We start from the raw sequence: 288,358 nt of genomic DNA, 5'->3' as shown, positions 1-288,358 counted from the left end.
GTAATAGTTGCAGGATCTTCTCGGGTCTGAGTGTAACTATTATAGACTGTAGAATGAACTTTGAACTGGTTTAAATGAGGGCATGATTACAGCAAAATATATATTTGTAATTAGCCCAACCATACACAAACATAAAAATATGTTTGCTGTTGTTTCAGAAAGGGTTGGAGGCATCTGAGAAAACAACATAAAATAAAAGTAACACCACCACGACATCTTTTTGAGCACAGAGATTGCCAACAGGCAAATCTTATTTTAATTCAGCTTAAACTTTGCAAAGCAATCGAACGCTGAGAAATCTACAGAACTTACTGTACGAAATCCTATTCCTTCTATCCATTGAAGTGGGTATAATATAATGTAAAAATTGTTAACCTAAAAATAAAGAGCCAAAATGAGAGACAGAGAGGTGTTTATTTTGGGATCAAAGAATTGCAATCCGAGGAGCACAGACTCAGGTAGAAACCCAAATAGTGTCCTGATTACAGGACAGGGGTTCAGGGTTTTTATTGGAAAAAGGGAGGACGAGGTAAGTTGTATTAAAGACGAGTTCATCATCCGTGCTAGATAAGGTAAAGCTAGGTTTATACTTCACAGATTGGCTTGAGATTCAGTCATCAGGCAAAAGGCTAGACTTGTGGCTCATTGATTGGTTAGCGATTCGTGATTCCGTCATCAGCAAAATCAAATTTCATCAGTTCTTACAAACAGGGTATTCTTGCCTTTACTGACTTCTTGAAATGTTAGTGGTTTGGTCCAGTTTGGAAGATAAAGAAAACAAGACATGCAAAGCAATTCCTCCGAAATGGCTGCTCTGGCTCTATTGTAATATAGCTCCACCCATGTCATCTTTCACAAAACAAATTCACGTGAATGTGTGTGATTTTAATAGCTTTCTTTTTATTCTCAGCTATACTGAGATATAACTAAGGAGTTCCTTTTGGATTTACTTCCAGAGTTCTTCCAGGTAACTCCAAAAGGAACTCCTTAGTCTGATTGGCTTAGATTTATGCAAAACTGGTTTTTGTTAGAGGTTACTTTTTGAATTGCTTATTTTCCTTAACGGGAAATTATCATTTTCAAGGACCCTTGACTCTAGTCTTTCCTCCTCTCTTAGAATTTCTCAGCGACTACATCCTTATCCATCATTCATAATATGCACAAGTATTTCTGTTGCACAAGAGCAAATAAGTAAGATTTTTTAGCAAAAGAAATAAATTCTATTAGCTTACTCAACTTTTCTAATAACATGCTATTCAGAAGTATAAATAATTTTATATCCTTTAGAGCTGGAAATTCCAAATAAGGTGAATTACCCTGAAATATGCCCAATATCAAAATATACTCTCAACAACCTCAGAGAGTAACTGAATATCCATCTATTATCAAGAGGTAGACTTTGCTGAATTCTTTTTTACTTTTTTCTTCAAATCAGCTTTATGGAGGTATAATTATATACAATAAAACTCACTCATTCAATGTAGTTTGATGAGTTTTAACAAATGTATACAGTCATGTAAACATCACCACAGTCAAGAATCAGAACATTTCCATTATCTAGAAAAGTTCCTCTATTCCCCTTCGGGATCAATCAGCCTCCTAACACTTAGCTGCACGCAACCACTGATTTGTTTTCTGTCCCTATAGATTTGCCTCTTCTAGAATGTAATATAAATGGAATCCTACAGGACGCAGTCTTTTGTCTCTGTCTTCATTCACTTAGCATCATGCTTTCAAGATACATCCATGTTGTCTCAGGTCTTTGTAGTTCATTCCTTTTTATTGTTAAATAGCATTCCATTGCATGAATATAACACAATTTATTTATCTATTCATCATCTGATGGACATTAGGCTTGTTTTCAGTTTTTGGTTATTATGAATAAAGCTTCTGTGAACATTTGAGTACAGACAGGCCTTTACGTGGACCTGTTTGTATTTCTTTTGGTTAAATACCAAAAGTGGGATTGCTAAATCATATGACGCATGTTTCTCTTTTTAAAAAACACTGCCAAAGCTGTTTTCCAAAGTGTCTATATCATTTTGTATTCCCGTCAGCAACATATGAAATTTCCAATTATACTGCAACCCCATCATCACTCGTTATTTTCAACCTTTTTAAATTTTAGCCACTATGGTAGGTCTATAGTGGTATCTCAATATGATTTTAACTTGCATTTTCCTACTAACTAATGACGTTAAGCATCTTTTCATGTGCCTGTTTGGTGAAATGTCTGTTTAAAATTTTGGTTATTTTTTAAATTGGAGTGTTTGTGTTTTTATTACTCTAACAGCTCTTTATAAACTCTGGGTTCAAGTCCTTTATCAGATATGGGTTGCGACTTTGCTGAGTATCATAGTATATATCCCAGTGAACACTCATCCAATGACTTTATAGGTCAAATTAGATATGGACTGTACCACTTGAGATCAAATTCCCTAACAATTGTACCACCCAAAGGTCAATTTCCATGAAGACTGTATTACCCAGTCATCAACTTCCAAAGGACTGTACCACACAAAAGTAAATTCCATAAAGACACCCAAATGGCAAATTCCATGAGTACTCTACCATTCAATGTCTTAGAAAGAGAATAGCTCTCATTTATCATATTCTGAAATCAATTATTGTGTGTTTATATAAAAGATGATCCAATTAGGTCACTCTCATCAGGTCATGTCTTATACCTTGAAAACAAAAATGCTTAGAATTTATACTGAGGGCAATTTCTAAAAACATTTAGCTTTGCGCTACCAAACTTATACTTTTGAAGATTCAATAACCTCACTAACTCTAGTTTCTCTTTTCCATGTCCAGACTCATTATTGGGCCACTTGGCTAAATTAATTTGCATTTGTATGTTTCATTGCAGATGTTCTGGTGCCTGTTTTTTGCTTGTTAGCAGCGTTTCTCCTAAGTTAAGAAACACCCTCTGTTCTATCTAGAGTACAGAGGCTAGTACATTGCTCAGTGTTTAGCTATGTGTCAGTCAGGATCCCAGGAGGAAACAGATTTCGCACTCAAAAGGGATAATAAAGGGACTATTTACAAAACTGTAGGCAGGCATAAGGGAAACCAAGCCATAGTTGCTATTACTTCTAGGTCTGAAGAAAAATGGAGAGGGAGAAGTTGCTCAAACCTGAATAGAGTAACTATAGCTAAAGAAGCAGTGGTCTCTTGTAAACAGATTCAAGAAACCGTATGGAGATATGGCAGGAAACAAAGCAGGAAGAAAAAAATACCCCAACCTTATTCTCCTTCAGCCCTCCAATCTCCTGACAGTGACTGCCATTGGGAAACCCCAACAGGAAGCCAGAGAGCAGGAGATCACGTTGAGGCACTTCATAAAGGTCAGCCTCACAGGACACAGAACAACAGAGAGAAGAGTGGAGAGTGGATCTGGATGGGCCACAGAAATTATTAAACATAAGAAGATAAAAAGTGTGCTCTAATGGCTGAATAGCTACTCCAAGTAGAACTCTGGATCCAGAGAGGAAATAACACATAAAATAATGAGATTAGTGTCCCCAAGAAGAAATAAATGACTCTTATTAAGTCAGATGTTCCACAGACTCTTTATGTTTGGACACAAAGCCATTCTATATGGCAGAAATAAGGCATATATTTAGGTGGTTTTTTTGTTTTGTTTTATAACCAACTAAAATATTAAATTCCTAAAACGAGAGGGCTTGGGGGAAGAAGGATGAGGGAAAGTAACATTGCCTGATTTTTACTTCCTCACCTATCAATATCTGGTAACAGTATTGCTGCTGCCGTTCTTGAACACCTCTACTATCCTAAAAGTTACATAAATTTCACAAAAATGTTAATTTATCTTCTTAATCTGAGCATTTACGCTACTCTTAGGAAAGTATATGGAAGATGGCATGGAATTAGGTATTTGGTAGACCTAGGCTGGTATCGCAGCTCAATCTTTACTAGTGGTATGACCTATGGCAAAATAGTTAACCTCTCTAAGCAAAAATTTCCTCTTCTGGGAAAAAAAAAGGAAAAATAGTAATGACTATTCCTCAGGACTAGGGTAAAGTATAAGTAATGTGTGAAGAACTTCTCATCACTACCTCTGGATAGAGATACCCCTCTATAAATATTAGCCTCCTCCCATTTTTACTTGGAGGCAAAATCTCTTTGGATTCTAAAGAAAGCTCTATATCTTTCTTTGAAAAGCCACTTTTCAAATAATTCTAGAGCCATTTTACCTGTAAAGAAAAGGACTGCCAAATGATGTAGATGCCAGTGGGAACACTATGGCCTACACGTTGGAGTTTTGTACTCTATTCCAATTACCTTTTTTTTCTATGCACACTCTGGGCTCACACTCTAATATCTTTGAGCCTTGAAAAAAAAAATAACATTTTGGATTTCACAAAACTCTTCAAATCACCTATAAAAATATGCTAGACAATAATTATTTCCTTAAATCTCTAACTGAATGGAGGTGGGAAACAAAGGAAGAACACAGAGAAATTGATAATCTCTGACAACAGTCACTGGACTGAGTGAGCAAATCTCACATCTGGATAGCTTAGATGATCAAAACCCAACGAGAAACACAGGACTAGACTAAGGAGGTACCCTCATCCTCGGGAAGAACAATCACATTTGAACTGACAAAATTCACACACTTTCTAAAGCAATCGATATTCTCTATGTATCCTACTTCCAATAAACTTTGCACATGGCAACTCAAAGTTAAGGATTAGTAACAAAAATTATAATATCCCAAATATGAGCTCATCAAGTACTCAAGATCTCAAATATAGCTTAACAAAATATTGGACAATTATCTACTCTGAGTCCCAAAAGCAAGATGGTGTGGAATGTTTTTGATTCTATTCAATTGAGAAAACTATTTAAATAAACGTTTGCATATACATTTACTTAATTTAAATATTTGTTATTAGCTATTTGTGTGAGTACTACTGAATTTAATTTTTTGTTATTCATTATTTGTATAATTACTACTGAAAATTATAAAAATGCTATCCTTTTCATTTTATCTATTAGATAAATTTAGTACCTGCTAATGGGTAACGACATAATCTGATATTGGAAAATACAAAAGAAAGTAACATTTTGACATTTGGATGCTATTGCTATCTAGGACTGGTTATATACACCTAACTAGAAAAGATAGTTAACATTACATGAAACGTGTGTTTATCATTGGCATACCAGTTATATACTTAAAATTAGTATGTTACATGAAGTGTTAAGCCTACTACTGCTCAACTTCCTGCTCAGTCTGGATAAAAAGGAACCTCTACTAGGTTTCCTGGCCCTAGGGAGGAAGCAGATCAGTGCAACTGATGGAAACACTATCAGAGGAAGGACTCTCTACTGTGCTTTGGAACTGAAATATATGTTAAAAAACGATACCAAAAAAATCACAGCAGAAAAATTAGTATGGAAATTTCAAAGTAACCAAATGAAAGAGGTGGAAGGATGTTAAATTTCTGACAATGAATAAACCATCCCACCTGCTAATTTCCCCAACTGAAATTATATCTAAACCACCAGCTTCAATTTTAAATAATAATAGGTACCGTGTATTGAAGAAAGAGCTTTACAAACATTGTGTCATTCAATCTTCAACATAACCCTATGAGGTATATATTATGGTTTCTATTTTATAAATGAGAAGATTGAAAGTCAGAGACATTAACAATATATCTAAAGTCATATGCTTATAGCAAAGATTAAACCTATGTTTTCCAGAAAACAAAGTTTGCACTCCTAGCCATGAACCGAGGTTGTCAATTACTCCAAGTGCTTCTTAAGGTAGAAAATTCCTTAGGACAGAAACAACCAAATAATCAAACCACGATGTTTTTGTTTTATTGATAGATCCCAAAAGAGAATGACAATGATAAAAAGGTTATAAGAGGTAGGTATATGTTGTCTCTCATGCTTATTTATGGCAATCTCTGTATTACTCAGTATTTTAAGTTGTTTTCAAAACTAAGAGTGTAACAAAAACATCAAATTAGAAAAAAGATCAACATTCAGTACATCAGAGCACTTCCAGAACGGCAGAGTTAGGACCTCTGAAAATCTGCCTTTCTATAAAAGCAATGAGAAAGAACACTGGCAAAAATCATCAAATTCACCTTTTTCAGAACTCTGAAATTAACTAAAAACTTGAAACAATCCAATGAGTGTTTATGCAAGAGAAACAGCTAAAACTTGATAAGAACAGCAAATTTTGTGGCATTTTAACTTGCCCTAATTCCATCTCCTCTTCCTCACCTTGAGGTAGCCTGGAAAACCAACAGCTTCACAATGATGGTAGCTATGAAACTCTTGAGCCTAGGAACCACTGGGGAGGGCAGAATGGGTTTGGAACTCCCCCCAAAAGCCCTATCCCCAGAGAATATCACTATTTGACCTAAAACCTCCCTGAAAAGCACCATTCTCAAGGTTTGTCTTTATTTGACCTGATGCAGAGGGTACTCTGTGCAAATTGACCTATCCCCAGCGCATTTATCAAAAACAATCAGCAATGTTTAGTGTCGATGAACGTGGTAAATATTTAATGTAGCAGCTGCCTGAGGGAGTATTATCAGTTAGGGCTAATAAGAGGACGACCAAAAAAGCTTGAAAGGAAAAACTGGGGAATGATGTGTTCACAGGGGGTTTGCAAAGCTCTGACATTTACTAGAATCTAGAAGGCCACATGCATGAGTAGGTTTGTGGGCATGCCCAGGAAGACCTAAGAACATACTAATGTCTCACCTCTGGCTGACCTTGAGGCTCTGCACAAGCAGAAAGCTAAAGCTAAGGCAGAGTTATAAACCACCCATTGGAGCACTCAAGACATGCCCCAATACACACACAGAGCCTCTCAGCAAAGGCTGGGAGACTTACCCATATAAGGCATTTAACCATCCAACCATGAGCTGACCGTTAGGCTACCCAAGTAGAGACATCAGTGGTAAGACACAACAAAGAACACAAACTTTACATAATTATTCCAAGAAAATCACAAACAAACAAATGGCAAGAAATTGCAACAACAACAAACCCTGGAGGTGAGGGGAATCTAATATCCAAAATTACCATACTATATTATTTTAAATGTCCACTTTTCAACAAAAAAGTGTAAGACACTCAAAGAAACAGGAAAGTATGACCAATATACGGAGGGAGGGAAGCAATCAATAGAAACTGTCCTTGGGAAGTCCAGATTATGGACTTACTAGACACAGACTTTAAATCAGCTATTATAATTACGTTAAAAGAATTTTTAAAAACTGTATCCAAAGAATTAAAGAAAATTATTAGAAAAACATCCCTACATCATGCCACATATAAAAATTAACTCATTATAGATCATAGATCTAAATTTAAGAACTAAAACTGTAAAACACTTAGAAGAAAACATAGGAGTAAATCTTTGTGACCTTGGATCAGGCAATGGTTTCTTAGATATGATACCAAAAGCACAAGCAACCAAAGAAAAACAGATAAGTGGACTTCATGAATATAAAAATGTTTATGCTCAAAAGAACACCTCAAGAAACTAAAAAGACACCCCACAGAATGGAAGACAATCATATATATATAACAACAGATTTGTATCTAGAATATATAAACACTTACAACTCAATAATAAAAAGATACCCAATTTAAAAATGGGCAAGAATCTAAATAGACATTTCTTCAAAGAAAATATATAAATGCCCAACAGGCACAAGAAAAGATACTCAATAAAATTAGTTATCAGATATACAAATTAAAACCATAAAGAAGTACCACTTCACACCCACTAGAATGACTGTAATCAAAAAGATGCTTAACACCAAGTGTTGGCAAGCATGTGGAGAAATTGGAAGCCTCATACATACCTGATAGGAATGCAAAATGCTGTAGCTACTTTGTAAAACAGCCTGGCAGTTCCTCAAAAGTTAAACATAGAGTTACCATACGAACCAACAATTCCTCTCCCAGGTATATACCCAAGAAAATTGAAAATATGTCCACACAAAAATTTGCATATGAATATTTACAGCAGCATTATTCATAATAGTCAAAAGGTTGAAACAACCCAAATGTCCATCAACTGATGAATGGATAAACAAATGTGGTATATCCATGTAACGGAATGATCTTCAACCATAAAAAGGAATGAAGTACTGATACATGGTACGACAGGGATGAACCTTGAACACATTATGCTAAGCACAATAAGCCAGATATACAAGACTACATATTGTATGACTGCTTTTATATGAATTTTCCAAAATAGACAAATCCATGAAGACAAAGTAAACTAGTGGGTGCCGGAGGCTGGGTAGAGGGAGGAACAGCAGGTGACTACCAATATATGGGGTTTCTTTTTGAGGTGATAAAATGTGAAAACCCTTCTCGAATTAGATAGTAATAATGGTTGCATAACTTTTTGAGTATACTAAAAACCATTGAATTGTATAGTTTAAATGGGTGAATTGTATGCTATGTGAATTATAGCATAATGCACTGGGGTGTGATGCCACTGCGCTGTTACTCTGATTGGAGGGGGGTCAAGGAGCTCACGAGCATTGGGAATTGCATGACAGCTGGTGTAAGCCAAACTCCTTAAGTACCAGTTAGCGCTGGGGCACCCACGTATTTCTCTTCCCAGGACTCCCGGCGGGCCTCCTGAGATCCCGCGAGACTGGGCTTCCTCTGGGATGCCTGGATGCTGCTGCAGCTGCTCAGGCCTGATTGTGCCATTCTCTGAGCCACCACTGACGCCCAGCACATCCCAGCCCATCCTCTCCTTGCCACTCACCAGCACCTGCACTTACTTCCCCCACATATTTGAAGTCAGATATCGCACCCCCTGAGCTCCAACTGCGCCCTGTTTGCCTTCCTGGAAAACTCCACACTCCACCTACCCAGACTTGGCCCCGGTCCCTTGGTCTCGAGCATCCTACATGGTATTCGAAAGAGAAACTATTTCCTGATGGAGGGGTTTGGGTGAAGGAGCCAGCTCCCCCAGCATGCAGTGCCAATAGAAGTCAGAAACAGAGAGCAATGCCCGGAGGCTGCTCTTCAAGGCAAATGCTCCAGGACAGAGAAGGTCTCCTGGGAGGAGTTTTAGACAGTGGCAGCTGCCAGGAGAAACAACTAGCCCTGGGGATATGTGTGAGTGCCTGGGATTCTTTGTATTCTTGTATGAGAGAATGAGTGAGTGGGTGTGTGTTTTAATTTCCCCTACTGTGTGAAGTACAGTAATTTCACTGAGCGTCTTGCACTTTCTCCAGAGCAATGTCCAGATGAGGAGCCCAAGGTGCTTTCGGACCAGGTGTAGATTGTGTACTCGTTAGTGTACCTTGGGTTCAGGGAGTAAGGGCCGTTTTTAACCTTGGGCTCAACTTGTGCTGAGAAGGCCATTTCATCCAATGGGACAGCCACCAGGTCTAGTAGTGAGAATGTCTAGTCTGCCATAGTCGGGGCACAAGCTGTTGTTTGGGAGGGTTGGTGTGTGTCAGTGAAATGCAGGCGCCCTGTGGACCGCAGAGACATAGTGGGCCTTTCTCTAGGGCGTCAGGGGTGGAGTGCTGCCAGTCCCTTATGAGCCCTGGATCTGCAGGCCCAAGTGATCACACAGCTGCATGCCCTGCTCTTTTAGCTATCAGAGGCCTGGGCAGGTGAGGGTGACACAATCTGTGGGTTGTGTGGACGCAGAGGCAAGTGGTCTTTGGAGGGCACTGTACTCACATCTGCGGAAGAGGAGAAAGAGGCAGCCAGAGCTGGCAGCACCGGGTATTATCAGGCGGGCTTCCATTCAGGTGCTCTTCCAACCTGACACACCTTATTTTCTGATTTCAGAATGAACTGTCGCGTTCAGGTTGCTTCGGCCTTGGACCTTGGCAGACGTCGGATTTGTGCCCCGAGTTCCACGCCAGAAGCCGGCGTGGCTGCCCAGCACCCTTCAGGCTCTTGGAAGGCTATAGATTTGTGGCCCGCGCTTGTGCAGTTCACTCCCCCGTCCTGCTTAGGGTGGTCCCTGCCATGCACAGCTTTTGGGGAAGAGCTAGTGAGAGAGAGAGAGAGAGAGAGAGTGTGTGTGTGTGTGTGTGTGTGTGAATGTTGGACAAAATCCAACAGAGCTAAGGAACCCAAAACCTCAAATGGAACCAAAAATCACAAAAGAGAGTACCCTCCCCCAAAATCAGTTTTTCCTTACAAACCCAAAACAATTTCATGATCATAAACATTGAGAGCAGGGAGAAAAAGTAGGCCTTGGAAAGGAGGCTGATTCATTCATTACTATTTAGCTCTACTCCAGGGAGAAAACAGAAAGAGTCCTAAGACAAGTGAAATAAAACATTGGCCTTGGTAACTTACAGCCATCATAAGGGACAGAGAGCCTCCTCATAAACAAGAAAAATCTATCCAACAAAAATGTCACCCAGTAATAAGACTCAATCCCTTACTTCCACAAAACTATGAAAGTTCTAATACCTGTAATAGAAATCTACAGTCACTTATCCTAAGAACAGAGATCCTCAGAGACTATAAGGATAGTGGCTAATAAAGTTATTGTAGACCCTAATCTATAAATACAAATGGGTAATCAAAAATCACCAACAATTGAGATGGACAAACAAAAAGTAAAAGAAAAATAAACAAGAGAGAAATAGAACTCAGATATAGAACTAATTGCCAGGGATCAGGATTAACACAGGAAAAAGTGGAAATTTTAAAATTACATTTAAGAATTATTCGTAGAAAGTTTTAAGAATATTGCTTCTGTATTTAAAAAGTAAAATAAATAACAAGCTACAATAAAAGAGAACAATTGAAACTTTCAAAACATTTGCTAAAATGAAAATTTAATAAAATGGCTGAATAACAGACTAGATATAGGTGAAAATTAATTATTAAACTGAGAGATTAAAATATGGGATTATGTCATAATGCAAGGTAAATGGGAAAAAAATCATAGGAAATAATGATGTAAAAAATGTAAGATAGATCCAGAAATCCCAGAATCTATTAGAACTTTGAAATGAATAGGTAAAAGAGAATAGAAGGAGAAAATAATGGTTACTTATTTTCCTTAACTGAAAATTCAAATCTTTAGATTGATAGTTCCCCAAAGAGCTGAAAATGAGAAATGAAACCATATGTAATGAAACTGTACAGATATATTACACAGTCTGTCTAGTATGTATATTTCTCAATAAATGTTTAAAAACTTTGAAAAAGGCAAAAAAAAATTTAATAAGTGAGAAAAAAACCAATGATAAGGAAATGCTAACAAAAAGAAAGCAAAAGTGATAACATAAATATTGAAAAAATATCCACGGGGAAAAAAAGCGTTAAATGTGACATGACAAAAAGTGGTATTTTATACTAATAAAAGATACATTAAGAAGTTACAACAGTAATAAATATTAATGTACTTAATTGCACAGACTTAAAGTATAAAAAGCAAAATTTTTTATTAGAAATAGGAAAAAGTAGTTTCTGTTTCAGGGAATGTGGGGCAACAGATATCTTGAATGACTTCCCACTACAAAACATTTAGATCCAGGGTAAAACTTTTTACTGTATTATTGATCTTTCAGGAAATTAAGGAAAACTCCCAAGAGAAAAAGAAAAATAAAGTTATAAATGAAAGAGAAGCAGTAAGTTCTAGGAAGATGTAAAAGGTAGGAGTACCTGAAGGATAAATGATATGCCAGCGCTGTACCAGGCCTTGGTTCCCAAGTGAACCAAGTTGACCACATTATTGGTTTAAAGTCACTAGTATCCTCTAGTCTCCAAAAAAAGCAACGGTAAATATACTCTAGGGGGAAAACATCATCAGTTTAAGCCCTTAAGATTTCTACAAACTCAGATCAAACATTGATGAGCCTACAGTCAAGAGAATATAAATACTGAACTGTTTCTATGAATGAAACTCAGCATCAATATTAACGACAAACTTGAATACTCAAGAACTTCAGGTATTAAAATTATCAGATATACAATATAACAGAACTTGTACAAGATGGTTAAAGAAATTTTTAAAAAATGGAAATACCAAAATGAGCAAGCAACAGGAGACTATCCAGAGTGACCAGGCAGATCTTTCAAAATAAGTAAATAGAATTTTGGAAATGTAAAATGAAATTGTTGAAATCAATATATCAATGGAGAAAGCATATTAGACACTGATAAACAATTAATGACAACACAGGAAAATAGAGAATAGAAAAGATGAAAGAGAAATCAAGAGACCCAGAGGATAAAATGAGAAAGTCTACCATGCATCAAGTCAAGTTCCCAGGAAAGAATGAAGAAAATAGAGGACAGGAACCATTTGAAGAAACAATGACAGAATTTTCTAGAACTGGCTAAAGATATGAATCCACAAATACAAGAAACACAATGTATTCCAAACAGGCTAAGAAGAAATCCACACCTTGAAAGTTGTAATGCATCTGCAGTACACCAAAGACAAAGAAAAAAGAAACTGATTAATATGCAGATAAATCTAACTAAAATAGTCTGTATTAACTAGTAATAATAACAATAATGATGATGATGATGCCTAATTTTGAGGGTTAAACAAAGGCACAGTACTGAAATGTTCTAGCATGTTATTCAGGAGGTCAAGTGTACTTTAATTGTACTGGAAGGGTGTTAAAACATGAACATTAGATTTTTGCATAAATATACATCGTAACAATATCATGGATAAATATTAAAAGAATAGAAATAGAGAATGTTACTTCAAGCCACTAGAGGAACAAATGAAATAAGAAAAGAGAACTATAGCAAACTCTGTAATCAGATCAAAAGATCAATAATACAGAAAAAAGTAATGAAATGCAAAAGACAATAAGCATATGTAAAGCTGAATGAATGGAAAGCAAATAGTAAAACAAAATTAAGTAAAGATATAAAGGATTTGAATAACTGTTTAAGTTTGAGTTAGTAGATCTGCATAGCAATATACAATTTTGTACCCAGCAGTGAATATGCATTATTTTCAAATAAAAACACAGTATTTACATTTACTAGGGTATCAGTCAGGGTCCATCAGGAGACAGAAGCCACACTGGCATACTAGGCCTCAAATGAAATATCAACAAAATTTAAAAATAAGAACATAGACCACATTTCCTAATCACAATTCAGCAACACTAAAATTAAAAACAAATGGCTCCACCTTGAGCACTTAATCAGGGAAGGAAAATTCAAGCATGGGTGTATCAGTTTTCTATTTCTGTTATAAAAAATTATTGTAACTTAGTAGTTTAAAACAACTCAAATGTATTATCTTACAGTTCTATAGGTTAGAAGTCGAACATAGATCTCAACAGCTAAAATTAAGGTGATGGCAGGCTGCCTTCCCTTCTGGAGGTTTTGGGAAGAATGTTTCCTGTTTATTCAGGTTGTTTGCAGAATCCAGTTCCTTGCGGTTATAGGACTAAGGTCCTGGTTTTCTTTCTGGCTGTAAACTGAGGGCCATTCCCAGCTTCTAGAAGCTACCATATTCGCTGGCTCATGGTTTCCTACTTCCATCTTTAAAGCCAGAAACAGTGGGTCAAGTCCTCATTCTGCGTTTCTCTCACCCCCTCCTCTGCCTCCCTCTTTCACTTTTAAAAGCTAGTGTGATTATTTTGGGGCCCCCTGGATAGGATAATGAGAATAATCTCCCATCTTAAGGTCCTAAGAATGGAGATCCTCAGTCGGAGACTATAATGATAGCTATTAATAAGGTTTGATTAATAATCTTAATAAGCTTAATCATATCTGCAAAATACAGTTTGCCAGGTTCTCAGAACTAGGACGTGGGCATCTTTGGGGGCCATTAGTCTGGCTACCACAATCAGCTTGGCACATGCACACAAAAAAAGATTGACATTTCCTGATGGTTAGGATGAAGGAAAACAGTATTGTTGTATATGTATATTGATGAAGCCTTTTAGAGCCCAATGATTTCTATCTAATCTAAAATATAAGTTTCAGCCCTATGATTCCAATTCTAGGATGTTCCCCTGAAGAAATACTTGCACATATGCACTGAGATACAGGATATTTTTGTAGCACTCTTTGCAAGAGCGAAAATTCTAAAGAATCTAAATTTCCACCTATATGGTAATGATTAAATAAATTACAATGCATCCATAAAACTTAATGTAATGCAACTTTTAGGAGAATGAGGCAGAACTTACTGAATGTGCTGACTTAGGAGAAAAGTAGAACTATATTATGAATCAAAAAACAACTTGCTTAATATATGTGATGAGAAACAGCTAAAATAAAATCTATCTCTTTGAAATTTAAAAATACCCTCCTAAATTACTTACATTAAAGAGGAAATCAAAAATGAAATTAATGAGTATTAAGAAATTACTCACAAAATCTATGTGATGAGCAAAGAAGCACTTAGCAAAGAAATCATAGACTTAAATGCATGTATTAGCTGCCAAGAAAGAACTGAAAATAAATGAGCTAAGCATTTAATACAAGAAGCCAAATTATAATAAAAAATCAACTTATAAGTAGTTGATATTTATAAAATAATAGAAAAAATAATGAGTTAAAAATAGAAAAAAGGAGAAACAATTTTAAAACTAGTTCTTTAGAAACAAAAACTTTAGAAAATCTTTTTTTTATAAAAAAGATATCAGTAAATAAAATTAGGAGCAAGAAAAGGAACATTGGGAAGTATTTTTTAAGGTAAAGATAATAACATAGAGATTGATTACCATAGGTTGTGGAGAATTAGATGAAATGGACAATTACAGAAAATTTCCCAAAAAGGCTTAAGCTACAAAAATTGAGTTTAAAAACAGATAGAAAACCTAAATCAAACAATAATGAAAAATGTATTGAAAGGATAGTCAATATCTATCCTTCTTCCAGAATGCACAAGTCCCAGTTTTACTGGTCAGTTCCACCAGATTTAGAAAGAACAGATAAATCCTATGTTATTTAAATTTATTCAGAGCATAGGAATAAAGATGAAAAGCTTACCAAAATCATTATTGTTTACAAAGAAACTATAGATTCCTCTTACTCGTGAATAGAGATTTTTATAATGATAAATAAATATTGGCAAATCAGGACTAGAGTTGTATCATGTTAGGGTTTATCACAAGAAAAAAAGTTCTACATTAAAAGAGCTATTAATATAATGCAAATCATTAACAGATTGGCTTAAAAAATATGACAATCCTAATAAATGCTAAAACATTTTATATAATTTCCCCTCTTCGTGGATCCAATCTGAGGCAGCATCTATACCCACAAAGTCCAGGATGAATTCCACAATGTCACACAGTATAGGTTAAGGAATACACTTTTGGAGGGAAAGGGGAAACAGGCATGCCGGTAGTTAGCAAGGGAAGAGATGGCATAGATGGACACCCTAATCCTCGCAACATGCCACAGGGAGGCCAGCCAAGCCAGGGCACTGCTGGCCCAGAGTCTATGTAGGCTGTTCTAGTAGAGGCACCTTAACACCCACCCCTACTACCGCATCCACATCCTCGTCATTTCCTTATAATTCTAGCATGAGTCAAACTTGTGGGTGGGGAGAACACTCAGGCTGCTTAGTATCAGGCTCTGTGGATTTGAAGTGAAAGCAGTTTAGAGGAATTTCCTGGGAAGGTCAGCCATCTGTCTTACTGAAGACTTTGGGGCAATAGGATGCTGCAGTCTCTCTTGTGAAGGTGGGGCAGGGAGCGGGTAGAAGCCGGGTTCAGTAAGTTCTTTCCTTACTAAAGTAGGGGAGGCATCCTTGTCTCAGCTAGCCTGATGTCCAAGCAAGCCAGTCTGAACCACAAGGTCACCTTTGGATAATTCTGCTTCTTGCCTCACAAAATTCAATTCCTATGCATGTCTTTTCAAATCTTCATAAACTTGGAATAGAAAAATAATTATTTTGCTTTATTGAGGAAAATCTACCAAGAACGTGAAGCAAGCTTCATATTTGATAATAGCAGATCAAAGGCATTCCCTATTTAAAGCAGGAATAAGATAAGGAGGACCTTGCTTTTATCATTTCTGGAGACCTTCCCAATACAGTAGGAGCAAAAGAAAGATATATTTTTAAAAGGCAGGGTTGTCAGTATTTGAAGATACGATTGACTAACCAGAAAACAGAGGTTTCTGAAAGAGTGTTGATTTTATTTCTTGACCTAGCTGATGCTTATATGGTGTGTTCACTTTGTAAAAATCATCAAGATTTTTACTTACAATTTGTGCATTTTTTGTATATATCCTGTTCTTCAATTTTGCTTCAAAGAGAAAGAATTAAAATCAAGAAATAACTATGCATATATGGATATTTAGTATAAGATAAAATTAACATCTCAAATCAGTGGTAGAAAATTGACAACTCAATAAACAAGGTTGAGACAGTTATCTAGTAAGGGAAAATTTAATTTAGATCACTTATAGTTAGAGAAAACTATAGATGGATGAATGATCTAAACATTAAAATCTATAAACCTACTAGAAGAAACTATAGGGAAATATTTTTATAATTTTTGATTGAAGACACAAAGAAAAAATTGATAGATCTGCCTACAAGATACCAGAATCAAAGTTAAAAGATAAGTGACAGACAAATGGGAAATATTAACAACATATATAGGAGAAAAAGGAATAACGTCAGAATTTATTAAAGAGCTCGTAAAAATCAATAAGAAAAAGACAATTCAATATTTTTTTAAAGAGCAATGGTATGAACTGGCAATTTACAGAAAAAGCAATACAAGCGACCGACACATTTAAGTAAACATGTTTAGTCTCATATACTGAATGAAAAAATTAAAAATAGTAATGTAATACTATGAATCACACAACAGATTGACCTAAATGAAAAATTTGACCATATCCAGTGTTGGTTAAGATATGGGGAAACAGGTGCTGTTAAGAAGCATAGAAATTTGTGCAGCTCTTTAGAAAGCAATTTGGAAATATCTATCAAATTTAAAATAAGCATACTCTTTGAGACAACATTAACATTTAATACTATTCTACAGAAACACTTGTACAAATGAACAAAAGAATGAAATATTTATTGTATCTTAGTATGTAATAATTAATAAAATATTAGAAATAGCCATCCAATGGTAATGTTAAACAAATAATATATATTTGAGTTGTTAAAAGAATGAGATAGCCAATATGTACAAACAAGGTAAGATGAAGAGAAAAAGAAGGTCATAAAAGATTATAGTATAGTCCCATCTTCAATGAAAAAAAAAGTCTATACATATTGCTGGAGATTTTGAGCAGAGCCTATCAACACCACCTCTTCCTCATTTAGAGTACATAAGAAATTGAGAGAATCTAAGCCCAAATAGATGCAGTTAGAGAAAAAATATCATCTTTATGTGACAACTATAACTGACAAGGTATCAGATAGACTTTCTCTTCTAACAGAGTATTTAGTCAAGTGGGAAAGAAACTGATAATAAACAGATGAAAAATAAACCAAGAAGATACTTTCAGATGCTGATGAGTGCTGTGAGAAGAATAAAACATAGCAATGGAGAAGTTAAGGGGTGGGGTGGGGATGGAAGGAGCTACTTTAGATTGGGTAGTACGAGATCTCTTTGCAGAGTTGAAAATGCCAGGGCTTAGCCTCTTGAGATCTGGGCGATAAATGCAAAGGCCTTAAGGCGCTACAGAGCTTGATAGGTTGAAGGAACAAAAACTATGACAGTGTAACTAAAGCACAGTGAATAAAGGGGAGACAGTCGAGAGAAGAAATTTTTTAAAGTAGGCTGGAAACACACCTTGTGGTGCATTTGGACTTAGGCAGTTGTTTGGATTTTATTCTGAGTATGACGGCAGGGTTTTAAACTCAGGCTGGACATGATCAGATTTAACATTTCAAAAGGACCACTTGGCTGCTGGGCACAAAGTGTAAGGAGACAAGAATGAAAGCTGAGGGGGGCTTTCTCTGGTTAGTCCTAAATTGAAAGCAGGAACGAAAATTAGGGAAGCTCTCAGTTGTTAATGAAGTCCTGGCCATTTGGGGCTAATTGTTACAGAAGTTATTGTTTTTCTTCTTGGATTGTTTCTAGAGATAGCAATCAGGCTTCCTGCAAGTCTGATCTGTAGCAGGCTGGCTTCCTGGGCTGTTTATTGTAGATTAGGGGTTAGTTTCCTGGGAAGATTGTGGGTTGGAGTTCTACTTTTATATATGGTCTGGCTGTTGTCCATTTGTATATTCAGTCTCTCAAGTGGTAGTGGTTTGAATGGGAAATGACCAGACTCACGGCATTATCTGGCCATGGACCTCACAGGACTTGTTAATAGATTGGACACAGGGAGATCAGGGAAAAAGAAGAATCTGGCATGACTCCTAGTCTGAGCCCTAACAATTAGGTATGTTAGACAACTTACTCTTAGAATCGAAGAAGCAAAGTGTAGCTTGGGCCACAAAGCTGAGCCCTTGTATTCAGAGCAGTGGTCAGCAAAATTTTTCTGTAAAAGACCAGATAGTGAATTTTCAGCTTTGCAAACTATGTGGTCTGTGTTATAACTCCTCAACTCTGCTGTTGCAGCATGAAACAGCCACAGACAAAATATAAATGAATGAGAGTGCTGTGTTCCAATAAAACTTTATATATGAGCAAGGAAATTTGAATTTCATATAATGTTCTTTTCATTTTTTTCAATCGTTTAAAATGTGAAACCCATTCTTAGCTCACATGCCTTACACAAATAGACAGCCGACAGGATTTGGCCTGAGGGCCATAGTTTGCTGACCCTGATCTAGAGTCAAGGATTGTTAGGTGTATGTGCCAAACATCACGCTATGACTTAATACAGATTATTTTATAATTCTTACAACTCTATGAGGTCGCAGTTATTATTACAGTGTACCCATTTTAATAATTAGGTAACTGAGTCTTAGCGAAAGTAAGGAGCTTTTGCAAGGTCACTTGCCTAATGAGTGACAATACCATTTGTTACTGAACTAACAACATTTGACTTGGATTCAGTGCAACACCTCTCTTCACTAGGCAGGTAACCTCAACTCACTTGGCCTCTCTCACCTTTAGTTTCCACAAGATTAAGAATGATAATAATATATATCTATCTTCCCATGGTTGTTGTGGAACTCAAACAAAATAATACACTTTGTAATGCATTTTATGAACTGTAATGTTTTATCTCTACTCTTACCCCAACGTAGCCACATGGTTTGCTCCCTCATTTCATTCAGGTCTTTGCTTAAATTTCACCACATCAAAGAGGTTTTTCCTGGCCATCCTATTTAAGATAGCACCCCCTGTACTATGATGCTTTTTCTTCATAACACTTTTCACACTCTGATACATTATAGATTTCTTTATTTGATTATTATCTGTCTTGCCACACAAGAACACCATGAGAAGCACCAGGAGAAAAGAGACTATCTGTTTAGGATGGATTTTACTGTTCCTGGCCACTAAGAATTGTACAGTGAGCATTACAAATGTGTGTGTGTGTGTGTGTGTATGTGTATGTGTGTGTTGTAATAGCAATACAGTCTGGTAAATGCTGTAGTAGCAGTAGGGAACAAAAGATGTTTTTAGCTGCCTTGGCAGAATTGGAGAAGGTCCTTCACAGAGAAGATAACATTTCATATCGCCAGGAAAATAATATTTTGGAAGTTGCAGGGGAGGAAAGATGTCCAGACAGGAGAAACAGCATGATCAGAGGCACAGAAATCTGTAGGCCACAAAGAGAAGTCCAGTGGGTTTCATGGTTGGGGATGGCAGAAAATGTGACTCGTAGCAAAGAGGCTAAATGACCATTCATCAAGGATGTTTGATAAAGGACTCAAAATTTGGGAGGAAGTTTGAATTCTAAGGTCCCTTTCCACTCTATAATACAAGTCTATGTTTATTTACTATCAATAACTTATGGCATCATATACTGTTCTTGCCTCAGTGAGCTATTTGTAAAGTGAATAATCAGCTTCTAATTTACTTGTTAGCAATTCACATGTTCACATAAAGAGTTTGCTAACACTTGAAGAGTCCCTATTCTGACAATAATAACTGAAAACCTGATACTGTCTATTGATGAATCATTCTTGTAAACTGTTGAAAGCTGTTTCGTTTTAAAATGTTCTTGGAAGGACCAGTACAGAGCTTGGTTATCATTTGCCTTAACAAAGTGTCTCATGGGTAAAAGTTCTCATGGGTTGAAAATTTCTATAATGGCTATACTAAATAAAGAGATAAAAACTATTGCTTTTGTTGTTATAGTCAAATAAATGACTCAATATAATATTAACAGCAGATTCTTCCACAGGAAAAAAAGTGTAATCGTGATTACAAGAAGCCCAAATATTTTATTTGGACACTTTCGATTTTGAATTATTTTATACACAAAATTGTGTCCATGCAAAACCCAAATATTCATAAACATGTTGCTTAACAATATCACAGAACATCTCTAATTTTAACAATTAGTGTTTTCAATATTCCCTAGCCATTTGTGAAAATAATTTCAGTGTATTCAGCTCAGTTCATGCAAAAATTAAATGTATGACATTTTATATTTTGTTGGCAAATTGAATAACCTAGCATTTGATCCCAATATCTTGGAAAAGAAACTCTTTATAGGTAACAGTGGTCCTACCAGAGTTTTCTCAATCTAGCCATATCTCCAAGACCTGCCAAATTCTATGTGTAGTAGAATAAACACAGATACACTTTCATGGAGACAGTGTGCCAGTTTTTAATCATCCCTTTAATCACCTCCAACATCTGCCAGCTTTTGTCTTTCTGAAAGTGCAGCCACTTTTAGCGTGACCCCCAAGAGGCAAGTGCAATATACAAAAAGCGTGGTGTGGTGCTTTCCAATTGAGTCCCTCTTGGCTTTCAGTTGAATGATGCCCCAGCCTGGTTTGGCTGAGATCAGATGGATAACTCCCCTCCCCCACCTTTCAATATGGCAACGCCACAGGAGTCCTGGATCCTGAAGGGTTTTCCAGCGGTTCCTGATATAAAATAACATAAAGGAGAAACCTCTGAAGAGGAGGTTCACAAGTCAAAAGGACAAAAATAGTGTGAGGTGGGTGGACACTAATATATATGTGAGCAAAAGCAAATCACAGGAACTATGTAGGATTTATCAACAAATCAGATGCCTTCCTTTAGAGTAGCAATTCTGATTGCAAATTAGCTGGGTAGGATAAAGTATTGGAGACAGTTTACAAATCAGATAGGTTCAAAGAGTGCTCCTACTGGGGCTTGGCTTAGAATAAATCCTGCCTGAGTACCCTGAAATTCTGAGTTTAAATAATCAATTGCTATTGATTTTTCACTTTTGTTCTGCCAACATTTGGTTATTCCCTGGGTCATGTAGCTCTGCCATTTGAGCCAAAGTCAATAAGGAATTTATTCATTCATCAGAATCTGCAGAGGTAGAATGTAATGCTGAAAAATTACATTTAAGATTTTCTACAGTAAATATCAAACATTTTGTGTGGAATTTTAATGTCCATGACCAATCTGTATTAAGGACACCAGCAAAATAAACTAATGACTGATTTTGATGACTTGAATTGTATTACTGCAGGAGAAAAGTAACTTAAAAAGAATCAATTTATAATTGTTTTGGACCTTGTAGAAGGATTGTGAATATTAATTTCTCATACATAACGATCATGAAGTTGTATTATTATTTTCTTTATAATTCTTGGAAGCACCAGATACAAATAGAGTGTTATGGTCTGACCTCTATTGGCCAAGTTCGTTTCAATGATAAGCTGTTGATAAGCACATAGAAGTAAAGATTTCTGTAGCAATATTGAAGTATAAGAGCTCCCAGTTTGTCTAATCTTTACAACTAGTGCTCGTGAAAACATCTCGATTAACTAGAAAAAGTTTATTCATTTCTCACTTATTACATTTACTCTAAGTATTCTCTTTAATTTTTATAAAAAAACAAAATGTCTTGTAGTGCCTTTCAAGAAGGAGAAAGCTCTAGCTCTATCAATTACTTCCAATAGTAATATCAAACTGGTTTTTTTTTTTATGTATATAAAGATGGTAAATGTTGCTCAGAATATTTTAGTAAATTAATAAGGTTCTATTTCATCATATTATTTAGCAATTATTTTCTAGGACGTTATTTCTTTTTAGAGTCATCTGTTGATTTCTACCTGGGAACCTCTTTGAGGGTAACCATTGGTGTACAGTCTTAACCACTTTCTTACTTCCTTCTGTGATTCAGTATATGAAGTTCTCAAATTTATGACTGTGGAAACTTCTTGGATCTTCTATGTCTTTCCTAATATTATATAGCCTTTGTGTAGTGCTTTATATTTACAGAAATTTTCTCATCAGTTTTCCATCCTATCCTCACATCAGGCATTTCCTCTGTTTTACGCATGAGGAAATAGATACGAAAAGATTAAGTGAAACCAAAGTGTAAAAATGTCACTTATAGAATCCAGATTAGAACCCATCACTTTCTCCACTAGATCAGTTTCCATTCGTCCTGCTTGAGTTAAACTTTAAGGATAATAGCTCCTATAAACTCATTAGTTTCAGACAATGTTCCATAAATTCAATAATTTTTTAGCTATACAAAACTCAACCTGGGACAATGAAGATAAGTGCCATTATACTCAAATTTTAAAAATTAATTTATGAATGTTAATTTATAAAATTTACAAAATAGTAAATCATATGAACAAGATTTTCTTCTCCCAAATAAATGAATATATTAATGTAAAATTGGATTTTCCAAAAATGACCTTATATTTTTTATTTCCATTGTAATTTTTTTAAAGAATTTTAAGTTGTTGGGGGAAGGTTAAACCTTTAAGAAAGTGCATAAAACAAATGTTTGCCTTAAGTTTCTTTTCATTAACAACCATTAGAAACCCACATGCGGATTTTCCAAATTCATATCCCATCATCCAAAGTACATATTTTAAATAACTCTTCGGATTTGTATGGAGTTTTGTTCTTTTTCATACCAAGTCATTCATTCCTATATTAAGAATGACATTTTGAATCATAAGATATTTTTACCAAATAAAAAATTAAATGATTGACTATCTCAACATTTTCATTTTACAAATACAAAATGTAGATTTCAAAGATAGATTCAGCAGTGTTTTTTGTGACTCTAAATGGTATTTTCTTTCTGCTTTTTCAAAACAGGAAAAAAAAATTAAGTGAGGGTTTGTGTGGCACACAAGTGAACACAATTAAGGAAACCCTCATTGTTGTCTTCTGAATAGACTTGTCACATTACTATTCACAGCTTTGTCTAGTGACAGTGGAATATCAAAAAGATACTGAATAATATAGCAAAAATCTATTGTGCCACTGAGATCTAATCTTTGTCTGAATGTAATTGCCTTATTAAAAGATTTGCAAGCTTACTCTTTCTGTGATTCTAAAATAAGCCAAGAAAAACCATGCTGTAAAACTATAACTGTAGTCTCTATGATATGACAACAGCTTGTAAGTCAAACTGAAAATTAAAGCCCCATTCCATGGCTCCCCAGCAATGGCATGGATGCTTCTAGTCCTGCAATTATCCCTGGTGGTATGAATGGCATTTGGAAGACTTTCTTCCCATGAACTTAGCTCAGAGTGCCTGAGGAACTGCTTATGTAAATATGAATATCTCATTTAGATTGTAATTTATGTTATGTGGCAGTGTCTGCTTCTTAGTACCTGTTCATTATAGGTAATAGATTCAGGATAAGCTCCTTTGTCTTTTTTCCCCACCCCCACTCCTCAGAAACACCTTGCTCTAAGCCTTCCTAGGGGGAGAACAGTTTCACCCTTCAGTGGAAGTAAAGAAGTCATTGCACATACTGATGCCAATACCCATTACAAATTGTCAGCGTTAGTAAACAGCGTAAGTGGATGAACCTTCTCTCTTTTTTTTTGCCCTTAAGCCTATTCCTTTTTTATATATTGTAACGTTCTACTTTTATAATTTCATAAAAAGCATTGGTTCCCACTCCCTTCACTCGAATATAATAAGACATAATACAAGCTCCACAGTAATAACAGCGTTAATTCACTTTGGTTGTGGCCTCATGTCCTAATTCTTAATAGAGAATGAATAACAACCAATTTCATTTTTCTGTAATATAACTCTCTCATTTAGGAAACAGTAGTCGGTTTAACACAACCCCTTCAGTAAGAGTGGATTGGAGTAGGGCAAGGGGCGAGGGCTGTTGATAGATTCATGTATATTTTAGCAATGTGGAAGTCAGAAGAATTTTTTGTTATTCATCCAGCCTTGATGGGTTTTTGGTATATATTAGATATGTATAAGATATGACTTACGTAAATTATACAAAGTTTTTCTTCAATATTCTCTGCACTTCAATAGCATAGGAGCAATCTATTGACATAATCGTGAATTCATAACCACTTGTTTGCCAAAATGAAAGTATAAAGTTAAGTCTACTCAGAAACTATGACTCATCACTGTCATCACCATGAAACATCAATTTAGCACTCAAAATTACATTTGAGCTCATCTTCAAAACACAAAAATTTGACATATCAACTACACAAAAGGGGATTTCTTCAGTGAGAGTATAGCAAAATTCCCAGAATGTAAGCTTGTTTATAATAGTAAGCTTTCCCTTACAAAATCCAGATTTTGGTTAGCTGTTATGGAAATTAGGACTACATAACTGTCCTTAAAAGAAGATTTTTATTCAGACTATAGGTATACGAATTAAGAAGACCAAATATATTTGCACATAATTTGCATGTGCAAATTTATCTGTACCTTCACATCTAAATAGTCACAATTTAAACTCAATTATTACTTCCCAATAGTCCATTTCTTGATTTTTTGTCCTTCCTTTTTCTTAAAATCCTCACCAGATCTTCTAAGTTTATATCTTGTATGGGAAATTGGAAGATAGAAACAGAAGACTAAAATATATTGTCTCAAATAAGTCCAACTCTTAGTGTCCTTGAGCAAGAATGAAGTAAGTGCTGCTGTACAGTGAGACTAACCCAAGTTTGTCAGGTAGATAATACACAATTGTCCAATTAAAGCAAAATTAATGTGATACAACATTGGGCTTCTAACTTTATGCAATTCTGGCAAAGCCGTTCATTCATTCTCTTTCCAAAATCTCTTGGATTAGCTGTAAGAATGTAAGCAAAAAGGAATATCCACTCCACCTTACCCCATCCGCATGGCTTAACCAAATTAAACACTCAATATCCTAGGGTTTCCAAACTTGGATGGACAATTCTGAGTGTAAAAGAGGGAGCTGTTAATAATTATACCAAGAAAAGAGTAACCAGAAGTGTTTCATGAAAACTAGGATGAGTGAATACTACATCCTTCCTCCCTAATCTCCCCATTTCCAGGGCAGGATACCTCACACTTTTCTCTCTTAGGATGGAGATAGTGAGTAATAGATGTGATGTTGATGACGTATCTTAGACAAAGTCTTGCCTGTTCCTGGAGACATCCTTTTGTAATCAAAGGGCTAAACTGTAAAGTTTAGTCTTTGGGGGTCTCAATTTTTCATCTGTAGAATGAAGATGTTGGAATGGATAATTTCTAAGACATCTTTCCTATTGTAATATTCTAGGATTTCCCACATGAACTTGAAGTTCTGAGTTGTTAGGAAGAGGAAAACACAGAAAATATTTTGCTCCTTGTTTTAAAAATGTTAGTCATATGTTAAACATAAGAAAATATCACATTTTTTTCTCTTAAACATGAAATCTTTGAGGGCCTGTTTTTAGAGATGGTACATAAGCTTGGGTTCTAACATCTTCAAGGAAAAAAATATTTCTTTTACTAAAATCTAAGTATAAAGCAAAATTGAAAAAATAGGTTGTAAGTGATACAAATATTGTCATAAACCAATAACATTTTTAATATTTTATAAGACCAATACTGATCAAATAAACATTACATGTAATGATTTTTATTTCAAACTCTTCAAATTATGCCAACATCCCTCTTCTTCTGAGTTTATCTCCTTGTAGCCTCCTACACCTTCAGTGAAGATTATTTTCTCTCTCCAATTTCTGAAACAAATTACTTTATCTCTGAGAGGTTGAATACTCATTTGTTTCTCACCAGACAGAAACGTTTCTTAAGTTTCTTAGGTTCCTTACATGCAAGATCAGTTATTGTTTGAAGACAATTACTTGAAACAGATATGGATGTTTTTTCAATTAAATCATAAAAGCATATCCAGTACAATCTCATGAACATCCGTTGTAAATTTTCCATTTATTGACTTCAGTTGGTTGTATGTTTTCTCCCTCTTTTGTTTCTAATTTTACCTTACATAATAAAGGTTAGCCTAAAAGTTCATAGAATTTGTGCAGAAGATATAAAGTGCCTAATATCTCTATACAATATTTAGGTTATTTTAGAAGCCATTTTCTGAATCTAGCCATGATTCTTGGCTACAAAGAATTGGAAAATATATTGTACTTGTGGGTATAATTTTAATGTAAATATTTTTAGAAAATGATATTTTCATCCCTGTGATATATTATGATGCTATAAGTCTTGATTTCAAATTGGAAGATATTCCAATGAACATTTTCCTTATTGTCACAGTCAATATGACAATAGGTATCCCATCTCTTCTCTAATATATTGACTGTATTCATACCGAATGTAGATTTTTTATTAGTATCTTTTTAAAACGTAAATTACTGGGGCCCACCCAGTGGTGTAGTAGTTAAGTTCACACCCTCCACTTCAGTGGCCCATTGTTCACGGGTTCAGGTCCTGGGTGTGGACCTACACACTGCTTATCAAGCCATGCTGTGGCAGGCATCCCACACATAAAGTAGAGGAAGATGGGCATGGATGTTAGCCCAGGGCCAATCTTCCTCAGCAGAAAGAGGAGGAATGGCAACAGATGTTAGCTCAGGTTAATCTTCACCAAAAAAAATATGTATATAAATTACTAACTTGTAAGTCCAAAAAATAGTGTATTCTTCTTTGAAATTCCTAGAATATGATTTTTTGTACTACATTTATACTATCCCATAATTCACATTTATTTTGCTTTTGTTTTATCAGAAGCAAGTCTTTTGGATTATTTGCTTATATTGACTACAATACAGTGTAGATATAATCAGAGAAAATCTACTATTTAACTTTAAGGTTACCATAGGCATTAAATATTCTCTGACAGATCTTATATGGTATTGTCATAAAAAAAGTAATAATTGTTACCTTGAGAAATCAACTTGGATTAAATATGAACATCATGTATACATTTCTTAATTAATCTACTGGTACTTTCAACAATATTTTCAACTTTATGGTATTTTAAATGAAAGTTATGTATGGACTTCTACTAAAATCATTTTTACTATAACTTTCTGTTTTAAATTTTTTATTTTATCATATTTTATTATAAAATTAACACATAAATATTACCTAAAATTTGTAAAATAGAGAAAAGTAAAAGGAACAAAATACATTCACTATCTCAACATCTAAAGACAGTTTTTATTACAGTTTTGGTAATTTTCCTTCCAGTCTTTATTCCATAGACTGTTTTAAAGTTGATTTTAATTACACTGTGTAAAATTGTGTATACTGATTTTTACATTTAACATCATATAATGTTTCTTATAGTGACATAAACTATTCAGGAATGTCAATTTGAAGGATATTGTGAGAATCACATGAGATAAGGCATAGAAAGGACTTAGTATAGCTCATGATACACAGTAACTATATGTCAGCATATGTCAGCTACTATCTTCATCATTATGTTATTATATACTACTGAACCATAAGGCTCTACCATAATGTTCATAACCATGGAGTTATTAAAAGATTTTTAGTTTCCTTACCTTTTTAGCTTTATAAATAATGCTGGATTTGACATATTTTGTACATAAAGCTATTTCCACATTTTATATTGTTTCCTTAGGAGAGATTTCCAGAATGGAATTACTGAATAAAGTGGGATGCACATGTCAAAGGCTTTTAAAATACATCACCAAATTTTTGGCAGAAGGTTGTCTTGACTTCTACTCCCACTATCGGTTTACAAGATTGGACCCTTTGTGGTGCTTGCTCTGACATTCAATACTGTCTCTTCATTTTTTTCCTTGGTACACATTCACCTACTACTTTAATCATATTCTTAGCTATATCTGTACCTAATACCATATTCCCTTTTCTATTTTTGAAGAATAACCTTATTGACATAATTTAAGAACAACGGAAAAGACAGAAGAATAATGCAAAGAATTCTCTAATGCCCTTTATCAGATTTCCAAGGTTTTGGCATTTTATTACATTTGCTTTACCCTTTTCTCTTTCTCTCTCTCTCTCTCTCTCTGTTGATATAGATACAAGTTTTTTTCTGGAATGTATAAGAGTAAGTTGCATAAATGACACATCTACCTGTAACTACTTATTTTACATGAACACAATACAATTATCAGTAAATTAACATTGACATGATAATATTGTCTAATCAATAGATTAGACTTTTCATTAAAGCATTTGTGCTATCTCAGGATTGGTTTCTATTTTCTGCTTTTTTTCTGGACTATAGGTCACATTTTCCTTTTTTTTTTGCACGGCTAGAAAAAATTGTGTTGTGTACTGGACATTGTGGATGACACATTGTAGAGACTGAATTTTGCTTTCTTCCTTTGAAGAGTTTTGAGATTTCATTCTAGCAGAAAAGTGAACTTGGGATGACTCACCCTCCAAACTATCTCCCCTGTGGTGAGCAGCAGCTGAAATCTGCTCATCTTTTCTAGCTTTCTGACTTAACATCACCAGACTGCTTAGAGTCTTCCTCATGCATGCCCAGTTTGGAGGTTAACCACGGATTTGAGGAAAGATTATATATAGATTCAGGCGCTCCCCACTCTGTGGAGCCCTCTTTTGTGAGATTTACCCCCTTTCGATTTTAAACTATTCAGAGGGCCCCAAAATCCATACTTTGACACCACAAGCCAATAATTCTGTCTCTTCACTCTAGCTGCCCTGCACTGCACAGACTAGGGAGAGTCCTCAGGGAAAAGTCTATACAAATGTGGATCTCCATTCAGTGCAGTTTTCTTCTTTCAAGGATCAATTTTCTTTCAGTACTTTTTCCTGCTTTTGGTTAAACTCCGTGCCTTCTATTTTTTTTTAAACTTAATCCACAGATTACAATTGTTATATTCAGGATGATTATTCCAATACAAGATCTTTGGCTATGACTGGAACCAGAATTTAATGATTTTGTAATCTACATCAGACTCTAACAGATTTAAAGCAGCATTTCCCAAAGTCTGTTGTATAGAACACAAGTAGTTCCTTAAAATGAACAATCAAGGGAACGTTGTTCTGGGGTCAAATATTTAGGAACACTGCCTAGTCTTTCATCCACTCTGCCTCTCAGACATTTACAGTTGTATAAGCATATTGAAGGATAGTCCAAGTCCTTAAGTAAATAAAACCGTTAAACTTTAACACACTGTTTCACTGATTTAATAAATATTTATTAAGTGACATTTTAGTGTTTTTCCCAGACATATTTCATTATGGAACTCTCTTTTATTTTCTTTTAACATTTTTTATATTCTGTAACCTAGTGTTCTATGTAACACACTTTAAAATACTGCATTAAAAGTATGGCCTTCAAAATGCAAATCAAACCTACAATGAGATATCACCTTCTACCTGTCAGAATGCCTATAATTACCAAGACAAAAAAATAACAAATGTTGGAGGGGATGTGGAGAAAAGGGAACCCTCATACACTGCTGGTGGGAATGCAAACTAGTGCAGCCACTATGGAAAACAGTACGGAGATTTCTCAAAAAATTAAAAATAGAAATACCATATGATCCAGCTGTTCCACTACTGGATATTTATCCAAAGAACTTGAAATCAACAATATAAAGAGATTTATGCATCCTTATGCTCCTTGCAGCATTATTAACAATAGCCAAGATATGGAAACAACCCAAGTGCCCTTCTACAGATGAATGGATCAAGAAGATGTGGTATATATGTACAATGGAATACTACTCAGCTGTAAAAAAGACAAAATCATCCTATTTGCAACAGCATGGATGGACCTTGAGGGTATTATGTTAAGTGAAATAAGCTAGACAGAGAAAGACTAATTCTGCATGATTTCACTCATATGTGGAAGATAAACAAACAGATGGATAGAGAGAACAGATTAGTGGTTACCAGAGGGGAAGGGGACTGGGGGTTGGGCAAAAGGGGTAAAGGTTCAACTATGTATAGTGATGGATAAAAATTAGACTACTGGTGGTGAGCATGATGCAGTCTATACAGAATTTATAAATAATAATGTACACCTGAAATTCCACAATGTTATAAACCATTATGACCTCAATCAAATAATTGAAAAAAAAGTATGGCCCTTACCTAGAATTTTAATTTTTTCTCCTAGAACTACATTTCAAAAATTTTCTGTTCCAGAAAACTGGTCTATTATCCCTTAAACACATCTGATTTGTTTTTAACCTCCATAATTTTATTTAGGGCAATTATATTTATCAATATATTTCATCCCTAACTAGTAAATTTATATTTCCCAATTATTTTACCATGAAGGTCAATACATTTTTTACTGTTTTTATTCAAACTGGAATCCCACTAAAAATCTAAGATAGTCCATAAAATTTCTCCCACAGGTGTAGCACATATTAGAGAGCAAGCAGAATAAAAATGAAAGCAGAATTACAATATATAAAGCAAATGTCTGTTGTTGTTTGGTTATCTATTACTGTGAAACAAACTACCCCAAAACTTAGTGCCTAAAACAGTAACTGTTTTATTATATCTCATAATTTTGTGGGTCAGATATTCAGGGAGGATTTCGTTGGCAACCTCTTCCTCCCCACGTGGCATCAACAAGAGTTACTCAGGGATCTTCAGCGAGCTTCTGGGCTGGTCAATCAGGTTTAGATAGCTTCACTCACTTCCTTAGCACCTTGATTGGGATGCAAGGAACCATCTGCATTTCCTGTGGCCTCACAGCCTCTCCATGTGATGTCTCCTGCTGAGGAGTCAGATTTTTCCTATGGTGGCTCTGGATTCCAAGTGAGGAAGGTGGAAGCTGTCATTCCTCTTAAAAGTAAGGTCCAGAATTGACTGGAGGGCCCCTTCTCTCATAACATTTTGTCAATGTAGTCATTGCCCATCCAAGATTCAAAGCACATGGGAGGAATTTCAAAGAATTTGTGTCCATCTTTAATCCACCATGCCATTCTCAGGGTAAAAGGCAGTAGACATTCTGCAGAAACTAGTATGAAAGATAAGGAATTCTGTTCTATTCAAAAATTACATAGATAAGGACAATAAGTTAGTAGAAATTGCTAGTGTTAAGACATATTATTGAGGAAATTATTAGAGATACTGCAGACATCAAAAATATATGAGTATATGATGAACTACTTCATGCCAAAACATTTGAAAATTTAGATGAAAAAAATTTCTAGAAGGTATAGTTTATAAAACTGGTTTAGGCAGAAATAGAATTATCTAGGTAGTCCTACACTATTGAAGAAAGTGAATCCAATCAAAAATCTTGCCACCTGGAAAACTTCAAGCCCAAACGACATCACTAATGAAGACTTCCAAACATTCAAGGCAAAAGCTATTCCAGTCATAGGTCTTCCAAAGAATAGGAATAGAGGTTATATTCCTATATCATTATATAAGGCTAGCATAGTCTCATGTATGCTATGTTTATTGGAGAGATCAGTTCATAATTGCCTTTTCTTGTGCTGTCCTCAGCATGTCAATAACTCTAGTTTGTCATTATGTAAATACATAAAAAATACAAAATATAACTTACATTATACATTCAATATTACCTCACATTATCAAAAACTAATTAAACACTAACACGTGTTAATGTGTGATGATCAATCCCTCTCAAGAACTTAAGGGACATACATGATTGGATTCTACACAGTCTTTTTTTCCTTTAGATTTTCTGGATATAACAAGGAAAAAAGGTTTTTAGTGTTAGTGTTCTCTGTTTTCCTCTCTTTCTCCCCATCACTACTAGAGCTAATTTTATCATTGTCCATTTAGATTCTCTCTCTCCCTACCTCCTGATGAGAACTCCTTTTTTGCTGGACCTGTTCTTTTGTGATGCAAAAGTATAAGGATGAGAGTGAGAGAGGGAAGAAGGAGAGAGTCCTTAGCCACAAAGGCTACATTTATTTATATAACAGAACTGGGAGAGAGGGGACAAAGAGATTGAAAGACCTGGGTATCTGGGAGAGTTTTGGGAGGTTCCTAAGTAAGATTCTTGAGAGAAATTACAAGATGAGTAAGGTGTATTTTAGAAAGTATAGTTTGGGACTATAAATTTGATCCCCTTCTTTGTTCTATAGACATAAGTAAAGATTGAAATTACGTTTTAGTGACCAATGTAGTAGTAACTAACACTACAGTGATAGTCTTTGCTTATTTATGACACCCTTCAAAGAATGAGCAATGTGGAGCACTACAATGAACATGTTCCATTTTTACAATAAATATTAAAAGAAAAAATTACTCATTTATCCCAGGTATCAGCTGGGGTGCCCTGTGACCTGAGCAAACTTGGCTTGATCTGATTTACAAAATACAAAACTCTTCCAAAAATTGCAACAAATTACTGAGAGGTTTGTGTTCTTAGAACCTCTTTTGCCACCATGGCTTGCTAACTATTACTATAATGCACAGCTTGAACCTGGACATGGAACTCAATACTCTCTCCAATGTACACACACACAAATGGCATGAAGTATTCATGATTTTAGTAGACTTTACTGACTTTCCAGGGTAGGAAGGGAAATAGGCTTATATCTCATCAATTAAAACAATTTCCCTTAGAATATTGTCTGAACTATTTTTAAATGCCCTTCCGCCATTCCACTATTTTTTTCCAACTTTATGAAACCCCTCACCTCTTCTCCCTTTGTCTTTCTCCATGTCTCATGCAGAGCAACTTTCCCTCTTCTGATGGTGAAAATAATAATAACTAACATTTATTGCTTCATACATTTCAGATACCAGGCTAAGTGTTTTACATGTATTGTCACATTTATTCCTCACAAGAATCCTAGAAGCAACTAATAATATTATCATCCTTTTTACAGATGAGGAAACCAAAAGATCTAGTAATTTTTCCAAGTTCACACTTGGAAGTTTTCCAAACTAATTAATAGCAGAGCTGGGATTTGCACCAATACAGTCTGATTCTAGAGCCTGTCCTTTGAGTCACCCTACCTACTGCCTCAAACTATAATATATGACTCTCGCAACTGCCACACCATTGCAAAAAAATACAATTTATCCCATGTGAGCTTTTTACCCAAAATCCCTTCTCACCATGAGAGGAATTCTGAGGCCAATTGCTAGGGTGATAAAATATTTTCTCATCTCATTACACTTATATTTTTAAATCTTGAGACAAAAATTTGGCACAAAACAAGGTGAAAAAAGTATTATTGTTTGATCACACTAGAGATATTTATAGACAAATCAATACTTAGACTCAAGGCATGGTGATCTGCTTGGGAAAATAGGAAAAGACAAGAGGAAAAGCGGGAGGGGGCGGTGCAGGCAGAGAGGATCTGAAAGGATACCTGTATCCTAAAACAAGTTAGGCCCTAGGGAAAGTGCCCTGGTTGCAAAGGTAGAGCCGTGTAAATAATGTTGTATCCTACATGTATAGCTTTGGTATTCTCAGTCCATTAAATGGAGATCAGAATCAGGAAATACAGGAAGCAAACAATAACTAATGAATTAGATGAGCTGGATGGTAGAAAGCTAGTAATTCATTATTCAGTATAAGGCTTTATCCTATAGGCCAGCTTAGGGGAGGCAACCAGTAATATAAGATCCAGGCAAGAAGTTAGCTCTATTGCCTATACAAACACGCAGTGGAGGAGCTACAACGGAGGTCCTGAGAACATTAGAACATGAGAGTCACATGGGCATCTAGAGGTGTTTGTACCTGTCATGGTTCTCCAAAGAAACAGAACCAATAGGAGATTAGATAGGTAGATTGATTAATCAATCAATAGATGTAGATAGATATTTATAGATAGAGATGTTATGTATCGATTTTATATTACACACACACACAGATTTTTAAGAAATTGCCTTATGCAGTTGTAGGGGCTAGCAAGTCTTAAATTTGAAATCTGTAGGGCAGACTAGCAGGCTGGAAATTCATGCAGGAATTCTATATCACAGTCTTGAGACGAAATTCCTTCTTTCTTGGCAAACCTCAGTCTTGGGTCTTAAGGCAGCTGATTGGATGAAGTCCACTCATATCAGCTACGGCAATCTCCTTTGCTTAAAGTCAACTGAATGTAGATGTTGATTAGATCTACAAAATACCTTCACATCTAGACTAACATTTAACCAAACAACTGGGCACCATAGCCTAGCCAAGTTGACACATAAAATTCAGCTATCACAATATTCTTTAGAGACATTCAATTCTACATCTGGTTACTAGCGAAAAAAATCATGGATCAACAAAGGGATTTCCCTCAGTTAACACAGACTCAGGACTGAGAGGAGAGAGACAGACTGGTGTAAGAATAGCAGACCTTTTCGAGAAGCTAGTGAAATGGGAGGCAATACAGAATGACTTAGAGGATCATGATTTTTAAATGTTAGGTTAAACAAGAATCACCTGGGAAATTTGTTAAAAATGCATATCCCTGCATTTTTGATTCTGTAAATTTGTGCTGGAATCTAACAGTCATCCCAGGGGATGCTGATGCAGGTCACACAAAGATGACACAAGGAAAAATTGAAGTTAGTAACGTCATTCATCCCATGACCAAACAGAAAGTGAATTCCTAAATATAATACAATCTCAGTGAGGACAGGCTTCACCCACTGAAATAAAGGAATGACCAGCTAGATCTAAATCCTATGATCCCACAGAATGAAGATAAGCTCCATAAAACAAAAGGAAATGATAGCCTAGATATGCCAAGCAAATTTAATTTCAGAATAGCCATTTTTGAATGTACAAATGGAATTATAACAAGTCACAATTGACAGCCAATTCAGGGTATGGCCTGTACCCTACTTCCCATCCCTACGCCTTTCATTTGTTTGTGGTAATAAAATTAGAGCATATCACAGAGAAACAGAACAAAGTAACTGTGATGCTAAGTGAACAGTTTGTTCTCTGTACTCAGTTTTCCAAACTGCTGTTTATGAAAAACAACTGCATTCTTTTTGCCAAATGAGATGCTCACCAGTTTGAATGACTTACACAGGGGATTAGGATGCAAGCATACCAAAGACAAAGGTTCTGACAGAAGATGAGCTCAAAATTAAGTTTTAATGGAATTACTGTTGGTAATAGAGAACAGAAAGTAGAATCAAACTTTCATCTTATAAGACAAACCATTATCATTATCATGTGTTTGAAATCATTCTTGTAGCCACATAAGTAGAAAATAAAAATTTCTCCTCCTCTGAACTGATCTAATTCATTATTGCCATCCAAGGACCTCTAAGCAGTATCCTGTCATTTAGAATCATGGATTTCTAGAATCTTCCATTTAAAAGTGGGCTTGATATTAGATCCAAATAACCAAATCCCCTACACAATGTATAGGCCAAAGGGAGGCAGTGGAAGGAGTGGTAGCAAGTGGAATCTGTGACTAATACTACCACTATGCAATGGAACAAATCCACCCCATCAAACAGTATTAAAAGGTATATTAATACTCCAGACCAGAAGGAAAATCGCAAGCACCCAGAAATTAATCCTGAAGGCACAGAAATTTACAATCTAAATGACAAAGAATTCAAAATAGCTATCATAAAAAAAACTCAACAAGTTACAAGAAAACTCAGAAAGATAGTTGACAGAAATCAGGAATAAAATTAATGAACAGAGGGAATTCTTCACAAAAGAGATTGAAAGTATAAAGAAAAATCAATCAGAAGTGTTGGAAATGAAAAACACAATGATTGAGATAAAGAAAAATCTGGAGTCCTTAAATGACAGAGCTGATAATATGGAGGACAGAATTAGCAATTTAGAGGACAGAAATATAGAAATGCTTCAGATGGAGGAGGAGAGAAAACTAAGACTAAAAAGAAATGAAGAAATTCTCCAAGAAATATCCAACTCAGGAAATGCAACATAAAGATTATAGCTATTCCAGAGGGAGAAGTGAGGGAGAAAGGAGCAGAGAGCTTGTTCAAAGAAATAATGGCTGAGAACTTTCTAAACCTGGGGAAGGAGCTGGAATTAAAAGTAAAAGAAACTAATAGAAATCCTTATTACATCAATTTAAAAGACCTTCTCCAAGGCATATATAAGTAAAATTGGTAAAATTCAATGAAAGAGAAAAAATATTAAGGGCAGCAAGGCAGAAGAAAATAATCCACAAAGGAACCCCTTTCAGGCTTTCAGCGGGTTTCTCAGCAGAAACTTTACAGGCTAGGAAAGAGTGGAATGATATATTCAAAATTCTGAAAGAGAAAAACTTTCAGCCAAAAATACTCTTTCCAGTGAAAATATTCTTCAGATATGATGGAGCAATGAAAACGTTCCCAAATAAACAAAAGCTGAAGGAGTTCATTGCCACAAGACCCCTCTGACAGGAAATGATCAAGAAGGCCCTCATACCTGAAAAAAAAGAAGAAAGTGTTTACAAAGCCTTGAGCAGGGAGATAAATAGGCAGACAAAATCAGAAAATTGCAGCTCTCTATCAGAACAGGTTAGCAAACACTTAATTACGACATTAAAGATAAAGGGAAGGAAAACATCAAAAATAACTATCATCACTTCATTTTAACCACAAACTCACAACACAAAATGGAATAATTTGTGACAACAATAACTTAGGCAGAGAAGAGGAAAAGGGTGGAATATGCTTAGACTAAGGAAATAAGAGGCTATCAGAAAATGGACTATCTCATCTACGTGATCTTTTATACAAACCTCACAGGAACCACTATAACGAAAAACCAGAAGAGAGATGCAAATGATCAACAATGAGAAAACCATCATAGAAAACCACTGAACTGAATTGGCACTCCAAAATACATGGGACAAGAAACAAGGAAAATACAGACCAACTGGAAAACAAGTGATAAAATGGCAGCATTAAGACCTCATATATCAATAATCACTCTAAAAGTAAATGGATTGAATTCTCCAATCAAAAGACACAGAGTGGCTGGATGGATTAAAAAACCAGACCCAACAATATGCTGCCTCCAGGAAACACATCTCAGCTCCAAAGACAAACACAGGCTCAGAGTGTAGGGATGGAAGGTGATACTCCAAGCTAATGGCAAACAAAAGAAAGCAGGTGTTGCCATACTTATATCAGACAAAGAAGAGTTCAAGATAAAAAAGGCAATGAGAGACAAAGAGAGGCAGTATATAATGACAAAAGGGACAGGCCACCAAGAGGACGTAACACTTATAAATATATATGCACCTAATACAGGAACACCAAAGTACATAAAGCAACTATTAACAGACCTAAAAAGAGATATTAACAGCAACACAATAATAGTAGGGGCCCTTAACACCCCACTTACATCAATGGATAGAAGATCCAGACAGAAAATCAACAAGGAAATAGTGAAATTAAATAAAAAACTAGACCAGATGGACTTAATAGATACATATAGAACACTCCATCCAAAAACAGCAGAATATGCATTCTTCTCAAGTGAACATGGAACATTCTCAAAGATAGACCATACATTGGGAAACAAGTCAAGCCTCGACAAATTTAAGGAGATTGAAATCATATCAAGCTTCTTTTCCAACCATAATACTGTGAAACTATAAATCAACTACAAGAAAACAGCTGGGGAAGTGACAAATATGTGGAAACTAAACAACACGCTACTGAACAACTAATGGATCCTTGAAGAAATTAAAGGATAAATCAAAAAATACCTAAAGACAAATGAAAATGAAAATACTCAATACCAACTCACATGGAATGCAGCAAAAGTGGTCCTAAGAGGGAAATTCATAGCAATACAGGCCCACCTTAACAAACATGAAAAATCTCAAATAAGCAATCTCAAACTACACTTTAAAAAACTAGAAGAAGAAGAACAAACAAGGCCCAAAGTCAGCAGAAGGAGGGAAACAATAAAAATTAGAGTAGAAATAAATTAATTTGAAATAAAAAAGAACAGTAGAAACAATCAATGAAACTAAGAGATGGTTCTTTCAGAAGTTAAACAAAATTGACAAACCCTTAGCCAGACTAAGGAAAAAAGAGAGAATGCTCAAATAAATAAAATTAGAAATTAAAGAGGAGAAATTAGAATGGATATCACAGAAATACAAAGGATTATAAGAGAATACTATTAAAAACTATATGGCAACATATTGGACACTCTAGAAGAAATGGATAAATTCTTAGACTCATACACCCTCCCAAAACTGAATCAAGAAGAAATAGAGAATATGAATAGACCAATCACAAGGAAAGAGATTGAAACAGTGATCAAAAACCTCCCAAAAAATAAAAGTCCAGGACCAGATGGCTTCTCTGGAGAATTCTACCAAACATTCAAAGAAGATTTAATACTTATCCTTCTCAAACTATTCCAAAAAATTGAAGAAGGTGGAACACTTCCTAACACATTCTATGAGGCCAACATCACCCTGATCCCAAAGCCAGAAAAAGACAACAGAAAAAAAAGAAAATTACAGGCCAATATCACTGATGAACATAGATACAAAAATCCTCAACAAAATACTGGCAAACCAAATACAGCAATACCTTAAAAGAATCACACACCATGATTAAGTGAGATTTATACTAGGGATGCAGGGATGGCTCAACATCCACAAATCAGTCAATATGATAAAACATGTTAACAAAATGAAGAATAAAAATCATGTGATCATCTCAATAGATGCAGAGAAAGCATGTGACAAGATCCAACATCCATTTATGATAACAACTCTCAATAGAATAGGTATAGAAGGAAAGCACCTCAGCATAATAAAGGCCCTATATGACAAACCCACAGCCAACATAATACTCAATGGGGAAAACCTAAAAGCCATCCCTCTGAGAACAGGAACAAGACAAGGGTGCCCATTCTCACCACTCTTATTCAACATAGTACTGGAGGTTTTGGCCAGAGCAATAAGGCAAGAAAAAGGAATAAAAGGAGTCCAAATAGGCAATAAAGAAGTGAAACTCTCGCTATTTGCAGATGACGTGATTTTATATATAGAAAACCCTAAAGAATTCATGGGAAAACTATTAGAAATTATCAACAACTACAGCAAAGTTGCAGGGTATAAAATCAACTTACAAAAATCCATTGCATTTCTATACTCTAATAATAAACTAACAGAAAGAGAACTCAAGAATAGAATTCCACTTACAATCACAACAAGAAGAATAAAATATCTAGGAATAAATTTAACCAAGGAGGTGAAAGACCTATACAATGAAAACTATAAGACTTTATTGAAATAAATTGATGATGATATAAAGAAATGGAAAGATATTTCATACACATAGATTGGAAGAATAAACATAGTTAAAATGTCCATACTACTTAAAGCACTGTACAGATTCAGTGCAATCCCAATCAGAATCCCAATGACGTTCTTCATGGAAATAGAACAAAGAAACCTAAAATTTATACAACAAAAGAACAATAAAAGACCCCGAATAGCAAAGGCAATCCTGAGAAAAAAGAACAAAGCTGGAGGCATCACAATCCCTGACTTCAAAGTATACTACAAAGCTATAGCAATCAAAACAGCATGCTACTGATACAAAAACAGACACCCAGATCAATGGAACAGGATTGAAATCCCAGAAATAAAACCACACATCTACGGACAGCTAATCTTCAACAAAGGAGCTAAGAACATACAATAGAGAAAGGAAAGTCTCTTCAATAAATCGTATTGGGAAAACTGGACAGCCATATGCAAAAGAATGAACAGAGACTATTATCTTTCACCATACACAAAAATTAACTCTAAATGGATTAAAGACTGGAAGGTAAGACATGAAACCATAAAACTCCTAGAAGAAAATATAGGCAGTATACTCTTTGACATCAATCTTAAAAGGATCTTTTCCAATACCATGTCTACTCGGGCAATGGAAACAAAAGAAAAAAATAAACAAATGAGACTTCATCAGACTAAAGAGCTTCTGCAAAGCAAAGGAAACCATGAACAAAATGAAAACACAACCGGGCCGGCCCCGTGGCTTAGTGGTTAAGTGCGCACGCTCTGCTGCTGGCAGCCCGGGTTCGGATCCTGGGCACGCACTGACGCACCACTTCTCCGGCCATGCTGAGGCCACGTCCCACATACAGCAACTAGAAGGATGTGCAGCTATAACATACAACTATCTACTGGGGCTTTGGGGGGAAAAAAATAAATAAATAAAATCTTTAAAAAAAAAAAAAATGAAAACACAACCCACTAACTGGGAGAAAATATTTGCAAATCATATATCTGACAAGGGGTTAATCTCAAAACTATATAAAGAACTCACAAAACTCAACAACAAAAAAACAAGCCACCCCATCAAAAAATGAGCAGAGGATATGAACAGACGTTTTTCCAAAGAAGATATACAGATGGCCAATAGGCATATGAAAAGATGTTCAACATCACTAATCATCAGGGAAATGCAAATCAAAACTACATTGAGATATCTATCACCTTATACCCATTAGAATGGCTATAATCACGAAGACAAAAAGTAACAAATGTTGGAAGAAGATGTGGAGAAAAGGGAACCCTCATACACTGCTAGTGGGAATGCAAACTGGTGCAGCCACTATGGAAAACAGTATGGAGATTTCTCAAAAAATTAAAAATAGAAATACCATATGACCCAGCTATCCTACTACTGAATATTTATCCAAAGAACTTGAAATCAACAAGTCAAAGAGATTTATGCACCCTTACGTTCACTGCAGCATTATTCACAATAACCAAGACGTAGAAGCAACTCAAGTGCCCATCAACGGATGAATGGATAAAGATGTGGTATATATATATATATATATACAATGGAATACTACTCGGCCATAAAAAAAAGACAAAATCATCCCATTCGCAACAACATGGATGGACTTGAGGGTATTATGTTAAGGGAAATAAGCCAGACAGAGACAAACACCATATGATTTCACTCATATGTGGAAGATAAACACACGAACAAAGAGAACAGATTAGTGGTTACCAGAAGGGAAGGGGGTTGGGGGTTGGCATAAGGGGTAAAGGGGCACATATATACGGTGACTGACAAATAATAATGTACAATTGAAATTTCACAATGTTATAAACTATTATGACCTAATAAAATAAAATTTAAAAATAAAAATAAAAAATTTACTGAAAATCAACATAACTACATCATAGAGCTCACAAGCCTATTTACTCAGATGCCATACCAGTAAAGAGTGAGTTTACATTGTATAAAGGAAATCTTGACCCAGCTGAAGAAAAGAAAAATGAATAGGAATCCTGCCTCTATTACTTACCACTATGTGACAACGAAAAATTATTTAATTTCTCTGAGCCTCAGTTTCTTCATTTGTAACATAGGCATAAATTATTATTATTGTTATTAAACTATCTTACAGCATTGTTGCAAAGATTACAAACATTTCTTGTGAACTAATAAACACAATACTTGGTACATAGTGAGACTCAGTAAACCATAGTTGTTGTCGTTGTTGTTGCTTTTGTTGTTTTGAATGACCAAAAGTCAAAGCAAAAAAGACTCAAAGCAAAAGCAGGAAATTTAAACAGTTTCTATAGTGTTTATGACGATCTTTTGATCTTAGAATTTATAACTATTGAAATATCATATTGATATAAGAATTCTTATATTTAGTGAGTTTCTAGAAAAACCTTTCATGATAAACATTACAATTTTTTTCCCCCTAAGGAAGATTCACCCTGAGCTAACACCTGTGGCCAATCTTCCTCTATTTTGTATGTGAGCCCCCGCAACAGCACGACCGTCGACAAGTGGTGTAGGTCCACACCTGGGAACTGAACCTAGGCCGCTGAAGCAGAGCATGCCAAACTTAACCACTAGGCCACCAGGGCTGGCCCATAATTATTTTTAAATGAATATGAAAAAAAAGAGGTACAAATTATCACCGTACGATTTAGACAAGAAAATCGAGCCTCAGAGAAGTCACTGCTTGATCATGATCACACAGGTAGTGCACTGGAAAATCAGAACTTTAGGCAAAGTCTTCTGAAACAAGGTTCAATGTTTAGACTAATAAAATAATAAGGAGAATCAGAGCCAAAAAAATCAATTTTCCATAAAATAGGAGTGGTCCAATATGAGAACATGAACTAAGCGTATACAAGCCAAGGTATTCAAAGTATTTGATCCTCCTCATATATCCCAAGCAGAAAAGACCACCTCTTTCAATTGTTATTTGTTCATAAAATAATGAAATCAAATGTAGGATCTGTTTGTTAAAACATCCCCTTGAATGTTTTCATCATTAAGTACAGTCATCGCCTGGTATCCATGGGAAAATAGTTCCAGGACCCACACAGATAACGAAATCTGAGGATGCTCAAGTCCCTTATACAAAATGGCATAGTATTTGCATATAACCTGTGCAAATTTTCCTGTATACTTTAAATCATTTCTAGATTACTTATAACACCTAATACAATGTAAACGCTATGTAAATAGTTGTTATGCTGTATTGTTTGGGGAATGATGACACGAAAAAAAAGTCTGTACATGTTCGGTACAGATGCACCCATCGTAGGCCTTTTTATCTGCAGTTGGTTGAATACAACCAATGTGGAACCAGCAGATAAGGAGGGCTGACTGTATTAACTTAACTATAATAATTATATATTAATTTTTATTAAAATATATTAATATATCAATATAACTAATTTGGCATGTGTGTGGTGATGGGTTATAATTAGTATTTGGGTGGTGAACATGATGTAATCTATGCAGAAATAGAAGTATAATGATGTACACCTGAAATTTATACAATGTCATAAACCAATGTTACTGCAATAAACAAAAAATTTTTTAAAAAATAATTACTATATAATTAATATATTATTATATAATAATGTATTTATAATATAAAATATATTTATATAATATATACAATATATATTTTATATAGTACAATACATTATATATTATTATTATATATAATTATATTGATTACTATTATTAGTTATTCTAAGTATTTATCAGGGATCATATAGAAGTAACATTCACTAAGAAAAAGTCACTTAAGTCAGTATTCATTAAAGTATGCTCGATAGTCCGTTTTATTTAGAGTTGTATTATTACTTTATGATACTTAACATGAACAATTCCATCACTAGTGATTTATCAAAAGGAATTACTTTCTCCCCCTAAATTCTAGTCAGTCAGTGAGTGTGTGAGTGAGAATATTGTCAAACAGATCAGTTAGGTGATCCAGCAAAAAGGAGCTTAATAAACACTTGTTGATTATTTCATTGATCGGTGCATCAAATCTAAAGAAAACTGCTATCGACTACTTTCAACTTCAATATTTTCAGCTCCTTATCTTCAAAGCTATCCTGAAGAAAAGAGGATTTTCCCACTTAAGAATGTACTGAAAATGCATTTTAATTAATAAAGGACAAGGCATCAGATGATAACAAGCAATCGTGATTATGTGAGAAGATGTCCATATGTTTTAGAGATGCATACTAAAGTAGGCTTCAGTATGTAAAGTTGAAATGACAATGTCTGGAATTCACTTTAAAATACTTCAGCTGGGGCCGGCCCAGTGGCTTAGTGGTTAAGTGCACGCGCTCCGCTACTGGCAGCCCGGGTTCGGATCCCGGGCGCGCACAGACGCACTGCTTCTCTGGCCATGCCGAGGCCGTATCCCACATACAGCAACTAGAAGGTTGTGCAACTATGACGTACAACTATCTACTGGGGGGCTTTGGGGAAAAAAAGGAGGAGGATTGGCAATAGATGTTAGCTCAGAGCTGGTCTTCCTCAGCAAAAAAAGAGGAGGATTAGCACAGATGTTAGCTCAGGGCTGATCTCTCTCACAAAAAACAAAAAAAAAAAATTTCAGCTAATGTAACACACCAGAAATGCACACATATGTTCACCAAAAGACGTGTGCAAGAATGTTAACAGTAGCACTATTTCTAATACCAAGGACTGGAAACAACCCAAGTGTTCAACAGTAAAATGGGCAAGTAATGGCCTATTCATACAACTGAACACCACAACGACAAACATGAACAAACTCCAGCAAAGTGCTATATCGTGGATGAATCTCACAAACATAGTGTTGAGCAGAGCCACACACAGAAGAGTTTACACTATATGATTTCATTTATATAAAATTCCAGGAACAGGCAAAACTAATCTATGGTGATAGAGGTCATAATACTTGAAGTTGGGAGTGGAGGCTGGAAGGGGCATGAGGAGACTTTAGGATTCTGCTTCTTGATGTGATGTTTATAGGGTTATGTTCTTATGGTCTATGCACTTTTCTGTAGTTTGTTATTCTTTTTTTAAAAAGTGCATATAAAATACTCCTGCAAAATTATAATTATGAAGCAATCATGATAAAGTCTTGATAACTGTTGAATTTGGATGATGGGTATACAGGGATTCATTTTACTTTTCTTTCTACTTTTGTGTCTCTTTGAAAATTTTCATATTAGAAAAATCTAAATGTAATCTAAAACAATACTACCTCATTAGGTGGGGACCTGAGAATTTGAAATTTATGAACCCTTCAGAGATACAGATTCAAGAAGAATTTAAGTGTAGTACATTGAATCTTGCGAAAAATAATCAAGATTCTGCCCAAAATGCCCTTTCCCTATAGACCTAACAGCTTATTGTTAAATCAAATTGAGTTGCCCGCCCTAGACAAATTACCTGGCTAATGCAAGAATAATCACATTAGACTCCAACATTTCCTTATAAAAGAGCCTGAAGAAATTAAACCAATTGCCAACAGGACGTCTTCCCTGACAACTGAAGAAAATAGCTATGCCTAAGTGATTCTTATTAATGTTTATTATGTGTATCCTAAAGACTAGTTCTAAAAAATTTGGATGGGGTGGGAAAGGAAGTAAAAGGAGAAAGTGAGTATTTTGAGAGCAGGCTGGCTATAATTTTCAGCAAAGCAACTTCAAATTTAGATGCAGTTAGAGCTGGACAAAATATCATTAGGCTATTGATTTAAGGAGGTAAAGAAAATTTAGCCTACAAGGAATAGTGTAATATTTCATTATGTTAACATGAAACCTCAAGAGTTTGCTAAATAGAACCTACTGGGTATGCATGGCCAACACTTTGTCTTTCAAATTAGGCCATTTTTATACCCACTATCAAGAGCGCTCTTTCTGAGAGTGTTATTAGTTAAGCTTTGCAAGCCTAAAAAGGTATTCTCTTGGTATATGTAGAAATAATTGATTTCTCCCTCTTCTTTGTTTTGCTTCTATGAATATGCTTTTTACATTACATACAATCAGAAAACTTGATGTCTGAGGTGAGGCTGGAAATTACCAACTCTAAATATTGATTGATTTGTTTTTTCATTTTGTAACTATTTGCTTGATTATTCCCACTTTTTTCCTTTTAAAAAAATGTTTTACAGCAGCCAGTTACAACAAAAGTCAGTTTCTTTTTAAGCAAGCGAGCACTGCTTTTTGCTTTTTTATGTTAAAACTCAAAAGGAATTCACACCTAGTCACAGGGTATATGAATTGCAGTTAATAAACCATTACTCTCTGTGAACATTATGATTCTAGGTTCTTACTATTATATATTCTTAAATTAAAAGGTAAAAAAATCTCTTTTCATTCAGTACAAGTAAAATAGGCTTAACAGTAAGTAATTGCTGATCATTTTTGCCAGATATTTTTATTAGAATTGCATGGTAACCATTAAAATGGGTTTGCATTTTCTTCAGGAACATTAATTTTCGGATTAAATAAAATACATGGTCTTATTTTAAAGCAGGCTCATTTTATACAATAGACCAATTTTTTAAATGAGCTACCCTACACTTAATGTCATTAGTAAACAATGCATGTAGTCACACAGGAATACCAAGCTCATACATTTAAAACACTTCAGCATCTTGTTATGCCAGCTGAACCCCTACACACTGATGTAACCTAACAATAGCTACTTACATAACCAAATGAATATAGGGGACCAGATTTTCCAGCCCAGATGCTGCCTCTTATGTAGCTTCTCTAGGACAATGCCAAAACAGTGATCATTATCTGTATATGTTGAATCTCTATTTGGTATTTTTCCAGGAAGAATGAGAAAATCGGAAAATTGATTGTTATCCACATCCTTTCACAGAATTCCATGGAAATCTACCAAGTAAGATTTTCCAGGAGATTGTTCTTAGCTCTAGAGCCTATTATGGTATATCACAGGAGGTATCATAGGTTACATCTGTTATACATGATGGTAGAAGTCAACAATGGTAACATCATTCTATCATTAATAGTCAACAATTATTAAGCATTTACAAGGCAATGTGCTAAATCCTTCACATGCTTAATCTCATTAAATACTCACAAGAGCCCCATGGTAGATTCTATTTCCCCATTTTACAGATAGAGAAACTGAGACTCCAAAGGGATAAACAATGTGCTAACGATTATACAGCTAGAAAATGGCAAACTCGGGATTCAAACTAAGCCTGTCTGACCATAAACAGAAAATCACCTCAGCCGACTTTCTAGCTTTTTAAAATAGTGACTTCTGTTTTTTGTCTTACTTTATGCTTTCTATTTTTCTCTAAAACTGAAGCCCCAGCATTTGCTGGTGCACTGAAAGTTTTGGCACTAACTCCAACACAATTGAAGCACCTATACAAGTTATGTGCAAATAAATGACTTCTTTTCTTTATTTTAAATAATCATCAAACTGTGATGCTTCTATAAGATGTAAAATAATAAATAAAAAGTAGTAGATACTTAAAAATTTTATTAAATTCAATTTCTTAGTTGCTATTATCATAAAGATGACAGTTCAGATGTTTTAAGTAATAATATAGAAACATAATACTTTTATGAATAAGGAAGGAATTTTACAATATTTGAATCACAGATACTCTGGGGTAAAAATCTATAGGAATCATCTGGTCCTCTTCTGCCACACCATCCCCAGCTCCAGTCCATTCTCACAATGTACACACACACACACACACACACACACACACACACACACAGACACCCATCAGATGCTTCAGCACCCTCTAATAGCATTTCTGTATTTGGAGATTCTTTCTCTGCTTAATTGCCCACCAATGATGAGAAACTCAATCTCTATCTATCTTATGAGGAAGCTTATTCCATTTTTCAGGTAGCTCAAATTGCTTAAGTTCTTCCAAAAATAATGCTTGCCCCCTAGTCTCACTAAGTTAAGTAAGTAAAATTCAAAGTAATTGGTCAGAATAATAATTGCAACATTAATAAATGTTGTCTCCCTTTTCATTCTATTCGTCCTTGTGAATTTATATCCCTTCAACTCCTTGACTGTGGCTTTAATATAATTTCAGGAAGGAGCACAGACAAACTCAAATTTTCAAGAGATGGATTGATTGATTGATTGATTGATTTAGTGAGGAAGGTTAGCCCTGAGCTAACATCTGTCTCCAATCCTCTTTTTGCTGAGGAAGATTGGCCCTGAGCTAACATCCGTGCCCATCTTCCTCTACTTTATATGGGACACCGCCACAGCATGGCTTGACAAGCAATGCATGGGTTCATATGTGGGACCCGAACCTGCGAAACCCGGGCCTCGAATGCAGAGCATGCACGTAAGTAACCACTACACCACCAGGCCAACCCCTCAATGGATATATTTAAATAGTATATTATAAATTTTCTCACCTCTATGGCTGTCTCAAGAAAGGTCTCTTGTGATATATCCACTCTCAGAAGTTTAACTAGAAAGTGTATGGTGTATAAATTTTGCACATTAAATATTTCACAACTAGTTTCCCTGTAAAATACTCAAATTTACATAAAATATATTCATATTTAAGCATAGAGTTACACATGCAATTATAACACTTTCAGTTTACTACAGAGTGGAGATTTTTATTTTACGAGAATGAGTAATTAGAAGGAAAAATAACTCTTCATTCATAAATTTTAAATGATTTTAAGTGGTATGTATATATTTAACATGAATTATTGTAGTTAATAGGTTCATATTATGGCTTAATAAGAAAGAAACTAGAAAAGTCATTTCACCTGTGTTGTAATCTCAAAATAAATCAACCAATACAGTGACATCTGAAAGACTAACCTTCCCTTCTGGAAAGCAGTTTGTTGTTTTCTCCTTTCAAAATTTAGTATTTTAATAATAAATGATAGCTTTGTTATTTAATTCTGAGTATTCTTCAGGTTTGAGGATGGTGAATAACTTTTTTTTCATTTATTTTTGAAACATACTTCACGACTATTAAGTTGTAGATGAATGTCAATGCTGTTACTCTGAGTCTGTTTGATATTCAAGAGAGGACTTATTTTCATACCTTTGAGATATTAGAGCATCCTCATTTCAGACTATCTACAGGTTAAACTTGTGAACAAGTCCAATTAAATTATTTTAAAACCTGGAGCCAACCAAACAGGTCTAGCAGTTTCCCATCCATTTACTACAGAAAATAGTTCCAACAAATTACTGTCATACAGCAGAATTCTTTTTTTTTTTTTTTTTTTTTTTTTTGCTGAGGAAGATTTGCCCTGAGCTAACATCTGAGCCAATCTTCCTCTATTTTGTATGTGGGTCGCCAACACAGCATGGCTGCCTATGAGTGGTGTAGGTCCACACTCAGGAACTGAACTCAGACCGCCAAAGCAGAGCGCGCTGAACTTAACCACTAGGCCATGGGGCCAGCCCCAGAACTCTCATTTTTAAAGCAAAAGTGAGCACTGCTATTAGTAAAATCAAAAGGTTAATTAAGATGTTTGTTGTAGATAACATAATCTTAATATTTAAATTTAGATTAACATTTGAATTTGTTCCTGCTATTAAAAGATATTAACACCAAAATTTGAGAAAATACTTGAAGTTAATGCCACTCAAATGGTAACAAAATTATTTTGAATTACTTATTTTCAGTTTAAGTATCAATGAAAAGAAAATGTAAGCTATCCCCCAAAGGCATAATTCAATTTATGTGAATCATGTCTTCAAATATGTAATTATATTTATGTAAATATATTTTTTTCCAAATTGTTTTCCATTTGTTTTCCAAATTGCTTTCATTCTCCTATATCTTCAAAAATCATTTTTATTAAATACCTTGATAGGCACACTTAGAACTTTGAAAAATTAAGCTAAAAAGAACTAACCCATGTCACTTAAACATAAAGTTATAGAAAAGAAACACCATTCCATATCTAAGATATTTCTGTGAACAATGCATTTTAAACAAATTAAAAAATAAAAATTCACAGTTCATTTGTATAGTACTTTAGCTTGTGATTGGTGTATTTTCTCCTTTCTCATAATATTCTGCATTATACGGTGGGGGAGTGGGTTCGTGGAGGAAAAAAAAGAATGAAACGATGACACAGTGATTAAGAGCAGAAAGGCTAAGGAAAAATAGAGGCTTTGAAAAACCAAGAATAAAAGTAAAGTAAGAGGCAATAATTATGTTTAGCAATGGAAAAGGAGCCAGAAAACTCTCATAGTGAAGGGGAAAAGCAGCAAACAGCACATTACAATTATCCCTGTTTTGGGTGCAGGGAGAGGGGATTGGGAATTCTGGAAAAAGTGGTATATTCCCACAATGAAATATCATAATACAACAATAAAAATGGACAAACTACATCTGTAAGTAACAACATGGATGAATTTTATAATGTTGAACAAAAGAATATAGGGAAAAGAATACATACTGAATGGTTTCATTTGTATAAAGTCAAAAAGAAATACAACTAACATAGTGTGAGAAGTCACGGTGGTGGACAGGGACAATAGTGACTGGGAGGGGGCACAATCCCTATGTTACCAATTTCATCTCACTCCGGTGGGACTCCAACCCACATTCAGAGGAGCTCCAAGGAGGGGCCCAAGTGTGGGCCTCGTACCCACAATCTGTCCTCCCTTCCCTGAAGGGCTCTTTTCTGTTCCATGTTGCAGATTTGAAATGAAAACAAAGCTGAGCATTCGATGGCACAAGCTTTTATTCAATGGCCAAAGAATGGAGAAGCGGGAACTATGTTCACAAATCAACTTCTCAGCTCTTGGGGCAAGTCAGCAGCTGTTATAAGGTGTCAAGGTAATGAAGGCAAGGAATATTCATAGTATTCGGGGGACAGGGCAGGCTTTTCTGGGGAGCAAGGGTGCCACCTCTTTTCTTTCCTTATTTAGTCATATCCTGCCATTGCCATGGCAATTGTAAACTGTAAGCTGGTGGGTGTGTTATGTAGCATGGTAATGTATTACAATGAGCGTATAATGAGCTGCAGGGTCTATGTCATGTCAAATCAGACTGCCATGTTGCCTTCAACTGACGTTAACTGGTTTCAACTATATGTCTCAGCTATCTCCTCCTTCCTCTCATTGTGTTTTCCTGTAAGCTAAAGAGAATGTGTCAGGCTTGTTCTGAGCAGGGTGGTGGTTGATATCTTATGGGGCCAGGGGCTAGGGTAACACATACTCCTGGAGTTTGGGCCATGTTCTATTTTTTGACCTGGATAGTGCTTTCCTGGGTTTTACTTTGTGTTAAGTCATTGAGCTATACCTTTGTATTTTGTGCACTTTTCTGTGTAGGTGTCACATTCAAAGTGGAGTTCAAAGAAATAATTGAGAAAAAAAATCAATGAGATAGTGACAAGACACAAAGCCAAACACTAAACTTCAGTCATACAATTATCAAGGCTCAAATACTAATACTATTCCATCTTCACGGGCCTCACTGCCCATTAAAAAAAAAAATTTAATTAAAAAAATTTAAACCAGTGATCTAAAAATTTTTTATAATTTTATTTATTTATTTTTTCCCCAAAGCCCCAGTAGATAGTTGTATGTTATAGCTGCACATCCTTCTAGTTGCTGTATGTGGGACGCGGCCTCAGCATGGCCGGAGAAGCAGTGCGTCGGTGTGTGTGCCCGGGATCCGAACCCAGGGCCGCCAGCAGCGGAGCACGCGCACTTAACCACTAAGCCACCGGACTGGCCTAAAAATTTTTTAAAAGGTCAATTTTTTTAAATCTTTCTATTGACTTATACAAAACGGGTTTTAAATAAACATTAAATACCAACTACACAGCATTGGGCTTAATAGAGAAACAATGAAAGCATTTCCATTAAATCAGAGATAAGTAAAAGATTTTCTTTGCCACTGTCGCTGTTGAACACTTATTCATTCAACAGACTTTTATTTAAAGTGAATTGATGTTAGGCACTATTCTAGGCAGCTGGGATGAATCTTTGTACAGAAGAGCTAAATACTCTGCCTTCATGGAGCTTACAGTATTAGGGGAAAACCAATAAATGAGCAAAATAAATATTAGATAGGTGTCGACTTAAAAAGCAAATTCACCAGTTATTTTAAACTGGTGAACAAGTTTATTTGAGAATAGCCAAAAGAATTACAATTCAGGACGTGCATGTTATGGTGAACCATATGCAAATCTGGAGAACAAAGGAGAGGAGCTCACGTTTACAGAGAAAAAGGACACGCTCTTCTGAAGCAAAGTCCTCCCTTGGGGGAAAGGAACAGTTCAGGGTGGCAACAGCTTCTCATTGGCTGAGCTGCAGCATTTCTCATTGGTTGGGCTGTTGCTGGGTGGGGAGAGAAATCTTCCTTCAGTAGTAAAGTAGTCCTTCTTGCTGAAGTTGCAAGCCGAAGTCTCTTCCTCTTTAGAGAATTGATGATGTATGAGAGGGCATTAGAGCTCCCCCTACAGGCCATCCCCACTCCAACTTAGTGGTGGTTTCCTTTATAAATTTCCACAGTAGGGATAACTGCCATGGGCAAAAGATAAAGCAGGGTAAGAGAGAGAGTACGCTAGGTTGTAAAGATGGGTGAGGCATTGCTATTTTATATAAAGTGATCAAGGACATCTCTTTTAAAGGGACATTTGAGCAGAGACTTGAAGGAAGTGAGAGAGCAATCATGATGATATGCGGAGAGGACTTGTGGAGGCGTTAGTCAATGCAAGTGAATATCAGAAAGAGAAAGAGATATAAAAATTGGAGTGGAGGAAATAAATTAGTAGTAGACAGTAAAATCGTTTATCTAGAAAATCCAAGAGAATCAGATAAAAAGCTATTCCAAATATCAGTAAGATGACTAGGTATAATATTTAATCAATAGCTTTCATATATTCAAACAACTTAGAAGACATACTGAAAAAAAATACCCAGTTAAAAATATCAACAAATAAGATAAAATCCCAGGAATAAAATTAACAGGTAACGTTATTAGCTCTGTATGAGGAAAACATTAAAATGCCACTAATGGACACAAAAGAGGAGATAAATATTCAGAAAGGCATATCATGTTCTTAGATAGTAAAATTTAAGCTCATAAATAGTCTAATACTCTTTAGTTTAATTTTTAAACTTTAATTTTATCCCAATACAAATAGTTAGACAATATTTTTGGAACTTGACAAGCTGCTTCTAAAGTTCATATGGAAAATAATCAAGCAAGAATGACCAGAAAATTCTGAAAAATAAAAGTACTAAAGAGTCCCATTCATTTCAAAAGTATTAAGGTATTCCAAGTGGAGAGCCATAGCCACTCCAGGTATTAGATATTGAAAAACTACATTAATTAAAAGACGATAGATTGGCCCATGAATGTGAGCGTGTATCAATGAAACATTAACAGACCCAAATACATATCAGAATATAATAAATGATAGAGGAAGCATTACAGATAAATGAGAAAAAGATTGGGTTATTCAGGCAATAGCGTGGAAATAAATACCTGGAAAACACAACTTTGCATCCATACTGCATACCTCATACTGTGGTAAATTCTAGATGGATCAAAAATGTACTGTGAAAAAAAGCAAGCCATAAAAGTTCTCAGAAGTGGGAGAAGCTTTTTAAAGTATGATTTTTTTAAAAAGAGATACATAAGAAATGTTTAAATTCACTATATAAACTCAAAATTTTCTGCATGACATAAAACAACATAAACCAAGTCAAAGATATGCAAATTCAGGAAAAATGTTTGCCACTCATATTACAGAAAATCATTTGATTTCTTTAATATGTTTATTTAATGATAAGAATCTTAAATTCCTATCATTTAATTTTTTTAAAAAGTCTCCCAAAATGAGCAAAAGACATAGACATTTCATAGAAAAGGAAAAACAAATGCCCCTTAAATTATAAAACGATTTTACTTTCCCTTACAGTAAAAAAAATGCAAATTAAAGTGACAATAAGATACAATTGTTTTATTTATCAGATTGACAAATTAGGAAGTTTGATTACACATTGTATTATATTGTCCTGTGTGTCAGAAAATAGGTACTTTCATAAATTGCTGATAGGAGTACAAATTGATATATACCAAAATTTTTAAAGTATAAATCATTTTATTCGGGAATTCTACTTATAGGCATTTTTGCTACAAATGTGCTTGCACAAATGAAAAATGACACATGTAAAAAGATGTACAGAATTGTTGGTAATAGCAAAATATTGGAAAAAACTTAAATGTCCATCAATAAGGAACAAGCCAAATAAATAATACAGGATGTTAAGATTGAAGTTTCCAACAAGACATATATGAAATTCCAAAGATAAATTGTTACATATAGAAGTTACAAAGCACATTTAAAAACAATTACTACATCAAACTTAAGAACTTGTTCATCAAAGAACACAATCAACAGGGTAAAAGGCAACTTACAGAATGGGAGAAAATATTTGCAAACCATATATCAGAAAAGGGGTTAACATCCAGAATATATGAAGAACTCTTACAGCTCAACAATAAAAAAATCAAATAACTCAATTAAAAAATGAGTAAAGGACTTGAATAGACATTCTCCAAAGATGATATACAAATAGCCAACAACCATATGAAAAAATGCTCAACATCAACAATCAGCAAATTATTAATGCAATAATTTAGAAATGCAAGTCAAAACTACAATGAGATAGTGCCTCATACCTACTAGAAAAACAGAAAATAACAAGTGTTGGTGGGGATTTGGAGAGGTTGGAACACTTGCACACTGTTGGTGGGATTGTAAAATGGTGCAACCACTATGGAAAACAGTATGGCAGTTCTTCAAAAAATTAAAAATAGAACCATATGATCCAGCAATCCCACTTAGAATTGAAAGCAGGGTCTCAAAAGAGATATTTGCACACCCACGTTCATGGCAGCACGATTCACGATAGCTAAGAGGTGGAAGCAATCCAAATGTCTGTCACTGGGTGAATGGATAAACAAAATGTGTTTTGTACATACAATGGAATACTATGCATCCTTAAAAAGGAAGGAATTCCTGTCACATGCTACAACATGTATGAACCCTGGGGAAATTATGCTAAGTGAAATAAGCCAGTCAGAAAATGACAAATACTATATGCTTCCATTTATTTGGTATCTAAAGTAGTCAGATTCATAGATATAAAAAGTAGAATAGTGGTTACAAGGGGCTGGGGGGAGGAGGCAAAGGGGAGTTGTTGTTCAGTGGGTATAGAGTTTCAGTTCTGCAATGTGAAAAAGTTCTGGTGATCTGTTTCACAGCAATGTAAACATAATTGACACTGAACTGGACACTTAAAGATGGCTAAGATGCGGGTACTACAACAAAAAAATTAAAAATAATCACTAACACATTTAATGTTTTGAGTGCTTGGCATTAATACAAGCAATTCATATGAACTGATTCATTTAGACCTTACAGGAATTCTACGAGGGACATAATGCTATTATCACAATTTCACAGATGAGGAAATTGAAGTTCAGAGGGTTTAAGTAATTTCACTGGTAACTGGCCAGGGCAGGCTGAGAACCTAGCTAGTTTATTTCTAGAGTCTATTTCTCCAAGTGGTAACCATAGTACTTCTTCATTACCTACTCAGAACCAATTTCAAGACTGGTGGATTTCTCGGCTGGATCAAACTATAAAAACAACTCAAAGTGCAGAAAGAGGGAGGATTTTGTGAAGCAATTTTCTTGGAGAGAAGTGTTGCATTGATGTGGAGGGGAAAGAATGAGGAATTTTCCCTCTTTTAGCTCAAAGTACGAGCAGGGCCAAATGCAGAACTTAAGACTGCTAATGTGTTTTTTGGGGGTGAATTAAAATGTTACAAAACCGTGATGATTGAAAACTCTGAGAATATATTAAAAACCAGTCAGTTGTACACTTTAAATCTATAAATTTTTTGATATGTGAATTACACCTCAATAAAGCTATTACTTAAAAAATGTAAGGAAGTGCCAAAAACATAGTAATCAAGATAAATAATAGTTTAATGCAGGATTTTCAAAAATCAAAATTGATGCAAAACCAATCCACACTGAACAAAATATCAAAATTTTAAATAAAGGTAGGCTGTTGTTGTTTGTTTGTTTTATGACCTGGCATTATTGTGCAACGGAAGAGTCATTTCCAGACAGGGCAGCACAGCCATTGTGTCTTTCCCACTGGGCATGTCTATGTGGGTTGACAAAAGTATGCAAACACATTGGACAACAGTGAGGCTTTACATAGAGTCATTTGGGTAGGTGGTGGAAAAAGAGCTTTGAACTGTCTTCCGCTTGCTTCAAAATATGGGAGGATATTTTGATACGTGTACATAGGGGTGCGCATTTTCCTTTTGCCTCAGATGCCATTGTAGCTCAACAGAGTACTAGAAAGGGGCTTTCACTGGGGCCAGTGAGAAAGCTTGAGATGTGTTTCCTGCAGGGGACACCATGGGAGCTGAGAAGTTCAGATGGTAAAAAAAGAAGGGCTAACTAACCACTTGATGGCGAAACCAAGAGAGTTCTGCGGTGGTGAGAGTGGCCCACAGTCCCAAGATTCCCCATGTCAGGGGAAATGATGTGATTCCCTGTGGACTGGCTACGGACAGAAGAGAAAGAACCAGGCTGCGGCCATCTTCAGCTTGGCCTAAGAGGGCTTCTGGAAACTGGCAGAGGGTGAGGGGACTGGTCATTGAGTGACTATGTAGGGTGGACTGCCAGAGACATGTAAGTTGAGGCAGGACAGGAAGGGGCTTGCTGGAGGTCCCCCTATTCAGTGGGATCCAGCAGGGAACCTCTGAAAAGCTCACTAGAGAGAGTCCACTTTAAATATATGCCCAGTCCAGAGGGCATGAAGAAATGCAGCTTAAAAGGGGTCCATCCAAATATCTTGCCCTTCCGCATCCTCCCAGCTCTGACCCTGCAGGGCTCAGAAACCAGCAAATTTCAAGTGGTTGTGGGCAAGGGTGGTTGGAGGGCCTCCATAAGGAAGAAGAGTTTCACATTAAAACAACCCTGTTTCCCTTTCCCTCAGCAAACTTCCAACCTGAATCTTGATGTGTTAAATCAATTTCAAATTGATTTTCTCTGAGTTTTGAACGATCTCTGAGACAGTGCATTCTGATTTCTGAATTCAACCTGTGTTTGTGACAAAGAGACTGTAGGACTACCATTTCCTAAAAGGGAACAAAAAAATCACAGGAACCTGCCCATGTTTCCATGTAGGAGCAAGGGAAGATTATGGCCACTAAATAAATTTTAAAGGAGCAGATGGGGAAACAAAAGTTTGTTTTTATTACGTAATGTGAGTCTGATTTACGTAATTATGCATGAATATAGAATGAAATATTATGCACAATTAAAAAGAATACAGCACTTGTATATGTTTTTATATGGAACAACCTTCAAGATATAATGTTTTTAAAAAGTATAAAACTGTGTATCCTGTATGCTGTTATTTTTATTAAAAAAAATTAAAAATAATATATATGTATACATATATACACAGAAACCATTTCCAGAGATTTACACTAGAAATTGGTAATTGTAATTGCCTCTAGGGAAAGGATCCATATAGATGGGAGATGGGAGTAGGTAGGATACTTCCTTTTCCCTGTAAACATAATTGTATCTTTTGCATTTTGTACTGTGTATTGACTATTCAAAAAAATAAATGTTAATTAAAAAGAAAAAATGACTTCAGACTTACACATAGAGATGACCAAATGAAAGTAAATTACAGAATTGACTACAGAAAATATAAAAACCAGACCAAAATAATCACATATACAAGAAAAGGGGCATAGTCCAAGGCCATTAAAAAAAAAAAAAAAAAAACAGATGGCCAAGGAAATGAGTAGAGGATTCTGGAAGACAGCATGATGAATCTCCCAACATCATGGGGCATCGAACCTGCCCCACCCACACCCAAACCATAGTGTTGAGGTCTCTGAGGGGGTCTTTCTGGCCTACATGTGTTCTGAAGGGGAAAAAATGAGAAATAACACAAGATATAGGCAGATGGGAGACATAAATATCACATTTATAACTGAAAGCAGCTCAGTTGATGTCATAGTGTAGAGTAAAAGCAAAACGGGCCACCATCTAAAACCCAGAATGAGATAGATTTATCCACCAGGTCAGAGGCATCGGTACCCATCAGAGAAGTCACTCCATCTCCGCTGGAACTGAGAGAGCTAAGCAAAGGCCAGAATAAAGTACTAATGGACCTCGTTCAATAGGAAAAGTACCATCAGAAGTGGGCAACTGTATCTTTTCCTTCTTCTGACTGGAGAGTAAAAGGAAACAGTCACTAAAGGGAAGGAGATGACACAAGGAAAGTGAACAATGGTGTGGGCTCTCTCTCTGAAAGAAGTGAGGTCTACAGTCAAAATTGAGAGCACCCTAATTCCCAACGAGAGTGAAATACACCATCACTGCCCAAGTAGGGAAAATGAACCCTGGTAGAAGACCTGTAACAAAATGTGCAAAGTGATAGCAGACCCCAGATGTTCACATAATCTTAAGTTATCCCTCTTCCCCACTTTGCCTTCATGGTCCAGGGAAAACAAAAAACTAGAACACTGAATTCCCAGCCATCAAACTCTATATAAGTGGAGAAAACAAACTGGCATTAGTTAAGGTGCCGAGGTTGTCAAAACATTCCTTTAATTATAAGAAAATAAATGTAGGTCTGGGCAGATCTCCACGCACATACATGATGCAAAGAAACAGCAAAGAAACAATGAAAACAAATTAGGAAGAGAGGAATAGTGTATAAAAGACGGACATTGAACTAAGCCTAGAAAAAACATAATGCAAGAAATTGAATTAATTTCTCTGCAAGTGTTTTGCCATTTAGAATAATTTAAGAAGAATAAAACAAGAATTCAAAAATGAGTTTAAAAATGCAGAATGAAGAGGAGGGATTGCAAACCTAGGGAAATAGAAGACTGAAACAATATCATTAAAGAACTAATAATAAATTTCAAAAGCAAGAAAGAGAGGAAAGACCTGAGATAATCAGAGTAAACGCAGATGAAAAAAGAAGAAATTAAGCAATCAGAAAGGAGCTCATAGAAACAGAGGACTGACAAATTCTGTACAGCAGGGCAGTGTCTCTTAGGTAGAAAATCCAGAGGAAGACAGCAATGTATCCAAATATACAATTTTTTTTTTAATGAAGAAGAAACTTTCTCTGAAATGAAGGAAAATTTAATCTGTAGATTGAAAAGTAACATATATTCCAAGATAATTTGATTGGGAACACTATTTGCTGAGATAAACCCTTAGTTAAATTACCAATAGCCCAGGATAAAGAATTCTTTAGGGGGCCAGCCTGGTAGCATAGTGGTTAAGTTCACACACTCTGCTTCCGCAGCCTGGGGTTCAGACCCCGGGTGCTGACCTACACATCACTCATCAACCCATGCTGTGGCAGCATCCCACATACAAAATAGAGGAAGATTGGCACAGATGTTAGCTCAGGGACAATCTTCTTCAAGCAAAAAGAGGAAGATTGGCAACAGATGTTATCTCAGGGCCAATCTTCCCCACCAAAATAAAAAAGAATTCTTTAGGCATCCAAAAAATCAAAGCAAATCCCCGTTGAAAGGAAACATCCATGCTGGTCTCATACTGTTTCATAGTATTCTTCAGTATCAGAAGCCATTGGAAAATATCTAAGAAATTTTGAGGGAAAGAAATCTAATCTAACAATAATATAAACATCCAAAATATACAAAGAATACATGAAAGAAGTCTGAAGAATACAACACCTATGCACCCTTCTTCAGCAAAACAAAACGAAAACCAAAAAACAAACACACATCACTTGGTAATGAAATCCAGCTACTTAAGAAATGACGGAAAAATAAAGAGAGGAAATGTGTGAAAGGCCTCGGGTGAACATTGAATCAATGTAAAATATATCTAAATAATTGCAGAATAGAATGTAAACGTATAAACCTTGGCAACATATAAATAATATAAATAACAAGATCGAGAGGAGGAGAGGGAGAAAGGAAGAGACTAATGTCTTCATCTTTCGGAGCAGGGAAATGATTGATGCTATCTACAATTGAAAAGTGTAGGTTTTAAAGCTGTGATGTCAACATTTTAATGTTTTTAATAATTTCTTCTTAACTTTAGAGAGATCTCTTAAGAAATATTCTGTACCGAATCCTACATTTATTAAAAGTTTAGCAATCCATTCCAATTAATTGCAGCTTCATCCGGCTTCTTTCTAACTCATTACTTATTTGTAAAAATGGCAAGTACTATATGTTAATAACGGTAAAAAGGGATTTGGGGTGATTTTTTAACAAACCTCTTTTTACTTTTCTGCATGACTTGAACTCATTATAATGAGCAAGTGTTGTATTTACAAAATCAATAAAGTAATTTTTCTTTTAAAAATGAACAGGAAAGATAAAAACAAGGAGACATTTAATTTTAACAAACAAATGTCGAGCTCAATAAAAAACTGTTGTAATTTAATTATTTCTTAGACTTAAGACTTTCTCTGCACTTGAATAGATCTCATCTCCAAATTCCAGATAAGTGCTTCCATTTGAAAATCCTTTGATTCTGTAAACAGAATTTAGCATGCAGAAGAAGTCCTAGCACTTAAATTACTGACTTGGCTGCAAAATCAACAGCATAGATGGGACCCAGGATTGGAGCCAGAGGAAATGATGAAAGTTTGAGACTGGAATTATTACATCATAATAAGAATGCAAAAAACTGCTTCTACTTTTACATAACCATCTTTTGTTCTGTTTCTTCTGTTATACCTGTACCCATTTCAGTTGGATCCCCATTTCTTTGGGAAGGGGATGGTTTTTACAAATGCCCTCAGGTTAAAAACATTTCTTACAGAACATGAACTCCAGAACCACATATGCTTTTAAAAAGTTACATTCACACAGTCTACTGCATAACAATTTTCTTCTCAATCTTATTAGAATTTTCAGTACTTTACATGGATTCCCTAAAGTCAAAAAGCTTGTCACATTTTTATTTGTACTTTGTCTTTGTGAATCCTAGAGAATAGATGTCACATCAGATACTTGTTTACCATGAGAAATTTTTTTCTTCACTATGTAGATGTACTAGGCAGAATAGTGGCTCCCATTTAAGATGTCCATGTCCTAATCCCCGGAGATTTGTAAATATATGTATGGCAAAGGGAAATCAAGGTTGCAGATGGAATTACGGTTGCTAATCAGATGACCTTGAGATGGGGAGAGTATCCTGGATTATCCAGGTGAGCCTAATGTAATGGTAACAGTCCTTATAAGTGAAGGAGGGAGATAGGAGATCGGTGTCAGAGTGATACTACATGAGAAAGATTGCACCCACCATCACTGGCTTTGAAGATGGAAAGGGGCCACCAGCTAAGGAATGTAGGCAGCCTCTAGAAGCTGGAAAAGACAGGGAAACAGATTCTTCCCTAGAGCCTCTAGAGGGAACACAGCCCTTCCAACAACTTGATTTTAGCCCAGTAAAACACACTACAGACTTGTGACCTGCAAAGATTTGTGTTGTTCTATTGTGTTGCTGTAAGCTACTAAGTTTGCAGTAATTTGTTATAGCAGCAATAGACAACTAATACAGTAAATAAAAGGTGAAGACATGGCACAACTTTCCTCCCTGGACATGCTTCTGAATGCCCATGGCTATGGGGCTGGCCTTAGGGAAAACATCAAGTAGCTGTCTTGGGCAACTTGCTCCCTGTCAGCATCTTACTGCTCCTTTTGGGTAACTTTGCCTCATACAACCCACAGAATTTAAAAAATGAAAAAGACGCTGTCCTCTGGATACCTATACTACATTGCCTCTCCAGGACTAGACAAGTAACTCGCGTTTCACTGTCCTCCCGCTGCCGCACATTTCTAAGACCCGGGTGGTGGGTGAGACAGCTGCAATAAGAGAGCCTGTAGTGCATAAAAAAGACTGGGTGTCTGAACGTAGAAACAAGGCAAGACAATCATTATCCAAAAGACAGGGCTTCCAAGGAAAGCTTTCCATCTTTTATCCTCTTAGGGAGGGTGTAACGGGAATAAGGGAGTGGAACAGACAGGACACAAGCACAGTTGGCAAGTAAATCCTGTAGCAAAAAATGAGCAGGTACTCAGGCAGGTAGATGGTTGTTTAATTTCAGGGAAGTTGAAAGGCAGATGTCGACCACTAGGACAGGTGATGAGTAAGGCCTGTGTATGATCATACCAGTCAGTTAATTGTATAAAGATCTAATAATACCCATTAGCAAAGAAAGTGGAGAACAAAGCAGATTTCTTCCTAGAAAATTATGGTCAAAGCAGAAAAACCTTTAGACCGAATCAATGCTAAGCTAAAAACTTCAGACATGGAGATCCATATAGCACCTTTACCCTATGAGAGATGTCGTTTATCTCAAGCTTGTCATTGTATACTTACTGTGTTCAAAACATAATACTTCTGAGTCCCATTCTCACTGGAGCCTTTATTCATTAGATTTCACTGTGTGAGAGTAGATTTACCAGATGAAATAATTGAGGCAGCATAATGCAGTGCAGTAATACTTCTCAACCTCTGTTGTTGTTGTTAACCCCTATATACCTGGGGACTGGAGAAGATAAATAAACCCATCAACAACAAGAGTTTACTATAGCAAGCATTCCCATATGGGGAGAGTGGGGTGAGGATTTTTCAGTCCTTGAAGGGGTGGTCTGAACAAGCCCCCCAGGGTGATCCTGTTACATATGACCTCCTGCCCACACTGCACCACCAGAGGGAATCCTTCAGCCTGTTCTGTTGAAAATCACTGGTGCAGTTTGAAGCTGACCTCGCTGAGAATCAGAAGACCAGGGTTTGAGTCCTGGCCCCACGACTGATTTGACTCAGGCTTTCTCAGATAATTCATGGCCCACCTGCAGCAGAATCATCTATTATGCTTATTTAAAAATGAATATTCCTCTGCCCAGGTCAGAACAACTCTGAGGATGTTGCTCAGGATCTCCATTTTTGCAATCAGAGGTGAGCATTTGGCATTATAAAGATTGAAAACTTTATATTGTGAATCACTTTAGCCAACTTATTGCACTTCTTTGGTTTCTTTACCTGAAAAATAAGAGGTTTGGGCTGGAAAGTATACACAGTCCTTCCAGTTCCTACAGTGTGGCAGAGTAGAAAGATAGGACCACGGGCACTAAAAGGACATGGGTTCCAATATCAACTCCACCACTTACTGTGCGACATTGAATTATTCAACCTATATTACTCTCAATTTCTTCATCTGTAAAATGGAATTGATAATAACGTCCACTTTGCAGAGTTGTTGTAAGAATTAGCAATGGTGTCTATAAATTGCTTGGCAATCTTTAAAATAATTTTTATAAAGCAAATGTTTTAACGTGATGCCTTAACCTCATTCAAATGTTATCATTGTAAAGTTTGTTTAAGGAGGGAATAGAACAGTATGTCTTCTACACATTGGGTAGGGTGTATCAATTCCCATACTGCCGCATAACAAACCACCCAAAACTCAGTGGCTTAAAACAGTAAGCATTTATTGATGCTCATGGTTCTATGGGTCAGCTGGGCAGTTCTACTCTTGGCTGGCCTTACGCATGCATCAGCTGTGGGCCCTGTGGGCAGCTCTCCTAATTTTGGCTGAGCTGTCTCACGTGTCTAGGAGTTGACTCATACGCTGGTCTGAATGGCCTCAGCTGGAACACCTGGGCTCTCCTCCATGTGCACTCTCATGTTTTAATAGACTACTCTAAGAATGTTTATATGGCAGTGCCATATAAATCAAGAAAAAGGAAAGATGCAAGGACACTTGAGGCCAAGGTACAGAATTGGTACACTGTCACTACTGCCACTGACCATTCTGTTGGTCAAAGCACTTCACAAAACCAACCCCGATTCCAAGGATGTGGATAGAGACTCCTTCTCTTGATTGCAGGAACTACAAAGGCACATTACAAAGGACATATTCCTTTGCTCAAGCCTACAGCAGTGGTTCTCAAACTTTAGCATGCCTCAGAATCTCCTTGAAGGCTTGTTAAAACATAGAGTACTACGTCCACTCAAGTTTCTGATTCAATAAGTCTGGGATGAGGTTCAATAATTTGCATTTCTAACAATTTCCCAGGTGATGACGATGCTGTCTGCAGATCATGCTTTGAGAACCATTGGTCTACAGCGGAGTCTTCTCTATGTCAAAAAAAAAATTAAATTTAACATATATGTAATTTTATTTCTAAACTATTTCATGCATAGCATAACATCTATTATTCATGATATATTTCTGTTCTAGTAAAATATGAAATTTTAAAAATCTAAGTACTTTTTAGAGGACTTGGATTTTCCCTTTTTTTCTGAAAAATATAATTTCCTTTTTGAGATTGTACCCTAAACACATAATGAACTCTAGTCGATCAAAAACTATGAAAGATTTTATTTCATCTCTCCTTTTGTCTTTCTCTGTCACTTCTTCATTCTATCCTCCTTGATGCCGAATACAATTAGGTCAGTGAGGGGAAGGTCTGGTTGAGTCAAATGAGAGAACTGTATTTTATATTTTGTTAAAATTAACTAGAAGCAAATAATTAACTGAAAAGTACATTCATATTCCACTTCCTCATTTAATAGGTGAAGGAACAGGCTCAGAAGAGTTGAGTAACTTGCACCCAAACACCGATTTCTGTTTAATCACCTCTGCTTGATATGTCATAAACACACATGATCTAAAGCAACAGTCATCTACCTTCTACTTTTACCTGAGTTCTATGAATAATGAAATACTTCTGGAGATCTTTTGTAAACCCCAAGTTAATTGTGACTTCCTGGTTCTTAGAAAATGCATCTGGTTTTCTATTCTTCATTAGCAAGGAAGAAAGAAGAAATTACCAGGTTCTTGCCTATTTTTTGAGAACATTTCCCTGGGAAGAGAGTCATTAGCTATATTATATGGAGGTAACATGAGACTTAGGTAGGTTAAGATTTATCCAGATTGATACACTGGAACCAGGACTGGTTTGTTTAGGACAAAATTTCTTTCCACCACATCAAACAAAATAATAGATAAATATCCAGATTAGTCCATGTTAGTTATCCACAATTAACACATAATTAACTCATAAATTTATTGTTAATTTCTTTAGTCTATTTTTCAAAGTGTCAAGGAAAACATCTTTATTCCATTAGCTAGCATTTCCATTTTTCCTCTCCTAATAGATATAGTTCTAGGTTAGAGGAGCAGAAAGAGAGATCAAAGAAAAGTGAACTAAGTAAAATGTATATTCTTCAGAATGCCTTCAAAGCTGTTGAAAATTAGAGTTTTGGAGTTGCAGTACTTGGTAGCAACTCCTATACAGCCTAATAGTCTTTACATTTTAAGTATTTCAGAGACTTCACTATTTGCCTAACATGGTATTATCATAAGTGAAGCTTGTTGATTGCTTACTATATGCTATGAATTACACACAAAGCCCATATTTATTATGCTATTTAATATTCACAACTCTCAGGGCAGGCCCAGTAGTGTAGTGGTTAAATTCATGAGTTCCACTTCAGCAGCCGCAGGCCAGGGTTCTCGGGTTTGGATCCCTGGCACGGACCTACACACCACTCATCAAACCATATACAAAATAGAGGAAGACTGGCACAGATGTTAGCTCAGGGACAATCTCCTCACCAAAAAAATATATATATATGTATATATATTCATAACTCTCTAAGCTAGGTACTATTTTTATCTTCATTTTACAGATTAAAAAAAGTAGGCTAAATGATTAAATAATCACTCAAATCACACAGCTAATAAGTAGCAAGGTTGGAGCTCAAATGAAGTTCTGTTTGATTCAAAATCTTTCTATCTCATCCATGACACTATGTTATCTTGCTACCTGTACTTTTTTTTTAAAAATAAACTATGGTAAAATGATAGTACTACAAAAATGTCTTTGAGTCAATTGAACACTGAGCCTGTTTCAGGAAGAAGAAATTTGTGACAGAATGGAAGGGCAAAGGTGAAAAGGAAACATCTGGTTTCTTCAGAGAAATTGCAACTGAAAGTAGCTATAAGACTGACGAGTTTGGCTAACACACGTGACCAAGTGTGGGGACCTCCAAAGCAGTCACCTTGGGAAGACATATGTTTATTTGAACAACTCTATCACTGCTACAACACATCATTAGACTTGTTTCAGGTCTGATGATTTTGTGTACATATTTAATTGTTTTTTTAACAACCACAAAAATAATTCCAGCTTGTAAGTGATTGCTTACTTAATTTACTAGATTTGACTCTGAACAACTTTTGGATATTTTCCAAAATCAAATCCAATCTTCAGAGAACATATTTGTTGACATGGCTGGCATTCCCTAAAACTGTGATTCAGATTCTGAACATAATTCCTAAAAAAGACATTTAAAATTGTGTTGGCTATGGAAGCAAACTGGGGTCATCAATTAAATAAGTGTTTATAGTCTTTCAAGGTGAATATTCTGGATATTTCAATATGAATACATTCCAGGTGACTATGCCTATATGTTTGAAAACAAGAACAAAGAGAAATTTTATTAGGAAAGAAAAGGGGAAAGATATTTGGACTAGATAAACTGTAGGTTCAATCTTATGGGACAATTATGGTAACTCCTCAAAAAGAATTGTCAGTGGCAGGACTTCCTCAAATAAATGGTCCTTACAAACCCACTCCTGCTTTAATAATTTGAGCTAATCATCCCACCCAGTATCAGTGACCTGGTTTTGGGTGGAGTCTCAGAGAAATCTTTTACCTGACATTCTTCAAAATGGCTGACATCCAGGGTCATAGGAATAAGGCAGATTTCAATCACAAGCAGGAAACCACAACAGTAGCAGACGTGTCAGGAAAGCTTCAAGTTACAGGATATTCAGCTAAATATAGCTTAGATAAAGAACAGTTTATTTTTTCACATAAAACAAGAAGTCCAAAGGGAGGCAGCCCAGGACTAATTGAGCAGCTCAAATATGCCATCAGGAACCCAGGTTTTTCTCATCTTTCTTCCCCACCATCTTTCAGGATTGGCCTTCAACTTACTGCTTCATAATTGCAAGATGGTTGCTCCACCTCCAGATGTCACACAATATCTAGGTAGGAAGAAGGGGGTAGAGCAAAGGGGCAAAAGATGGGGGCAGCTCTGTCTATTCATCTTTCATCAAGAAAGCCACAGTTTTTCCAGAAGACCCCTCAGCAAATATGTATTTACATTCAATTTGCCAGAAATGTGTCAAACAGCCACTACTAGCAGCAAGGAAAATTGGATAAACATTCAACTTGCTAGTCTCTAAATTAGAGTAGGATAAGGAGTGAGGAGGTTGAGAATTCATGTTGAGTGAGCCCAATTACAATGTTTGTCTCAATAGGGCTTACATTTTACAAGGCAGTGCGTTCTCACACTTTGTATCATTAAATCACCACAACAGTAGGAGTTGGTCCTTCTTTTTACTTTTACTAAAGAGGGAAGTATGATCTAGAGTGGTTAAGAGAATTGTCCAAGCCATTCAGCTCATAAGCATTGGAATCAATTTCTATATGATTCCAGAAACCCTGCTATCTAACACGGGCAAAGAAATCATAAGAGCTCGAAAACAATGCTTTCTCAAAGACTGAGTATTGAACTTGCTCTTAAAAGGCAGCATGCAGGAGAATCTTTTGAATCCTTATAGGAGTCTTACATAGCCATCTTGTTCTGACCTGTAACAGAACTTGTTGAGAAGTTCCTAAAAAGAAAAAGAGCCAAGATCACTTGGGATTAACCATTGTATTCCATTAGTCACTGAAGCCTTCGAATGAGTCTCAACATTTACCGATTTGTGGGAGATTTACAGATGGTGAATTACTTATTTAATACCTAGCTTATACATTTTCCAAACTTGGTTTGCTTTTATTGATTATAATCTAGTCCCTGATGTATGCCAAAGAAATTATTTTGTCCTCTATTTTTCCCTGCCACATAGAGTAAGGCCTGAAATAAATCAGGCCTATAATCATATTAATAAAAATAGAAAATAGAACATATTACTTTCTTCAGGTATTAAACACCCTCTTTTCAGAGTGTACTAACACCATCATATGGGTTATTATGGAACAAGCTAGGAAATTTCGGTAGAATAAACACTTTTGCAGGATGGTAGTTTTTTTGTTTTTTTTTTTTTCTTAACACATATACAGTTTTTCTTTGAGCTTGATATATCCTTCCCTCCTAATAAAATTTCAGTTTACATTTAGGTATATGATTCTTGCCAGTTCAGTACAACTGTGTTCCACACTAGGCTCAAGCTCTCCTCATTAATGCTGAGTGAGTTGATGTGTCTTAATAATCTCCAACTGTGTTAACTTCTCCCAGGTGCAATCTTAGGTTTCACAAGGTTAATACATTTAATGCATACACTTACCGAAACCGTTTTTATCACATCTTAAAATTTTCATTTGTTAAAAAATCCAATTTCCAAATTTATTGTTTATTTCTTTAGTCTGTTTTTCACAGTGTCAAGAAAAATACCTTTATTCCATTAGTTAGCATTCCCATTCCTTCCATTTTTCCTCTCTTAATAGGTCTAGCTCTAGGTTGGAGGAGCAGAAAGGGAGGTCAGAGAAAAGTAAACGTAGTAAAATGTATATTTTCCAGAATGCCTTTAAAACTGTTGAAAAGTTCATAGGGTTAGAGGGGAGAACTTACCCCACCGGTTAATGAGCTAGTTTTTAAAAAGTGTCCTAGTAATTTTCAACCAGGGGAATATGTTCAGAGATAAGTATTTAGTATCTTTCCCATCTAGGTCTTGAGGAAATGGAGAGCTGTGATAACACCATAAACTTTTATTGTTTGTTATTGTACTTACAATTAATAACATACTACAAAAGCCATTGGTTCTGTCACCACTCACAACTATTTTATGAACTAACCCTTTTACATTAGGTACATTATTAATAAAACAATGTAAGAGGAAATGTCTTAAAAAAGTTTTTGATACCCTTGAGAGCTATTTACATAGACACAATTATTTTGTTAATTATATATAATTCTTATTCTTACTCATTAAGGTTTATCTCTGAGGATTTCTTCCAAGCACGCTTTATTAAGTCCGTGTTACTGTTAGTCAATAAATTAATTAATTAGTCAATTAATTTAGATTTCTCACTAATTCCAATCGGTCTTCCCTCCTCCCCAACCTCTCCCCTTTATTTAATTATAGGAAATATGTGAACATAAGTCTAGCACAACCTTTAAATCATAGAATTGTAAAAAGTTGTGAAAAGTAATAGGTTAAAAAAAGAGCAAGGCTTCTATGCCCTTGAAGGTTTATAAGACCGGAAGGAAGCACGTAAAATCAACACCACACCGTTCTTTTTTTCTATGCTGAAAGTCTCTGACAAGATCTCTCCTTCCCGTCCACTAAAAGTGGTTTCTTATTAGAAGCAATTAAGAGCTTCTGGCTCTTTTCCTTTCCCCATGGATCAGAAGCTCTTTGAGGAGTGGCATAAAAGTCTTCTTTAGTGCTCTCCCATGGCCTAGAACAGGCTGCACAGCCTATATACACAAATTTTAAGTGATTAATAAATAAATAGCTGACATAAAAAGGGAGAGATGCTTCATTAGACATAAATGTCCTGTTTTCCCTCTGCTTGCTTTCTCTTAGCTGCTATAAGGCATCAATGATGAAAATATAGAAGCCGATTACACAGCGTCAGAAAAGTGGTGCTCCATAAACTGTAATAAACATAAGTAAGTATCATCCACGCAGTTCTGGGGAAATCGCTCAGAACGTTTGGAACAGGTGCTTTGTAGCCACGTCTGGAGTGTTAGCATCACAGTAAGTTGGAAATGGAATGTAAAGTAACAATCTATTTGTCCACGTGAGGAAATAAAGTATCCTGTAAGGCTTTCTTCAACTTGACACATTAGTGCCCGTGAACTGGGTTCTTCTGACCGTTAACAAAATTGAAAGGAAAAAAAAGGTATCCGCGGATGTTTTCAATGGGGCAACGGGGAGGAAGCGAAGCAGACTCAAGACTCTCCACAAAGGGGGCGAAAGGAGAGACGTTTTTATGGGCTTTCTGCCATCCGGTGCAGCCTGGGCGGGACGCAGAAGGGAATGAGACTGGACGGGGGTGTCAGGTCTGCAGGGAGCGGAGGGGAAGAGGCAGGGGTCGCGTCCCGAAGCTGGTGACCGCGCTGCGAGCAGGGAAGGGAGCAGCCCGAACTATGACGCGGGACACGGGCGTTGGCCCGAGGGGTACCCAGCGGCCGGGGGCAGAACTCGCCCCCAACCCGGCCGGCCCCTATCCCGGAGCTCTCGCCAACACCGGCGGCCCCGCCCCGGCCGGTCGGGTTTCTGGTCTGGGGTCAGGGTTCCTCCCCCACTGGCCGCGCGCGGTCCGGGTGCGGGGGCCCCTCCTGCAGGCTCCTCCCGGGCCGGGGACTCTCGGTTGGTCTCATTGCCCCCTCCTCACCCTGCTGCCCTCCCCCTAGACGGTCTCGGGCCCCCGGAGGAACGCGGCGGCGGGGAAGCGGTGTCCCGCGCCCGCCCGCTCGGCGCAGAGTGGGTGGTGCGAGTTGACGGACAGGTGCAAACTATTGGCTGTGAACGTCCCGCTCGCCCCCCACCAGCCCCACCCTGCTCTTCTCGCCCCCCTTCCGCCTGTATTTTAGATTTTAGGATCTTCTCTTTCCTAAAGTGTTTGGATAAATTCGCTATCGATAATCTGTTCAGATGGAAATGACCCGATGCTTTTCATACTTTGTTGAACGCTGACTGCAGAAAATGTCATAGGGAGGTGGGGAAAGAAGGCAAGTGTGTGTGTGCGCGCGTGTGCGTGTGTGCGTGTGTGGGTATGTGTGAGAGAGAGAGAGACATCGACGTGTAGACCTAGGGGGAGGGTAGGGGGCTTCCCTCTCCTGGAGGACAGACAGAATGATACATACTGTCATTAACAGTTTTGACCCACCCAGACCCCACCCTTCGGTTGCATCCATCACACAGTCATTACAAAGGGGCAGCGCTGTCACACTGCTTGCCCTGCTCCTGGGGCTCTCGGGCTGGTTTAATGAGGTGCACCCAGCCGGGGCTATTGTGCAGCGCGAATGAGGCAGGAACGAGACGGCACCGATCCTAGCAGCTGCTCGCAGCAGCCCCGCAGCAGCAGCCAAGCCCAGACTTCAAGTGGATGATGCCTCTGGAAGTGTTTTCCTGAATGCACCCATCAGGCAGTGGAAGACTGTGGCAGGGCTAGTGAACTTAGATGGGGCATTCCTCTCCTGCAGTTGAGCTGGCTGGAGGCAAGTGCAGTCACTCGGGTAATCGCGGGGGTGCTGGGGGCGGGGGGAACGGTGGTGGTGATTTTAAGCCAGTGCTCAGTCAAAAGGCGGCTTGGATCAATTTCCCCTCCAACCACTCAACTCTCCCCTTTACCTTTTGTTTCGTTAGCTTGGCTTTTCCCACCCCCACCCCCTCCCTGGTGTGATCCGAACTGTGCGTGTTGCTCTGGGGTTTGTGCATTTTAATGTAATTCTGATTGGTGAATGTTCTCTCCTTTTTGTTGTGATTACTAGAGACACTTTAGTCCTGCCTTCCCAGTTCTGCGCCCTGCACAAGCAGTTTTGAAAAATTAAGTGCAAAAAGCATGAGAAAGCAATATGAGGTTGTCGTGGTAAGTGAACTTTTAAACAAAAAATTACCATTTCTTCTCGTATGCTTGGTTTGTGGGTGGCTTGAAGGGGAATCATCACACACAAAGGGCTGGGGGCTGGGGGGAGGGGGCGGTGAAACAAAAAACCAGTAGTTCTGATTTATTTTCGTCTTTGCTATGGTCCATAGACGTGTTCCGTATTTATGTGTTTGATACTCTTGGGATGGTAATAAGCTTGATGCATTTAAAGTGGGTGAGAGTTGGCAGTCAGTAGGATCGAGGTGCAGGGGAGGGAGGCGAAGGGAACGGGTTATTGTCTGGTTTCGAAAGAAACGTGCAGCTCTGACTTTCTGAACTCAGCACAGTAGTGGGGTCATTCCTGATCAAAATCCTTAAGGAGAAGAGGAACAATGGGGTCACCCTCAGTCGCTACAACTATCTCTGTGCCCTCACCCACTGTTAGACCTCCTTTCTTCCTCACACTTCCTCAGCTAGCAACATTAGAAGCCATCATTCTTGGACAAATTTTAAACGCTAAAGGATGATCAAGTCATACATTTGGAAAGTTATGGTCTTAAAAAGTTCGAGGCTGGAGAAAGGAATTTCTATTTCCCACTTCTCCCTTCTCTCCTCCCCACCACCCCCCTCTTTTTTAACTAAAGTTTACAGATTCATTTAAGGGTCCTTCCTCAACCCTTCCATTTGTTTAAAAATGGGCGCTATCTTCCAGGGAAGGATTTCTGAGTTATACCCTTTTATCTCAATCGCTTTCTGAAAATAACTATCCGCCTTAACATTTGTAGTAAAGTTAACAATTCCAAGTTTGGTAAAAGGCTCAACCTTTCCTTCTGGAGAATTTAAATTGTTTGCCCAGCTCTGCACTTAAAAAAAAAATAACAGTGCTCAGTAGTCTTAACTTTTTCTGTCTGTGAATCTGGTTGCCTTTTAACTTGTCAAGGGCTGTTGCCATGGAGATGACTGGGATGCCCCATATGGGAAAGGACCTGCACGTTCTCTGATGAGGCAGGGCGATCTAAGTTTTCTCATTTGAAGGATGGGATGGAAACAAAAATGACTCCCTGAAAGGAATTGTTTTCATGTTTTGTTGTAACCATTCTTAACTTTCATCTACATGTGTGCAGATACAATTGCATGTGCTTACATTTCTCAAGATCTATTCTGAGATAAAGATTTTTAAAGTTGTTATAAACTTCCTCTGATCAAGAGAAACACAGAAAATAACTTTTTTTTAACAGATTATATTACAATAAAGATTAATGTATTTTATTGGGCATATACTTTTAATAACTTATTTTAACAACAGGCTTATTTTCTTGCCTATACTACATGAAGTTACTGTAATTTACTAGTAACTATCACAGGAAAGTGACACACCTTATGCAGCTGGCTTCCAAAGTCATCACTGTTGCTCTTAGTCTTGCTATTTGCAATCACCATCCTTAAAACAATTTTCGTTTTGAGATCTTAAACACCGAATGGCTAACTAAACTACTAATCTCTTGGTATAAGTGGAATCTATTCAGCAGAACTTTGAAAAAAAAAATCTCAGAAGAGTTTAGATTAGATATAGTATTTTATACACTTGTAGTAGCAAGCATTTCAGTTGGCAAGCTTGCTTTCCTTATGTACTGATGTTCTTAGACTATAGAGTGTGAGCTAACAATATTTTTACCTCATAATTTATTTTGGACTGTACTGCTCAACCATCATACCTATTTAAATTTATAACTAATCTTGAACTATACTAGTACTAACTGGGGTTTTTAAAATAAACATCTTGAACTGTGTTTATGTACAGAATATAAACAAAGTAAGAATTCACAACTACTGCTGTACAGATATTTGCAAGTAAGTTTATGACCTGTATATATGTAAAATTAGATTACTTTGAGAAAAACACCTTTAATCAGTTACTTTATCATACTCATAATCTCAAACAAGCCCTCAACTTTACTGTAATTTTCCACCTACACATTGAAAATACTGTTTCAGTTGAAGAAATTCATAAAAAATTATTATTTAAAATAAGTTAGATAATTGAAAGTTGTCTAAATGATAATAGTAGTGCATATAGTTTAATATCCTATAAAAGTACTTAGATTATTTAATGCCATATATTCCTGGCATTTTCCCTCACTAATACCATAATTCTGTGGCAATTTTAGTTTTGATAAATATTCTCAATGTGGAAATTTCTTTATATCAGAATGTAATACTAGAAAAATCCATTTCTTTCCTCAGTGTTCTAATTATGTGTTATTGGCACATGAGATGTACAGTGGCCATGTTCTGATATTTTCCCTAAACCTCAGTCCTTTAGAATAAATTTTACAAATAACAGAAAGCTTACAGTGTTCATAAGATCAAAATTCTAGGTGTTTTCAACTAAACATTGCTCTCATAGAAATATGCATTGCTTCCCATAATATTGACTCAGTTTAAGTAAAAATGGATGAGAGGTAGGGAGTGAAGTTGGGTGGCAGCCAGGGTCATCTAATATGACATTGCAGGTTTTACCCCCTGTACCATATTTAGGACACGAAATGTGCCTGCAAGCAAAAAAGTAAGAAAGAAGTGGCTGAGGCGATACCATGATTTTAAAAATTCAAGAATAGCTTTCACTTATTACTTCTAATTAGGATTAAACTTAATGTGTATCTTATATCAAATACACCATCTAAAACAGCTAAGAAGTTAACTTTAATAGTTCATTTGTGGTCTACCTGCTAGGATCCAGGCGTGAATCCAGTCATGCATACAAGGGCTGTACGTATATTATCTCAGCTAATCTTCAAGACACGCTAGGTAGTAGGTTTTATTATGCCTAGAAACTGAGTAGTATAAGGTCAGAAAACTCAGGGAAGATTTGAATCAAAATCTATCTGACTCTAAACTTGTGTCCAAAATTTAAAAAATGAGAATATTAGATAATTCACTAGAAAATAGGAGATAATTTACTAAATTTAAATGGACCCTCCACATAAAACCCACATAATCTCCACAAATTCCAAAGATAGGAATGATTACCTGTTAATCTTGGCACTTTCCTCCATAAAGCACTTTTGAAGAAAAAGATCTTACTGAAATATTTCTAATTATACTCCCAATTGAGTTTGGATACATCAGGCTAGTTTGGCTGGTTGTTTCTCTTTGCGGGCAACAATTCTGGAGAATTTATTGCATTCTCCATCCCACCCCAAAAACAAAAGGAAAGGAAGATTAAATCAATTATGATGACAGAAGTGTTTTCAAACAAGTACCAACAATGGCTACTTAATAAAAGGAAAACCTCACTGCAAATTCAGTTTTCCTTAAAAGAAGTCTTAAAATCAAATAAGCAGAGTTATTTTTTTCTCATTTTACCAACTTAAATGGGATTTAATTTTTCATTTTAAAGACTTAAAATTTTGATTACAGTAACATTTGCTAAGGTAATGAAATGTTACGAGATTTTATAGGTAGCAGATCATTTGATGTTTTGACGTATTTTCTAAGTTATTATAAATAATAAATATATAATATAACTATTATAAATAATATAATAAATATTAAAGATGATAGATTCTCAAATACTGGGAAAAAAATCTTTTCCCTTTAAAAATGTCTAATTTTGCTCCTTTTTTTATTTATAAAATCTTTGAACCTGAGAGACTGGGATATAGATATTGCATCTGCTTAGGTTTATTTATTAACTCAGATCTGCATAAATGGAGATGCTAAGATTTTATCAAGATAATCCATTCAAGTCCCCCTAAGTACCAATGAAAAAATGTTTCAGGACATCATTTACATTTAACAAACCTGCTCACTTTTTCACTTTCACCTGAGAAGAAATGAAAGCACTCAGAATAACTCTGTCTGTACTTTATGCAATAAAGGGGCTCCTGAGTTGTTTTGTGTAAACTTTTTAAAAAATTGGGCCCCTTTTTGTAAAGTGCAGAGAGCTCACATGTTAAAACGGCATTTGCATTAATGCTCTTAAGTGAAGAACTTTTTAAAAATTGATTCATCTGTTTTGTAAGTTTCAGATTTTTATGAAGTGAAATCATCCAGATCTATCATGTTTAAACCCCAAATAGTATGAGAGTGCCAATAGCTTTTTTAAAAGTCGGATAACTTTGGACTGTTAAGAATCATGTTATAAAGGTGAGAATTATGAGGCTTGAGCACTTCAACCCCACAATATTCTAGCAGTCAGTCACATAACTCAGTGTCACTTCACTCTGACCTCGGAGATCACGCCTTGAAAGACCCTTGGATTCCCCACCCCCCCAAAACTAATTCCCATTACTGGCTTAATTTTAATAAAATTTAGGCTCCAATTTTATCATAGTTAATAAAATATTTGTATAATTTTCTATTTTATCCTTGATTTGGAAATTAACATTACATTATTATGTACTAAAATCATAGGACTGTATCTAGACAGTTTCTTTCCTTTCCAATTTATTGAAGGGCACAGTTCTGTATATATAAATAATAAATATATGTAAATATACATATACAAAAAGTTATGGTTATATTAGTATGAAGTAAAAAAGAAAAGTTATTAAAGCAATTTTTCATTTTTAAACTTATGTTATAATTAATGCCACAAAACTAAATTTTATCTAATGATAAGAATATTAGCTATATTTATTATTAACTAAAAATCTGTGAATAATTTAGTATAGGTCTCTGGAGTCTATTTTCTTCTACCTCTCCACTATTGCTTTCCCATAACTTCATACAAAATGATAATTTCACTTGAAAAATTAAGAGGAAAATGTGGACTGTGTTTAAATTAGGAAAAGAATGAAAAGACTTGAAGATAGTTCCTGCATAGGTCCTGGAATCCTTCAAACTATGCACCTCAATTATCCCTTTAAATTCTTTTACACATGAAATCATTACATCTTGTGTTAAAAGTAAAGTTATATGTTATGGACTTTCAAACCTCTCAGGGCATGAAGGGTTTACAGAAAAGGGCAGAATAATACAAGTTAGATACCACTACACCTGACAGACATTGACAAAGACTAAGAAGGCAGGGTTAATGGTTTTAATTTAAAAAAAGAAATATTAAGCTAATGAAACCTGAGGTCAATACCATTAAAAACTGAGAACTCAGCTTTTTGAGTGTTTCCAGTAAAAATAATTAACCATGACACACATTATAAATATTTAATAAAATCTAAAAAATTACCACTATGCTTTGTTAAAGATCATGAGAGTGAAGATTGCTGTAGAAATCTAGACTTTTGAATTTCTAATATCTCAGGGTTTAATTTACCACCATTACATTTGATAGTATGGCAGAGATGGTATTTAATATATGTTTGATTCTTATCATAGACACCATAACATTTTGATGTGTCTTGGAATACACATTTGATGATATACTTCATTCAACAAACGTTATTGAATGCTTACTAGGTTTTAAACACGGTGCTAGAGCCCGGGAATACTCCCCTGGAAAAGAAAACTTTGCTGTCAAGCAATGCACAGTCTATGTAGGGGACTGACATGTCAACAAATGGTTATAGTACAGTGAGATCATTGCTCTCAGAGGTATGTACAAAGCGCTTTTAGGAACACAGAGGAAGCTATCACCAATATGCCTGCCTTTGGTCTTAGTGTGGGTATTCAGGAAGTGCTCAGTGGAGGTGAAGTTTTGCATAGTGATTTTTTTTTTCCCCATTAAAAATGTAATAGTGGACCTTCAAATAATATAAAGACGAAGTATGTATTTTTCTAGTTTTTACATATTGATAGGTACTTATGACAAAGCAGAGCAAGTTTTCTGTGTAGGATACTGAATTTTTCAAGATTCATTAGTGCAATTTCTCAGATACACTGCCTTTGACAAATGTGCACAGCCGGGAAAGCCTTTAATGTATTGATTATGTTAGTGTTTTGTTGCTTGTAGGATAATGGATAAAGCAAAGGCTCCATTTTTATTCTTCTATGCTCTACCAAAAAAAAAAAGTATCTTGCAAACCATGAAAGACACACAAAGCAAAAGTAATTAAATAACATAAATGGAGAGGGAGATTGCCTGTGATCTGGGCTAGAATTAGAAAGTGAGGTATAAGAAAGAGGTTATTTGAGAGGAAACGATATGAAAATGTTTTTAAATAGGAAAAAGGGTTCTGCTCCCTAACAATAGGGTATCAACTTAAGGAATTTCACTTTGCTTTGTATTGCTTTCACATTTGCAACAGGGGAGGGAAGTACTGTTAATCTGAAATTTTCGTTATTTATGACTAAGTTTCATCATTGAGCAGACTAAAACACCCTGTTTTCTTTCATAAACTCCCAAATGCATGAAAAATCTTCACTTAGGCATGATTAGTACTTTATGCGAATATCATTATGCGTTTTGCTCCCTGATATCTTGAAAGTACAGTTTAGCCCATTCTCACCGGGATTCTTGCCTGGTAACAAAATTTTATTTCCTTGTGTTCATTTTTAGGAAAATCCTCTCAATATTATTCTATGTATTATTTTATAGGAAGGAAGCGTGTAAAATACTCTTGAACTCATTTTACTTGTGAGTTTGAATAGCATTCAGATTAGAATGATTTCCCCAGAATTTTATAGGCTTGCCCAATCCAGCTGTATATTTTATATGCTAATGTAAATTCTATTTTTGTTCCCCTTGGGGGTTTAAGTGATTATAATTGTTGCTCTTCAAAAGCCAAACAGATGATGATTGCTGCTTCAGGAGTATACCAAAAGAAACTGGCTTTCATTAAACCTGCTCATCCACTTCATAATTATCTCCATTTTATCTAGCTAAGAAGCAGGAAAAAATGGCAAGTACAGTTCATTGAAGCCAGTTCAGTTATTTAAACATTGCTTTATTGAACTAGCAGGAGGTGTCAAAGTAGGGGGAATGTTTTCTTTCTAACACTGATATGTAGCCAGTGGCCCAACTCAAGAGTTAGTTGAGCATCAAATGCCAGAGGCCACAGGCAATGAGAGGGGAGATATTTTGAGCCATTCTGAGAGGAGTCCTCTAGTGGATACAATAAATAGTACTGCAGTGGCAGCTATTCTGAAATATTCCTTTTGCTTGTTCTTCTTCCTGTAAGTTCAAAATGGAGTTAGCTGTTTAGTATCCACTAAGAAAGACTCAAAAATGCATCCTAAATGAAAGGGACGTTTTGTATATAACGTAAAAAAAAAAGGATGGGATATTGTTAAATTCTAAAAGGAGACCAAATCCTGAGACTGACTGACATCACAAGTCCTTCAAAGAATCTTTATGGTCACATGAGCCTTGTGATCTGCCCGTGGATGAGAAAGCAGATTCTTATGGAGGCTGGTTTTCCTCAACCTAGAGAATATCTCCCCCATTCAGGCGACACAGGGGCTCTGAGTTGTCTGTTCCCTAGTCCTAGGGGGTGTGCAGAGGGATGGCCTTGGAATTGAGTAGCATTGGAACATGTTTCTGACCACATCCATTGCTGGCTGTCCTCTTGGTGGCACAGTGAGGGTCCTTGAACCCTCACCCACGGGGATAGAAAAGTGCCAGTGGCAACAGCTGTTCCACCTTCCAGCTGGGAGAAAGCAATTCTCTACTGGTTAAATGAAAAATTCTGAAAGGACTCTTTCCCCTAAAATTTCAGAGCCACAATTTAGAAACCAATTGTCTAAGGCTAGACATAGATAAAACATTACATTCATAAACAAAGAAAATGGAAGGTTTCACTTTTTCTATAGATTTTTATTTTCATGTTCCATGATAGTTCAGCAAGTTTCAGGCAATTTCACTTTTTGAGGTGTTAACATAGAGTTGTTATCTGACAACTTGATTTTGAAACTTTTGGGAAATCATATTGAAAAAAGGAGAAGGAAAGTTTACTTAATAAGAAAAAGGAAATATGTTCCTGAAAGGCTTTTGGACAATTTACTGGAAAGTTGTGGGCATTAAAAAATAATTATTTTCCTCTTGATTCCTATGCCACAACACTAAAAATTTTCCCAGTTTTCGTATATGTAATTTTATTTTGGCTTCACAGTAATCTCATGAAGTCAGAAAAGCAAATACTATAATTCCATTTTATGTATAGAAACACAGAGATTCACAAACAGTTTTAAAACTAGAATCTGGGTATACCAACTCTTGGATCAACGTCTCCTTGATCTAGTAACAGCTTGCCAATACATGATGTTGAACTATATCTTGACTGTAGAGTCATTTCTAAACCCTGGGGGGTTTCCAGAGAACAAGTATTTTCCCAATGGGCTCTTAGGTAATCTATGCAATTTGCGTTCTTAGATTTAGGGAGGGGTACCTCATAGGGCTGCTCTCTAAAAACTCTCTAAGTTAAAAACTCTATCTGGTGGTATAGCGGTGTCCTAAATGTATGTTATCATTTGATAAGACAGACCCATTCAAAATCAAGTCCAGTCAGATGACTGCCAGATTTCTATGTCAGGGGAAGATATTAAGGAGAGTAGTGGTTTCGGTTAATATTTACAAGTCGCTCTCAGGGAAAATGCCCTCATTGTTGTTAAACAATCATGCTGAGTAACTTGTAGGGTGGTCATGTCAGGCCAAAATATATATTTTTCTGGTAGTTGCTTTTTTTAGTGGCACTTCTTGATCTCTATCACTGAAGAGACTGCTGACTTATCTCAGAATTGGACAGTTAGAAATGAACTACCTCCACTAGTTATTTTCTTTCTCAGAATAACTCTGAAAAAAAATGCATTTGGTAGTATTGGCTTATCTGCCTGTGTTTATTAAATAGAAGTAAAAGCTACAGGACACAATAAACACTAAAATATATCCATGCCAATGGGATGACTCTGTAATTTCCCGGGGTTATCTCACTTGTCTGTTCTTTTCTTATAATAACAGGAAATTGTGGAAAATCACGCTCTCTGTGACCTCACAGATAAATGAATGTAAATAAAATCTTTTAAGTCTCCCAGTTAAATCTCTTTTAGCATAACACAAAGTACAAACCTGGCAATTTTTCTAATTCATCTGCTCAAGAGAGAGAGGCAAACCAAAATAGTTCAAGCCCGAGTTGACTTTAACTTCTTGTTAACTGAGCAACTGAAAAATCTGTACTATTTTTTGCTTTAAAGCAGTGGTTCATCAGAATCATCTGTGGAGATTTTGATAAACACATGTGCTTAGATCTCACTTCAGAATTACTGAGTAGAATCTCCCAGAGTCAGGACCAGGCTTCTTAAAAGAAAAAGCTTCCACAGGTAGGTTGAGGTGTTGATGCACAGCTCTGTGTCAGAGCCACTGGGCTTTCATCTCAAGTCTTCTGTTGCTCACTGAAGATTCACTCTGTGCCAGGCACGCTCCTAAGCACTTGACAAATATTCTTTCACTTAATGCTCACAACATCCCTAAAAGGTGGCTATTGTTTTTATACTCATTTTACCAACGAGAAGTCTGAGGCTTGGAGACGTGAGCCAATGGGCCTTAAGTCATATACCAAGGACACAAGAGAGGCAGAACCAGAATCCAGGTCTGCTCGAATACTTTGAACTGCTACAGCCGTGAAAAGGCCTTTTTAATATACAGATTGAAAATGTATGGTCGTCTTTTATAGCTGTAATTTCCAACCTAGAAGCTTCCATTTTGCTGTTTTGATTACCCTAAGATTATCCGATGCGTACAGGGATTGTTTCCTTTTATGGCCTTAAAAGAGAGCCACTATGTTCATGTGAAAGGAGACATGGTCTAACAGGTAAAAGACACTTTAAAGTTGTAGGTAGAATGTTTTGTTTTCTTTGTCTAAAGGTCACAGATGACTTTCTACCTTAATTCTTAATTCAGAAACTCAGGAGTTGCTGTAAACTACTTTTTAATTTCATGGCTAAAAAAATATTCAGAAATGAGACAAGGTTAGAAGAGCACAATTTTCCTTCCAGGTCAATTTCTTACGTAAAAAATATAAAAAATTGTATAAAATCATTGCAGAGAAATGCAGTTTCCGGTGTGGAATATGCAATTTTAGGATTTGTTCTTTCTGATGTGGGGCTGACACCATTATTTAGAATAGTGATGACTCATGTCTAGGACTGAAATCTGTTTTTCATGGGTTTATACATTTTTCCCCTTGAATTGCACCAAAAATGGTTTTTTAATTGGCTTTAACTCATGCCCAATAAATTGGACGAAAATTGATTGCCGCAGTCATGTTTGGTTTAAAATTATTCAAGACTGCGCCATGAGTCAAATGAGAGCGTGAGCCAGGGCAGTGGCACTTTATGTCCTCCGTTTATGACAAATAACTTTTTTCAAAATGGTCATCATTCATATCTAAAAGTTAATATATGTTTGCAATTTATAAAGCTTGTAAGATAGTAACAGGGCCACGTTCAAACACATCATATTAAAAAATAAATTTCTCTTATTTTGATATCATTCATTAGTACCTTCTTTTCCAGTTCCATCAATACTACAAATTTAATCATAATATTCCTTTAAATATAAGTAATACCTGCAGGTAGCTCTTGTTAGATTCTTGGTCATAATATTAGAATATTTTTAAATGGCAAAATTCAACAAACCAGTGAGCATGTTCAGACTGTACCGTCCTATCGAGTTGAGACGGTGAGCCAGTTTCCCATTCTCTGCAGAGTGATTTTAAAGACAAAAATTAAACAATGTGAAAATTGAATTAACTCAGGTGACTGCTTAGGGCATTGAAATAGCAATTTACTAAATGGTACTGTCAGGAAGCCAGTTTTTGTTCAATCTCATTATAATTATTTACTGTATTATGGTTTTCATTTATTTATATGCTGTAGAAATATAAGCAAATCACTTTAAGGGCTTTGCTAGTTGGGAATAAAGGTTCATTTTATGAGATTCTCCAGCAACTGTGGGAATGGGTACAAGAGAAAAAAAGAAACGATTAATTAAATGAAAAGAAGAACATCCCTTGGCCCTAATACTACAGACAGGCAGTAAGTGAAGGAGATAGTTGATGTTCTTGTGTGTAATTAATATCAGCAAATCTAATTGGACAGGATAGTTACATCTGATATTGCATCTTCTAAGAAGCTGGGAGAGCAACTTTGGAGATTTTGTCATTTTGCTCTGTTATATTTATTTTTCATATATATTAAATATCAAGATTTGTTTTTGTAAGTGAATATTATTTTGTTGATAAACTGTAAAGCTCCAGGACTGTCAATCTGTCCTCTCTGAATCTGAGTTGTCTTTTAAGAGGTCACTGGTTCTCACCACTCAGCATCTACCACCTGCTCCCACCTGGTGGCTACAGGACTGAAGCCTGAGCTCTTGAGCTGCGTCTCCCACCCCAAACATAAAACAACCTATTTTTCTGATTTATAAAAAAGAATGCATGCTCAGAATTTTTCCAAATCCAATGATACAGAAAACGTAAAGAAAAAAGTGACTGTAAGTCCAACTTCTATTACCTTAAAATAGCCACTGTTTAATGTTCTAGTGACCATCCTTTATATGTTTAATACTCCAGCAATATTTCATGAAACTCTTTATATGTCATTAAATTATAAGTATATACTATCCTCTTTAATGGTTTTATAACTGCTTGCTATATGGTTATGGACTTCTGAAAATTAAAATTTATAAAAGCTGAATTATTAAAATTTCCTCAAACCCCCAAATAATATTACAAGTGGTTAGGACCTTCTAGGCATCTTATATAAAATTTCTCAAAATCCTATTTGATTTGACCTGAATTATTTTAAAGAAGCAAATCATCCAATTATTACTTTTATTTCTCTTCCATTTGTCAGCAATAGGATGGCAAGACAAGAGTATGATTATTTCTGTTATAAAAAAGAGAGTTTTGTCTGTTTATATTAATAGTAATATCTATTTTCCTTATGTGAAAGTACCTTAGAGGTCATCTAATAAATAGTTGCTAAGGACTTGGGCCATAGAAATGGACTTCTTGGGGTCAAATCCCAGCTCTGTCAATTTCTAGTTGTGTGATTTGGGGCAAATTACTTAAATTCCTGTTTCCTCATCCTTAAAATGATAGAATTGTTGTTAGGCTTAAATGATGTAATGCAAGTAAAGCATTAGAATGCTGCCTAGCACATAGTACACACCCAGTATTTGTTACCCATTATCATTATTTTTGCTAATCCAATCTTCTCCCGGGAATCATGAGGTTTAGTCAGAGTGACTTGCTGAAGGGAATCAGCAATTAGCGGGAGAAATAATACCAAGATTCACGTCTCCTTTCTCCAAGCCTAGGAATTCTAGCTCAGTGCATCCTTTCCTAGCATCCTGTCTTTAAAGCCTGCTCTTTACAAAGGCACAAAGATGTCTTAGAGGCATCCACAGCTAAGCAGGGTGCAGCCTGATAGGCTCTGGTTCCTGGTTTCTCTCCTTCATAGCTTTCTTGGGCTTTTTGGCTCAAAAGTATGATTTGTTCAGAACCCTATATCTTTCCCAGTGCCTGCTATAAATATTTTGGCCGTCAAAACATTTTCATTATAATCAGTGTGAACTCCTCTTTATACCTGTCAATCTTCCCCCCATCTCTATTTATCCTCTGACCTTGCCACCTCGTTCCAAGGAGTCTTAGAGTTTTAGACAAAACGCTTCTTAACCTTCCTATGTCTTGATCTGATTCCTATACCTTTAGTCTCTTCCTACTTGGCATGTCCAAAATTTACACTTGTCAATAGATATATCCTGTATCCAGTAGTTTTATGTCAGCACTTCCCTCTGCTGGCTTTCAAAGCCCTCCATAATGTGACTCCTCAATACCTAACCAACCTAGTATCCTGTTGCTCTCTAGCCCACTTCCTCTACCAAAGTCTTGCAGTTTTCACCTCTGAACCTCATTTCATCTGCTCTAAACAAACATACACATACACCAATAAAGTAGATTTATATGAAGATCTTTTAAAACTAAGGACTAAAACACCATAATATATATTAATATTTTCCTTTTTTATGAAAACCTTGTAAAGAGACTCAAATTTTTATGTATCGTTTTGATATGACTAATATGGAGACACACCTCTCTTTTAGTATTCATTTTACATCTAGGAAATATTAGTATTCTAGAAAACATCAGTGCTCTATGAGTTAAATAATGAGCACTGACATAAAAGAAAGGCTTTTCTTTTTATTGCCTGCACAAGGAATCTAGAAATATCAGCAAGAGAAAAAAAGAAATTTCACAGTAAATTGTGTCAAAATAATTCAAGGAAATGTCTATTTGTTACTCAAACAGCTTAAACAGTCTGTAACACCATTCATTTATGTTACATCTTCCAACTCATGTTTACACAAACTGACATTTCAAACAACCATATTCTCTAACTTCTGATACCAGAATGACAGTGACCGAAGGAACAGAACATCATTTCTATTACAACAGTATCCTCAGCCTTAAAATGCACATACATATGCTCAATCAGAGATATAGATTTTCCATTTAGTCGCATCAACATGAAGGTTTTAAAAGGGTTGGTGTGAAATGGCAATAAAGAGCAGCTCTGGCTAGTCAGTGTGTATGCATGTGTGTTTCTTCTTAGTGCTAATTACACTTCCTCGTAGAAGTTTGGCAGTTACTTGACTGGGCTTGACTTTGAGTGGGTCCATCTTATCCAAGTATAAGATACATTTAGGATACAGATAGATGCCCATTATTTAAAATAAAAACATTCAGTCTGTCTTTCCATTGTAACCTATGAATTTAGATATCCACAACTTTAAGGTTCATTCTTTTATCAGACTGCTAAGTTTTGTTTCTTTCCATTCTACTCACTCACTGGAAGTCCACATCTGTAGCTACATCTATATCAATCCATAGCAAAGTAACCCCAGGAGGGAACTGCAAAACTATAAACCATAAGCAAGTTGTAGTGTTCTTTTGATAGTCTATGTTTTACAATGTCAAGTGGACATTATTTCTCTATTGTGTTTCATTCAAAACAAAAAACTATTATAAAAAGCATATTCTCTTGTGCCTTTTATACAGTCTACCTCTATATTCCATTGGATATTTATTTTGATAGATTTTTCAAGCACAGACAACCTTAGAAATAGAAAACTAGAGAAGAAAGTACTGTTACCCTATGTAAATGGAATAAATATAATAGCCTATAAAAATATATGTGGAGAGAGGGAATGAGCCTGGGGAGAGGCAAGTGATAGGAGATTGAAACTGATTTCTTACAAGGCCATAAATGACTAATAACTTTTAAAATCTTGCTTTAGAGTTAACACAGAATGGTAAAAAAGAATGGATAATGTATGCATATACATATATATAATTGAATAATAAAAGTGTCTCGGCATAAAATAAAAATATTTTAATTTGATTAGATTGTGATGCTATGTATTTGACTTATAACCTATACTTAATGCCAAACACTAACATTTTGAGCACAACTAAAGTAACAGTGGTCATAATTAATGCCGAAGAGAATAACACATTGCAGAAAGACTGACATTCAGGAAACCTGTTCTCCATTCCTATTTATCTTAGAAATGCTACTTAAATTTATAATGCCTCTGTTATGCCCCTGAAAACGAGAAATAATTTATATCCTTCCTTACCTTCTGGGTTACAATGATAAATATGTAAAAGTGCATTGAGCTTTCTGTGATAAAAGGTACTATAAAAATCTAAGGTGTTTTTATTATTATATCAGTCAAATGGGATCTCAGACTAAGTTCCTTTTTGAAGACACACAACTTTTTATGGGTGAATCATGAAATCCTATTGGGAAATATGTTGAAGCCACAAAACAGGGCAGACAGAAGATTTTATGCCTTTTGGGGCCTTTTAAACTTGGTTCTAATTAGAAATGTGAGAAGATATTTATCACAGGATATTTCAGTTAGGACATTAATGAAAGCAAATGAAAATATTTAAGAGACAGTATGTAAAAGCAGGAATTCTAATTCTGGCTTCATCAAATAAATGTGCCAAGTCACCATTTTTGTCCCCATAATTGTAGTTACCATGTATCTATCGACTGCTTCCTCTATGCCAGGAAGTTTGACTATTTTACACCTGTGATTACATTTAACCTCACAGTGATCCTAAATTAAGCATTATTATCACCATTTTATAGATCAGGAAATCAAAGCTTAGAAGACATAAAGTAACTTGTCTGAGGCCCCACAGTGGCAGAGTCAGGTTCAAATCTGGATGTGTCCGAAGGAAAAACCCAACCTCTTAACAATTTGCAAAATTGTAGCTCCTAGTAGAGTAATATTACAATTTCTATTTTAAGGACTAATTTTTGACAGTCTATACTACTAAACGACTTATAAAGAGGTGTTGTACATAACTTTAGAGAGATAGTAACAACAAAATCCAGACACATTGTAAGGATGTTTTCTACAGCACATTGAGTTGTTTGAACCTCCCAAATTTTCCTTTCACTAGGATTTCTAAAAAGTAATCTGCTTTCCTTTAAGCAATTATTGTCTCTAATGTAATTTTATTATTCTGGCACATGATAGGCACTCAAAAGATGCTTGAATCAAACTGAAACGGGTCTTTTGTCAAAATTCAGAAATAAATATTTAGAAATAGGAACCGAATATGTATCACTCATTTGACCCTCACCTGAAGATGAGTGTTGTATCTGGAAGGACACAATTACTTATCTGATTTTTTTTTGGTAGTAGAAATATAGTCAGTTTTAAACAAAAATATTACAACTTTAAGATATTTCCAAAGTGTCCAGTATTTTTGCCTTTATACATCATAGAGAGACTGTTTGCCCTAAAAATCTACTATCCCATTTTCCACAGAAAGGAATTAATAATGGGGAATCCCTTTTAAAAAATGTTGCATTTTTGGATTTTTTATTTTTCATCATTCATAATGAATTGCTAGAAACCATATATATCATTTATTTGTGATAAAAATTAGATGGGAGTGGTTTTTATATAATTTATGCTAAAACATTTTTCTCTCTAATAATGAATATTTTCTTAAAATTATCTTTCAGTTTTGAAATGTTATAATAGTTTAAATTTATAAAATAGCTTTTTCTCACATTTCAAACTTAGTGAGAGTGAATCTTTTAACCCTATGCAAATTCTCATCTTTAAAAAGTCCTACCTGTATTGACAAATAGTTTAACCCGTCCATTGTATGCATATTTTCAATTTAATTAAGAAAAAGAAAATAATAACCACAGCTGAAGAGACTATTAAAACTGGCAATTCAAACTTGTTTGAGTATCTGTAACAAGCAGAAAAATATCTGATTATCTGAAGATAATATAAGAGTGCCTAAAAGGCTGGAATTCATTAAAAGGATACTTCTTAAAATGCTTGTATAGTAGCCATTAATTAAACCAATATGATAACATTATGGAAAGTGCTGGTATGGAAGGGAAAAATTAACTTATATAACATAAATTTCTCTCTCATTAAAGAATACATACAGCACTCATTCATCCATACACTTGAATTTTTTAAAAAACACCTGTTCTCTGTGTTACAAGATAGGAAGGATTTTTATATAAAGTACTCAACAGAATAGTATTTGAGATTCCATGACTTATATTTATTTGCTTACCTCTCTGTGAGTAATCAGATAACAATGTCAAAGTTTTAAAAAATTGTTTTTTAATATATCTAAATAGTTTAATAACTATTGAAACGTATACTAGCATCTTAAATTTTTTCTCATCACTTTTCCCGACAAATTCATTTTTAATTCATCCTCACTCCACTGTGATTTATGCAGCCTTTATATTGTCAGTTAAGTGCACTCTGACATTGATCAAAGTTTTGGGGTTAAATAAAGTAAAAACTGATTGATCTTCTAGAGCTGCATTAACTATGTGTAATCAGCTGAAGGTATCTTTTTAGAAATGTTACTAAAACTTAAAATATAAATGCTGTTGCAGAAAATGCAGTGCATCCTCTGATACTTATACTCTCATAAATGCACATCAATGAATTTATAGTCCACTCAAGGACACAGAGAACAAGGTACAGTGCAAAGTCATTAGTGAGTCAAGACAACAAGGTCACTGCCTATATTCTGGTCATTATGCATTTTAAACTTTTTGTGAAACATTTATCCAAATAATTAATAGAATTTCATGCCTTATATCCATGAAAGTAGACAGAAGAGTGTAGATATAAAATGTGCTGTAAGACCCAGGTGGTGTCAAAATACACTCGTGGAATTTTGGAGTTTCCTGAATTATCCTATAGTAATTATCTGGGTAAAGGGAAGGGGATGAAATATGTCTTATTCCTGGAAGTAGCTAAGTGGATTCTTTTCCGTGGTTGACAACTTCTTATGCTATTCTAAAAACACCTGGGGATGTCTCCTGTGGCCCTATCACTTCAACAAAAAGGTCAAGTTAACCTCAGTTTATGGTAACTCCTCTGATCTGTTTTTCTTACAACAAAAGGAAAACTTGAGTCCATTGGAATCTAATACTGAGGTCAGAGAGCTTCCTCTGCCCCAAGCTCTGATAAAGACAGAATTCTATTATATATCAAATGGTTTTAAATTTTTCCTTCATCTCTATTACAACAAACTTCACCCAACTCTATACTTTTCAAATTGTTTATGCATTGAGGCTATGACGAGGAATCGTGACCAAGATATTGTGTCCCTTTGCTATTTCTCCCCACAGCTTCCCCTCTCCAAATAATTTTTAAAACTGGTGGATTTTCTCTCACTGCTCCCCTCCCCCCATTAAAAAACTAAACAAAACAATATCCCATTCCAGGCGCCCCCTCTCTGCCTGCCGAAAGCATTTTAATGACAGTTTACTTTAGCGGTCTATCAGCAGACTGCTGCCTCTGCCACCTGAATTTCAATTTCTTAATTTACAGCCCAGATAAAACAGAATGGAGCAGGATCTGGGCTGCTCTCTACATTGGGTTGGCCTTATCAAGCGTGAAGTTTGGCGCATTGCAAACCTATTCAAGTGGTTATCTGTTGAGGACCTCTCGAGCCATCTCCATCTCTGCAGCGGGCTGATAAGACAGCTGTTTCTCTAGCCGCTGTGTCTCCCCGGGCCTCAGTCTTCTTCTGACACAAACTCTGCCTTTGTCACCGTGCCCCGGTGCGGTCACTTGCTCTATGGGGCAAGGGTTTGATCTGAACACACGAAGGGGAAAAGTGTGAGTGTGTGAGAGAGCAGAGGAGGGAGGAAAGAAGGGGGTAGGGCAGGGAGAGCGAGAGGGGGAGGAGGGAAAGAGGGTTAGAGACCAGAGAGAAGTGGGGGCAGGGCGCGCGCCGAGCGCAGTTGATAGCTCTGATAGACTGGTCGCTCAGCCTGGCTTTATTATTTGAAATTAGACGTGCATCGCACACAAGTGGAAACATAAATCTTCAACATAAGAAAGAGCCTCCGAGCATCGGAAGCAGAAAAACCGTTTCTTCCTAGGTCCCGGTAAAGGAGCCGGCGAAAAGACTGATTGCCACCAGCTGAGACAGATGGTTTCCTTTAACTTTGGAAACTGCTATTTTTATTTACTTGTATTAATTTTGCATGAGATGTATCGGCTCCAGGAGGAAGTTTAGAGACGGCTGTTAGCATCCCTGAAGGAAACGGACGCAAAGTTCTGATTTGCCCTTTCTCACCTCCAGTTTTTCTTACCTCACCTTCGCCTGGTCGCCTAGATCTCCCTTTGCATGCTCTGGAAAGACGTGAGTTTATCCTGCTAAAAGTTGCTACTGAGTAAAGGAGGGGAGGAAAAGAAATCTAAGAAAATTTGTGGGAGCGTTTACAGAAATGATCGTCGATCCGAAGCTGCAAATATATTTTCCGAGACACTCTGGAGCACGTGCAACAGATCTTAGTCTGAATATCTGCAGGCAAATCATCTAAAGGAGAATGAACCTCATACAAATTTTGCCCAGAAGAAAAAGATTGTGCTGCTGGGAAGGAAGAAAAATCTAGGCTGATCTCAAAGATTTACCGGGACACAAGATTACATTTATTTATTTTTTAACATTTATATAAACAAATTCACATGTCTTTAAGTGTAAACAGTAACCTCAGAATTTAGGGGGAATTCTCTCTGAGTCTGCTGTCTTTATAGTCTTTTTCCTCGAACAGGACTTTAAATACAAAATGTAAAGAGAAAGTAAAGGATGTTTGTGATACTGCTCAGTGCCGCCCCTGGCACTGTCCCTCATGGAAATTGTTTGTAATATAAAGGGTCCTTTGCAAAATAGTCTAGGAAGTCACTCACCTTCGGATAAAAGGCTTGTGCCCCTTTGCGAGGAGGTGGAGGGAGCCGGGAGGAGAATTGGGGGAGGGGAGTGAGGGTGCGCGAGTAGGCGTTTTGTTGCGATTCCCGCTGGGAATTTCGAGGATTAAAAACTCTGGAGTAGGTTAGCAGACTTTTCGATGACTACCTGGATTTGCATTTATTTTGCATGACCACTTTGATGAAAGACAGGGCAAGGGAGTGCATGAAAAGAGGACAGTGGAGGGTGTGCGGTGAGTTCGGGGCTCTAACCCTCCTGGCGGTTTGTCTCGATGGCCAGGTCCTAGCCAAAGCCAGTCTAATTCAAAATAAACGTGTTTCTATGGAGTAGGACAGCCTCTTCCTTAAAGTCTGTGGAATGAAACGTTCCCAAGAATTGCTGTTTCCGTGTCTCACAGGGAGGGACAGAAAACACTATCAGGCTTGCAAATCTGTATTCCAGGTCGGCGGGTCTCTGTCCATGGTGCTAATTCCTGCCTTACGCTATTGCCCGGTTGCCACGTTCTAAACTCACGCTGGTGTCAAGTTTTTCAATAACTTTTTCTCTGTTTTCTAAACTGTGGAAGAAAAGTTGACGTACTTCTTTAAGAGGAATAAATAAAAGAGTAATCGTCAAGCTATATAATATCTATATTTCTCACGAAGGCATTAAACTGTCACATTGCCAAAATGATGAACCACGGACACTCCCCCCCACACACACCCAAACAGCCTAAGAAACTAACACAGAATGACATTTTTATTCATCTGAGAGGGCATAATATTTTGAACTATCGCCCTAAGCCAAACATTGTAAACTAATTTAAATAGCTTAACTGCTTTATTTACTTAAAAAAAAGTTACAATAGTAGTTTACCATGTCTTTTATCACAAAATGCCAAAATTCTCCCCCCACTAGTGTAAAGGGGTTATTTATCCTAAAAGACCTTGTCCACAATAGCTTATGAGTATTTCTGCGAATGACTCTTCCTTTATAAAGACACAGGTAAAATAATCAATTGAATTCATTACTTTTTCAGCTTTGAGAACCATTCTTTTTTGCAACTTTCTCCATATTAAACTTTATCCAAGCTCTCAGTGACTCTGTAGATCTCTCCCTTCTCTGCTGCAGTTTAAAATAATGCCAAGAAACTTTGAAGATATATCAGAGCTAACATGACAATCATAACTCAAATGTCTTTTAAATGCTTTTCTAATGCACGTTATGATGCTGTGGATAATTCTTCACCTAACTATGAATGAAGAAGAGTTCATTACGATTGCTTAATGTGGAGTGTGATGTTTACACATAATCTTTATTAATTGCAAGATAGAATGTGTTAATATTTCAGGCTATGACAACATGAATTTCAAAGTGAAATTTACGTTCAGATATCATTTGTTTTAAAGTGGCTGTATTCAGTTTTTATCTTTAAATGTTGTAAAAATACATGTTATTTATGGTATACCTATCAATTTAAAAGGTTTTAAATTTAAAAACATCTGTTTTATTGAGGAGGCAAACTAGTATTTTACGATATTTTCAATTTCTTAAATAATTTACCTCCATTTTACCTACATAGGAAAAACAAGATGTTGAAGATAACAACATTTTGAAAATATTTGCTCCTCTGCCCAAACTGAAAAAAGCACATGCACTGAATCCACAGAATTTAGCAATTTGCATTTGAATGGACAAGTTTACCACTTTCCAAATAATTTCTTTAACTACATAACACACATACTAGATTCTCATCACACCACACCACACCCATATCCACCCTCCCCCAATCCTTTTGGAAAATATACCACTGTAATCTATAAAATCTTTCTTGTGGATACAAACACACACCAAAAAATAAAACAAAGTATTAGTTTCCACCCAGTTAGGAGACACTTATGTAACTGTAAGTTAATGGTAAAGATTTTCTTCAACGTGCTGAGAATTTCACGAACACATGCAACTAATTCAATATTAACTTCAGAGCATGTTAACAAGGAAAAAAGACAATTCATTTCATAGATGTCTGATTAAACAGTATTATAGTTTTACCAGAATTGTATTTATTCCTTTAAGAGTTATTTCCCTGTACTGAGCTGGGGATGAGGGGAGGAGTTGAAGGAGGATGACAACAAACCCAATCTTCCCACTGTTGATTCAGACAGTGATTAATCTATTTTAGATGAGGTGGACTCTTTCTTTCTTTTCCCTTCATTTATTCTTCCCTCAGCCCCTTGGCTCCATTTCTTCAAACTGCTTTTCTTTCTTCTTCCCATGAGTTCCACTCAGGTCTAGAGAATAGTTTTAAGTTGAAATTAGGACCCCAGGCCTGATGTTATATAAAATGTGGGGGCAGGGATTAGGGCATATAATTATACAAGCTAATGATAAGATAATATATAGATTCAGGCCTTCTTTCCCAACCCCCAGTTATTATCATGCAAAGTATAGAACTTGGACATATTATACAGGCTATACAGGGAGATAAACAGGTCAGGTTTTCTGTTCTTTGCCATTAATCATTTATCAACACTCAAGGACACTCTGACGGAACCCTGATTTACTTCACCCCTCACTTTCTAGTCCTTTTGCTTTGTGACTATCTGTCTCTTTTCCCTCCATCCCACTCCACCCTCCTGCAATTCTAACTCTTACCTCTGCCTCCACTTTCTTGCATTCTCAAAGATAACGACTAGTAGTAAATAAACAGGTAAAGGAATTCTTTTTAGAAAGGCATGAGCTTCAAGAGAAGATATATTACATTGTGTAAGAAATGTAAGTACTGTCTAGGAAGTTGGCACCATCTTTCAAGATTAAAAGAAGAAATTTAGGCTGGAAAAGAACCTAGGTCAAGTGAATATTGTCTCTATCTATATGTCAAGTCCATCTTGAGGACCACACTTTAACTTGGAGGAAGAAATAAATGCTATGAATAAAACTGTATTTTAGCCTCCTGAATATTATTAAAATATGGAGTTTAATAAAGTGGTCTTCATCTATAAAGCAGAAGCATTGACAGCACTTGGTCTTCTGGTTAAACTATCTAAATCCTCATAGACAGATCCCTGATAAAGGCTCGACTATCTTTACCGGCAGCAATGCATGTGTGGTCCAAGAACTGTATCGCCAGCAAATGAAGAGTAGGGGCTTGTTCTAATTTTATATACAGCTGCTCTTTTTGAGAGTCATCATACACCTCAAAGAAGGACCTTAGCTTTACTCAGTACCTCCTTTCCTGGACAGGATGTTTATCCTACACTCTTCTATTCTAACACGAAGTGAAAGCTCATTCAAACCGTGCAGCTTTATTTGAAAGCATTTCTGACTTCCTTCTTATCCTAAAAGGATGCTTAAAAAAATAAAAAATAAACAAGAAAGCTGCAATATGCATATATTAAAAAAGAGAAAGACATAAAATTGCCTAATATCTAATACAGAACACTGGAACACAAATCGAAAAAGGCATGCGGGCAAGTAATGGATCTACATTCATCTCTTTCACTCAGATCAAAGAGAGGGAGCTCTCAATGACTCATACATACCAGACAGAGTTTAATGTTATAAAGAAACGTGCCATAGATGCGGCAGTGATGGCAAAGAAATGAGTCTTTCGGAAGCAGAAAGATTTAAGAGGAAAGGAGATCGTGCCATATCGCAAACTCTGATAGTACGGTTCCAACCCTCCCACGTTGCGCTCTCCCCATCTCTTTTTGCTTCTTGCATTTCCCTTCGCCGCCAGTGTTAAGTGTGTACCTCCCCGCACAACTTACCTTGAAACGGGACTCCATTGAGCTCTCGAGAGTGACACAAGTTTCTAACCAATCACATCACGCAGCCTCGTCTGGGCGGCCTCAATGGAGGCGTCTGGACCAATCAGGATCCTGGGGAGATGAGCAAGTTGCGTTGTGGCGCGACTCGGCGTATACTTCCGCGCGTGCTGCCCGGGATAGGAGCCTGGCAGAGCAGCTGCACACACGGCAGTGCGGAGGCAGAGAAGGGGTTGGTGATACGGTGCTATAAATCTGTGGTCCAGTCCACCTCCGTTTTAAGACGTCCTCCCCCCTTATTTCTGTTCTCAGTTAGGGATGCAGCAGCCTACTCCTGTAGCGACCTACTAAAAAGCAACAAGGAGAAAGACATCGTCTTTTTGAAAAAACCTTCTTTCGTCTCTTTTCTTTGTTCCTTCGTTTGTTTTTCTTGCCCCTTTTTGTTTAGTTGAACGGCAATAGGAGGGTAGTCTCTCCGTCTTTTAAAACTCTCTTTTTTAAGTTTCCCCTCCCCTTTCATATTTTTTTTTTCGCCATTTCTTTTAGCGTTGGACTTTGGGGTCGAAAGCATTTCTTTTTATTTGCTTCTTTTAAGCCGAGCACAGTTTAGGTTTCGTGCTGTCTTAAGAGAACTATCCAGCAGCTTCTTGCTCATCCTTATTGGGAGAACTGCACCGTTACTTTAAAAACACACATACACAAAAACCTTAAGGGAGAAAGGTAAGTTTCGGTTTGGTTTCTTTAATCATTAGTTGCAGCGATGCGCTGGCAAAACCAGAAAACCTGTAAGTGAGCGGAATACAGAATATGAAGTTAATTGCACATGTTTGTCTCATATCAAAGCTACTGCTCTGCTTTTTAATTCTAGAGAGCTAGACTAAAAGACGATGGACGCGTGCTTGACGTACTGAATATTCGCAAATGTCAGTGGCAGAAACTTAAGTGGTAAATGTGGCCAGGGTAGAGCAGGGGTACAGTGGGAGTCTAGATGTTGAGTGAGCTTCGGGATTGAGGTTGCAAGTTCATTTCGTGGGAAGAGAGGGATAACTTGGGTTTTGGGGGATGCATGCCTCTACTTTCGCAAAGCAACCGAAGGACCAGAGAGGCTTTAATACTGTTAAGGGGAATCAGAAGCCCGGACTTGTAGATTAGACCAGCGAAAATCCCAGACTTAATTGCATTAACCAGATAACATGTGCTGAGGAGATGAGATGGCCAGATGGAATTTAGATGCTGCACCAGGCAGCGAGTTGTAGTTGACTGAAAAAAGTACATGCTGCCTGAGGGCTGGGGCTGGGCTGGGGCTGGGGTGGGTAGAAGCTGTCAAAACTCATCATTGCTAGGTGTGCGGGCTGTAATTCACGGGCGCCAGTGACCGTGATTCTTTTTTAAAAGAAGATAGCCAATTTGGGGCCGAATTCTTAAGCCTGTACCGGATATGAGATTCCCTTTGTTCAGAAAAGCGTAAATAAGATCCTGGGAGCTGTGTCTGTGCAGCGGCGGCTGCCTGGGAGCCTCGCTGTGCTGGGCGCTGGGAAGTGGATTCCAAGCCCTGTCCTTGGTCCTACGCGGCTGACTTCGCCTTCGGGGCGAGGGGGAGCCCCTTCGCAGCCCCGAGGCTTCGCAGCCACCCCGGGAGCCAACTCGGCGACGTAGTCTTCACCCCTTCCCTTACCGCCCCCCTCCCCTTTTTTTTCGAATAGCTATTGTTAAACTGACGCCGGGAGAAAGATGGTTGGGGATGAGACGTTGGGCAGACACATGCTTCATTTTAACTTTTGTGATTTCTCAGGGTTTAGGAGAAACCAGCTGGCTTTTACTGCGAAAAAAAAGAATCCAGGGTAGATGTGGGAAAGAGGGAGGGCGTTCGAGGGGCGGGGAGGGCGGAGCGGGTGGTGGTGGCGGTGAATGAGGGGCTGCCTTTGCCTAAGAGAAGTTTAAATTATTGGCAGGAGGAGGTGTGGGTGAGTGTGTGCGTGAGAGCGCCCGTGTGGGGCTTGAGAGGGAGACGATGGGGGAAAGGTACAAAGCCGGCCGGGGTTGTGAATTTCTCGCTGCTCTCCACCCCACCCACTCTCCGGGTTCGAAAAGCCAACGCGCGGCCAGCCTCCTCCAGACTCGACTCTCCCATCTCTGGGGCGGTGGGGACTGGGGATGGCAAGGTGGCAGTGCCCACCATGGGAGCTCCGCCGCGAACAGGACCTCTGGTGGCCATTGTTGCTTAATTTATGCCCAGCACGTTGCTACGTACCCACCTATTTCACGTCTGTAAAGAATTAATATGAGAGCTATACAACTGTGGCAAATTGGAGGTTGGATAGGTTCCCCGTTTTCCATTTTCAAGTACGGGTTAGCGAGACTGATGTGGAGACTGGGTATTTTCTCTTGTGATTACCAGCTGCAGATCTGGCTTTATTGTGGTGCGAGTGAGAGCAATAGTCAACCGTTTAGTATCTACTCTTAACACTGCTGGGCCGGGAGGGGTGTCTCTCTGTACTTTCTCCCCAAAATGCATGCGTTCTCTCCCCTCCCCCACTCATGTACAAACATTTCTGTTGGTTAAGATTCTAAACCTTCAGCCCTTCCCCACACCCCTATTTATTATACCCATCCTCTGGATGTTGGGAGTGGGAGGGAGATGGAGATGGTTAATTTCTTAGGCCTACACTGCAACCTATGAGATATAAGCTTAAAATGGGGGGGAGGGGGAGGTGCAGAGCAGACAATAGTTACCGAATAAATTATTTTCCTATTTGAAAATCAGTTCTTAAAGGTCAGGAAAAAGGCATGCATGTTTTGGGGATGGAAGCGTAGGAAATCTCTTTGGGCCGGCAAGACTTCTTTAGTAAAATGGCTTCTTAAATGGGACATCTGAAAGATTTGTCAGAATCTGAACAAATAAGTTTGCAAAAAAAGATGTTGAGTATTTAAAAGTCGCCTTTTGGGGCGTGTTAAAGAAATTAACTGTCTCCCTTAGTTATTGCTGTCATTCCTTGTGTTTGTCTTACATCAGGCACTCCTGAGTTCCCCTTAGCTCTTTTCACCGACTGCTTGGGCATCCCCATTTTATTAAGCCAATCTGTTCTGGAGTTCTCCACTAAAACGCAAGGTTTGCAGGTAGAAGAGGTTTGGAAGACTTGGGGAACTCGGTTGAGAGAGAGGTCTCCCATAACTTCAAGAAGTCAGCTGCAGGAAGCAGGGCCTTCTAAGAGTTTTAGGTTTGGACTGGCAAATTTGGTAGGCCCATTTTTGCCTAACGTTTGGAAACAGGCGTTTTTAGCAATCCCGCCTGCCTGGGATGGGAAGATTATAATTAACGGTTTAGAGGAAGGTCAAAGAGGCGCAGGCGCTTTGAGCGGTTTTCCCAGGAACCCGTACAAAGTCAATTAAGGTCATTTAATTGCTAATCGGATACGGGGTGACAACAGAAATGTTAATATAGAATCAATTAGCTCTTTCTGGTGTCCCCAGTCTAGGTCCCCCTAAATTGAGGCATGGACTGTCTCCATTTCGATCGTGGTTGAGCCCCCTACTTTACCGTGCCTGAGCTGACTTCGCCCAAGAGGGCAATTTTGCCTCCCCCACCGGCCCGGGGTTAGAGGAGTCCTTCCCGGCTTCTCCCCCAGCCCCGCCCGTCGCGTGGGGGCGGGGAGCGCTGGGCGCCCTTAGCGGACCTTGCTGCATCAAACCCGCATCATGCCCTTGAAGCTGTAACCTCGGTCACGTTCTTGCGGCGACTCAGTCGCCCACTGCTCAGTTCCTTTCTCTTACCTCCTGCGATTTCAGGTAGGTATGACAGGTGATTTTTTAAACGTAGCCTTTTAGGGGGAAGGGTTAAAACGGAAGCCTTTGCAATGAAAAAAAACCCCAGAAACCCACAACCCAACACGACAGGTGCTCTCCTAATTAAGCGGCTGAGCAGGTGTAAAAACGTGCTCCCGCGGCGGGGCTCGGGGTCGGTTTTGACTCCCAGTCGTGGGGCTGGGTCTGAGGACAGGCACAGGTTTTTCTGGGGAAAAGCGATTGAGCCGGGCGTGGGGGCGGGCGAAGGAGAGGCACCGGTGGGACGCCCCCTCGGTGAAGAGTTGGCCATTTCGGGGCTTCGGTGGGGGGCGTTGGAAGGATGCGGCGAGCGGCAGGCACTTGTATAGTTGAGTGCAGAATTTCCTACTTTGCATTTGAAGCAGAGTATAGCACCCCGCACAGGTACCTGGGGCTTCTCTGAACGTCAAATTCCATCTAGAGAGGCAGAGAGGGGCGGCGGGGGCTAAGCCTTTAGTTTTCCGCCAAGGGACAGGACCCTTCGGTTGTGAAGTAGGGAAAAAAAGAGCCTTTTAACTCCGCTTGCAATATATGGGTACATGTATGTATATAGATGTATTTGATACACATATATATCAAAGTAACCCCCGCGCGAATCGCTCCGGCTCCCGGTTGGCGCCCCGAGCCCCGGGGTTTGCAAACTCGCACCTGGAATCCGCCGCCCCTGGGCGCGCGTGGCTGTGCGCGCGGCCTGGGGAATCTGGGCAGGGAGCTCGCTGGGCAGCGGAGGCCGGGAGGGACGGAGCCCGGCGGCTGCAGCCGGGCGTCTCCTCGCCGGCCCCGACCAGCGGGGCGGCCGGGCAGGGCACGCGCCGGCGGCGGTGGATGCGGCGCCGCGAACTCGCCGCCGGCCCCGCCTCCTGGCGCTCTTCCAGGCAAGCCCCTCCTCCCCGCCCCGCTACAAACGGCGGGCCCGCGGCGCCGGGGCGTCACTGAGGCAGCTGCCGGCCCGGTGAGGAGGCCGGCGCGGTGCGGGTGGGGCGGGGGTGCCACCGGCTTCCAGCCCGCCTTCCCGCCACCGCCAGGACTGGGGACGCCGCCGCCACCGCCTCTCCGCCGAGCCCGCCCGGAGCGGCTCCTCCGCGGCTGTGCTGCCGGCCGGCGGCGCGAGCCGTAGCCGCCGCAGCGCCAGGGGCAGCAGGCAAGTGCGGGGGGCGCGGGGAGGGCGGGCGTGCCGCGCCCCGCCCGGCTCTCTTTTGGCCGCCGAGGCGAAGGCTGTGCGCGCCGCCGCGGCGCCGTGCGGACCCCGGCCTCGGCTCGGCGGGAGCCCTCGTCCGGGCTCAGGGCGGGCACGCGGGTGGGGGCGCGGAGGTGGTGCACGCGAAGTTCCTGGAGCTCGGCCCCTCGCGGCGGGAGTGGAGGGCATTGGGCGCCTCGGGAGGTGGCACCGCCCCTCCCGTGGGCACAAGCCGGTTGGGGGCGGCGGGAGCCGAGCGGGGCCAGTCGCGCCCGGCAGCGTGCACAGGCGTGGACGTGCCCGGGGCCGGCCGCGTGTAGCGCGAGAGGAACTGCGCCCAGACGCAGGTGAGTGTATTGGAGGGAAAGTGGGGGAGGGGGCTTTTCTAGAAAAAGGGCAGGCTTCCTGTGGTGGCCTGGCGACCTGGCCCGGTGGGAGCTGTGTGCACTGGTTCTCCAGCTGGGTGGTGGCTGGTGGCGTGCCCACTTGCTCCGGCGCCTCCTCGCGCGCGGTCTTTGGAGCTCCCAGGGCGTCTGGAGACTTGCAGCGGCCGCGCAGCGCGCGGAGGTGGCAGGGGACCGTGGGCGCCCGGGGCCGAGCAGAGGGTCCCCCGGGCCGCGCTCCCCCCTCCGCGGTGTTAGGGGAGGCCGGGCGCAGCTGCGCGAGGTCGCCACTCGTGGTCGCATCCCGGGTTTGCGCGCGAGCGGTGCGCTGGGCGGGAATCGCGGGGCGCGCCGGGCCGCCGGGCGAGGCCGGCTCCGGGCTCTGGCTCGCTCGCGGGGCTTGCGGCGGCTGCGCCTCCAGCTCGGCCGGGAGCACTGGGGGACGAGCACGGACGAGCGCGCGTGCACTGGGGGGATTGGCGGAGTCTCGCGCAGACCGGCATCGGTCCACCAGCAGGTGCTCCTCCAGCGGTCGTGACAATGACCAGCAAACATCCTTTCCAAGGCGTTTCCTTAAAAGCCTACTTGTTATCCTAGAGGGCCGGAGCGCAAAACCTTGCCTCTGGATGTGAGCTGCGAGCACGGAGTTAGAGCTGTCTAGGTGGTCATTCAAAATAGTGTGCCTTTTAAAAGATCATCTTTATGATGAAATTTCCATCCCCTGTCTTCTCTTTTCATTTTCTGAAATGTGAGAAAGGGAGGATTTGTTACCGGTTATCTACTCTCCTTTATATCCTCTCCAAAGAATGGTGCTTAACGATGCCAAATGAAATACCTCCGGCAAGGACAAAGAGCTTTTTAAAACTTAATTTTTTGCTGGAGCTATCCTAATAATTGTCTTCATAAAAATGTAGCTCAGCCTCCAAACCTATGGCAAATAAGTCCATTTAAAACCACTTGAATACCAGTTGGGGTGTAATTTCCCCATCCTCTTAAGTAAAATCGATTTGTTTGAAATACTGTTTAGTTGCCCTTGAAGACAGTTTTCTGAAGAATTGTTTCCTCCGAGTCGTTTGAATTTTTCATTTGTGCTGAGGTCGCTCTTTCTTGCGGAAGCTGACCTGGAGTCTCCATTTTGGTGAGCGAGTGGCAAAGCTTTCTGTGATCTACTTTTTCATCTGGATCTTTGGGTCTAGAAATGGTGACTATTTTGCTGGATGGACTAGAATGTTACTGCATTTGTTTTTGGGCTAGTCTTTATAAGAGGTTTGTAGGAATGTTCATATAACACTGCTCAGGTGTGTGTGGGGGTACACACTGAAAGAAACTTCCCTTGGAAATGGGGGAGGAAAAGGGGGCAAGAAGAAAACATCTGGACGATGTGGCTGGGGTGGGGTAGGAAAAATTAGATTATGAAGAAACACAATACATCCAGTTTTCTATGATTCCTCTGCTTTTTTCTTTTCATTCTTGAGAGCATATTTTTGTGTTTGTGTGATCAAAACTGGCCCCTTATGGCCTCTTTGGGTAACTTTGTGCTGCCACCTTTCGGGGAATGAGGTTTTTTATTTCCCCTTCAAAGACAGAGCCTTAGGCATTTAAAGCCCTCTCTTTCCCCTGTCTTGAGGTGTTTTCTCCACTCTGTAGTGTTTGCTCTTAGGGATCAAGTCCGGTCAGCTGTTTGGAGCTGCACACACTCTTTCCCCATGGTTCAAGAGAATTTTAGTTTAGGATATGCTGCTGGAGTAGAACAGGTACCTCAAAATGGTCAGTGTTGGCCAGGCCGTAGGGTATTGACTACTGAACCTTATTTTCCTTTTCTAGGCTCCGGATATGTTAGTTGTTCGAGATCGTGTTTTGGTTTTGGGTTTTTGGTTGGTTTGTTCCACTTAATGCTTCTCCACTAGAGAAACAAGGTCTTTCTCTGGGTTTCGGTGCTTTTAGTTAAGACCCAGCTCCCAGTGGCTTATGAAGAACAGTGCTGTCACTGGCATTTCTACCACTCCATTCCTTAATCCAGCCTTTTGGTTCTTTGAACGCAGACAGATGTTCCTGGCTGAATCTTTATCACTTTCAGCCATTCCAGCCTTCCGTGCTGCTTTTGTTAACGTGATTATAATTTTAAAAAATACTGCTTTTTCCCCCAACCTCTCTTTCTCTTCTTCTCTTCTAGAAGCAAGTCCCCGGTTCTCTTTAAGGACACAACAAAGCCATCCGGAATACCATGACTTCTAAGCTGGGATCAACCTTTTTCTCTTCCTTTGGGGGGGAAAAAAATTTTTTTTAAACCTGTGATGCTTTTCAGGTGTTAGTATCGCACAAGAGCAACACAGTGGCGAATTACCCTTCGGGTTCTTTTTCCCCAAAGAACTGGATACTCCGAAATAGCATCTTATCAAGACTGACTTGACCATTCGCCTTTTGATCGCTTGGCCTTGCGTGGTAGGGTCAGTTCTTTTGCTCTTATTTGAAATCCTGTTAAATCTACCACGTTATCACATTCTTATTGCCGTCTTTGTCACCAGTAATGTTTATTGGGAAGTAAGGGAGGCTAGAGATCTGCAGTACCTAGCCTGGTCAGATTATTTTTTTGATGGCCTTGGCGGGGGGCAGTATAGGTGAGGTGGTGTAGGCCTGGATGGTGTGCCACCCTGTGGAAAACGTGCCCATAGCAGTCTTCCCCAGTTCTTTCTGATTCTTTGGATACTCAGCTGGACAGGCTGATAATCATAATAAGCTACCACATTTGAGGTTTTTGTTTTTTTTAGTATGGCTCCTTGGTTGGAGGCAGGGCGGCTTTATAGTCGTGTGACCTGTGCAGTCATAACCTCTCCCCTTTCAAATTCTTAATTTTTGAACAAGGGGACCCTGTACTTTCATTTTTGCACTGGGACCCACAGATGATGTAGTTTATTCTGGTTAGAGGCTTTCTCGATTGTTAATATTTAGCTGCCAGCATTACTGCTTTATGCCAATATATTATAGAACTGTTGGAAATTGAAGGCTTTATGGGCTGGTGCTGCCACACCCAATTCTTGAATTAACTCTATGGCTGATATTAGATGCGTAGAATGTTCACTTGCTTTGGCCAGTTTCATTTTACATATGTGGAAGTCTTCACTGGTTCTGGTTACTCACAGAACCCACATGTTGTGTACTTTAATGCCAGATCCATTGTTTTATATGTTTCTAATTTGGGAAGAATGGTTATCGTCTATTTATTTGATTCTACATAGTTGGTTTTCTTGATTTCAGATAATATAAATCTGCTAAGTAGAAACAGAAGGCACTTAGGCTTGAAAGGCAGCAATTTGTTTTAAGGCTTTTGTGTATTAAAAGATACACTTTTATGGTTGAAATAGGATTGGTAACTTGGAATCTAAACTAAAAATAGGAAGTAGTATAGTAAAATCCTATAGAGGTTTTATGGAGTAGTTAGAAATTTTTCCGCTAATGGGAAATGAATAGATTTGGCTTTTAGCATGCGTGATGTGTATCATAACTTTAATTTTAGTAAGGTCACAGGAGAATTTTTTTAAGGGAAGATGACTTTCTTTATCTATAGGATTGTATTCCCTTACCTAAAACAAAACAAAAGGCGACTCTTCTGTGAGTAATACTGTGCTAGGTACATTCCCATGGGCATCCTCCCCTTCAGTACCAGTGCTGAGTTTCCAGAAATTGGTCTACATAAAAATATTTATTTTGGGTAAAGCTGGTAGTATTTATTTTTTCAGAGTTATGGGTTAGGTTTTTAGTGCATCAATTTCATTGATACTCTTAACTGCATGTTTCCCTTTTGAATGTTGCTGAATCGTTTTGTGTGATGACAGTTAAGGGAAGGGTTTTCCCTGTAAGAAGTCTTCATGCAGAGAAGGATAGATGCTTAAGGAAGGAGTGGAATAGGAGAAATAACCTAGAGCGTCAAAGGATAGATGGCATGGGTTTAAAACCAAACCAGTTTAGAGGTTGTCTTATTAATTGCACGTAACTGTGTTGTTGTTTTTTTTTTTAACTTGCACTTTCCTAATGCTTGTCTATATTACTCATTTCCATTTTCTCACTTTCTGCCTGAAAATAAATAGATTTGACAGGCAAGACCTCCTTTCCCACTTTTAGAAATCCTTTATTTGAAAAAAACTTGACAGTTTTTCTCAGACTTATTGTGAGACAGTTGTCGTAAAATGTTAAATTTTTTTTTTTAAACATGTTGAAGGTTTTAAACGCTTTAGATAAGTTTTGAACTTCTAGGTTGAGGTATCTGTATATTTTTCCCTTGTCTAATCTCATAATGATAGATTCATATTAGCCTTTTTACCTCGAATTAAAAAAAGTCTGTCTCATAAAAAGGAAATTTATGTTCTACATGACTAGCTTTTCTTTTCCTGTAGAATTTTTGTTGTTGTGGGCTGTATTACCGGAGATGATTTCAGCAACTTTAAAGACTCTTATTAATGGAATATTACAGAAATCCCTATTTTCATAGATATCAAATGGAGTAACTGTTCTTTCAGGATGAGTTTTCATTTTACTTCATTTTGCTTTTGGTTAGCAGTGGTCAAACTCACTTCAAGCTTCAGTCATTATTTTCTTGACTAATTTTATCTGCTATGAGAATAATGGCCGTTGTTGTTTTAGAATTCTTAGCTTTCCTGTATTTGCTTATTATGGAGTCACTGTAAAATTGAAATTTCTTGTTAATATTGAGGAGTTCTGAGTCTCTTTGAGCATCTGAAGAAAGCAGTGGCCCTCTCTAGAGAAAGGCACATACACAGAAATTTCCATACAGTTTTTACCATCTTGCCTTCTGGAGTAAAGAGTGTTAAAATAAGGTTCTATTTGGGAAATAGCTCTTGGAAAATTGGAGTTGTCTTCTTACCCTGATGAGAGCAGGGCAGAGTCATTCTGATCGGTTCTTGTCTGCTGTAGTGTTCTCAATGTGGGCCTTGATCTTTCATGGAAGGCGGACTGGAAGCTTTCTCGTCTCCTCATGGTGTGTTTTAAAGTCCATTCTGATTTTGTAAACAAATATTACACATGTTAAGGTCTTCTTGTGAGCACAGTGCTGCCAGCTTAGCTACTGCCTTGTCTTGCCTCAGTAGATTTTGTCACTTGGATTGAAATTCTTAATTTAGCAGAGCCAGGTGGAAAATACTAGGCTGGAAGTCTGAAGTTTCTCTAGTTTTGGCTCAATTACTTATGTCCTTGGTTCCTTAACCTTATTTGAATTTAAAACCTGACCCTCCACATCTCAAGGACGGAGTAAAGAAGAGCAAATTGAGGTATGAGATTTTTGGCAGTGGAATGACGATGTTTACTGAGTTGGAAAGGTGGTAATAGGTGGTCCCCATAGATTAGTTATATATATTTGGCCTTCAATGTGTTATTATGAACCATTGTTTTTAGTGATTCTTTATAACATACCATCATGTAATGTATATTTCTATCATGGAGAAAGAGAAAATTCCAAAACTGCAGGGAGGTTTTTGGGAGAATTGTGACTTTGAACGTTTCGGTATGGAAGTAGATATAAATGTATCTGTGAGGATAGAATTTGGAAGGAAGCTTAAAATGCATTTTTTCTTGAAAGTATAAATAATGCTAAAAGATTACATGTGAAATTATGAGAATTTAGCCAGCTACCATTCCAGGAATATAAATGTCTTAATTTAAATTTTCCATCTTTTTTCAATGAGAAATCAAATTTTTAAATTTAAGCATTTACATTAAAATAATCAGTCCATATTTTCCTGATTTGAATTTTGTTTAATCTCTTATCGAGGATCTATTCCAATGCATCACAAAATGGAGTTTACACAGAAATACATTTTTTTCCTGCTTGTTTCAATTCCCTCTCGCCACCCCAAGTGAAAAGTCACTGATGGATGCCTTGTCAAGTAAGTTATTGGAAATTGCTCACTTGTTCAGTTCTTAAAGGATGTTTAACACCTTTTTTATTCTTTAGGCATCATTTGTGTATATCAGAAGTACAAGAGGTATTTCTCAAAGCAAATAAATCACAGTGTATTTGAAAATAAATTCAGTGAATTGGGTAAGGAGGGAGAAATATTCCTGGAATTGATCGTACTTGATCTTGAGTTTCCTCTGAACTCATTTTCAAAAGTGAGATTTTCCTGTTTCACTGATGCTGCCTCTCTCTGCTGGAGGTACCTCTGGTGACGTGAGGACCACCCGCCTTTATTGCAGAGCTATCCAGAACATTTAAAATATATAGTTTATTATGGAGTGAGCAATTTTTTATCACTTATTCCCAGGTAAGGCCTATTTCTGTAACATCACTGTCTCTCCCCTACGTGCTTCTTATTGGTTGCTGGCTTATTTTGTTTAAACCCTTAGGGTCCTTTCTGGCCTCTGGCTGTGAATGACTCATGGGCTTTTTCCAAATACCAGGTCATCAGTGCTTTTGACTTTCATCCCTTCCCTGCCATTGTCTCTGCAAGGAACTTGAACTACTCACAGCATTCCTCTCCTTTCTGACACCTCTGTGCTAGCCCTCTGTCCCTGAGTCTCCTAAGCTTCTGAGCCCTGTGCTAGTTCTACGTCGAGCCTGGCAATTCTGGGACATGAGTTCCTTTATTTTCTTTCTGGCTCCCACTTTTGCATTGGCTCTTAAGAGTATTGTTACATTTTACTCACTGAAGAATATCTTCTGTGACTGAGTTGCTGCTATTGGAGGATGAAGGGGAGAAATGGGTATCAAAGGACTGATAGTTTCTGCCACAGGTCCCAAATGGTGGCCCATGGGCTGCGTATGGTCTGTAGCTATTTTATTTGGCCTAAACTGTATTTAAAAAAAAAATGAATTATTGATTTAGGTGTTGGGAAATATCGTGTAAAGATCTAGAGCCATATTTCGTGTCTCTTGAAAAATTGGAAGGGTGGAGCAACGCTGAGCACATATTGGTCACCTGCACCCTTTATATGGAGGGAGGTTTGTTTCACTTCAGAATAAAATACTGCCTGGTGTTTGTGGGTGTTTGAGTTTGTGACTCTGCTACAGTTCCTAACGCCGTGGAAATTAAAAAAATTTACTCAAGTATAAAGACAAAGGTGGTAGTTCTAAAGACTTCATATTCTTTTGATTTTCTTTGTGTTTGCAAATAATATTTGAATTATGTTAGATGGCTCCTTATGAATTTGGATCTTGTAGTCTCCTTTATGTCCATTAGAGAAGTCTTGTCTTGGACCTCTCCTTCCTTAATCCCTGGTGGCAAGACAGTTTCTCCTTCCTTTACAAGATGTGCTTCCATCAGTTCCCCTTCCCTTTCCTCTCCCCCTGGGATTTTAGACCTGCTCTCATTGGGAACAGGAATTTCTTCCTGCCCGTTGCCGGCTTGTGTTTGTTCGGGTGCTTTGGGGTCAGCAGAAGTTGCTTGGTGCTGTGAAAACGAATAGGATTGTTACGAGCTGTTAAAAGAGGCCGGTGACCCACCTGGGCACCTCGTTGCTGATGGTGTCAGCTTAGAAAAGACTTTCTCCCCTCAGATCGCTGTAAAAAAGAGCTGATATGAGAGGTTACCTGGTGTGAGGTTTATATGTGTGTTGTTTCTCTCTCTCTTCCCCCTTGTTTTTTTCAGTTTTCAGCCTTTTCTCCCCCTCTCTAGAAACAGTGGGGCAGCTTCAGCAAAGCTTTCTCCCACGTGTGCAGTAGAGCAAGCTGATGCGCCAGCAGAAGGAGAAAGAGGCTCCACTTGTCATGTTTGGACCAATGCTGTAATTTTATTTCACAATAAGGAAGGTGGATATTATTAATCTACTCCTGAGCATAATAGCCCGATTTGAATAGCAGAGAGCAACTTTGGTGTGTGTTAATGTCTAGTGAGATGAATACAGATGAATGCTAAGTAGGTAGAAAAATGTCAGTGTAGAGCCTTCCTTTTGGTGACTTTAAGCACTTACATTTCTAGTTAACTTTTTGTTCAGCCTGGCAACAAATATGAAGATCTCTTTTATCAACCCAGCGTTAGTGTAGCTTCTGAGGACGGAACAATGCCTATAAAGCCCTGCTCTCCTGGCAGCCACTTGAGCTGGGCCAGTCATAACGAGGAATTAGAGTGTGTTCCCTGTATTGAACATCTTAGCAAAACCCTTCAGAATAATAGCAGCTTAATGCTGGCAGTTTTAAAAATTGGCACAGTCGCCAGCCCAGCCAAACTTTTTTGACATTTGGGGTGTGAGTAAAAGTGTATGCTTATTTGAAAAAACTAATTTTGAATTGACTGTGTGTATGTTTAAAAAAAAATTATTGCAGATATATTCTGACCTTATTTGTAAGAGGCACTTAAAAATAACTCTTGGTACCAAGCATCTTCCTTGATTAATATTCTTTTAGATGAATACGTTGCTTATTTTGATGTGCCCTGGAGCATCTGGTGGAGGGGTTTGCAGGGTGTCTTTGTTGTTGGATGGGGGTGGGGAATTGAGAAGTGGTAAAAACAAAACAAAACTGTGTTTTATCTCCCTAAAGGTAGAGAAGCATTGCCATGTAGCTTCTTACTGTGTGATAAGAAAGACTTTGGTATATGTGGGTTGGTGGTTAACTTGGAGTCTAGACCTTTTCCAAATTCATCTAAAGTTGTTTCTTTTGGTTTTGTTAAAGGTTCTTAAAAAACAAGTCTTCAAGTTTTTTTATATTGGGACTAAGCTCAGAAACCAGGAATATTGTGTAATACTTATTGTTTCCTCACACATTAATACTAAATGCTGAGGTCCTGAGAGCTTTAGAGAAGTTTATAAAGCATCCTTGTCCTCATATTCCTTGGTCTGTCTGCTCAAGGAGATGCGGCAGAAAATGATAATTTAAAAGATGTCACAAGCGTGTCCTCACCTCCCCCGGTTTAATAGTGTTTGAGGAATTGAGAAAAGAGACCTAGCTCTATAGTCTGGCCATGAGGGGTATGTCCAGGTCGTGGATAGTGCTTTGGGGATGGGAGTATGTGGCTTTTCTTGTCAGTTTTGTGTCTATTTATTTGCTTGGTTTTTGTGTTTCCCCTTCCTCCCATGTCATTTTTGTTCAGTTTGATTCTCTTTCGTGGTATGAGTAAATATTTCCTGGTTTGCCAGGAGCCAGTCACAGGTGAAGAATATTTATGCAGTGCAGAACCTGCCAAGTTTTAAGTTGTGGATGGAGAGAGACACCACTGTGACTGTCCTAATTCTGCTGTTGTCCCAGGAAGAACGGATCCCAGGCACATGGCGTGTGGAGCTACATGAAGCCCCCAGCCTTGCCCCCAGAGTTTTATTCTCTCGATGGCATGATGTGCCAGCAGCCTCCTCTGGGCATAACATTTATTTTTCAAAACACTTAGGAAAAAGTCATCAAGATTATAACGTTTCTTTGGCTCGTTCCCTCTTAGTTTAGTTCCATTAGCAGAAAGCAAGTAAGGGTCAGAGCTGGGATGCCTTTAAGAGCACGGATCTGCACCTTCTCCTTGAGTCTGCCACATGCCTGAGACCATATCTGCTAGGAACATGGGTTCTCAAGGCTGCTGATCATATGTAGCTTTCTCATGCCCGTTCTTGGTGTTCTCAGGTCTGCCTGTTGCTTTTCTGCATTAATGGCATTTACATTACTTTGTTTCTTTCTTCTGAAAGGTGATTGAACGGCATGTATGCTGCTTCGTCTTGTTGGTTTGCTGGAGAGGCTCATTCCCTCAGTTGGAACTGGCTGTTTGGGAATAATATGTATCCTTGCTTCTTGGACTTGCTTTTAAAAAAGTTTGGCTAATCTATTGGTATTATTTTGTGGACAGTAGGGGGCAAAGTTTGATTTCATGGTGAACAACATAGTTTGTGATCTAGAGAGGAAAAGTGAAGAGAGTTTTTTTTCCCTTTTGTACAACTTATAAAGTAACTTCTAAGGCATGGCCTCTTAAGAATGCAGTTAGAGTAAAAAATTTTGTAGTGGATGGTCAAGTTGGCAACGTATTGGGAGGGGGCAGTAGGGAGCTGCCTGTTTTTAGTTGCTGATGGACCTGGCTATTAGGACAGAAAAACAGATGGAATCAGTAATTAAAGGTGGCATACCACCCACACTGATGGAACCAGGAGTTGAGAGCATTGGTGATGACACCCAGTGTTTCTGTTTCTTCCAGGACCTCACCACAGCTCCCTGGGAAATGAGTTTATAGGTGAGGATGATGAGGCTCAGACGCCAGGTGGTTTGCCCAAGGATTCAGCCTACCGAGGGGGAAAGTAGGACGTAGGTCTGTGATTCCTAGTTCAGTATCTTTGACCCTGGACTCAAGAATGATGTTCTTTCTACTGCTGGTAGTTCTGCTGGTTGTAGTTGAAGGTGCCTGAGGCCGGAGAGACAGATCCAAGCGGCAGCTCAGCGACTGTATCTCATCTCCAGACTTTACTGTTTGGCTCCTCAATGGTGGGGCTGTTATGACAGGTTTTTGTTTTAAAAGCTTCACTCTGGTCCCCGTAGCACTGGCAGCAGAATGCCAGGATTCTGACCTTGCGTCATTTTAGGCCTGTAACTAGGTGACTTCTGGAAGGATTCTATCACAGGCTGGTGTCTTCCTGATGCCAGCTGGCAGTGTGGACTTACAGGATTACTTTTTGGAACCATATGAAGTATGGATCGGTTATTTTCTATAAGGGAGGGCATGAAGACACTGTCTTCAGACTTATTTTAGGATGCTGTTAAAATCAAGAAAAAAGATTGAAATACTATATGTTCCATTCCCCCTGAAAGTGACATTCAGATAACCCTAGCTCATTGTAGTGGAGAAACGGTAAAGGCTATTCCTTAAACTTGTTAAGTTTCTGAAACTAATATGTTCCCGATCTGGTGGGCTTTTAGAAACACCACTGTTTTTGTTCTGAGAGAAAAAGTCACAGGTCAGGTAGTTAATAGGATGTCTGATGTCCAAGCTTGAATCAACAAGATATCCACCCAGTAAAGATTGTTATTGATTCGTCTTGTTTCTCCAACTTAACTGTCAGAAAAATTGGTTGGAGGGTGGTTGGGGAAGAATACAGATTCAAGATAATCTTTTTGTTCTTCCCTGGAAAGGGGACATCTACCTTATTATTTTATTCCTTAAGTCTCCTGTGCTACTTATTTGCAGTAGAAACTCGGGAAATATTTAATTCACTTGAATTCAAAGTTTGGAATAGAGATAACAATACAGAGGAAAAGTGAGATAATACAGTACTTGAAACTTACTGTCAATTAAGTTTTGTTTGCATCTGTAGGTGAACCATGAATGATAGGCGATCTTATTAGAATTTTAATCACTACAAGAAAATTTTAGGAAAAAACATTGCTTTAACTAATGCCATATTTCCTCAAGTCTTAGACGTGCAATTTTTATATTGTGTTTGAATCTCATAAATGTGTCCACTTAATGTAGTGATTTTTATTTCCCTCAGAGCTGTGCAGTTAGTGGTGCATCTTTCAATCCAAGATGTCTTAGAATTGAGAAGCCGAGGTAGCTGCTTGTTAACATGTCCTTTGGTTTCTTATCCCTGTGTGTGTATTTGACTCCTTCAAGCCTATAAATATCATCCTTGTGCTCTGTGAAGCTGGTGTAAACCTAAAAAAAAAAAAAAAAAAATCGAATTGTCTTCTTATTTCAAGCAGGTGTCTCGGGTGTAAAATGGGCCAAACAGGCTATGCACACAGCAGAGAGCAGAGCATGGCAGTCAAGTGGAATCCTGCCAAGGATGCTCCATAGTATTTAGCCATGGTTTAGGACAACACGAGATGAAGCAGAAGTTAAGATAGGTGTTGAGAATTCAAAGCTGAATAGCTTTTTACATCAATTCATTTTATAGGACACTACAGTCCTAAACTTTGGCTTTAATGACTATGCACCACTTCACTTTAATTTCTGTTTTTTTTTTTTTTTTTGAAGTTGGCCAAGACAACCAAAGATTTTGAGTAAAATGTGTCTATAGTTCCCCAGGTCTCTAAGAAATTCAGAAACGTAAAGAAATCCAGGGACTTGTTGTCAAGTCTGGGTGTCCTATTTTATTTCAGAGTTTCCCTAAGGAGTTTTATGGAACTTTATCTGTAAGGAATTTTTCATTATGGCTGGCATTTCTTTCTCATCCCCATTCCCCAGGATTATTTCCTGTTTATTCTTGTCTAAAGAAATGAAGCAAATTTGATGTTTACTATACCATTTTGACAAAATTTAAAGTTGTTGTTAGTGGCTTTAAACTCTTCTCTAGCCCTGCAGCTTCACAGGATTTAAATTTTGGGGATTGTGTTGTGCCTGGCATGCTCACCTTCATGGTGTTTTGCTGTCTTTCTGATTGCTCATCCATTCACTTTTTTTAGGTTGTTGCTCAACCTTTTCTGCCCTACAGTAGTTTAAAAACAATTATTTTTCTAGCTGATATGTGAGAATTTCTTGGTTTCCTGTGCAAAAGTTCATTTATTCAGTAAATATTTGTGTTCATACTGTATGCCATGCAGCATCTTAGATACCGAGATACAGTAGTGAACGTGATGAGTCCTTGCTGATATGAAACTTAGAGTTCATTGGAGCAGACACATGTTCAAGTTCTGGAAGTTATTATTTATAATTGTGATTTGTGCAATGGAGGAAGAGTCTTTGGGGCTCCTACCTTAGTGTGGGTGGTCAGGGAAGTTCATTTGTTAACTTTATCTTCCCTCCCTTCTACCCTCTCCCTGCCTTACTCACACAAAAGCAGACTTTCTAGTTTTTACTTTTATAGGCATTAGAATATTAGAATAGAAACAGGTCCTCAAGTTGAACTCTCTTCTCCCTGAAAAATTCATGGTGAACTTTGAATCTTGGATCTGATCCTGCCACCTACCTTGTATCCCACCATAGATCTGGCATTTTTTTTTTTTTTTAAACAGCTGAGAAACAAATTTTAATGTTCTCTTAAGAACAACAATAATTAAGCAGTTTTCACACTAAAAACTATACAGTGAATGCCAGGTCCAGCAGTGACCTGCTGCATCTACATTCTTTATTCTCTTCACTTATGGCTTTGAAAATGTGCTGTCTCTGATTTTGAAGTATAATTTATCAGTATTTTTTTGATTGCACTTTTCCAAGGTATTGATTGAAGTGGTAAAAACTAAAGAGGAATGTCGGTTAAGCTTTTTGCTTGGGAAAAGGACTTTACCAACTCACCCAAAATTGTAGTTGGTCATTGATTGAATTATTTGGTTAGTTTATGAATAACCTTTTACAGAACTCCTCTCTGCCAGATCTTGGCAGCCCACCCCATTTCTTCACAATACTGTGTTCCTCCCAGTATTCCTTTAAATTTAAACAAAAAACAAGCACCATATTAATTTGGAGTTGTCTTTAAAATATTTGTTGGGATGGGAGAAGCTTAGGCGGTTTTCTTTGTAGAGACCTGGGCAGACATTTATTGAAAAATACTTTTTTCTTAAAATGACCTGACTGGCTTTTGGGTAGTCACTTAATCCTAAAGAGCTACGTATGTTTCTAAGAGTTTGGTAGAATCTGGGAAATTGCTCAAAGTAATCAGAAAAAGACAAGGAAGAAGAAAAGACATTAAAGAAGATGAGAGGAAGTGATTCTCCATGTGGTTCATTTCTTCATCACACAGGTGATCAGAACTAAACAGTACAGTGAATTTATGATATGATATTTTAATGTAATATCAGATCATTACACTTACTAGAATATATTCTTAACTCATTAGTTTCCAAAGAGAGATGGACTCTAGTGGCTAAAACAGTTGTTTTCTCTTGTTTTTAATATTATGTGGTCTTTTGAAAGGTAATTAAACTTGGAATCCCTTTTAGTTTATATCATCTAGAATTGTTTAACATGGATGTTGCCTTTGTTTTTTCTTGTTGTATCTGATTTCATCACAGCGTTCGGATCTCAGCCTCTTTTTCCTTAGTTGTAGAAAGAAGCCATTGGAAATATACACAATAACCTCCGCTCTTGAGTGAGAGAACTTGGAGAGAAGTAAAACAAGTTTCAGTTCAGGAGAGGAGAATTCAAATGTTACTTCTGGCATAATGTTACTTCTGGCATAGCGTGGATGGCAGGGATGAGAGTTTAGGGGGAGAGGGTGGGGGAGGGGCTGGGATAACAGCTTTCCATTTTGCCTCCACTGTCTCGGTGTCTTGTCTGTTCTTAATGGCTCTTTAAATCGGTTTGCATTTTTAGGACACTTCTTAAATGTTGTTTTCCACTACATTGGAACCTCCTTGGTGTCAGTGATCCTGTCTTGTTCTTTGATTGTAGTAGGTCCTGTTTCTTTAAAAGAAAGATTAAAATTATAAAATTACACATGACCCAGGTAAATACTGCGTGTAAGTTTTTTTTTTTTTTATTTAGCGCTATACTTAGCCTTGGTACTCTGGTTACTGTGAAGTTGCCACGTATTACATACATATTTGACCAATTGGAGTTAATCAAAATTCTTAATGTTTAAACTGAGCATTTTAGTATTTTTTTTACAGACATTAATTATTACTATACAGTAGTAATTAAGTGCTGGGTAGTAGATAATTTAATATTTTAAGATGACTTGTATTAACAGTACTATTTCTCTCCATCCATGCCTGTGAATAATTAAGACCTTACTGTATCTGTTTGCAGTTTCCTAGCTGGTGAGTGTAACAGTTTACTTGGACTGTGCAAGAAGATGTATGTGATCAGATGTGATGCTTCTGTAACCACTTTGACTAGACTGAGGCTATGCCTTTTACATGTATTTGTGACCTGTTTTATACAGCTTCAAAACCTGCTACATTAAAAAAAAAAAAAATCCCTGCTTCAGGACTGGACAGAAGTGGCTGTGTTTGCCAGGATTAAGGAGGCAGGCTCCAGGGATGACCGCCAGGCCAGTCATTTAATAGCAGTGTGAAACCTCTGGCTGTCGGGAAGAAAGGCTGCTTTCTGCTCAACACAGAGTCTTTTTGGCGGCAGGTTAGGGAAGTTGAGGTCTAAGGTGGATGTTCTCTAATCACGGAAGGCTAACCTTAAGAAGGGTTAGTGGGCTGGGTACTGCTGTGGTACATACCTGGTCCCTACACACACGCGCACACACACATGCGCTCATGCACGTGCGCGTACACACAAAATCCAGGGTGCAGCAGCAGCTCCATCTGGTATGTTGCAGGCCTGCCGTGACATAGAACTGCTTGTTCTAAAGCAACTCATTTTAAAGCTGCAATATGTTAAATGGGCTGCCCTTCATTGAAGGCCTCGGGTATGTTGGCAGTTTATCAGCAGCAGGGTTGTGATCTTGTCACTTCTTGTTAATGAAGGCTTTTATTTAGCTTAGCAAATCATATCTCCTGTTAACATCCACTCTTTCAAATGGTAAACTTGAAAAGGATGTTTGTGACTTTTTATTAATTAGTAGCTATCGGGGTGCTTTGGTCTTTGCTGGTGATAGCCATTTCGCTGTATTTCTTCTGCTGAGATGCAGCTTGTCTTAAACTAGGAAAACCCCCAAATGATTAAAATAATCCTTTTGTTTGTTTGTTACGTTTGAAATTTTTATTTTTCCTCTTAGGTGGCCATTTCCTCCAGTCTCAATTTCACTTCCATTTTTAAATTCCTAGCAGGGATTTTATCAGAGCATTTACTTTCCCAGTATAGCAGTTTTACTTTTCCAGCACTCGTTTGTTTATTTCTGGGCAGCCCAAGAGTAAGTATTTGGTCTTCAGATTTAATGTGCATTTCTTATATATAGCAAATTCAAGGACATCAGAGAATATTAGAGCTGGAGGGGCCCTTACGCACAGTGGTGACCAACACTCTCATTTTATACGTGCAGAACTGCATTTATACATGCAGAACTGGTGCTAAAGATGTGTTGCCTAATTTCTTATGAATAGTGACAGTGGTTGGTGACTCTGGACCCATGGTTGGTTCCTAACTTGCCTTTCCTTCTCCCAGTGCCCTCTTTTCTCTCTGTTTCTTTTTTTTTTTTTTTTTTTGGTGTAGGAAGATTGGCCCTGAGCTAACATCTATTGCCAGTCTTTCTCTTTTTTGTATGCGGGACGCCACCACAGCATGGCATAACGAGCAGTGTGTAGGTCCATACCCCAGGATCCGAACCTGTGAACCCAACCACTATGCCACCAGACCGGCCCATCTGTTTCATTTTTTAAAATTCAGGTGATGCCTTGGTGGGATTGTAAATTGATAAGTTTTTAGAGGGCTCTTTGGCAGCAACTAGCATAATTAAAAATGCAAATAGAAATTGCTGGTTCATTGTCTATCTTTATATTTTTGTTGTCTTGTATAAGGTATTTATTGCAAGCATTGTTTGAAGTAGTAAAACCTTGGATGTTTATCAGCAGGGCATTGGTTAAGTTAATTCGGGCACATCTCTATTATATATCCATCTATAAAGAAAATTCTTAGCGGCTTAACTGTGGCTTAGCGGTTAAGTGCACGTGCTCTGCTGCTGGAGGCCCGGGTTCAGATCCTGGGCGCGCACCGACGCACCGCTTCTCCGGCCAGGCTGAGGCCCCGTCCCACATACAGCAGCTAGAAGGATGTGCAACTATGACATACAACTATCTGCTGGGGCTTTGGGGAAAAAAAAGGAGGAGGATTGGCAATAGATGTTAGCTCAGAGCCGGTCTTGCTCAGCAAAAAGGGGAGGATTAGCACGGATGTTAGCTCAGGGTTAATCTTCCTCACAAAAAAAAAAAAAAAATTCTTGATGTACTGATATTTAAATGTAAAAAGCAAGGTGCAAAGAGCATTATAGAAAGCCTATCTCGGTGTATGTGTTAAAGTATTTGCTTTCCTCACCTGTGCTTGTACACATTTATATTCTCTTTGGAAATGTTCAAATTGTTAATGAAACTGTTAACCTCTGGGCTGTGGGTTGTAAGAATTAGACTTCTACCTTTAATTTTATGAAGTTCAGCAGTTATCTTTTTGCATCACATATGTTTTTTAACTTGCAAAAATATTAACATGTAATTACTAATTACTTCAAAAGATAATTCCTCTTGTGTTTTTCAGAGAATTTTAGTAGATTTTCACCACTCTCCACGTCTGAAAGTTTGTTAGTGTTTAGTGCCTGTGTTGAGCCGAGCATCGTGCCTGGTCTTTGGGAGTTCAGAAGCAGTAGGATATGGATGCTGTCCTTAAGTTGTTTGTCTGGTTGACAGCCCATAGGCAGGAAATGCGATGAGTTGATTATGGGAGGGGGTCTGGTGAGGGCTGCTGCCCAGTTGGGAGAAGGTTCATGAAACTAGGTAGATGTGATGGCACTCTTGGGAGGTTCTATATAGGTAGAGCGAGACTTTTTTTTCTAGGAGAAAAAGAGGAGGATTAAGCATGGCATACTCTTAGTACACTGAGTAAACAGTTTTGACTGTTAGAGAATGGTTAGGTTTCTAGAGGGCCTTGAAACCCAGGAAGAAACGTTTCCATTTCTGTATGCTGAGGGGCGTTGGAAAGCCTTGGGAATATAGGAATAGAGAAAGAAAACTTGAGAGAAACCAGACTGGGGACAATTTTGTAGGATGGCTTGGTGAAAGGAAAGGTGAAGTAAAGGACATAGGCTGATATGGCAAAAGCAGCCCTGGGAAGGAAAGAGCAGGACTTTGGGAGGAAAACGGGATGGGATTTGGTGCTTGACTATGGTGGAATCCACTAAATGAAAAACGACTTGACATCCTATGTACTCCTTCTAGGAGAGATTCATAAGATTCCCAAGCATTTTCTAGACCAAAGTAAGTGTGCAACATGAAACATAACTTACTACGATGCTTTATAAAGTGTCTTTTCTGGTTATAGTCATGGTTCCCCTATCATTTTTATAAAACTTCTATATCAAAGGAAGTTAAAGTGATTAAGATAACTACTGGGCATAAGAAGTAGTTTACTACTGGGCATAAGAAGTAGTTTACACAGTCTCAGGGCTGGAGGAACATGTCTTTGAAGGTAAGGAAAGCAATAGGAAGCTGTTCTGAGGTTTATCCATATAAGTTAAAGAAATCCACCATTAAAGAAAACTTATTTAGCAATGAGTTAGTTCAGTGATTCTCAAACTTTTTGGTGTGAGGACCCCTTTATACACTTAAATTATTGAAGACTCCAAAGATGTTTTTTGTTTATTTAAGTTGTGTTTACCAATATTTATTTTGGAAATTAAGATGAAAAAGCTTAAAAATATTTGTTTAGTTAAAAAATCCATAACATATTTTAAATAACATTTGAAAAATGAAGGATATGTGTATTTTTCTAAAACAGAAAAAATAGTGATAAGAGTGGCATAGTTTTACGTTTTTTCGTCTCTTTAATGTCTGGCTGAATAGAAGTCAGCTGTATTCTCATATTGCACCTGACTGAATGCTGAAGCAGATACAACACATCACAGAATCTTTGGAAAGCACTACTATGCATTTATGAGAGAATGAGAGAGAAAAAGATATTGATTTGACCTCCTGGATCTATGAAAAGGTCTCAGGGACTTTCAGGGGTTCCCAGACCCAACTTGGAGAACTGCTGGGTTGGACGAATGGCTTCCTGGAAGAAACAGGGCGAGGCTCATTTGAGCCTTAAAAGAAAATTTAGAATCTGTGTTATAGGGAGGAGTGGATAGTCATCTTTGCAAAGGAAGTGTAAATTTAAGAAGAAATGCATGGAATTAGAATAATTGAAGGTGAGCTTGTTGAAGACTTCAATGCTGTGACCAGATTCTGTCACTATCAAGTTTTACTTTGGTCCAAGTCTTGGGTCTTACTTGTCTTACCTAAAAATTGAGGCTGTGGACTAGCTCTCAGAAGTCTCTTGTAGCACTAGCATTCTATGATTTATTCATGTATTTTTTTATAGTGCTCTCCACACTTTCTATAAATATGCACATGCCCACACATCTGCGTACACGCATTTGGAGCACTTTGGATGGTCCAAAGTGAGCTAAAAATGCACCTTGGAGTAGTTCACCTAAGCATTTTTTTTTTCCTACATTGGTTTCCTTGTCCTAGTTTGTTTCTTAAATAGAAATTGACTAAATGGTACTGTGGGTGTATATAGAGTCTTAACCTCTTGTCAGCTGTTGAACACACCTGCACTTTTTTTTTTTTAAACCTTCCACTGCATTTATTCCCCTCTCCCCCCCCACTAATTAGTCATAGGATTAGGTGGGTAAGAAGGAGGAAGGTGAGATCTCATCCCAACCACCATTGTCAGGCAGGGCTCCACTGTACATTCCAGGTTGGGAAAAATGCCACAGTAGTCTCTTCTTCCTTTAAAATGCTAAATGGGGGTGGTAGTGGTGAGGGGCTCCCCATTTATTTTTCTGTATATGATTCCACATTTGTTTAATATTCTGATAGAATTAGTTTCCTTCAAGTTTCAGATTTGCTCATTTAGACATTTTCTGCATTTTAATCTGGGTAACAAATTCCTGAACATTTTGTTGTCAAATATCGAGACCTTTATATGCCCTGAGCTGATCAAGGAATATCCATACCAGTGGCATCTAGCATTCTTCGTAGGGTTGATTTCTATGTAAAACTAAAGTCCCTTTGCTAGGATACCTCTGGTGGGTGGTGATGAGGATTACTGGTATTTTGGAATTTCCCTTTGCAAGAAACTTCTCTGAATACTCTGAAGTCCTTGAAGGCGAAGAGACACTTTCATATTCTGATAGTTCCTTGTACACAGAGCTTAATATTTATTGAGTGAATGATAGTAAAACTTTTATTTCCTTTCAAACACAAAATTCAAGATAAGAAACATTAATCACTTTTTTATTTTGGAAATCTCTTGTGGCTGTAAAAAATGAAATCTTCAACCTGAGAAAATTTCTGCCTAGTTTAAAAGAAATCAGGCAGTTTAATATAGACATTAAATTCGAGATGATTTCCAGTAATGCTGCTTTTGTATTTCTTCTGGCTGTGACATTTCATACCTTTAGGGGTCTCTGGGTAAGGGTATCTCTGAAGGCAAAGGGCTTTTTTGAGAAAGTCTGCAGGGCAACTGCGTCTGTGTTATACAGCTCCAAATTGAAAGGAAAAGTAAAAATGGGAGGAAGGGGGCTGGCCCTGTGGTGTAGCGGTTAAGTCTGGCATGTTCTCTGCGTTGGCAGCCCTGGTTTGCAGGTTCGGATCCCGGGTGCAGACCTACACCACTTGTCAGCCATGCTGTGGCGGCGTCCCACATACAAAATAGAGGAAGATTGGCACAGATGTTAGCTCAGCGACAATCTTCCTCAAGCAAAAAGAGGAAGATTGGCAACAGATGTTAGCTCAGGGTGACTCTTCCTCACCAAAAAAAAAAAAAAAAAAAGGGAGGAAGGGTTGCTGTACAATTCACAATATTTAGGCTTGAAACTGGGTCCAGCTGGAAGGTTTATTGGTGTAGAATGTATTCTTGATCTGAAAAGCCCAAATGAGGTGCTCTTGTTTCGGAAGAGTAGTGAGAGGATGTTAATGCTGGTTTTCCTGCGGCTTCTGTTGAGTAAATGAAAATGGAATCTTCTGAGGAGATTTTTTTAAAGTTGAAGTATAATTGACATACAGTATTAGTTTCAGATGTACAACATAGTGATTCGATATTTTTATATGTTACAAAATGATCACCACAATCTGTCAACAAATGTTATTGACTATATTCCCTACACGGTGCATTACATCCCTGTGACTAATTTGTTTTATGACTGCAAGTTTGTACCTCCTAATCCGCTTCACCTATTTTGTCCAAACCCCGAAACCCTCCCCTCTGGTAACCACCAGTTTGTTCTTTGTATCTATGAATCTGTTTCTGTCTCGTTTTGATTTTTAGATTCCACATGTCAGTGAAATCATATGGTGTTCTTCTTTCTCTGACTTGTTTCCCTTCGCCTCATCCCCTCTAGGTCCATCCATGTTGTCACAAAAGGCAAGATTTCATTCTTTTTTATGGCTGAGGAGATTTAAAAAGGATGTTCATCGCCCTTAAAGGCCCTCATATCAAATGAAGATAGATCTAAATTAGTATTTGAATACGAATTCCAAACATTGCACCATCTAAATTTAAAATTTAGCTTTAAACTTTTACTGTAACTTATTTTAAATAGGTTGAGTTTTTCTAATTTTGTAGGTTCGTTCGCTGAGAAGGGTTCTATACTGATTCTGCACTTAGAGAAACCAAGTCATCTGAAGTAGCTTTCCATTCTCACACTCCTTAGGTTACAAGGAGTTAACGAGTCAAGATGGGGATGATGACCTGTCTTTTGAAAGGTTTTTTAAAATTTCATTCTAGTTTTTTAAGAAAGCAAATGGGGCTGCAGTCCACGTCAAGTTATCCTTGGATGAGAGGACAAGGACCTGGGGGGAGAGTGTGTTCTAAAGGTTGCAGAGTCACCTGCGGCTGTGAAACATGCCGCCGTTTGCTCCTGGCAGTTCAACGGTGCTGCTCTTGGGCTGCGCCATCTCGGGTGGTGACATGGCACACTTAGGCCCCTGTGTGAGCCGACAGCCTGTCACACCTGCCAGTGCTAGATAAACTGAGAGTGAGGAATAGAAGCTCTTCTGTTTTAGAACTTGACCGTTACACTCGAGGTTAAGAATTCAGGGTCCTTATTCAAGTCTCCCAGCCTCTCCAACCTTACAAAGTTTCTGATCTACAAAACGGGAATAACGATGATACCTATGAGGATAGATTGATTGGGATGCCATAGTAAAGCTCTCAAAAACAATAGCTCTTTTCCTTTCTCATTCCTGAACTGGAATTCTTTGGAAGACTGAAGATACTAATGTTAATGAGAGTTTTTTAGGAGAAATTAACTTTAAAGGCTTTGTTTCTACAATATTGAGAGTCCTTCAGATTTTGCTTAAAGATCCGATCTGTCTTATGCACCACAGAGCCCTTGGACAGCTAAGTGTTTTAAAGGCGAGGGCTTGTGTGGATTTGCTCTCATAGCTTTTGGGAAAGGAAAGAGAATGGAAAACTAAAGAGCTTAGATTTCTCTTTTCAGTGATAAATAGAGCCCTATCAGGGTTTTCTAATTCTTAATAGATTTCTTGCCCAACTGTGTGTCTCTTGTTTGGTGTATTAGGTCTGTGAAGAAGCTTAGTCTAGCCAGAAGGGACTTGGGTGTGGTAAGGCAATTACAGGCTCGCAGTAGCTGATGCACTAATTAGTGATCTGCATCCCTTTCAGACTAGGGTGTTGGCTGCTGGGAGTAGCAGGAGTGACTATTAAGCATCAGTGACTAAGAATTAATCTTATTTAGCTGGAAATGGGGATAGATATTGTAATTAGATGTGAGAGATGCAGTGATCAGCCTTGGAAATGTAGGTCCTCTAAATGATTTCCATTTTTCCCACCCACATGGTGGGGTGGAGGTAGAGTTCCAAATCCTGTTTTGCACTGGAGGAGACCTGGGTTCTAGGGCTGGTTAGACCTGAGTGTCTTAGGAGAGCACGTCACTCCTCAGGGTCGGTTTCCTACATCTAAAATGTGGGGTGGGAAACAAGCATAGGGTTCGTTTTCTCTTTTAAAGATCTGATTTGTAGATGTTAGAAGCAGGGGAAGGGTTGGATGGTGTTACCGATGACTTTGTTTTCTTGTTTCAAAGTAGTAGGTGTGTTAAATACAACCTTCTATTTTGGGCTTTTTGTGGGCAGTTGTTAGGAGACAGAGGTGAAAAAAAAAAACAAAACAAAAAACCCAAACTGCTGTGAGATTGTATTAGGTGTGTTAGGCTCTTTATTCTCAGATTACGCCTGTCATAATTGGGTAATAATTAGCACTTTAGAAGGCCATTATGGTAAGGGTTTTAATAGTTCTTCTGCCCTTTGCTTTACATGACCACCACCTGGAAGAAAATTTTGTGCACCTATCAAGGAAGAAAATAATCAAGTTTTGGATTTAAGAACCTAATTGTTAAGTCTTGATTAAATGATGCCTATTAGGTTGTAATTATATCTATCCATAAAAAAGGATGATAGCAGATTTGATTGCCGGGTTTCCTAAAGCAGTGTTTTAAGATAATGAATTTTAATTACATACGTGTGCCTGGGAACCATTTTAAGCCATTGAGAGGGGAAAAATGGACAAGGCATATTGAAAAAGTGTTCACCTGGGTATATAGCTTTTAGCTTGTTTGGGAAGGATAGGAACAGAAAAATCTGACTCCTCCCTCCCCACGCACATACACCTCTACAAAAGCTCCTGAATCAACATTCATTCATTTTATATGAAATGTTACAATAATATTGATCAGATGTCAAGTAGAAATGGTTGGATCAGCATCACTTGGAAGCTTTTTCTTTGTGCCTGGTGCTCTTCTAAGCAATCTACATTCTTTCAAGTTCTCAGAACTCTGAGGTATAGCTAGTAACATTTCCCTTATTCTATGGATAAGAAACTGCAGCACAGATTGGTTTAAGGTACTGGCGGGAAGACACAGTAAATGGCAGAGCTAAAAGTAGAACTCATGCATTCTGGCTCCAGAGTGCATGATTTTAACTATACTAGAATTCTCTGTGCCCAGGTATTAGACCTAAATTGTGGATCAGTTGGAGTACTGTTTTGCTTTTGTAACCTTTTTAGCATTGATTTGTATGAACGATCTCCTTGGATAAAAATAGCCTTGTAGGATTTAGACACCTTTGAGCTAGAACTTTGTATGTAAGAGACGGATAACGGACAGCTCTGGCTCTGTCACTCCTGCCTGAGAACGTCATTGGCTCCCTATGACCTACAGAAGAGATTTCAAGCACTTATAGGCATTCAGAGTTCTCCATTCTTTCCTAAATGTAACGTTCGCTTTTATCAACTAGACGAATAATTTTTTCCCTTGAACGTGGTCAATGAATTCTTAGCCCATACTTTTTATTCACTCACGTATCTCATTATGGCAACCATAAATCCTACACGTGATATCCTTTTTCATCTCCTCTCAGCCCCTATCTTTTATTAGTTCTGTCATTTTCTCCTCCTCCCCTCTAGTACCCTAACTTTCAGTTTTCAATTCCTGATGCCTGGCATTCAGGGCTCATTTAAGTGTGTATTACATGAGATTTACCTCTACCATCAAGATGCGTTACACATTTCTTCACCTAGTTTGTGTTTATATTTACACTGTTCCTGTGATGTATTAGGGACTTACTCAGGATCATGGATTTACTTTAGGCTGCTTATGTTTTAAGATTCAATTTAATGATTTTTAGAAAATTGTTCTCGTTCGAAGTGCTTTTGTTGGTTGTGTTTTTGGGAAATGCTTGTAGTTTTTTTTTTTTTTGACAGAGAGCCTGGAGGTTCACTTTTGGGTTTAAACAAAAAGTAGGATTCATTCTGGATTTTGGTTCTTTTTTGTCTCAAGTCTTAAACTGTTCAAATCCTGTTGTTAGCAGCTCAGGACTCAGCTGGGCAGATAGTATCCATTATGCAGGTCAGGACACTGAAGCATAAAGGTCAGGTTAATTCAACCCGTGTCCACTTAGCTAAATTGGCTACCATGTCATGCTTGTGGGTTGGACTCGACATCAGCCAGCTTTGGTTTCCATCATCCCATTCCTCATTCTTTATGGTTTGCTGTTTATCAAATGCATCCTTATTATTGGCCATAAGGAGAATCAGGTTAAAGTGAGTGGATAAGCAAACCTAAATCTAAATTCATTCCCTCTATTGTATTCCATGATCATGATATTGATCAGTAGGGCAGCCTCTACAAGGGACATAGGCAAGTGCAGTTGTTTCAGAATAGCTTTCAAATATTTGGGATATCACTCTTTGTTTTGAAGAAACTTAATTATAGAACTATGATTATATACCTTCTTGTTCAGGGAACCAAATCTGTACATGGATTTGACAATGATAGTATCATGGCTCCCTGTAAGAATGGTAAACTCTGAATACCTTGTTTATGAAAAATCATTGCCCTAGTGAGGTCAACCACATGTCTTTGGCCCATAAGGACTATACAGCAGAATTATAATCTGGCAACTTTTGTAGGTTTACCGTTAGAGTGTGAAGCTGTTTTTGCCTTTTGGCAGTATTTTGCTTTCACCAAGATGATCTCAGCTTTCATTAAGTTTTCATCTAATTGAAAAGATTGATTTTTGAGTAGGTGAGAGTCTTTTTATGTAATGTCTCAAAGGACAGAGTGTGGGTCAGATCACTCTTCAAATAGATGGTAATTGTGAGAAAGAGGCTTTTAAAATGGAGATAGCAAGTTACCCAGAGCTTATTGGAACTAAGAGCTTTTATATGTAAGAAGCTTCCACATGCGTAAATACGTGGAACCTTAATAACCCCGTGAAAGCCCGAGACCAAGGCTTGAACCAGAGCTGCGCTTTCATTTTTATCACCTTTCTAACACTAGCGTTTTGTCTTAGGCTCTCCTTCTCTAGTAGAACCTAGCAAGTTCTTCGTTCTTCCTTTCTTCCTTGGAGTGCTGAAGTAGTCTACTCTTCATAGTTGTGTTTCTTGTAAAATTAAGACTCAGTAGAAAATCTAAAGACCAAAATGAGTATACTTCTTTTGTATGATACTCTGCAACCTGGTGGGAAAAAATATTGAGGTCAGGTTAAGTCGTTGAAGCATTTTTCCCAGCCTGTAAGGGGGTGGTGGTGGTGCCACAGGGCAGGTGGTGAAGAGGAGTCAGTATTAAAAACGATTGCTTAGCTCTTGGAAATACTTCCCTGGAAACACTAAAAGCCATAAGTCAGCTTTCAGCGAGGAGACACATTGTCATTAAATGGCTTGTTCTTGTGTCAGCTTTGTAATGTTCTTTCTTAAATATGTGGAATCTTGAGATTTTAAATTCCATCTTAGTACTGGCAATTTAAAATTTCTTCTCTGTGTAAGATATTGTGTTTTACTGTAAGAGTCTCATTCTCTTTAGGGTCATTTTATATGTTAATGATTATGGACATAATCTCGTCTAGTATTCAAAATTCAGTCTTCTCAGTATCTGAAATAGTCACTGGTGAGATCTTGGACTCTGAGAATCTTTATATAAAATATAAACAAATTACCTACTTAATCATGAGCCTAATACTCTTATGGTCTATGAAGGTAGGGGCTTAATTTGTTTTTCAAGGTTGTTGGCTTTGGAAATATTCCTTAGAAATGTGTTTTAATGTCTGAAGAGCAACAACGTTATTTTACTCTTGTAGTTTATTTTGATCGCTGGTGATATGTAGGGTGTGTATACAGGTATTTTGTGTGCGTGTGTGTAAGACAAAATAAGAGGGAAAATTTGATTAAAGACAAATGTTAATCTTTTTAGCTTTTGGTAAATTTTATTTTTCTAGGAGCTATATATACCTATTGTATATGGTCCTGGCTCTCTGCTTATCATTGTAACGATAGAGGGTGGAAACAATGCTTACTTTGCCATATTTTATCTGTGTTCTGTTGGTCAGAAAATTTTCCCAGATTTTGGAGAGCAATGCCAGGTAGCTGGTGTACTGGCTCTGAAAAGATGAGGTTGCATTTAACTACATGAATTTTAAAATGATTTTCCTAAGCACCGGGATTGATTGTACAAGCTTTGTGTAATTTTAATAATTAGTCTGGTTTGACTAATGTAATTACATGATCCAAAAAGGATTGGTATTTTGGAATTCTCAAATTCTAGGAATTTTGAAAACTGAGAGATATTTTATTAAGCCTTGAATTTGCGAAAGGGGGCTATCTATCCTCTATGGGTTAGAATATATCCTTTCATCTTTTAAAAAAATTGTTGTCCTCAGAAGCTTTTAAGAACTCTGGCAGGACAGCTTGCCTTTTCTCCTGCAAGAGGCCTGCTGTATATGTGTTTAAGAGTCAATCTGTCTTAGAAAGTGGGTGGTTCTTTCTCCCTTTTGATGGGAAAGCTGATGGCCCAGCCCTCTTGGGCACTTGGTGTTCCAGGCAACGAGAAAACGTGAGCCAGTCCCTGACGTCCTCGAATGTTATACTGTCAGTTTGCTTCTGACTCTGTGCCCCGATGGTAGATGTGCTTGGTACCATTTCTCTGACTTTTCACCCCTAAGTCAGAGTGGGAAAGACAAGCTAATCAAGCAGTTGGAGTGCTGTTGGTGTGCTGGTCCGTGCTGTTGGAGTATCTCTGGGTGCTGCTGCCTCTGGGGTGCTTAGCTTTGGGTTGGAGCAATAGAGCTAAGGCTCTTCTAATTTAAATCTCCACTGTGGTTGGGTCTCTACATAATAACTACCACATATAGGGGAAGTCATTATTGGTGAGGTCTTAACAGTGTCTGCATGATATAGTGCATGCTAAGGTGCCAGGAAAGAGCTCCTGGAGGACTATTTTTAAAGGGAAGGGGGATTTGAAGTTGAGTGAAATTTTATAGTGATGAGCATTTGTGTGAATTGGAACGAGGGGAGAGAACACGCCAAGTGGAGCAAACAGTTATAAAAATGTGGAAGTGGAAAGCCCAGTGAGTGGGACAGAGGCTGTTTTGGGAGCATATAAAATTAAGAGCCAGGCATTCAGTTTGTGGAAATCTTTGTATATTACTGCTTTTGTCACCCACATGATGAAAATCAGTAAGGATCTGGTGTAGATTAGGAAGCTCAGTTATGTCCTCACAAAAAGAGGGTTGATGAGGCTTGTGAAGTTATTGGGAGGGCTGATAGGGGAGGAGATCATTGCAAATTGGGAAAAATCTGAGAGAGTCCGTTAGAAGTTTTGTAGCTGGGATATAGGCGGTGGCTTTAGAAATAAAGCAGTGGGTTTGAGAGGAGAACTGGTTGAATTCGGAGATCAGGTCTATTGGGTGCCTCATGGTCTCTCTAGACCTTAGGTGATGCTTAGGATGGTAAGATATGGGGGGAGGAGTTTCTGAATACTTGCTCAATTTCATTTATGTACGATTTCCCCCATTTCCTGTTTATATGGAGCTGACATTTTTGTGTGTTGTGAAAGTTAAACATCACTGACTCTAAGAAGAGCATGTAGTCTGTTTTCATGTGCCTGTTTTCAGAGGCCAGTTGAAGCCTCATGGGTTTTTTCCTCCCTATCTCAGAACAGATATAGTGTGGACATGTTACGCAGTTTGTGATTTTCTATGTCCTATTTCTCTCTTACTAGATACCATCTTTCAGATCTTGTGTAAGAACCTGGGATGATGCCTTGGTGGGGCTAACAGCTTATTTGAGTAAAATAAATTGTGTGGCAGAGCAGCATATTAGGGTAGAAGGTTTTGCCACAGCCCTGTGATTGTATATTGTTCTTCAGTAACTTCTCTCTTCCAGCCACCATTTTAGAAAGAGGAAATAGAGCAGAGAGGACATTCTAAGTTGTTGCAACAGTGAGAATAAAGGCAAGGAAATAGGAAAATGCAAGAGAGATTCACAGGATGGCTATGGGTCATTTTGACGTTGTGCAGAGTTTTTGCATGAGAAGTTGGGAGAAAACATTAGGGTGGGTAAGTTGTTAGAAAATGGAAAATTGGCCCTTGAATGCAGGTCTGTATGCATGCAATTGATGGTATTGAGCAGGTGATGGAATGAGATGTTCTTGGGACGTTGAAGCTAGCCAGATTGGAATGAAGTATAGGTGATGGGGGGAGATGGACAGGAAGCAATGTGTATGGTGATAAAGGCTTGCCCTTGTGTCATGGGAATTGGAAGATGGAAGGGTAGATATTGATGGTAGTGAAGGAAAAATTAGTGGTTGTGGATTCAAAAGTAAGGAGGTTTGGTTCAGTGGATATATACCCAAAGTTAAGATCACAGGAGTTTGTGAAGGTTGGGTGGCAGCGTTAGGAAGAAAAAGATAACTGAGAGAGAGAATTGGTTTGGAGGTTGTGTCAGTCTCCTCAGGCTGCCATAACAGAATACCACAGATGGGCTTGCTTACTCAAATTTTTTCTCAAGTTCTGGAGGCTAGAAGTCCAAGATCAGGGTGCTGGCAGGGTTGGTTTCTGATCAGGCCTCTCTTCCTAGCTTGTAGATGGCCGCCTTCTCTCTGCGTCCTCAGATGGTGTTTACTCTGTGTGTGCACGCTCCTGGTGAATCTTCCTCTTCTTATATGGGCGCCAGTCTTATTGGGTGAGGGACCCGCCTTTATGACCTCATTAACCTTAATTACCTCCTTAAGGGCCCTGTCTCTACATACTCACACTGGGAGTTAGGACGTCAACATGGGAATTTTGGGAGACACATTCAGTCCATAACAGGGGTAAAGGATTTAATTCCTCCAGGAAGGAAGAGAAATTAGTCTCTTTTCCCTGCATCTCTGATCTATAGTTTTCCTTTTTTCAGTGCAGAAGAGAAATGCTTTCTGATCTTACAGCTGGTCAAAGGCTCCCACTCCAGGGATTGGACATTTCCAATGTGGAGATTTTTCTTCCCCTTTCACCCTGTACAATCTCTACCTTTTAAAGTTTAGTTTTGACAATTGATATACAATTGATTTCTTCTCTCCTCTCTTCAATTTTATAGTCTGACCTTGTTACAGCTACTTTTAAAGGCATTGTGCTTATGCTGTAAAAGCCACTTCAACAGAACATATATTTAGAAGACACAGTGCTTTTGTCACAGGTGTTAAGAGGGTCTTGGCAGTGTTTTCCCTGAATGTCTGCTGAAGTGTCCTGCAGCTCGGAGACCCTCGGGGCCCCTTCACTTGGAGAACATCAAGAGATCAAGTGTTCATTGTGGAACCCATGATATTTGTGTTGGAAATGCTAAGAGATGTGAGGTTTGGGGTGTTTTTGTTTCTTTTGCTCTGTGTGTACTTACTCAGAGCACACATCTGCAAGTCAGCCTTCTTAATGAGGCCCTGGTTTTCCAACTTAAAGAGAAAATTAGCAGTGGAACCCTATAGAAAATATGAAATCAAAGCTCTAGGATAAACAGCTGACACCTAGTTACATTAGCTAGTCAGTGTATAGTTTCTGGCCCTGACCTGGCTTAGCTATTGCCTTCCTGCCTCTTCAGGGTGACTGTCAGAGATGCAAACCTTTAACTTTCTTCTCTTGGGGGAATGCAGAGAGATTTTTCGCTTTCTTTGGGCTGAGGTTTATAGGTGTTTGTGAGATTGAGTTGTGAGAATGGGATGGAGCCTGAGATGGATATTATCCTGAAGGAGTCAGGTTTTTAGTGTGGCCTCATTTTGTTTGAAAGTGAACTCCCAGGGCAGCTGATATGCCTGTAATTAATCCTAAGTAGAAAATCCCTTCTAAAGCCAAAACTGTATTTCTGCTTTACCTGTGCAAGCACAGAAGGGAAAGAGGGGGTATGTGGGTCTCTGAGAATGTGGATTCAAGTGGTTTGATGAAAATATCCACTGTCCTTTCATCCAAGCACACATTTCGGTCTACTTTTGTGTCCCCTCTTCCCGGCCTTTTCACCCCAAAGTTGGTCAAATTCAGGATTCCCTCTCTGATCTCTCCCTGGTATTCATTAAAACTATTAGATCTATTTTGTTTCCAGTACAAAACAAAAGAACCGCAGCAGGACCGTTCACTTCTTTTAGAGTGGTTCTCTAGCCAAAAAATGATTTAGGAGAAAATTTCTCATTGGCTGAAAAGCTTTCTTCCTCCTTACCAGCAACTGCCATTTTGTGTGTGTCTTAATGGGTTATCTAAGCATTATAGCTGTTTCTCTTTGAAAACTTTGGTTTCAGGCATTAGAAATTAATTATTTCACTCTAGGTTCCCCATTACCTCTGAGCGTGCTACCTCTGTTCAGTCAAGAGAGGGTTAAAAGAACACAACTCTTTTCCATGTGTCCCCCCCCCACCCCCTTTTAAGAATGTTTATTTTCTTGCAGAGTGAGAGATACTGTAGTCAATCATAAGGACAGGATATGATAGCTAGTATAATATAACAAATTATTCAGGAAGCGATTTCTTGCCATTCAGAGTGTGGGTTTAAAGATCACTTAGCTAAAGGATTACCTACTAAGCGTGTGGGAAATCATCTTAAGACATAAATGAGGTATGTGAACATGAAAGTTAAGTAGGAAATCTTATGGACTCACTACCAAGCTTTATCATGAGGCAGGTGCCAGATTTTAAGTTGTGTGGGTTATTTTGACTAATAATTGGAAGTTGAACCAATCCTATCACTAGATTTAACTGTTTCCTAAAGAATATTTGGCTCCAAGAATTCAGTTGAGGACATCGAGTATCATTTAACACATAATTTTCTGTATAAATTTAATATATCACTTAATATATAAATTCTCCAACCATTTGTGAAATGACAAGTACTTTTCGGGGTGGGAGGTTACATTCCACTTGACCATTTCGGGAAAATTTCCATTTTTCTTGGCTGCATCTCGCTTCTGGATACTGGCCTGGACTCCTGTAGAGAGTAATTGAAAATAGAAACTGAATAGGCAGGTCAAGCTTCTTTTCTGCGTTTACTGAGTCTTTAAAATTGTCAAGGCCGTCTAAAGCTGTAATGGTAAGCAGGGAAGAACTGGCGTACTATTTTCTTACACTGCACTCTATTAGAATACAGCAGCGCTGAGTCTATTTTCTTGTAGTTGGATTATCTCATTCCTTTCGATGAGTGAGCAAGATGTGATTATTTTCTCCATTTTCTAAGTGAGAAAATGGAGGCTTAGAATAGTGAATGGGCGAAAGGGTCACCACAGAGCTCGTGGCTGTAACCACGACACTACATCTCGTTGCTCAGCAAGCCTGCTCATTTTCTGTCCCTTCCTGTATTTTGTATGTCTGCCCATTGGCTTTAGATTAGTCAACCATTATTTCTTATCTTCCTAAAATTCATATCCCTTATGTTACATTAGTGATAAAAATCATTTTGTGCCCATTTCTTACCTGCAGTCTTAAAAGTACAAATTTCCTGACCGTACCTTGCGCTCTCAGCAAAAAGAGTCCAGTCGACTTTCTCGACCTTTTTCGTCACTGCTCTGGTGCGATTTTCCCTGCACAGGCTCTTGCCTGGCTGTCCCTCCGCAGCTTCACTGATGCTCACAGTCCTGTTTCCCTCAAAACCTGGATGCCTTCCTCTGTCTTTGATTATTTGACTCGTGTCTGTTCTGCACGACCCAGCTGATATTCCACTTGTTTTATGAAGGTCTTTGTAGTGGCTCTCAGCCTTGGCTGCACATTAGAATCAAATTCGGTGCTTTTAAAAATCCCAGTGTCTGGGCCCTTACGCAAAATTCTTATTTAATTGGTCTGGAGTGAAGTCAGGCATTGGTTGTTTTAACTGCTTTACTTATGTGGTGCAAAGAGCATGTGCTTTACAGTCTGATAAACCTGGATTTGCAAGATTTGTAGTTCTGGGCAAGTTAATCTTTTCTAAGCCCATTTCCTCAACTGAAACATAGGGATAAAATGACCCATTTCCTTAGGTTCTAAGGATTGCATTGGGGGATAGAACCCCTTAAAAGGGTTTAGCGCACTGCCTGGCACACCCTAAATTAAACTAATAATAGCTATTTTCTTTCTCACCCCATCGGACAATGTTGTCTTCCTTTTCCAAATGCCCACATTCTTTCTCACATTTGCCATTTATATATTGCCTTTCCTTGATGTTTGAATTTGTCTTTCCCGTTAAAATTTGTTTACAGGTCCAAGGTCCTCAGTGATGTTTTATTCCATTGTGTGCTTAAGTAAAAGCATGCCTTTTACCTTTTAAAATATATTAGACATGAAAAGCTTCCAAAGAAAAATAGATATATAGCATCAAAATTCTTTGAATAGGAAAGTAAACTGGGTCATGTGGGTGTCGTTTTAAAATTTCAGTGGGTTAGATTTTTAAAAGCCTTTCTTTTCTTTTTTTTTTCTCTTGCCGCTAAAGGCTGTGTTACTGAAACCACTGCAGGTTCCCTGCTAATATACTTTTTGACCACTTCTTAGTTTTTTTGTCTTAATAGGCTCCTAGTCCTATCTTACCCGAAGTTTAGTTTTTTTCCTCCAAGCTTCTTTTTTTTTTTTTTTTTTTTATTTTATTTTTTTTCCCCAAAGCCCCAGTAGATAGTTGTATGTCATAGTCGCACAGCCTTCTAGTTGCTGTATGTGGACGCGGCCTCATCTTGGCCGGAGAAGCGGTGCGTCGGTGCCCACCCGGGATCCGAACCCAGGCCGCCAGCAGTGGAGCGCACGCACTTAACTGCTAAGCCACGGGGCTGGCCCCCCTCCAAGCTTCTTATAGCTTTAGGGTGACTTTTTGAGTGATATATTCTATCTCCAGTGATACAGGGCAGATCAACACCAGTTGAAAAGGATAACTGTCTTTCTATTTTTAAAAGATGGGTTTTTATTGAACTGCAGTTTTTTTTTTTTTTTTTTTTAGAGTAAAAGAAACTCTTTCTCTCCCTCAAAACTCCCATTGTCATTCTTATGATATGTCAGTCATCACCTTTGGGTTGTCATCATTTTAGTAGCTCAGGGTCCATGTATATTTCTAAATCATTCATGTCTTATAAATTTCTATGTGAAATAAGGATCCGAGTTCCTTGCCTGGAATAGTCGGAGCTATATAGTTTGTCTCAACATAAATTAGATCTTTATTGCTTATATCATTTTGATAAAATTAGATACCAGGATTTTTGTTTTCTTAAAGTTCACCTTGACTTTCCTGGTATATAATAAAATTGTGTTTTTAAACTACTTTTCCTTTTCTGTGTTACTTTTTTATTAGTGTACATGATGCAGGCTTTCACGGCTGTTCTTCTGGAAGGTGACTTTTCTTCAGTAACAGAGATAAATGCTTTGATACAGACACAAATGTTTCTGATGTCCTTGGAAAGATTTAGAAATCGCTCGAGTTCAGCTAGCTTGAGACAGTTAGTGTCCAAAATAGAGCATAGCATCGGTGAAGACCAGCCAGGCTTTGCTTCCTGTAGATCAGTTACCTGCTGGGAGAATTCCTCTTCAGGGTGACCTGATCTGGTGACCTTCAGGGCAGAAAGGTCTGGAATTCTTACTTAGGTCACTGTTTCTTCTTTGAGACTATAAATTAAGTGAAAAAGTTGAGATAAGCCTTCTTCGAGTTAGACCCAGTGTCTCGCCAACTCTATGCAGAATTCATAAACTGATTAACTATTTTCCCGTTGTGCACCCTCTCCAGTTTTAACCTGTTTTTCTGCTCAGGCTGAACCTGGTCATTCGCCTTAGAAGTGCTTGTTTATGGGTGGGTCTGGACCTTGAGTAGCTGCAAATTGGCAGGATAGGTCCAGGTTTCTGTGTTATAGCTGATTAGTGCCTGCAGTGGGAGTTTTGGGTTAAGCAGATATGCGTCAGTGAGGGGTGAGCTATTGTGGCTTCAATTTGAAGCGCATTTTCCCCCCCGTTATTTTTGTTTCCACGCTATCCCTAAAAAAGTATAATGCAAGCTTTGGAAAATATGTGAAGGAAAATATGCCAAGGAAAGGCATTTAAAAAAAATCGGACAGAATCTCTATTATTACCATCATTTCCTGGATGCTTAGACACCCAAAAGTAGGATGCACATAATTTCAGAAGAGAAATTGAGTATATTTCACTTTACGAAAAACTCACTCCATGTTTCATTTTGTCCTGAACCAGGGAAGATTATTCCACAACATGTAGTGAAGTGTTTGGCACTCTACTGTTTTCCCTGCAGATGTTAAATGTTCCTTGTATATTACTAATTTACAGAGCTCTGATTTTCCAGATAAATTTTCTGATTAAAAGCTAATGGGCAGTGCAGAGTAATGGGAGTTAATAAGCTGGGGCCCCCCACCTCTGCCTCTACCTAGTTCCGTGACCCTGAGCCAATCTCTGGGCTTCATTTCTTTCGTTTGAAAAAAAGCATGGTTGAGCTGGATAGGTTTCAAGATATCTCTTGGTTCTTGAGGTTCCTTAATGGTAAAACTCTGCTTACTGGGCTCCCCCATTCTGCATGTGACTGCTTCAGGAGGATGAGATTCCTCAGGGCACAGGTTGTAATATTTACCATCCCTTCCACACCTAGCATGTTGCATGGCTCCATCCCCTCCTTCCAAAGACCAAGTATTACATGTGTCTGAACGTGTTCCTTATCTTTAGGTCTCAGTTTAAATGTCACTTCCCTAGAAGGTCTTTTATGATCACCCTTCCCATTTTATTCCTGTAGATTTCCATTTTTTTTCCTGGCATGGATTTATTTTTATTTGTTATTTTTTGTGAGGAGATCAGCCCTGTGCTAACATCTGCCAATCCTCCTCTTTTTTTGCTGAGGAAGACTGGCGCTGGGCTAACATCCATGCCCATCGTCCTCCACTTTATATGGGATGCCGCCACAGCACGGCTTGCCAAGCAGTGTGTCGGTGCGCGCCCCGGATCCGAACTGGCGAACCCCAGGCCGCTGCAGCGGAGCACGCGTACTTAACCGCTTGTGCCACTGGGCCGGCCCCCTGGCATGGATTTAAACAATCATTTTGTTCTTTTGCTTGTTTAATATCCGTCTCTCCCACTAAGTTCTCTGAGTGCCTGTCTTGTGGACCCAGACAATAGGCATTTACTAAATGGTTGAATCCATGGGTGGCTCATCCCCTATTTGAACATATGGCAATGGGTAGCCTAGTGCATATGCCCTTTCTCTATTCTCTGAACCTTTGACTTTTTTTTTTCTCTGTCATCCAGATATAATCACTCCTTGTCACGCTTACCAGATTGTGTCGTGTGTTGTGGTTCTGCATGTATTCGTTCTTTGCTAGACACTAAATGGGGACTCCTTATCTGAGTCATCTTGAGTATCCAACACAGTGCCCTGCATGTTATACGATTTGCATATTAGAATGAATGTGAATGTCTTTGTCCTTCAAATGTGTTGATATTTGAGGCATATCTATTTTTTCCATGTCCTTTCAGTTGTGACTTAAGCTTCCTTCAAAAAGCTCTATCTCAAAGGGTCCCTGATGCCTTTTATTCAGTAATGAATCTCCTTATTTTCAGGTTGGTGTATGGCCACTTTGTAGTCATGCAGAATTGTACACGTTTGTCATGCTGTCTGAAGTTATGTTGTTTCTTCAGTTTAACTTCTTTGGTTTGGCTTGCAGTCACTTCATTTAAGTGGCTCCTGGATTGTAAGCTGAAATCTTGCTGTCTTCCATCCTTGGCTTTTTGAGCATTTTTTGTGTTCACTTGGCTGTTTTTACTTGAGCAGTAAAGGTTAACAGATGAGGTAAGGATAATTCTGCCCCATGGACCGTCTGGGAGTGGTACTGCTCCATCCTCCAGAGAGGAGAGGTTGGCTACCTTTCACAAGTATTGGAATAAATTTCCAGGTATTTCCTGCCCTTTTGAGGTATGTATGTTGGATGCATAGAAAATGAGGTGGGCTCTCTCCCTCTAGCTGAATATGTATCAGTTAGTGTCTTGAGAGATTTGGGTACCCAGCTGAGCACTCAAATGGGAGAGGGGATGAGGGCCCATTGAGCAGCTGAAATGAGAATCTAGGAGGGAAGAAAAGGGCTGGTAAGATATGTACGAGACTATTGAAGAAATCTGGCTGCCTCCTGCTTTTCTTCTTAGTCTTCTCCCCACCCCCCCATGCTACCTTCACCTCAGGTGCTCTGGGGTTTCCATCTTCAGTTATGCTTTCCGCTTGTGCCCAGGTCTGTTTGGTGGGCTTGTAAGTGGTTTCTTTATCAGTAAATTCAGGTAGGATTGCCGTATCAGCAGACTATACCAGGAAGTATTTGGCTGTGTAAAGTGGTTTTCTTGGTGAGGTGTGGTACATACTGATCATCTTCAGGTTTTAGTTTATAGTTCAAGTTCTTTAAAATGGCCTAATCTCTTGTATATTTTCAAGAATGCTGAGCATTTACTATTAATCACAGGTTACTGTCAATTTGTCGGTGATGCTAAGACCCTGTGTTAAGCACTATGCTGGGCTCTGAGCAGGTGCCTACTGTGTACTTTAACTGTGAATTGTCGCAGGATACCTATAGTGTATGGTTCTTAAATTGGCTTCTGAACATCACCATCAGCTATTTAGCAAGAAGGTGTTTTGAATAGGTATCTGCTGAAACATTTTTATGTTAAACTACTGAAATAGTCTATTCTGTCTGCAGTGGTGGTTTAAATATTTGGAACTTAGTATTCGGGAGTTCTTAGTCTGCTTGCAGGGAGCTTAAGATAGTAAAGGGCCCTTTTTTTTTTTGGACTGAGTGAAGAAAGTGCAGCCTGGTCTATATGCAGGAGTATGTGTATCTTTGTTAACTTGAATTTCCCAAGTTACAGTGATTGTGACAGCTTGACCTGAGCATAAATTAGAAATGTGCTGTTAGGAGGGAGAATGTGAGAGCAGAAAACAGTTCTCAAGAAGCTTACTGTCTTAAGAACCATACTTTGTATAGAATCTTAAAATTTTTATAAGCCATTCTCATATCTATTTAATTTATCTTTTGTAAAAGCCCTGTTTGCTAGGCAGAGTGGGAAAAATCTGTACTTTTTAGATGAGGAAAGTTATTGAGGTTAAAAATTTGTCAGAGATCACAGAACTACTAAGTAATACAATTAGGACTGGCAGCCAGCTTCGTAACCTCAGACGGGCTTGTACTTTTATCCTCTGTTTCCGTATCCTCATCAGTTGTCTGTTAGACTAAGACCTGGGAGTGAGATGTTTGCCCCCTGAGGTCATTCCTGACTTTGGTTGATGTGAAAGCTTAAATTCCAGATTTCTCCCGCATGCTACGTAGTCTTGAGACTTGTCTTTTGTCAACCTTGGTATACCTGGCCATCTCTGAACACCTCTGAAGAAGTGAACTGAAGCCTTCATTTTAACGCAAATGGATGCATTTTGTTCTGGTATTTTAGATATGGGAAATAATAGCTATACTTGGGAGCTGCTGTGTGTTACACATGATAATTTTGATTTGAGTTTAGACTGATCCAATGCTTTTATTTCTGTAACCTTGGCCTTTAATGGAGAATATAATAAGAATCTTGGTGTGGGCCGACATAATTAATGATGTGAGCTAAGAGGTGTACCTGTTACCTGATATTCATGTATCCTAGAGTTTAACTCTTGTAAGGTCATAGTGAATTGACCAAAAATATCATGAGAAAGTGGTTATACGAAGACTCATAAGGACTCAATACTTGTAAACTTTTGTCGAATTGGAGGTATTTAGTACGTGGAAAGCCATTTTTTAAAGTTGATTAGGCTGAAAACTTACTTTAAGGGTTAATAACAATCAGATGTCAGGCAAGAACATAAATACTTGCCAGTGTTTATATTTAAATAAAATGTGAGCATTTTATATTCTTTTTAGTAAGTTCTCTATTGGTTGACTAGGCAGAAATTTATTTTGGAGTCTCATACACTAGATTAGTAAATAAATATAAAATGATTAGTATAATGTATTGCTATTTAATGCCAAATGTTGGTCTGTTCCCAAGTCATGTTTTATAATACAGCCCTGGAAGAAGAGAGACTTGACCTAGGTTACCTCCAAGGTTTTGCAGAATGGGCAGTGTGCTCAGTACATTTAGGACCTCATACCTTCTTCCCTCATAATTGAGATTGGACTGGAAGTTCATGAGGATTTTTTCTTTTTTAAGGAAAATTACCATGGATTTTGGGGAAAAAAAATCAATAGCATCAAAGTACTACTCTGTGACCTTAAAGATTTACAGTTGATAGAGAATAATTTAATATGCCCTATAAACCCCTCAATTTGGGAGTTCCTATGGCTTTTTATTTTTAGCTGTGGCTTTTAGTTAACAAGAAGAGGTGAAAAGTATAGTTTTCTCCAAGTCGCTGCCTGAAATTATTGAAACTTTCAATGTTAAAGACTTAGTTCAGTAGATTCTTGGGAGACCATTATTATGCATTGGGTGGTATTGGCCCTTACTCTTTGTTCAGACCTCTATTTCTAGAGAATGGGAAAGAATGGTGAATTAATTACCTCAGGATTTTTTTTTTTTTTCAGAAAATTTTTTTTTGAGGAAGATTGGCCCTGACCTAACATCTGTTGCCCATCTTCCTCTTTTTTTTTTTTTTCCCCTCCCAAAAGCCCCAGTACATAGTTGTATATCCTAGTTGTAGGTCCTTCTAGTTCTTCTGTGTGGGACGTCACCTCAGCGTGGCTTGATGAGCGCTAAGTAGGTCTGTGCCTGGGATCTGAACCTGCAAACCCTGGGCCGCCAAAGCAGAATGTGCTAATAACCTAACCGCTACATCACTGGGCTGGCCCTACCTCAGGGTTTTAACCAAATTGTAATTGCTCTGATATTGCCAAATGGACCTAAGGACAATTTTTACTTTAAAAACTTATACTGGAAACAAAAGAGCAGCTTGGGGGGCAGGGAAGAATGCGTTCAGCCTACCCTCTGGTGTTTCCTCCCATCAACCACCTCCCAGCTGGAGCCTTCAGCCTGCTGGTGAAGCAGCCCGTCTTGAGGCAGGGCTTTCTGCAGGCCCAGGGGTGGCCTTGGTCCCACCGCCTGCCCACTCTGGCGGTTTGAAGCAGGTTTTCACGGGAGTCTACCTGGGTAAGCTGAAGGAGCAGGATGAGTGTGAAGACCTCTCCTTGACGCTTCTGGCTGTCCCCGCTTACACTCTCTTCTGCCTCCAAAATGTAATTTGTGGTATATCCTGAGACAGTTTTTAGGGAGTTTAACCTTGAAATTTGTTTATGTTAGTTTAAGGGCTTCTGGTATAATACAAGGTGATTTTTATCTTTTTTTGTGTGCTGGTGTCCCCTCCCCGCATCGTCCTGGAGGTAATGCACTTAATGTACCCTTCCCCTTCTTTCTGGCGTAAAAATATTTAATTAGGTCCAGATTAGCTTTCTCCTTAGCCTCCAGAAGGGACAAGATGGGCTTAATTCTTTGTGGACGAGACGGGTTTCTAGTCCCAAGCCAGAGCAGTGTAACGTGCAACACGGCTCTCACTATAGAGTGCACTGAATGTATGTGGCAGTCCTATTAGGATGTAGACTAACGCAAAATTGATGCTTTTTTGCTTCATTCTTTGTTATGGTTATTCCCTGGAATATTTCATGGATGATGAGGTCAAAAATGAAAGATCTTGAATTTAGATGAACGTGCTGTGTCAAAAGTAGGTAAGATTAATTCACCCCTGCTCCAGCCCATCATTAGTTGTAGCTCTGTGCTGTCTCTGCACTGAAGGTTTCAAGCATTTTGCACTAGGGATTCTTGTCGTTTCTGTCCCCTGCCCACACACCAATACTCTGGTCTCTGAACCTCGCCCACCGTGGTAGAAAGCTGTACATCCTTCAGCATGTTTGATTTTTAATCTATGATGTTTTACTTGAGACCCGACCCTTGCAGGGACCAGGACGTTTAGGCAAAGGAGTAGAGCTGGTATTGGGAGAACTGTGGAGAACATGCTCCATTTAAAGCACAGCCTGCTGGCTAATAGCTCTGGGGGAATGTGGCCTCGCTTGCCAGTCTGTTTTTTGTTTTTTTTTTAAGAGAGAGAAGCTAGGAATTTTTTTTAAAAATGTGAAATTGCTAAATTGATAGTTTTAAATGTTAAACAGTACTAATTTAAAAAAAAAGATATTGGATAGACCAAATGACACGTTTGCAGACTTCATCTACCCTCGGGCCTCCAGTTGTGACCCTGGCCTGGAGATCTTGAGCAGCGTTCATTGCCCGACCGCTTGATTCCATCTATCTTTTCCTCCAAGAGGCGTGTGCATGATCATATGTGGGTACTGATGACTGTTTTTTTTTGGCACCTTTCCTTATTCCTTTTTTCAAATGTGATCCTGTAACCTCTTTTGGACTTTCTGCGTGAATTATTTAAGCAGGGTCCATTGTTGTCTTTTAATTTTATTTTTGGTTTTACTAACTGTGGCCATCAGACTCTGCCATTTATTTGAATGCATAATACTTTAATTAGGAAGACTTTTGACTGCTTCCCTCCTTACACTCCATGGCTCCCTCTCTCCCCAACATTTCTTTTTGCTCGTCAGAGCCACTGTTGAGTCTTGTTCACCACGCCATTAGGTGTATGATGAAGTTTATACCATGAAGAGTGTCAAAAGTGGTCACCTGGCTGTTGTCATTTCTGTTGGCCATGTTGAGTAGGTCTCAGTTAATGTGTAGCCGACCTTGACGGATAAATAAGAGAATTCATTTGTTTGCTTTTTGGTCAGTTCTTAATATGGGAGGCCAACTGTCTTTAGTTGCAGCAAGTCAAGATCTAGGTCGTTTTCAGTGAGAACAAGAAGTTACTTTGGAGAAATCCCACTGTGTCTTGGCCAGTGATGCGTAGTAATTGTTCTTTCTTGATCTGATGGCAGTGAAATTCGCCCTAATGAGTGTTACAATGCAGTGGAAGTTTTCTCCAGTCTTAATTTACTACTCCAGCTTCTGCCTCCGTGATTCCCTTCCCCTGTTCTTACTCTTCTCGAGATAGAGAATGAGAAATAGTATCCCAATTCCTCAATTCAGTTCCAAGGCCTGCAGTCCCCAGATCTTTGCTGTGAATCCTGGGTGTTAGCCTGACACAGGGTGGCTTTAACGAGCGTGCTGGGTAGGGCTGAGGGTATAGTAAAATCACATTTCTAAATCATTCCACTTCCCGTCTAGTGATGATTCTCAGCCAGAGAGTGGCAATCAAAATCAAGTCAAGGAACTCTTTAAAATATGTCTAAGAAAGAGTGTACTTCTATAGATCTCTGCTTTCTTTACAGAAAAAGAGTGAAAAATTTGGGTTTGGGGCCATAGCCTCAAGAATGGCTTGAGGATCCTTTTTTTTCAAATCCACCTGAGATTAAGGTGGTAGTAGATGGTAAAAAATTTTTCCTTTTAGGCTGATTGGAAGGAGAATGCCATCATAACTGCTCTAGACTAGCATATTGCCTGTTACACAGTAGGTACTTTCTGAAAGTCTTGTCAGCAGTAAAATATTGTGTTTATTGCTAAGCAATTTACGTGTTAAATCTACTGTACTGAGAGAGTTCTTTTAAAGAAACTTGCTGTTTATATGGAAACAGGTACCAAGAAACTCTCAGCAGTCCTGAATCCGAGAAACTCAGCGTGTGCTTCTTGGTAATTTCAAATTTTCATAACGAGATAGAAATCCAGTTTAATGTTTAACTGTGAAAGCTGTGCACAGTCTCCTCTTATTCTCTGGCATTTTAAACATTGGGAAGCAAAATGCTTCATTTCTGCTCCAATATATGTCCAAGCTGAGATGTTTAAGTTAGAGGTGGTAGTTTCCATAGCAGCAGTGGCTTTGCCCTTTTATCTTTTTCTTAGAAGCACAATATTTAGCATAGGTCGTCCAGAGAGATTATTATTCCTGGCTGTGGGTTCTTAAAGACTGCCTTGCAAGCCTTTGACTTCTCTGGGTGCAGGTGTGGCTCCACAGAGGCTCCATGAGCGGTGGAATGTGAATATGTTTGGGCCATCCTTGTTTTCCTAGAGTCTGGCTCAGTATGCCTATCACGTCCAGTGAATCAGGGATGTTGCTTCTCTGGCCCTGGGTGGTTTCTTCTGTTCCCTAGCTTCCTGAGACCTTGGCGGGGCTGGAAGAGAGAGGGAGTTAACTTCTGGTGTGGTCTTGGTTTTTCACATTGATGGTGAGGTTTGCTTATTTTCAACTGTGGTGTGATGACAATGGAACACTTCTGTCTTTCCCTCTCTCCTTTCTTTCCTGAGGCTTACACTGTTTTAACAAAGGCTAGTAGCTAGGGATTAAAAAAAAAAAAGCAAATTCAACTTGAAGCTTGAGCTTATAAGAATTAGTAAGTGTATCTGGAAAGGGATGTTTGTGTGTTAGTGGGGGGCATGACAGCCTGTGTTGTCTACCTTCCCCTTTATTAACAACCTGAGGCGACGTTGACTGGCTCCTCCAGGTAAATGTAGTTGCAATGGAGAGTTTCCCGCTTGGCAGGGAATGGGAAACCACATGAAAAATCCCATAAGTATGTGGGAATTTCTTTTACTCACCACCCTGAATTGCACTTCATGGCATTGATGCTCTTTCTCTTGGTGGATCTCTGTGCACGTGTATTGCTGAGGAGACCGAGGTGAGTGCATGGGCTGACAGGAGCACAGAGGCGGGGAGTGCCTGGCCTAGCTCAGCGAGCACTTCACAGAAGGCTTCCTGGAGGCGTTGTGCCTCCTTGTCGAGTGCTGAGGATGTTTTCATTATCAGAAGAAAGGTAGCGAGGCTTTTGCAGGCAGAGAAAAGAGCACAAGTAACAGTGGGAAGCAGCCTGGGCATGGGAGGAACCGTGGAGCGATGATTAGAGCCTTGTGTGCAGTGTGGAGTGGTGGGTATGCCATGCACCAGGGGAAACCATGTCGAGTTGGATGCCTGGCTCTGGAGTTGAGTTGCTCCTTTGTAGGCAATGTAGAGTCAGCGAAGGTCTTGGAGAGAGAAACAGTTGTGGGATGCTGGCCGTTTTAGGTAGATCACCGTAGGTGTGGTATGGGGGGTGGATTGAAGAAGGGTGAGCCTGGAAGCAGAGAGATCAGTTTCCAGGCTTGAGACGGAGTCTCGGCACTGGTTTCAAAACCCATTTTCTCTACTTAATAGTAGCTGTATGGACTTAGGAAGTTTTGAAATCCTCATTTGTAAATTGACGATAATGTGTATAGCTCATAGTGCACAAAAGGATTAAGTGGGATTTTGTTTGTAAAATACCTAGCTTGAGGCCTTGCCTGGAATCAAGAGTCAGTAAATGCCACTTTCTTTTCCTTCCCCACCTTTCTGTACCAACTCTTTTAGTAGTAGGATTCATTAAATCTACTACAAGAGGCACTCAGATAATCTGAACCTCTTTTCTGTAGCAAAAGATACCCAAGTCCTGTGGAGAGTTCAGGAGGATGCCTTATTTATTTTTATTTTCTTTTAATTTAAACATATTCTTAAAACCAAATTTAGTGCAGGCTTAGGAAAAGAATGTTTAAATTCTGATAGGAGAAAGTTGGTAGGAGACTGTACAGTTGTGTATGGGTGTGTACAGATCATTTCCATGATCCGTGAATTGTAGAAACGGTGATACTATGTGCACATTATCAATCTAGACTCTAGAGGACAATCATGGATGAGACTTCTGCACTCTTTCTCCCTGTATTGTAAATAATAAATCTGAATATAAGTAGAAGATGCTTGTATCGTCCTTGGAGTTCTTAGCAAAACGAACAATGAGGTAGCAATTTCTAATCTTAAATATTAAAATTCCAAGAGGCCGAGCAGCTGAGCGTGAGAAGACTGAGTTGGGGAGGATGGAAGGCATCTGCACTGTGAGAGTGTGTGTGTCCTTTTTAAAGTAAGGTAAATTAAAACAGACAAGGCTGTAACTCTGATGTGAAACACTTAGGCTGTTAGCACCCTGTATATTTAAATCTTTAGAGGTCTGGGGTTAAAAATTGCAGCATTTCAAGTAAAGATTCTTATCCTCCTTAGTCACCATTTGTGACTGTGTGCTAAATGTAGTTTAACATAGCATCTGCCTCAGAGGTGCTGCACAGGAGTTGACAGTCATGAGTGAGCAAAGTCTGCATACCGCGCTTCCACAGTGTTCCCTTTTCATGTTGAGAAGCTCCCAACGCAACTCTGCACCCTTGTTGCCCACTTAGACATGGTTTAAAAAAAAAAAAAAGACTAAAGCTTAACCTAAGAGACATATAAGCAAATTCTCTGTGGTAACATTTTAAAAGAAGCATCTTCCTTTGTCCGACAATAATGATAATAGCCCCTAATATTCACTTAGCACTTCAGAATTTGTGAAGTGCTTTGACATATTATCTGACTAAATTATATGTATATAATTAAAGCTTTTAAAGAAAACAGACCCCTTTATCCCCTCTCCCTCTTACCAGAGTGGAAATAATTCAAAAGCTAGATGCTTTTGTGCTTTGAGTCTTAAGAAAAGTTTTCCTATGTTAAAATGTAGCCTGTGATTTCTATGCGCCCCCTTTCTCCGCTTTGACCTCTGGGAGATCAAGACTGCTTCTCATTAGCTCTTGGAAATATGTTTTTACGTACATAAATAGGTTCTGTGTACATATATATGCTCACACACTTGCCTCATTGTTCATTATACAGTGGGGGGGCTTGCCCCAGTGTACTTTGAGAGATCCTTAAGCATTTATTTAAAATGTGCTTTACTTTAGTGATATTAAGGTAAATTGTAAAATGAGAAGTCTGACTAAAGTGGAAGTGACAGTCATTGACAGGGAACCTAAGCACCTTGACTCCTTTCCCTGTTAGAGAGGTGTCCCAGATCTGGGATTGGGTGTATGTGCCTGCTATGGATGTAATAAGCAGAGTCTGAGGCTATGAAAGGGCTTGCCTGATCTGTAGTGTGTAGCATTAACTTACTTTTTTTTTTTTTTGTGAGGCGATCAGCCCTGTGCTAACATCTGCCAATCCTCCTCTTTTTTTTTTTTTTTTTTGCTGAGGAAGACTGGCCCTGGGCTAACAGCCGTGCCCATCTTCCTCCACTTTATATGGGATGCTGCCACAGCATGGCTTGACAAGCTGTGTGTCTGTGCATGCCCGGGATCCGAACCGGTGAACCCTGGGCTACCACAGCGGAGAGCTCGCACTTAACTGCTTGCGCCACCGAGCCGGCCCTGCATTGACTTACTTTTTGTGTGTGTTTTTGGAAGTATTAACTCTTATACACATTCTTAGGCAGCAGACTAACCAGAAATTTCCTTGTGATTCTCTCCTCAGGCCCGCTCCCCCAATTGGAATCACTAGGAGTAGAAATAATACTTTAATTGAATGCCAATTCTTGCCCCCCCGACGTCTTTTTCCCTCTTGAAATGTAGTAAATAACCAGGAACTTAATTGCATAAGAAGTCACAGATGGACCTAGGTATTTTTTCTAGCTGGGATGTAGCTTTTAAAGAAAGCTGTCTTTTGGGGAGGATGGGGAAGAGGTGGGCCAAAGGAAATTAAGTATCTTTCTTAGTGTGAATCTTGTTTTTTAAGATGCTCCAGCTTTCCATACTAAATAATTCATAGTCATGTTTCTAAATCAAAAGTGTATATCTCTTGGGAATGTCAGGACTTGAAACATCAGCTGAAAAGCAAAATACGTTGCCTAGGCGAATACCAGATGATCCACATTTCAGAGAGGAAGGAAGCTGGCCGTCTGTATTGATCAAAGTTTCCACTCCCACCGTCCTACAGTGGACGGGAGAGAGCCATTCTTCTGCTCTCCACAATACACTAATGCATTACAACATTTTATATGTCCAAGGGTAGCCTCTCTTTATTTTCACTTTCTCTGAAGTTAAGCTGAAATATTTGTAGGCTTCCCAACATTGTTAAGGAAGTATACGTTGTTTTGTGGACATTTTAGATGCCTTTGTTTTGGTATAAGCTGCCTGGGGTTAACTCCATGGTTTCTGGTTTTCTATCTATAAGTCTTGCTAAGTGACAGTACAGAGTAAAATGTTAACCTTAGTGGCCAGATGGAGTATTGCGGCCCTTTATAGCACTCGTGAGTTAAAAACGATATTTGTGACTGTAAACCTTCCTTGTCTTATATTATATTCCCTTTAAGACTAGGCATACTTTCCGTTTTGGAGCTTGAATATGACAGTATTTTAGTGTCTGTATTTTGCAGAGGAGCTATGTTTTAACCTACCTAATGAAAATACTCAACTACTGGGATTAATTTGAGGATTTCCAATCAGCCTTTCACAATTTGTTACTACCCTGAGGGGGCTCCCCTTAGCTGTGACTTTTGTAGAAGAATGTGAAGATAATCCAATTTCTATGTTGATGACTATGTTAACTGTCTTAATTTAGCAATTCAAATTTATCTGCCTATAGGAAACAAGAACTGTGCTACAAAACTGGGACTAGTTGATTTTATTCTTATTATACTCATATCTCTTTTTAGGTTCTGTAGGTGAATAATGGCATGGAAATTAATTAGGCCCACTGAGGCTGGAATGCAAGAATGAGGTTGGAATGATGCATCGCTAGAAAGTAGTGTGTTCCAGTCGGTAACCAAGATTGGGTTAACTCCTGACTTAACCTTCACTACTGTGGAGGTATATAATTGGCCTTGTGGAAGAATATAGATTTTAACGTTTACTTGCATTTCACAAGCTGTAACTTATTCTCATTACCTTCGTCTACTTGGCCTTAAACCTTTGGAGGGAACTTTGAGATATTTTCTTTTTTTCAATTCTGAGAGCTTTAAAGAGGCTCTCCTAGGTTATGAATCAATTTCTGACATACTGTACTCCAGTAGGTTCTTTTAGGTTACAGTCATGTGCCGCATAACGATGTTGGAAAGGTCAGCGACGGACCACATATAAGACGGTGGTCCCATAAGATTAGTACCAGATAGCCTAGGTGTGTAGTAGGCTATACCATCTAGGTTTGTGTGAATACACTCTATGATGTTTGCACACAATGAAATCACCTAATGATGCGTTTCTCGGAACATATCCTCATCTTTAATGGATACAGGACTGTATAAGGACTCTTCTGTTCGCTGGTTCGGATCCTGGGGTCGGACCTATGCACCCCTCATCAAGCCATGCAGAGGCAGAGTCCCACATAGAGCAACTAGAAGGATGTACAACTATGACATACAACTATCTACTAGGGCTTTGGGGAGAAAAAAAAAAAAGGAGGAAGATTGGCAACAGATGTTAGTTTAGGGCCAATCTTCCTCAAAAAAAAAATCCCTCTTGTCATTGTCAGCCTATAAAAATCAGAAACCAGTTCAAGGGTTAAAGTATTTATTGGGAATCAAAGGCTTGCAATTTGGGGAGCACAGATTCAGGTAGAAACCCAAATAGTGTCCCCATTACAGGAGAAGGGCTCAGGGTTTTTATGGGAAAAAGGAGGAAGATGAAGTAAGGTGTTTTTAGGAAGAGTTCATCGGTGCCGACAAGCTAAGCTACTCTTGGCTGTCCATGATTGGTTATTGATTCTATCTTCAGAAAGTCCACAGTCGTCAGTCTTGTGATCAGGATGTTCATTCTCCTGCTGACTTCTCAAACAATTGCTTGTAAAAACAATTGTTGTTTTGGCCCAGTCCAAAAGTTGTCCCATTTCCAGATTCAAGGAACAAGACGAGCACGACAGTTCCTCTGGAATGGCTGCTCTGGCTCTATTGTAAAATGGCTCCACTTATGTCAAGTTGCACATCATGTAGCTAAACATATTCAGATTTCAGGGGTTAGGATGTGAATATCTAGGGTGGACTATTATTCTATTTACCACAGTGGCTAGCTTACATCTCCTTCATACTTGGGCTTAAACTCACCTTCTCAGTGAGGCCTCCTGTTTGATACTGCAAACTGCCCATCCCCCATCTCCATATTCTCAACTCCTTTGCGCTGCTTTGCATTTTCTTTTATTCCAAAGCACAGTTCTTTCTCGCTAATATACTATTTTCTTATATATGTTCATTATTGGTCTGCACACACATTGCAAGTATACACTCCAGGATACTTCTCATTGCTGTATCTCAAGACCCAGGACAGTCCTTAGCTTGTTGGAGTTGTGTACCAGTGTGTTTGTTGAGTGAATGGATGAATGAACAGTGTGTGAAGTTTAAGCAGATCTTTACTTTCTTGTTGCCCAGCATGGTTGCCTACAAATGGACCTAAAATGAAGAGAAGTACTTGGGACCCCTAAATTCATTAGCTTTACTCTCTAACCTCAAAGCTTTTAATCCTGCCAGCTCTAGAACTACAAAACCTCAGAAAGACTGGCGTCGGCAAGACTCTGTAGTTTGTCTGTAGGAGCCATAAAGGGCCAAGAGACAGAGAGATGTTAGTGTTCGCTGCCAAAGAACATTCTCCCTGTGACTCCTGCAGCTGTTCCGTGCATTGTCTCTGGCAGCTCTTGGACCCTTGTTAGCCCCAAGGCCAAAAATCTGAGCTTGACAACGCCAAGGAATCCGTAGAGCTGGTGAGGCAGCTAACATGGTGTGGGGGTGAGGTGGGGATTCAACAGGGATTCTAGAATTAAGGAAATCCCATGAAGTTTAAGGCCACAAACCTTTATTATTTTAGAAACCATAAAGCAAAGTGAAGAGGTTTAAGGAAAACAAATGAATGTCTCATTCCTGTAGCAGACACGTCAGCCCCATGATTTAGTGCTTGGTTGACTCTTCTGTTGCTTAATTCAGTAAAGCTGAAATGTATCCTGAAAATGCCATTTTAGTGGGAAAGATAAAACAGTATTCTGTAGGAATAGTGTCTGCTGGATAGATGACCCCATCACTTGCTTACCCAGTTCTCATATGTAAAGTTCTCAGTACTCACTTCACTGATTATTTTGAGCGCTTTAGCTCCTTGCCTCGAGTTCCCCCTAGACAGATGCTTTTTGGCCAAGGTAAGTTCTGCTCTTAAACTTTAGAGACAGGTGGCTTCTGTTCACCTTGTAATTTGGCCTTTAGAGAGGTTTGATGTGGTCAGAGGAAAGGCTTTGCACTACCCTGGTTCTGTGCTGCTCTAGGTATTGCGAACGCTCTAGCTGCAAGTAAGTGTCCAGACCAGGGTCACTATCCAAGCTGGGCCTTTTGAGTGTGAGAGAGATGCTTGTTCTTGACTCTAGCCATGATGCTTTTTAGAGATGTCACCTTTTATATTTGCTTAAACTTTCTAGTCTGTATCAAATTAAAACTGTTTGAGATACGTAACTTAATTATGATGCATTTTTAAACAGCTTTGTGTTAAAATCTGTTTAATTTTTTCACAAATACCTTTGCTTCTGCCATTTCCCTCAAGTTAGACACAGATTCCAGATGCCACACCTCCATAACCCTGCTGGCCAGAGGCTTGGAGCTCATTTGTACCATGCTTTTGGATTTGTCTTGGCTTCCAGCTTCTTGTAGTTGGCAAGTTGGTGTGATAGGCTCTTGAAATGAAAGTACACAGGTGATCACTCCAGAAATGAAAGTACACAGGTGATCGCTCCAGATAGTTTGCTTTGTTATGCCATTTAACAAAAATACGGATTTCAGTGGGTGAGGGTGGCTGATGGAGTGCGCCAAAAATTGAAAAGATGCTTTCATAATTATCTCTGGTTTGAAATACCTGATGGGGGGGTTGAAAAAGAAGCTCCTAAGTTTGCATGCATTCAGGGAGGTGATTGTCCTTTCATATTCCTGGTTTTTTAAAGGAACTGTTCTTATTCTTACATATGTTTTGAATACTTAGTCTGTACAAACCCCGGAAATGGATGTGGGGTGGGTATGGCTGGAACTGCCTGAGCAAAGCCAGAGGATGTATAGCTTTGAATGGACTGTGACTGTTTGAGGGACAAAGAGTGGTTCAGATTTTTAGGTGCTTGAATAAGTGAGCTGGGAAAAGTAGTTGTAGAGGGTCTCAGATGTTTATACTGTTTATAGTGAGTAGTTTATACTTAATTTGATAGGCAGCAGGGAGCTGTTGAGGGTTTAGGAAAATCCATGTGGGGTTAATGTGGATTAGGATGATGAGGGACCTTTTGGGAGGCTGTTACTCAGTGGTCCAGAAGAGAGATGAGGGCCTAGATGAGGATGGTAACCATAGCAATGGAGAGGCCTGTGCAGACAGGCCTCCTCAGGGGATGTGCAGCGGCCTTTTGAGCAGTCCTGCTATGGCTTTCACCCGCAGAGGTCTGGTCCCCAAATCAGGTGGGTTCTAGCTCTTGGACACCTTTTTTTGTCTTGCAGACATTGCACTTAATGAGAATTCTCAGAATGTATTTAGGATGCTTTTGTTGAGCAGTCTGTCTTGTTTGGTGGCTGTCTGCAAGAGGTTTGAAAATAGAAAAGCTGATAACCTTAGTTTTCAGAATTTTTTGTTAAGAAGATTGGAAAATGGGGACTTTTCCTTCTCTCTCATATGGCCAGAAAACTGTGGTCCCAGATGTGATAAAGTGAGCAGTAGCATTGGTTTCCTGAAAACCCACTATTGTAAGAAACTTTAGAAATGAAAGTATGTAGAGGGCCATTTAAGTAAAAAGGAAAAAAAAATCAATTTAAAAAGTTTTTATGGATTTTTAGAAGTAAATTATGTGAGTGTGAAAACAGAGCCCACTCCCCCTCCTCCCGATAAAATCATGCTTCCACCAAACTAAAACCTCATCATTATCTCTTGGAGCCCAGGGAAAGTTTAGAATATTCTAGATTGATCTATGCTAAAGTGCCTCTTCGTAAATTATTACATGGAGAATAACAGGAGAAAAAGCGGTCTCAACTGGCATAATTGACGTCTAAATTAAGACACGAACATATATTGAAACACTATTTTTTTAAGCCTTAAAATTAATGGTTCTGTGTCGCTGGAATATGCCCTTTTTTCCTCTTCCAAGGAGTTTCAGAGCCAGTAGACGCTATAAATAGTGCACAGCCCGGTTGTCTGTGGTAGATTGAGTAGAGCAGAATCGTCTGTCCTTAAGTGAAGGGGAAGTAGCTTTACATTTTTAGTAACTGAATTGTTGGCCAGCATAAAGGTTGAGGACCATGTGAGCAACTTATTTATAACTTCCCATAAAGGTATGTGTCTGCCTCAAGCAGGGAAACTGTCTGGGGTGCTTGAAATGTACAAGTGCAGCAGAATCATTTTCCATACACAGCCTTCCTAGTTAGTTGGTGCAATAAAGCGATTGTCCCCATCCCTGGGGCTTTCAGAAAGTGGGGTGTCAATAGATTAGTTCGTTAGCATCCGCCTCCTATGGAATAGATGGGACTGAGGCCATTACATTTGAATCTGTGGTTTTATGTAGTGAAGCATGTTTAGATATTAACTCCTGAGGACATTCAGGACATAAATTTAAGCTTGGTGTAACTTGTTGGGGTGTGGTCCTCCTACCAATTCTAGCCATGTAGTCTAACCACAATTAGGTCCTTGTCAAAATATTTCACGGGTATAAAAGCACTTTATTTTTTCACAGGTTCAGTTCAACTATAGTTTTTTGTTTTTTTTTTAATTTAAATAAAGGACATAGAATCAGACTGCGTTCTCTGGTAACAGTGGGAGAAGGGAAGAAGAGTAAAACATTTTCGTGGCATCCTGTAAAGAGTATGTTAAACCCTTTCGGTAGATGCCAGAAAATGGAATCTGTTGTTACATGTTATCAATGTCATCACTCGCATCAGGAGTAAATCACTTAGAGGCCAGGTTTAACTCTAAGGATGAAATTTTTCTAATCATAAATACGCAAGTAAAAGGTGTTTTTGGCCTTCCTTTGTTGCTCATTGTTTATTTTCAGAGAATGAATTTTTCTGAATATTATGTTGATTATTTAAAGCATCTGCATGTATAGCTAAAATGTAAACTATGGCTTTTGTGCCAATATCGTGGCTGTGTTTAGTATTCGGGCAAGTTGTGTAAGTGGGAAATGGCCCATTAACTATATTGGAGGCCTCATAGCAGCACTAATTTCAAATCGTGCTGGGTTTACAATTTACGTATTAAAAAATGTTCACTTGATTTCGTTCAGGGACAAAGCTGACATCCTATACAAGCGTTACTCCAAACAATCCTATTTATTGGTCCAATTATTTCAATTAAAAGATGCTGGTTTACTGCCTCTTAGTACATGTGAACAATTCTCAGTGAAACTGTTAGAGATCAGTTTGACTATAGTGGCAGAATAACCTCACGGGGTTTCGATTCACTTTTAATTTTAAGTCCCAGGATTAAGGATCATTTATAGTATAATGTAACGATGTGGGCAAATATAGCTTCTCTTAATGCCCCTCTGATATTTTGGGGAAAGAGTGCTTTTATGCAAAGCATTCACTTATGAATTGCATGGCTGCATTTTCCCACTACAAAATTTCATTCACATCTCCTCCCTTCTCCCACATCCTGAAGAGACAGAACAGCATGCAGTGTTTTGCTTCATTTTATTATTATTTTTTAAAATTTTTGAGATGTGTAAGGTTAGTTCTTTAGGCTAGATGCCAAGGTAACTAGTTAATACTGCTTTAAAATCAGGCTCTTAATTAAAAATGCTTAATTTGTGCAAGAAAACTACATGTTAAAATGAATTTGGAAAGATTAGATTGGAATTGCCTCAAATTCAATTAAGCCACACTGCATGGACGTGCTGGGAATATCAATACAATCACTGTAAATTTTGTACAAACTGATTTGTTGCATTATCTTGCTCATCTAACATACGATACTTTTTGTGTCCATATTGCAGACGGCAACTCCAAACTAACATGGCAGTCAGACTGTGTGATGTGGCTTCTCTGCTTAGAAGTGGTTCGTGGGCAGCAGAGCCTTGGACTGGGGTCTGTGGGATTTTTCTTAAATTCTGTAGGCTACTTTTTTTAGCATGTTGCAGGAGTGCTGAGGCCATACCAAACACTTGAACTTGTCATTTGGCGTACTAATTATTTTTACATTAAACCTGTTGCGGTATGGCCATCATTAGGACTTAAAGCCCATTGCAATTTTAACCATAGTGGTATATGTAGCATCAGAACCATGCTTTTGTATGTAACTTTTTATAATCAAAATTAGGATTTAGTGCAGACTCAAAGAAAAGAGTGACAAGCTTTTTTTTTAAAAAACAAAAAAGTTTTGGTATGGTCTGAATACTAAGTTACCGTAATTCTTTACATTCTGTTTACTATGTATTTTTTTGGTTACTAAATTTTGAAGTTATTTACAATTCCTGATGCTCAAAAAAAAAAAAATTGTTGAAATCGTAAATCTGGCTGAAAATTATTTGCCCAGTAACTGTTGAAAGAGTTTGCATTCTGTGAACAGTTGTGTTGAGCCTATCAATGGAATATGCATTATTTGTAAAATATAGCACATTAGTATCATTTTATTCTGAGCAGATGGTCCTATAGCTGAGAGATGCTGTAATTTTCAGCGCACACAGCCTACTGCAGCTGTTCACTTGAATGTTGGCTTAGGAGCTCATTCTTGCCACCTGAACATGGAAATAAATGTGCAATTAAGTGAGGAGTGTTTGTTGTCCTTGCTAAATCCTGCTAATTTCAGTCAATGAACACTTTATATTTCAAATGCCACCCTAGTGAGCTTCTGTCCGAATCTCATATTTCGGGCTCATATAGTTTCTCCATATATCCTGAGTTTTGAAGAGCAATTTGTTTTAATTGGCTTTGGCCACTTTTATCTTGCAACTCATTGTTTTCATAACTGCTGGGCAAAGGTTAATCCCACAAGAATTTTGCTGTGAAAAGTGACCCACAGCTAATATTGTACAAACTGGAACAGTTATGCTTTATTAGCAAATCTGAAACCTCCTTTCTCAGTTTCAGATAAATTAGTTAATTATAATAAAATGCATATCTTGAATTGTTTCAGATTTTTTTCATACAGATTTCCAAAGGTTTCTTTATTTTCTTTTACTCCTTTAAATTTTCCCTGAGAACACTTACCTGAGAGAGAGAGCTTGCAGCTTGTAGAATAAATACACATTTCTTTGAAAAGGAAATGAAGTTGTGGAGGGCTTATAGATTGTTCGATATTCATAGATAGTCTGGATTTTGTCGCCTATTTTTTATCATGATAGCACTGATTCTTGTCCAGTCTGACCAGTCTCACATCTGTCTTATGCTGTCGCCTTTTATAAACATCTCTTGGCAGTAGAGATTTCTTCCTATAGATTTATCCACTGTCGTTCCCCTGTATTTTTCTTAGGCAATATGCTTTTTAAGACTTTTTTCTCTTTTCTTGTAACATTCTTTCCCTCTACTTTGCTTTTTTTATTTTGCCTTAGATTCTTTACCTTTTATATATTAAAACTTCCCTAAAACTAGCATCCCATCACTTTAGAATTGTAAATTTTGAGAAGCAGTTCTTTGTGGAGATGAGTGATATATTGGATGAAATATGAAGGATAGTCCTCTCAGTGATGCTTTGATTTTTTTGAATTCCCCTACAATCTTGGCTGTCCAAAATAGATAGCTGTTGGAAGATCGTTTTAGAAAATTTGGGGTTGTGGTTTGTGACTCTTTTGCTCAAAGAGCTTAGGATTGATTTTTTTAGGAAACTAGATCCAAATTTGCTTTAATAAGTGATTTTTAGAGTAGCCGGAACAGTTTGAGGCCATGTTCCCTAATTCTGCTATTTATCCTGTATTCGGAGTTTATGGGTTCCTTATTACTTGCATTTTCAGCAGGCTCATGTGCTCAAATCAGAATTTCTTGGGCTGGTCTGTTTGCAAAAGTTGATATACTTTGTTGTTTTGGTGGATTGGATAGGTTTTTTTTTTTTTTTTTTTTCCTTTAAAGTCAGAGTCAAGGCAAAACGCCATATTGAATTGTTTGGGGATTTTATTTTGATGCTGTAGATCAGTTGCCTTGTTGGTGATCTTTAGCTGCCAAGGTAGATGAGAATGGCTTATTTACCTACAAGGTACACGCACTGTACTCACAGCTTCTTTCCCAAGTTATCCTACAAATTCTTTTCCTGCCCTAACATATAACAGCTGATATGATTCTTATTTCTTACCAACAGTAGAGGTATAAGATATTGTTAATCAAAAATATTTTCAATATGTAACCAAAACAGTACATGTTGACAAACTTATATTTTTTTAAAGTACTCTTGCTCCTTGATTTTAAGTTAATGGATGTCTGTCAGTTTTAGAGTATTGAAACTCTTAGACTAACTGAAAAATCTCTTGAAAGTTAGGTAGACTACTTTTTGGTTTGTTTTTGGTAGCATGTTAAGTACTTTTATTTTCTAGTATGATTTTTAGTCAGAGTTCAATTCTCTGCCCTTGGGTACTAAATTTCCTCAAGTCTCTGGACACTGCAGGTGAGTAGGGGTGTGTGAGTAGACCCAGAATGCGGTTCTAGAGAATATTTAAGATTTAAATTGTGCTTATGTGCATGTATGGACTATGTATATGAAAATATAACTGTGTTCTTAAATTGAATAGCTTAATATCAAGTAAAAATTAGCATAGGTGTTGCACTTTTTGTTGAAGCTTTGTTGTAATTTCAGCAGAACGACTTGTGTTTAGTGACAAGTGTTTAAATTCTTGGATGGAGTCTCTAGTAGTGCAATATGAATTCTGACATTTCTTATTTTCTCTGTTTTTAGCAGGTAATTGCTGCCATGGAAACACAACTGTCTAATGGACCAACTTGCAATAACACAGCCAATGGTCCAACCACCATCAACAACAACTGCTCGTCACCAGTTGACTCTGGGAACACAGAGGACAGCAAGACCAACTTAATAGTCAACTACCTTCCTCAGAACATGACACAGGAGGAGCTCAAGAGTCTTTTTGGGAGCATCGGTGAGATCGAGTCCTGTAAGCTTGTAAGAGACAAAATAACAGGTATGCAGTTTTATATAGGTTACTCACATTTAAAGGATTGTGTTTAAAGGTGTTAGAAAATACTAAGTTTACTGCTTGTAAATCATTCAGTGCTGTAGTTTTGTGCATCTAGATATTCTCTCTGCTACTGACTACCTCAGCAGTATGAAACTTAGTTTTAAGAGTTTTGTTCTCCTTTTAACACATAAAGTATTTGTATCGGCAGTGTGTGTTATGACTAGACTTTCATATACTCTGAACTGTACAATAACATCTTTGAAAAATGTTTTAAAAGTGTGTGTGTGTCTAGGGCAGCAAGTGTCGTGTTAACCTTTAGTTTGTAGTTCTGAGTTGACACAATTTAGCGTTTCAGCAGTGATATATAAGGACAATATTGTGTTTGGGAGAGAGGAATAAAACCGCGTAAATGTCCTTTCCCTTAAGTCTGTATAGTCCTTTTGCTTATAATATATATGACAGAGTAAATGGTAATATTCACATTGTCAGTGTATAAATATTTGCACTGATATAATTTGAGTGTAGCAAGATCTTATGTTCTCTTCCCTGACAAGGAAAGGAAAAAGTGATGTGTGAGTGCTCTTCTTATCATAAAGATAAGAATGAAAGGGATGGGTAATTTGGCCTTTAATGATGGTACGTTTTGAATATTAGGTAGTAGAAAATCGCTTTAGTATTTTGTAAGATTTGACTAAATTTTTAGGACAAGCCAAAACTTAATTAAGGAGCATGTTCTTGGGATAGAGGGTTAATGCTCCCTGCAGGCGTTGTTTTCAAACACTGAAAATGTGTGGAATTAAGTGTAGACTAACTCTTTAGCTTTTTCATTTTATTGTTAAATGTGAGTGATGGTGTGTGTCAAATTGCTTTACATGGCTTATAACCGAAAATATAAAACTATTTGAAACGAGTAAAGGATACTTAAAGGCAGTGTGAAGAGTTGTACCAGGAGTCTGAACTTCAGCTAGTCATATGACCTTGGACAAGTCAGCTCTTGGCCAGGTTTCCTTTGGGTAAAACAAAGTAGAGGACAGAGGAAGGAGTCACACTAGGTGATTTCTGAGGTCAATTTTGACTTTTTCTGAGATGGTACCATTAGCTATTCTTTTATCAAGACAGCAGGGCTTACTCTGTCCAGGATGAGTGAGTTCTTAGAGTTGTCGCCTGGGCTTGGCCTCACAGTCGTATTTCCTTGAGCTACAGATTGAGGTTCACAGAGAGAACTTATTCACTGAAATCAGGTAAATCAAGTAAAAACTAAGTGAAACCTGGTTGTCATCAATCCATACTGAATAATTATATTTTAACTACTTATGTTACTTAGATGTTCACCATGATATCATCAGGGAGGTTTGTCTTTTGTTTATGACTACTGATAATCAGATGGATGAGATTTTTCCATTTCTTTTTCCAAAATCAATGTGAAAGCATAAAGAACAACGTGAAAGAACAAAAGGCTCTTATTACGTGTGTCTGTTCTGATAATGAATTTTATTTTATTATATTTTTTAAGCCAGACAGCATCCTTTATATATGAATTTTGCAACCTCTTTGACATAAATGACTGATAAATGGTATGCAGGCTGTGACATAGATGATGTGATTTCTGGTTTGATTGCTTATTAGCTGTCCCTACTGTTAAAAAAAAAAAATGCTTGAAGAAGGCATATTTATATCACATTTTTTGTTAGGATACTGGGGGTAGATGAAAATATTAAATAAATCATACATCCTTTGTATTAGACATTTTCCACAGGAAACATCTCAGAGATTTTCATCTTTCGCCTCTGGTCAGTCTTAAATTATCTTATTCTTTTGTAAACCTTTTACTAGAGCTGTTAGATGGTGCAGTAGGATAAGTTTGAGTTCTGTATCTTCACACCCTTTGCCTCCCTGGCTTTAGTGTGGTGGACAGTGGAAATAGAACCCCAGCCCACGGGTATTCTGAAATACCTGGTGAGATACTGGCAAATTGCATTTATATTTGTCCATCTCTTTCATCCCCCGCCTCCATTGTCTTTGCAGTGAGAGAGGGCTAACGGAGTTCTCCACCATGGTAAAATTTCTGTTTCAAACCTCTGGTGAGAAAGTGGAGTACCCAAGAAAATCCATAGTGGGCATAAGGATCAAAACACGTTTTCTAAGCTTTGTTCCATGAGGTATAGTCACAAATAGTCCTCAAAATAAGTGTTCCATTGACAGACAAGTTTGAGAAATGCTGCCCTCCATAGTTTCCTAAGATCCACACTGCAGATCATCAGCATATTAAAAATGAAACCAGTTTGACTTAGAGTTGCCGGGCCTTATTTGACCACAAAACTCATTTTGGGGGATATCTCCTTGACACTAGATTTCCACTAAGCATGTTGCTACAAAAGCTTTTGAAGTCATTTGTTAGCTGGTCACCAGACAATCTGAAACTCTTCTGTAACCTGTTTATATCAAAAAATATGAGCATGTTTCATAAGATGAACATCCATGATAACGAACTATGAAAAGTTGAACAGGTAAATATGAATACAAAGGACCTCTTCTTCTAGTAACCCTGCTTTGATGTGGCCCACCGACATCTTATTCTTAGTGTGGCTTAAAACCGTGTTCAGAAGGGTCTGACTCATTTAGCCTCGAGCATAAATTACCTTAGATTTTTTTTTCTTCTGAGTTTCTTAGAAATTATTTGTATTGAACAAAACAGCCTCGTAAGTGGTAGATTTGTTGCACTTTGCAAAGTGGGCATCTCTTCCTAAGAAGCTTCTATTAACGTGGGTCTGTGAAGGTTTTGAAAGAATTTGTGAGGATTTGGACCCTGCCCTGTGAGTGAATAGTATTAGCCAGCTTATGCAGCTTATCAGTACACATTTTTAGGGTCGAATCGGAGTTACTTGGTCTCTCTCTGATTATCCAACTCATTCTACTTCCTGGGGAGCTATTGGGCCAGCTCTTTGTATTCTGTTTTTGTAGGAGGTGAGCATTAATTGTCTGGGTTGTAAGAAAACTCTGGGATCACTCTTGGGGAAGAAAATTTCAATCCTCCTTTTCACGTTTCTTAAATCTTTTCTTACTTAAATAATGCTGAACTAGGAAACTATATCTCAGGTACAGAAATATCTAGTGAGGAAAGTGTGTGCCTCTTTCATAAGTCCTAAGAGTATATAATTTTTAGATTGTGTTGGTGTTAGCAAATTAATGTCACTATTTTGATAGTACGAGGATTAGGGAAACGCATTAAGAAACGTCTTCAGCAGCAAACACAGCAATGTCTCTAGCCTAAATTCTATGTATCCTGTTTTTCAGGCCCTGTCCTTGGGCTCGTGCCCAGCTTTACGCTTCATCTGTTCCCTGTCTATAGGCATTCATCATGAGAAGCTACTGCTGCTCGTACCGCTTAGCTGACGTCGGTCCATCCTTTTGAGTTCTTAAATGCACTTCAGAGTCCCTGACACCTGCTGATGCTGCATCCTAGAGGAGTGAAATGGATTTTATGATGCAAGGAATGAGTAATAGAGCCTTAGAGTCAGAAAAGCCCTGGAGGTGACCTTAGCCAACTCCCTCACTTAACAGGTCATGAGAGGCCCAGGTTTGCTGGAATGACTAGTTCAAGGCCACAGGGCTATTAAGTGGCAGAGCGGGGCACAGAATTCTCCCTTTCTGATTCTTTCCCGGGATGTTTCCTCCTTGCCTCTTATTAGAGGCCAGAACTCTTTAAAAATTAAGCACAGGACCAATTGATGAAATTATAGTGAGACATCTAACTTGTACAGGATCACCGAGGGGCATCTTCTGGTGAGTGTCTTCTTTGGAAGGAGAGTGGGAGATTTTTGAGAGTCAAGGGCTGAGGGATACATAAAATGAATGAGAACATCCAGGCTTCTCTAGAAACTTCATAGTCTATGATTGTGAATTCAGATATTCTAGCCCAGTGGTTCCCAGATCTGGCTGTACATCTGGAGTTTTAACAATACAGATTCTGGGGGCTTTGGGACTCTGTTGTCAGAAGGCTCTGCAGGTGATTTTGATGGCACACAAGCAGTTTTGGGAATCAGTCTTTTGAAGTATGGTCAGTAGTGGTCTTGAATTGAGATCACTTGGGTTGACTGCCAAAAAGGCAGGTTCTTGGGTCCTGCCCAGAGTTATTGAATCAGAATCTCCATAGGTAGGGCCTGGAATGTTCCTGTTACCTTGGAGTTATCTACTTCTTTTCCTGAACATTTTGCAGGGAGATAGAACCAGGCTGGAGGTGGGCAGGAGAGGTGTTACAACTTCAGTACCTAATTCCGTGGCAAACCAAGTTTCAGGTGCTGCCCCCTCCCCAGCATTGGTCTCTGATGGGTTGATTCCTGGGGTTCTGGACGAGAGATGTGGATTTTAAGTCACGGAGCTGTGTCTTTACTGAACGCCTGACCTGTCCCTGAAAGTGTGTGTGTGTGCACACGTGTGTAAGTGTTAATTAGTTTTTGAAACTCCAGGATTGAGAGAATTAGAGTTGGTTGAAGACCTCAGGTAGTGAGTGGTGCTCTTTTTTCTCTTGGTGTGGTGTCTTCACTCTTAATTTAGGAATTATTTGGGGTGAGTCCTATGCTGACCCCATCAGCTGCCAACTAGAAGCTTTCAGACAGAAGGGAAAAATAAAGACCAAAACAAACAAACACAAACTACAGGGGGCTGGAGGAGGGACTTTGGTGATGTTGATTGCCTCTGAACAGGCAGTGCCGTGGATGGTAACACAGGCCTCCCATTGTTTTTTCATAGGACCTGTGCCGTAAAATCGTTTTTCATATGAGAGTTCTTAGTTAGGTTTAAGTTATGTCTCGGTTGTTTCCTGAGAACTTTAAAGTTGGTTTTGATCTTGGTTTATCAGAATAATGTGATTTTCAAGCTTCATTTTAATGGCATGGTATTCTCCCCTCCTCTTTTTGAAAACGAATACAATCTTAGCTCTCAGGATTGAAACGGATAAGTGGTATTTTATTAGTCTAATGCAAACCTTCAGATTTAATAGCATTTATTTACTGTGATGCAATCACAGTGAGCATGCAGCTGTTTTGATGAACAGTAATTTAAAAAGGTGGTCGTGTGTATCAGTTAAAGTCTTAAGCTTCAGCTGTTAGGGGTCCGTGTATCAAGAGATCAAGAATTCTGATTCTTGCAGACAAGTAGTTGAAAAGAGCAGGGTGATTACGTGGTAGTAGCTTAATAAACAATTCACGTGGAGGAATCTGGGTGCTATTTAATTAGAAATTTGGCAGAAAGGCTGGGTGTGTGCCCAGGTCTTCACGAAACAAGATAACTTGGCTGTAAAGGGTAAATTCTTTGGTGGTCCCTACTGTATTAACTGTGGAATATAGTACATTTGAATGTGGCTATCTTTAGATTTTAGTGGCTAAATTTGTATAAAATGAAACAAAATTCATTTTTTTGTGGTACTGAAGAAACTTTATTTACATATATTTATCAATATATCTTTAAAAACCTAATTATTTTTCCATTGTAGCTTTGTCTTTTCCAAAGGTCGTGGCTAATGAGTCATTTTAAAAATTTCATGTTATTACTATAGAAGCTTTTTATAAAGTTTTGGGGGAAAACTTTAAAATTTATTTTTCTAGGTTCTTTTTTTCCACTCAAACCTTGAACTTGGGTGTGTTATAGAACAACTTTCAGAGTGATAGTGTTGATTAATTTAGATAAAAGATTTCAGGATGATGAAATAAGAAATTTATAAAATTTAAGAAATCATATTTAGTTATTTACCCTTGTTAGGGAGGAAGAACTTTTCCTCTACCCTCTTAGTTTAATTTGCAGCTCCCCAGGCACTGAACCTAACAAAAGACAGATCATACAATGTTAGGTCAGTTATATCTCAGTAAAACCGAGGGAAAAAGAGATTAACAGGAGAAGAGGCACACAATTTTTATTAGTATTTTATGTGCACTGGAGTTCATAGAAAAGAAGTGAAACTTGAAGTGGTTAGACTTAGGGGCTTATATGCCATTTTAGCAAAGGAAAGGGGGTTTGGGTTCCAAGGGACTATAAAACATGGGGAAGTGACCAGGAAATATATGGGGGAAACTAATGGAAGATAAGAGCTATTTTAACTAGGTTTGTTTATGCAGACTCATCTCGTGCCAGCTCTCCATCTACAGTCGTGGTGTCTTCTTCCTGGTACAGGAGTGGGAGACACCTTCACAAGGGAAATTTATGACCTGCTTTTAAGCAGAAAAGGGGAGGGCAGAACACTCTTCCTGCATCCGTTGATTCTTAATTGCCTTCAGCTCAAAATACTCCTGATGCCAAAGTGGCATATTTGGAATGGCATATTCTGGACCCCTTTACCATGAAATAAGTTGAACTTAAACAAAGTAGTTTCTTCTTTGGATATCCTGTGGTCATGAAACCTTAGATGGCTAGCTGTTGGGAAGAAAAACCATGTATTGCCAGGATATAGAAAAGTATGAAACAGAGCCATTCCTGATTAATTTGTTAATCATCTGGATTTTTTTGTTTCTCTGATATCTTGATGTTGATATTGGTATTACTTTATATTTTATTCCATTAGAAGAAAATGAATAAAAGTGTTGCAACTCGTAAGAACTGGTTAGACGGTTTTCCAACTGCTTTTTAAGAATATTTACTGGGAAAATGAGGTTGAACCTATGAGGTCAATGAGGTTTAGGAGTCTGCATTTTGTGCTTTCTTGGTCTTGTCACTGGGACTTCTCGAATGACCGTATTTGTCTTGCCAGTAGATTAGAAACATAGTGTTTAGCACCTTTGATTTTATTCTTTTATTAGTTTGATACAAAGCACAAACTTTGTTAATGTATTCAAATTTATAGAAAATAAAATACAGTTGAAGCTCTTCCTATAAAGATTTACTCCCCCTTATGATTTAGCAGGATGTGAGTGCTTGGATGCTGTTATTTGCTGTTCTAGATCTTTTAATTGTTTCACACTGTTTTTTCTAGTTTTTGTTTACTTTTGCATCAGGAGATTGGAGGTATAGAATAGAGACTATTTTCAATTTATTATTTAGTAGCCGTCATAGTAATGATTGGAAAAATGTAGATTGAAAAGATAGCGCACTAAATGGGAGAAGATAAAGAGCAATTAAATTCTGATACAGGATTTCTTACTATTTTTTTTTGTGTGTGTGAGGAAGATCGGCCCTGAGCTAACATCTGCCAGTCCTCCTCTTTTTTTGCTGAGGAAGACTGGCCCTGGGATAACATCCATGCCCATCTTCCTCCACTTTGTATGGGACGCCGCCACAGCATGGCTTGACAAGCGGTGCATCAGTGCGCGCCCGGGATCCGAACCGGCGAACCCTGGGCCGCGGCAGCGGAGCGCGCACACTTAACCGCTTGCGCCACTGGGCCGGCCCCATTCTTGCTACTTTTTGTAAGCTATAAAATGTTAAAATCCAGTTTCTCCTCAGGTATGAAATTGACTTACCCCCCAACCCCCCATTTCGTGATGTTGTACAAAATTAACCTGCTTTTCTTTTGACAGTTTTCATTCTATTTCATTACCTTATCTAATCTATTATGTTACCTTAGCACCAGCCTTTGTATTTTTTTAACTTCCTGTTTAAAGTCTGAGTAGAGCAAAGCATTTTTATTTTGTACCTTTTGGAACATTTCCTTTTAAATATTTCCTGACAGAATAGTTGATCATTGAAGCTGAAGTAGTGCTTCAGAATTCGTCAACTTCTTTTGGGCTTGTTCTGAGCTAATTAACTTTCAGTGAAGTACACTGCTTCTCCTGAATTCTGAGAGCTGTGGAAACCCAGAGAGTGTGCCTTTCCAACTAAAAAGGTCAACTTTAAAAAATATTTTCTGGCATTTTACTTTGTCAGGCCTGTGCGGTGGCTCATTTAGCGTGTTTTACTCCTTAACGTATTTGGTTTTGCCTTTTAAGGTTTTAAAATGTCAATATTTTGACACCACTGGATGTCCCTTTTATTGGTGACGATATCTGTCATGAAATTTTTTTTTGAGGCGCCTTAAGCTGTAAAGCAGCATTGGCAGCTCTTCGAAGTTTTGTGAAGAAACAGATCCTCAGTTAAAACTGTCTTTTTGGGGTCTATCTACTCAGTAATCTGACATCTTACATCATCTTTAGCTAATTGAGGGGTGATCATTCTACGTGGTTTAAATTAGAACAAAGGTTCTCACTCTGTATGCCTCCTTCAAGGGAAAAAATGCAAGATGGCAGTATTTAATTTAAACTGTGTCCTATACGTCTTTCCCTGTGCAGTGGAATTGAATGCAGTGGTAATAGGATTTACCAAACCCCTGTGTACACTAGGGTTGTTATCTGTGTAGCTTGGGATCAAGTTCTTGGGATTAACATTGAAACAAAACTCCGGCTACCTTCTACTCCCTTCCTAGGGAGATGGCCTCATGAATATTAGTTTAGAGGTTTTTGCCTGGAAAGGACGTGTTACATTTGAGTTCCAATCCCACCCTAGCCACTTATTTGTATTGTAGCCTTCCATAGGCTGTGTGGCTCTGAACTTGTTTCTTCTGTCAGGTGCCTAGCACACAGGGTACTCTCTCTCGCCTCTCCCCTTCCTACCAGTTAATACTCATTCAGGTACATGATGGTTGCAGACTTTTTTTCCTTGGGTCAACTGGTTTTTGAAAAAATCTCCAAATAAATCTGTTATCTTAGAATTTTTGTAGATTCTTAGGATATGGGGAGAATGTGAAGCTAATTTTCTATCCTTTGCTTTTTAGGTCATTTGACCAACATAATTGATTTTCTAGGAATGGGACAGAGTGGGAACAGGAAATGTACAAGGCAGGACTTAGGAGCCACAAAAGATGATTAATGGTATTACACCAATCTCTATGAACTAGGGTGCTGGAGTGTGAAGTTGTTGCTCTTTGTATATTGTGTGAGTGTTATTCAGAATGAGTTAGTTTGACTTAAAATATGAAGGTACCCTCAGCTGGGCTTCCCCAATGGACTGGTATTGGCCCAGAAGGTCAGCAAGTTGTTAAATTGAGCCATGATGTATTGGTTAGATAAAAACTGAGGCTTGTTTTCACTTTATTGACATCTTCTTCCTGAAGATTAATACCCCTTTAATAAAAATTGTAAATACCATCACTAAATATTCTGATTTCATAAAACAAGATTTTTCAAGTAGAGAAATAGAGATTCTGTGTGTGTTTGAATGTTAAGAAGCCCAGTATTCCTGTAGTGTTAGCAGATCAGAGGATTTCGGAGAAAATTGCTATCCCTTTGTTTTCTTTCTGTTGAAATATTCATTGAAAACATTTAAAGCTTTGCTTTATTCAGTCATCACAGACTTTACAGATTTCAGTTTCAGTTTGTGTAAGGGGGGTGGCGATTCCATGAGGGCATGGTTAACTTAGCAGATGCAATTTTACATCTTGTTTTCCTTTTTTTGTTAAATCCTTATGCATATTGTGAATTAGAATTTATTTTTAGCTCTTAATGAGTTCTTTTCTCATTATTGTACTTTTTGTTGGAACTCTGTTTTGTACATAATGCTTTGATTTTGAAGGGGGAGAGTATATGGCTCACAAGTCCTGTAATCCACCGCCAGACCCCGGCCTCCAGCTCAACTAAAATTTGCATTTTTGCATTCAAGGTGATAGATCTGGTTACCTCTTACATTGTAGAGTAGATGTGGTGGTGCCCTTGACTCTTCACAATCTGTTTGACCTTCGGGCTTTATCGTGAGAAAGTCAAATTCTCCTTCTCAAGTAAGATTTAAAGGAGGCATAGCTGTGTAAACAGGTAAACCAGAACAATTTCGTTGTATTCAAGGTCACTGGAGCCTGAAGGAACAATTTTATTTCCTCACATTTTGATGCTTTAAATCCATTCTTAAGGAGTCACTGGGTCATTAACAGAGTAGTCTCCAAGGCACTGCCGTCTGAATCCTCCTTCCTAACCCAGGTACTTACTAGTCTCTGAGAGCTTTTTTCATGCCACTAAAATGAATTCTAGTTCGCTCTTGGTCCATTTTAAAATGTATCTAAATAGGCTGGTTATGGTGTGTCAAATCAATTGACATCTCTCCTCGTATAAAATAAAGGAGCTTTCCTAAATGATTTCTGAAGTCGTATCTTGCTGTAAAATTCTGTGACTTTTCTCTTTTGTGAACATAACTGCCTAAGTCAGCTCTTCTTAAACATAGTGCCAAGGGATTCTGCCATGTATGGTGCAGACGGCATATTACCTTATCAAGCAGAATGATTTGGGATTTAACATTTTAACCTCAAGATATTAAACCAGGTTTGATTTTAGACCCTTATATTCTTAATATTTTTGGGCCTTCATTTCAGGGGTGAATCTCTTCATTAATGTTATACAGTCACGCGTTGCTTAACGCCGGGGCTACGTTCTGAGAAATGTGTCCTTAGGCAATTTCATCGTTGTGCGAACATCATAGAGTGTACTTGCACAAACCTAGATGGTGTAGCCTACTGCCCACCTAGACTATATGGTACTAATCTTACCGGACCACAGTCGTATTTGTGGTCTGTCGTTGACTGAGATGACGTTATGCAGCGCATGACTATAATAGAATTAAAATACAGAATCAGTAATACTGATTTGTTACTGGGTTTTATATCAATACATTTCTTTTTGTAAGTGCTGGAAATCAGGAGCCTTTGCAAAACGGCATGATAATGTTCGATGTCTTATATCCCCCAATTCTGTATTCTAGAACATTAAAAATGGGACCTAAGGTGCTATTTAAAAGCAGAATGTGGAATCTTCTGGCTTAGCTTCATTGCTCTTATATGAGACTTCAGTTCTCTGAGTGTTTATGGAAAACAATGTAGATGGACAAAGCCATCAACGTAAGAAGGGCATCTAGTACTCTTTCCTGGCTTCTGGAGCTGGACGGTGGACTTTTTAAGTGTCCCTCCATTTTTGTTTGAGGGGTAAGGTATTGCAAATGGCCCTAGGTTAGTTTAGTGTATACAGCTCCTGGGTAATTTTGGGGTGGGTGGAAGCAGGCACCAAAGGGGGGGTAGTGAGGCTTAACTGCGTCTTGAGACCGAATTCTGCTACATGTGCAGATGTTTTAGCAAGCAGGCCCAAAGTGATGGATACAGGTACTCTGCAAGCTTGACGAAGTCCCAGTTCTCTGTTCTTTTCTTGTGCTTTGAGCACACCTTATATGAAATGTTCACTTGAGGCTGACAGCATTTCAGAGGCGGGGATCTTTGCCCTCTGCATCATGCAAAAGGAAATTCTTCCGAACAAAGGCCAGACCCAGGGCCATTTCACATTTAGAATTTCTCTCCATAAGGGTACAGCTTATAAGCCACCTTGGATTCTTGTGTCCTGTTTATACAAGGGTGGGTAGTGTCTCTACGCTAGTTTAGCCCATCTACATATCTTGAGTACCTTTAATTTTACCAGTGAGACCCCATTTCTAACACTCATTATACTAATTAACAAATAACTAGCTTAAGGAACAAAAACCCATTTTGGCATTCATTATGCTAATTAGCAGAGAATTGGTTGTTGATTTAGCTGTAGATAGTAGATAGGCTCGTACTAGTCACTTTTGGAGTTTGGCTCTTACTTGTATTATGCTAGTTAACTACTCCTGGACTGTGCATTCGCGATAGTGTGTTAGATGACCACCTCTAGAATTAGAGCTTGAACTACTGGTGCACACGTAACATCACACTGATTCATACCAAATTAAAAAAAAAAAATTTATTGTGGTAAGATATACATAACATAAAATTTACCATTTTAACCATTTTAAGTGTGCAGCTTAGTGGCATTAACTACATTCATAATGTTGTACAGCCGTCAACACTATCCATTTCTAGAACTGTTTCATCATCCCAGACAGAATCTCTGTACCCATTAAACAGGATACTCCCACCCCACCCCATCTCCCCCAGCCCCTGGTAACCACTGTTCTACCTTCTGTCTCTATGAATTTGCCTATACTAGGTACCTCCTATAAGTAAAAAGTGAAATCATGCAATACTGGTCATAACAAAGTATTTTAAAAGTAAATTATAGTGATTGTTTCAGGAGATAGTAGGTCTCTTTCTTGGGCTATAGACTGTTGAGTGTATTCTGTTTCCCTTCATTTTGACGTGGCTTTGAGAATCAACTCCTCCTCTTGAAGTAAACAGCTTATTTGTCTTTAAACGTAGTTCTTGCCACTTTCCGCATACAGGGCGTATCCAATTAAGATAGTGAATTTGTGCAGCATTTTATGAGATTGCTAACTACTTGCAGGGACTCTGTCTTGCCCCATTCTAGTGGTTCAGCCTGGTTTAGGCTTGTTTGATTCTGTGGAAGTTGCCGCCCATCTCCATCACTCAGCATAATGGCAGGCCACCTGGAGGAAGAGGCGGTAGCATGTAAGGTGACTTCTGAAAGGAGAACCCAAGCCATTTTGCTCCCCAGCAGTCTTCCCTGCCTTCACACTTTGCTACTTCGTCTGCTCCCAGAGAGTCACAGCGTCCGGGGAAGGATGTCCACGTGGGATCCTGAGCAGTATCCCCAGACTTCTTTCTCTTTGCCTCGCTTCATGCTCTTTTCTGCTGAGAACCTGATGGAAATCTTGGCAGAAAGCCATTCTTCAATAGAGTAGCCAAAGAGGGAGAAGTAGAAATTCTCTTCGATAGTTTTAGCCCCTCCTTCCATTTTTTCCCTCCTTCTCCAACACTCCTCCGCCCCGCCCCAAAAAAAACCCCTCCCAAAAAGCAATTAACTAACCAAACAAACAAAGGCCTCACAGGACAGAGCCATTCCTTTTTCAGACCACAGGAACAATTTTTGTGGTAAAGGAAGACTTAGGCGTCTCTCTGAAGCAATTTGGGAGACAGATGCTGATATAGGTTGAATTTAGAGGCAGGTGGACTGTGGCCTGTTTCTGCCTTTACATTATTTCGGATTCCGTGTTACTCAGAGTGGAGCAGTCTTCCTGTTAAATTTTAGGTCTCATATCTTGGCGTCCTGTCTTCTCTGTTGGCATCAGCCAAATGCCTGCTGGCTGCAGGAACATCATTCCACACTTACTGACTGTATTTATTTTCAAACGTTGGCTATTGACAACTGAAGAGTGATTCTATGAGTTGGGACTTAGCAGAAAGCCTCCCCCAGGTTGTGTGAGTTTAAAATAATAAAAAAAGATAATACTTCTTATAGTTTCAGGCCTTAATTCAAGCTTCATATAGTTTTTTCTTCTCCCCACTGCCTATTTTGCACCCATCTTTGTGGGGAGCTTTCAAAGACCTCTTAATGGGATAAGGAAGATTTACCTCTGGACCCCTAAGGTCTTGTCTGATAATAGTGGTGACGGTGACTCAAGCTTAACCAGCTGTTTGGCAGCCTTTGTCTGAGTATCTCGGGAATGCTAGGGAATGTCAGCCAGCATTGGGTACTTGGTTTCAGGATGGTGACTGTCTGTTGAAGAGATCCTGAGTCATGAAATACTGATAATGGGACTTCTTACTTTAAGAATGGTGACACCTTATCGTTAAGGTGAAGTAGAGGTGGAGGGAACTGGTCATACTTTGGAGGGGGGACGCGGAATGTTCTAAACTGGCAGGTTTGCTTTGTTTTTGAGCTAGGATGTAGACGCAGTGCTTAATATGTGCACGGATGGTCTGGCCCACTAATCGAATGATTTGTTGATTAACTCATTTGACGGTTAATCTTTGACGCAGTCTTTTATTTGAACAGAATAGGAGTGGTGTTTCTTTTCAGTTTGTATGGAGATTTGTAAGGTCTTTTCATGGCTTCAAGAGAAAATTGTCTCACCTTTTCATTTTATTAAGACCGTTCCGTATTGGGGAATTTTCTTTCCTAGTGTATAGCTAGTAGGAGGGTAATTCCAGAAGCCAATGGGGCAGGTCCTCTCTGTTCCTGCCTTACTATAGGCAAGAGGCCAGTATGGGACCAAAGTAAAGTCAGTTAGACATTTTCTCCCAGGACCTAGACTCTTAAGGAAGTGATGGAAGAGTGAGATGAGGATGGTGGCCTATCTCATCAGCCCTTGTCTGTTCTGGCATTGAGATGGTAGTAGTTTTTTCCCTACTTCTTTGCCCACTGGATCCTGGTTCCCAGCCCCTATTGATTCTGAAAACCTTTTGTGCCTCTTCCAATACATTCTCTTCTGCCAGTTAGCTAGAGTCAATTTGTATTTCTTTTTTCTATTTTTTTTTTTGTGAGGAAGATGGGCCCTGAGCTAACATCTGGCAACCCCCCCCTTTTTTTTTTTTTTTTGCTGAGGAAGACTGGCCCTGGGTTAACATCCATGCTCATCTTCCTCCACTTTATATGGGACGCAGCCACAGCATGGCTTGACAAGCGGTGCGTTGGTGCGCGCCCGGGATCCCAACTGGCAAACCCCGGGCTGCCGCAGCGGAACGTGTACTTAACCGCTTGCGCCACGGGGTCGGCCCCTCACTTTTGTGTTTCTTATAATTTACAACTCCAGTGAAAGTATTTTTGTGTAATTCACATTTCTCTCTCTTGATGTTTTTCATACTTTTCAACATACCCAAAAGTAAGCTTATTGCTTTTTTGTTGATATTACTCCGATCCGTAAGAGAGTAACTTTTGTAATTGCTCAGAAGTCTCTGTTTTGAACTTTCCCTCTTTCCATACAGGACTGTCGAGGAAGGTTCAGGTTCCAGTCATCCTCGTCTGGATACCTTTGGAAACCGACACTGGAGTCGCCACCATCGTGCTTAGAATAGAGTGTTTCCATTAGGATGTTACTTTGAATCAAAATAGGAGATGGAGCCCTTTTCTGGTTCATGGCATTAGATATTTCCAGTTAGTTGGATACCTTTCAAACCTATATCATTCTAACCTGAACTTTTAGTCCTGTAAAGTACCTTGTGTGCTTAACTAGAGTCTCTAAAGCATCTATGATGTGGAAGAAGTTAAGCTGTAGTCTCGAGTCACCAGATACTCAGCTGTATTACTGCGTAATAGGGACAAAAGGTGTTGTAATTTTTATTTGTTTGTTCAGAACAGCTTTTACCTCTCCTGATGGAGTCTGAGGGCTGTTGTTTGTTTAAGGGCTATCTTCTACTTCTAACAAAACAATTGCCCCCTTTGTAGAGTACTCTTCATTGCCAGTAGCCCTCCAAGGTTGGTATCTTGACCATTTCCCCAGTGTCTGCTGGGTCCCAATTTCTGTCTTGAACCTGTTATATTTGTCTTGGCTGTAATGGATGAACTGCCTAAGCCTGACTGCTTACTTTCCCTGAGACATATAGCTTTGAGGAGAACAAAAGCTATTGGTAAAGGAGCTTGCCTCTGTTTTGAGAGGTGTGTATGTATGTGTATTTTATAAATAAAGTCACTTGTTTCTTTCAAATAGTTGACTCATATTTGATTGACATTGTCAGTGTTGGGCAACACCAAAGTTCTGATATAATTATTCAAAAATAGTAGATGCAATGAAGATATTGATGTTCCCTCCCGAGTAACATCTTGTGACTTCTCCCTCATTTCATTATGTTTCGTGGTCACTACTGTCCTGTGAGTGTGACCAAGAACATCCTGAAGCATGGCTGTGATGACTAGCAGCAGTGACATTCTTGGTGATCACTCAGCAGGTCTTTTCTGGGTGTTTCATCTCTAACTTGTAATCTTCAGAGGTCAGTAATGTTTGGTGACTTCTGTTGCTTACAGCAGCTGATGAGAGTCATAAATCTTGTAGAAAAACAGGCTTGCCTGTGAATGACCTTCATTTATTCCATCTTCCTATTTAGTCATCATTTAATTAAAACTCTTTGGTGTCTAGCCATGTGGGGACATAGATATGCTTAGAGGCATTACATTTGTGTGTTCCATGGCATCAGTGGTGTACATTGTCACTATCAGTTCTTTTTGGACAGTCTTCAGTTTTGTTTGAAAAGATCAAATTCTAGTTTTATCTTTATTTACAGTGTTTTTATTTCTAACTAGTTAATGCAGAATCATAAAACTGTAATTGTTTGAAAAAACATCCAGGCAGTTTTATGTTCTTACCTTGCAACCTGTTAAGATATTTATGTAAGCTTGAAGTGTATCTGTTCAAGTAGCTTTAAGTAAAAACATGATGTAGGGGGGGGGAGAGGGATGGCCTGGCCGGGATATTCCCAGGTTTTAGGAAATGGTACAGAAAATCTTTGAATATCACCTGAATTAGGCTGTAGATTCTGCATTCAGAAAACAAAATGAGGGGGGGGGTTTGTAATAATCGAACTTAGCTCCTGGTCACTTGATTTTAGTTTGCTTAGAAATTTTGCATAACTTTTTTTTTTTTTTATGTTAGATGAAAATGACAGAGAATAAAAATGAAGGAACAGGTTAGCTTTGTAAGGAATAATGGAATCAAGGGTCTTGGGGCAATAGTTGAGATTGGGAAGTAATTATTTCTTCTGGTAAGATTTAAAATTTGACCAAGGATAATCATTTGATAAAATTTGATGACTAATATAGTTATGAATGTGATTAACCCTTAGTTTTTTGTTTCTGGGTATTCAATTGGAAGTCTCAAGAATTGCTAGGAGAGAGAAGAAATTCTAGCTTAATTTCCATGTTTTAAGAGTAGAAGGACTAAAATTAAGATGACCAAGTAGCATAGAATAGTTAGTTGAATTTTTATATGTTTAATGTAATCTTTCATATTCTGGATGCTTAAGAAAAATAGTTTGCTCCTCTCCCTTTCTTCAAAAAGAATGCTGTTTAGAGCCAATCTTTTATCTAAATCTTAACTAATCTCAGAGGTATTTGAAGTTTTTATATGTAAACAAGTCACAATTGTAGATAGAAGATAAAGCTTCTTAAACATAGTACAAGTTCTACTTCCTTTAGTCTTAGATGTCATTTTTTTAGAGAGGCGTGGAGGATCAAGAGCCCAAATACAGTATAGAAGGCTTTTGCATTAAGGAGATGCATTTCAGTATATATATGTCTTTTCTTGCTAGGAAATATTCTTGCTTGAGGAAAATAAGGTCGATAATCTAGGTATAAATGGAATACTTTAGTAGTGTTGGTGTTAATTAGGACAACGAGAATAACCACCAACTTAGGTTGTATTATATTTGGGAGTAGAGCTTGACTAGTAAGTGATCTGGCAGCATGTGTAAGATTTTTCAAGTTTCTCCCCAAATAAAGGAGATTAGTTTATATTATATAACTATTTAGTCTCCTGCTCCCTTATAAATAGCAAGGAAAAAATTGTCAGCAACAAAATAGGAAAACTCCTTGACACTGAAGGCTATTGTATGTTGGAATGAGCTGAAAGACTAGTGTTTAGTGAAATCTTCATTTGAGTGGTGTACTTGTAGTTGAATACCTGGCGTTTTGTATAGCATTCTGCAGCGTAGGAAGCTCTTTAACATCCATGGTTCTAATGCAGAGGTCTGAATTTATTTGTGAAGCTTACTTGACAAGGGCAAGGTAGATGGTTGAGTTACAGGGGTGAGCATAGAGAGCACCTTTAGCCTGGGTTTTTTCACAGATGAGGTATCATTTATCAGATCTAGGTCTCAGGGTCAATAAGGCTAGTTAGCAGGAGGCCTTAAACTCTCAGCCCTTTTCCTTTAGGGGACACTGTGGCAAAAAGATGGATTCTTCTGAATGACATACCTTTTGCTGCTTATCTTTGCCCTAACCTTGAGATGTGTTTGCAGAGTTCCATGTAGTATGGCCCAATAGCCTAGAAGCTCTGTCTATGGAAAGTTACTTCCCACATCAGTTGGTCTTTAATATTATTTAATGTGCTGCTATAAAAACACAGCATCTTCCCCAAGAGTGAGCCTCAGATATGTCAGTAAGCAAGTAATCAAGTAACTTCAGTAATAGCAGGTGAAAGAAAGCATCATTTCAAAAGTTCCTGAGAAGAATTAAAGTTAAGGTGCTCTTCTTGAATAAAATTCTTTTTACCTCCACCCTGCTATAGATTAATGGGGACTTGAGACAATAAATGGTAATAAGTTAAAAAGATTATTTTTGTGTTTAGGTTTTTCCAATTTCCTGGGAAAAATGTATCTAGAGTCAGCAGCAATGATCAGATGTACTGAGTTGTGGACTATATGATTTCAGTATTTCCTTTTTAATATACTTTAGTCAGTGGTAAAAGACAGTCTTCAGTGTGATGGCGCATTTACTGTGATCCTGATGTGGACAGGGCCAAATCACTTCTCTGTGTTAATGGTCACGGTCTAAGCAAAATCTTTTAAGCATGTGCTTCTTTATCAAAGTGTTTATGTGAATTTTAAATTTGGAGGATTACAATAGCTAATCTTTTCAACTTTTAAACCAGGTCATTTTGTAAGAAATTCTTACGTGTCATATGAATGTGGCAATCATAGGAGCGAGACCATTTTGTATTTCTCTTTAGAAGCCATCTGTTAATTGGTGGGCAAATTGTCCTGCGGCCTCAGAGTGGTTTGCTGTAACATAGCTGTCCCTTAGCAAAAACAAAATGGGTATTTATTTCTATCAGGTTACCTCTTTGACTTAATTTGTAGCCATGGTTCCCATCCACCCTGCAGCCTTTAAACCTTGTCTGTGTACCGCTTGGCTTCTTCTGTAGATTGTGTTCCACTGGGATTCTTTCCGTTACTGCTTCAGCGAGGGCTTTCTTGAGGCCCTTGAAGCTGTGTCTGCAGTATTTCAGTAGGTTTCCTTTATAGTCAGCATTTATACCCTACCCTGCCCAAACACAGTTGGTCTGTTTGGGGATTTCTCCTAAGTATAAAAATCAATGCTTTTGCATGACTATTTTAAATTGAAGAGGAAGAATAAAAACAGGTTCCTCATATCCTCTTGAAAATGTAGCTACCTTTCTTTATTAAATATAAACTAAACAAAGTGTCCTGTACAAAGAGAAGGAAAATCTCATGTTATTTATACCTAAATCTTATGTCAGTTGGGGACAATGGATGTCCTTTGGAATTTTACTTCTTTTGTGTTTGCTAAAAATATCACTAATTTAATTATGGTCTTTCTTTTTGAAATAAAATAAAGTGGAGAGTTGTCCCCAGATGGGAGCTTCCTTATATATATGGAGGATGCTTTATCCGTAATACAGATAAGAAGGTGAAATGATACGTGTGTTTTTACTTTATTTGAAATGTTTTTTTCTGATGATGTGATGTTGTCCACTGTCCTCTTCGTAAGTGATCTGGCCTTCCCCCCGCCCCGCCCTTTTTCTTTTTTGACTTGATATCACAATTACGTGACTTGATATTACATGTGAAGGACTTAGGTATGTGTGTGTGTTCAAAAGTCTGTGTAACCTTGTGATTGCTGCACAAAATGTAAAAATAAGGATTGTTAATGCTTTGTGCCCACATATGGTGGTTATTAACACTTTCTATCCACTCATTAGAGCAGCTTAACTGGGGGGGAAAAGGATTCAGGCAAACATATTTTATAGCTCTGTGAAAGAGGTCTCAAAATCATAAGCCTTCCCTGGGGCATCATCTTGGGTTTTGGTTTTGGTGGCTGGGCTTATCCACACTATTAGATACCTAGTGATGAATATTTCAGAGGCTGTTGGGTTGGTGCTCTGTATTAATCTCTGGGTATTAACTTAAAGTTCAAGAGGGTCCTTGTCTCGTTACTCCTATGAAGGTGAGAAGTTAGCATGCCGTGGAAGTTCAGATTTTCCTGGGGCTTAAGGGATTGCCTTGATTCCAATCCTGGCCTTTATTCTGGAAGGCCCACTGAAGGAAAGGAGTACTTGGTCTGAAAGTTCAATTCTGGGGAGAAGGGACTTGGATTGAGTTAATGTCGGGGCGGGGAAAATCCCCTTTCTTCCCTTCTTGTGTTCTTATGGCTGGACTAATAGTAAAATAGACACAAGACCAGATGAACAGGAGAAAAATCCAGTTTAATACGTGCGTATTGGAAATCATAAAGAAATGATGCTCAGAGCAGGCAGTATATATATATTTTACACAAAGCAATAACTTTGTGAAGAATTAACAGGACAAAGAAACTTAGGTTTGAGGTACGTAATTAGCAATTTAAGCAGAGTTTAGGCTTGAGGCAGTAAATTAGGAAGGTTTGTTTATGCAGGCTGCCGCACCGTGAGTTCCCAGCTCTGGTGATAAGGATGCAGGGAGAGCGCCTTTCACATGGGAGATGTATTTCCTGCTTTCAGGGGGAACAGAGAGACAGGAGGGTCAGAACGCCCTTTTTGCTTCTCAAGTAACTTTGATTCAAATAGTCAGTATGCCACTGTGGGATGTTTTGGGGTGGCCTGCCATGGTCCCCAACGTTAATCAGCTCATCCTAAGCTAAGAGTGCGTTTGGCAGAGGCTTAGAGGATGGTAGCATGAACAAAAGTTTTTGCGGAATAGAACAAGGAGAGAAGATTTGGGCTGGGGTTTGTCCAGATGAGAGGTTAGCCATTTAGGATTGGGGCAGTTTGTAGGGATTGGTGAAAGAGATTTTATCCTCTAATTTTCATTTGTTAGAGATTTCTGGGGACTTGGGTGAAAGGCATTTGGATCAGGTCCCCTTTCTGGGCTGTCACAACTTCTTTCTCAATGGACTCTTTGATCCTGGATCTGCATCTCCTCAGCAATGGTTCCGGGCTCCCAAGCTTAACCTCCTTAGGTTTGTCTCATGTCTGTCTTTGTCATCCTCCCTGTTTGGTGCATCCTGCAGCTTAACTACTGCTGACCGTCACGTGGGGCGCCCCTGTTCTCAGGGTGTCTTCCTCACCTCCACACACATCTCTTGTTGTTCAGCGTGCCTTTGGTCTGACCATCTCCTCTCCACTGCTTTACAAAGGAGCTCTTCTCCATATGCCTGGTTCCTTAATTTCTCTGTCAAGAAACTCTTAAATTTCATCTCCCATGTTTCAACCAACTAAATACTTCTCTTTTTTCAAGTTCATGCTGGTTAAGCCTGAAACCCAGTGACTAACCGTAGGTGTTCCACGTTCATTAGGTGTTAGCATCTGCCCTGTTCACTGCCATGCTTTACATTTTTGAGCTGAGATCTTAGAGGGTGGAGACCATGTGGTATTGATCCCCCTTGCTTTTCTTCAGCTAGGAAACCACGCTACGTGTACGAAAGCATTTGAATGCAATCTGCTGACGAGAGAAGTGTCTTGTGTGGGAGACAGTTTTGGCAGTAGCAAACATGTTTGGCTTTAGCCATAAGAAATGCTTTCTGAGTTTCTGGAAAAGGAGTATGCAAATCAAGTCGTGTTTTAAATGAATCTTTTTATAATGTGAATACCTCTCATCTATCTGTTTTGTAATGACGGATTTGTTTTGAGGGTTTAAGTCGTTTGTGTACCTGCAGGAGGCACTTCCTTTTCTTTCGGATTTTTTTTTTTTTCTTTTATACATAGTGTCTTGATGGATTAATAAAGGATAGTGAAGTTCTAGTCAATTGATGACGTGAAAAGAACAAGACAAAAAAAAAAAGCAGGTGTATTTGGAGATTATGACTATCTTGGTTGGAAAGTTGTGAACTTGGGATGCAGAGGACCCTGCCTCAAAATAATTCCCAAACTTGGCCGAAGGCAATGAAATGTATGCTGGAAAGACCAGGTTTGGAGAGGTCAGTCCTGGCTTCGAAACCTACCTACCATTTACCAGCTAGCTGTGTGCCTTTGACAAGTTGATTAGCATCTCTGGACCTCCAAATTTATATCTGTGTAAAATGGGTACAGATGTGTCTACACAGAGCTTTGTTGTGAGAATTAAATATGAGTATGTGTAATGTAAGGCTCATCAGTTACTTGATAGCAGTTTATAATTAGACAGTGATACTGCTTGCTTCCAGAAAGGTAGATTGAGGCAATTTTGGGGTGGTGGGAACAGGCTTTGCCCACACACTTTCTGAGCTTTTCATATTGGAAGGCTGGTGAACTTTAACTTTGGGTGAGGGAGAGATCTTTTTTTAAAAACCATTATGTATTCAAGAAGAAAATTTATCCTCTCTAACAAGAATTTTTTATTATGTGGACCTGGTGGGATTTGTATGGTCTGACGAATGTTTCCCATCTTCTGGACAAAACAGGTTGCTCTCCATAGTGGTTTGCAAGATGCTTTGACACAGTTTCAAAAAGGGCACTGAACTAATTATAGTTCTTAGGGCTTTTAATTTTTTTTTCTTGCAATCGCTGGATAAAAAATGATCTCTTACAAGGAGAGAAACACATTAAGAAGCCGTGCTGCTCTTTGATGGACTGCGTACTGATATCCGCGTGCGTGCGTGTGTGTGTGTGTAGATTGACACCAGCTGGTAGTGCAGGCAACAGCAGATGCCCTTTTTACTATGGCAGTTGTTATCTGGTTTCCCTCTTTACCACAATAATATTTTGAGGAATACAGTTCCTTTGCCCTCATCTCCTGCGATATTTACTTGAACAACGTTATTGTCTTTTAAGTAAGCACAAGATAAAGCAGATAACACAAGCCCCTTTGTGTGTGTGTATATGTGTGTGGGGAGAATCTGTATGAAATTAATTATAATTAACAAAGAAATGAGAGTATTGCAGCAGACTCGGATCTTTAACTGAACGTCGATTTTGCCGTAGCTCAGAGTATGTTACTGTCCTCACTTTGAGCTGTATGGTCTGACTTTCTGGTCATCTGACAGCTTTTTGGCTTTTGCTCTCATCACGGTGGCAGCCGGAGTGTTTGAAGGTAGAACTGCTGATTTTTCGTTCAGAGCAACTACTTAAATCAATAAGTAATGAGAACCGGCTTTTGTTTGAACTGTGGTGTGGAGACGCTCCAATTTCTCCCTCACTTTCTCTCAAGCTGGAGAGCCTGCTCCAAGTTCAAGTCGTATCCTAAGATGCATATACTAGAGGAATTGGTTTATTTTCCCACTTGAGATAAAGATCATTTTTCCTAATCTTGCTGGTCTTTGGAGGCAAGATATCTTAGTGCCCATATGCAGTACTCTAGAATTTAGAGGATTTAATATGCTGCTGCCGTTCTTGGTAGCCTAAGACTGAATTGTGTGGGAGTTCTTAATGTTGTCTGAAATCGTGATGTATTAAGAACCCACAGTTTCGCCAACTTAAGCAAGGTCGTGCTGCGTTGCCAGCAGATTCATAATTACTGGGTCTGAAACTATAGGAAAATAGAGCTCTACCAGTTGCATAACCAGAGGATAGAAATGGCCATTAAAATTTACTTGAAAGGAAAATGCCCTGGTGCTGAGGATATTAACTGCTCCCTCTAGAATGAGGCTGCTTAGGTAATATTTACTAAATTATCACTATTTACAACTTTGATTTCAGCAGAAAAGTTACAATGTAAACTCTTCTATATTATCTCAATATTATCTATGAAGTCCTGAAAACCATGTAAAAATATTGGGGCATTTCAGTCTCGGGCTAGCTTTATTAGCATTTGGGTGGAAGGGGAGTCTTTGAGTGAGCCATCTGTTTTCTGTATTATGTGAGCATCTAGGTTGAATTCTCCATCCTTGTGATAATCCCTGGTAATGTCCTTTGGGAAGCTGGTAAAAAGGATCCGAGCTTTCAGGGAGGCTGGCTTGGTCTGGAGTATTAGGATCTCCCCAGTCCTGTGGCTCACAGTTTGATCTTACTCTTTAGAGGGCGGCGAGGAGGACCTGTTTAATTTGACCTCAGTTAGTTGAGTGTTTAAGTGGAGGGACCTGCTGCATCTGGCATGCTGCATTTGAGGAGATTCAGGCTAAGTCAGGAATTAAAATTTGCAGAGAAACATGACTAGAGGAGATTGCATCCCTCTGTTCTAAGATTCTCTCGAACCTTTCCCTTGATGTGTGTTACCCACATGGTTTTGTTACATATGGGATCTGAGATCTTAAGAAAGCTCCTTTGTAAAGTCTGGTGCATGTTGCTTTGATGCCAGAGTTGCAGTGCACAGCCTGTGTGAACAGACACTCATAACGAGTGCCCAAGAACAGGAAGTCCATCTGAAGAAATACAACGCATTTGCAACTTTATTGTGTGTTTGGGGGAGGAGGAAAGAAGGGTGTTAACATTGAGGGAAAGTGGTGGGTCTGTCTTTAAAAACAAAAATTTTCCCCCTTGGAGTGAAAACTTGTTTTCCTAAATCAGATTATTTTTTTTGGTTTGTTTAGGGATGCAGTTTTATATAGGGGCCGTGTTTGGAGACTGAGTTTTGTCAATTTGCTTTTTTCCCCCAAGTGTTACATTATTAGACCTCAGGTTGCAAATAGTCCTGCTTGTCAAAGAGCACTATAGTGACCTGTTTCTGCTAACTATGGGATTTAAAAAAGATTTCACGCTGCTTTTGTCCGTTTTTATTTCATAAAACATTACTACTGCTCTAAATGAAATAATAGATACACATCAATCAGCACAGTCACCTTTTATTATTGATTCAGCTACCAGGTTTTTACAGAATTCACTCTGCATTTTATTTGACTTGTACATGAATAGTCTCGGCAGACTTAATTCTATTAGTGAAAAAGCACTTTCAACAAAATTATATGCTGACATCCCATAATTCATACTTACAGATTTGTGAAACAGATTTATGTAAATCTATCAAATTACTTTAGATGACATTATTTTTTTAAATCGAGATTTCATTTAAATGGTATCTGCAGAAAATTTTCATATGAAAAATTTTACACGAGCTATGTAAAAAATATATCTCACATCACTCTCTTGTAAAGACAGAATACTGTAACGTTGGAGCATCTTGTCCTCGTTTGTTCTGTAATCCATCTGGTGCGATGTAGGGACTTGGGGAGCATGTTCATAAGGGCATCTCTCTCCTAAACCATAGGCTCCTGGAAGGCAGACGGCTGTTTCATCGTTTGTTGTTCATTCCTTAGCTCGCTTCTTCATGCATTCATTCTTTCGATGAACATGTTAATAATCTGTGCTAGGGTCTTCTGTGTCAGGAACCATGCTCAGCTTGCCGTTGCTCAGCAGTCTGAAGGTGGGGGGAGACATCCAAATTGACTCAATACCTGTATGCACTAGGATAAAGGTATAATATAAGGGCTGTGGAGGACTAGGGTGAAACACTGAACAGTGTGCTTTGGGAGTGGGACAAATTGTGGCAGGAAATGGTCTCAGAGAAAGCCGCAAAGAATATATGGGAGTTGGGCGGTTGGAGATGTGTGCTCCAGGCGCAGAGAAGTGAAGGTGCATTTTAGGGTCTAGGTGTAGGAGCAGTGGAAGTAAGCAGGAAGCTGATGATAATCTTGGAAACCAGAGCATGATCAGATTTGTCTTTTAGGAAGATTATCCAGACAACAGTATGGTGGAGAGTTTTGGAGTTAACAGGAGTCTAGGGAAGGAGTGATGGGTTGGGTTTATTGTAGCAGTAATCCGAGTTAGAATAATACGTGAAGACCCGTGCTAATGCCGATGGGGTGGGAGGAGGGGCAGATTCAGCTGGTAGAGCTGGCAGGGTGCGATCCCCATAGGGTAGAACTTGCACTGAAATAAATCCACTTGCACAGCTTCCCTAGTGGACTATGAGCTACGTCCTTCAAGTCTTGGATCTGATGTTACCTGCAGGATGAGGCTCACTCTGACCCCCCATCCCCCACTCTCGTCTCTGTGCTTTTTTCTCCTTAGCCCTTATTTTCTTCTAATACACTGTAAAACTTGATTTTTTTGTCTCTTTTTACCATCCTTACCAGGATGTAAGCTTTATGAAGAGGAACCTTTTGTCTCTGCTATATCCTCAGGGACTGACAAAAACTAGACTTCCTATAATTGTTGAACAAATGAATGCTAAAGATTGGAGAGAAACATGTAGGATGACTTTCTTTTTTAACCTGGAATTTTGTTTTCCACAATTCCATGTTGAGAGGGATCTCACTTAATATGGGTTGGATGAAATTAAATTAATGTACCAGGTTTATAATCAAGAATTATGGTGGTCTATTGCCTTTACCTTTAAACCTGAGGGGGTAATTTGATATTCTGAACATTGGTAGTAATTTGAAATGGAAAAGACTAAATAAAGTGACCTTTGAATTAAATGGGTCCAGAAGATTGTATATTTTTAATTAAAATATGCAATTAAATTTTTAATTAAAGTATGCTATTAAAAGCAATGTAGGTGGCAAGGGAATGGCTGCAGCTTTGAATTATGCACAGTTTGGGATAAATTGGAGTTTCCTGTGTTTCCCACCAGCACTTAGTCACTAAATGGCTTCTCTTCCTGTTTTCCTCTTCCTGCTCTGACCCCGTGCTCTCGATGGGCCTCGGTCCTGCTCAGAGGCCCGTGGAGTGTTGCAACTCAATGCTGTCCCATCATTGGACCTTGGTTCTAAGCAGCCTGTTTGTAACTGCTCTCCTTATGCCAGGAGCAGTTTCCAAGTGATTTTTCTATCACTTGTGAAGAACGGATCCCTTTCTGTGGCATATACGTTAGATTAAAAAGGAGGATGCAAAACAAAAGGCATTCACATACACTGTGTACAGAATACCTGTGCTGATGTGCGGTGTTGACCTGCAGTTTTCAGTACCTGCATGAAGGTCTTAGGCTGTGTAACTCTTCAGATAGCTTCCTCTCTAGGAAGTTCTAGACTCCCTGCCATGGCTGTTAGGACCAAGGCTTAGATGAATGATTCCCAAGTCCCTAGGAGCAGAAGACCACAGGTAGCTAGTGAGGAGAGCTGAGGACAAGTAGTGTTGACCTTATTCTTGATGTTCAGTTACCGGAAGGAATTTTTTGGCTTCTAAAGACAGGATTTATTTGTCTTGAAGGCTCTTTTGGAAAAGTGTTCGCTTTGTCATTTTGTTCAGAATTTTCTTTTAATCGTGTTGGTTTCCATAATGGTTATACTTGGGATTTAAATATAGAGCTTTATAAATTTTTTAAGTAAGCGATTCTTGGTTTTGGGATTGTCAGTGTGCACAATTCAGAATGATTTGAAACACAGATTGGGATGATAGGGATAAATGATGCTTGGTTTCCAAGCCTTTCCTGGTGGTTTATGACTATTACTAGCTGATGAATACGAAAGTGGGAAAAAGTGGATCCAGGGTAAGTATTGTTTCTTGACGTTTGACTTGCTACTGCTTTTATTTTTTTAAAAATCTGCACTCTTATAATAACTTGAAATAGGCACTATATAAATAAGATGCAATTTACATTGTCATAGGAATGAATAACAGCACAGAAATTTATATATAGTGAAACTGACATTGGCACAAGAAGTACAGGAATTTGAGACAGTGGGCAGCGGTCTCAAAACAATTTTTAGTAGTAGAACCCTGTTATAAAATGCCTGGTTACGTTATACGTAAGGGGTATTGAGGATGGTCTGGGTTCAGATATACACTAATTGTGAAGTGAGTGAAGAAGACCATAGCATTTGAGAACTCGGGATTCAAGTCCTGACCACTAGTTCCAACCTGTCTTTTTGATGTGAGGAAGTTGATTGGCCTTGCCCTGCTTAGGATAGCATTTCTTCCTTTCAGGAGAGGAATATGAGTATCTCGTGTGATAAATGTGAGGCTAAATTTAAACAATAAAATAACACACAGCTAAAAGGTGAGAATGGGGAGAGACTTGCCTGTCTTGGTATTATCTGTGATACCTTTATATATTTTAAACATCCAATAAATATTTGCTGACTTGACTCACTGTAAAATGAAAATCTGTGAAGTTCCTAACTTCCCTGTAGTTCCGTTGCCAACACGTTAGTGCATCTACTACAATGAATTTAGGAAAGCAGCCGTTTAGCAGCAGATATCTTCTTTCATATTATTTTGCTTAGGATAATAGTAAAATTTTGTTTACGTCAAACACGTTCGAATTGATGGGTGGTGTTCTTCCTAATAATGCCACTAAGCAAATGAGAAACTTTGTTCGTGGAGGAGAGGTCGTTTGGGGATAGATATTGTCTGAGTGTACTCAATTTACAGGTAGTAGAAATTTGGCTGACTCATTATTATAACTAGCCATGATTTCTTGAGGGGTTCAGGTCAAAGACCCATTCAATGGATGGGCCGTTTGATGGGGATGTTGAAGATAATCTCTTTGGTTAAATACGTATCCCCACTATGCTTCTCATTTGTTCATTTAGCAAGCTTTTGAATGCTCAGGTGTGCTAGGAGTAAGAATTCAGAGGCCAGAGCGCGAGACAGCTAAGCAGGGACTGGCAGGACAGGCTTTTCACTTTACCCAGCGACCCAATTCCAGCGGGCACTGCTGTGCCCAAGAGCGCCCTCAACAGGCCAATAAACTGTTTCTCTGAAGTGATGATAACATGAAGATTTGAAAAGAAATATCCACTTATATCTTAAAAATGCATCTGCAGAGTCTCTTCACTTACCTGGACTGTCAGCGCTCGGGCCTTCTCAGGGCTCCCAGAAGCCTGGTTTGTAGCCCCGGATTATCTCTTGCCATTAAACGTGATTCTCAACCTTGGCTGCATGTTAGAGTCACCAGGATTTTAATAACGTAGTACCAGTGCTTTGTAATAGACCAATAAAATAAAAATCTTTGGGAGTGGGACTCGGGCATCAGTTTTTTTTTAAGCTTTGTAGATGATTCCAGTGTGTAACCAAGGTTGAGAAAGCACTTTGATTAGAAGCTGCTAAAATGCAGGTGTGAGGGTAGTGCCAGTCCGTAGGGGATATGGACTCTTAATGCTGGTACAATTGGTAATCTGATTTATTTTGTTATAGAATAGCAGTGTGACAAAACTACACGGTGTTCAGCTTGCCTTTCTTTTCCCCATTGTATTTGTAGCATCTTCCTGATTTAATTTTAAATGGATATAGTAAATTCCATATAGTAGATATATATTGTTACTTTTCCTTGCTTTATCTTTTGACTAGAATGCTCTACTTCCATCAAGAGTGAAAGATCTCATCGCAGTAATTTTGTGAGGTGGAAATCATTATCTTCATTTTAGAATTGAGGAGGTTATGAGTCAGAGGGGTTAAGTAGCTTCTTTAAAGTCACACAGCTGGTGAACCGCAGAGCCAGGATTGGAGCTCCTGTGTGTCTGTCCCCAAAACCTATATTCTTTCCATCATAAACTACTGCCTGGAGCAGATTTTGTTATGTTCACCCATTTGAATCCTGCTCAGTGACAATAGAACTGCAGCACCTTTCATAAGAGGCACTCTGCATGCCGTGGGCACATGATAAATGTTTGTCAAATTAGTAAAAAGCTGACTAAAAATACAGTGGTTTCGCATGCAGCTTTTTAAAAACAGAACTGTGAGTAAAACAAAATCTCTGATTAGCGTGAGAAAAAATAACTGAATTAGTTTGAGCTCTCCCCCACTCCGTTTTTTTAAAAACAGGAAAAATTACAATATGATAAGAGGGCATAAGTTAGCAATGATTATCCTAAATAGTTTTTTTTTTTTTTTTACTTGAGGTATAATTGACATATTATATATTAGTTTTAGGTGTACAACACCCAGATTCTGATAGTGGTCCCCAAAATGCAGTCGCAAGTTTTCATGGTTATTAGATGCTATACTTAGCATCATCTTTTTTTTTTTTTGGTATAGTTACAAGGAACCACGTCAGGGTAACCACAGTGGCTGTTCTAAATACCTCTGTTCATAATGACTTGGACCTAAGGTGCCCTGTCAAGAAAAAGGCCCTCGTTATGAAATTGATGCAAAAACCGTATTTAATTAAAAGCATTTGGACCTTTACTGGACAGGCATCTTCCAGGAAACCCTCAATTAGTTTGGTTTGACTTTTAGTAGACTAAACCTTTTTTATGTCCATTTTTGTCACCTTTCTGTAGTGTTTCTCACCTTTTCAAATGGAGAAACTTTCCCCTAGTTGAAAAATTGAGACCTTAAGGATTGGCTTTACAGTCATGCTTCACTTAACAGGGATGCGTTTTGAGAAATGCGTCATTAGTCAATTTCATTGCTGTGCGAACATCATCGAGTGCACTTATACAAACCTGGATGGCACAGCCTGCCACACACCTGGGCTATATGGTACTAATCTTATGGGACCATTGTCATATATGCGGTCAGTCGTTGACTGAAACGTCATTATGTGGCTCATGACAGTACTTATCTGTGCATTCCACTAGTTCTAACCCCTTGATACCTCCCATTTTTTGAGAATTGTGCCATCATTGAGCCAGGGGCAAGAGGCCTTGGATGATAGGGAAAAACAACAAAAGACTTATTTTGAAGGAACTCTCACACCTCCAAATTTTCTGTTTTGTTATTTTTGTTTATGCTCTCTCTTCTTCCTTTCCCACATGTTCTCATTGGTTTGGATGTCCTCACTATAAATCTTTGTGTTCATATTTCTCTGTATTCCTTGTCTAGGTCATCCAGCTCATTTTAGAAAATTGGATTCAGTTTATTTGAAGAGGCCCTCCTGTAAAATAAATGTACATATACGTACATGCACACACACGTGTGCACACACACGATTCTTCACCTTTTAAACTCTGAAATAACTGTACTTGGTAAAGACTGTAAATTTGTCAGGGTACGGTGTATAGAACACGACAGATTCTTGGTCGATGCTTACCGCCTTCCCATTTTGTGGGTAAGGAAACTGAAACTGAAAAAGTCGTGTCATGAAGCCCACTCAGCAGCTCGGCAGAGACTCGTGCCCACGGTTTCTGAAGCTGAATATCGCCTTGCTGCTGGGCGCCCTGGCTCAGCCAAGACAGGGATGATGGAAGACTTTGGGGATGTGTGTTTTTTAAGCGGCACAGCTTGCTGAGTTCTAACTGATGTTTAAACTTGCAAATGGACTAGACAGAAAATGGGAAAAAGAACACATGTATATTTCTAGAAGAATTGATGTAGACTTCTTTTTACTATTGAGAAAATATGCTGGTGTTAATGAGAAGACCATGTGCCAGAGTGAAAGTGGATCTCTGTCATCAGTGGTGTAGAACTAATGTATGCCTTTTTCCCCTTCCCTTTCACTAGGGCAGAGCTTGGGATATGGCTTTGTGAACTACATTGACCCTAAGGATGCAGAAAAAGCTATCAACACCCTGAATGGATTGAGACTTCAAACCAAAACAATAAAAGTATGTTTAAATTTTTTTTTATGTTTATTGCAGAACAGAGGTTAAAAAAATTAAGGTATATTATAGTTCTTTCCTTTATTTATTTTGTGCCCATATAGACACTTCTCTGGGAGGCATAGCAGAATTTTTTGTGCTTGTTGCCTGATGGGGGAAACTTTATTCGTGAGTGCTATATGTAATCACTGGTGTATTAACAAAGGGATAGAGCAGGAACTTTCTAGAAAAGAAAGTATTTTATGAAGCCTACTGAATTAAATCTCCTTCCTTGAAAGAGAATTACTTGCCCTATAATTTGAAGAAGCCTCAGACCATCTTCTAGCACAGAGGTTGGCTGACTTGTTCTGTAAAGGGCCGGGTAGTGAATATCTTAGACTTTGTGAGCCATCGTTTCTGTCAAGCTTCTTGACTCCGCCCTTGTAGCTTGAAGCAGCCATAGCCGCTACATGAACTAAAGGATATGGCCACAATCCTATAAAACTTTATTTCTGGACCCTGAAACTTGAATTTCATGTAATGTTCATGTGTTACAAAATAGTCTTTTTATTTTTTCCCAATCATTTAAAAATGTAAAAACCACTCTTAGCTCATGGATCATACAAAAACAGGAGGCAGGCTGGATTTGGTCCTGGGGCTGTGGTTTGACTATGTTCTGGCAGGTTCACCTTACTTTCAGGAGATTGACTAGGAGAGCTTACATGCCTCACACGTTATTTTTCCTGTTATATTTTTGTCTCAAGACAAATGGTAAATAATTTTGTGGATATTTTTCCGCTTTTGTGAATTTTTAAAATTCTGATGTAGATTTTCTCTGGATAAGAAGTTAATCCAATTTGCAGTGTAGACTTCTTTTCCTTTAGAAAATAAAAGGGACGTTGCCGCTGGCAAACTCTTAGTAAACGTGCCATCAATTTTCTCTCTCCTGCCCAGCGTGGACATTGCCGATCAATCACAGCAGTCTTTCTTACTGGGTCTAGATGTGGCTCCCAAATATTTTTCAAAATAGCGTTCCAGACAACCTCTATCAATTGACTCAAGTTGCAACCTATTTTCCACCCTTGATTTAAGAAGTCATCTCAGACTATAGCCTGAAGTGGTGGCGGGAAGTTAGTCAAGGCTGACTGTGGCATCCGTCTTGCTTAGAGACTTGTCTAGAAGATTTCTGCTCCTTTTTTCAGGTATCTGGAAATGCAGTGTCATCTTTGTGCTTAAAAGTTGCTTCTCTCAGAGTTGTCAGTTAAGGTAGTTCGTTAGCCCTGGGTAGTTTTGACATCTCATTCTTTATATTTATTGGCCCAGAGGAGAAACACCTCACAGCTCTGTCTCGTCTAAAGGAAACTGTACGCAGTGGCCCCCAAACATACTTGGTATAATATGTCCAAGAATTCTACACGTTTCTTGATCAAGAAAATGTCCTAGGAAAAGAATCACCCTTCCGCCAGAAAATGGTCTGGTTACTGTCTTATGAAAATTTGAGGAAAAAAATTAGATTTCTAATCCATTCTGAGATCACCAATACTTAAGTTTGTTTGGACGTTGGTTTTTCAGTCTGGACTGTTTTTTCTAACTGTCCACACTTCTTTCTCTGCATACTTTTGTTTGTGTCACAGGGATTAACCTTTTACAAGTACTATTAAGTAATAACCGTGCTTTTAAAAAGAAAACATCCAATATCCACTTACCTTCAGATTGTTTTGTGTGTGCTCTATCCTGCAGATTTTTGCGAGCCTCTCCAGCTTAAATTGATTTCCAGGATTGCTGCTAATTTATCTTAGTTTTGAGGTCCTGAGTTGTGGTTAAGAAGAAAATGGAATAGATAGTTGGAATGGCTCATTTCAGGACATACCCTTTTTTCCATTCCAGAAATAACCACCCTTATTTCATTCTAGTGAGTCCGTTCTTTTGCTAAAAGTCAGTTCTTTTGCAGTAGGTCCACAAGAAGGTAGAAATGCAGGGGAGGCAGGTCACTGCAGAAGAAATGTCTGTGGCCTGTAAAGAGACCACTGGTGACAGCTGCTGTTTCACTGTCCATCACCCAGCCTTCTCTTCAGGGCCCAGCTGCTCAGGCAGAATTGGGGAAGAAAGGACAGTAATGCCTTGTGGCTTTTACTCTGTGACATCTGCTACTTCTCTTCTGATTTTCTGAAATGGGGGTGGGGGTGGTGTAAGCAGCAGGCTACTTCTTTCCCCGCCCCCATTCGGTTCCTGCAAAAATATCAGATAACAGCTGGTATCCTCAATTTGGCCCACATTTCTCTGAGGCAAAGCAGACCATTTTCCAAAACTGTGTAGCACCATTTTTGTCTGTTCCTTCTGGGTTTTTTTTCTTATTTTCAATTAGACATGTCTGTGTTCTTATACACCATCTTGAGCCAGGTTTTTCTAGTGTTCGTTGCTTTGAGTATCTTTTGGAAGCTGCTTTTGAGCCTTACCATTCCCTGTTCTATAAATTAGTCTCTTTTTCTTTCCTCCAGTCCCTCCTGGTGGTGGCTGTCAGGCTAATCTTACAAAAACACCACTTTCGTCCTGTTACTTCTCACTCACAGTTCTCTTGTATTTCCCTACTGTTTTTACCATGTCATTTGGCTTAACTTTGGGGTGACCCAGTGTTATTACTGTTCTTCACGGTAGTCAGACCGTGCAAGTTCTTCACTTGCAAGCTGGTCGTATTCCCAGCCTCTGGAGTTGGCTTACGTAGCTCCCACTTGCTGGGAGCTTTCCCACTCATTTTAGTTTAATGGCAGCCATCCCATCTTTTGGAGTCCATCTGAAGTCCTTCCTTCAGCTGCTGCCTTGCTGGGTTGTTCCAGCTTGAGTTGGGTTCCCCTTTCTTTGTAATGTGTTCTTTTTACCCTGAGGAACCACAGAAGTTTTGGGATTGAAGGGACCCATATATAACGGAGACTTAAGCACTACCCTCTGCCCCCAATAAAAGAATCGAGACCTTGGAGGTCATATAGTTTAACTAAGACCAGGCATTTGAAGACAACTGTGACTCAAATCCTTGTCTTTTGATACCGACACCAAAACGCTTGCCATGACACCATGCTTTCCTTTAGAACGCTACAGTAGATTAATTAATATATACATTATACACAAGTATACAAGTGTTTGTGTACTCCTTCAGATTTCTATGTCTTCCAAGCCCACTAGCATTTATATGTATGGTAGAATTCCTACTTATTGGGATATTGAAACAGTGAATCAAGTGCTGTGAGAGGTGGTTTATTTAGCAGTTTGTCCTGGGGCTTCCTAATAGCATTAGCCCAGTAGGGTTTTGTGCAATAGATGGATGGTGTGTTGAATAAATGACAGATATTCAGTATTTCTGCAATGAGTGAAGCAAAGTCCCTCAGGCTGTACGAAATCCTAAGGCAGTTATTCCCAAACCTGGTTGCATCAGAATCACAAGGAGAATGAGTTAGAAATACCGATACCAGGACCCACTTCAGACCTGCTAGATCAGTGTCCAGGGGTGAGATGCAGAAGTCTGTTTTTTAATATGCTTTCCAGGTAATTTGTGACAGCAAATGTAAGATCTAGTGCTTAGGAACCACCAAAATATACCTTTTTTTGAATAGGCAGGTTTGCTAAATATTTGGTATTTTTGCAGCTGAAGTTCAGTTCGTTACCAGCTTTTGTGTTGATAATCCTCTTGTGGATAATTCTCTTAACTGGAATATTAACCATGCTTTTTCTTGAGTGTACTGAATGATAATTTAGCATTTGGACTAAAAAGTAGTTCATATAGTCTTTACTTTTTAAAAATTGTGGCTTATAAATTAGAAAAACTTAATATGTTCACCTTATGTTAGAAAGATATTTATTTATTTGAAGTAGTAGCATTCATAGATTAAAGTTTCCAGGGGGTTATTCTCCTCTCCTAAGGATCCCTTTTTTTCCTGGTTGGGTGGTTGTCCCAGCAGCTCACCTTGCTGGTGACGTCACACCATCCCTGAACTGCACGGGAGGCAGTCGGGACAGCTAAAGCCTGTCCACGTGGTCTCTAATATTGAGATGGTACGTGGAGTATGAACATTACAAGATGTTTCTAACGTCTGATACTAGGGAGGGTGGTGAAAAGGTAGTGTCTGAACAATGCAGGCATCCAGGGGGAAAGAAAACCTTCTCATGGCAGTGTCAAAACTGTATGCTGGGGGGCTCTCTTCAAGAGCTCTCTGGTCCCCATGGGAACCTTTCATTTTGTGGGCTGTCTAGGGGCTCAGTGGTTGTGACTACTGTGTTCAGGCTTCATGTTCTTTCTCCATTTATTTTGTTTTTAGAGGGTCTCAAGTATTGATAAAATCTCAACACTATCTGAAACATTTATGGCTTCAAGCCAATACTTTTTTCCCCTCCTTAAGGAAAAATGTATTTTTGCCTAGGTTAATGGTATTGGACTTAAATTCATGATTAGCAGAGTAAACTCATTCATTTCCAAAAATACTTACAGGCTTCCCCCCCCCCCCCCCATCAAGTGGTATGAATAGATGATTATCATGCACACAGTGAAATGGATGTTTTGACTCCCAGCATCTCTTCCAGCTTCAACCCCTTCTACCAGGGGCCTGGGAAGCTTTATTATTCCCGTAAGTGGGCTTGCTTTCTCTGAAAGTAGGAGCTCTTATCTCAAGGAATAGAACTTTTCATTTTTATTGATAGATAGTACCCCTAGAAATCCATGTCTTCTGTAGCCCACAGAAGAAAAAAACATGTCTGGAAATAGTACCAGCATAGAAAAACTGCCTAAATTTGGTTTTGGTTAAACAGATTTTTTTCTTAATCATTCAGACATAGACCAGGCTCAATTTTACCTTTGTATAAAAATTATTAATTGATATACATTAATGTGAAGTTTCTAGTATTAAAACAATTAAACTATCATTTAAGCACATGGAAAAACTGTTAAAAAATTGGAATACTAATTACCAATAGTAATATCTATTCCTTAAAGTGTTCAGTTTGTTGGAAAGCAATTAAATAAAGCTAATAAACCTTTATTCTAAGCTATTGTGTTGCTTTTAATTATTTCTTAAATTTACACAGTTTCCTAAGTAGCCTATCCTTTTCTCAATTAGTAACTATCATTTTCACAGACTTTTTTTTCTGTTTAGCATGAACTGTGTCCTTAATATAGGAGGAATATAAAGCTACATTCCTGAAATCTTACCGTCCCTGACATGGCTAAAGTGATTTAACTGGCTTTGTGATCTTGGGCAAGTCTCTTAACCATTTAAGTTTTCATTTATATCTGTAAACTGAATGAATTATTCATCACTGAGAATGTATACTACCAGCCTCTTTTTTTTTTTTTTTTTTTAACTTTTCACGGTCTGCCAAATTGCATTTTAAGAAAAGATGTAACTTTTTAATGGACTCATGGTTATCATATAGAGTGATTGAGTTAGTGATTGAGTGAGTTAGTGATGAAATGCAGCACCCTGTCCTGAGGAGATAACAGTTGTACCTGTTTCCCGTTACCACTACTGAAAGTTTAAGAGCCACAGTAAAATTTGTGCTGGGAAACGCTTTTTTAGCTCAGCCTTCTTTTTAGTACAGGATCATAGAGGATGGGGTTGGTTTTATTTATCACTGTAAGTTATTTTATAAAATTTAATTCTACCCATTAGGAAATATTCTATAGGTACTGCATAAATTGGCTCCCCACTGTAGAGAAGGAAAGGGCCTGGAAACTGGAATGTAAGTGATGCTAGGCTGTGGGCTTGCCACCTGGTGGGTGCTTGGTTAGCATATCTGTTGCACCATTCTGGGGTGTTTGAGACAAGTGGGTTTTTTATAATAGCAATAATGCTGAGAGTTGATGCTTTTGTAGGGAAGTTTGAAAGCAGATGTTAGGGGGACCAGATAGTTAGCTGGAGCAGAAAGCAGGATGGGGCAGTAATGCAGATGTGAGCACTTGGGGATCATGAGAGGTAGGGGTGCCATGCCAAGGGGTCATGGTTTTATATTGTAGATGAGGGAGAACCGCGGGAGTTCAGAGCAGAGCAGTGATGGGATTGGAGTTGAGTATTTATTAGGAGGGGAAGGTCTGCTTTGTATTTAAACTCCACATCTCTCTGAGCATCTCAAGCCACTCTAGTGTTCTTTTGGGTTATGTAGTTGATCTTATTTTCCGTGAAGATACAAAATGTACAGGCTTGTAGAAGTAGTGTGGGCTTCACAAATTTATAAAGCATCTCCTATAAACTACCCCTCATCTCAACATTTGCATATAGATCATCATTTACCTTTTACCTTGACCAGATTTGGAAAATTTGGAATTAATAGTCTGAAGGACAGGCCTCAAATTAATGGACAACTTTTGAGATGTTAACCTAATTTGCTATTTAGCTGCTCAGATCTCTATTTGTGGAGGGACAAAAGAGTTGAAAAAGTACATATGGGGCCAGCCCCGTGGCTTAGCGGTTGGGTGCGTGCGCTCCCCTGCTGGCGGCCTGGGTTTGGATCACGGGCGCGCACTGCTTCTCCAGCCATGCTGAGGCTGTGTCCCACATACAGCAACTAGAAGGATGTGCAGCTATGACATACAACTATCTACTGGGGCTTTGGGGGAAAAATAAATAAATAAATAAAATTAAAAAAAAAAAAGAAAAAGTACATACGAGGAGGGGAGGCAAAAATGGAAACTTTGAGTAAATGATTTTTTTTTGCGTTTTTAAAAATTCAGACTGAGTGCATGTTTTTCTAACTTCATTTTTAACTCATGGTCTGAAACTTTCTAGAGTTATGTGCCTGGTTTCGACAGTATATTGCTACATCTGATTATCAGAAACTTTTCCATGCATTTAAATCAATTTCCTATATCTATGTCAAGTCCAGTACACAGTCCTTATTTGAAATAAAGAATAACAGATTTTTTTTCGAGTAACGTGTTATTTGTGTAATGTCCATTGTATGTTTTGTGGAATGCTCCATTGTCAGCTTTTTCTTTTTTTTTGCTGAGGAAGATCGGCCCTGAGCTAACATCCATGCCAATCTTCCTCTATTTTTTAGTATGTGGGCCACGAGCACAGCTTGGCTGCTAACAGAGCTGTGTAGATCTGGGCCCAGGAACCGAACCCGGATGGCCAAAGCAAAGCACACCGAACTTAACCACTAGGCCACTGGTGCTGGCCCTGATTTTTCACTTTTTTTAAAACACAAAAAGCCCCAGAGGTTGTTACTTATCTAGGGTGGCCTAGAGAGTATGGGTGGGGGCCCTAGCAGGGTCCAGAACTTGGTTGTCCCCACTTCAGGCCTGTTGTGTTACTCCTGCTTCTTCCAAGCTCTCTCCAAAGTGGGAACTGGATATTTCAAAATTCCCAGAGGGCAATAACTTGTCATTCTCTGAATGACTTTTCTGTAGATACTTTTCCACGATTGTTGGAGCAGAGGCTGCGCCTGCACAGAGGGAAGGGTGAGGAGGAGTGTTCCTGGTGGCAGTGTCCTAGCTCACTTCCTGCCCATCCATGCTCTTGAGCCACGGAGGGCCGTGGTAGTGGAGAGAGGCTCAGCAGTTGACTGAACCATCTGCCTTAGGAGGCAGCTGATAGCTCATTTGGACACCCAAGTGTGCCTCCACCTTTCCTGCCTGTTTCATAAATGTGCATCAGCAAAGGCATCTCTGTTAGCGCTCGTCTGCTTAACTCTTCTGCTGTTTAAGGGTAGCGTAGGTTAGGGCTTGTTGTCGTACGTTTATGGCTCTGGAGAAGTAGAGCTAGGTCAGTTTGATGGTTTGTCTGTTCTACCAAGCTAGCTAGAGAGGTTCAAGTTAGGTGTGCTAACTTCTGAAGAAGAAGAGCCCTTTAATTCCTTGCTGTATCAGCTTTTTGTAGCATTTTCATAGGACTTTTATCGTCTTGTCTGGATTCATGCAAAAACAACAGTAGTCTCATGTAGGCAAATACTCCCTTTAACCGAGGAAATGAAGCTTAGGTTAAGGGCCTTGTTTCATACAGCTGATAACACTGCTGGGACGGGAAACGTAAGTCACGTTGGCTGATGCTGGTAGCTTTTATTGTTTTCTTTCTCTCTTAACGTTATTGACATTCAAGTGTTTTGCTTAGGACCTGGTTGTAGATACCACTATAAACAAACCGAATATTCTCTTGGGGATCTTAAGTCAGGGTTTTTTTAGCTTCTTGAGACTTTCTGAATCAGGTCTTTGTTAGGTGCAAGGGAGTGGAGCTGTGCCTAGTGGTGGAAACATTCTCCTGCCTTTCAGAAGGTCACTTGAGACAGCCAGACCTTCAGTTTGAGAAGAAAACTGGTATCTGGAGATCGTATTTAGCAGATAGGTGAGTTAACATCGATTTAAGTATTTCAAAGGTAATTGGACAGTAAAAGAATTATTATAGTAACCTTGAGTCTCTGTTTTATAGGAGACTACCCATTCTTCAAGAATATTTTTCTGGTAGGTTCTTGCGAGTCTTAGATGCTAGTTTAAAAATTACAGAAGAGTGCATTTGTCTCCCTTAAATTTGTGTAGACTCCTTAGAAAAACGTGCGTGGTCCATTTTTTTTGCTCCCACCTCAGCCAGATTTTCCATCAGTGCCTTTAGCATCAGTTCTTAGCCACAAGTACTACATCAGAATTACTCTGGGAAGTTTCTTGATATACTGTTTGTGGGCAAGCAAGAGAGAGCGCTGTATTTTTAAAACAATACAGGAAATCTGGTCCCTGTCTGCCTCTCCCTGGGAAGAACTGCTTTGAATGCTGCATCAGGACCTGGAGTCACAAGTCCTGGGTTTGTTTCTGCTAGTGCTCTCTTGGTCTAGTTTTCTCTTTTGTAAAGTGGTGGAGATGGTCCCAGGCTACACAGTTCTTGTGAAATGTTTTGCTTGACATCTAGAGGTAGAAAATACTGTGGTGGCCTGTTACTTTTGGAGAGAGATCAAGAATATTCAGTGTTTTTCAATCTTCCTTTTCTATATTAAAGTTTTATTTTAGAAATCTCGTTGGGGAGGGGTTAAAAAGCTACTTTTACTCTGAAGAAAGTAGTCACTGTGTTTAGTTCTTTGGTTTAATTTTGTTGGATATTTAAAAAATTACTTTAGTTACCTTGTGTTATAGAGAAGTGGATTTGGGGGAAAAAAATCAATAAATCATGCTAATACACTATGTCATTAGTATAAGGTTACCTCCCCCCAGGGGAGTGAGAAGTTGAATCCTTCCTGCATAGGTTCTGGGGTTGCTAATGAGTCTTGAAATGACACTGGGTGAGCAGGGGGAAATACAAGGAAAGGCAGAACTTCTGCATGGTCCTGGAAACTGGTAATTCCGAAAAAGCTCTAGTTCCCAGAAATTTTATTAAATGACTATTTAGAAACTCGACTGTTTCTGCCGGCTTTACGCAAAACAACCCTGTTCGTATTCCTAAAGAGATTCTGGAGTCATTGAGAGCGGCTCCAACCTCTTAAATCAAGGACAGCAGCCTTTTGCAGAAGCTGGCTAGGCTGATGGGCTCCCTAATCCAGCTGAGCCACGTCCAGCCAGTCTGATTCGTGGAAATACCTTTGGATGAGTTTTATGGGCTTTGTTTTATTTAACATTTCTGTATTTGGTGATTCATATTCACATATACTCTTTGCAAGCTGCCTGGGAATTTGTCCTACTCATTGGGAAAACAACATCAGTGGGTGGCGAGGAGGAGGGCTTGACCTCTGTAATTTTTATGAGCTCTCCTGGAAACCCAAAGATGCCCGGGAGTTGGAGGATTACTTGTTTAAAATCCCTCTACATTAGGGACTGCCAAAACTTCAGTGTTCATCGGAACCACTAGGGTGGGGTGGTTGATCAAGTGCAGATTTCTGGACCCCAATCAAGACTTACTGAATCCGATTATCTGCAGAGGGATGCCAGGAAATTATATTTTAATAACCACTGCAGGTGATTCTTAACAGGTGGTGGTTTGATCCGAGAACCATTATTTAGTGGACTTGAATGATTTGCCCTTGGATTGGTCTGTGGTGCTTATTTCAAAACAAATCTGCATGTAAATAAGATTTTAATTTGTGGGTTCTATCATAAACTATCTGGTATGCTTGTGATTAACAGATACACTTTTAATGAATGTAATGCTGGACTTATTTAAGAAATAATACATATTCTCTCTCACACACACACACACACACACACACACACACAGACACACACAATTTGCTCATTTTCTGAGCATTTGAATGTCATTACATACTTTTAGCATTACAGGTACATAAACATCATTTAATATTTGAATCTGAGAGTGGGGAATTTCCAGTACGGTTCTTCTGGGGCCCATTCATTTAAAATGGGTATTTCATAGCATAGAGATTGGGGGTTGAATGATATGATCCACGGTAGTTGTGAATCCCTAAATTATGGAAGCTGCTTTTACAATGCAATAAAAAGTTGTCTCATATTTATAGGCTCCTAACCACACCCTTCCCAGTATCTGGATGTTTGAACTTTCTGGTCAGGGTTTGAATAAATGGGAATTTGCTCTATTATCATAAGAACTCCCCCACATAGCATGTTATAAATATTTAAAGAAAAAAGTTTACTGTATGCCACCTTAATTTATAAACCTTTTGATCTGTAAACTGAATTTTGTCCCAGAGCTATGTGAACACAGTGCATACCATTGCCTTGTGTTCAGATTCGCAAAAATGGGTTAATAAATTCTCATCACCAAATTGCAGGATTTTCCTTCGTGTTCTTCGTCATTAACCAGTGTCTTTGGGGAATTGTGAAATATGCATTGTCTGCAAGCTCCTGTGGCTCACAAAGTCAAATGAACTGTGAAGGTGAGGGCTAAAAACACCCCTCTCACCTTTGTACTTTGTTCTTTGAGTATTAAAGAACATTGATCTACCAAGTGGCAAAGGGGATACTGTTTGGCGGTTTAATTACAGCCAGTGAATGTTATTGATGCTATCAATCAGCGAGACCCGGGGAAAGGGCATGGTGCCAGACCATTCGGTGCTCCCGACAGTGTAATTAAATACTGCAGGACTGGATTCTCAAGGTAAAGTGAGGTGCCTCTGCACGTCTGAAGCAGGAGAACGCTTTGTCTTACAGCAAAGGTAAAGGTGGTTATCCCTGTTAACGGCCCCTCTTTAAAGTCCTGAAGCAGTTCTGTGCACGGCAGTGATCAGTCTCTTCATTGTGTACAGTTTAGGTTGTCTTGTGTTTTCCTTAAAAAGCCTTTTTCTTGTAAAAATCTTCACAACTGTCATACAGAAGGCTTTAGGAATACAGTAATTACTTTTTGTAAAGCTGTTTAGGGGACTGTGCCGCTCAGGTGTCTAATAGATACTTGGAGAATGAGGGATTGTCTTTGAACTAGACTGTTAGTCCTACAAATCAGTTCATTTAAAAAGCTTTCCCTGTGATTATTCTCTAATGTCTAATCGTGTTGAGAGAAAAATATCTTGGTAGGTTTGAAGTTATAAAACATTCAGTAATATTTCATGAGTTATTCCTTTTAAATTACCTATTGAATAAATTTTTCATAGTTGTATAACTTAGGTCCACAAAATATATGTAGATAAAGCTTTCTTTGGCTCTGGAGAGGTCTTCTTTTCCTTTATCTGTGTACCTTTATCTCACACACAAATTTCCACGTAGGCCTATTTGAGAGATAAGAAATGCCATAGACAATCCCAAATGTGTTCTGGTACTGCCCTTTTTTTTTTTTTAATGGTGTATAGCTTGTACCGAGCAAGGTTTACCATAAACAGGCTACCCTTGAGAGTTGGTTTCCTAACTTTTTTCTTGGCATGTGTGTGTACACATACATACACGTACACACGCACTACGTCCTAGCAATTGGGTCAAATTAGGCCTGAAAACACTAAATCTTGGCTCTTGTGGTTTACTGTAATATAGGTATAGATTGCAGACTGTTTTACATTTACAACAGGTATTTGAAGGGGGATTGTTGAAACAAAATATCTTACCCTTTGTTTAAAAGAGAAAGATTGTGAGAAATTTTCCTTTGAAAGTTTGAGGAATAATTTTTTAAAGTATGTTAAAGGTTTAGTCAGAGTGATTATTTCATCTTCAAGAGTCCCATCCCATTCGGGCCTTATTACATTATATGGAACTATAACAAGACCAGTGGTCAGTCTCCAAGTTTGAGGGAAGCTCATGTGCTTTAAAAGGTATTAAATGTTCATCATGCATGTGCTTTTTTTCCCTTTCCCCTCCCCCGCAAAGGGCAAAGATATCAAACGTAATGTTAAAAAAATATTTAGTTGCAAATTGCTTTTTTAAAGACTATACAATCATGGTTATACAATCTTGGGTAGGGAATATATGTGAGTAATTAAATAAGTGCTAATTCTGCAAGCGTTGTGTCTAGTATGTACCAGTCAGCTTTGCTAAATGTTGGAGCATTGCTAAAATACGACAAGGTGTATGTAGTCTTGTCCTTGGTGTCATTGTGTAGGATGGGAGATAGCACTTGCTTTCGGTGACCAGTATTTAGATGTATGATAAATGAATGCAGAGTGCCATGGAAATGGATATATCACTGGCTGTCGAAGCCTCTGCAGTGGTTTCAGAGGCAATAGAGTTTTACAAAATAGGGTTTATCAGGCAGAGAAGGAAGGAAAGGTATTACACATGAAGGTATGTCTCGTTCAAAGACACAGAGGCCTTTATGTGACATGTACTTTTTGGAAGAAACTGACGTCTGAAAACTATAAAGTATACTTATTTTATCAAGTAATAACCTTCTACAAAAATGATTGGTAGGAAAATTTGATTAAACCTAGCCCCATATTTTACATTTATCCTTTTTTAGTGATTTTGACTATTCCCCTCACCTAGTTATGATGGGAACACTTCCTCTATATGGTATATGTATATGACATACACATATACGTTTCTGTCCTTTGTCACTCCCCTGCTCATCAAGGCTTCACCGTGGCATTTAAGGGCTCTAGAATCTGCCCCAGGTCACTATTCCAGTGTTGCCATCCTACAAAAGCTGGTATCCTGGCTTAGCTGGGCTCTTCTTCCTTGAATACGCAGGGGTAGTAGTTATTTCCTGCCTGCGGTCATTCTCTGCCTGTAGTGCCCCACACCATTGTCACTATTTACCAAGTTTTATTTGGCCCTAAAAGCCTTCATTTTTCACTACACATTCTCTTTCTCTCCTATCTGGTGGTCTGCTCTCTGAGGGCAGGCATCTTTGTCACTAGAGCTCCTCACAGAATACTTATGCTTTTATTTCTTATTTCTGAATGAGGAAGTTGCTGTCTGTTACTGCCTATGAGAAACAGTGAGGGTCTGCTCTGTGTGCTCAAAGATGGGAACATTCACAATTTAAGTGAAATTAAAAGTGGAACTCTGTCACTTCTTGGTAGGGGTTGCTATTCATTGAAGTTACGGTCAAATGAAGGACGTATAAAAGACTCACTAGCTTTTTCTTTTCTACAACAAATGAAGGTTCAACTATTGTTATCCCTTTATGTGAGATTTTCCACAAAATGTCCGTCAGCCTGTGTCTTGTTTCTCACCTGTCTCCTTAGATGCAGGACTGTGTGAAAGCCCTAGGACCTATCACCTACCGAAATTGGCTTGTTGAGAACTGTTTTCTTTTTCCACACATTACCAACCAGTACTAGTTGGCTTTTATTCTTAAACAGCTCCTGTTTACTTATACTGGGTACTGTGTAGTCCTTCTTTGGGTTTAATTTTCTAACCCAACGTTTTAATCTGTCAGCAGTGCCTTAGATAAACTAGATGCTCAAATACTATATAAATTATATTTTAAGTTTATTTTTGAAGGTAAAGTTGTGACAGGTATCTTGATAGTATGGCTTTGGTTGGAGATTGCATCTGATTAAGTTTCAGAATCTTGAAAGAACGCTTAAGAAGCCGTTACTGGAGAATGGCTTTCTAAGAATTGGATGAGTACATCTGTTTTTCTATAAGCCAATTTAACTTGTGTAGTTTCCAATGAAGCATAAAGAGCCAGATTGTTTGGACAAGCATCACACCTTCTAATCATCTTGCCTGAGAGGCACTTCAGAAATAGCCCCTGCAGGAGGCCGTGGAATAGATTCACTTAGCAGATACTGGAGTGTCTACTTGGTGGGTGGGGCTATCAGGCGCTATTAGGCAGGCATACATATAAGAATTAGTTTCAACCCTCCAGGAGCTTAAAGTCTAATAATATAAAAGCTTTGTAAGTGAATTGCGGTACTTGTTACCCTGAGAGGAGGCTTGGAGGCAGTTTGCTGCTGTGGCAGGATTGAACATACCTGAGTATCGAGTACTAAGTACTGAGATTTCCCTTCTTCTCTAAGTCTCTCTAACGCCCTCACGCTATATCTAGTGAAAGTGTCTAAGATGAAAAATTTACAGTACTACCTGCTAGTGTAGCCTCCTTAGTATTTTTTTATGCTGTGAAATCACATTGAGTCATTAGGCGCTGGTTGCATGGTGACTTGTAACCCATCCCACATTCAGAAACATACATGTAAACCCTAATCTGAAGTTAGGCGCTATTCCATTGAAATCTACATACTATTTCTGCCACCATCTCCCAAAAAAGTATCCTCTCTTTCTCATTTTGCATCTCACTTTAGGCTCTAGCAGATCTCTGTGAGGGAGAATGAGTAAGTGGGAGGATTTAATATGTGGTATTTTGATTGGAGAAATAAAATTAAGTTGGCCTTTTCTATCAGCCCATTTAAAGATGCTGGATGTTGACCTTCCATAGGACAGTAAGACAGCCTTTTCCTCCTGCTTCAGCCAGGCATAGGCTTCCAACACACTCATCTGCTGTTGTCTTACAAAACACTTGTAATATTGTACTTGAATATTGTAATAATTATTATAAGAATTAATTTCTATAATAACTGCCATGGATTTGGAAGAAACCTTATTTGTCTAATCTTGGACTATTTTTCTGTTCAAGTGCATACATCTTCTTTGTGCCAAGTCCCCTCTGTCTTCTTATCTGATCTCAGAGATAATATTTGAGTTTTTTCTTCCATAAATTGAGAATGCTGGTAATACCCAATTCCTACATTTATTGTGAAGATCAGTTGCATTACTTTATGTTAAATACCCAGAACAGTGCCTGGCACATGGTAAGCACTTAGTAAATGTTAAGGGCTATCATTATCTGTATTGCTATGATTTTATATATATGAAATGATATATATATTATATAATGAAATCATTATATGATGATTAAAACATTATTATGGTTCTCCAGCTTGGTGCTAATAGTTTTATTATTCCATTTAATCCTTGTAAGTTCCCTGTGAAGTAAGGACTATCATTAACATCAAATTACAAATGAAGAACTAGAGGCTTCAAAGGACCTAAGGAAATTATTTCTGAGTTATATAACTGGTAAGTGACGGAGGCAAGACCTGGACCTAGCTGTGTGTGATTCCATGCCCTGTGTATACTCCTTAACTTTGGAGGGCTCTAGTACAAGCATTAATTTCTGGCCACTAGTTTATAGTATGCTGTGTGTGGCCAGAACTTCACTGGAAATAATGCATTCTCTTCTGCCTTTTATAAGTTTTTTGACCTAGTACTAAACTAACTCATGTTTGCCTCAATTCCAGCCTATTCATGTTACTTAATATTTCTAAAGATCATGTGGCTAAATAAATACAGGCTTATTTCTCATTTTTAATGTTAAAAGTAAGGGAGTCAGTTTTCTTCACCACAACTGTAAAATTCCTAATGCAGAGAGGATAGGAATGGACTCTTTGGTTACAGCTGAAACTCCCATCTTTGTTTTTTTTCCCTTTTTTAATGCCACTTCAGTGTAATCCCTTTCTAAAATTTTAATGGGCTAATGAAGGTACTGGATTGGAATGGAGTATGGAACATTTTGATTGACAGATTCCTGCTCAGACTGTGGAATGACTAATCCACCACTGCAGTAGTGGATTTGGTTCAGCCACCCACCCTGCTCCTTCACGTAACTTGTGTTTTATTTTTTGTTAAATTCTTTACATGCAGAGATCTTGAGGAATTTGGAAGGCATTTGTGGCCTTTCTAAGTTGTGTTTCAAGAATATCTTTATCGTGGACGCCGTTTGCCTTTACCAGCACGAGAGTCCTTGTTGAACCAACTGTGTGCTATAGCCAAGCAGAAGCTACGGTGAAAGGGCAGACAGGCTCTGCCAACTGTGATACTTTAATAAAAAATAAAGATGTCTGTCAGGACAGCCTATTTGGACCCTCATTTAATTGATACACATGGATGAAGCTGTTTTGGGTAGCATTAAATAAACTCTGCCCAGTGTAGTTTTTCAGAGGCTAAGTTTAAGATGTGTGAAAAAGGAAATCTAGTTTGTCAAGTCTCCAGTTTATTATTAGTTGCTTAATACAAATCTTCGAACCAGCATACTTTTCTTTTCGCGTGGCTATTCAGTAGTTTCAGTATTATTTTTAACAATGCCGTATATGATCGCTTATTCTTATGACGTTACTTATTCTTAGCTTCATCTTTAGGTTGGATATGAGAAACAACTGCCTTGAATTTTATTTAATGATGTTGCACTAAGACTTGAATGTGGGGGCCGACCCCGTGGCTTAGCGGTTAAGTGGGCGCGCTCCGCTGCTGGCGGCCCGGGTTCGGGTCCCGGGTGCGCACCGGTGCGCCGCTTCTCCGGCCATGCTGAGGCCGCGTCCCACATACAGCAACTAGAAGGATGTACAACTATGACATACAACTATCTACTGGGGCTTTGGGGGGAAAATAAATAAATAAAATTAAAAAAAAAAAAGATTTGAACGTGATGTGAAGTGGCCGAAGTCTCTCTAGTGTAAATAAAAGCGGTTACTATTTTCCCTTTCTGTTAAATGGTACGTAATCAAACAAAAGGCAGGCGTGTTTAATATGTAAAATATTCTGACTATTCTAGGTACATTTTAATTTAATTGGTGTAAAGCACTGGTCTCAGGATTCTTTGTTTGGTTTTTCTCCCTTCAGCTCCCCTCCTCTCTACCCACCCCATGATAGATTTTTCTCAAACATCTCCTAAATGACATTACTAGTAGAAGAAATAAAGTAACTGTCCTAGGGGAATGACGCATTTTGATGTATTTCAGGTTTCTTTATGTGTATATAGGAAAAAATTTAGCAAAGCCTAAGGTTCTTACCTTCTTGTGTATCTCTTCAGGTATTTCCTTATAAATGTCTGATCACACTCCCAGTAACCATCATTTAACTAGAAACTTGCATGATTTCAGATTGTGCATTGCAGCCAGTGGTATAACGGAGAACCCCTTGACCAAGAGTCAAGACCCCTGAATCTTATACCCAGCTCTGTGTCTTTGGACAAGTCACTTCACCTTTGTGTGCGTCAGCTTCCCTTTTTTTTTTAAAATATAAACAGATTGGACTAAATGATTTTTATATATTCTTTTTGCTCCAAAATTAAGACCCCTCCCCCCCGCCAGCAACGTATTATTCTGTCAGAGATTTTATTGCCTCTAGGGATTTGAATCTCCAATTTGCTAAATGAAACTTCATTTTTTAAATGTTTAGTGGAATCTCTAGTTTATGCGCAAAGTACCGTCACATAGGATTTTTGCTATTAGAAAGTGGATTATGGCCTCTCTTAACTTTTTAGACAAGATTTCAAAATTCAAGTCTCCCCAATAGTATGTGATTATAAATCATCTTACTGCAATAGGTGTGTGGTAGGTACTAGGGTGAACAAAGTAGGATAAAGGTAAGGTTTCTTATTTCAAGGAGTTAAGCCGGTTGCAACACAGGGTAACAGACGAGTACATCTTGGTTTGTTTAGTATTTAAGAGAACAAGGCATAGAATGCAGTGTTGTGTGTCCAGGTAGGAGGTACTAACCCAGACTAGAGTGGAGAGGATGGATGAGAGGTGAATTTAGGAACTGAGTGATACCCATGCCAAGTCTGAAATGACCAAAATTTAGATGAGTAAAAGGAACAGCTTACGCTAACACAGGGAAGTGAGAGAGCAGGAAGTTTTGGGAAACTGTGGTAGGTTGTGTGTGTTTGTATAGAAAAGGTAGTCAGCGTCCTGAGCATAAAGGACCAAGAAATTTGAAATTAATCTTAAAGCATTAGGGAGTCCTTGAGGGATTTTAAGCAGAGAATAAAATGATCAAATGTATTCCATGGTATCTCTGAACTTATTGTTTGAATTAAAACAATCTTTATATAGACTTCAAACATTCAACAAATCCAGTCTCAGTACAATTTGAGGTTCAATATGTATTTTCCACTGATGTAGTTTTCTAAATTCTGTGTCTTGGAATACCTCTTAAAGGTAACTACTCTAATCTATAATACCTTTTCTAAGTCTTCCTGTTAGGTGTGATTATTCCTTTTAGCCCTAACACCTTTGCTAGAGCTAATCCTTACTTTCTTGCGGACTTATTTCCATGTGCTTTGTTCTCAGGTTTACTCATTTGCAGCCCTTCGTGATACATGTCTGTCCTTATGCAAAACCTAATCTTGGTGAGATTACATGTAATTACATTACATTGCTTGTGAGATGTACATGCCTTGATGTGTATTTGAGACCTATCTCTGGTAGGGTTTTGCATTTGGAAGTAGATCAAAGTAGTCTACTCTCTTTTGGGTGAATTTTGAGGTCTGTGGCCTGAACTGTGGTTAGAAATTACATCGTTTCTGTGTACTTTACTTCTGAGTTCTTTTGGAGGGTCCACTGTAGCTACCTGTCTACAAAGCCTTGATGCTGTCACAAGACCTTTGCTACTGCCTACCAGAGCCAGAACTAATTTTTATTTAGTGATAGTCATTTTTCAGACAGTCTCATCAAGACTTCATTTTTTGATATGAACAGCAATTAACTCTCAGTTTAAATAGGCATAACTATGACCTTGTCTACTCTTTTCAGCCGAAGAAATCGAATGGAGCTTTTCAAAAAAGTCTGAAGTGGCACGTCTCTAATTTGCAGGTTTAATGTTTGTAGTCCTGGGTCAGTAATTGACAAGTGATAGTCGTTCAATGGTGATCTTGCCAGTGGGAGATTTTTCAAATGTCCTTAGTTTAATAAAGAAGGAATTTCTTTGTTCATTTATAGACTTTATCACTTTCATCTGTTGGTATTAATGTCCACGGTCACTGATCTTTCTGTTGATGAATCAGAATCGAGAGTGTTTGTGTTTTTGGACAAAGGCGTTTGGACTTCTATTGAAAGTGATGTACTGGGATTTTAAACCTTACTATGTGCATGTAATAAAGTACCAGTTCTTACCGCTGAGATATTTTTGTTCCTTTTAATTCTGTGTATTTTGATTAACTTGTGTTTTGATAGCCCATTCTTAGTATATCTGTTACTTGTCATTGAATGTTTAATGTATAATTAGTTTTAGTTGCTGATGAAGAAATGAGTTTTTAATTACAAAGAATATACTGTGTCTCAAACCGTTCCATTTTTGAGACCTAATTACTTTGAGAAATCTATTTTTATCTCTGTTTTGTCCAGTCTGATCTCATTTGTGAAGAATGATTTGAGAAACCATTGGCTAGAGCATCTATTTGCCTAGTTCTTCTGACTGCCTGCCTTCCTTTCCCCTCAAGTCATCTCACTATTGCTTGTCTTTGTTTATTATATCGCTTGTAGGGTTGTGAGAAATTCCAGGCTAAACCTGAGTTTTAAATTGCTATCTTTGGAGTAGATTGGTGTTCAGTGTTGTGTTCCCTGTATCATCTTTAAATATTTAAATTGCAGACTTTCTGGCTGCCTCTTAAATTAGATCCTTCACTTAGTAGTTTTGACATTTCATAACCTTGCTCCTCAGGCATTAAATATTCACCTGTTTAAATGGCAGTGAAAATTTAAAATCCAAACTCATCTATTAATCCAGTGAATGGAGATTGGAGACAGCTTGCACTCAGTGAAAGAAGCTGTTTTCACCCCCTGGGACATATGCCAGAGGGTTATCATACTGCCCTGTGCTAACATCTGCCAATCCTCCTCTTTTTTTGCTGAGGAAGACTGGCCCTGGGCTAACATCCATGCCCATCTTCCTCCACTTTATATGGGACCCCGCCACAGCATGGCTTGCCAAGCAGTGTGTCGGTGCGCGCCCGGGATCCGAACCGGTGAACCCCGGGCCACCGCAGCGGAGCGCGCGCACTTAACCACTTGCGCCACTGGGCCGGCCCCTGAAGTATTTCTAATACAGAATTTTCCATAAAACAAAACCATCTCTTCGGTCTTCTCCAAGGGATTTTAGTCTTGAAGAACCGCAAAGATAGACTTAACCCTTTAAGGTTTTGGATAGCCCAAGAATGGTTCTCTAGGTGAATTTTAAAGCCAGGCACCAGTATGAGCTTCAGGTCCACAGAAAAATCAGAAGGGAGAATTGCTGATAATTGCCACATACAAAGTTTGGTCTGGAAACTGATTTGAATCTCCAAAGCACAAGTCCGTATCCCACTGCAAGTCTTCTTCCTACTTGGGTCTAAGTACATTTTCTGCTTATAATCCTTTGAGGTAGAAGCAGAAGAAGAAGAGATGTTTTCTTTTTCCTGGAAAGGAGGATGTTGCTGACAGTGAAATCCTTTATAGAGCAAGGGAAAGGGGCTGCTTTAATCCCAAGAAACAATAAAAATGTAGTTGGGAGACGTGGGAGTTGGTCTGGGAGGAGGGCGATGGCCCTCTCTTCTTCTTCATTTCCTGGAAGTGGGTTGGAGGGGGGTGATGGTGGTGCGTTGTTGCTCATTTAATCACATTCTGAGAATTAGAAAGTAACAAAACTAATTTCAAAATCCTAATTATGATGTGCAGTTTCTCCAGTTAATAGCAATTAGTGGCCACTCATCCTTTCTTGGGAAAAGTTAGTTTTTAAACAATACTAATGGAGAATGAAATAACATCACTTTTGACTTAATTATAATTTCTAGTGCCATCCTGTTTTCTGCTGTCTGTGCTCAATTTCACTGTGTACGTGTGTGTTTAAGAAACAACCAAGATTCGTTTAATTTTTCCAAACTCTCAGAACAAGTGCACTGATGAGCTGTAGTGTGGTATTGTGGCAAGAAAACGGGAGAAGGAGCCAGGGACGTGGGGTCAGAAGATCAAATTTGAATCCAGAATTCAGCACTTGTTATGTATAACCTTAGGCATGTTATTTACCTTGTCTGTACCTATTTCCCTGGCTGTAAAATACTAATGTGTTTTATACACGGGGTTGTTGTGAGGCACAAACAAAATGGTTGTATTTGAAAATGCTTTGCAAATGGTGAAGTCTCATAAGCCCCTAAAATTAAATAGAAATATTGTTTGTTACCACCATGAGTTTGTATACAATTCAGTCACCTCTGTCCTGCCTGTGGTGGTGGGAACCGGTTCTTTGACAAAGGTACTGAAAAATACAGTTTTGAGAAGGTTTGTTATTGGTTCTTGGAGCCCATTTAATGTGGCTGTGTTCTAAAAATGTACCCGAGATTTGTTTTAATCAGGTATGGTAAGATATACAGACATGGAGATGATTGTTATAAAGGAAGAAGTTTATACTTACAGATCTCTAGTAACAGGAGGCACGACACGCTGTGCAGGGCCACAAGGGGAGGCACCAGAGGTGGTCAGGAGGCAGCAGGAGAGTGCAGAACCTTTATTGGGGTTCTTGTGGGAAGGAAAGGGTGAGGCAGGGTAGGTATGCTGGGTAAGTTTAGCACTGGATAGTTGGAATAATTTTGGAGGGCTCTGGGCTGTAGGGGTGGTCCCTGGTTTTCTGGGACCTAGCCTGGGCTGATTTGAGGTGGGAGGAATATTGGCTTAGTGTGTGAGTTTGATAAAGGAGATAGGAGTGTGGCCTCTGGATTGGTTGGTTTGTATATCAAAGGCATACTCACAGGGTGGTTACTATCTCTAGGAATTAGCTATCCCTGGGAGGCCCAGTCTCTCCAGGATCAAGGCCATAAATGCCAGAGCATCAAGAATACAGAAAATAAGAAAATATAGTCAGTATAGGCTGGGAATTAAAGAAGCAATGTGAACTGAAGACCCGACATTGAAGGAAAAAAAAGAAAGCAGATAACATAACTGACCCAAGTATGTGTTCAAAGCTTTTATATAAGCACTAAATATAAACCCGTTTTCCTAAATATATTTTAGGATTACTTTTAAAACACCCCACCCACACTCCTCTTGAAATGCACAAGGCAGTGAATGTCACTGCATGAGTGAATTATTCTGGAAGACAGTAATGGACTCAGGTTACTCTCAACTTTAATGGTCTGGATCTTTGCATTGTCAGATGCATGTCAAGGTAAATAGTATTTATAATGTCATCATCTAGGCCTTGAGGCTCTGTGCTAAGCATTTTATGTGGATTAGAGATTATTTTATTAATTATTCTTAATAGCCTAGAAAGAAGGTACAATTATGTGGTAGTCGACTTAAAGAATTTGTCCAAGTTCACAGACCCCTTCCTGGATTGAATCTGGTTTTGAGCCCAGGTGCATCGGTTAGAGAGTTGTCACCGTCACCTGCTGTTAGACTGTGTCACGCCGTGCCTGAGCTCATGGAGAGGCACCCTGCCTCTACTGCGTGCTTCCTTAGCCACTGGGAGTTAGCCTCCCAACTTTGGGAATGTAGAGAAGCTTACTCTGTTGCCCATGGGAAGTGACTCCCCATAAAGGGACACTTCAGTCCCATGATCTGGAGCAGACTAACAGCTGACTTGCTGAGAACTCCCTGCCACTGAAATAAAGCCCTGACATTCTAGATTCTAAGGGAGTCCAAGTGGTGTGATTTTTAGCTTACCCAGATAGTTGAGAATTGTACTTTAGAAAAGAAATTGGATATTCATGTATTCACATCGCTGAATGCATGCGTAATTCATTTGCATTTGCTTTATATTTTTATCAGTTTATAGTAGTCCCGAGACTAGATTCCATATGAATTCTTTTGGAATTTTCCTTCATTTTTTATTTTGCACTAACATGTAAGTTCCACGATCTTTATGGTTCTTAAGTGTTTAGGCATAAAGAAAAAAGAGTAGTATGTGAATAGTTATCTGTCTTCTCTCCACTACTATTCCAAATTCCTGTGTCTGTGGGACAAGACAGTGCTAATGTGACTTCCAAATATAGCCTTTAGAACAACAGGTGTATTTTCAGTTGTTAACGAGCAAACTCATTAAATAAAGGATAAAGGTATTAAATGTTAACACTATTGGGGCAGGGGTGAAAGATAGCAAGACCTTTATAAGGTAGTATAAAAACTGGCTTTGTTTTTCTGGAAAGCAAAAAAAAAAAAAGTAATAACACAGAGAGCTGTGGGCATAATTTAAACCATGGAGAAAATATTTGGTGTTTCATACCAAATACCAAAAGCTGTTTAAATTGAAAAGGTGGTTTTTTGTTTTGTTTTTGCAATAAGCAATGAACTAGAACAAAGGTGGATACTAATGGATGAAATGAGCAGGCAGAAGTTATCATCTCATGGTACTCCAGCAAATCAATCCCAGAGCTAGACCTGCTGGTCATTTTTATGAATGATCTGGAAGATGGGGGTTTATTGTGATGGGGGTATGTCTGTTTTTGCAGTTAGTCCAGAAAAGCTTACAGTTAAACTAAAGGGAATAGCCAGTGAGACTCAGAACTATCTAAAAATTGGCAGAGATAGGTTTTAGGCAAAGAGTCATTTATTACAATCTGGGCAAGGTCTAGGTGACTTGATGAACTATCCCTTAAGTGCTATGGTCCAGTAAGCTGTTGTGGACTCACAGGATCAATGGGCTATTAGATTGGCTTTACTCAGCAAATGTTCTAGCATCTATGACAAGCCAAGATAGAGAGGATACAGTGATAAGCGAGATAGCTGTAGTTCCCTCCCTCATGGAGCTTACGTAAAGAAGTTTGATTATAAACAAATACACTCGGACTTATTCTCTCTTCCATCCTTGTAGAATTTTAGAGACTATATCTCAAAGATAGGAAGCTTTTGAAAGGATACATAAAACGGCAAGTAAAGTCGATAAAGAGACTTAAGATCTTTTGGAAATCAAGGTTAAAAAGACTTATGGATAAGAAAACAATAGGGGATAACGGGAAATAGCTCATTCACATATTTAAATTTATGGGAATTTAGGGGTGATGGAAAGCTATTTTGAATTAAATCAAAAGGGCATACTTACTGGTAGTAGGATAAATTTTTTAGAAACGTGGCACCCCCAGAGATGGGAGAAACTCAAAAACAAGTTACAAAAATGTGTCGGATGAATTGAGTCTTTAAGCTTAATCTTTCAATGGATCCTGAACCCCTACTTTAGGGGGTTGGCCTCATTGAGGACAACTTCCCACTATGAGTAGTCCTGGACTATGTGTACCACTGGTCTGTTTTGAAAACTTATAAACCTAGGGGTAAATACCCTCTTCCTTCCATCCAGAGGAATGGCATTTCTCATTTGTTGAGAATTGCTCCAGAAATTAGTAAAACAGTTAACGCTGGACTTGTCTTAACTTCGGTGTTTGTCAAGTGTTCCTTATGGAAAAGCTGCTGACTTGAGGCAGTCTTTGCGTTTGTGAAGGGAGGTAACTGCATGTGCGTATACATTTAATTTTATTTCCCTTTTCCAGGTTTCCTACGCTCGCCCAAGTTCAGCTTCTATCAGAGATGCAAATTTGTATGTCAGCGGACTTCCGAAAACAATGACCCAGAAGGAGTTGGAACAGCTTTTTTCACAATATGGACGCATTATTACTTCTCGCATTCTTGTTGACCAGGTCACTGGTAAGTAGGCAGCCGCTTTGGACAATCTTTTATGCGTTCTGACCGGCAGATTGTGAAGTATTCTGCCTTCCCATACAGCAGTCTTGCCTCTAGAACACATCAAAGGTATATGTGGGCCAGAAAATGCAATTTTCTGCTGGAATTGTTCATAAATATGCATGGATAAAAATAGACTGTGGAGTGTAGTGAGTGAGCCTGAGTCATTTCCACCCTGAAGGTACAGGTTCGAAGCCTATTTTATGGCTTGTAATAAATTTACAGATGCTATAATCTTCATTTCCAAGTTGCTGTGTGAAAAAAGCTCCCATCCTTCTTATAAAGTACTAATAAACAATCTTATTTTTGTAAAAAGCATAGTTTAACACAGCCATATGCAGGTAGTTCTCCAAGGGAGGATTACACTACGTCTACACTAGAATAGCTGTTCAGGTTTTCCTGCTGTGTTGTATAGGCAGGTGTAAGAGTTTGAAATTTTGAATGTTAAAAATTTGTTTTATGCCTAATGTAACTTTTAACCAAACTGAAATGAGAAGACTAATATATTAAAACTTTTGTATGGGGGCTGGCCCAGTGGCATAGTGGTTAAGTTCGTGTGCTCCATTTTGGCAGCCCGGGGTTTGCAGGTTCAGATCCTGGGTGTGGACCTACGCACTGTTGATTAAGCCATGCTGTGGGAGGCATCCCACATATAAAGTAGAGGAAGGTGGGCACAGATGTTAGCTCAGGGCTAATCTTCCTCACCAGAAAAAAAAAAAAAAGAAGTAATATATTCTTGGGGGACCATCTGGTGTCGTAGTGGTTAAGTTCAAGCACTCTGTTTTGACGGCGCAGGGTTCACGGGCGCAGATCCCGGGCGTGGACCTACACACACAGCTCATCAAGCCATACTATGGCAGACATCCCACATATAAAGTAGAGGAGGAAGATGGGTACATATGTTAGCTCAGGGCTAGTCTTCCTCACCAAAAAAAAAAAAAAGAAAGAAACTTTTGTATGTAAGGAAGCTCTTCTGCCATAACTTTAGAAAAGCTAGCAATACAGATTTGATTATGGATTTTTAAAATAAAGTATAGGTATACTTTTCTATTATAAAAGCAATACTTATTCTTTTTAAAACATATTGAAAGTAGAGAGACATGGTAAAGAGGGGGAATAATCACCTGTAGTGTCATATACTCAAGCAGTCACATTAAGATTTTGTGGGGGCCGGCCCAGTGGTGCAAGCTGTTAAGTGCGCGCGCTCCGCTGCGGCGGCCCGGGGTTGGCTGGTTTGGATCCCGGGTGCTCACCGATGCACTGCTTGGCAAGCCATGCTGTGGCGGCGTCCCATATAAAGTGGAGGAACATGGGCACGGATGTTAGCCCAGGGCCAGTCTTCCTCAGCAAAAAGAGGAAGATTGGCAGATGTTAGCTCAGGGCCGATCTTCCTCACACACACACACACACACACACAAAGATTTTGTGGGTTTTGGGGGAAAAAATAGGTTTTCCTCTTTTCTTTCATGGTGTTTCTTCTTTCTCTTTCTCCTCTTTTACTCTCCTTTTTCTCTTCCTCCTCTCTCTTCTCTCTTTCTAATAATAATACCACTAGAGATACATTGTGTATTACAATGTCTGATTTTTTTTTTTTTTTCTAAGAAAGCAGTGGGTTAACCGCAATAAAATCAGGCCAGGTTTTTAATTTTTCAAGTGAAGATTAGTTTCATTGATCTGAATTTGATCAGAAGCAGCCCATGTTATGCCCCTCTGTGCTGTTAATTGGCCTCATAGGAAGCACTATCTTTAGAGTTCTGAGCAGAGAGATACCTACCATCCTATACATGCTTAGGAGACTGGCCTGTGGGTTTTGCTCTAAGGAGAAAGTTTAGTTAAGTGAGGCTATATAAAAATACAGTCTTTTCTTCTTTGCTGCATTTCATAATCCTTATACATTCTGTCACAATGTGTTGTACAGACTGCTAATGGGGTTAAATAGAAATCCAGGCCTAGGGTTCAAGATAAATTTGTTTAAAGCAAAAAAAAAAAAGGCATTTTATTTTGTTCATGTTATTCATGCTTTTTAATTCATTCATTCTTAATGAGGACTTAGTGATTGAGAGTAGATTTCACCTATGATGCAGAAAGCCTATGTCTTAACTGCAAGTCTGTCCTGAGTATATGGGCTCACAGGTGGACTTACCTCACCACCTCCTGGTTTAGTCAATGGTTCTCAAGTGTGGGCCTGCATCTGCAGCACCAGCGTCCTCCTGGAACATTGTTAGAAATGCAAATTCTTGGGCCCCACCCAAAACCTAATGAATTAAACGCTGAAAGTGGGCATTTTACCAAGCCCTTCAGGTTATTCTGATGCATGCTTAAATTTGAGGACCATGGCTTTAGATGACTCAGCCTGTGTAAAGGCCATTTCATTGCTAATCCAGTGCTTTCCTCGTGGAACAGTTAAGTCCTAGCGGTTATTAATTCTTAAGAGGAGCTAGTAGGTAACTGAAAGGATATGTTTGCTCCCATTTCATCTTTATACTTAACGGCTTTCAAGGTGAAATTATTCACTTTACTTGAAATGAAAAATCCTACAATTTTGTTATTCAGCCATCAGGTGATAATAATGTGCAACGTATGTAGCTTTATTAGGAAAGGCACAGCGAGATAAGCGTATATGGAGAAAATGCCCTGTCTATCTTAGAATAAAATTCTAAGCCATTGAACTTACACAATATTAATTGTAAAGCAAGGAGACTTTCATTCCTTTTTAAAATTCCTATAAATTGTGATGGTGTGGTGCATTTTCTCAGCCTGTCTTTCTCAATAACCTCTCATTGTTTTCTTCAATGACATTACTCTGAGTCATCTAGACTTTTCTAGCTACTAGTCCCACGCTGGTACTGCTAGTACCAGTTCTCTTGCCAAACAAAGTGTTTCCCTGCAAATGCGTATCTCCTGATGGCCAGCTCTGGCCACCCCCACTGGCCTGTTTAAGCTAATTAAGTGGAATGAGTTGGGTTTCCCTCCAGCGTTTCTGAAAAGCGGGACAGGTATTCCACCATCCCTCAGCTTTCCCATTCTTGTCTCTCAAAGCGGGGAGCGCCTGAGACAGGGAATGGCAGTCCATCCTCAGGAGTATTGCTGCTAAAGCCAGCAGGCTTCGAGACTTCATTTTATTTATTTTTAACATCTAAGACCCTTGTACCTCTTTTTCTCCATATAATATTATTTCTCTAATAAAGTATAGCTAGTTAAAAGTAATAGAGGAGTTTCAGGGAACCAGAAAAGCCTCTTCAGACGTTTTTCTTAAAGGACTGGTATCCTATATAATATTACTAAATAGAATTTTATTATCTAAAAATTTAGCTGGAATATATCTTTCTACCACTGTGCATGTATTTTTAGCAAATGCCTGGTTCTGTTCTCCTTGTTACAAGAAAAGGAGTTACTGTGCCCTTTGTTTCTGAGCTGTTTGTCCAATAGCATAATGTGAAAACTAGAACTCAAGCTTGCTGTTGGCATCATTCAAGAGAGCGAGTGTCTGGGAGGGAGAGAAGAAGGCGGGGAGAGAAAACACGGACGTGCTTGTGTGCTTTCTCTTCTTGGCTTATTGGTAGGCATGTGATAGTGGGTATTCATATTGTATAGGTGACTTCATGCATTAAAAAAATGTATCTCAAATTGTGAGTCTACACTGAATTGCTGAGTTAAGGTAAAACTTTCCTCGTGTGATTTTGTGGCAGATGTTATATGTGAGTGAAAACATGTTCTTGAGAAGGAAAAATTAATTTATCCTTTCTTCTCTCCCCTTCCACGCCCTCTTTCCCAAATCCTTATCCACATCTACCATAGGCATATCAAGGGGTGTAGGGTTTATCCGATTTGACAAGCGGATTGAGGCAGAAGAAGCTATCAAAGGCCTAAATGGCCAGAAGCCTCCTGGTGCCACAGAGCCAATCACTGTAAAGTTTGCTAATAATCCAAGCCAAAAAACCAATCAGGCCATCCTCTCCCAGCTGTACCAGTCTCCAAACAGAAGGTATCCAGGACCTCTAGCTCAGCAGGCACAGCGTTTTAGGTAAGTCTGATGTGGTGCTCACGCCCAGCTGGTAAACTCAGAAAAGCTTCACTAGTACTTTCGTTGACAGGCTCTCTGGTTTGCTATTATTATTATTGTTGTTGTTGTTGTTTTTCGTATGAGCACAGAGAAAACATTGGAGAATAGTGTCATTTGCTAATATTGAAGATGAGGACAAAAGGATGATAACCTACAGCAGTGATTCTCAACTGGGGATAATTTTGCTCCTCAGGGGACATTGGGCAGTGTCTGGAGACATTTGTGTTGGCAGAATTTGGGTCGGGGTGCTGCTGGCCTCTAAAGGGTGGAGGCCAGGGTTGCTGCTACACATCCTACAGGGTGCACTGTAGCCCCCAACAACAAGTTAGCCAGCCCAGAACGTCAGTCGTGCCCAGGTTGGGAAACCCTGCCCTGCAGAGTGCTGGGTGCTTCCTCACTATTTCCAGTTCCAATTTCTTCCTTTTTAGTTTTTTCTTGATTAGGTTTTATTCTGGTGTCTCAGTTTTTAGGTCAAGCTCTTTCAGTTACTTTGTTTTATGATACCTGCACCACTAAGGATATATAACCCATATGAATACATTGTTGCTACAAATAGGTCCCTCTCCCTTTTAAAAGTTTTATTTCTTCTAGTTTAGGGGGTATCAAACCTTCTCTTTAAAGGGCCAGATAGTAAATATTCCAGGCTTTGTGGGTCAGAGTCTCTGTTGCATAGGTCTTTTTTTTTTTAAAAAAAAAAAAACAACTCTCTAAAAATGTAAAAAACATTCTTAGCTCTTGTGCTTTACAGAAACAGATGGCAGCCTGGATTTGGCCTGTGGGTGGTGGTTTTTAGACCCCTGTGTGGTCCGTAGAATGACCGTGCATCATTAGCCCAAAGAAGATGTTCTATCTCTTAGACAAATAGAAATATTCTAATTTTTTAAGTTTTATTTTCATCCTGGGGTAACAACCAAACAAGAGTCATTTAGAAAGCATCCCTAATCTGCATGTGAGAAGAGCAGTGACTTTAAGTTAAACAGAGCACAAAGCAAAGTCATAAGCAAAGTCACTCAGGTTTTTATTTTGCAGAACATTTTTTAATATCCTTTTTGGCCATATGGTATACTCCAACCATAATGCCATCTAGCCTCCATGCTAATTTTTTTTTTTTTTTTTTTTATCACAAGTTCATGTCAATTTTCATTCTTTCCTTGCTGGGGCGGAATAGTTAATTCCCAAAAATGTAATCATAAACATAGCTTAATAAGGAGTTAAATATTTTCGAGCTTAAATCACGTGCATTTTTTCATTTGGGTATTGAGCGTGCTGAAAAGAGTGGGTATAAAATCAAATAATCTCCTTTTAAAATAATTATGTCACCTGAATGGTAAGAAAGAAATTTGCTATAAACACATGTTCACTTCCTACTTAGGGTGGCTCTTGCCCTGGCAGAAGGGCTGGTACTGTCAGAAGGCTCCATATGGACCTGGATGACTGGGTACCCAGTTGGTTGAGCCTTGTGTTCACTTCACTCTTTGCTTTAACTTTTTGAGGTAAAAAAAAAAAAAAAAGCAAACGCTCCCACCTTTGACTACGGTGGATGGTAGTGGCGATTGGGCTGGAAGGAGAGATCTGTGGGGGATGCTTGACGCTTGCTCTTGTGGAGAAGGAAATCTCACAAAGCCTTTTCTTAGCTCTGCACGTAGGTTTCCTCTGTGGCGTCTTAAGTAAATAATATTTTTTGCAAATTTAGCACAATCTTGAAGGAATGTCAGAAGTGTTTCCTGGGCAGCCTGTTCAGTTAACTTCAGAGCTCTCTGGGGCCTAGAAAAGAATTTTGAGCTTCGATAAAGTTCTTTGAAACTTAGTGGTTGGTTTGAACACTGTGAAAGTTTAAAATGTTCACTGTTAGTAGAGAGCTATGTATTCATTTAAATTGTTAGTTATTTTTCATGTTTTCGGATTTAAGCTCTGGTTTTTGTTTTATGGTAGTTATTAAGTAAAACTATGTTCTTAGAATCAAGATTGCGTTCTGAGGAATATTGGGCAAGAGGTCTGAAATGACAGGATATTCAGGAGAATGCCTGATTATTGAAATGGCAAGGCGTGTAGGTGACTCAAATATTAGGCTGTTGAAAACTGCTCTCTCTCTTCTCAGCCCCACTAAGCCCCCTCCCTACATGCCCTGTGCTTTTTATTTGTGGTTCGGTAAAGCCTTACAGGATGTTCAGATGGTCAAATTCAATATCTTTTTAAATATCTTCTGCCCATTCTTTGCTTTTATCTTTTAGTTCCATAAGTTATTAACCTGGAAATTCTTCTTTCCTTGACTCCTGTAAGAAGAAATTTTGGTAAAAGGGAATAAGAGTTGTCTGTTTTAAGGGAAACTTGGTTTCAGAAAATAAGGAAGATTTTTATTGTCTTTTCAGATTCCTAACACTTATCTCCATCACCTCACTTCTCATTTCTTCCATAATCTCTGTCCAGATAATAAATTGTGAACTAGTCTTTGAGCTCGGTCACAGTGTAAGATTGAGTATAAGAAGACATTGCGAGCCTTATTCCTAGAATTCAGGTTTAATCTGATGTGTATTTGGTTGCTTTTCTCTAATATCTGTAAAAATTTGGCTGTCATTACTTTTTTTTTTCCCTGTAGTTAAGGTTGCATCTTCTTCTTTTACCTCATAAAGATTCTTGAATTAAGGACTTGCTTGTTTTGTTGCTATTTTGCTCTTCTCTAGTTCAGGTCTAGATCATCACACACATATTTTTGTCCCTAATATCTGTGTCCTGATTCTCTGAGCCTTGAGTTTCTTACCCTCCGGCAGACACTTAGAAAATTTCTCGCGGTGTGTGTTTATGTTGTCATAGTACCTTGGGAGTTGAGAGAGATTGGAGAATACAAGTTTTAAGTATAATAATAGTCAAGGATACTTGTAATGTTCAGGAAATGCACCATATTGCTTAAGGTCCAAAAAATTAAAATCTATGTAATAAGGATTAAGTTTAAAAGTTGGGTTGTCAGGGTTTATGACTCAGCCAACCCATGTGAGTAATTAGAAAGAGAAATTATTTTAACATGAGTACTCCTGATCTAATATGCTGATTTAATTGACTACAGTTTTCAAAAGAAGACCAGCCTTATTTATTTGGATGGATAGTATAATTCAAGCCCCTTAAGTATCTTCTTGGGACATGGTATCTGAATTAAATTTTCAGCTAAATTTTTTCATCTCTCTTCTTGTAGAGCAGCTCTAATTTTATTGAATGTGATCTAGTCTAATGGCCTGCCTGCTTGCTTCTCTAAGCCTTTATGCATTTTTAAAGGAGCCTTTTAAATCGGCACTTGAGTTGCATTGAAGGCATGTGCTGGTTGCACTATCAGTTTCCTTTTGGGATAAACTGGTATCCTCCGGAATAATTTTTGTCTCTCTTAGAGGACAGGTGATACCATCTAATTGGATAGGGGGTAACTTGATGATCTTGTTGTGGTTTAACTTCAAAGCAGGTCTTGAAGGTTCTTTGGAGAGGTTTTGAGAACCATTATTTGTAGAGTTCAGGGTGTTTTTTGTCTTACCCATTAGTAGTCTCTCTTTATATTTTTATTTCTGACTTTAATTGACTTTACATTTCTCCTTTTACTTGCATGTGGGCCCTCCTATAGTCTGTCAGCTAAATTTCTTGGAAACTAGGCAGGTACCTTTTTATTCTCTGCTGACAAACATCTAGCTTTAAAATGGGAATGCTTTACCTAATATATGGTTCTCTTCAAAATATTGCCTGGTCATAGTCCAAGTTGTATTTCTACTGATAGAAAAATGTTTGTATACATATCCCCAGAATATATATTTTCATAAATTATATGCACATGGGCTTGTGCTGTTACATTCTTTAACTCATAAACCCTAATCACACACAGAAAATAAAGATAGGATAAAGATGAAGTAAACAGTACATCAGATATCTTGCTAATTATCATGCTGACTGGTTTCATATTTTATTACCTAATATCTTAGTAAATAATATACCGTTAAAGCGAGATTCATAAAATGATGATCTTGATAATTTGGTATTTCTTGTCTGACTTCATTTGAGACATGTTGGGTTATCTTGTATCTAACCTCATAATGTGGTTTGTACTGGGAGTAGGAGAAATAATCAGCTCTCCCGTATTTACTTGGGTTTCCCTTAGTGTGTCATCCTCACCTTGATGATGATGATGATGATGATTATTACTGCAGTAATCTTTTTGAAGCTACCTCTTCTTTGAGGGTTAATTAAAGCTAGGTTTCCCAATCTAATCCTCCAAATCCACTTAACGTGTTATTTGTCCAAGATAAAGAACAGGTGAGAGTGTCACTGTCCCCTTGGGGACCACTCAGTCTTCCCTCAGGAAGGTATGTGATGCTTGGGGACTGAGTGAGGGTACTGGGTGCAGTGTATCGATTAAATATGAGTAAAGAATACTTTATTTTTAAAGTTTAAAAACATGTATTTAATAGACACTTTAATATAACTTGCCACACTGCAGTACACCAGCATGCACCCCCCCCCCGCCCCCCCCGTACACACACACACACACCGGCTCATTCTGGGGGCTACTAACTTGGTCTCCACTAAAAATTGGCTTCTGTTTTTAAATGAGCACATATAAACGGTGGCTGTTCTGGAGCTCTGGACAGACCCAGCAAAGATGTATAATTGTGGAGAGGAATAGTGGCCCCTGTGTCTGTAAACTAGGCAGTGCATGCCACACCGTTTTCTCTTGTAAATGCCTAGTTCACAGTTTTCCAACTGCTATAGACTTGGGGTGCATGGTGCCCACATGGAGTGCTCACTGCTTTCTGCCGGCTCCCGTGAGAAACATGGGTGTGTGGCACTGAGAGAGCAGGGAAAACTGTGGCCCAGCTGACTGCAGGCAGAGGTTTTCAGCATTGCTTGGGTCCTGTTTCTTAGGTCCTATGTTCTTCCCTGCTGCCCTCATTGATGGGGAAGTGGGGAGAGGAAGGAGAGGGAGGGGGAAAGGTTGAGATAGAGGCAGATAACTTGACTTAAATTCTAAAGGCCTGAGTTTTTCCTAAAATGGGGTATTAAGTGAAGAAATCAGTGGTCAGGATTATGGTAGCATACAGGATTTCACAGGTGGGGCAAATGAGAGGCCCACTGAGAGCGTCCTCAGAGAGCCTAGTATAAACATCCCAGGCCTCCTGCCTGGAGATTCCTGGGATGGAGAGTGGGAAACGAGATGTCTCTTCCTTAAAGTGCGTAATTCACTTCTAGGGCAGTTTTGGTTTCCCCCCTCTCTTGAAAATACTAAAAACTTGCGTGGGAGATTCTGTCTCTGGACTTTTGGTTGGTGTCCTAAGCTGGTGGTGGCAGAGTGTGACACTCTCTACCTGGGCCCAGTTAATGGGCAGAGATGATGTAACTATTTTGAGTGAATCGATGAGGTGTCTCTGCATCTGGGCCTTTCAGCACTTTGGAAGGAGACTTCAATATGTTCTGTTCTACAGGAATCACATGCCTAATGCATTCTGTATTGACCATTCCAGCAATTTTATGAAATTATCTGTATCAGATTACTTCATGGTTAGTGATAGTAATTAGTGTGCATCTTTATTTCTGGTATTTGTGGCCTTTATTTTGGAGTATAAAGGCATGGCGTCTTTGACTATACTCATCATCTCTGCAGAAAATAAAGCCCTCCCACCTGTGTGTTCTTTCCACACATGTGCTTTCTCCCGTGTATGTGCAAATGGGCTCCCCCCCGCAGCCCTCCTGATTAGTTTAATTCTAGATTAGTTAAGGATAATGTTGGTAACCTCATTGCTTTAATGTGGTCAGTGTACTTACTGTAAACCTGCAGTGATCCATGCTTAGTGGTACAATGAGGAGTGAACATGTCCCTGCTCCTGAGAGGGTGGTGGCGCTGAAGACACACACGGATGAGGATCCTTCGTCACTGTGATTTGTTCGGTTTCCTTATGCTTTGCATCAGCTCAGTTCTTTCTTTGCATTTTTACAAAACAAAATGCCCAGAGGTGATTAGGAACAGGAGTGTGTGAAGATTCTTTTTCCGATTCTGAAAGACCAGAGAGAGAGGTTTTTTGGCTTTTAGAAAACTAGAAGGAGTTGCTTTCTCTTGTGTGCTGGACCCTCACTTGAGGCCACAGGTTAGACAATAAGATTGATACATTTTTCAAACTTACTGTTCCCAGGTGTTTAAAACAAAGAAAAAATTGTTCCCCCAATCCAGGGTCTTAGTTGGAGAGTGTTGAACATTGTGGCAGTTGAGGGTGTCATATGGGCAAAGGATTAAGTTAGGCCTGCCGCCTCTAAACATGTGTCATTAATTGGTGCACCTTGTGGACATTTAAAACATGAGAATGGAAACATGAGAATCTTTGAAACTGATAAAGCAAGAAGAATCAAGTACTATAAAATCAATTTGATTTTTGATATAGTGAGAGGGTGGAGAGTTTTAAAGAGTATCCCCCCCGCCCCCCCACCGGCAACCACTTTCTTTTAAAAATTTTAAGAGAAGCTCAAGTTGGTTGGTTTGTTTCTCCCTGGCTCCTTACCCTGTGAGTAGGGCTACCCTTCCTGTAGCGTAGTCACAACAGGCATCAGGCTCAGGTCCCAACTGCTCGCTTTGTTGCTCACTGGAGCAGTGAGTCTCCGTCTTTCTTTCTCTGGACCTTCGCTGAGCATGTAGAGAAATGGGAGGTTCAAGGTTGTCTATTAGGTTCTTTCCACTTGTAATAACACCACTTTGATTCTAAGAAATGAAAGTCCTTCCAAGTTGGGAGGTTGAAGAGAAATTCATGGAATTCTGTCATCTACAGAGTTTGACTATCAGTGCCACCATTCACTAGCCCTGTGGTCTTGGGCAAGTCACTTAATCTGTATGCCTTTCATATACTCAGGAACAAATAGAGTTAGGAAACTTACAAGTAGGATAGGTACACGTAGGTGCCTGTGGAGCAGTTAAGAACTTGCTTGGCAAAAGGTGAGAACCCAGACGTTCATGATTCCGGAGCCTCCACACGTCCTTTCTGAATGGCTTCCTCGGATGACCACCAGCGTTTCCCGTGTGTGGCACTGACCCTTGTAGAGATAAACTGTATCCATCAGAAGAGCGAGGATCTTATGGCAGTGGGTACCCATTCTCTCAGGAATGTGAAAAGACCCAATGTTTTGGGACTTCACGTACAATTAATAAATATACAAATATCCCCTTGGAAGATGGCAGTAACAAGCCCAGCTTTCTGGAACATCAAGGGGAAAAATTAAAAACTGAAGTTTGCTAAATGTGTGTTTTGCAGGTTGGACAATCTGCTCAATATGGCTTATGGAGTAAAGAGGTAATGATAGAAGTTCATGATACTCATAATCCCTTCCCATAATTAATTAGTTTCTTTGATTTGGGGAGTGACACGCTTCATAAGTTTGTGTTGGGTTTACTTTTGCATGTACAACTTAATGAAAAGCTGCTATTTGAAGCACGGTTGACTCAAGGAATATTTTTATACCACTGGCTGCCACTTGGTCTTTGAAAAAGCCATTATTTGTTTTATACTGCATTGTGACATTATAGCATGTTTACATATGTGTTGGTCCCCCCCCCCCAATCCTGCTTAATTCATGAAGCCAGTTCTAAATATATGTCTTTGCTATTGTGGATAATATTATTCAGTCTAGCATATAATGGCCATTTCATACCTTATTAATACCTTGACAGTATAGCATGTCACTGCAAACCACACACAGACTTTGGTTGAAACGTCAAATCGTTGTATGTATCTGTTGGGGGAGGGGAGTTACTGAAACTCTTGGGATGGGAAAGGGAAAAGACAAAAGTCCATTGCTGTAACCAACCTCTTTTTCTGTTGTGTGTGTGTGTATGTGTGTGTGTGTTTCCTATTTTGTTTAGTAGGTTTTCTCCAATGACCATTGATGGAATGACCAGTTTGGCTGGAATTAATATCCCTGGGCACCCCGGAACAGGGTGGTGTATTTTTGTGTACAACCTGGCTCCTGATGCAGATGAGAGTATCCTCTGGCAGATGTTTGGGCCTTTTGGAGCTGTCACCAATGTGAAGGTCATCCGTGACTTTAACACCAATAAATGCAAAGGTTTTGGATTTGTGACTATGACAAACTATGATGAGGCTGCCATGGCGATAGCTAGCCTCAATGGATACCGTCTGGGAGACAGAGTCCTGCAGGTCTCCTTTAAGACAAACAAAACGCACAAAGCCTAAAGAGCTCTTGTCCTCAGTCCATTTATATATGAAAACTATACAACAAAGGCAAGTTAAGAGAAACTTTATACATTAGTAAATGTCTTTGTAAGTCAGTGTTGAGATGGGGATAATACGACTACTTAGCATCCTAAGAAATATGTGAGATTTTTTATTGCTAGTATTTGAATTAAAACTTCTTAAATATCTTTTATGTTTGAATATGGACAAGAGGTACAGGGTTTTTACCTGTCACATTGCATTCTATTGCCTTCTTTGAAGAAGGTGGACCTTTTAAAGTGTTTCAGCTAAGGGAAGACATTTCTTTTCTTTTTACATAACTGCCTTGAACCTGTGAGTAAATATTGAGGCTTTGTGTTGTAATTCTTCAGTTGGTTGTGTCTTTTTTTCCCCCTTTTTTTTTTCTTTTTCCGATTAGCTTTGTGTTTGGTTTACATTTAAAGCATTGCTGTTATGTCTAAGAAAAGTATTTTGAAGTTTACATTTTATTTATGAAGTTGAAAACAGTATTTATTTTGTAATTATGATTTGGGTTGGGGAAGGGGGGGGCTACATTATAAACGCTTATTGTAAGAATACTGGAGAACTTTTCGTAAAGCAGTACCTTGCCAAAGAGATAAGAGCCTCTTTGATGTGGGTTTAAAAAAAGCATCTATTTTTATAAAAAAGAAAATTTGGAGGAATCTTTTACTTGTCCTTGAACAAATATTTTGACTTGAATACTTTGAGAAATCTCTTCATATGACACCTAGTGAGCTTTTAAAATTTACCAGGAAATTTGCAGCGGTTGGAAAATTTAGAAAGATTTATGATGTAGAAAATACTTTTGAGATCTTTGTATGAAAGGAGTAGAATCAATGGGGGAAACACTGCTGGTTTTGTTTTTGTAATCACCAGTGGAGCGTCTGATTATCCTGGTTATTATGTGATAGGTGGCTCACATTGATTTGTGATTTTGAAACAAATAAAAAAAAATTTACAAAAGAATATATAAGAGCAGGCAAGAAATTTAAATTACCAAGAGATGGGGGAAAAAAAATCTGTTCTTCCTAAAGAAATCCCTTCAGATAGAGCTCATGGTGTTTAGTGATGTACTTGCAGTATTGTTTGAAGAATTGTTTTGTCTTAAGGAGAAAAGATGTTGCACAGGATTTGTACTGCAGCAAATCGGCAAAAGTGACCTGAGTTGGATATATTTGAAGGTATTTTGAAAGTTACGTTCAAGGCTAACACCTGAGCTTTGTGTAATGTAAATAAGACCTTGTGTTTATGAACCTTTCAGCTAATTTGATTTTTTTTTTCCCTTACATGACAAGTGATGTTCAGGTTTTGAATGTTTTTGTATCAGTTTTTTCCTTTGTAAATGGCATTAACATTGTTACTTGAGGTCTTGCTTAATCACTTTTGTTGTCCTGAGGACTTGAATTTACAGTGCATCAGATTTGTTGCTAATTTTGTCTGTAGATAGTCTAGCTTCAGCTGTTTATGGTGATGCTACATTTTCGTTTATAAATATGTTTGTGGTAAAAAAAAAAAAAAATGAGTATAACCATAGGTTTTGAACAAATTTCCTTACATTTTTCATACAAAAATCATAAATATCTGTATGCTATTGAAATTTAACTTTGTATGATGCTTAAACCACTATTTGGGGAAATAATAAAATAAGTCTTTACCATGTATGAAAGAAATTTTAAAAAATACAAAATATTTTCTGATTAGCATCTAGCTTATAATAAATTTTCAAAAAAGCTGAAGGCAAAAATGCCTTCATCAGGATGCACTGAGAACTATATAGTTACGTCCTGCTTTTTGTATAAACTGAGATGCTCACATGCTTCCCCTTAGAACAGGCAATGTGCTATGCATAACGTAGTTGTACATTATCTTTGCGGTTGCGTTGAGTTTTATTTTTTATCATTTAAAATTGTAGTTATAAAATTTTTCAGTATAGTACAGTACATATACTGTGAGGCGCGTGCTAAAGTGAATAAGCGAGTTTTCATGCTGACCCACTCAATGCTATTCAGAAATCAATTGGCTTAGCACTTTCTCATATCCTTAGGTGCATTTAGATTGTCAGTTAACCTTCTGCGTTTAAAAAAAATAATAAAAAAAACAAAATAAGTGTATATACTTAAAAAAAAATAAGGTTTCCCTCATGGGAAAACAGCGGCTACATGCTTCTTTCCTATACTACTGTAGCAAACCAAGGCATTGATGAGAGGGCATGCAAATTGTGCTTCACTTTACAGTGTTTATCAGAGCACTTAATAAAATGTAAGGCTGGTATTTATTTGAAGTTGTACAGTATGACTTAATTCACATCTGTTGGAATAGAAAATATATTCTGTTGAGTATTTAAGAGGCTGTACATGTTTTCTTTTGTGTTTGGATTCTTTGTACTTTTCCATGTTCAGTACATCAATAAACAAAGTTGAAGGGAAAGTACAGTGTGCTGAGTAGGTCTTTATACGCATTCTGGGGGCTCCTGTGCTCAGTCTAATGAACTTGCTCTCTTCAGTTAAAAGAGGTTCCCTCAGAGCCTTAGTTGAAAGCAGGGTCATCTAAAGTAAGAATTCCAAAAGGCATATTAATTGAGGTAGAATGTGCAAAAAATTTTTTTGAATGACACCTTCTGATTAGTTAGCTTTCAAATATGACTTGATGAATAATTTTTATAGGAATACGTGCTTTTATCTGCTAGTTGTAAAGTTTGGGTAATTGGATGCTGACATCATTCTATAGCTCTGATTTAATAACCATCAACCTTTTTTGACAAATGGGAGTTGTCCTCACACATTTACTTGCACTAAAGGAAAACCAAATAGAAGGCAGTTAACTTATTTTGCTTCCACTGGCAAAATTCACTTCACCCACGGGAGTAAGTGTTGGTGTGTGAAATTTATTTTTGTTGCCCAAGGACCAGATTGTCAGAGACTCTTCTCTAAAATCAGAAACTCAGTTTTCATTAGGTAAGGATTGATATGTGTAGCACATGTGTACAAATCATGAACTGTGCCAACCCCATGTTTCACATACGTGTTCAATTCTTGTAACACATCCTTAACAGATCTGTGGAGGAAGAAAAATATTTCCTGCTGATCTTTTATGCAAAAGTTCTACTTCTATAGAACTTAAGAAAATTTGATATAATAATATCAATAAGTACTTTTTTCTTTTTTTTTTTTTTTTTTTTAACAAAGTATACTAAATGGCTTCTTTTAATTTGATTGTATCTGTCAGCTTTTTTGGTACAAAGCCATTGTAAAAGTAATTGTCCTGAATTCACAACTTAGTAGTCAAGAGCATAGCTGAATGACAAGACGATTCCTTTTCTTTCAACATGCAATTAATCTCAAATCTCCATACTCCCTTTTATGTTATATGAATTTAATACTCTAATTTTGTAATGTTGGAACATCCTCCCCTCACCTATCTCCTCTTGCATGCTTATCAGTATTTTGACTGGTTTGCATGTCAGCAGTTCTTTTATGTTTGAGCAAATAGTGGAAAAATTCTCAGTAAAGGAGATTTGTGAAGCTCCTTGTGTACTTGAGGAGAAATGTTTTTTCACTTAGAATCCTTTCTCACCTTATGTTTGCAGATTATCTAGGGTATCACGATTCAGTGTTAGAGTAGCCAACATAAATTTTTAATCTTAACATCATTTTCCATTATTTTAATCTGATTTGAGGAAAAGTGTTAGCAATTTAACCTTCCTGTTTTTTAAAAATAAACAGATTGCACGAGTTCCAACCTTACTTTATAAGAGGATGAAAAATGTAGTGGAAGCTTCTGACTTTCTGCTAAAAGGATATAAGAAAATGTGTATATTTTAACAAGTATGTTAAAATTTTAATACACTTTCCGAACAATGTGCATATACCTTTCATTGGTTAGAAGATACAAAAAAGGCAGTGGTTTTGATCCTTTATGCCTCTGTTACCATATTGGAACCTTAAAACAGTGGAAGAAAACAGAAATATTGCTAAAATCGTAACAATTTATTATTGTTTGAGGAGCGTTTATAGCCTCAATTATTGCGATGAATGGTTCATTTTTCTCTACTATTCTTTGTATTTTTCCTCTGAAATTCCCAAAAGTGGGCTCAGTTCCCTTTAAGTTGTATGGATTAAAACATCTACACCATTAATATATGCAACCTGTTGACATAGGGTTACTGAAATTAACCTTTCTAGAATTCTGGTTCATAGAAATAAACGCAAGTATTTTTTGGTTGTTCAACACAGGTTTATTGGTTATCCATGTCCTCTGCTGTACCCCAGGTCATAAAAATGAGCAGGATGTGGCTCTTAACCTTCTTGGAAACTATCACCTAGGAGAGAGGACAGACGAGCCACCAGGCCATGACCACAATGTCATAGATGCTATGAGAGCTCAGGAGCAGGCGTCAACCTACCTTGATGTAGTTTTTATAAACCCAGTTACAACTTGCAAAAATGAACCTGCTCTGCCCTTTTTATCGATTCTGCTTTTCCTTTCGTGGTTTACTAGCTCATTTGTGTAATTTTCAAACATTTAGTTTAGTGAATCTTAAGATGCTTTCATATTCAATAAGTTGTCCATATCCTTTCTGAAGCAAAACAAGAATTATATACAGTCAGATACTAGTTATCTGAATAGTTAAGTTGATGGAGGAATCTGGCTGGATGTTCTTGCTCTCTCTAAATATATAGCACGTGGAGTGACAATTTGCAAAGCACTAATATAGAAAAATACCCTGAATATTAAAAGGATGCTGACTGACTTTATGCTACTTTCAATTAAGACGTGTCACAATCTTAGCATCTCAAACTCAATATTAACATTTCTTTTAATTTACATAATTAAAGATGTAATTGTTGAAACTAACCAGTAGTAGTTGATACTAACCCCCAGAAATACTCACGGACGTTACATTTTCAAATACCTTATGCAACCAAGCATGAACCCTTGCTGTGTACAGCGTTTCAAAAGGGCAGACATAAACGTTTGGAAGACTTATGCCTCTGCGTTCTCATGCAGCCTGTCTTGTGCTCCAGAAGATTTGTCCACATCCACAGGCAGCTGTACAGTACAAAGAAAGTCGACAGTGCTGTGCACAAAGTACATCCAAAAGAAAAGGAGGAAGGGAGTGGTGTGTGTGTGTGTTGTGTGTGTGTGGGGGGAGGGTAGTGAATGGGGTGGGAATGGGAAGCCACGCAGAAGTGATAGCAATGGAGCCTGGGTCATTAAGAGTAGGTGGGATTTGAAAGAGATTGGGGGAGGGAATTCAAGAAGACAACACTGATCAAAGACGTGAAGGTAAGCTTCTCTCTACTTGTAATATTTTCTGGGTGCTTAAGTCATATTCAATATGACCTGTGAGTTCCTTAAACATTTTCGTGTCCATGACTCGTTAAATCTCAGATGAATCTGAAATTTGAGTCCGTAATGAAATAGAAAGGACCTAAACACTGAAACTTGGTTCCTGTTCTCTTGCCCATTTCTACTGGAACACTAAAAATATTTGCTATGATAGATTATATGTGAGGTTATATGTGATTTTAGGAGTTGCCTAGAACTTGCTAGTAAGGACATTGCCTTCTTTTAAGAGGCATTTATTTGGAGCATGTTGTTCAGTGTATGCAAAAAGACCAAAAAAAAATCTCAGTAATAGAATATTGGACCAATCTGTTTCTCAGAATGTATACTTTTCAGACTCAATGGTTTAAGATGATAAAATGATGCTTCTTTAGTGTTTATACTGTTGCAAGTACTATAATACCTGGGACACTCTTATGTTGGGTATATATTTTATGTTTTTCTTACCCATCTCACTCAAATGTCACCTTCATAGAAGGCGAGGGGAAATTATAAAATCCAAATATTTCTCAGAAATTTCCAAGATGAGGTTTTAGTGTGACAGCCTTTTACCTTTTTGTTGTTGTTTTGGAAGCTAGGTGAATAGCCACACCTTCCCTTGCAGTGAAGAACCTCAGGAAAGAGAGGCAGCCCATTAAAATAGCCCTTCGGGGGAAAGGTTTGTTTGTTTGTTTATTCCAAAGGGCCCTTTGACGTACAGATTGTTGTGCTGTCTCTAACTCTGATGTTCATTGTGCGCTCCTTTCGAGACTCCTCCCTGTGCAGTTTCAGAAGCAACCAGCCCCACTGTGGACCTCCTCGCAGATGTGAAGAAACCAGCAGTCACCTTCAGTGTGACCCATCCTTTGGAATGAAGCACAGTTGGCAAGGTAGCTTTGTTCTCTGGATTGCACTGCCATCATGACAAAGGTGCAGCAACTGCGGTGAGAATGGGGGAGGGAAGTTATGACCTGTAAATACAGGTGGTCAGGCATCCAGAAGATGCAGAGCCTTGATTTCTTGGAGCCTGAAGGAAAAGCAGCCAATGGGGAAGTACCTTTGAGCACGATGTTGAAAGTGAACTCCATATGTTTACAGGCGTGTTGTAGATCTTTTCCCTCCTTAAAAGACAGGTTTTGTGAAGTTGCAAGTAGTAATAATTACAAGAAATAATGCAGATTTTCACACCAAGAAGTCCCCGAGTTACTATCAAAAAGGATAAATAGCTATTGCTATAAATGTCATACCAGAAATTGCATTACTATATTACTTAAATATTCTTGAGCAGAATTTCATCTTTTGAGAATGGTTGCTGCTGTGTGTTCACCATTTGTACCCAAGTATATGTTGCAAGTATTTTGGTTTTCAGGAGTAACTCTTAGAGATGTACCTGTTTTACACCCATCCATTGCATAAGGAAAGCCTCTTTGCTTCTTCAAGTAAATTGCTACTCCTGTTTTCTGTCTGAAGATTAAATGGCCTGAGTATCTGATGACATTCTGTCTTTCCTAAATAAAGGATGGTGAGAACTTTTTATGAGTTTATCTGAAACTTATCCTAATAAAGATGAATTATTTTTCAGTACAGTGGTAATATACTTTTAAAGTTGTGCTTCACAGACTTTTTCATGTCATGGGCTACACATCTGTGACCCCTTTATGATGTGACAGCACACTGGCTCACAGGTTGGGATGCTCTGTTTTAAATATTTTATTTTTTAAAACTTCACTCTGGTAATTCGTCCATTAAATGTACATTGAACACCTGCTCTGTACAAGTAGCCGTGCTGTGTTTCTGGGCTGAACATTTAATTTATGTCTATTTTTTACTCTAGTTTTGAGCTGGAGGACACTCTAGGGATCTCGTTCAGCACCTTATTTTGCAGGTGTGTAAGTCAGGCCCAGAGAAGTTAAGGTTCTCCAAGGTTGTTTTGGTAGCATGAGACCTGGCACTTGAACCTGGTTCTACTGACTCTTGGAATTCTGCCCTTCTCTATCACTGAAGTACTAGAACACATGCTGAACCCGACTTTCATCAACTGTGTCCTTTGTAGCATCAGATTTATTGACTCTACAGGGTATGTATGGCATCTAGAAGTTGAGTATAGGTAAATACATGTAGTGTCATATTATGATGCACTCAATATAATTTACATCCTTGTGGATAATTTCAGTCAATAATACTAATATAATCACTGTAGAAAATTTATGAATTTCAAAAAGTATAATCAGAATTTACTCAGTCTTCCCCTGAAAAAGACATTTGAGTACCTTTTGTCTGACACTTTTTAAGTCGTGATTGTATATCTAATCTTTTTCATAAACATTTTAAACATACACATTTGTTCTTTTTTCTTGACAAGGATGTTTTCCCGTCTTTTGATTTTGTTCCGTGAGTGTATGGGGAATGTTTTTTAACAGACATGAAATAATGCATTTCTGATTTTGCTTTAAGACACGGCACCTGAAAGTGTTGTCTGGTTTTTATTGTATTGCTTGCTGCTGACATTTTATCAGGGAGGTATAAAATTCAGGAGTTCTACATGGTTTCCCATTATAGCTCCATTCCTCCAGGCTGTTATACAGGCTGAAGACAAATTGAAGTCCAGAAACGGGGGTGATGTCTCCAAACCCCAGTTTGGGGAGATGCCTGAATGCCTCCTTGCCTCTGTCTAAGGCGGGTGATTAGGTTGCAAGTTTCAGCCAAGCATCAGGGGCCTGGATGGAGAGAGAAGGATGAAACCACCTTTTCTCCTTATGGACAGAGGACACATAGATGTCCTGGAGTACTGGTAAGTCAGCTGCCTCCGTCCTTTCTTTGCTTAGCAAAAGGAAATGCTCCCTTCCCGAATCGGGACGAGGAGGAGAGGATGACGACGAAGAACCCAATTGTGGGTGAGTAATTTTTCCTCCTCCTGCCTTGGGTCTCTGATTGCACCGATCTTCTCTCTTGCCAGGGTCTGGGTAAATACTGTAGTGGCTCCTCATTGCATGTGCTCAGAGAAGTAGCTGATGGTAGAAGAGCACTTGGAAGAGGATTGAGGAGGCTGAAAGACGCTCGTTAGAGTGCACCTGGCTCCTGCCATGACATCACAGGCGGACAATAAACGGCTCTCCAGAAAGCACGACAGCCTTTTTTCACCCCTTTCTTAACAATGAGACGTAGATTGGGCTTGTTCTCTATTCAAGCATCCTTATGAGTAAATGTCTATTTTTACGGTAGAGCTGCACTTTAAAAATAGCTCCAATCAGTGCGACTCTTTTCCCCCATATGTTAAAAAGTTATACATGAGTTAAAATATCTCAGATTGCTTAAATTCTTCCAGACACAAGGCACTTTCCTTTTTCCTTTTTTGGGGGGTGGAGGGAGGCGGAGGAGGATTAAATACGAAGTAAGGACTTTCTCTCTTGGCGTCTTCAACCCCATTTTTGTTCTTTGAGACTTTTTTTTACCAGTAACAAGGCTTTTAAACCAAGATTTGAGATTTCTGACTGTTAAAAAATTCATTAATATTTGGCGGGTACAGTCTGCTTCCTGGAGCGATTGTTTATTCTTGTTGCTGAGAGCAATTAGCTAGAACAGTCACAGTGCAGCTGTTAGATACTGTAAGCTCCAGCGGAGATCACAAAAGGCCTTATGCACATTTAGAGTTTGTATTTGGATTGTTTTTAATGGGTGATTCTCCTGGATTCTAACATGGTAGCAAATTCAACTGGGTGATCCTGAGCCAAGTCACATGTACGATGGGATCCTCAGCATGCTGTGTTGATCAGAGTCACCTAACACCTTGCTTGGTGGAAGCCCGGATGGCTGCGGCTGCTGTGTGCGGGAAGAAGCTGTGCCACTCCTTTCTCTCTCAATCCTGCCCTTGCAAACCTGGGTACGGCTCATCCCAAAACACCACGAATTTGTCCTCTGTGTTTTCTCAGGAATTCGTCCTCTGTGTTTACTCCTTGTTTGTTGCTCTTGACTTGTTGGGGCTTTTGTGGGATAATTTGCACGTAAAACTATGAGAAGGAGATTCGCAGATGCAGTCTGGTGCCTATTGATTTATATCTTTAGGAAAGATGGCTTCTTAGAGAATCTTGGCTCCAGTTTAATGCCTGGTACTTCAGACACAGCAGCTCAAATGAGGGGATTGTTTCACTATTTTCATAGTGTCTGCACTTTTGCTTTTGAATATAGTTTGGATATGAGTGTATATCTATTTAATAATCATACTGCTTTAGGATTCACCATATGTTTTTATATACCTTTTCTCATTTGAGTCTCATGATAACGTGTGAGGCAGGGAATTCTGTGTTGTCCTCATTTTACAGATGAATAGATAGTCTCAGACTAGGTGAGTAGCCAGCCACCTTACTTTCTGTACTGCAGCCATTCACTTTGTGCAAATAAGAAAATATATATTTTGTGTATTTTACTGCTGGTGTACTGAGTGAAGCAGGTTGATGGACTCAGCTTTATTTTAAAGGCTGCTAGAGATTGCTTTAATGCAGAAAGACTAGTTTATGGTGGCTTCTCAGTAAGATAGAGTAGAACCAGGATATGATACCCCATCTTTATTTGGGGAAATGATTTGGGAATATTGGAGGGTTTTGGTAATCATATTACCAGTTGGAATCTAAAATGGACAGTGTAAGTTTGTTTCCTGTTAGCTAGCATAAATTAATTAGAAGTCATTACATTTTGATGAGATTTAGACACTTATATGAAGATATCTTTAGAGCCGCCTTTCAAATGGCAATTGATCGACCAGATGGCAATCTGTTTGATCAGCCAGCTTGGATCTATTACTAAGTCAAGAGGAGTAGTTTTTTAATCATACCCCTCTCCAATAAAAGTTTTCATATAATTGGAGAGGTATGCACACTGGTGAATTAAATATTGGTCTAGTAATTTTAATGAATTTTTTCTGTAAATATTTTTTCTCTCGTTGGATGACTTTATTTTTAAATGATACTGTAGTCTCCTAAAGTCGCACGATTTCAATTGAATACACAAAAATTTCAGCAAAATGCAAGACTTTGATCCCGCTTCCCTTCTGAAGATTAAATAATTGTAGTAAAACAAATTATTGGTGGCTTTGTTTCTTCAAACTCTTTGTGGCAATTTCTTATGTTTTTGAACATTTTGGAAACCTAACCAATATATACTAGGGCAGCACAAACATTAGAATTGAAGTATGTCTATTAGACAAAGTTTTTTAAAATACTCAGACTTGATTATAAATACATTTGAAAGCAATGAGGCAGCATCATCTTGGATACCTTAGTTAAGGACTCAACAGAGGTGTGGATACGTGAGATGAGATGGGTGTGGAAACATGGATAGATGGGTTGGCCAGGATATCTGAATGGAGGAGTGAGAGCATCTGTGTGTGATGCTCCCCTTTCCATCACATTGAATGGAAGCCTGGGGGTGAGGGGTGCTCATGAATCAGTGAGAACCCCATTCAGAAAACTTCTGGATGGAATTTTGGACAGTGATCTTGAGATTTTGAAGACTAGGCAGCTATATTAGCCACAAAAAGCATCAGATCTTAACTGAATCATGTCTAAAACAAATATTGCAACACTTCTAAAATATTTTGTCTTCCACAGTGGTTCTCAAACTTAGATATGCATGATACTCACTTTTGAAGCTTATTAGTATAGACGCTTGAGGCTCAACCCTAGATTCCAGTTCACTGGCTCTAAGGCGTGTCCCAGACAGGATCCATGGTAGAAGGAGGCCTTCCTGCCAAGGTAGAGACATACTGGTCTGGTGGTTGGAATGAGGTGTAGAGGGTACGGGAATGTGAAGTGTTCCTACTCTGCATGTGTCCTCTTCCAAACGGAAGACCCTGTATTGTCTTCAGGTTCCAGGAAGCCTATGATTGTCTGTTCCTACCTCAATTTTCACTTAGAAAACTTTGAGTATTTTGGGTCAAGCAACTTGCTAAATACTTGATATGCAGTATCTCAATCTTAAGAGAGGTCTTCATCACAAGAGAGGTATTCTACTAATCCCTATTTTGCAGAGGAACAAAATGAGTCTTCAGGAGGTTAAGAAACTTGTCCAAGGACTGCAGCTAGTCAGTTGTTGAGCCGGGGCTGCAGTTCGCTGTCTGACTTCAGAGCTGGCATCCTAACGGCGCAGTCTACTGTGGTCGTGAACGGGGGGCGGCCATGTTAGAAGTACTTGATTTTACCCTCAAATCAGGTAGTCTGGTTTTACTGCTGCAAATACAGCTCCTCTTGGAAAAGAGTCCGGCTGGGTTTTTCTGTTTGTTTTGTTTTTAGATACGTTTGTTCCTGCTTTAGCTCACTTTCTAGACTGGGGAATTCCTTAGGGTAGGATCTTTCTGTGACTCAGCTTGATATTTCTTTCCCTCTGTGTCCACCGTCGTGCCTTGTACATTGTGAGCGCCCAGAATAGTTGTAGAATACGTAAAAGGGAAGAATGAAGTTTGAGCAGCTGCTGCCTACTCAAAATGAGGGTTGACGTGAGACCTAGATTATTCTTAAATTTGTTTTCTCTATCAGTAAGTTACTCAGTGTCTGTGCTTCTGAGGCATTTCAGGTTTGCTTGCTTGCCTTGAGGGTGCGTCAGGTTCGAAAATAATACCTCAGTTGTAAAATGATGACTCCAGGAAAAGTATGGAAAAGGAATTCCTGTGTTCCAGGAGAAAGTATGAGTCTACACACTTAGGGACTTTTGCGACACATTCTGCTTCTGTTCTCCTTGGATAAGAAGTGCTAAGTGTGAATGTTAGGGATGTGAACGGTTAATGTCTTTTTTCTGGACAGCATATAAGCTGGCCCTGTGTCTGAATAGTGTGTGTATCGGTGAGAATGAGACAGAAATGTAAAGAGAAGTTGAAATGTCTTTGGTTCTACTTCTCAGGGGTCCCAGGTGACCCGGTATTTGGTGTACATGTATAAGTACAAGATTTCACAGCTCTTCCCTTTTTTTTGGAAATATTATGGTGATAATAACCTGAAAAGTAGCCTGGCCTCTTTGAATTTACTCATAGTAGTAGAATATCTCCTGCTTAGAGTTTATAGCTTGACTAATGTCATTTCTTCACCAAATCCAAATCCTAAGAGAATCATACAAGAGTATCAGCATGTTAAGGATAGTGTCTTAGTTCTGGCTGCTGTAACAGAATACCATAGACTGGTAGGCTTATAAACAACAGAAATCTATTTCTCATAGTTGTGGAGGCTGCAAGTCTGAGATCAGGATGCCAGCATGGTCAGGTCCTGGGGAGAGCCCTCCTCCAGGTTGCAGACTGCCAGCTTCTCGTTTGATCTCATGTTGTGAAAAGAGAGCAAGCCAGCTCTTTGGCCTCTTTGTGTAAGGACACAAATACCATTCGTGAGAGTCTACTCTCATGACTTAATTACCTCCCAAAGGCTTCACCTCCAGATGCCATCACATTGGGGATTACATTTCAACATGTGAATTTGTGTCTGTGTGTGTGTTGGGGACACACAACCCTTCAGTCCATAGCATCCAGTGTGGAGTTCTAGGGTGTATTTGGGCAGATCTCTCTAGACTCACATCATATAAAACTGTCTTGTTACAACAACTTTCTTCTGTTGAATGTCAGCCATGCCCAGTCACGAGGCTGGGCATTTCACATGGGTTATTGCTAATTTTCATGATAATTCTGAAGGGTACATAATGTTATCCACATTTTACAGATAGGAAAACCCAAGGCGTGGGGAAACAAAGTAACCCCTGATGGAATGAAAATGTTTTAGCTTCTTTAATTATTGCTAAATAAAATGGAAAGGAGAGTTCTCCATTTCCAGGGACATAAATGGTAAATTTGGTAACAGTATGATCGGGGAATAAATTTTGTGACTGGAACTCAGATTATTCCCTTCGTCTTGTGGTACATGCACCTCCAAGAAATCAGAAAACTTGGAAGCTTTAATTTAATCTGAACCTAGTTCAGATTAAAATCCTGATTTTTCTGCCTTCTGAGACAAAAGGGTATTTGTTCTTGCAGTGGATGCAGAGTTATCTCACTGCTTTCAGTGTATAGAAAATTCTTATCTCATAGCGGTTGTGGTTGTTTCTGCTTTTACTGTTTCCTATTTGTTGTGCATGTTTTTGTACCTATAAGGGATACACAAGCCTGTGGATCAGCTGGTGTAAATGCCTTCATTTGGCAGGTGAGGGACTCGTGTGAAAGAGAAGCGATTGACTTGACTAACGTCGAGCCCTCGCTGTGTGATTAGAACTGCAGACCTCCAGGTACCAGGCTGTAAGTTAGAAACTGAGCAGCATCATGTGAAATGATACCTGGAAATACATTTTGCAGTAGCGCTCACTATCTAAATGGAAGTGCATAAACACAGAAGGTACGGGCTTTTCTAAAATAAAATGCCTAGTATTTCAGGCAGTGGTCCAATTACTTAGCGTCACAACCATCTCTTTCCCTTCAACATCACATAATTTTGGTACCCAAATTAGATTGCTGATAAATTGTTGTAGTACACAGAGTAAGAGTGTTGGACTCTGTTTTCTAAGGTCTTGCTATTCTAAGTATGGGCCTTGGTTCAGCGACATTGACATCACCTGGGAACCTGTTAGAAATGCAGACTCATTGTGTCTCCGCCCTCCAACCTACTGAATCATAATCTGCATTTTAGCAGGCTTCCCAGGTTCATTCATATGCACATTAAAGTTTGAGAAGAAGTGCTCTAAGGCACTGTTTCTCAAACTTCAACATGCTTAAGATTGACCTGGAGAGCTTCTTAAAACACTGATTCCTGGGCCCAGAGATTGATTCGGTAGGTCTGGGGTGCTTGCACTGGGAGTCTTCCTGTCCCTGGACACCTTGCAGCGTTGGTAGGATGGCCCCCGGTGCTGGGATATTCTCAGTATCATTTGGATGGTTGAACTCAGTGAGGTTAAGATCCTGTGCAGCCAGTTCTCTAGGTACCTTCCCCGAGGGCTGAAGGTGGGGTCCACAACAGTCCACATTTATTTATTGAAAAGTTACCCCGCAGAGGACTAAGGTTGATGGAAAACTGTTCTGTGGTCACTAGAAGGGGAGATCTATATATATAAAGATAAATAGAACAGGGGAATAACGTTCGAACAATTTCAAGTAAACCATTTGATAGGTTGGCCAGAAGCATTGCCCTCTTGATCCATCAAAAAGGAAAAATTGCACTTCTCAGCTTTTCTAAGATTCCGCTTCCTTCTAAGAACTCGATAACTTCTCATCACTCCTCTTGGCAAGTACAGCAACGCAGACCAGAACTCAGCAGCTGACATGGCCATCTAGTCATTCCTTTTTAAATTGATTTAGGGCAGTTCTTGTGCAGCTGAGAGTTGGCTGCCTACTACTTTGTGTCAAAACATTTTTTTTTTTTTTTGGTGAGGAAGATTGGCCCTGAGCTAACATTATTGCCAATCTTCCTCTTTTTGCTTGAGGAAGATTGTCTCTAAGCTGACATGTGTGCCAGTCTTCCTCTATTTTTTATGTGGGATGCCACCACAGCATGGCTTGATGAGCCGTGCGCAGGTCCATGCCTGAGATCCGAACCCTCGAACCCTTGGCCACTGAAGCGGAGCGCGAGAACTTAACCACTAAGCCACCGGGCTGGCCCCTGCCTCAAAGTGTTTTTATCCCCTGAGAGTATAGGTGCCTTTGACGTGTATAAACAGTTCTGTAGATCAGCATGGTCAGGAAGTCGTGAACCCCACCACGTTAGACTGCTAAATCTGCAGGGAGATAGGTGTTGGATGGGTTTTATTAGGTATGTTTGTTTGTGTTGGTGTCAAAATGAAAACTCTTGGAGTTTAAGTGCATTTGTGTTTGTGTCAAGAAATTTTAAAGCTGTGATAGCACTGGAAAAATCACTCCCCAAAAGTAAATTTTTCTAGAGGATTTTTTTTTCCTACAATGTTTAAACCATTGTTTATCTTCTGTGGTTGGGCTTGAATCTTTTTTTTTTTTTTTTTTTTGGTGAGGAAGATCAGCCCTGAGCTAACATCCATGCCCATCTTCCTCCACTTGATGTGGGATGCCACCACAGCATGGCCTGACAAGCGGTGCATCGGTGCGCGCCCGGGATCTGAACCCCAGGCCATGAGCAGCGGAGCACGCGCACTTAACCACTACACCATGGGGCTGGCCCCTTGGTGTTGAATCTTAATAAAAAAAAAAACTAAGTTGCTTTGCTACTTGTGGTGGGTGTGATAGCCAGCAAACTGTGCTTTTTCAAGTTTGCAGGTGAAGCTTGGGTATGTGACGGTTTTGCTCATTTGCCCTTAATTTTCAACACACTCCTTTTTAATAATAAAAAGTAAGTCATTTACAGATAAAGTAGCTTCTAAGTGGGGGGAATTTTCTCTATGACAGGTATCAGGAGTTGAAAATCTGTACTCCCTGTAAGTTGTTTTTGTTTCAACACTTTGTGCTTTTGGAGCAATATGAGTTGGAAAAGTTGGAAGGATATTTTCTGGCAAGTGTGTTCTAGGAGAAAGTTGAGTTCAGTGTTCATTTTGGACATGGCATGCGCATGTACTTAACCATGTTAAGAAATGAAGATATCGCAGAGCCATCTGATAATTCCAGAAGTTTTAGTTGGAAGGGACCATGGGATTAGAAGAAGAAAACCAGAGTTTCATCGAGTATCCACTGTCAGCCCAGCACTGTGTGAGGCTCCTCACAATTCTATGAAATGAGCTGTTTGTTCCACTCTTAAAGCTGAGGAAATGGGCTTAAATAAATTCCCAAGATTTATTTGCAGAGCTGAGATTTAAATTTGGATTTGAACATGGACTCTGAAACACGTTTTCAACTGTACCTTATTTTGTTGAAAGCTGGGTAAGTAGGTTTGAGTCCATGAGGCCCTTAAACATGAAAATGCCTGATGCCTACCTCAGGGTTTTAAAGTTTGAAATATATATTTTAATTTGATCCTCATAATCATGTGAAGTAGATAGAGCAGGTGCTAATGTGCTCATTACAGGTGGGATTGGGGTGGATAGGGAAGAATCTGAAACCCAGCGAGGCTGAAGGACTTGCTGAATTTAACAAGGCTTGTGAATGGCAGAGCCTCTGATCAAACACTCTTGTTGACTTCAAACCTGATAGGCGTTCTTGTGCCTGTCCTGCCAGTTTGTTAACAGTGTGTTTAAAAGAGGCTAGAGCAGTTGTTAAGCAAAATATCTCAGGATTGTAACATTTCATAAAAAGGCTTGTAAAATACACCTTTACTTCTATCCCCGTCCACCGCCCAGCTGCTTTCTAAACTGACTCCAGCAGGAAGCTGTGTGCTGCAGAGGCCACCTGGATGCAGTGTGTTAATAGTTGGGGTCTAATCTGATCATATTTAATACCCATGTCTTTAGAGCTTAATTTTCTTAGGAAAAAGTTTTTAAATGCCCTGTTTTTTTGAAGTTAACTGTTCTTTCCAGTGGATTGATCATGCCTCCTATAAAAGTTTGTTGATCTTTTGACTTAGGTTGCAGCTTATAATATTTACATTATTAATTTTTGTATGCATAAAAATGAGGTTTTATTCCATAAGAACCTCTTTAGCCTCCTTGCTCGAGAGGCATTTGGAGTTTGAAGGTGGCGTCCAATGTGAACACTTGTGACTTTGATGGTGAATGTCGCAGGGGAGGGTTTTCCTTCCTGCAGGGTTACTTTGCTTTTGTTGTGACCGATCAGGCCCGCGTGTCCGGCTCGATCTAGTCATGTGCGCAGGTCTGTGCTTCCTGTCTGGTCAACCCAGGCTTGGGAAGTGACTTGTCGACCCTGCCCTGAGAGCCTGCTGGAGAGGTTGGCAGACTCTCCTGGTCCTGCTGTGAGTCCCTCAGGCTTGTGAGGGACGACAGATGGTTGAGCTAAACTCGGAGCCACCCCTCTACGTAATGAGGAAAAATGACCACCTCCTGGTAAGTGGAAATCAGAACCCATGCACCTTTTAATTCTGATAAACAGGACATTGAAACAACACAGAGTGAAGAAGGACGAGGAAAGCCTTTCACAAGGTACCAGTCTGTCCTTGTTGGTACTTTTTGCACTTATTAATAGTGGGAAAACTCTTTATGAACCTACGTTTTCATCTGTAAAGTCACTACACGTAGACTGCTGAGACAGAGAAATAATCCTGTGTGCCCTTTTGGGTATAAATAATCTCTGTAAATGCCAAAAATGTGAGCAGGATCCAGGTAAGGTTGCAGGATTGTTTTCTGTGCTACATGAGTGGCGTGGGGCCCACCATGCTCACAGCCCCGTCCACGGCTATCTGCCTCTCCTGTAACTCATGCTGAAGTCGCAGCCTCAGAACTCCTGCAGCCCAGGCCTTTGTACTTGGCCTTCACTAACTGGACCATTGGTACCAGCCTCAAGAACAGCTGGTGTGTAGTCTAGCCAGTTAGTGACCTGGGCCAGTTAGAGTGGAAGCAAGTTGGTAGAGGGCAGAGAAACAGATGGGCAGAGTAGTGGAGTCTCAGTAATTGTGGCCCACAAGAGTGAAGATTCTTGAACTGTGCTGCCTGAAGTCCCTCTAGTTACTTTGGTTCCACTTAGTGTCCCCATGAAGCATGTTGTTGGACTCTTGTAAGATCCTCGTCTTCCTCATTACCACTCATATCCTTATGATGATGCTCCCTTATTTAAGCTGGCATGCTGGAGGCTCTGTCCACTGGCACTATTGCACAATGGTTACGAGTGCACTCAGACAGCATGGCTTCCATTGCAGCTCTGCCCAATCCTAGCTGATGAGTTCTTGGGTAAGGTCCTTAATGTCTGTAAGTATCAGTTTTCTTCCGCTATAAAATGAGATAACAGTACTTGCCTCAGAGTGTTGGAAGAATTAATGTATAACAGACGAGGCCCTTAGCATAGTGCCTGGTACATGGTATGTGCTCTAAAGATGTTAGCTGCTGCTCTTACTGTTATTGTTGTTATTATCATCACTCAGAGACTGATGAATAAACTTCCCTTTGCTGGGAGAGTGTGAAGTCCCAGGGCTGTCATTGTCCAGTTCTTGTCCAGTTCTGCTGTCATGGTGTTGCGGCCTTTTAACAGTGACATTAAATCACACAAGGTCTTCCTTTCCTTTCCCTAAGCCCTTGGAACTCTGTCGGCCTGATCTTTGTCCACAAACCTGAGGCTGTTTTCAACTGCTCCTGTTCGAGAGAGAAATATAGCATACAAAGGGAGACCCCAATCCCATGAGTCTCAGATTACTGAGGGATGATCATACCAGGATAAAATCATATTTATATGGTGTTGTCTTTAAGTACTTGTGCACTTTAAATGTCTCTCTGCTAACCAATTATAGAAAAGAAAGGGATTTTAATGCCTTTCCTATATATTTTCCCAAATAGCTTGTTGTTTGCTGAAATACGCAAACATGCCACAATCTTTTGTATCAAAAGATACAATCTTTTGACCGTATCTCTTCTCTTTTGATGACCAAAGTTCTCCAGGTTTTCTCCTGCTGATGCCTGGACCAGGAGAAGAGGGTAAGCAGAGATGGTCTTTTATCTCTGGACCGTTCACCTTTGGCTCAGTGCCCTACTGCTTGTGTACAAGAAAGAGAAGTAAGAAGTAATTATTAAAGAGAACTTCCCCACTGTCAGTGCTGTGACCTCCTTCTCTGGCAGCCAACTTTTTAAACAAGCATCTTAATATTTCAGCAGATGGTGCTAAGGTTTGTTAAAGCAGCCTACAGTATTCCCAGTTCATTCCCACATTTCTGGATTCCTTGTAATTAGCTCGCAACATGAGTGAAAGTGAGCTCAGATGTGAGCTAAACCCGTGGAGCTTGGAAAAAGAGAAGCATCTGGTGCAAGGAGTGGAATAATCTCGTTTCAGGGAGTTGCCCCAGAGGTGAGCTCTGTGAGGTTCACAGCGGCTGGATGTCATTGCAGCTGTGTTCTGTAGTCTGTCCTGGCCACCCGTTTGCTTCTAGATACAATTCAAGTATTGATTTTCATTTATAAAGCCCTTTGTCATTTTTGTCCCCAGCCTGGTTTACTTGAAAATCGAGTCTTGCTCCCTGGTTTACTATTTGTTCATTGTCTCTGTTCCTGTGTTTTATACATGTGTCTGAGAATCTCGTATAGAAGGTTACAATTTTAGAAAAAAACTGAGATATTGTAAACAAATAAATAGTATGTTCGTAAGAACATCTTATACGACTGTTTATGCCAAGTACTTCACCACCTTAGGATCAGTGATATTATTTTCCTAATGTTACAGCTACTTATACTTTTTTTGTAGAAGGAACTCTTTCTTTCACAGCCCATTCAGTGCCTAAGTAAGACGGGGCACATCATGATTTCTTGATTAATGTATGCGGTGCAGCATCATCTGCAGAGCCCTCCAGTTATTTGAAGTGCCGTCTTCTTTCCCGTGATGTGGCCGGTGGGTGAGGCAATGTTGGATGGCTGTATCAGGCTCACAGGTAACCCCACAGAGGGTCTGCGACCAAAAACACTTCAAAAGCGGGAGTTGTTTTAGTATTCCTAATGATAGGAATACTGGGTGTAGAACTTAAAAACGACTTTTCTACAAGAATTTTCCTTTGTCTCCAAGTATATGACTTAGAAGAAAGTCAGGAAAGATATCTTTCTCTTGTGACTTCTCCCCCTGTCCGCCCTTGTTTCTGTTTCTCACAGCACTGTGCTCTTAGGGACTTGGCTCAGTCATGGTTGTTAAGTAAGTATTAAACACTTACTATGACCAAGCACTGCTAAATGACTTATATGCATTTTCGTTCAATCTTTATGATAACTCCACAAGTTACTAGGTTATTATTTTATAGATGAGGACCCCTGCGATTACCCAGAGAGTAAATGGTAGAGCTGGGACTTGAACCCAAGTCCATCAGACTTGGAAGCCTGTGCCTGAAAGTGAATGGAAAGAATCCATCTGCCCTTGCTTTCCTTAATGCCCTTGTTTCTAGTTACCTAATGTTTCTTCTTTGTCACTTCTTAATTTTGTCTCCTCCTTACCTATGAATGGAACAGACCCAGCATCCACTCTACACTATTAGGAAGGAAATGGAGAAAAACATCAGATCTGAGTTAATTAACTTTGCAGATGTATGGTTTGTTACTCAGGGAGAAAAACTTTAGAACAACAAGGTCAGAATATGAAAGATAAGTTAGAGTGGTTAATGAGAAAGAGAAGCATTGCTGTATCGAGTGGAGAGCCACTGTTAACAGGTCAGAAAGTAAATATCACTCCTCCTATTCTCTGCACATGGCACAAATGTCTGGGTGTTATTTTCCTAACCTAAGGGATTATTTACTGTCAGAGGAGTGAACAGATTCTTTGAAATGGGGTCTCTGAATGAGTGGTTACCTGTTCTGGTCTTCATCCTTATTATCATCTTCTGTCCTTATAATTATTTGAGATTTCTTGTCTGAAGGGCAGAGTTGGAATGCTTTACTGACGTTTTGACAGAGAGCAAATACCTGAGGTTCTAGCTGTTGTATCTAGGATTCCCCTCCTGAATGTTAAGCAAATTCAAATGGCAAAGGTAATCCTAAGGAATCCTTTTTGGCCAGATGGATCAGGGATACATTTCCAAAATTAGTGCCACACAGAGAATTCTCTCTCATGGACTAATTCTTCTCTCCTCTCTGAGGACCATCTGTCTCATGGGCAGAAGAAAAATAGGCATCTGTTCAGATCTGCAGGGTTGCCGCCTGGACCCGTTCCTATAGTGTTTCCAAGTGGAGAGTTGGGCTGTCTTTGGGCCAACCCAAGCCTTCAGTACCGGGGTCTTAAGTGAGGAATTATAGAATCAAGACAAAATAATTTTGATCCAGAACCTGGTTTTGTAGAGCAAGCATTGGTGACTGATCCATCATTCTAGACCAGGGATCAGCAAACTTTTTCTGTAAAGAGCCAGGTAATATGGCTTTGCAGGCCATATGATCTCTGTCACATTTATTCAACTTTTCTATTGTAGCACAGAAGCAGCCATAGATAATACATGAATGAGTGGTCATGGCTGTGTCCCAATAAAACTTTATTTACCGAAAGTGGTGGCCAGCAAGTTTTCATCCACAGATGTAGTTTGTCGACCCTGTTCTAGACCACAAGAATTCAATATATATGGGAGATTTTTCCATCAAAGGATTTGGATTCATGCAGTGTAGTTGTTAAGGCTGTTTTGTGAAGTCTATACCCTTGGATTTGTAGGTTTTTTTAAGGTAGTTTTGCCCTCCGCCTCCACGTTGTTCACTATTTATTCACAGTGTAGGTCATTTGGAAATAATTTCATCATCAACACAAGACGACACCAAGAAGATCCTATGCTGATGTTGGCCTCCCAGAAGAACGCCAGATAGATGCCTTTGAACATCAGTCTGAACACATCCACTTAGACATGCTGCTTCTCCACTGAGTGTGACTCGCTCAGTCCTGGCAATTGCTAGGTATACTGAATAAAGTCAATCGTGTTGAACAGACTGTTCCTTTACTTCTAGACCTTGCCTCCATATGGAGTTCTTCATCATGAAACTAATAACTTCCTTCTAAAGATGCTGTGGGTGGTTCAGCTTATCACAATCACAGTGATGAATTTAGGCCCAGTAACTTTGTTCTCTTCCCCATTTTGGCTCTGAAAGGATACATTGAGGGGGAAAAGCTGCAGATGTGAGCCACCAAAATAAACACACTTGTGACAGAACTGATGCTTCCTGTTTGTTGGTTGGGCTTAAATTCTTTACATCCAGACTGATGGCTAACTGTCTAGGCAAGTGAATTAGAAGTTGTTTACAAGCTAGAATGTGAATACCAGTCAAATAGTCTGCATTATTTTGCATCATTTCCTCTCTCTTCATTCTCTGTTGGGCGGGCTTGTAATTGTGCCCATCTGAAAGTTCTGCTTTCACTACCCGATTTAAAGAGACAATGCCTCGTTAGACACGTGCAGTGTTTGCCTTTTCATTAGTGATCAGGACTGTGTGGTAGGGAGGGGATCTAACCTCTTTGCTAGGTGATGGAAAGGCAATGTTAATATTTATGCATTGGTTTTAGACTTAATTTCTTTTGATGGGATGAGTCAAACAGTTGGGCAACTACTTGTGTTCTCCTTAAACCTCTCAGTGTTGGAGACACATGGAATCCTCAAATGCCCACGGTGCCTTATGCACTTGAGAGCTTGTTTTTGCTTGGAGAATTCACTGTCAGACAACAGAGAAGAATGAATGAGAAATGAAGAAAGTAAAGAACTATAGTGAGATAGAGGGGTGAATACTGGCTTATGTTCTCTCATCTTATTCCTAGTCTAGTGAACTGTAAGCTTCTAGGCACCATTAATTGATGTTAATGGAGTTTATGTAGTAGTCTTATGAAAAATGGTACATGGAGTATTCACTTGTTATACTCCCATGTGTATGTTGTGTTAACCCACTTACTGTATCATCATACAGGCAGATGTTTGTGAAGTCCTCAAAGGGCCCAGTAGCTAACGTTGCTATCTAAGAACAGAGACAGTAAAAGGAGGAGAGTGGAGAAAATTATGTGAGTATATAGATTTTTTTTTCTTTAGTATTTTCTTCAGAACTGGAGGAAGAGTTGTGAAAAATGAGTACATCCTAATATACGAATATGAGTGAATACAGTAGTATTGGCTTATTAGGGAAAATAGTTTATTTTTTCATGTGTGAGATTGCAGGATTTAATGATGAGCTCCTCCACAGCTTCTCAAGGTCATGACTGAGCAAGACAGAAAGGCGGTTGCAGTACAGCGTGGTGGGGGCAGAGGAGGAGCTTCTCACTGGGACGCGAAGAGACAGATCTGTCTTCCTGGCAGAAGTAGCAGATGAGCTGAGACTCTAAAAGATGAGGGGGAGTTAGCTGGGCACAGCGGCCAGCGGGAAAGGCACGCTGTGTGCAGCGTTGTGCCTGTCCAGAGGTAAGCAAGAATGTTATATGATTCAAGAGCTTTGCAGGAGTTCATTCTAACTAGAGTAGAAGGACAGGGGACGAATAGTGAGCAGTAAGGCTTACAGATATGGACAGGGGCCAGATCTTGATAAACTTTATACACTATGTTAAGAAGATTAGGCTTTTTTTCCAGGGCTGGTGGGATCCCTTGAAGAGTTTTATGCGGGGGAGTGATGCAATTAAATCTGATCATTTTGGAAAAAAATATGGTTGATGGATTAGGAGGAGGGTAAGATTGGAAGCAAGATCTGTTAGACTATTGCTATAAAAAAAGTGAGAGAGGATGATCTCCAATTCTAAAATGTGTCCAATTAGAAATTAGTGGCTATAGAACCTTTTAAGAAATTGTATTCAAAATTAGAGCAAAGGAAAGGTAGTTTGGGGGGATGAGATTTCTGACTTGGTTTTGCCATACATTCAGTTACTCATTTGTTCAGATGAGGAGCAGTTGGGGAGAACAGGGTTGGGGGGAGGAGATGAGTTAGTGGTATATTATCAAACCCATTATAGCTATTTGGGAAGAGGCCTAAATTGGATTTAACAGGTGTTAAGTACGAAGAGAGATGGAGCAAGAGACAAGGCTTGGGACCAAATTAGGGAGGTCCGTAAATGCTCTGTATGAGGCCAGGTTTGTAGATGAGGAATGGTAATGTATTCTGAGCTGTAATTGAAGAGCTCAGGAGAGAGGGAAGAGGACTAGGAGGCTAAGTTGTCTTTGCATTAGGCCAGGTGAGAGGAAGGGAAAGTGCCTGTGGAAATAGGAGGCGGCGGCTTACGAGAAAATGGAAAGGTAGATGCTGATGGAATCTGGCAGTGGTATAGAAGAGTTGAATAGAATTCCAAAGCACATCTCTGCACAACTAGCCCGGCCCTTTCTCATACTTATGGCTCTGCTAACCTGGATAGTTTGCAATTTCCCTAATGTGTGAGCTTCATTTTTTGTGTTTTCTCCTTATATTTTCCCTTCATTTTAAATGCCCTTGTCCCACTTATCAAACCCTGATGCACCTGAAAGGAAGAGTAGGATTTCAATAAGAAAAGGAAACTTTTTCCTCTTCCCAAGCTTCAATTCAGAAGCCACCTTCTGCATCCTCCCTCCCTTGGCCTAAAATCTGTTGTAGTGTGTCATGGTTACTGGTTCTCACGCCTGGCTCTGCTAAGCTTTAAGCTCACTGACAGCATAGTCTTGATTTACTCATGTCTATTTTCCCTCCACTGTACCTAGTAGTTTCTCAATAAAGATCTGCACATACTTATTGGAGTCAAACAGCCTGGGATTGAATCTGTGCTGTATCACTATTGGCTGTGTTACCTGGAGCGGTTTATTTCACCCTTTGAGTCTCGACTTCCTCATTTGTAAAATAGGCACATTGAAACCTACCTTACAGATTTATTGTGAGGGATAAGTTACGTCATGCATCTCCAGTACTTAGCGTCGCATTTGGTGCGTGACAGCTGGCATTTTTGAGTGTTAGAACTGAAGCAAGTGAATATTGGGTTATGAAGAGAGCTTCACATAATGATTTCTTGTAAATAGGAGAGGACACCTATACTAATGGATGTCCCAAGGTGTGTGAATGGGGGGACATCCAAATGATGGATTCAAATAATTGCCCTCTACTTCTTGAAGAGCTAGCAGATACCTGAAACGTACCAACAGGAACCTTGTAAAGAAATCTACAGCTATCGTAAACCCATCCGTGTTTTACTTGGGATTAAAGCATATAAAAAAATCCCCTCTCGTTAATCTAAATTATAGAATGAATTCTGTTCCTAGATCTGGGACAATCATCTGGTTCCATATCACAAAGCGCCTCGATTCCTCCCTCCCATCTTGGAATGTCACAATCTCTCCGGAAACTTCTTAGAGGTGCCTGGATAGGTAACATGCCTGAAAACGTAACATCTGATGATGAATGAGTTCCTGAATTTGTTTCATTTAAAGAATGTTTAACAGTACCTGTTTCTCATATTTATATGTAGCTATGCCAATTCTTAAAAGTTTAAGATTTTATTTTACTTTATTTTTCTTTAGAAGATATTGATTGTGTGGATTCTATAGACTTTTTTTTCGAGTTCCCCAATGTGTTTGACTAGAAAAGGTGGACTTTGCCCTCCTTGAGTAATTAATGAACTAGCCATTGTAGGATCCAGGTTCTAGAACTCCCTTTTCTTCTGTCCATCCACTAGACAGTGCAAATTCGTGGATGTAATAAGTCCACAGTCTGTATTTTCCTCATCTTCCCCATGGCTTTTTTTATCTGGCTTATGGTCTGTAGATATTCACCACATCCCGAATAACACAATTATCTGGAAGTGAAATCTGTTTGTGTTTTTAATCCACACAGGCAGTTTCCCATTATAAGAAAGCTTTCACAGTTGAGTACTACCAATCTCTTGTGTTCTTGAAAATGATTGGTGATTAAAATCACCCTTTTTGCAAGCCGCTGCCCACTGCTGCTCTCCACAGAGGATAATAAACTACTATACACAGAAATATTAAGATACCACTTAGACTATTAGAATTTTAACCACTTCATGGGGCTGAGGCACAGGGGCCCTTTCAGCCCCAGTGCTAGTTATCTCAAAATTGGTAATGGGCCTAGCTTAACTCGGTGCTCCCCTGGGGCCCAGGCTGCCTCCTGCAGTGTGGTGTGAAACTCAACTGTAATTTGTTGTGACTGATCCCAAATGCAAGTGTTAACAGTGGCTACTTGCCATGAGTAGGAAAGTGAGAGTAAGTGTTGTTTATCCAGACAAGAAGTGATACCAAAATGAGACTGGAGGTGTGATTCTAATTTGCACCTCCATTTCATTTGCCCGGAGGAACTACATTCTTTGTCATTATTTCTGAATATATCTAGTGACAGGGGAAGGCCTAACCAAATGCACTGCTAACAGATGTGGCAGTCACACTTCTGTGCAGCCCCTTGTTTTGTTCATTCATGTTTTCTTCAAAATCCCCATGTGCTTTGGAGAAAAGGCCCATACCAGCATTGCCCAAACTATCAGCCAAGTAGGAAAGAGGAGTAATGATGCCAGTGAGCATTTTGAAACATAGTTGTTGTCCTGTATCTGTTTTATAGTGTAATACTGTATTTTACATTGCACTATGTGAAATATCCTTATGATGGAAAGGTGGGAAAAAGCGAAGAATGTGTGTGTAATAGGAAAGATAGTAAAATATTTCTGACACTTTTAAGTGGCCTATTCCAGAGACTCCAAAAGTTTATTTCATGAAACACTAGCCCTACAGAACATTGCGCTTTATGAAAAATAATTCAGTGGTAAAATGTTTAAGAAGATTCAGAATACGTGTCAGAATAAAATACTGCAGAAAAGCAGTCCATCTCACTTTTACTTAACTCTGTACTTCCTGTACTTGTTTGCTCAGAGAAAACTTTTCCATCTGCCGCTTAATGAATTACACTTTCGGAAATGCCGCCCTGTCCTGATTGTTAGGATGGACATTTCTTGTTACATTTGTCAGCTTTTGTGGCCCTGTGTTCTTGGCTAGACCAGTGGTGTACTCGGGTGCACCAGTTTTCAGGAAGAATATTCGTGACATCGGCATCATTTTTTACTGTTGTGATAGACTTGAAACAGCTCTATGCTAAGGAAAACCAAGGGTAAGTTCAGGGAATAAAGTATAGTTGGAGTCAAGCTGAGACCATTGTATTTCTCATGCATGGACTTGAGGAGAGAGGGGCAAGTCTTGCTAGAAACGTCATCTTAGCAGCTGTGGGTGTCTCTGCTAGTCAAATGCTGAGGAATGCTTTTACTCTGTAGTCTTGCTTATTAGAAAGCCATGTTGGAGGTTTTCAGGCAAATGGAGACATTTCTTCATTTCTAGCACTTACCGCGTATTGTGGAAATAAAGCTTTAGGAGTGGCAGGATCGATGAATGCCCTCTTTCTCTTTGTGGATTTTAGCAATATCTCACAAATATATACTTTGAGTCAAAAAAGAAGTATTGTGTAACAAGAACTGAATACAAACTGCACTGAGTTGCCTTGTAAAAATGCAAGGCTGGAAAATGTATTTCCAGCGACTCAAAAGCAGCTGTGGCTTCGCTGGCTAGCACTTAATCACTTTAGAGTGTGACCCACAGAATTGGTTTTCTTACTGTCCTCTGACAGACATATCACCCCAACATTATATCAGAGAGTGGAAAGATAAACAGCCTGCGCAGTGATGTGTGGGGCTAGGCAAGAAGAGTGCCTGTTTCGTGCTGGTTGCTGTTTTGAAGTTTGCACCTCAGAGTGCCGCTTTGTGAAGAGAATTATATTCAAAGGGGAAGTGCCCAGATGTAATCGCTGTTAGGTCAAGGATCTTTGTCAAGAGATCTTGGGGGCGGCGTCACCACTGATACTCCCGTTGGCCTGTGTGAGCAGAAAGTTAGGCAGGTGTAAAAATAAGTGCCTTGTTTTTCCAAAACTTAGCCCTTGGCAGCATGAAGTTCACCCTGAAAAAGTGAAAGAATTAAGCGTCTCTCAGTGGAGCAGGTCCGAGGGGTCCTCTTACTTGACATGAAAATTGGTGTGCGGGAAATGAACACATTTCACACTCCAGTCACATGTTCTGCATTCGAGAACCAGGTGAGCAGAACGCTATCCCAGGCACATACTGGCCCCGAGATCTTTGAGGGTCTGTGGTTTTCCGTGTGTAGAGCAGGTCTAGCGAAGGAAGATTTCCCAGGGCCCAGTTCCCAGACTTGCTGGCAGGTCTCTGATAACCATGCTTGGCCTCGCTGGGGACTTTCTGGTGTAGAGAGACAAACTCATGTAACTAGGGCTGACAGGTTATTTTATCTTCAATTAAGTTGCAGCATGCCCTGAGATTGGACTGTTCTACCTAAATTAAAGATGTTCTTTCTGTTACAGTTTGTGAAGCAGGAGAGAGGCTCGGAAGATGTTGGACCACAACAGTTAGAAGCTCATCAACTTCACTACTAACCGACCACAAACAAATCAGTGAACACCTGGCCTACTTTCTCTCTGCCTTCTGTGCTGTGTGGAAGTATGAGCTCTCTTATGGGCCAATGTGAGGAATGGAAAGTAAGCTTTAACTGGGTGGAAGCTGCCAACGGTAGCTGTAGGTCACAGGGCAAAAACAGTTTTTACTAGTAAAAGGTGACAGTAAGCCGATGAGCTCTCAAATCCTACTTCTCTGAGCAAAGACTCCTCTTGTTAAAGCTTGTACCCATTAATTTTCTCCCCCACCATTGATCTACCCCTGCTTTCTGATTCAGGAGAAGCCACTGAGTGAAGGAGGAAATCGAATAGTTAAGTTGATCCGTTCAGCTTAAACCTTTAAGTATCTACCATGTACTGGGAACTGAAGGTACCCAACACCTTGAGCTATGTACAGCCTGGTAGTGGGGAGACAGTCCCTGCTGTGAATTAGGTGAGTTGGTCACTTAATTGTTAACCCACATCACCAATGTGAATACCCAGTTAACTAGTAAGACATAGCCCCTTGTGAGAGCAGGTTTTCATTTCAGTGCAGAAAGCAAGAACAGTGTAAAGATGGCAGAGAACTTCACAGTGGTATAGGGAAACAAGCATCAACTTCTCGGAGAGGCCTTTCTCATCACCAAGATCCTTTTGTTCATACAAGGATCGTTTTCTAATAAGGCAGATAGAAGACCCAAGGATGAGGGCAGGAGGACGTATACTCCAGGCTATTCATTTATTCCACAATATTGATTAAAAGTATTTGCTCTGTCAAGCTCTGCCCTAGGGCCTGAGGATATAGTGAAAAGCACAAACCTGGTGCCTACCCTAATGAATAGGGTATGAATAAGTAAATATTCAAAATAATCATTGATTTATCCATTGTGATAAGTGTTTTGAAGGGAATTAAAACGAAACAGGGGCTGGCTGGTGGCGTAGTGGTTGGGTTCACGTGCCCCACTTCGGTGGCCGGGATTCGCAGGTTTGGATCCTGGGCATGGACCTACACCACTTGTCAGCCACACTGTGGCAGCAACCCACATACAAAATAGAGGGAAATTGGCACAGATGTTAGCTCAGGGCTAGTCTTCCTCAAGCAAAAAGAAGAAGATTGGTAACAGATGTTAACGCAGGGTGACTCTTCCTCAGGAAAAAAAAAAAGAATGGTCTTTATGTTTTTATATGGTTGAAAAAAATTAAGAATATTTTGTGACCTGTAAAAATTATATGAAATTCACATTTCAGTGCCCTAGTTTTATGGGAATACATAGCCATGCTTATTTGTTTGTATAGTGTCTCTAGATTTTTTGCCTTAGAATGGCAGAGTTGAGTAGTCGCTACAGAGACTGTGTGGCCCACAGAAGCTAAACTGTTTATTATCTGGCCTTTTACAGAAAAGATGTGCAACCCCTGTGCCAGTTTATTCTGCAGTCTCTGAAAAACCATGTTGGGGCTCATAGGTCCATCTCATCTAACGCTTAGGCAACTCTTGGCAGGGCCATCATCAGAGGGGTGAGTTTTTCTGTTTTTTCTGTCTGTAGACTGAGGAAAGCCAACGTTAAAGAGGCATTTTGTTGTCCAGCATTAGGGCCTTGACCTATTCCAACAGCCAGTTAAGGCAGCTTCTGAAATTGAAGAGGTTGTGGAGGTGATGAGCAAGGATCACGAACACAGCCTCCTGCTGTGCTCGGCCTGGACATGTCTCCTCTGTCCTGGAAGGGACCAGCTGGGCAGTGTCGCAGGGGAAACAAACTGAGGGGGCGTTGGCTGCCCTGAGGGTGGAGGACACACTGGGAGGTGAGGGAGGGAAGGTGTGCTCACAGTGGCTCAGACCTAATGCTTCTCTTTTTCAAGTTTAAGTTCTCCAGGGATTGTCTTCTGGCTTGGTTCAGCCACTGTGGCCCCTGAGAGGGGACGTTCTGTGTTAGGCCTGGAGCGCCTGCCTCCACACAGGGCTGGGGGTCGTTCTCTTGGTCACCTCTTGGCGTGGCTGAGTTGTTCTACAAAGAGAAGCCCATCCACAGGGATCCTCCAGTGCCCATTGACAAGATAGCAACAAAAGCCACCCAGCCTGCTTTGTGGATGCTAACGGCAGTGTTCCTGTGTCCTTGGGGGTGCTACGCCTGTGTGTTGAATATCCTCCAATAGGTATACATTTGAAACATTTAAAATTTTTTCATTTTGGGAAAAATATCTGAGCATTTATGGTTGGGACACAATTCCCTAAAACTGAAATTGTTTGAAATTCACTTTATTAGAGAGTATATTTATGTAAATGTGAATGCAACCTCATGATTTAAGATCACGAAAGCATGATTTAAGATCACGAAAGCATAGAAAGTCTTTTATTCTGGTGAGGCGGGGGAGTCCTCGGCCTGAGTCCTTGTTCTTACTAAGGCTCAGGGAGGTTGAGCAAGTTGTGCAAGGCTGTGCCTTGATCAGTGAGGCAGCCGATCCCAGATCCACGAGGCTGCTCTCTGAGCCCATTAGGATGCTCCACTCTGCCCTTTGCTCTCTGCACGGCCATCTGAGAGGCACTTTTCTGGGCTCTGTGTCTGAAAGCTCTGCTGATTCACTTTCAGTGACATGAGAGAGAGGGTCCTGCTGTTAGAGAAATGGCGTTATAGCTTGATGGCTGACATAGTGTAAGAGGACTCAGGCTTAACATTTGAAGCCAGAGATGGGAGCTTCCCCGGACGGCTCTCAACGTTGGTGCATGCAGACGGACATCCCCTCTTGGGCTCAGTGAGATTTCTAGAACAGAGCCACGTCTTCAGTAATGAGAGTATTGAATGTTTCTTTTTCATCTTTGTTTACTTCCTGTTGCTGTCTTCTTGACCTGATGTTCTGTTTCTCTTTTGCTTATACCTCATGGAGAAGTCTGAAAAGAATACCGAACAGGAAGCCTTCTTTAGAAGAGAAAAAAAAAAATTCTGCTGTTCCAGCATTATTTTTTCATACTATGCTAATCATTTTTGAATACATTGTACAGATGGTAGGTTGTATTTTTGTGGAGGCTTTTTTTTCAAGCCAAGTTCATAGACATGATCTTGAATTTGTAATGCTGTATTCCTAAGTGTCTTTTTTGGTTGTCAAAATAGTGCTGTCTTTAAAAAGTACAATGTAGATACTCTGGGTAAGGCTGATTATTTCCGCTTTCTTTCCTTATAAAAAAATAAGTATTTTTTTCCTTATTACAAAAATAACAGATTTATTATAGAAAATGGGAAAAAAGTAAAAAGAGGGACAAGAAATCGCCCTCAAAAGCAACCACTTCGTCTCCCTCCCCTTTTTTTGGTCATACGATGAGCAACATGATGTGAATTCATGCAATTCCAGCTTAATTGTCTATATGTGTCAGATATGCAGGGAATAAAATATCTGGCTTGGAGGACAGATTAATAGAAGGCTGAATTGTAAGGAGTTTGCATGATAGACTGAAAGACTAGGGGTTTTGGGAACACAGAGGTCTGGAGTTTAATTCAAGAATTATAGTTAAGTTGTATGTTCTTGGAAAGTTACTTGCCTGCATTTTAACTGTAAATTAGGTTGTTTTGGGAGATGTTCCGTGAAGAGCCTCAGACAGCACCGGCTGGGGTCCGCCTAGTCCATTGTGGTGGCAGAGGACAGCGATGGCTCTCACCTCCTGTGTGCCTGCTGCGCGCAGAACTAGTTCTATGGCAAACTTTTGTTGTAAAGGGCCACATAATGAATATTTTAGGCTTTGTGGACCAAGGACAAAAAGGATATAGTGCAGGTACTTATATAACCATTTAAAATGTAGCCATTTAAGAATGTGAAAAGAAAACGTTCTTAGGTCACAGGCCATATGAAAATAGTCAGTGGGCCTTTTAAGGTGTCTTCACATATTACTTGTAATCTTCACGACCCCGCGAGGTAGTCACACTTCTGATAAATGGTGGAGCCCAGATTTGCACCGAGGCAGCCAGAGCCCAGAGCCCGCCTCAGCATGCTCCAACCCCTCTTCTGCCTGAGGGTTGGTCATTGTAATTAATGTAACCACCAGGCCCACATTTCCCTTTTCTGCACCCTCAGCTTTGTCCCTTTCTCTTCCTCCCTCCCCCTGATCCCCAATCCTTCTCTGTGCTTGCCTTCCCCCCACTCAACCCTGCCCTCATCCTTGAACCCACCAAGCTCTCTTCCTCCTCAGGGCCTTTTCGTGGCTGATCACTCTTCATAGGATGCCCTGCCCTGGGTGCCAGCTGACTCCTAGTCTTCAGGTCTCAGTTCAGATGTTACCTCATTTGGAGAATCTTTATTAAATTACTTGTCCTGGTGTCCTAGGCATCCATCGCGTCATCCTTTACTTTTCAGATTCCTTCTTTCCTTCCCTCCCCTTCTTAGCATCCATCACATTCTGTAATCTTATGGTGGTGTCCGTTTCCATGTTTGTCTGTTTCTGCCCAGTAGAATGGAAGCTCTTCCTCAAGGGCAGGGTCAGGACACTTTGTCCTTTTCATTGATGCGTTCTCAGGGCCAGAACAATTTCCGGAACATTCTAGGTGCTTAGTAAATATTTGGCAAATGTCTTCGTTTGTCTCACTGACTGTCCTTATGTTTCAGAAATCAGCTTAAATTTTCAGCGTGGGCTTTCCTGATTCCACCTGACCCTGGTGGATCTCTTATAATACCCCATTATTTTCCTTTGTGGCTAGAAGAGCCACCTAGTATTTGGTAAGCCCAGCACCTGAGGAAGAGTCAGTGCCTCTCCGGTGGAAGGAGGTCTGAGGTGTGAGCCTCAGGAACCCACAGCGGCTGGGATGCCTGTGTGAGGCAGAGAGAGACTTGCCTGCAGAGTCATTACCTGACCCCAGGTGTTGCAGGAGCTGAGGGTCGTGCTTCTCAAACCTTGAGTGCTTAAGAGACACCTGGGATCTTGGGCAGGTTCTGATTTAAATATCTGGGCTGGGACCAAGGTTCTGAATTTCTGACCTGCTTTTAGGTGCTGCTGAGAGCTTCTGCTCAACAGACCACTTGTAGTAACAAAGGCCTGTGTCAGATTGTGTCAGCCTTGGCACTACTGACATTTTTGCCAAATGCCTCTTTGTTGTGGGGGTCTGTCATATACGTTGTAGGATGCAAGCACCATCCCTGGCCTCTGCTGACCTGATGCCACTAGCGCTTCTCTAGTTGTGACAACCAGAAATGTCTTCAGACATTGCCAAATGTTCCAAGAGTGGGGATGGGGGGCAAAATCATCTTCAATTGAGAACCACTGGCCTAGATGCTTCTCTGCTCTTAGTTTGTTTTTCAATGATTCTTTGGATTCTCCGAGCCAGTGAATTTCCCTTTTGCTTTAGCTAGTTTAGTTAAATATTTATGAACTTGTAATTAAATCCCACAACTTACATATGTGGAAGTATGTAGTTATGTGTGTGATTTTACATATATTGCCTGTGTACTCCACCAAGCTCTGTAAGTGTACATGCTGTGTATGTTTACTTCAATACTTAGCGTGGGGTCCAGTCTGTGGGAGGTAGTGGATAAATGCCAACTGAATGAATTAAATTCTATAAGGGATGGTGTATACATGCTTTTTCCCTCCATTTTGAGCTCTGTGATCTTTTTTTTTTCTTTTTTTGATGAGGAGGATTGGCCCTGAGCTAACATCTGTGCCCATCTTCCTCTATTTTGCATATGGGATGTCGCCACAGCATGGTTGATGAGCAGTGCCTAGGTCCGTGTCCCGGATCCAAACCCGTGAACCCTGGGCCACCAAAGCAGAGCTCACGAACTTAACCACTACACCACTGGGCTGGCCCCTCTGATGTTTTTAAGAAATGTTTTATTGAAGTATATCTACCCTAGAAAGTACACATAAGTATACAGCTTGATGAATTTTCACACATTGAACATTCATGTGTTATAGGCCCCCGGATCAGGAGCAGAACATGATCAGCACCCCAGAAGCTTCTCCTTATGCTCCCTTCTACTCTAATCTTTTAAAAATTTCTTTCTTTTTAATAATGAAAAGGAATCCATATTGGCTGTTGAAAATTTTAAAAGTACAGAGAAGTGAAAGGAGAAAAACATTATATTCCCTTTGAATACATAAATTTTAACATTTTGGTGTATATCCTTTCACTGTCTATATGTGCACATAAATGTATTTTTTAAAGTAAAATGCGGTCACGAGATTCATATTGTCCTGTCTAGCTTTTCTCACTTACTACCACATTGTGAACATATTTCCGTATGGATAAATGGACATCTAATCCATTGTTGTAATGGCGATGTGGAATTCTGTTGAATGGATATACCACAATTTACATAACCCATCCCGTTTTCTTGGTCATTTCTTGGAAAGTGGAATATTTAATTGGTTTCCATTTTCACTCTTAAAAACACTCTTTCAACACTAGTTTTTTCTTAAGGTGATTTTTTTACCATTATAAATGCAGAATTAAATAAAGCAAACCCTAATAAAACCTCTGATCTGCATAAATTTAGTTACTAGAACCATTTTTAACAAATTAAAAAGTGTGGATACATGCATACATATATACATAGAACTTGAGTTTAATGTGTGCTTTTGGTAAAATAGTCAAAATAAACAGAAGAAAGACAGTGACGAGTAGCTGTTCCTCTCCCAAACCCTCCAGGCCTTCTCTTCAAAGTAGGTGCCATTATCAATTTCTTGGGGGTATGGGAATACTGACATTAGTGGTCAGATAGGCCTTGTAAACTAAAGATAGTAGAAGTGTCCTTTAAAACTTGAAATTTTCTAAAGACAACCAAAGGACTTGATGGATGACTAAATCTATACTCTAGATCAGGGGTCGGCAAACTTTTTCTTTGTAAAGGGCCAGATAGTAAATACTTGAGACTTTACAAGCCGTATGGTCTCTGTTACAGCTGCTCAACTCTGTTGTTGCTAGAACAGCCACAGGCTATCCATAAACAAAGGGGCATCCAATGAAACTTTATTTATAATAATAGCTGGATTTGCACTGCACACCCTAGTTTGCCAGCGCATACTCTATTATTTATTGAAATGTGTTGTATGTATTAAAATGTGGATATTCACAATAATTATGCAGTTCCGAGGATGGGGTGTGATGATAAACTTTTAGCTCTTCCCCACAACGATCTGGTGGGGACGCATATCCTGTGGCTAAGATAGTCTCTCTTTGAGCCAAGCTGATTACCCGTTTTGTACTCTGCTGATTGTCCTGTTCTTGTTCCTCCCCACAAGTCTGTTCTGGAATCAGTTGCCTTCATTGCATGGGTTTCTCAGTCTCTTCTAATGAAATTGATCAAACCTTCCTTCAGGCGCAGAGTCTTCTCAGGTGCTTACCAGTGGTTTGAGTCCAGTTTCCTCCAGAAAATACACACAATGAATCACTGATTGTCAAGGGACTGTTGTCTCTGTGTATGTGGTGTGGGGGCTCTACCTGTTTTCGGCTCTGATGTCCTGCCCAGGCTTTTAGCCTCCCTGCAAGATTGGGAGGAGGCATATTCCACCCTGTTGGGTAGTAAGATTCCCTGCCTGATTGACTTGTTTCTTTATTGGGCACAGATACTCTGAAACCTCTGAATTATTACTGAATTATCTACCAAAGCTGAGAGTTTTACTTCTTTCTTCTTCAAAGGACCATGTCTAATGTTATGTGACTACACTTATAATAAGGAGAATTCTTGGTGCTAATTTGTCCCGTTCTTGATGAAGGATTCAGGGATCAAAAGTAGTTTTCTTCATTAAAGTTGTGAAAGTTTTCCCTGTCCAGAGTTCTGTGCCTGGGATAGGCTAGGTTATATGGCAGTTGGGAAAAAAAAACAAAAAACCCAACCTCATTGGCTTATAATGGCAAAAGTTTCTTTCCTACTCATGCATCAGATTCATCATGGATCAGCTGAGGGCTCTGCCCAGCCTTGTCCTCACTCTGGGATCCAGGCTCACTGAACACTCTGAGCTTCTAGGTGCTCTGTTGTCTCCAAGTTAGATATATGTCATGAGTTACTCCTGAACCTTCCAATGGTGGGTCTTGTTTTCTCCTATTTAGTTAAGATAAAAAATCGCTACCTGAATCCAAAACTTATTGTAAAAGCTACAGTAATTAAGACAGTGTGGTATTGGTGAAAGAATAGTCAAGTAGATCAGTGGAACAGAATAGAAAGCCTAGAAGTGGATCCATACAAATACAGTCAGCTGATCTTTGACTCTAGGACCAAAAGCAATGAAGTGGAGAAAGGATCATCTTTTCCACAAATGGTGCTAGAACAGCTGGGCATTAATGTGCAAAAAAATGTAGACACAGACCTTGCACCTTTCACAAAAATTAACTCAAAATGGATCATAGACCTAAATGTAAATTGTAAAAATCCTGGAAGATAACTTCGGGGAAAATCTAGGTGACCTTGGGTTTGGTGATACAACAGCAGAAGCATGAGCCATGAAAGAAAAAATTGATAAGTTGGACTCCATTAAAATTAAAAACCTGTGCTTTGCAAGAGATACTGTTAGAGAATGAAAAGACAAGCAAAAGGCTGGGAGAAAAATCTTTGCAAAACCACATAACTGATAAAGTACTTGTATCCAAAATGTATTAAAAGAAACCTTAAAACTCAACAATAAGAAAACAACTCAAATGGGTAAAAGATCTGAACAGACACTTTACCAAAGAAGATACACAGATGGAAAATAAGCTTATGAAAAGATGTTCAGCATCGTATGTCATTAGGGAGTTACAAATTAAAACAACAACGAGATATACCACTACATGCCTATTAGAATGGCTCAAATTCTAAAACACTGATAATACCAAATGCAAGAATATGGAGCAACAGAAATTGTCATTCATCGCTGTTGGGAATGCAAAATTGTGTGATTTTGGAAGACAGTTTGGCAGTTTCTTGCAAAGCTAAACATGGTCGTACCATACAATCCAGCAATCATGCTCCTAGTTATTTACTTAAATGAGTTGAAAACTTATGTCCAAACAAAAACCTGCATGTGAATGTTTATAGCAGCTTTATGTATAATTGCCAAAACTTGGAAGCAACCAAGATGTCCTTTACTAGGTGAATGGATAAACAGACTCTCGACCATGCATACAATGGAAAATTATTCAGTGATAAAAAATGAGCTATCAAGACACGAAAAGACATGGAAGAACCTTAAATGCATATTGCTAAGTAAAAGATGCCAATCTGAAAAGGCTATATACTTTATGATTCCAACTATGTGACATTCTGGACAAGGCAAAACTATGAAGACAATAAAAAGATCAGTGGTTGCCAGAGGTTCAGTGGAAAAGAGAGGAAAGAAAGGATGAATTGATGGGGCACAGAGGATTTTTAGGGCAGTGAAACTGTTCTGTGTGATATTCTCATGGTGAATGTGTGATACTGTGCATTTGTCAAAACCCATAGAACTGTACAACACAAAGAGTGAACCCTAATGAAAACTATGGATGTTTGTTAATAATAATGTCTCCATAGTGGTTCATCAGTTTTAACAAATGTACTACATTATTGCAAGATATTGATAACGGGAAACTGCGAGGCAGGGAGAAAAGGTATATGGGAATTCTTTGCACTTTCTGCATAATTTTTCTGTAAACTTAAAACTGCTTTAAAAATATAGTCAATTAAAAAATTAGATTGTTGCCTTTTCCACACAATTTTATTTCTATATAATTTTAACTATCAAAATAAGGTTCTGAGGGACTTTCCTGTGGAAGAAGTGCCATGTCTTTTTTTTTTTTTTTTTTTAAAGATTTTATTTATTTTATTTTTTCCCCCCAAAGCCCCAGTGGATAGTTGTGTGTCGTAGCTGCACATCCTTCTAGTTGCTGTATGTGGGACTCGGCCTCAGGATGAACGGAGAAGTGGTGCCTCGATGCGCACCCGGGATCCGAACCCGGGCCGCCAGCATCGCAGCGCGCGAGAAGTGCCATGTCTTTAGTCAGCAACCGGTGTGATCTCTCTCTCTACCTCTCCGAGACCTTTTTACTTTTTGGTTGGTTCTTACAGGTGTGGTTGCTTGACAGCTGAGCTCTGGGTAGATGGGATGTTACTTTGTATTTACGGCCTCTTCTGATGGAGACTCTCTGTGAAAAGTGTATAATAGCAGCGTGTAAAAAGTGATAAAATTTTGGACTGATAAAGGAGTGATTTGCCTAACTGAATATAAAGTTTTTGGAAAACATTACCCTGTGTCAATTTTAGAAGGTAGATTAAAAATCAGACTTGCAGAACCTCTGATTTGCGATGTAAGAATTCCAGTAGCTTGTAAACTTGATCTCCCTGTTGCTGGTTCCTTTCCTTCTTTAACGACCCCATCCCCTAAATGAAAAAAACTATCCTCTACTTCAGATGTGGGTGTTTTTTCCCAAATCACAGTTTTAAGTCTCTGCCTACCATAAAAACCTTCAGTGACTTTCCATTGCCTTGAGGATACAGTCCAGTCCCCTTAGCAAAGGTATTACCATTATATTACCATTATTAGTCAGTGGTACTGATGTTTGAAGGGTATAGTGGAGAGTACCAAGCTGGTGGTTATTACTCCCCTGCCTGTACGTGTAGCCTCATTTTTTACTACTTGTTACCATCCCATTCTCCACAGGACCCACAATCTCTGGCACCTTATAGCTTCTGCACATGGTTTTTCCTGTGATTGGAAACCTATGCTTCAAGAATCAACTTGGATATCATGGCTCATGTTCCCCCAACACCGCTCTCCAATTTCCACAAAAATTCTAGGACTCTGCACATATTTCATTGATACGACTTAGGACCACGTATCACTGGATCTTTGCTTGTGTTGTTTCCTTAACTGGTGAGTTTTCTGGGTTGAGTTGTTTGTTTCCTTACTTTCTGGCACATGTGGAGTAGCCAATGTACTTTTTTTTTAACTGAATCAACATATAAGTTAACAAATCAAGCAAAACCATTGCATTAGTTAAGCTGATGCTAGCTACTTCAAGAAATGAATACCAGTAGTTTATTCCTCCAGGTGCCTTCCATTTTGTGTCTTTGCCAGCCTTCTTAACACCTGACTCCCAAGGCTGGTGCAGAAGGCTATGTAATGTGGAGGGTCAGCTTCTTGCGTTTTTATGGGCCAGACCTGGAAGTGACACACATCGCTGTACCTGCATTTGATTGGCCAGATCTCGGTCTTAGGATGTTCAATCCTAACCACCCAAGAGACTGAGAAATCTAGTCTGGCTTGACTCCCATGAGAAGATGGAGATGCTTTGTGAGCAGCTAGCAAGTCTCTGCCAGAATGTTTATTTAGAATTGATCTGCATTCAGATGTGAATTCTGATTACTTTCCATTGAGATAGCCACTTACGTAGGGTCTGGTATGGAATGATTAGTAGGAAGGGGAATTAAGAAGAAAAGTGAGTTGTTTAGATTATTATCTTTGTGTTCTAGTAGTTGTATGCCCTTCTTTCCATATTTAGAGTACATTAAGCTATCAATATTTTATCATTTTGCAAAGCCATATTTTCTAGAAGACCACATGAAAAAAATGTACCACGCCTCTTTATCCTCCTTGTACACAGTACCACTATTTTCATCACTATGTGACAGTAACACTGTCTCGTTCAATTAAATGTTCTATAAATTACATTATTTTGGGGATGATTAAGGAGTTCCTATGAGTGTGGTATGTGTCTCTGTGGTACTAATGTTTGAAGGAAATGGCTTTCTGGAATTCAACATAGTAAGAGAATGAGAATTCAATCAGTGTGATAAATCATTGAATTTGCTGTTGAAGGACCTAAATTTAAATTAAACCTTTAAAAGCAATAACCTCTTTTCAATTTTGGTACTACCAGGAGATAATGGGGCTCTTAAGTGGGATGAATCTGATTTACAAGTACAGCAGTTCTTTCTCCAATTGCTGATATTTTCCACAGTATATGTTTTATTCTTTCAAAGTTTAATCAATAACTAAGGTAAGTGAAATGTCTCTTTCTTGCCTGCTTCCTATTTAAAAATAAACATTTGCTGGTTTCTAGATTTGTGGGGCTTGTTGTTTGACATTGGGATTATAGGTGCATATATAATGGTGTCAGGTGCATGTTTCAATAATTTCCTGGCCAGAGAGATGATTTTAAACATACACTAGAAATCTCAGGAAATCGTGTGTTTCATAATAAATGCACATTACCCCAAGTGGTTGCCTCATGACTGGGCTCATGTCTCCCAGAGTTAACTCATTTTAACAGTACACGACTCAAAGGTGCTGCGTCCAGAGCTTGCAAGCCAGTGTCCCAGTCATCCTTGAATCAGGCCCAAAGCACGGTCACCCAAGGGGGGATTGCCTTCAGGGACTGGTCAGCCAGAGGGCGACTCTCCTGCAGCATAGTATAAGTCAGGACCACTTGCTTACTTTAGACTGGAACAGTACGGTAGTTTCCAGGGCTGCTGTAATTACCACAAACTTGATGGCTTAAAACAACTGCAATTTATTCTCTCACAGTTCTGGAGGCCGGAAGTCTGAAATCAGTTCCATTGGGCCAAAATCAAGGCATTGGCAGAACTGGAGGCTCTAAGGGAGAATCCATTTCTTGTCACTTCCGGCTTCTGGTGGCCCCCGGCATTCCTTGGCTTGTGGCTGCAACACTCTACCCTGTGTCTCTGTGGCCACAGGCCTTCTCCTCTTCTGTCTGTGTGACATGTCCCTCTACCTCCCACTTATGAGGACGTGAGATTGCATTAAGGGCCCACCCAGATAATCTCCCCACCTCAAGATCCTTAAATTATTCACATCTAAAAAATCCTTTTTTACCACCTAAGGTAACATCCGCAGGCTCCGTAGGTTTGGACATGGATATCTGTTATGGGGAGGAGAGTGCATTATTCAGCCTGCCACAGGCATATAAGCCATTCCGGAAGCGACTGTTCTGGAAGTGATTTACCAACTATAATGCTGAATTTTTCTTTTTAATCTGATGTCTAGTCGGGCAGAAATGTAACTCTCTGGTGGTATGCTGCTTATCTCTTGTGAAAGTAAAGGTTCTCCTTTACTAATGAAGGGCAGTCCATATACCTTTACAGAGAAAACAAAGGCAAGTTAAGCAGTGTTTGGTCATTTTTCATGTTTTAGTTTTAATTTATGATAAAGTCTTCTATTGGTTATGAAGATGAAAATGACCTTGTAAATATTTATGTTATTAAAAGGTCCTCTGAGAAGCCAATATGCTAGATTACCTTTTAAAATGATATTTACATTTATTTTCTGGTTAGAAAAATATAGTTTATTTTAGGAAATTTATAAAACCCAGAACAGCATGAAGAAGAAAAAAACCCCTGTAATTTAGCTACCTAGCAATGATGACTGTTGGTATTTTGGTTTCTTTTATCATCTTCCATTAGTTCTCTGCCCAGAGAGTTAACAGTTGTTATTCCTTTTGTCCACACTGGTTTGAAACACCGTCGTTATGATTATAGGGAAATAGGTTTTCTGGAATGCTGGAAAACCGAAGTATCTGCACTGTTGTTCAGGCTAGACTCCTTTCTTCCTGCAGTTGAAGAGTTGGCCTTACTGACACCACCTTTGATTCAGGTACAGAGAGAGCCTGACATTTCCAAGTGTTTCCTTAAATAGAAGGCCATCAATTGTTAGTGTAAGTTCTTCCTGAATCCATCTCTAAGCCATTTTCTAACATGTTTTAGTAGAACCCCAGTCCTGAGGGATGCTCTGAGCCCAGAGCAAAAGTTGTTCACAAACAAGTAAGTTTGGGAAACAGTGAATGCTTCATGTGCACACACATGTGCATTTTTAAAAAGTGCATATTAAGAATATAATAAAGAACAGAGACTTCCTAGAATGAAGGAGACTTTTTAACCTAGAGTTTCTCCCCAGCTGATTGATTTTCTTTTCTAACACCTATTATAGAGAACTATGTGGAGCATAATTTGTGAAACACAGTGTATAATAATGAATTTAGATGATGGATATCTAAATGTTGTTGGTGTGATAGGACTTTGGTCAAAAATATATATGTGTGTGTGCATAGATGTGTGTGTGTACCTATATATCTATATAAATGTTACTGTCATCCTTACCAGAATCAGAATTTTTAAAAAGTGGCTAATTTGATTCTAGTATTATAAAAACCTTTTTTTATTAAAGATGTCTTACATTACAATACGTTAGATAGCTTTTCTCTACCCTTTGGGGAATTAGAAATTAAAATCTAGGAATAGTATCAGGCAGAGTGAAAGTTCAAGGGAGGAGTGAAAGAAATCTGTATATTTTAAAAAAAATTTAGTGTGAAAGCTTCCCAACCTTTCCCACCAAGTGTCATTTTGGCCTGAAGCTGAATTAGTTCTCATCTGATTCAATCAGAACCAAATTCTGCTATTTCCTAACTGCTGTGAAGTGCAGATTTTTAAAATGTGTCAAAAAAGCAAGAATTTAATCCTTGTAGGAAACAACTCTCTTAAAAAGAGAATAATTAGCATTTCATTTATGTCATCATTTTATAACTTTTCAACATATAAAATTATTCATTGTGTTTATGTAACATGTAATTATTAAGTGTCTGGTCAGAATACCAGCATTAATTTTGAAATTCAGGTTTCTGAATTTAGATCTAGGAAGGCTTCAGAAATCTTAGGGTGGAAGGAAGACCACACTAACTTGTTTTGATGTCCATGTCTGTCAGATGAGATGGTGATCTCAGGACCATAACTAAACTTGATTTTTATACTTAGTAGATCAAAGAGGGGGGCAGGTAACAAAACCAAGTGGCTAATCCAGAAATTGCTTATTTAAATTTAGGAAGCAAATACAGATGTACATTTCTACACATATTCTCTTTACACAAACACACGCTCAAATATTTGGGGAGTGAAAACCTGATTTCCATAGTTGATTAAAAATAAAAAGGCCTGAAAGGAGGAAGAGAAGAGGTAATTGTAATTGAAAACCCTTTGCAACCAGATGATGTTACTTCTTCTCACTTATCTTCAACACAGTGCCACGGGGCAGTGGCTCTGAGAGGAACACCAGGACTTCAGCATCACCTGGTGTGGTGGTTAATGTTAGTGTCAATTTGACTAGGCCAGGGTGCCCAGTTGTTTGGTCAAACACCAGTCTAGATGTTGCTGTGGAGATATTTTTTAGATGTGATTAATATTTAATCAGTAGACTTTGAGTAAAGCAGATGACCCTCCATAAACTGGGTGGGCCTCATCCAATCAATTGAAGACCATAAGAGGAAAGATTGAGGTCCCCAGAAGAGGGAGGTGTTGATTCAGACTGCCTTCAGACTCAAGACTGCTACATTGACTCCCCCTGGAATTTCCAGCCTGCTGTCCAACCCTATGTACTTTAGACTTGGTGAGCCCACAAGCAAATGAGCCACTTGCTTAAAGTAAATCTGTGTGGTGTATGTATCTATATACACACATACAAACACACACATATATCTACCCTATTGGTTCTATTTCTCTGGAGAACCCTAATACACCTGGGAACTTGTTATAAATGCGGATTCTCAGGTCCCACCCCAGACCTGCTGAATCAGAAACAATAGGGTGGGACTCAGCAATCTGCCTTCACAGGCCGTCCAGCTGGTGCTGATGACCCCCAAGCCACTGCAGGGAAATGGAAGATGCCTCCTTTTGCAGTTCAAGAAATTGAAGTTCAGAAAGGTTAAATAACATGCCCAAAGTCATCCAATCTTGGTGTAGCCAAGGTTTATTCTTGATGCTTTCAAAAGGATAAAATAATAATCATGGGTAGCTTAGCAATCTTTGAATCTGCTTTTATAGTGCACTGTTGAGATACCCATTTTTCTTAAGGAAAAAAAACATGCAGGGAACTAACTATGTATATATGATTGTCATGAAATTGCTAGTACTGCTGCACTGAGGTGATGTATCCTAGGCAAAAACAAAGCCATTTGATGTTTTAATTATCTTGTAAACCTAAATGTAGAATTCTCATTAAGCAATTTCACTGTTGGAAATAGCCAAGGACTTTCATTATTATTTTATGGTTCTCCAAAGTGTCTGGAGACCCCTCGCTTCGTGTATCTTTGCACTGAAGGACTCTTTCAGATACAGTTGCTGAGCGATGCCAGGCAGCAACTAGGATGTCTTAGCAGGGTATAAAAGATAAACTGCTATAAAAGATAAACGCCCAAATCTTAGTAGTGCATCATTTTTTCAGTCACCAAACTTGAGGTACTGGTGTGAGTGTGGCTCTCCTCCGAGCAGTAAATCAGAGACGCAGGGTCTGTCCTTCTTGAGGCTCGACCTTCATCAATGTGTGGCTTTCGAGGTTGCCTCCTATGGGGGAAGGCATGGAGGTTTCTAATGGGTAGGTGGGGAAGTGGTGTTCATATTCCACCCCCATTCTGTTGGCTGGAACTCAGTCACATGGCCCCACCTAACTTCAAGGGAGGCTGAGGAATGTGGTCTGACTGTGTGCCTGGGAACAAGAAGAGTTTGGTGATAAGCTGGCAGTCTCTGCCCCCTGGGGCTTAAATGCTGATGTTGGTATGTGTGTGCTTCTGCCCATGATGGATTTATGCTCTTTTCTGATAACTGGAGCATGGCAGGTGTGAGGGGCAGGAATAGATTTAGGCATTATTGATGCCACCTGACTCAAGTCCTTCCTAGCCTGTGGAAACAGATAGAGCAATAGAAAGCATAACTCAAATTGTACTGGCTCTTGCCCACAGCTTCAGCAGGGATCTTCCACCACCTCTAGGGGTTCATCTAGTTACATCTTATAGGTCAGTCTCTACCATGTTTTTCCTCTCCCGCTCCATGTGCCTGTCCACCCCTTATCGCACTATTTAAAGTCACTGACTGTTAGTCACCTGAGGGCACCCTAGTGCTGCTGCTGTGCCAAGAATACTCTCAGGCTCCAGAGACAACCATCCCCTATGAAGCTGGAGTGGTATTGTATTCAGGGCAGGAGTAAGGAGAGTACCTATTTTCTTAGTTGTCTATTGCTGTGAAGCAGACTACTCCATAAAACTACCAATTATTTTTTTCACAAGTCTTTGGGTTGATTGGGCTCCACTGGGCAGTTATTCTGCCCCACGTGCTATTAACTGGGGCTGCCCAGGTGCTGCATTCAGCTAGGAATTCAGCTGAATTTGTCCTAGGTGACCACCCATTCTCCAGGCCCTGTCCACATGGCTGTCATCCCATCCCTCAGTAGTCTCTTCCTCAAGCTGTAGTGGCTGGGATCTGAGAAGCTGGAAGCTGCCAGGTCTCCTATGGTCTTGGAAGTCGCAGAACATCACTTCTACTACATTTTATTGGCCAAAGAAAGTCCCAAAGCCAGCATAGATTCTAATAGAAAGGAAATAGGTCTTGTGTATTCGGAGATGGGAGGAATTGTTGGTGGCCATATTTGTAGATTATCACCATGTCTTGTCACTCTGTCCACTTTGTCACTTGTACTTCAAGGCCATGCTACCTTCCATATGTCACAGTCACCCATGAAATTATTCCTTCATTCCACTACCAATATAACCTTTCTCCAGAGGGTTCAGGCTACTGACATCATCACTGTAACCTTGATCAGGTGGGCCCTGATTCTGGGAATATGTGAGGTGAGCACAGGAAATAATGAATGAGCTAGTTTTGCTGGTGTTGAGGGTTCATGTTAGGAGGGTAGTGAGTTTAAAGAGTTAAGCAGTGGCCTGAATTCTAGGCTGAAGGCTCAAGGAGCCTTGAACTAGTGGTGGGTAAATTGCAAGGCAGTATTTAAGGAAGATGAATCTCACAACAGTGTATAAAGGGAGTTGAAGGATTGTGGCATTGACCATGGCCACCATATATAGGCATAAAATGAGCAAGGCCTGGACTACAGAGAGAATAGTGGGGCCTAAAAGAAACAGTCATGGAAGGCAGAGAAGTAGTCACCATGACTCAGAGAGGCCATTCCGAGACAGGAAGGAAAAAGGGAAGGCTGGGTGCAATAAACTCAGCTTTAAATGAGTTTAAAACTTTTAAACTTTTAACAGTTTTAAAATGCTGTTAGTAGGGGGCTTTGTGCTAAACATGCAACTCTAGAAATAACCAGCGATAGGTAACTGAGAAGCTCTTATATTCATACTTAGTTTGGTCTTGTTGGGGCATGGTAGTGAAAGTTCATGTATCAGTCAGCTTAGAATTTATTATGCTGTGGTAACAAACAGCTCCAAGGTCTCAGTGGCTTATGACAACCCAAAGTTTATTTCTCACTCATATTGTGACTGTTACAAGTCAGCTCAGTCTGCTTTACATCTTCTCCATTGTGTGATCCAGGAAGAAGCAGCAGCCTATCTAGAAAATTCCTGTCTCAGGGTGGAGGGAAAATAAAACTTGATGGAGGCTCTTGATAGCTCTCAAAGTTTCTGCTTGCAGTCGCGCGTGTCCCTTCCATGTTTTACTTTATCTTTATTTTATTAGCCAAAGCAGATCATATAGTTAAGGCTGATGTTTATGGGGACAAGAATTGTATTCCTCTCACAAGAAGAGACACCAGGAAAGGGCCCCTAGCAAGGGGCAGCAAATATTTTTGAATAAGTGTTACAATCAGCCGTGGTTACATTTTCCCCTATTTTCAATTACACAAATAATGAAAAATCATCATAGGAAATACTGAAGAGCACAATGCAAGGACTCCCAATCACCCCAAATTTCTCTCACTAGAAGTAACTGTTGTTGTTAGTATTTTAATATAAGTATCTTCAGATATCTTTCCCTGGGAGATTTTTATAATGGAGTCAAATGATATAGGCTGTCCTGTCACTTAGGAACACAGTGAACTTAGAGGAACACAATGAACCTGCACCCGTGTCAGTAAATACATGTCTACATCCTAACTCGTAATGGCTCTCTGGCATTCCTCAGTATGAGTGCACCATGATTTATTTGTTGGACAGTTACATTCTTCTGCTGTCACTGTTTCATAAAGTACTGTCATAAGTCTCTTATATGTACATATTTGCACATTTATCAGACTATTTCTCTTGGGTAAATTCCTAGCAATGAATTAAAAGGAATATCTTTCTGATGTCCTTTTTGATACATTATTGACAAATTTCATAGCTTAGTTTTTAAGGCCCACGTTTCCTTTTCCCTCTCCTAAAATGGAGTAGTGTTACCATAGCAATGGAAAAAAAATCAGTGCTCTCGTAGAAGTGCCTAATTTGTCTTTGTCTTCATTTTAACTAAGAAAGTTACATTTTGTGCCAAGGTTGGCACATAAAATACCTGTCCAGAATAGCTTGTTGGTTAGGAGGAGAGTGCCCTCCGAGAGGTGACCTCAGCCATCCCTGGTTATCCTGTTTAACAAATTGGCTGCCCGGTTGTCTGCTGGGAAAAGCTTTGTCAGTCACAGTTGCTCATGAAGTTGCTCTGTCTGGGGAGATGTGGTGACTGAGAAGTGTCTCATCAGCCTATAATTTGGAAAGCGATCGGTCATCAACAAGGCAGTTTATGTAAAGATCAGTAATTAAAAAAAACCCACCTCATTATGAAGGATTGATTTTGGAATCTGCTTCATTTCTCAAGACGTTCGAAGGCATGATGCAAGCTACTTGTCACCTGGATTTTCTTGATGAAAGGAAGGAAGTTAAGATGTGATGAAATGATTAATTTAGCATGTTCCCCCTTTAGCCCACATTCTAGGGAGGGTCTACTGTTTTGGTCTGAAATCTGGATTCTCAAACTGGGGGTTGAATTCAAAGATGGTCAGAGATGGTACAAGTGTAACTTCACAGGCTTCCATGTGTGGTGAGTGAGGTACTCATGGGGTGAAGGGTGGAGCACCATTCTTGGGGTGTGGGGAGAGTGGAGATGAGCAGCAGAAGAACATCCTTCCACTCTATAGCTGCCGAGATGGGGCTGGGGACCCTGAAGCTAGGCTTAGACGACTATGCAGTGGTGCTAATAACTAGAATACCAGGGTGCTTCTTCTGTATGGCAGAAAATAAATTTACGTTCACAGTATAAAATGCAGACTGTGACATGGTCACTGGAGCAAGAGCCATTACACAGCATTCTAAACTTGCTTTTTTTCCTTAAAGAAGGCAAGGTAGTAAACAGTTAAGACGTGAGCTTCGGAGAAAGACAGCGCAGGGCTTGAGTTCTGGCTGCTGCCTTCTAGCTGTGTGACCCGGGCTCGCACTGTTACCTTCCCGGGGTCTAAGTGTTCTCGTTTATAAAATGAGGCAGAGTAGCAATATCTACCTTACCGGTCATTTATAAGATTAAAATAACATAAAACACACAGTATGATCCCTGCCTAACATATAGAGAGAGGTCGTAAATGGTGGCTGTTTTTTGATATACAGTATAATTATTGTCAAAAAGCAGGTATACTTTCAGGGGTTTGAGTCATATTCAAGCGCATTTCCACAGCCCTCATTCTCATACACATGGAGATGACTTTAATTCTAACCTCACATGGTTCTAGTCTTCCTGCTTTTTGTGCTGTAAAAAAGCGAATGGCAATATTTCAGTGGTTTAATAGAATAAAATGTATTTCTTCATGTGTCAGTTAAGTGGGGCGTTGCTGGACAAAGAGCACCTTTCCTTCACGTGGTGATTGAGAATCCAGGCTTCTTCCATTCTGTGGCTCCACATCCCTCACATTTTATTGCTGCCAGTAGAGAAGGGAGAAACATAAGGGAGCGTTGGGAGGGAGTTTTCCATGGGCCTGGCCTGGAAGTGGTGCATATCACTTCTGCTCGTATTCCGTGGTCTGGAACTAATTCACGTGGCCATACCTTACTGCAAGTGTGGGGCTGAGAAAGCGGTTCGGCAGCCGCTTCCCAGCAATGCTCAACACCACGGGGAGAGAGGGCATAAGTATTGGAGAACAGCCAGCCAACACTAATGTATGCGCGGGTTCCCAAGCATCGTCAAGAGATTTAGATGTTTTCGTGTGTCCCTAATATTTTAGAGGAAGAAGTGATGAGATTTTGGTAACAGAGGAGATAAATAGGAGGAGAGAAGAACGATTTGAGGACTTGAACTAGTGACTCTAACTAGGCTGATGATCAAACCATTGTAGGAAGCAGGGCTTTTGAGCAGGTCAGCACATTTGTGGGGAGAAGACCAACGAAGGGTGTTTTGGGCATAAAGAGTTTGAGGCAACTGTGAGATATACCGTGGAAATCTTCTTTAGACACTTGGAAAAACAGACCTAGAGTTTCTGTGTGGCCGTCTTTTCTAAATGAGGATGGATCTTATCTGCCTTTAAATTTGCCTGTATCCGTCTTAGATATTGAGCTGTCAGAAAATGATGCTCAGGATTTATCTTTTCTTCATGTTAAGAAATGCCCAACCCAAGTGCAAGAAAAAAAAAACTAGGCTTTTTTTGGATTTTTTTTTAAATATGCATTTTTAAGGTCACACCTAGTATACCTGGGGGCTGGGTATACCATCACATGATTTATGATTTGTCCCACTGTTGCCCAGGGAGAGTGAGCCACGCTTGAATATAAGAGATCTTACAGAGAATATGGATCCAGAAAAACTCCAGGAAAACCACTGAGTGATCCATGTGAGTTATAACATCGTAGATCTGGTGTCTGCAAACTTTTTGATTTAAGTTGGCCTCAATGTGGAACTGGATGCCTGGTTGCTTCTACTTAAACAGAGAGTTTGTTAACTGCACTACAGAGGAGGCATTTTCTCACTGTCCTCAGATTCTACGTAGAAGTGTTGATTACTCGCAGCAGTCAAAATTATATTCTTCCTCCATAGCTGCTTATGCAGACTCACTTAATAATTCAACCAGGGTCAGCCTTTCCTATGGTGTGATTTTCACGTTCTGGGTACTATCTGTATTTAATTTAATATACCTTGAGTGTGAAGTATCTGTGAGTTTCCTTCCCTCGAGAGTCTTATGCCTTTATGTAAGATGTACCCAGGCCATCTTATCTTGGCAGAATCCTCTGATACATCTAGTTACCACTTGTTATCTTAGTTTGCTTAGACTGCTATAATAAAATGCCACAGACTGAGTAGCTTAAACAACAGAAATTTCTGACAATTCTGGAGGCTAGAAGTCCCAAGATCAAGGTGCCAACAGATTGGGTTCCTGGTGAGGACCCACTTCCTGGCTTGTAGACAGCCGTCTTCTCGATAGGAGCTCACATGGCCTTTCTTTGGTGCATGTGCATGGAGAAAGAGAGTCCTGTCTTCTTCTTATAGGGACGCTAATCCCATTATCGAGGCTCTACCCTCATGACTTCATCTAAACCTAGTCACCTCCCACAGGCCCCATCTCCAAATACCATCACTTTGGGGGTTAGGGCTTCAACATATGAATTTTGGGGACACACATTCAGCCCAATATCTACCTTTGTCAATTCAGGAGTTTTGACTCACACAGAAACTTATTTAGTGGAGCTCAGAGTCTTTTTTGAGATTTCAGATGGAGGAAAGAAAAAGGTACAGATTGATCTCCTTTACTGCACTCTTGTCCTGTCGTGATAACATTATAACCTTTTCTTCATTCCATCCTTACACATTTATGACACATTTAGTTACCAGGCGGTGAGTTAGGTTCTAAGGATGCAGAGACTTTTCAGACATGGCCAGTAACCTCCGAAAACTTGTGGTTAAAGAAAAAAAAAAAAAGTCGAGCTTCAAACAAATATGCGCAGCAAAGAGCTGTGATAGGAGTTCCTATAGGGCACAGTGGGGGCCCAACAAAAGGAGTGGTTCATTCTGCCTGAAGATACAGGGCAGGGGCTCCTATGAGAGGAGCTTGTGAACAACAGTGGGTTGGTGTTCAGAAGCCAGGCGTAGAGGACAGGTATTCGGCTGAGGGATTAGTCTGGGCAAATGTATGTAGCTCTGAAATGACCTGGTGTGTGTAGGAAAGCAAGTAGTTTGGCTGGCTGGAGCATGAGTTTTAGGTGAGAATTTAGCTGGTGACGAAGCAGGGACCATATCTGGGAGGACCCCGTCTTCCATGCTAAAGAGTTTGGACAGTGGGGAACGATCAAAGAGTAGTAAGCTTGGGAATGACATTATTGACCTCTGCATTTTATAGATCGCTGTGACAGAGCGTGAAGAACAAACTTAGAAATTCATGTTCTGCTTTATTTCTGGACCTCGGAAGTTGGGACATTTATTTCCATGGGTTTCGACTATTATCAAACATCTTTTGAGGATCGCTGTGACACAGGTCTAGAAGTGCATTTGTGAGAAAGTGTGGGAGAAAGATGAATTCCTTTGCTCAGAAGCTCTGCTTTAAACTTTGACCTGAAGAAGATTGAGGTCACCAGACATTGCATCCCGGGGCGCTTACGCCCGCCTGGGAAAGGTCATTGGCAGAACTGTGCTGCAAACGGCCCTCGGGTTCCGCTTTGACCTCTTACTGTCAAGTGATGCACCTTAGAAGAGCAAATATAGTGCTGGCCCAAGAAAGGCAGCATGTCTTTTGCTTTTTTAGAGAAGTTTGAGCAAGATGTTTAATCTTTCTGAGTCCGTTTCCTCATCTGTAAAATTGGAGTTAACCCTCCCTGGCCTACAGAATATAATCTGTTCTGCTATAATTATTTTGAAACCATTAATTTGTTCTAATATCAATACATTAGGGAAGAGTCTGATCATAAGATGGATTTTGTATTTGTTTATGTGACATTTTGTCTGCAAGAAACATTAGGTGAATATAGAAACCAGCTGAACCAAAACCATGAAATCCACGAAACCCAAACCCACAGCCCAGAAATCTGCCACAGCTGCCTCAGTTCTCCACCTGGGGCGTGAGCCACACCCACACATCTGGCACTACAACTGTCCCTCCGATTTCAGATGACCCTCCTTCTACCGCTTTATAACAACTCGCAAGCTGCAGGCCATCTGATGACCACTTCTAGGAGCAAACTTTTCAAGGTAAAGTTCCATACATACTTGTTATGGTATTTTTGTATTTCTTAACCATTTAATATGTATAAAGCTGTGCTACTCTTTGTACTAGGTTCCTCTATATCACTGACAAAAGTTTGTGAGTGTTGTCCTCCTAGCCCCAATTTTCCCTTGAGCCCTGTAGGTTTTTTTTTTTTTTTTTTTTGGTGAGGAAGATTGGCCCTGGGCTAACATCTGTGCCCATCTTCCTCCACTTCATATGTGGGACGCTGCCACAGCATGGCTTAATGAGCAGTGTGTAGGTCCGTGCCCAGGATCCGAACCTGCTAACCCCGGGCCGCCGAAGCGGAGCACACGAACTTAACCACTACACCACCGGGTCGGCCCTGAGCCCTCTGGTTTTTATTGTGAAATTTTGCATAGCATGGTGATTTTTAAGAATGCCCGTGTTGTGTGATAGCAGAACTGGCTGTTTGTGTAAAGATTAAATGTTAGGATGCATGTGATAAAATTCTCAGTACAATATTTACACATTGTGGGCATCAACGCAGACTGATTTTCTTCCACTCATGAAGCCGTTCAGTGGAGGCCAGATCAAATGAGAAGAGTCTTCTCAATTGGCGTTATTAGGGGTCACTCTTCATCATCAGGTGAGGGGATGGGACGATCAGGGATGAGCTCCTGCAGCGGGCTCTGTCTGTTCCAGTTACCAGTGCACCCTGATGGGATGTGTGCTAGTTGGTGCTCAAGCTTTGTCTCAACTCCAAATGCACCCTTCTATACTTGGCTTGGTGTTCGGACTGGGAGCCCTTGAAGCTGGCTGCCAGTTAGCTTCTGCTCACAGGGGCACGAAAGGGAGGCCGGCAGGCTGGAAGAGGGGAGAAGGGTTTGTTCCTTCCTGTATGTTTGCTGTTCCTGTTTTCGCCCTGGCAGTGGTCGTTAGTTTCAGCCTCCTGTTTGTTTGTTCGTTTGGCACCTTCAGTACCAGCTGGGCATCACTCACTCCTCAGAAGTCTGCACCCAGCGCCGCAGAGTCCCTTCTCCAAGCTTCTAGATCCTAAATATCCCATCTCTTCCCTTTCTTCGCTAGAGTTAATGATTGCTTCCTTTGGTTTTTATTTCTGCATTGCCTCAGTATTTCCTGTTCACTTTTTCAGTTCCAGAACATTTGTTTAGCTAATTCCTTATATGGAATTCTCTCTGGTAAGATATTTGGTGTGGTTTCTGTTTTCTTCCCAGGGTCTGGACTGATACAGGATGGAAGATTTAGTAATTACAGTGTCTGTAGGAGAAGTGCTACAAAAGCAAAAGATAGGGCGGCTAGTTGATGATGAGGATTTGCTAGGCCTGACTGAGAAGCAGTAGCCCAGAGATCCTCTGACTAGGATGCTGGACTAGTGGCATTGAGATGGAGAACTTGGGCCCTGGAACCTGAGCTCTGCCATTTACTAGTTGTTTTTTCAACAGCTTATTTAAACCCTTTAAATCTGAATTTCTTCATCTGAAAAAATAGGATGATACTATCAGTGGGTTGTGGTTAGGACTAAATGAGATGATACTTACGAAGCGCTTGGGGCAATGGCTGGCGCGGGAGTAAGCTCTCAGTTGAGGGTTCTCCGTTTCAGTGATGCTGCTGGAGTTTGGGTCGTCACCCTGGGGAGCGCCTTTTGACGTCTGTGGCTGCTGTTACTCAAGTCCTTTTGTTTTGAAAGGGATCAAAAGAGGCATCTCCTTGCCCATGTTCTCAGCATTGAAGCATAAGTGGCCATCCCCTCTCTTTCTACCCACAGGTAACTTGCTGACTATGAGAAAGAGTGGCTCACCTATTGGAAGTTCATTTTAAGCAGAGAGCTTTCTTTGAGACTTGAATTTAGAATGGTTAGTTGCTTTGCAGGGGAGTTGCAGCTCATCCGTTGAGGAAGTTGGTGACAGTGGTGCTTGGTCATACGGGTTGGATGTTGGAATGTACCATGGCCTTGAAGGCATGATGCACCAATGCTGAAGATGCCAAGGTGTCACTCTGATAAAACAAGGACGCTTCCACTACGCCACACTCCAAGAGAAAATCCCTACATAGAGTTAGCGTGGGTCCCCATTTGAGTGATGGGTATGAGTTTGTTCTATAACATTTGGGTGCATGAATGCTGCATTTCCTCATTGTTCAAAACTCACATCTGAGTCTAAGCTCCTACCTGACAAAATGAAGAGATGCCCCACACCAATTATTATCAGAGTGGGGATCTTCCTAGAGTTTTACTTGAGTTCCAGAGAATCTACACAATTCTGACATTCTGTGTACTTTGTTCTTACCTACATTGGTTAGACTGAGAGACTCATTATTTAAGTCAACATGATCCATTTTAAAGGCAAGTGAGGCACAGCAGTCATTGTCAAGGCTCTAAGCTACAGGATTTGGGTCACCCTTTCCAGGTGCCATGTTGTCTGGTTTGGAAAATGCACTTGGGCACACTATTTGCCTTCTCATTTGAAGGAAGGCTAACCCTCTCCTCTTCCCTTGCCACCTGCTGCCCTTTCAACCCCCAAGTAAGGCCCCAGAACTCAGATCACAAGGACGTAGCTATATTGTTATAATGGGGGAAAATGCTACTCATGATTTTGCTTCTTACAGCTGCGAGCAAATGCAGATTATTACCTCGATAGATATTATGCCACAGTACCACATGCCAGAAACCATGCTCAGGACTTTGCACTCAATACCTCTGAACCTTGACGATTCTGCATCACGTTGACCCTGTTTAACAAATGAGGAAACTGAGGCTCCTAGAATATAAATGACATGCCTGAGGATGTGCAACTGGTAAATGACAGAGCTCAGATTAGAGGGTCATTTTTAATATGAGACTTGAGTATGTATTTCTTTATAGGAAAACTGAAAAAATAGATGATTTGATGATTGACTTGAAATGAGAGAGAAAAGGCGTTTGGCTAGCCATTTGAGGGAGAACTTTATACCTTGGACTAATATTTATACTTTAGAGTATTCAGCTTAAGTGTTTTGCATTTTGCCTTTAAAGAGAAAAATAAGGTGAACGTGAATATCGATGAAATTGTGCCTGTGGCTGAAGGACTCCTCTGACACGAAGGGTGGTCTCTTGCAGGAAGCCTGTTTGTTGCATTAATGTCTCAATGGCAGGCCTTTGATTTCTGGGCCAGCCCGTGTTTGCATGGTTGCAAGTATATTGGTGAATTGGCATTTTTAAGTTGTTGGCCTAGAACTGTGAAATATGAGAATCGCTGGTTATGAGGATGTGAATTGCATTGCCCCGCCCCCATCTCCTGTACCCTTTTAGTGACTTTTTGTTTTTTTCCCTTTAATAAATAAACTACAGTTAATCCTTTCTGTAAGAGCACCTGGCAGAGAAAAATATGGGTTCATAATTAGGAGACGAATGTACATTTTTAAATGGAAGAAGAATTCATCTTACCAAAAAAAATTCCACCACATTATGTTTTAAATAATGAACTGTCATAACGCATTTAAATTCATCCAGACCAATTGAGAACTTACTATGTACCAGGCCCTGTTTTAAGTGCCTCGGTCATATCACTGAATAGATTAAAGATTCCTACCTTCATGGATCTTGCAATCTTTTGAGGGGAAATAGGCCATCAGTATTATACATAATGTATGCATATATACAAATACATGTAGAAGAAGTCAGATAAAGAGGAGAATAAGGGAAGGGACCTCAGGAGTTTGGGTGAGGAATGTTGTATCATTAGTAACCAGTGGTCAAAAGGATTAGATTTAGATGAACTTATAATGGATATTGCTAAAAGTTTGAATACAACTGAACAAAGGGTGTTCAACATCTATTTCATGCTAGGTCCAGTGATGTAATTTCTGTGTGGAATAGTGAAAACTGAGAATGGCAATGCAGATTCATTGTTTCAAGTCAAAGATATGCCAATCTTGTTTTCCTTCTGTCTGTCACAACCCATGGAAATTAACTGGCATGGTTTCTTCATGGATATGTTACCTCTAGAAATAAACATTAATTTTTGTAATATATTGTGATTTATGCAGTTTCTGATTTAATACATTTAATTAATTTGGAAGATTTGGAATACATTTAATAATATGTTGGCTCTAATGTTGTATAGCACATCTACAAATTAATTGTTCTTCATACGTTAATGGGTGTTTCTTTATTTTTATTATTTCTCAAATAGATTTCCTAGGGGCAGTTTTTCAAGAGACTAACCCTCTCTTTTTAAAGCTGAGTGAGGAAAACCTATTAAATTCATATTTGGGCAAATGTAGGTAAGCAGCTGTGGGATTAAGTTTGCAAATTTAATTTGAAATCTATTTCTCTGCTTTTCCCTCACCTGCATTGTTAAAGGGACCCATTTTCAACAACCTTTGAAAAATCTGGCAGTTGGTATTCAACTAGTGTTAAAATTTGTTCATTTAATATATGTTTGGAGCATTTTATCCATTTCACAAAAGTTATATTTGCAGTGGAAAATTTTATCATTCAACTTTTTGGCAGTCATCAACTCATATAAATCAAAATCAAGTTCCGTGATAGCAATATTATTTCAACGGATTCTGTTTAACACAACTGGTAATTTTTTCTTAGATTTTTTTTAATGGAAATAGGAAGTTTTTGTTTTGACCATGAAAAATTCTCTGCAAGACATAATACAGTCCAACAAATCCCTTCAAAAGTTGCTTTCTAATTAGTGTATAAATTTTGACTATATATATGGAAAGGAAGAGGAGAAAAGAGCTAAACTGGAACTCTGCTCCTTACGCTGGTTCAAATGTCTCCCATATAACACACTCCTACAAAAGAATGCCTGCTTTGGGACTCGGACGTGCGTGCTCACACCCACTCTGTGCCATCACTCGCAGGAGATGAGAGGGGAAAAGGAACTGATTTCAGCTGAGGAACTGCTTGGAGGCGGGCACTGTGCTAGGGACAATGATGATAATGATTACGGCTGACGCAGTGTTGACTATACTCAGCTCTCAGCCTAGCACGTGCCACATTGTCGTGTGTAATCCACGTTTAATCCTTTGAGGTGGGTGGCTAATATTATCCCCATTTTACAGGTGAGGAAACTGAGGCCTAGGGAGCCTAAGTCTGCCTAAGAATACAAATTTTAACTAGTTTGGCTGGATTTCAAACTGTGCTTTTTCCCTACAGAGGGAGAGGAGATGTGAATGCAGGAGTGTGACGGTGTTTTGAGCTCCTTCCCTGCTCAGCAAATGCTCCCTGTGACCTTAGAGAAAACGTTCTGAAGCAGCCTTATTTTTCTATCATGACTCATCTATTCTTTTCATTTCTCTCACATGATGCTCAGCACTGTCTGACATTGTGATATACATTTATTTATTTGTGTATTTGTTTAGAATTTTTTTAATGATGGCAGAAACTTTGATTTGCTGCTGATCCCTGGCACCTAGAACGATGCCTGGCTTGCAGTCGGCATTAAATAAATATTTCCTGAGCGCACATAGGAACCGACTCGATTCCACTGCTTCAGTCTGCTCAAGCCTGTGCTCTGCGTTGCTGGCAATTCTGAGAAGGAAAGGCTGCCACCCTGCCTGTCCAGGGCAGAGCGCTTCCAATCTCTGGCCCGTGATCTGCCCACCTCACAGAAACAGGCCCAGTGGCTGAGAAGCCCCTATCAGGCTTGTGATAAGATTTCTAGCCTTCAATCCCTTTTATCCATCATGAAATTAAGTAATTGTCTAGAAAACTGATTGGGAGACTCAGATCATTCAGTCCTAATGTCTGTGAAGGTAAGTCATCTGAGAATCAGAGAAAACCAAACCAGCCAATTTATTTCAATAAATAGGACTGAGGGTAGAGATGCAATGCAAACTATTTGATAGTGCCACATGCCCCATAAGACCTTTAAAAGAAAGCCAAAATATCAAACCCAGGTCTCTTTTTATTTCTTTTCCTTGAAACTCTTGAACCTCATATGAAGTTTGCTTTGAGAAAAGAAGACAGAACATAAAAGGCGTTTATCCCCGAGGCCAGCTGCCATGGCTCTTTGGGCCCTTCTGGGTTAGACCGGCAGAGTTCAGGTACCTAAGGCCTAGCGCGGTCTCTACCTTGTTGTGCTTTCTGCTGCTGAGATGTTCTCCAAACTCTTGCCTTAAAATTTTGATCAGATGATACAAACCATTGGTCTCTCAGCTACACCTGGCCCCAGGTCTATTTTGTATGACCTAGATGTGTTTTACATCTGTTGCTAATGTTTCAAAATTGGGGAATTTCACATTAAAAACTTATATTTCCACTTCTCTTGACGTATCAGAAGATTTGGCTATACTGGACCCACATGCTGTTATGACAATACTTTGGGCTAACGTTGAATAGTGGCTGTCCCTTAGATAGGGTATGACCTCTCCAGTCTGTTACAGTCCTCTCTGCTCTCTAGTAGTGCCCACACTTGCTTGTCTGGATCCTATAGAATTTAGGCAGTAACTGATTCAAGGTGGGCTTAGAAAAACTAAATTCTTGGTCATCACCTCACGCCTTTGCTCTCTCTTCCTGGAAGTGCTTGGGTCTGTGCTTTCTGTAGAAATGCCCACATTTCACTAGGGTGGCCAGACTGATCGAAGCCCTTGGGAAAGTCTCAAAGAACTGCTTTGGGGACTGGCTTGTTTCTATTTCTACTGAGATGGGAATATTTGATTCAGTGTCTGCGAGATCAAAGAAGATAGACTGTAGCCTTCTCCTCCTTCCTGAGCTTTTTCCCATCAGAAGAAGGCTCAGTGGAAACTCTCAGTAACCCTTCGCCATGCTGGGCTAATAACTAGAGCCAGCACCAGCTCTCGTGTCTGTGCAGTGGGCTAAGCATGTTGACAGTCCTCTTTCTGCCCTCCCACTCCTTTTGATTTTCAGCACTCTTCTTTTTCAGCCCATTTTAGTTGGCTTTTATGTGACCCAGTGGATAGAAACCTTAATGTCAGCGCCGTTAAATCAGTACCTAGAAAAAAATCTGGGAATACTAAACCCTGGCAGGAAGTATGTTCCAATTAGTATTGATAAAAGTGCAGTGAGCTGAAAACAAAAGTGACTTCAGCAAGTGGGAAAGACGAGGTACAGCTCCTCTGGCTCACTTGGAATATGCAAGGAGTCCCAAGAAGTAATCTTCCTTGTTAAGTGTATTTGCAACTTTTTCTATAAGTTAGTTCCCCTTGTTTTTTAATTTAGTTTACTGGTTGAAAGGGACATGAATGTTCCTTTGCGAGGATAGGGGTTGAAGATTTTGAGACTCTTAGTGTTTGTGTGGTTGTGTGTATGCATGCCGCACAAGAGAGAGAGATTGGATTTCAATTGCTGTCTTCTCCTAGCTACATTTCTTTGAGATGCTGTAGAGCTTGTGCTGTATGTCTGGTGTGCCATCAGAGGAATCACTGGGGCCTGTGTTAGGAAAAATCACACCAGCTTCTCGTGAGCTTCAGAGAGATCATTTGATTGGCTATGCTCAGATCAGATCTGAGTCTTAGGTGAACATAATAGAGTTGGAAAACTTTTATGTACTGAAAGTGTATTTTGTTGTATGCGTGAAAAAAACTAACTTTAAAATGCTACTCTCCTTTTTACCCAACTAATTCCTGCTTATTCTTGAAAACTCTTTGTTCAAGAAGCCTTCAGAGCTCCCAGCCCTCCCTCATCTGAGCTAGGTATGCCTTCTCTTTGCTCCCTGAACATCATCTATAATCCTCCAGTACACTGTCTTATGATCAATGTCTTGTCTCCACCAGATTCCAGGCAGTGTCTCCTTGAAAGTGTCTGTTTCTTTCATCTTTTTACCTTAAGCGCCTAGGGCGTAACAGGAGCTCAGTATGTGATGACTGAATAAATGAATGAATGGATAATGGGATGGAATGAATGGATAGATGAATAAATGCATTTTTTAGTGATTACTGAGTTAGATCATTTCTGGATTTTATATATGATTGGACTAAACTATGTCTTCCAATATATCTTCACTTGTCATTTTTGCTTTCATTTTATAGGCTTGCATATCCTGATTTTAGGTTCTAATATATGGTATGTTTTACTTCAACATAAACATAAAGCATTTTTTTTCAAATTGCTAATTGGAGTGTTCTATGAAAAATATGCAGTGTCAAAAGAAGGGACTTGGCCCTAAAGGAAGTGAGGGTAAAATGGAAACATTTACTAAAATATTGACAGGTTTGTCTACAACAGTACTGAGGAATCTGATAGAAGTTGTTTTTGCCTCTAGAAGAAGATGGATAGAGATTTGCTAACTTCCTTACTGATCAGGAATGTTCTGAGGGGACAAAAGCACCTCAGACTCTGAGTCCATGGGTTTAATTCACTTCATGGACATCTTTTCTACTGCATTTTTAAAAAATTCAAGTCCAAATGCCTTGAGAGGAGGCATGAACCCTCCGGAGCTGGAAGTCCATGGTAGCTGTCCAAATGCTGAAGACATTGGCTCCTTCCAGTCCCACTGTCTCTCTAGTTTACCTTTTAACTCTAGTACATCTGAGGTTGAAGCACTTGCCCAAGGTTGTAGAGTTCAAGCCTACTGCCTTTCAATTCACTACAACGCCATCATTTTTGGGTACCTTGGCAATTCCCATCTCTACCACCAACAATAAAGATAATTTTTAAAAACATGATTTAAAATGAGAGCTTTTGAGTGAAAAAAATCTCAAAAAGCAAAGACCTTTTCCGTAAGGCAAACATTTATTGAACTGAAACTTTAAAGAAAGCATGTTGCTTTTGTTGACAGCCTCATGCATCAGAGCTTTGTTTTCTGTGTCGTTCCGAAAGCCAGCAGCTTAAACCTAAGCCTTAAATGAGTTCAATGCAGCAGCCCTGGCTCTGGGGGCTATACAGATAAAATAGTTTCAAAAACCCGCCACACCTTTAAAAATACTCCAGAAGGTAAAACCATGTTAGAAGTTTGCCTTTAGCTTTTAGCACATAGAGGACAAAGAGAGAGTCTAAAGTAGCTGTCTATCTTCCTTCAAAGTTGTGCTGTCAATGTGGAATTTTAGCTCAACAGAGTTGACATTACTAAATAAAATGTAGACTCTAAAAGTACACAATGTAGAATTATTTCTATTTAGTAAATATTCTGATAGAGTGTGTAAGGATGAAACAACTGCTGAAGCTCATGGAAAACTACTTGATCTGCTATGACACATGTCAAATGATGGGGTTGGAAGGAGTACTGGAACAGGATTCATTCATTCACACAACATGTGGTTGTTCCTCTTGCTGTTTTAGTAATCCTTAATTATCCCAGATAGACGAGGAACACTGGAGGTCATAACTTCCAGAGAAGTAGTTTCTGTTTTGTCTTTAGTAACTCATCCAATAAACAAAAACTTGCTATATCTTGAAATCATAGGAAAGATGGAGAACAAGCTTACTACCTTCCGTTGCATAAAAGGTCTTCACCTACTTAGAAGACCCATCATAAAAATTTTTGTCACTGCTGCTTCTGAAGGCTAAATTAAAAAAAAATTTTTAACTTGGTTAATTTTTTCACCACACTGTACCTCTGACATACATGTTTAATGAAAATGAGGACAGAATGTAAATTTTCTTTTATAAAAGAATTAGTCTAACCAATCTCCATTGAACTCTATTCTGCTTTGACTCTGACAAGCTCTCTAGATTAGTCAATTTGAAAACCAATCCTCTGAACCAAATTTCTAATATCTCCTCTGTAATATGTCACTTTGATAGATTATATTTTCAAGACCGTGTTGGGAAAGGACTTTAAAGATCCATCTAGTCCAAGGGTTTTTGTGTTTTTGTTTTTAACTTTGTATCTATTGGTGAATATCAAGGGAAACACAAAATCTTGAAAATTATAAACTGAAGGGTTTGTGTATTTGTCTGTCTAAACAGCGGATCTGTAACTGATATCAGAGTCTCTAAAGGATTGGTGACTCCTAAAAAGTTAAGAATAATTAAACAATACGTCCCTCCTGCCTCCATCATTTTAACTTGAGCGCTTTTACAGCTTGCCTGAGATCCATTGTTAACAGCCTTTGGATTTTCAGTCTCATGGTATGGTGTATCTCACAGTTGGCCAAGGCAAATTCCTACCAGTAATGGATGAGTGGGGCCCTGGGGTAGTCTTTCACATAGCACTGTTGGTAGAAGTGTCTTGGACGTCATGACCAAATAAACAGAAGTGTACCTGAAATGTCCAAAATCCATTTGGATATCATTTTAATGCTTATAAGAGTGTTGGGGCAGAGGTAGGAAGTATAGGAAAATGATGAGTATTCTGCCATTAGGACACAGGTCTTTAGATTTAAGAGGGGAGATATTTGTCTTAAGATCCAAGAAATACATAATCCAATCAAAGTGGTATAGCCACCTCAGTGGCAGTTACAGACTCTAATCTGATCTGAAATTTAGTAATGTTGTGACTAAAATCTTAGGAACCTGGTTATGTGATCACCTACTCTAGTTTGAAGTCCCTCAGGTAGACTGTCAATAGGTCTCAGGATGTCCCATCAGTTTTGTCAGAAAGAATCTAGTGAGTGTTCTGTTCAAAATCCACAGCGGTGTTTATGAGCTGGAAAAAGAGTAATCGCCTTTTTTAACCCGACAAGGTTTTAAATCAAATACAGACATATTTAAGAGAGTCAAAACTAATAGAAAATGCTTTTGTGTTAAAAAGGAATCTGTTTGGTATTTAAAGTTTTTGTAATGCTTAAGAGAATTTGGTCTGATAGAGTAACAGATCAGTCTCATAATTCCAATTTAAAATGCATAATTGAGTAATTGATTTAGACTTGTGGTTTTAGGTTGAAATATTACTAAATTGATCTACAGTGTTGGAATATTTAAAAGAACTTGCTTCACTATATTTATCAATTTAATTTATTTGATTTAAGAGATTTATTTAATTAGGAAGGTTTTAAGTCAGACAATTGAAGTACTTAAAGGAAATCAAATACATTAAATTTATAAATGAATTTTAAAATGTTTGAAGAGCTTTAATTAACTGTTTATAAATGAAGGTAAATAGTCCTCTAAGTCCCCTTAAAAGCAATTGCTAAAATTTACTAGATTATAAGTAGAATTAAATTTGTAAGCTGAAATGAGAAGCTTAAGGAAAAACTATGCTTTTAAATTTGTTACTTGAATAAATCAAATATTAATATTTAAAGCCAAAGTACCATTAGACTTATCCTTTCTGAGCACAAAGGTCACCCCTAAGGACTCTAGAAGCCTCATGTTTAATGCACACTTTTTGTTTTAAACATAAGATTGCTCTTCACTCCCAGAGAGAAATGTGCATTCCTTTTTTTCCCTAGAATCGTGGAGTACTCTGGATAGTTTTCTTTTTTCCATTTTTTTTTAAGAAATAATTCTCTATTTTAATCAGCTATTAAACAGATTCTCCCAGTGCATTTTTCTCTTCCGTGTTTCTTCTAAAAGTTCTATTACCTGTTAAGGAAGTTATGTGCAAATTTAGTAAAGTTGCCTAAATTTCCTGAAGTATAAGAGATGATCACAGATTACTGGACAATAGTAAGCTATTTTCTGGTATTGCTCAGTAATACACTGTACTTATTATTTTTTTTCTTTTTACGTTTTGCCATTTTTGATACACACATTTTTGCTAGGAAAGGAAAAATTAGTACAAATGTGATGTTTGGGGAGCAGTTAAGAGTGGTGGGGTTGTGGCAATCTAAATAAAGCGTACCATTTGGCTGATTGTTGCTAGGTAATTATTCTAGTATGTAATAACTTCTGATTTTCTTTTCCAGGAGAAATCAGAAATTTAATGTGAAATCTCTCGTAAGAAAAATATTGGTACCAACTTAGAAAAAAATCTGGGAGAGGGGCCAAAGTCTACATCTGAGGCTGAATTAGCCTGCAGGTCACTTGTTTTAAAACTTGAGTATATAAGAAAGTGCTGTGAACAGTGATATAATCTGGATGTCAACTGTCCCCTTGTCAAACTTTGCCCCAGAGAGATGTAGAACTCCGTGACAGTCTGAGCATCCCTAGAATCAACTGATACCAAAGCATTAGTAAATAATGGAGTTTTTACTGAAGATTTTGAAGAATACAGGGAGAGAGAGTTTATTGTATGCACATATACTCATGCTGCATTAAAAAACAAGAAGGGGCCAGCCCTGTGGCATAGTGGTTAAGTTCAGCACACTCTGCTTCAGCGGCCTGGGTTTGCAGGTTCTGATCCCAGGTGTGGACCTACACCACGCATCAGCCTTGCTGTGGCAGCAACCCACATACAAAATAGAGGAATATTGGCACAGATGTTAGCTCAGGGCTAATCTTCCTCAAGCAAAAAAAAAAAGAGGAGGATTGGCAGTGGATGTTAGCTCAGGGTGAATCTTCCCTCAGCAAAACAAACAAAAAAACTATATTAAAAAATCCCTCATTATGTATGTCTCTTCTCCAGTCTTTTCTACACAGCTACTCTGCTTGGGGTGGGGAGCAGAATGGGGTGGTGGTGATGTTTTCTCCTCCTCAGCCTTCACACAGTCCCTGGGAAGCTCCTTCTCTGATTCTCTGAGGGTACTTCACATGCCACGCCCTGCTATTAAGCAGAGCGATCCAATTGTGCCCACACTTAAGCCTTCTGGGCACTCGGCTGTGGTGGTGCTGCTGCTGCTGAGATCCATCTATGTAACTTTTTTTCTGGTCGTGGTTGAAACCAGCCGTAAATGTCGATATCTCAATGTTGGACACTCACAGCTGGGTTTCCTAGTTCACCGTAGTCCACCTCCAGGTGCTGGCACCTGCTTTCTTCTGACTT

At 39.1% G+C, this 288,358-nt stretch overlaps 1 protein-coding gene and 1 long non-coding RNA gene across 3 annotated transcripts; both read left to right on the top strand.

The window, feature by feature from the left end:
- Positions 1-94,281: 94,281 nt before the first annotated feature.
- Positions 94,282-224,062, top strand: ELAVL2 (ELAV like RNA binding protein 2). The gene is made up of 8 exons (XM_087444686.1): positions 94,282-94,780; positions 152,406-152,496; positions 155,291-155,534; positions 186,402-186,505; positions 211,066-211,219; positions 215,054-215,279; positions 222,584-222,622; positions 223,195-224,062. Exons 2-8 carry the CDS (start codon positions 152,425-152,427, stop codon positions 223,520-223,522), a joined length of 1,167 nt encoding a protein of 388 aa, XP_087300812.1. The 5' UTR covers positions 94,282-94,780; positions 152,406-152,424; the 3' UTR covers positions 223,523-224,062.
- A 24,509-nt stretch (positions 224,063-248,571) lies between these two features.
- LOC147914438 (uncharacterized) lies at positions 248,572-254,014 on the top strand. 2 transcript variants are annotated; one of them, XR_015555324.1, is made up of 4 exons: positions 248,572-251,860; positions 252,055-252,209; positions 253,153-253,270; positions 253,613-254,014. It is a non-coding gene; the product is annotated as an uncharacterized LOC147914438 (long non-coding RNA). The 2 variants fall into 2 exon arrangements; XR_015555323.1 differs by having other exon boundaries at positions 248,572-252,209.
- Positions 254,015-288,358: the final 34,344 nt, after the last annotated feature.

Source organism: Ceratotherium simum, chromosome 20 (genome assembly GCF_057802395.1).
Source record: "Ceratotherium simum simum isolate JZ-2026a chromosome 20, ASM5780239v1, whole genome shotgun sequence".
NCBI classification, from domain to species: Eukaryota; Metazoa; Chordata; class Mammalia; order Perissodactyla; family Rhinocerotidae; genus Ceratotherium; species Ceratotherium simum.
The sequence above is the reverse complement of the archived record's forward strand: the minus strand, read 5'-3'. Positions and strand labels throughout refer to the sequence as shown.

Excerpts from the sequence above, each read along its gene's own strand:
- ELAVL2 (XM_087444686.1), top strand. The coding sequence starts at position 152,425 with ATGGCAGTCAGACTGTGTGATGTGGCTTCTCTGCTTAGAAGTGGTTCG. Across the intron at positions 186,506-211,065 it reads TTCAAACCAAAACAATAAAA|GTTTCCTACGCTCGCCCAAG; the intron begins GTATGTTTAAAT and ends TCCCTTTTCCAG. Across the intron at positions 222,623-223,194 it reads ATGGCTTATGGAGTAAAGAG|GTTTTCTCCAATGACCATTG; the intron begins GTAATGATAGAA and ends TTTGTTTAGTAG.